At 39.9% G+C, this 220,520-nt stretch overlaps 2 protein-coding genes across 6 annotated transcripts; one reads left to right on the top strand and one right to left on the bottom strand.

The window, feature by feature from the left end:
• Positions 1–1,357: 1,357 nt before the first annotated feature.
• Positions 1,358–187,272, top strand: LOC118817762 (rho GTPase-activating protein 42). Of its 5 annotated transcripts, none has more exons than XM_036584669.1 (25): positions 1,358–1,717; positions 45,165–45,260; positions 55,259–55,320; positions 78,831–78,902; positions 129,968–130,069; positions 130,945–131,055; positions 137,218–137,322; positions 140,596–140,725; positions 145,115–145,215; positions 145,308–145,417; positions 149,089–149,145; positions 153,242–153,320; positions 155,477–155,516; positions 155,893–155,955; positions 156,172–156,246; positions 161,072–161,156; positions 161,361–161,419; positions 163,019–163,124; positions 164,943–165,102; positions 166,539–166,689; positions 167,985–168,383; positions 170,235–170,385; positions 176,843–176,908; positions 177,337–177,416; positions 185,697–187,272. In XM_036584669.1, exons 1-25 carry the CDS (start codon positions 1,564–1,566, stop codon positions 185,783–185,785), a joined length of 2,703 nt encoding a protein of 900 aa, XP_036440562.1. In that variant the 5' UTR covers positions 1,358–1,563; the 3' UTR covers positions 185,786–187,272. The 5 variants fall into 5 exon arrangements, with proteins under 5 accessions (XP_036440562.1, XP_036440561.1, XP_036440564.1 ...); XM_036584668.1 differs by having other exon boundaries at positions 167,982–168,383; XM_036584672.1 differs by lacking the exon at positions 1,358–1,717 and adding an exon at positions 14,081–14,499 and having other exon boundaries at positions 167,982–168,383.
• A 4,547-nt stretch (positions 187,273–191,819) lies between these two features.
• Positions 191,820–203,416, bottom strand: pgr (progesterone receptor). Its single transcript, XM_036585797.1, has 8 exons — positions 202,458–203,416; positions 200,980–201,089; positions 200,081–200,197; positions 198,204–198,509; positions 195,943–196,087; positions 195,188–195,318; positions 193,870–194,027; positions 191,820–191,975 (listed from the first exon to the last, which is right to left on the bottom strand). The coding sequence occupies exons 1-8, from the start codon at positions 203,414–203,416 to the stop codon at positions 191,820–191,822; spliced, it is 2,082 nt and encodes a 693-aa protein (XP_036441690.1).
• Between the last annotated feature and the right edge of the window lie 17,104 nt (positions 203,417–220,520).

Below are 220,520 nucleotides of genomic sequence, written 5' to 3'. Positions count from 1 at the left end.
TCACTTTTGAATTGAGTATGATTTTGACGAGGTACTTACACTTTCATTTATGAGATAATTCCACTAATTAATCTAAAAATTCTGCACAATTCGGTGGTTGAGATGTAAACAGAGTCATTCAGAGTGGTTTGATGTGAAATGGTTCACTGTAGAGCTCAGATTTCTCTACAGTGGTGGTGATAGGAACCAGGAGTCAAGTTGTGAATGAAGCAAATATAGCCATTTTATCCACAATCTAAACTCACTGGTGAACCTAAATGTGTCTTTTGGGTTTTATGTAGTGCTGTTAAAGGTAAAATCGTGATAAATCAGAAAAAATAAGTTTTCTTTGGGGACTATTTTGACTCATAACACTTCTCTGTCCTGAAAGTATTTAAATGTTTTATGCTACAATTATTGTAAAAAAAATCTTAGACATCAGGCTGCATATTGACTATTTTGTAAAGGACCTTTTAGAGGCATTAACCCTTAGAACCCTAGAATTTTATTTTGGGTCAAATACAATTACAATTCTAAAGTGTTTACATGAAACAGTCACATATGCCATATGTTGTTATTTTCAGACCCTGGGCTGCTCAGATATGCCATTATGTGACATGTAAATGCAAACAGAAATTAGATATCTTTAAGTATTTTTGATCAAAAAAATGTACCTAGCGACTAAAAAAATGTGTACGTTTTTGCTTTTAGAGACTTTGAAAACAAGCGGCACCTCAGAAACCTTTTCAGAAAGTGTTAGTCCGGAGTGTCTGTGAGCTGAAACCTCAATAATTTCGATGGTGATTCTTTTGAGTGGTCATTATTGAGTAAAAATAAACAGTTAGCATAAGGCAGACATGTTTTTTATTGATTGTCTGTCCTCTTGGATTCAGGCTGAGTGCTAAAACTCTGATACGCAGCCAGACAGGCTTTATTTTTTAATTACAAATTGAGTTGCATGTTTAATATCAGATATTTTTAATACTCAAAATCAATGTAAAGTGAATAACATAGCTAAATATTGTAAAACTCTTCAGATGTCTGGTTCCCACCACCACCACTGTGAACAATCCTGACTCAGCAAGCTTCTCTGGAAATGACTAATTCTATGAATGACTTTGTTTAGAAATTTTACATTTTAAAAATGTTATATTTTGGAAAATCTGTGGAAAATTAAACATACTTTGTCTGTATATTTTTCTATCTCTGGGTAAAACTCATATGAAAGGCATCACAATAAACTAAAACAACAAACTAGAGCCGGTGCTGCAGCTAAAGGCCTCCACGGCTCCCACACCGGCGCTTTGTAAAGCAGCCAGCAGGAGTCTCGCTCCCACACGGCGGAGGGGTTTGTGGAGAAAGTGAATTTGGACGAAACGAGAAGGGGAAAAAAACCCAAACCATCAGGACGGAAGTGGCATGGAAAAGGGGAAGGGAAACTTTCCCCAGCGCCGATGTGAGAGCGCTGGACAGTGAGCGAGCGTGATAGGGAGAGAAAAGAGCTCTGCAGCCTCCGATGATGTCGCTAACGCGGATTTAGCGCCGTGTAGCTGCTGGTTACAGAGTCTGAGAGCAAAGCGAAAAATGGGACTGCCGACTTTGGAGTTCAGCGACGCTTTCCTGGACAGCCCCGACTTCAGGGACCGGCTGAAATGCCATGAAATTGAATTGGAGCGGACCAACAAGTTCATCAAGGAGCTCATCAAAGACGGGAACTCTCTCATAGGAGCGCTGAAAAGTAAGTCGAGGTGATTCTCAGCTTCACACTGAAGCCTCAGCGCTGAAACACTGTCATTCAAAAGTTCCACGCTGTGGTTGGTGGAGCGTCGCGGCCACCGAGGCGCTGATGATTGGGTTCCTTCTGGAAAAACACAAAGCAGTTCCGTGTAGATTAATATCCCTGATCATCAGAGGTGGATCATAACTACTTTAACTACCTTCTCTGTGTTCAGGCAGTTCACGCTCCTTAAGTAGCCCACCACTTTTCTGAGTACCTTCAAACCACACTTTTCCTTACTCAAGTGTTTTTGTGAGGGGATTAATCTCCATTTCAGTTCCTGTCATTCAAGTGTAGTTCTCTTTTTGTTCTGTTGGTTCAGTACTTGGGCTTATTTGCTTCTCCTTCTTCCTCACATCTCTCACTTTCAAGATTTAGCATTTTATCGTTTTATTTTAGGCTGAAAAAAAAATACCAAAAGAGAAGAAGGGAGTATAACAAACTATATATACAACAACTATGTATAAACACACTGTATATCTATCATAGAAATGTATTATGTCTTATGCCAATTGATTCTGGATGCTGCTGTCGATGCAAAACCTCGTATCTCCGAAATGATAACTTTGCAGGAGAAGGAAAAAACTTGCTTTACTTTTAATGTAAGTCAATGGAACCAGACTTCTTCCCAAGTCATTTTGGGCCGTTCCTTTTGGTCAGTTCATCGTCAAATTGGCACCCAATATATGTGTGTGTATATGTATATATATATGATATATATATATATATATATATATATATATATATATATATATATATATATATGAATCAGAATTCAGTTTTACATAATCAGAGTCAGAATTCAGTTTTACATGAAAAAGAGACGTTGGGAAATGGTCCAGGATGTTTTGTTACAGTGCCTTTAATACTATGTAAATGAGCTCTGTTCTGATTAGCTGCCCTGTCTGGGCTGAAACACAACACTCCTTATAACTTAAGAGTGAATGGGCGGAGCTATACTGAATAGGTGGGTGATGTGTTGGTAAACGTAATTTGTGACATCACACAAACAGTGAACTCCAAACAGGCTGTTTCAGCAGCTTCAGATGTGAGTGTTGAGGTGGTCAGTATGACAATATTTTATCATCATCGTCCTGAATTTTGTTATTGTGACAAATGACATTACTTTTTTTTGGCATATCTTAAGTCAGTTCAGGCAGTTAATCCTGCGTAATTGGGTTGCAGCACAGTGTGTGAAATGTTAAATAATAAGCATGGTAAGTTTTTGATTGCAGTTTTGAAAAGGGGCTACTCTTAATTCTGCTGACCATTTCTAAGAGAAAGAGATTGACACAGGTTTCTGTAGCCTTATTATAAAGAACTAAATAGGCCACATGATACGCTTACTGACACTGCGTTGCTGTGTGGACCAGTTCCGTTTGTGGCCTCATAGGTGCTATAAAGGCTTCTTCCTTTTTTTTCTGGCTACATAAAGGCCCATCACCTCCATGGACATCATTAGTGTCCACCTAGAATATAGTATTCTGTCAAACATAAGCCTTTGGTGTTAACTCTAATGTTATAAGGTGTTTTCAGCAGAAGGGACTCACTAAGGCTTGATGAAATGTATATATCGTTCGAATATGTGTGAAAATTGTTCATGGCAGAGTCAGCAAAGCCAATTGCTAGTGAATGAATAAGTGACTGTGGGAGGAAAGTTTGGGTCTGGGTCTTAAATGAATGCACACTGATTATGTCTGGAAGGCTCTGACCCCACTTGCAGCTCCTGTATTATCAGCCTGTCATGCCAGGGCTGTAAAAATGGCAATATTGTCTCTTATTTTAACACCGAGGTACTTCTCTATAAGATAAAGACGTCTTCCTTCTTAAAGATAAAGCGGTTGGCCTCCAGACTGTTGCAGAGGAGAATAGGCAACATATTTAAGTCTGACAGCTCATTGGCTCACTGTACATAATGGCAAATTTTAATAGCACGCATTAAAACACTAGGAATACGAACTCATTGGCTAAAAATGATATTCTATGATGATCCTGCAGCTTTCAGGCGACACATTGTTGCTTGTAGAGAATGGTGAAATGAAAAGGGAGGCTTCCCTTTGTAAACCTAACCTTATTCTCAACTACAGCTGAAGTTCTGCAAAGCTGTGAGGATCTAGTTTCATATCAAGTGGCCTTGTATTTGAAATAAACAACTCCATATCAGAAGCTTGTTTCTGGTTGGTACATCCGGGTTTGGACTAGATAAGGCCTAACCTTACTTAAACATGACTTCAACACAACTGTTATACCCTGTGAACTATTATTTTCTAGTTTTTGGACAGTGTCAGAGACTAACTTTCTAATCTGAGGTCCTGTTAATGTCAACCTGAAATCAAAATGGACCTAATTTGCCTTGGTAGTTCATGTCACTGGTCATATTAAGCTGAATTCTTGTTTTTTCTTAAACTTGAAAATGTAATGACTTTTGACAGCATCTAAAATATCTTCTGAGTTTTGATGACATCACTGTGCACCAGTGGGCGGGGAGAAATAAAATTAACCAATAACGTCACGTTACATCTCCATCTTCCACCAACCCAACCCACACAATATGGCCAAAAGTATGTGGATACCTGACCGTCATAGCTATATGAGCTTGTCATCCTTTCTAAAACCCTGAGCATTAATATGGAATTTAACCCATTTGCAGCAATAACAGCCTTCACTCTTCGGTGAAGGCTTTCCACAAGATTTTGGGGTGTCTCTATGGGAATTTGTGCCCACTCAAAAGAGCATTTGTGAGGTCAGGCGCTGATGTTGGATGAGAAGGCCTGGCTTGCAAATGACATTCCAGAGATTATCCAAAAGGTGTTCAGTGGGGTTGAGGTCAGGGCTCTGTGCAGACCACTGGAGTTCCTCCACACCAAACTGGTCAAACCATGTCTTTATGAAGCTGCTTTGTGCACAGGGGCTCAGTCATGCTGAAACAGGAAAGGCTCTTCCCCAAACTGTTCCTGCAAAGTTGGAAGCATAAATATCTAAGATGTCAGGACCCAATCCCTGAGAAACAGCCCCAGCCCATTATCCCTTCTCCACCAAACTTTCCTGTTGGCAATGCATTCTGATAGTTAGCGTTCTCCTGGCATCCACCAAACCCAGATTCATCCATCAGACTGCCAGATAGAGAAGCGTGATTCATCACACCTGAGAACAAATTTCCACTGCTCCAGTGTCCAGTGGCGGCGTGCTTCTCTTCATTCTAGTTGATGCTTGACATAGTGACCTTAGGGCTTGTGTTGCAGCTGCTCGATCATGGAAACCCATTTCAGGAAACTTCTGACACACAGTTCTTATGCCGATGTTGCTTCCAGGGTCAGTTTGGAAGGCTGTAGTGAGTGGTGCAACAAAGGATAGGTGGCAGAATGCTTCAGCACTCAGTGGCCCCAATCTGTGAGTTTGCATGGTTGTTTCTAGATGCTTCAATTTCACAATAATAGCAGTTTCAGTTGACAGGGGCAGATCTAGCAGGGCAGAAATGTGACAGTGTCACGTTTAAAGTCACTGAGCTCTTCAATACGACTGATTTTACCTGCAGTTTGTCTGTTTAGATTGCATGGCTATGTGCTTGGATTTTATAAACCGGTCAGAAAGGATGTTGGCTGAAAAACCTGAACTCAGTAATTAAGAGGAGTGACCACATAGTGCACCACTCAGCTAACTCAGGAACCCCACTCATGTTTCAAGTCATGTTTCAGTTTTCTTTTCTTTTCTTTTCTTTTCTTTTCTTTTCTTTTCTTTTCCTCCTTATCTAGATAGAGGGAAACAAGTCGACATTATTGCCCATGCTAATCGACCTCATCCTACAAATGCGACAGAAAAAGTTTAGGTAGAAAAAACACTAAAGTATTCCTTTAATAAAGTCCCTTTACTCTTCCTTGGAACAAAGTAGTACAAATGCCACTGTGTCTAATGAGTTGTAACCCAGCTCAGGATCTCAGTGTGTTTTCGTTCTCTTCTCTCAGGGGAACAATGGGGTGCGTGTCATTTTGAAAGGTCAGATGCCCCTGTGGTTAATTTCTCCCATGACTCCTGTGTCTTGGGAAAGGGGATTACACTCATCCTCACTGTCACTGACGGTTAGGCATTTAAAAAGGACACCGTGTGTGTAAAGTGCCTTATTTCAGCCTTTTTACACTTATTGGCTCTGTTTAAAGTCATGCACACTGCTGGTCTGTACTGCTGACGTGTTTCTGGGCTTTTATGTCTTTGTCTATTTTAATAGGGATGGTTCCCCTGAGTCCTATTTTAAGGGAATGTTGTTTACAAGACACATTCATATAGACAGGACAGCCACATATGCGTTAAATAATGTAAACATGTAGAAGACTGTGAGAAATACATTCAAGTACAAAGTTAAAGTAAAGACACTGGTTCTATATAGAACCATGAACACTCAAAGAACAGTTTGCATGCTTAAATAATTCTTTGCATGATGAATTGGTTCTTCAGATTGATGGAGAATGTGTTGTAGATGTTTCTGTATAGAACCAGAAAGGGTTCTGCTATGTTTATGATGTCAACAAGACCCTTTTGGTGCTATATAGAACCATTTTCAAAAAGGGTCTAAATAAAATCATATACAACACATTCTCCATCACTCTGAAGAACTAAGAACCATTTATGCATGCAAATGGTTCTTTCAGTAGTTATGGTTCTATATAGAACCACTGTCTTTACTAAAGAACCCTTGAACCGTCTTTTTTAAAAGTGTACTGGTTCTCAAAATGGAGGCTGTGGTCCAGGGGCTGTACATTGTGAAATATAGAACCTTTTCGAAAAGGTTCTATATAGCACCTAAAAGGGTTCTTCTGTTGTAGCAAGCTTGTCAGTGCGTCTATAGAAGAACAGGCCGTGTCTCTTGTGTGTGTAGGTCAGCAGTAGGGATGTGCACAGGTACTCGAGCCCTTGGTGATCTGTTCAAGGTCCCGGTATTCAATTACTAAAATCACTGTCTGGATAAGACCTTTGTCATGGGACAAGGAAAAATATACAGACAAACGATTTAGGGAGCCAATTATTATGTTTTAACTGTAAAATGTGAAGGTTTTGCTCATATTTGAGAGAAAACTAATGATGATATGCTTTGCTACTCTGAAACACGAGTGCCTTAACATGGGAAATTTAGCCAAGAAGGATGCAACAGAGAAAGCTGAGATGCTAAATATTTTTTTTTGTTTTTTCCCTGCCACCCCTGTATAATTTTTATTATACAGTTAGATCCAACAAACAAACAAAAAAAAAACAAAAAGCAAGATATTCAACTTTTACAACTTTTAGCAATTTTAACAATTATAACCAAGATAATAATCAAAAATAATAAACGACTGAGGAGTGGGGTTAGGTGGCCGGTGCAAGTATGTGTAAGTGCATATGTGTGTGTGTGAGTGTTATGTGTCTGTGTGTGCTTGTGCATGTGTGTGTGTGTGTGTGTGTGATGAAGGAACTAAATCCAGTTAAATGCTGCCGTTTACTGTAATGAAACATTCAATTGGACAGCAGTACTGAAGATATTTAGAATATGCTGAGAAAATCATCTCACCACTGTTTGTGGATGGGGGGGGGTGGGAGGGGTGGGAGGTCAGGTAGCTTCAGAGGAGAAGAAGAAACCTTAAATTTGATGGAAATTATTGGATCCAGATTTTTTTTTCCGGGTTATTTTGGAGCATGGCGCCCCAGTTTTCATCACCTGTGTTGATTAACAGTAAGACAGTTGAATTTGTTGACAGATCATGAGTCATGCATTGAATCTGTTTTCCATTTTTTTTTCTATGATTGCTTGGTTGGAAACCTAAGTGTCTAGAAGAAGAATCATCTGTGGCTAAATAAATAATTGCCATTGTCCAAACTCCCTTAAATGACATTCATCTGTCGAGGTTGATACTGAGTTTTCCAGACCAACTTAACTAAGCTTCTTCCTTCTGGATGCAGATTAAGGCTCCTAATGGTAAAAAGCAACAGATGGAAGAACTCTTTCACTCCCAAGGCTATAGGGTTATTAAATAGGTGATATATGTATTTTTACATTACTGGTTTTAATATATGAGCTGTATTGTGTGGTTTTATGGATGTTGCTGATGTTGTGTTTTTATTCGTGTGTTATGTGTTTAGTAAACCTGGCTGGAAGACAGATTTCCCCTCTGGGGACAAGAAAAGGAGCTGAACTGAGCATTTCTATTGGTCCATTCATCATGAAAAGAGCAGCTGATATTTTTAAATTATGTCAAAAATGGACAGGATTTTGTCCTGACAGTGATGATATTGCGATGTCATGATGATAATGATAAATATCGTCTTATTGCCCAGCCCAAGTTGATTGACCTGGAATCCGTCCACCTTTTCGTCATCTGGAATACGATGATGTTTCAGAGTCTCCTCTAACGTGGTCCTTTATCTCATTTGCTCAACTGTCGCTCCAAATTTTAAAATGATCTCCCACGTTCCTGCAGTCATGATTAGTTCCGTTGAATTTCAAACCATTTCTGTCTGGTTAATCAAAGAGAGGTCCAGCTCCATTTACGGCTTCTCTCACATCTACTGGGTCAGAGGTCGCGCCTGATCAAAGAGCCTTACCCTTTATGAAAGCGATTAACACTGTTCAGATCTGCATTAGTGTCGATGTGTGCTAAACTGAGAGAGCAAGCTCTTCCATCGTCTGAAATCACTGCTCACGCTTTTGGGAGGGCACTGGAGGGCAATGCTGTAGAGATGTACAATGGTGTCGGATTCATATCAGTATCTGCAAATATTAAAAAAAATAATTATGGGCATTGGACAGATGCTTAGATTTGAGTGATATTTCAAACTGGTATTTGATAATGTGTTTATTGGACTCTGGAAGGGCAGAATGGTTATGTGACATTGGGTTACTGGGCTGAAATGTCTATGTTTTATTCACTTTACTGCATTCATGACATCCTAAAAATATATCACTGTTGTCGGAACAAAACCTTGTAGTCTCCAAAATGGTAACTTTACAGGAGAAGGAAAAAACTTCCTGTACTTATAATGTAAGTCAATGGAACCAGACTTTTTTTTTCCAAGTCATTCTGGGCCGTTTCCTTTGGTCCATTTATCATGTAATTTACACACAATGTAAAGGGCGACAGGCATTTTCACATCATGTCAAAAACTGAAAAATAACAAAAATGGAGATTTGAGGTTTTCTTCTGACAACAGCAATATGTTACCTTCCATTCTCATGACAAATTGTTCCCAATCCCCACTGCCACCCCATCTCCTCCCTGTTCCTCAGTCGTGCATCAGTCCTAGTAAAGCTTTGAGGGGGTCTGGCCTTCTAGCTACAGGCAGAAGCTGCCCAGAACTCCAGCCCAAGTTCTCCCCCCCTCCCTCAATCAGTCTTCCCTCATACTACCACTGCCATCTTAAAGGCAGGGTCTGAACTCACCAACTGTAGTATAACTATGACAGGTCAGCCTGCTAACTAGCCGGCCGAGTTAATCATGAACGTGCTGGAATGTGAGTCTCTGTGGTTTTACAACTTCTGTCAGTGAGTTTCCATCACAGATATTCCCTCCACTTAGAGAGTTTTCTGGAAACTTTTATGTTGTGTTGCGACTGGCTTTGAAGCGTTTCTGAAGTCCCATGCGTTTTCTGAGTAAAACGTAGTTCAGGTGTAGTCATGTTGATGAAAGTGCTTCTGAGTTTGCAACACTTTTATAAGTGTACTGTGCCCAGGGTCTAGGCGGCCACCGTAGATTTAATCCAGTTCATACATTTTACAAATCTTGTATGTATGTATGTATCAACATCACTGTCGTCATCATCATCATCAGATATGTACGTTCAAATATTGGATATCAGCATTGGCCTACAATTGCCATTTCAGTGGATCCCACTGTTAATCATTCAACCAATTAAAGGGGTTTGTTTAGAGGTGGGAATTAAGGAATATAACAATTATATTCCTTGAATATTCTCTACACTCTTAGAAAAAAGGTATGAAACTGTGACTAGGGTAGTATCCCTCTTCTCACTGGGGTGGTCCCCTCAAGGGCCAGGGCCCTCAGTACCTTTAGTCAGGGAACATAACTGTACCATAATCCACTGAAATGATATGTTCTAAGCTGTACTGACTCCACACACCCCGTCTCGTCTCCAGGCTTTTATTTTACTGTTCTATTTTAAAACATTCGGTTATGAAAAGGTACAAATATGAACTTTTCACCTGGCAAAAACTTATTTAAGATGCACAACTGGACCTTAAACCCACTGTTGTACCTTTGAGGAAACATTTACATTGTTTGTATCTTGATGAATGAAAATTGTGCCTGCAGAGAACCTTTATTTCTAACAGTGTAGGGCTGGACAATAATAGCTACATATGCACAGGTGACAAAGTTAAACCTTGAATCAGTGAGAGGAGTGCAGCTGCTTCCAGAAAGATGTACTGCATTTGACAATTCAGCAGTTAACACCCTACCATGCTCTGTAGCATGTAAAAAAATGCATTGATCTTAGATCTAAATGACTTTGAAAGAGGGTTTATTATTGGGGCATGGATGGCAGGAGCTTCAGTCACAAAGTCTGCTCAGCTGGCTAATGTTTCAATAGGAACTGTGAGTAAAGTGACATCTGCATTTAGATCTATGGGAAAGACGTCAGTAAACAGCGCTGGATGTGGTCGAAAGCATGCTCATGTAATGGTGCAATATGTGAGGGGAAAAACAGAAGAGCAACTGTTCCTCAGGTGACTGAGAATGTCAGTTCAGGACGTGATCAGACTGTGTCGGCAAGGACAGTCCTTCCACAACTACATAGATATTATAGTAGGATTGCACTGTATAAACCCCTCATTACAAAGACGAATGCACATTTGAGGGTTCAGCGGTGGCCCTGTGCTACAAAGATGTGGAAAAAAGGGATGAAGTTAGGTTAGTCATCCTTCACCATGTTCTCCACAAGTGGGAGAGTGCATGTGCGGCGCACACCAAGAGAACAGTATGGGCTTGAATGCTTCACCTCTACAATGAGGAGGTCTGCTGGCTCTGTTGTGCATAGGGGGGCATTTTGCTGGCATGGCTTACATCCACATGTCCCCTTACGGGGAGGTTCACTGCATATCTTCTGCTTCTCTTAGATTTAACCGCTGCGTTTGACACTGTTATTCATGACTTACTCATCTCCCGTCTGTCAGCTATTGGCATTACTGACACTGCCCTCGCCTGGTTCAGATCCTGTCTCGCTAATAGACTCCACTTTGTTGCCCTTGGTAAGCATAACTATGCTATCGGTGCCTTTACACAAGGTGTCCCCCAGGGTTCAGTCCTTGGCCTCCTACTCTTCATCATCTATATTTTACCCCACGGTCAGATCGTCCGCTATCATGGTCTTAATTTTTATTGTTAAGCTGATGATATACAGATCTACGTCCACACCAACACCATCACTAACCTGCCCTAATATCTTGTATTCAAGACCTCAAACAACGGAAGCAGAATAACTTTCTTAAATCAAACACGGACAAAACTGAAATTCTACTCACTGGACTGAAGTCTGTTACTGCAAATTGTACTAATTTCACACTTAATTTGGATGGGGTGACCGTTAGACCTGCAGCTGTTGTCCGTAACCTAGGTGTACTTTTTGACCCTGTCCTTCCTTTCGAACTTTATATCAACACTTTGGTCAAAACAACTTTTTTCCATCTCTGCAATATTGCTTGCCTTCATCTCTGCTCTCCGTGAAAGACACTGAATCTCTGGTCCATGCTTTCATATCATCCCACCTAGACTACTGCAACTCCCTTTTTATTGGTGTTCCTTACAAAACTATCCGCCCTCTTCAGTATTTATAAAACTCAGCAGCTAGAATCCTCTCTCACTCTAAAAATCAGCTCACATCACCCCAATTCTGTATCAGTTACACTGGTTACCCGTCCCGCTTCGTATCCAGTTTAAAGTCGTCCTGCTAAGTAAGCTGGTGCTGGACCAAATCTCTACATGGTCCAGCACCAGCTTACTTAGCCGAGCTCCTGCACCTCACTGCCCTGCCTGAACACTTAGGTCCTCTGACTCAGGTCGTCTAGTTGTCCCAAAATTTAGACTGGCCATGGTCAGAGGCAGATCTTTCAGCATCATGGCCCCTAAACTATGGAACTCATTACCTCATTACATGACTGTCCCTCAGAAAGTTATTCTGATTGATCAATGTCCTATAATGAGGCATTTCTTTCCTACCCCATCCAGAGGGTATGGGTGTCGTTAAATACACGCTTAGTAAATCATATGCTGTGGCTTTCACGGTCACCGGATCTCCGATCTCCTGTGGGTGATTTTGGACAGCACTCTCCATCATCAAAACACTAATTGAGGGAATATCTTTTGGAGGAATGGTGTTCCATCTGTCCAGTACAGTTGCAGAGACTTAGAAAGTGTATGCCAAGGTGCACTGAAGCTGTTTTGGAAGCCCAGGGCTCCAGACAAGAAATTAGCGTAAGGAGCCACTGGGTCCTAAAAGAAAAAAATCAGGCGCCAACAGCTTTTTTTAAGTGCCAAATAATAATATGCAGTAAATAAAGCTTTAACACACCTCAGGTCAGTTGATTCTTGACATACATATTATCATACATCTTCGACACATCCAGTCCGTTTTTCCATTCACAAGATTTGGGAGGTGAATTTGGTGAAAGGTCGTTCTTCATATGTTATCATGTAGGCTGTGAATTTAATTTTATTTTAATTCTTTCTCAACTATTTTTCTGCATGCACGAGACACTGTGTGGGCAGACGCCTGATTCAGACATACTGCTTCTGGACGCGGAAAGTCCTACTTTTCATTTGGGTGCCAATGTTAAGTGGTCAGAGCGTCCCAGATGCCAAACTGAAGCGCAGCAGTGAGTGTGTTTACATGCATTTAATTATGTGATAACTACAGAAAATCTGGTTTTGTCAGTAATCTGATCAACACGTTTACACACACTTGAGTAATCAGATAATGGGAAACTCTGGGTCTACATGAGTCAGACAGTAATCATATCTCTACTTTGCAACCAGCCAATAAACTCACAGAAGAAGACGAGACGTAACCATAATGTAAAACTTAAACTTCATGGCACTGTTTTTTTTTTAAACATCGCGCTGTTTTACCTGAAAATATGAACAAACATCATCCAGAAGATGAGAAATATTTAATTCCTTTATTTCAAATTTGGTTTTAGCACCTCTCAAAGTGTTTTGCTGCGTCTCGCGGCATTCACTGTCCGATCTCGCTCATGTGCAGACTGAGAAATCTGATAGAAATCAGAGTGAGAGTTCACGTGCACTGAGAAATCTGATTACTGAGCTAAAATCCAGCCTCTTTATCAGATTTCTTAATCGGCTTTCTAGATCAGAATATGATGTTTACATGACCATTTGAATAATCAGATAACTGCAGAAATCTGATTATGATCGGAAAGTACACTAATAAGCCATGAAAATCAATGGAAATTAAACAGGAGACCATATCATTTATTTCTTTAAATGATTTGTTTCTGTTATAAAATATGTTTTCTAGCTACATCTTGGCTTGTTTTCGAACAGGATTCGCAAAATAGTCCGCTTTATGTTACCATATCTGAGTCACGCAAATTCCTGAAGCCAGGAAGTTCCGAAACGCCTTTCTGTGGTTGTACTTCTGCATGAAGTGCTTGAGGTGGACGGCTGTTCAGGTACATCTTCGTGTGAGTCTTTCACTGGTTCACTGGTCCTGAGACAGACTAGGGTGGAGCAGATGACTCTTAAGGTCTGACAGAGATGTAGATTGTGTGAAAAAATCTGATATTTTTTGCTTCGCCGTTTTCTGCACGCCTACGTTAATGGCAAAAAGCTCAGCTCGGCTCAGCTCATACACTTTGTTTGTCACGTTTCGCGAGCACAGAGGTGTTTTTTTGATAGGCGGACGCGTCCATGTGATGCTATTGCCTATCAGTTATGTTTTAAAATGCAAAATGATTGAAGAAAATACATAAAAACAAAAAAGTAGCAAACACAGAAAAATAGTAATAAATAGTTACGCATGAAAAATAATAATAATCTAAATTTGCTACCTGTTGCCACTAGCAAGTTCATTAATTTTATTACTCGCAAATTAATTACGCTCACCATTTTAGTCGCAGGCTGAAGCCCTGCAGCTCGTGGTGGCCCAACATCTAGTCCTGTCAAAATCATGAAATTTTAGCTGATGATGAATTGCCATATTTCACCCATTTAATTGTCTGTTTTTGTATTTCTTTCATCTGCACAGTATTGCATTTGTCATTACATTATAAGATATTTAACCAAAGCTCAGATGAACCTCCAGATGATATGATTAAGGCTTGTTTAATCATTATTTCGACCAAATTTAAATATGTTTGTTGGCCCACGTGCATGCTTTGATTTTTCACATCTCAGATGACTCGTTTGCATGTTGCTGCATTCTACGATCGTGAATACTGCAAAGGCCTGTACCGTGACAATGATTAACAAACAATATACTGTGCAGCCCTCCTGAAGAGATTTACACATGTCGATGGGACGCAATGTAGCTCTCAGACTGTTAATCATTCCCACTGAGTCATCCTCCATTCCATCCACCTGGTCTTACACAACAGTGAGAATCAACATCGTGGAGCTAGGCAGTGACATTTCGGAGATGTTTTCGTCTTTCTTCTCCTCCTTTTTTGTTTTTTCTTGACTGCTCCGGCCCGTCGGTGTGTTGTCTGTTTGGATCTCTCGGCCCTTCTGGGATCTTGATGTGTTTATGTGAGTAAGAGCAATGCTCTTGAGGCTTGGCCACAGGAAATGCACAGTAAACAAGGTTGTGTAACTGTGTCCTTTCCTTCTCTCTGATAATGTTTGTCAGTGTGCCTGTGTGTGTGTGTGTGTGTGTGTGTGTGTGTGTGTGTGTCTCTCTGTGTAAACATCGTGCCAATGCTCCAGAATATACCCCTCATATTAATAGATTCGACATGATTCAAATGCCTACTTATACTAGAAAGAAATACTTCAGTGAAACCAGCCATTCTTCTGTATGTGCTGTGTCTGTGAGTGCTGTCCCCACTTCATCTGTTAAGGATGAGAGGAAGTGATTGCTCAGTGTGTCAGTGGCCTCTGTAGAAACACTCCCACGAGCCAGATCCAGGCCCATATCCTCATTTAGGAACGTGTTTTTTTTGGCAGTAGTTCGTCTGCTTCCTTAGTGGCTAAACAAAAGAGATAACAGCCATGTTCAGCACCTCGACAGCAAATGTTCCTACTTTTTATGTCTTTTGATTTACCTTGTATGTGAGAATGAATGATGTAGGTAGGGGTAAGATGACTGCCAGACTGGGAACATATAAAAAAAAATCTGAGATCATCTTCCTCCTTTGCAAAAGTTTCATTTTGCACAAGGAGGAAATGCTTCAGTCTGGCTGGTTTGACGGCATTGATCATAGCTGTTTTGATGTTTTGTGCATGTTTGTCTTGTAATCTTGCTGTTGATTTCCCTCATGCTTTGCCGAATCATCTTACTGCAGCGGTCCTGCATTGAGGAACCTGCAGTGTTTATCTTCCACAGGTGATGTGAGTGAAAATAGGCCTGTATGAAATGATATATGTGAAGAGCAAAGCTATATCTGAAACTATGCCTTATATACTGTAGAGCAGAGATGGGGAGTTGAGGAAGCCACTCATACTGGAGTCATATGTTGACTGACTCGCAACCCGACTTATCCTTTTTTAGGGCCCATATCCTTTTATCTGTTCCCTCGAGGTCCATTTATAATATTTGTATGGTGTTTATGTACCAAAAACAGTCGTAACAGTCATTTTCCAACCACTCTCTTTCCCCATAATTAAGCTGTTTTTTGTAACTGTGCTTTTAAGACTGATGATATGTGTACATGAGCTCTGTTTTGATTGGTTGCTTTGTATTGTGCCTCATTCAGAGTGCTGAACGCTACTCAGGACTCAGATTATGAAGGGTGGACGTAAACTTCTGTAGGCTGACTAGGCGGATATATGCAAATAGAGATCAAAGGATTGTGAACACAGTTCAATATTTTTTCGACAGTTTTCACTTTGGGACAGCTGATGGTATTTTCCAGGATAGTTCTGGGACGGTTCTGAAAAAGTGTAGTCTGGAGCCCTGCTAATGTCCATATATGTATAATACACACACATTTTCTAAGCCGCTTATCCTTCTGGGTCGCGGGGGGAGCTGGAACCTATCCCAGCGGTCATTGGGCGGAAGGCAGGATACACCCTGAACAGGTTATAGGTATAATATGAACTGGAAAATGAATGAAATGGTTTGAATGGCTTACATAATGTGGGCCTCGGGTAGGGCTGCCCACCGCTCCGAGCAAGTGTGCTCACTGCCCCCCAAGTGTGTATGTTCACTAGTGTGTATGTGATGTTTCACTGCATGGATGGGTCAAAATGCGGAGGTGAAATTTCCCCGTTGTGGGCCTAAAAAGGGTTAAGACTTAAGCCAGTCATTTACGACTTAAGATTCAAGGAATTTCAGCCTTAAAAAAAAACAAACACAAACGAAATATATTAAATTAGGAAGGCCAGCATTAACATGGTTACAGTGTAGGAAGTCGTAATAAGGTGACCAAGTCTGTTCCCTACAATAGTGTTCTATATAGTGCTCCTGATTTTCCAGTATAGGGAATAGTGATGACAGGACCATTTCTGTTGCCCACAATAATGTTCCATATAGAGTTCCAGTTAGAGAACATTAATTAGGGCCTATTTCTGTTCCCCATAATAGTGTTGTGTACGTAGTGCTCCAAAATAGAGAATTTGTGATTAGGCGACCATTTTGTTCCCTATAATAATGTTCATTAGGTGCCGTTTTTTTTTTTTACTTGTAATTGTGTTCTAAATAGTGTTCCTGGTTTTCCAGTTTAGGGAATAGTCATTAAGGGACCATTACATACACAGTGGGCACTTTGCATTGCCTCATTCCAATTATGTGAAAGGTTTCGGTAGCAAGAACGTCACTGTTTTTCCATCTTATCTTTCTACTCATCTTTAACAGGTCTGAGCTTTAATGCTAATGGAAAGGAACACTGCTGGACAGGGCTGACCGTGTGTTCTTCGTTGGTCTGAACAGGCAGCGGCTGGGTGTTTGCCTGCATGATCCTTCCCAGGCATGGCTGTCTTGCAAAGTCTGTATCTGGCAAGTGTGCTTCAGCAGCATCCTCGAAATGGGGACAGGGAGAAAACGCGCTTTGTCATTCCGTCCTTCCCTGCATGCACACGCGGAGTGATTACTGCCGGAGACGCTGTTTGTCATGTCTCGCCTGCCGCCGCGGCCTCGTTTGCACGATTCAGTTTGTCACTGTTTAGACTGAATGTGTTTCCCAGGCTGTAGAGACTTGCCGAACAAACCCCTGTGTGTCATATAGGGCTTTTTTTTTTTACCGTGGGAGTATTTCCATGTGAATGAAGCCAATAATGAAGGTCTTACGGGGCTGCTGTGGGCAGTGTGATTGGCCTGGATGCTCCATTTGGCTTGCTGACTGATTGTGCCCTTTCGCTCTTTCTGGATGACTTTGAGTTATCAGATTGTGTGGAGGAGGTAGTGGAACCAAAAACATTTTCTTCTAAGCGTTATGTCTTATTTAGATGGAGTTGCCCTGGAAATATTAAAAGATCTGTAATCTACATTTTTCTCTCTCTTTATTTCTTCTCCCTGACATCTACTCATTTTATATACTTATAAAATGGGTAGTAAAAATACACAATATACACATGACCGACTCAAAACATCTGCATTCTGTATCACTGCGACCATGAAAAGTCCTTGTGCTGTTAATGGAGTAATCTTTGACTCTAATGCTGCTTTAATAAGCCACTCAGAAGAGGTTTTAGCCACTACGCTTCGCTCATGAGCACCCTTCCTCATGATAAAATAACACACAGTCTTGACTGGCTTACTGCTTTAATAATTCATTTTTGCATGATCATTGTCCATATGTAAATTAGCTCTGTTCTCATTGGCGTGCCTTGTTCTGGAAGCAGTCTGGGCTGAAACACTCTTTATAACTTCAGTGTGAATGGGCGAGGCTAAACTGTGCCTTTGAATGCAAACATTTCACAACAGTGGTGATGGGAACCAGACGTCCAACATGATCCGTATAATGCCTTTAAAGCTCGCTCACGAGAAGCTGTTGTTAGAAATGGTTGCTATTATTCAAATTTTTATTATTATTATTATTATTATTATATATTATAAGGGTATTATGCTGCCTGATGCCTGAGACATAGTTTTTTGAAAGTTGTGGGATGTGAGATATTATAAAGCTGCTTGAGAGGCTGATATAGCCTTTACCTTTCATCCTTTATATTTGGTACAACTTAACAAATACGAATTGACGTCTGAAGAGTTTAGTGCCTATAAAAGCTCCGTGAGGCCTAAGGCACTGTTTTATGATAGTTTTGTGATTAAATTTTGGCCCAAAATGTATTATATTAATACATTCATGGCAGAGAGGTAAATGCAGGGTGTCCTAAGGCAAAACAGTCCTTAAAAACTGTTGTGTGTAGGCTCACTGGTTGTTTTGGATAGATAATAAAATATGTTATATATTTGTGCTGTAGACGTCATGACCTCTGGTTCCTGTTACCATCATGTAAATAAATCTGAGCTGCTTAGTTTCTCTACGGTGAATCATTTCACATCAGACCACTTTAAATGACTTCTTGCTTCTTTAAGTAAGTCTACTAACCTCAGCAGTATAATAGCTGCTTTAATAACAAATTCCAGTAATAGGCAGCTTCCCTGAGTTTAGGCAGACCTCGAAACTGGTTTTCCCAAGCTTGCCCAAGCGGAGCCGTTTAGTCCTAAAGAAAACCTTTTGACATCACCAGTCTTTCATCACGCGTGCATTACCCTTCGTTAAGTCGTCTCTGAGTCAGAGGTGGAGGTTTTATGACTGGAGAGGGGGCCGTCTGCTCAGAAAGTTGTCTCCGCTAAGCCAGCGGGGGTGGGGGGAGGCCCTGCCCTGATCTTCTCAGGCAGCCGCTTTCTCCCTCTCCTGCTGGGAGGCTGACGGGCGAGCGTCTTCATTACCGTGGCGGCGGCGGTGGAGGCACCTGGAGGAAGCCTGCGCCTCTCCCATCCCCTCTGAGTGGAATCAAAGAACGAGAGGAACTCCTGTGGTTCGATCGGAGCAGGTTTTCTCTTTGATGCCGCTCTCCCATGGCAAATGGTCTCACTCTCAGTGCTTCTGACTGGATATCTGGCTCTCAGAGACTTTCGGTAATGCACTGCCTGTCATGCTGTCTGTCTAGAGCTGAACGTTACAATAGGATGTTTCACACATCATCGCTAATATAAATGTGAAGGAAAACAAATGGATATATCATGAACTTCTTTTTAGGGCCCAGTTAAAGATTTGTGTATAAGTACCATTCCAAAGTTTAGACACATCTGATTGATGTATGTTTTTGTAATTCTGAGGGAATAGTTCAGTAAAACAGCACGACTGATCAGTGTGGTTGTTCAGCCAAGACATTGTTTGTTTTGCATCAAAGCTGTGAGGCTAATGTAGCTAACAAGTAACAGACAAAATTTCCTATAGATACCAGTGTCAGAATCTACATGAACAAGTCTATTTGAGATTACTTAACAACTCAGTACAATTTAGGGCAAGTCTGTGACGATTTGCTGCCACTGAACTCTGGAGCAGTGGAAACATATTCTGTGGATGAATCAGCTTCTCTATCTGTCAGTCTGATGGACAAGTCTGGGTTTGGTGAATGCCAGGAGAACGTTACCTGCCTGACTGCAGTGTGCCAGCTGTAGAGTTTGGTGGAGGAGGGATGATGATATGGGGCTGTTTTTCAGGGGTTGGTCTAGAACCCTTAGTTCCAGTGAAGGGAATCTTAATGCTTCAGCAGAACAAGACATTTTGAATAGGTGTACACTTCCAGCTTTGTGTGAACAGTTTGGGGAAGAACCTTTTCTGTTCCAGCATGACTGAGCCCCAGAGCACAAAGCAGCTCCATAAAGTCATGGCTGGGTGGGTTTGGTGTGGAGGAGCTTGACCAGCCCTCACAGAGTCCTGACCTCAACCCTATCACACACCTTTGGGGTGGACTAGATCGAAGATTGTGAGCCAGACTCTCTTGTCTGACCTCACAAATGGATGAATGGGCAAAAATTCCCACAGACACTGTCCAACATCTTGTAGAAAGCTTCCCAGAAGAGTGGAAGCTGTTGGAGCTGCAAAGGGGGACCAACTCCATATTAATGCCTATGGATTTAGAATGGGATTCATAAAAGCTCCTGTAGGAGTGATGTGGAGGTGTCCCAATACTTTTGTCCATATAGTGTGTGTGTGTCTGTATCTGTCTGTCTATCTATCTATGTATGTATGTATGTATGTGTACATGTCTGGTTACCCAAATGACATGTGTTTGTTGATTTTTGTTGAAAAAAGCAGAAAAAATATATTTAACAGAAAATTACTCATGTTCTTAAGTACCAAATATAATACAGACAGCTCGATTCTGATTCTGATTTATTGTATAATGTGGAAAAATAAGAAAACACTGTTGTGTGAGTAAATATGTCCAAACTTTTGATACTTCATGTGCCAGACTGAGCGAATGCATGAATGCAGTCGAAGGTAGAGCAGCATTTTTCAAGGCCCCTGAGTTCTGGTGAAAGAAAGGTCGAAACACTTAGAGGAAGTTAAATCACTTACTGGAAAAGTGCAAGGCAAAGCAAGTGCTTTGACGTACACAGTAATAGTTCACCTAAAACAAGGTTCCAGCAGTTTGGCATATGGTTTATTACAGCCTTTGATATTTAACTTTAATGCAGTGTCTGAGGAATTACAGTTTTATGAATTGAAATCAGTGTTGCAGGTGTCAGTGTCGGTGTTGATGAGGCCAAAGATGAGCACAGACAGGGTGTTAAGTACATTATCAGGAAAGAATCAAGGAGAGGCTCCCTGTCAGTGTTCTGTGTATTGGGGGCGCTGGAAAAGGTGTGATGCTTTGTGTTGTTGAGGGTAAAAGTCTGGCTGAGGGAATGCTTTAGAACGTGATCTCCCTGGAGATAACCCTCAAATCACCCCAGCTGTATGTGTTATACAAACTAAATCTCTCTCTCTCATTCTCTCTCTCTCTCTCTCTCCTCTAACCTGTCTCTAGATATCTGCATCCATTATTCTTATTCTTATTCTTTCTTTCTTTCTTTCTTTCTTTCTTTCTTTCTTTCTTTCTTTCTCCCTCCGCCTATCTTTTGCTCTCTCTATCTCTTTCTTTCTTTGTTTTGTCTGTCTGTCTCTTTCCTTTTATCTTTCAATATCTGTTTTTCTCAGTCACTCACACCTATATATTTATATATGCGCACAACCCCCATGCCCCCCCCCTCTCCCCTGGGCTCTTGTCTGTGAAGCTGTGCATGTAGGTTCAGGTAGACTCTGCAGTCGTGTGGCGTGAGGTGATTGCTGCAGGCCGTGTGGAGGCGTGACACCAGACCAAACTTGTGATTAGAGCGAACCTTCAGCAGTGACACACAATTACACATTTTACAGAGAATCCCCGCCGTGCAAATTACTCACCGCAGCCGAGCGAGCGCATAACCTGTGCCATAATAGCAGCATATGGGGTGAAAATGTTGTCTTGCGCTGCTGCTGTTCGTGTCTTGTGTACAAGCAAATCTGCACTTCGCAGGTGTTAAAGGACACACGGCACAGAAAAAAAGCAGTTCCTTGCCTTTTGACTAAATATATATATATATATATATATATATATATGTATGTATGTGTGTGTGTGTGTGTGTGTGTGTGTGTGTGTGTGTGTGTGTGTGTATTGCTGCTGTCGGGACAAAACCTCATATCGCCTATTGTTTTTCAGGTTTTGCATAATTTGAAAATACATGTTGCCCTTTACATTGTCTGTAATGAAGAATGGACCAAAAGAAACAGTTCAAAATGACTTGGAAAGAAGTCTGGTTTTTTCTTTCTCCTGTAAAGTTACAATTTTACAGATATGAGGTTTTCTTCCGACAACAGTGATATATATGTGCGTGTGTATGTATATATAGAGAGCGAGAGAGAGAGAGAGAGAGAATTTATCATGGTTGTGATTTGGGCTCAACTGATTTGAAAATTTTGTGACATATACTAATTGTAGGGGGCGAAACCATCCAATAACTGAGAATACTGGCCAATATGACTTTATATTTATATTTTACAATTTGATTTAATTTAACTTAATTTAATTAATTGTTAAATTATTACACTTCTTAAAGTCACAAAACAGAAATACACAGTCTTAAATAATATAATGTAGCCCTGGAGGCGGGGCTAACCTAGTGCTTTGGCTGATCATCTCTCATAGTTCTTATTTTTCATTGGTTAGCATATTAACATGTTGTTCTCATGCTAAAGGTTAGGTTTGGATGCATTTTTTATGTTTTTGTTATATTAACCGCGATGGTGTTTGGTGTTCAGACTTACTGGTTCGGCCTGTGTTGTTATCATATGTGTAAACAGGACTTTGCCGTATCATCGGGAAGTTGCAAGTTCAAATCCTGATGGTGCCATGACAAGAAGAATGGAGATAATCGTTGACACATTAATGGTGATACTATTGGTCAGTATTATCAGCCAAACGATACCTGGTTGTGATGTCACGATCCATCTGACCTGGCTGCATAATTAGCCACAGTTTGGTGCGGCAGTTCACGTTAAAGTGACGAGGCGTAACATTATTGCAGGCAGTCGTTATTCGCCAGAGAATTATTGGAGTGGAAGATGAGAGGGAAAACGTTCTGGCTGAAGCAAATGCATCAACGTCGCCTTCCAGCGGATCCAGACATTCGAAATGAGTGACTGAGCTTTTAATTTATTTTTAATTTTTTTATTACTTCCCTGTGGCTTTCAGTCTGTACTTAACAGATTGTTCCGTACGTTTTGGCCTGGATTGCTTTTTGAATGACGCACAATGCAGGGCAGCCAATCAGAGCAGAGGTCATTTACATGTATCAGTCTTAAAGGTGTGCTAACAAAAACAGCCTGTTTAATTTTTAGGGATGAGGAGCGACTTGGAAAATGGTTATATAAAAATTAATTACAACTTCAGGGGAAAAAAGTGAAATGAAATTCAAGAAAAATGAGACTGTTCTCTTTAATATAGAGGAGAGGGGAGAGCAGAGAGGAACAGAAATAGAGAAATGACGATAAGTATGGCGGTGACCTTTCAAAACATGTCCTCGGTACATGTCGACACAGTCGTTCTCAAATGCGCAGAGCTCCAGCCGCACTCTCAGAGTGGCCATTTTCTTGTAAGGTGGTATGTTTTTATGTTGCGCTTTCCAAGGCCGAGGAAGTCGGAAGGCAAATGACAGGCTTTGCATGTGTATGTGTTTGTGTTGGAACAATGTCTGAAGAATAAGAAGAGTGTCCCACGCTGCCGTTCTCTGAGTGAGTCAGGGCGATCACCGCGTGACTCGTGGAAGTGTGTGATGTCCAGCTGTGTGAGGGCCTTCGCTGATACGCTGGCAGATAATTACTCTCAGGCTGCGTCTTGCATTCCTTTAAAGGCAGAAAGTGAAGTCTAGGCCTTGGCTTTGCTCTCAGTGCTGGGCTTCTGCTTTTGAAAGGCAGCACCTATTGAAGGCTGCACAGTTATTCTTATTCTACCTGCAGTCTTGATTCATTTCTCAGTGTGGTTTGTCAACTCGTTAAAACCCTTTAAACACCCAGAACCCACCGGTGGGCCCAAATTGTTATCAGCCAGTTTGCATTGAAGTCCCTGTAGTTACTGAATAATAAGCCTTAGTGTGTAATGAGCTTAAGATTTTAAGGGGTTTAAATTAGACAGACAGACAGACAGACAGACAGATAGATAGATAGACAGACAGACAGGCAGACAGACACTTTATTGATCCTGAAGGAAAGTTAGCAGCCAGTAGCACATAACACAGGACAGTTATAATAATAAGGGTGATACAGTATAAAAAGAAGAATATATACAAAAAAAACATCTACAGGCATTTATACAAATAGAAATATACAAAAATATGCAAAAATATGCAATTTCACCATAATATTGTTTATATTACACATTTTGTACGTAACATATTGTGCAGGTACATTTTTGTTCAACAAGGTGCAAACTAGGCCTGGGCCTTAAAGTTAATTAGTACAATATTTTGTAGTTAAAAGTCACAATTAGTAATTATATCACCCCCCCCAACCTCCCCACACCCAGTACACTGCAGCTTTGAACTACTTTCCATTCTCATTTTTAGTATATATGCTTTTTTTAACGTTAACTGTTGTTATGCAAATCTTAATAAAAATTACATATAATAATATAAGACTGAGTAACCCTACATATTTTACAAACTACTTTACCTGTTGTTTTCATAGATGGTACTGCAAACGTGCCTTCATGAGCTCCTTCTGGTGTAGCTTCGCACAACTTGTGTGCTGCAAGAGAAAGTTCTGACTGCAAGTGATTTTCGTATTACATGGTTTATATATATAAAAAATGAGACTTCACTTTGGAGTACAGCTATAAAGGCCTTGGGGAAATCAGGCAGTGTAATTTCACCTTTCAACCACCAGGACACTTAAGCTGTGTAGACAATACATAGACAGTAAATTGCACTCTAGGAAACATCTTTTAAAGATCCCATAATAACCCAATGTTTTAAGAGTGAAAGTGAATAAAACATTGTGATTCTATTTCCTGGCTGTAGACGGGGATCAGTGGAACTCTCTCTGCTTCTGAAAGTTCCAGTGCTAGAGCTAGCTGCTCTATGGTAATACCCAGTCACTTTAGCTTGGTTGTTTTACTGCAGTGAATCACACTGAAGCAAGTTGAATTTCCAAAGCATATTATTTTTGGATCCAGGCACTCAAGCTGAACTTCACATCAAATAAATTAAGTAGAAAGAGAGGAGCCATGGGGTAGGTAAAGTTAGCATTCTCTCTCTCTCATAGACAGAAAAAAAAAAACTTTACTATTAGTGAAAACACCTGCACACTTCTTAAAGGAATGCAAACCCCAATTTCCCAACATATTTAGTGAGCTGTTTAACAGTAAGTTGGTCCTCTCTCGTTCTCCGTTTTCCACCAATGATCAACACATCTCACCTTTTTCTCCTTCATCTCGCTCTAATAATGAAGCTGAGAGCTGATCAGAGTTAATTATCGTCACAGTGAAGCTCGTTCTGCTCGTTAGTTTGTGCTGATGATGATAGTGATTCATTCACGTGACATTACTGAGTAGGATGAGCTCATGCGGGTCATTTCAGGACGCCGGTTCGTCACATTAATGACAGATTTGAATCACTGAACACAGCAATAATGCAGCATTATGCAAAGTATTTTGTGTTCAGCTCAAAAAAATGCGATTAGGTGTTTATGTAACAATCATGACAGGCTCAGCTTTAGTATTGTGCGAGTCAATAGAAATATCCCACATAGATAGTTTTACAAGACTGCGCATGCATGCGGATGAGTTAACAATGTGAGAAACAGAAGAAGATCTCGAGCTCCGAGTGAGTCAGTGTGATCAGTATGTGATGTGTTCTGACAGTTTGCTGGGAAACGTCACTGGATCTCCTGTAGCTCCATGTTCTGAACAGTGTAAATGTGAGGCTCAAAGTGACACACGCTCGCTTCTTACCTCACAGTAGGGGGCTTTACCTGTAGCTTATGTGTGTCTGCTTTCATTGATGGCAGTAGAAGCAGCAGCGTTGAGCTGCTGGAGTCTGTAGAAGCTCCTGAAGGCAGAAAGATGTGGAGCTGGATCCACCACTGTCAGCCTGCATAGAGGGAGTCTGAGACATGCAGAGTAATGTCTGCTGGGTGGGGGATGCAGGAGTGGAAGTAAGTGGCAGGTATGGCCTGTGGGGACAGATTCTTGTGGAGCTCTGCCATTTGGGGGGGAGCAGGGAAAGAGTGGAAAGCAGAATGAAAGAGAGAGCGAGAGATAAGCGATGTCTCCTCACCAAGGGGAGGAAAGAAGAAGAGAGAGAGGTGGAGAACAGATAAAGAAGGAAAGGGTGAGAAGGAAGAGCAAAGGAGAGCAAAGGAAAAGTAAAAGTTGGGGAGATGCAGAGAAAGGGAGCGAGACAAACTTGGCTTGTCAAGAAGGAGAGGGAGAGGTTGAGGTGAGAGAGAGTTGAAGTGAGAATGTGAGGAGCTTTTTGGCTTGTCAAGGTGAAGAACGAAAGGGGGAGAGAAAAATGAAGGGCAAGTGGGACAAAGATGGGTGAGGAGGGGGGGAAAGCATGGAAAGTACAAGAGAGGGAGAGAGAGAAGCATGGTGACTCCATCAAGGGAAGGAAAGAAGAGGGAGATGTTGAGGTGAGAAGGAGGGAAGAAGAAGAAGATGAGGTGAGAAAGAGTGGACGTGAGCTTGATAACTTGTCAAGGAAAGGAAAGAAGGAGGGAGAGAAAGATGAAGGAAGAGTGGGACAGAGATAGGGTGAGGGGGGAGAAGAGCAAGGAAAGTGGAGAGGAGGAGAGAGAGAAGCACAGTGACTCCCTCAAGGGAAGAAAAGAAGGATAAGATGTGGAGATAGGGGAAAGGGGGAAAGAGTGAGGGGAGAAGGGCAAAGGAGAAGTGATAGAGAGAGAGATGCAGAGAAAGAGAGTTAGACAAACTTGACTCGTCAAGGAAAGAAAGAAGAAGGGAGAGAAAGGTGGAGGAAGAGTGGGGCAGAGATGGGGTGAAGAGAAGGAGAGCAAGGAAAGAGAGGAGGAGGAGGAGGAGGAGAGAGAAGTATGGTGACTCCCTCAAGGGAGGGAAAGAAGAACAAAGAGAAGGGGATGTGCAGAAGGGTAAAGGAAAAGTGAAAGTTAGATAAACTTGACTCATCAAGAAAAGGAAAGAAGGATGGAGAGAAAGATAAAGGGACAGAGATGGGGTGAATGGGAGGAGAGCAAGGAAATAATGGGAAGTAGAGAGTGGGAGAGACATAAGAATGATGACTTCATCAATGGGAGAAAAGAAGAAAGAGAAGGAGATGTGGAAATGAAAAATGGGGGGTGAACGATATGAAGGATGAGGGGAGAAGAGCAAAAGATGCCATAAAGAGAAAGAGAGTGGTTCAAATGACTTGTCAAGAGGAGCAGAAGAGGAAGATAGTGGAATTGAGAAGAGGTGCAGGGAGAAAAGCAAAGGAAAGTGGATTGTAGAGGGGGAGAGAGAGAAGCTTGATGTATTCTCATCATGGGAAGGAAAGAGGAAGAAGGAGATGTGGAGAAGTGAATAAGAAGGAAAGAGTGAGGGGAGAAGAGCAAACGATTCCTTTGTAATCAGCGTTTCAGTCCACTAGACTTTCCATTTGTGTGTGAGCGAAGCGTAGATACTCCAAAGAGGTCCAGATCAACACTTCACTAAAATGTGATCTTGGTCTGGTATTTCCTGAGCAGCTCCTGCGCTGTACTAACAGTGTGTGGAGGCTGCTGTTGATGATGAGGCTTTCGTTTGACACAAACTGCGGTAAAAACTTGTGATTTCATTGCAAATCGCTTCCTTCAGCTGATTCTGTTAACATTCGGCACACCCTGAAGTGTGAGAAGAGAATAATTACAGATTCCTCTCATCCATCATTTCCAACCACTTTCTTCTAGGAGGCGCTACAGATCCATAATAACTAAGTTAGGAGTTGCAACCCAAATGTTAAGAAGAGCCATTTTGTCCTTTTAACAAAAATCAAACCACCTTGTGAGCCACAACATTTCATGTCCATTTTACCATCTTAGCTGTAAATATGTCTCTGTATGTGTTAATGTCCTAGTATAGGACAAAAAACATAAACGAAAACACAGACTTACATTGCTCCGCTTTAAGCTTTAGCTCAGCTGCAGTTGCTTTTCTCACATCTCCATTAGGAAACTTTTCCTTAATAGTGAAATAATTTCTTGTAAAATGTCTGAAGTCGCTTCTCATTCACCAGCTTCTTGCTCGAATTTTCCCGTTCCACCTTAAAATTCAAACAAGAAGCTGGTGAATGAGGAACTGACTTCAGCTTCATAACTTTTTATTGTTTGACAGTTTGTCGTTGCAGATTAAACGTATCAGGAAACCAGCTGGAGTGACTATAAACACAAATAAGTCCATTCGTCTCTAAATTATCGATGTTCGTCTTGAATCTCTCTCTTTGTCGTTTCGTTAGCTACTAGCTAAGTGACACGGTCTGTGTTGCTGTGACCAGCAGTCTGCGCTGATCTTCAGGGTTAAAGGGTGAATCAGCAGTTCTACATTAACTCCAGCGTTTAAGACCATTTACTGTTAAACTGTGTTGAACGATCAGCAGAGCTTTATTTTACTGTAAAGGAGGATTATTTTATTTTTACCTACAAATCTAATTCAGCTGTGGAGCCGCAACAGGACAGTAAAAGAGCCACGTGTTGCTGACCCCTGAACTAAGACAACATGATTTTCAGCCTTTGCACAGATGAAATTGCAATGTTTCATGATTCTCTTATATCAAATGTTGTATACTGTTTACTGTATGTGTTATATTGTATTTTTATGTGTATTTGTGCTACGACAGAGTTGAATTACATCTTGTTGCACTGCATACAGTTACCACCAACATGGCGTTGGGCAATAAAAGAATCAATCAAGAAAACAAGTGGAGAACAAGGAGCTGAAATTCCCGTCTGAAGTGTTTATGTGACAGAGCTGAGTGGGAGGCAGTGTAAATTGGAGGCACAGTCACGATGCTTACATGATGCTGACGTGACGTGTCTGGTGTGAATTTCGGTGAAAGCCTCTCAGAGTCAGATGGGTAGAGGATGAACAACTGTGCTGAAGAGGCGGAAGGGCCTCTTAGCAGCTGCACTACAACCAACCACAGATGAGTCTGTGCTGAGAATTTCATTCTCTTATTTGAAGTGATGGTTCAGTGAAAAAATCCATTTGACACAATTTTGCCCTCTAACTTCAAATGTAGTCAGTCACCCAAGACATGTTTGGTGCTTTAAGTTTGCTTCTTTAGTTTTGCGCTGGAGCTGTGAGGTTATGGGATTTTTCCCCAATGTAGTCCTTTCCAGTTCCTCCCACTGCTTAGAACTTCCTCAATCCCACGATACCACCAGCGCTAGGAGGGCAAAGGCTGGCACAGGCTTCCTCCGAGACCTTTACGAACTGCTGCTCACGCAAGTCATTGAACAGCCGAATGCACTTGGAGGAGAGCGGCAACTGCCAAACCTGACATCTGCACTGACTGGCATTACACTAAGTGGGGGGATGTGATGGGAGGTAGGGGTAGGAAGGCCCCCCTCTCCCTCAGAGAGCGAGGCCAATTGTGGACTTCTTGGACTCCGGGCTATGAATGGCTGTAGCATCACCAGGGATCAAGCTTGCGATCTCCTGTTGATAGGGCCAACACGTAGACTGTTGCGCCTCTCAGGAACCCCACAAATTATGTTCCTAAATCCAAATCATTACGCACACCTTAAAGTGTGTGGAGTAAATAATGTCTAATACACTTGCTTAGGTTGTTTCAGAGTCTGTGATATTCTGACACTCCGAGTCTGTGTCATATATAAAATGAACAAAACCACATTGTACTGCTAAAAACAGAAAACTGAAAACTGAAGCCTGAACACTGCTGTCCATTTTTGATGCAGTTTGAGGCATGAGCGATGATTTAGACAGTTTGCACAGTGCTACTTGGTGGGATTTCCGTTGCTTTTTAGCTTTGTGGCTCCATTACAAAACTAAAGAAGCAGGTTTCAGACACCAAACACATCCAGGCTGTAGGGCTTTAATCGGGTTAAACCCAAATATGACCTGAACCACATCATTAAGTTTCTGAAGGAAATTCTGCCCAATCCTCAGACTGGATCATCATCACCCAATGTGCCGAATAGAAGCTAATATTTAGAATGATGGTGCCATGTAGTGACTATAATAGAAATCATTAAATCAAGCATAAGAAAAATGAAGAATTGTGTTTAAACGAATTTGTTCATAAAGCAGTGCTTTCAAACATCATCCCAATGTGTTTAATCTGGATAAACTTCCCATAATGTGTTGTTCTCATACAGTGCGTTGCTGATAGCCACCTGTTAGTTTTACTGTTGTTCAAGTTCTTCACATTGAACAAGATACTTGTAATCTATTTTTTTGCAGGAGTAAATATAAATGTCCTTTTGGCTGCATTGATCCGTGCTTGAATCCTGAAATAATTTGCTGGTAGTGTCGGGACTCGGACGTCAGAGGAGTTTAATGGCTCTCAAAGCTACTTAGAGAAATGTATTACATTAAATCATATATGCTGCCTGACTCTGATTTTGAGATTTGGAAGTCGTTGTAAAGCAGGGGTGTCAAACTCAACCACTAAAAAGGCCATATTAAAAAACTCTCAACAAATCAGTGGGCCAGAGAACAGCTATGTTTTTATTTCATTTTTAATTAATGTTGTGCTACAGCCCAAACTGGCAGTTTATTTATGGTTTGTTTATTCAAAATACATAAAAACTTCAACAGTAAAATACAGGCATTTGTAGTAAACCTTGAAAAATTACATGAATACTTGAAATATTCAAAATTTAAATGCCCACAGGAGTCTTTTAAACTGACCTATTTACTTGAACTAGACACCTGGCATCCTTTCTTTGCTGCAAGTTCATTAAGACTTGGGCTCAATTTCTGAGGAGCTAAGCTGAGGTTAAGTGGTCAAATTGCAGCTGAAATCCAGCTGGTGTGTTTGGTGATATGATTAGTGTGGAATTCTGTAGAATTGTGTAGAACTGACACGTAACCACTGTCCCATAGATTGCTTTTGGGGTAGGAGAGTTGGAGCACGTTACATTTCAGTGCATGCTGGGGACTGTAGTGCAGTGCATTGTGAAACAGGCAAATATTAATAGAAAATTAAAATACCTTTGTGGACCAGATAGGATTGTGTTTGACACATGAGTTTTAAAGCAAAATAGTCCTCAGGGAAAAAAAAAATCCACTTTGGATAAGAAATAAAGGGCCAATATTTGCATTGGAGACATTGTGAGCACTGGTTCCTATCACTACTACGGAGTCGGTACCTTTTTCCTCCAATAGCAGTACCACAGTTTTCAAGCAGAAACAATCAGGGGATATGCATGTAAAACCCGTTAAATGTGATGTGGGCTGCGAGAACTCGAACGTGAAATCTGAACCCAAGCCGAGTCGGATATTCACACTTTTAAGTGTAGAAAAAAATAAAAATAAAAAGGTGCCATATTGTGTGATGCCTTTGAAGAACCACTTTATTTTTGTAAATGAGATGTGAGTGTGAAGAACCTTTTTACAGTTTAAAGAACCTCCACAAAATGTAAAGGTTCTAGAAAATCCCCTTAAAATTGGTATAGAACCTTTATATTATGTAAAGATTCAAGCTGTGTAAGCATGGTTCTTTAGCCAAAAGTGGTTCTTTTGAGGCATCTCTCGAATAACCCTGTGTGGCACCTCGTAGTATTTGACGATGACATCCGAACCCAATGTGAGCAATTAAATCAGATTTAGAAAAATGTTTCAAGCTCATCAAGTTGCAGGGAAGACACACATTTGATTATTTGCCAAACTATCACTTTGAGTGCTTGTCTGCGGAAACTCCTGATCTTGGGTCAGCTACATTCAGCAGCTGCTGATTTGGTCACAGAAGGTCTTGGGGAAGTGGAGAGTAGTCCTGGATAAGCGCTCTCTGACCACGTTCTCCCTGTAGCTGCTGTGAAGAGCGATGCATTATTGATAGAGCCTTCACACTCACCTTGACTGAGCAAACCAGCAGCCCAAGTGGATTATTGACCAGTAGCCAATAGAGCTCGGGCGAAGTTTCAGGGCCTGCGAGCATCATCATAGACTCTCAGAATGTCCGACTCGCAGTGAGAGGAACGGTGGATATTGATCGGGATTTGCTTTTTGATACGTGCCTTTATGCACAGGAAAGATTTTTCTCCTCCTGACTGCATTTGAGGGATTAGCCATGCTTGGGATGCAAGTAAATGAACCATAGAAAGGGAGATGTACACACTACCGGAGGTTTGGTACCACTGTTCAAAAGATTGTAATCACTTTATAATGTAAAACCAATTTTGTTGCAGATCCATTTCTAAAATGAATGTAACACATGCATGTGAACTTAGTGACATTTGCCAAAGTTCGCTGTTTTGAATATCAATAGCATATTTGGATTTTTTCAAACTGTGTGCAAACAACTGCTGACATGTTGTAAGTATTCCGTTTTCCGTTCCACCTTAAACGCTGCAGCAGTTACATTCTGGTGCTTTTTTTTTTTCATTTTCGTCTGAAATTGATGTAGAACGTTGATTTCTCTGGACTCTGCGCCTAATGGAGCCAGCAGAACAAATGATAAGCAACATTTTTCGAACGGCCTTGATTTATGACAGATTTGGGGTCTCGAAGGACTAAATTTTTGTACACGCTGACCTGGTATTAAAAGCAGCAGATTTATCACAAAGAAATGAAAACACCTTGAAAGCCGGAAAATATGTGGATGTGACTTGTTGTTGAACTCAACGAATGAAAGAACTCCACAGCAGTTACTTCTGTGTTTCAGTCTCAGAACGCAACAGAATTTCATGATAAATCAGTCAGTTTTTCTCCTAGGAATGATGCTGCCGGACCACTACTGGGGCTTTAGTTTCTGAACCTTTCACCTTGTTCACTGCTCAGGAGTTTTCATGTCTGAATATAGTGATGGTGATCTACAACTTCACAGGTTTCAAAAGTAGGGCACTGGGAAAACTTTTAGGTAAACAGAACTGTAGAAGCCTTCAGCTCCGAACCTTGAATCCAGTTTTCAATCTTGAATTTTATTAGCTGTACAATTGTGATAAGATATTTGGCTTCCAAGCAGTAAATATTAGCTCTGCATTAGACCAATGGTATTAGCCATTTAGTGAGAAAAACATCAAACAGTCCACCCTAGAGATGCCAATGTGGTCAGACAACTGGAGGAACCAACTTTGTGAGGTTATAGCTTACAAACAGCAATGTAAACAAAAAAACTAGATAAACAAAGTACACCTACAGTTAGAGTTACTATATTAACATTATATTCCGTTATGTAACACTTTTATCTCCCTCATTCTCACTTCTCCTTCTCTGTCTTCTGTTTTCCTTCCCTTGATGATGTCACCATCTTCTTCCCAGGTTCCTCCTAGCACACATTTACAATATGATTATTTGTTGATTTCAGTCACAACATTTATTGTTGTTTTTTTGCTCAGTTATCATCACATTTATAATTTAAGTATTTTGCTAAAACATTTATAGCAGCTTGCAGATCAGACAAATTATTATTGGTATACAATAAGAAAAACAGCATTGTAACATTATCAGTGATATAAGCTATGTACTTTTTTTGATAACCATCCCACAAGCTCAAAAGTTTATCTCACATGATTTCAAAATTTTGCACCAGTTTTTCACCCCCAAATATCTACTCCAGAGAGATTGACATAAAAAGCTCCTTCCACCTTCAGGATACATCATCAGAAGGAGGTTGTCGTAGTCTTTAACCTGGCAAATCTCACTGTGGTGCTACTTTAGGAGGCCAGTAGGCAAGTTTACAATAGAGATTCTGTTTTCATTTTGGCTGCAGTGCCTTCTTTAGGACCTTCTTGTTGCCAAAAACCTTGAACCTTTGAGTGAAATGTCTAAACGTACCTTCTGCTGTCTTGTTTATTATATGTTAATCTGCACTGTATGATGTAGTATTGAATAAAATGGCAAAGGATACACAGTAATATCAGAATCACCGGTATTGGCAGATACTTGCTTAAAAACATATAAATAAAATTATTGACATTGCACTGATGTTTGCATTAGACTGTTATTTCAAACTGATATTTGATTATGTGTTTATTCTATATTACTCCAGAAGAGCAGACTGTTTTCTCATCACTGGTTTTACTGCATTGGCTTATTTATTTAATTTACTGTGCTTGTAACCCTTATAGAAATAAATCGTTCTCTGTGATGCCGATTTAGGTAGATGTAGTCCCAATTTATTTCCCAAAGTCCCAGTGTCATTGTGGAGCTAGCATCGCCAAGACTCTTTTACTTTAAATAGATTTTTTTTTCTTTTTCTTAATAAATTGCCTGGCCGTACTCACTGGGGTAATGCAAAGTGTCACCGTATGGCCCGAAAGCAGAATGTCTTGACCAGAATAAAACGCTTACTCTCTTATTTCATAAAATATTCATAGCACAATTTCTTGGTTAGAAATAGGGACATTAGCTCTGAGCGCTCCTGTAAGGTCACGAAGCCTATGAAGACTCCCTTTGTCTTGCTGTCAGAAGGCCTTTTCTGATATGAGCGAGACACCGAGGTGGATAAATCACTCTCAGGCCACCTCTGGCGTGTCTTCAAAGGCTGGAAGCAGAGTTTAGGCCTTTGCATAACTCTCAGTGCTTCGCTTTTGCTTTTGAAAGACAGTAGCTCTCCGCAGTGTATCCTCAATAGGAATGTGGTACGGCTCCAGAAGAACTGTAAGATGGATGGTCTGGAACAGTGGAATCTTTCTGTGTTGTCTTTCTGGTATGGAGGATTTATTTCCATCCCGCCCTTTCCCTCCGTCTCTCTGTTATACAGTTAGAGACACCAAAGACAATACCGTAACAGAAATATGATCTAATATTTTATCATATGTTCGTTTGATCGTTTGAGTGTCATCAGCTTGCACTATATGGACAAAAGTTTTGGGACACACCTCTTAATCATTAAATTCAGGTGTTTCATTCAGTCTCATTGCCACAGGTGTATAGAATCAAGCAGCTAGCCAAGCAGCCTGACTTTACACACATTAGTGAAAGAATGGCTCGTTCTAAAGAGCTCACTGAATTCGAGCGTGGTGCTGTAATAGGATGCCACTGTTGCAACAAGTCAGATTGTGAAATTTCTTCCCTCCTAGATGTTCCACAATCAACTGTGAGTGTATTACTGAAAAGTAAAAGCGTTTAGGAGCCACAACTACTCAGCCATGAAGTGTCAGACCACGTAAAGTTACAGAGCAGGTTGCCGAGTTCTGAGGAGCATAGAGCATAGTAGTCACCAATGCTCTGCTCAGAGTTCTAAACCTTTTCCTGCATTAACATCAGCACAAAAACTGTGCTGGGAGCTTAATGGCAGGGTTTTCATAGCCGAACAGCTACATGCAAGCCTTATATCACCAAGCTCAATGCCAAACATCAGATGGAGTGGAGTAAAGCGCCGCCACTGGACCCTGGAGCAGTGGAAACATTTTCTTTGGAGTGATGAATCAGCTTCTCTATCTGTCAGTCTGATGGACGAGTCTGGGTTTGGTGAATGCCAGGAGAACGTTACCTGCCTGACTGCACTGTGCCAGCTGTAGAGTTTGGTGGAGGAGGGATGATGATATGGGGCTGTTTTTCAGGGGTTGATCTAGAACCCTCAGTTCCAGTGAAGGGAAATCTTAATGCTTCAGCACCAAGACATTTTGGACAATTGTACACTTCCAGCTTTGTGGGAACAGTTTGGGGAGGAACCTCTTCTGTTCCAGCATGACTGAGCCCCAGTGCACAAAGCAGCTCCATAAAGTCCTGACTGGGTGAGTTTGGTGTGTAAGAACTTGACTGGCCCTCACAGAGACCTGACCTCAACCCCATCAAACACCTTTGGTATGAACTAGAATCTCGTCCAACATCAGTGTCTGACCTCACAAATGCTCCTCTGGATGAATGTACACACATTCCCACAGACACTCCAAAATCTTGTAGAAAGCTTCCCAGAAGAGTGGAAGCTGTTAGAGCTGCAAACGGGGACCAACTCCATATTAACGCCTAAGGATTTAGAATGGGATTCATAAAACTCCTGTAGGTTTAATGTGTAGGTGTCCCAATACTTTTCCCATATAGTGTATATCCCAAAACTGTTTTGGGTAGTGCTTTAAATAACATGCTGCAAGGTTAGTATGCACTAGGGTTATGCTTGCTAATTCACAAATGCTGGTTAGGTGATTCTTGTCTAAAGTTAGCCAGCTAGCTGTCATGTCAACTTGGTTCACATAAGTGCAAGCATAGCTAATGCTACATGTCTCAGACAGTGCCTTTCACTGATTGACTTACCCATAATTTTGTTGTGAACAGTTGCTGTTAACCTGGAGGAATCTTATGTTCCACATGGGATTCTTAAGGCCACAGGCTATCACACACCAGACAAGCCGCACCACAGATGGTACAAAGCACAGCTGTAGCTCATAGGAAGCACTGATATGCATCAAGCTCATTTTACACTTAATAGAATAAAAACTTTCAAAACCATTTATTGTATTTATCATGTTTGATTTTAGCTAACTTACAGTGAAATATGACTAGGCTAGTAAAGTTAGCTGAGGTAACAGAAGATTAGCATTAGTTTATGTATCATAAAGACTTTAGATTGATTGTCTTTCTTGGTGTAAGTTCCAAGCCACATCACCTACCATGGACTTGCAGTTCAGAGTTTATTATAGTATAGTAACAGTAAGACGCTGAGTGGAACTTCTTTGGGATGCTGCATGCCATCCGTCTGTTGTGTCCGTTGTGCACTAGCCTGTAGCCTGTGGCTTCAGATGACTGCAGTAGTCTTTGCTTCGCTTGCTTCTTTGGACTAAACAGATAAGAAACTCTGACCAAAATGTAAGATACTGGCTCTTTGCTGTGTATGGAGTTCAGACCTCTTATTAGATTACCCAGTGGGGTCTGAAAGTCTGAAACTACAGTGAAAAGCTGTGATTTTTTAGCTTAAATCTGGAAATAAACAGAGGATTTTGGAACTTTTAATAAAGTTTTGTCAAGTAACGTGACAAATTCGAGATTATATTTCTATGCTATATTTCTACGTCACTTTTCAAATAATCAAATTTGTGACATTAACCAGGTTAACTGCTTTGTACAAAAAGTCTTATCCTTTCCACTAAAGCATGTATTCAAATGACTTTCAAGTGGATTTGATCTAAATCAAAAAGGGAGAAGTGCTAGTAATAGTAAGTACTAAGAAATTCGGAATCTTTCAAATATACTACTTTTCGCTCAAATTGTTTGCTTATAATGTAATTTGCAATGAAAAACATTGTAATAAATTACAAAAGAATGCAAAACAGAAGCATTTTAATTAGTGGGCTCAGACTTTTGGAAATTGATATAGTATTTTACAATGGAGCTAATTTGCTTATCAAAAATTTAAAGTTTACTTTTTAAAAAAAGAAAATCACAACTATTCCACTGTTCAAAAATTTCAGTAATAGATTCTGGTAGTGAAATCCTTAAAATGTCACCAGTGTTACTGGTGTGTTGTCAAATGCTTTGCATTTGGCCCATTTTTTGTACCTCTTATTTCCCATTTTTTGTCAATTTATGCTTAGAAAAATTTCAGCAAAAACAAAAAAAATTGCCAAAGATAAAGTTTTTTTCATTGCACTGACACAATGATGGACTCTGGTGCTTATTTTATCTGTTATGCAACAGCCCAAAACTAGAGAGAGATGCATTAGTCTTTCATCTGTTGCCTTGTGTTGCTATTACTGTATACAGAATTGAAAAGAACTACAATACAACGCACAACAAGTGCTTTGGAGATGGAATGTTAAGCTCAGGTTGTCTCTTCTGTCGTCTGCCTTTGTGCTGAAGTATGTTAGTGTTACTAAGTGCAGCTTCACATAGATGCAGCCTAAAAAGAGTTTGTTTTTCCTTTCTTTCACTGTCTTTTATACTCTTGCCTCTTTAAGGAGCTGCAGTAGACCCCAAACTGTGCCGTCATCGAGCTGAATGGGAAAGCACTCAAGCGGCTTTGAGTTTTTATGTTAGAGATCGTTGCGGTGGATCTGGAATTACAGCTCTATTCTGAAGTAGCTTGTTCTGGCTGTAGCCTGTCTGGAGCTGCAGACCTGGTGGTTTGACTGATGGCTTTTTCAGTGCTCTGTCATGACCTCTCTCTGCTCACGACACTGAAGAGCTTAGCCTACAGTCAGAGACAGGTGGGAAACCGCTGTTTATTTTTCTCAATCTGATTAAGCTCATGTTCATAAAGCCGTGTCTGTGATAACAGATTATTAGATAATGAAGAAAACCAGGTGCCATTCTGTCAAGTGTCATGAGTCTACATTAATTATTCTAAACAATAGTCAAATGTACATGATTTTCCCCCTTTACTCCAAGGCCCAGTCCCATTTCACCCCTCGCCCCTACTACTCAGCCCTTAGCCCTCTGTTTTGCACATTCACGTCTAGGGGTAGGGTGTCCTGATTCTTGTTGAGATAGAGGGGTAGGGTGAAGTGTTGGGGCTACATGAGCCTCCAAACAGGTTTTTCAGAGACTCCAAACAGAGTGATATGAGAAAAAAGAAAAACCGGCAAGATGGAGAACAAGAGACCAAAGAAACCCACAAATGTGAGAATTTCTCTGTTAAAAAATAACAATAATCACTGTTTAATCTTAGCTTAACGTTGTTTCAGTGTATTATGGTCGTTTTCTTCATAATAAGAATAAAAAATCGCTAACAGCATGCTAATGTCTCGGTAGCTAGCAAGCTAATTTTCCCATTCCACCTTAAATAGTCCAACGGTTCTGACGCCTGAAACACCAGAATGTAACTGCTGCACCATTTAAGGTGGAACGAGAAAATTCAAACAAGAATCTGGAGAATATCTCCATATGAGCATATGATGCCCTAAATGTAACTAAAGCCCAGCAGTGAGGAACTGAACTTTACCCTCCTTTGCTGTCACTGCAGACTGGCAGGGTCGCCTACAGAGCAGCGCTAGTAGCTGTTAATGAAGTGATGTTTTTTCTTTTTTTTTATTTGAGGGTCCCATTTCGTAGGGGAAGATTTCAACCACTACCCCTTGGGTGACACTCAAAAAAAAAGTGGTAGGGGTAAAAAGAAGAAATGGGACTGGGCCCAAATGTAGTTGATTAGTCAAAACATGTTTGGTGGAGTTGTGTAGCCATGACTAGGCCTAGAATAATCACCGACCCACCCGATCAAATGGGGAAAGAATAATAAGCCGCATATTTTTAGGTAATGAAACTTGATGTTTTATTAATCCTCAGCTCCATCTTATTTTCTCAGTCCTCCAATCACTACTGAGCAACCAATGCTATAAAGTCTTTAGTTCTTTGGAAGTTGGTGTTTTTTGTATTTGAAATCTAAGTTTCCAGCTATGGTCAAAAGAAGGGAACATCTAAAAATGAGAGCTCTACACAGTAGAGTATGTCATTTTCAACCCATTCACAAAGCCAAAATCAAATTTACAAATGTCAGCTAGTGTTAAAAATAGTTGTTATGTTGTTGTTGTCTTTGGTCTGCTGTGGCTGTGTCAAAGCATTAAAGCACAAATGGTTCATAAATATTTTTTCATGCCCGCTGTGGCAGTATGCTTTAGCCTAGGATGCTGGATGGTTTTGATTTTCTGTTTGTTGTGTTGTTTTTTCCCGACATTTCAGCCCTCCGTTTTGAACTTTATGTCATCCTCTCTGGGCAGACCCACCGCCTCGCCCCCTGCATAAAACACCCCTAAAACAAAAACAAAACAAACTTAAATTTAAAAATGGGTGAATTGAAACTCTCAACAGACTCTCAGTAATGTGTCAAAAACATATGAGGGTTAGGATTAGGATTAGGGCCAGGGTGAGGGTGAGGCTTAGGTTTTGGGTTGAGGTTAAGGTTAAGGTTAGGATTAGGGCCAGGGTGAGGATTAGGTTTTGGGTTGAGGTTAAGGTTAGGATTAGGATTGGGGCCAGGGTGAGGGTGAGGATTAGGTTTTGGGTTGAGGTTAAGGTTAGGATTAGGATTAGGGCCAGGGTGAGGGTTAGGATTAGGTTTTGGGTTGAGGTTAAGGTTAGGATTAGGGCCAGGGTGAGGGTTAGGATTAGGTTTTGGGTTGAGGTTAAGGTTAGGATCAGGGCCAGGGTGAGGGTTAGATTTTGGTTAAGGTTGGTAAGGTTAGGTTTTGTGTAATCAGTTGCTTCACTGCTGCTACTGCACTGATATGTTGTTGATGTGTTACTAATACTGTGTTAAGAGTGTATTAATCATCTACAAAGGACCACTCCAAATAAAGTGTTACCAAGAAACATTCTAGATGGCCCACTCACTTTTTTAAAGGCCTACACAAAAAGTTATTTCTGCTGGCACCACTGGTTTATTGCCTGAAGTTTACTCCTTTAGCTTGGCACTGGTGCTACAAGGATAATAAAGCTAACAAATAATTAAAGTTTATATCTGGTGTGTTAAAAACTGTAATTCTGTAACTGGGGGGTTGCTGTACTCCAGTGTTGGCTGGCTGCCAACTGACTCGTTGTAGTGGTTGTGAGGCAGACCAGTGCCACAGTTATTTATTACTGAAAACAGAAACGTGCCATTTCATGGATAAAGCAGACTAATATAAAATGCCATAACAACAATCTTTTAAGGCTTGGGGTCCTAAGGGTTAATTAGGGGCTTTTGGAGGATCTGAAACCATATTTTGCACCTTGCTTATCGCACACATGCCTCAACCCGCATTGAGGGGTTAAGTAATCTCAAGCAGACTTGCCTATGTGGTTTCCGACAGTGCATGACAGACTCTTGGCTGGTGCTGGGCAGTATATCAATAAAACGTGATATTGAGGTACTGTAATATTGCTTTTTCATTTTAGCGATATTTTAGTGATATATGTGATGGATAATGAGCATTACATCCAAAATGGCCATGAAATAGCATTGGTCCTGGTAAAGTGGTTTGTTTTTAGTTTAATTTATTTAGTTTATTAATGTTATCCAGGATCTGAGAGTTAACTATAGTGTACACTCTCAGAGAAAAACTACCTTTCAGGGTACAGTTGTTGTAACTTTAGTTAGGGAACATAATTGTATGATATTTTATTAAGCTGCATTGATTGCAGGTACCCAGTCTTGACTTCAGACGTTTTTATTTTTCTACTTAAAAGGTTAAGCTATGGAAAGATACAAATATACCCCTTTGGAAAGTAAACAAAGTTTATCTTTAAAACTTTAAGCTACACACTCAAACCTTAAGGACCATATTGTACCTCTGAGGGCACATGTACGTTGTTTGTAACTTGGGGGAATAAAATTTACTGAGGCAGTGCCCTATTTGGACAGTCGCAGGCTAGAGTTTAGAGAACCAGCCTTGTGTCTGGTTCAATCCCTTGAGCTGACAGGACATGACTGAAGTGCCCTTGAACAAGGCACCTAACCCCCAACTGCTCCCAGGGTGCTGTGGATAGGGTTGCCCACCGCTCCGGGCAAGTGTGCTCACTGCCCCCTAGTGTGTGTGTTCACTAGTGTGTATGTGGTGTGTCACTGCACAGATGGGTTAAAATGAGGAGGTGAAATTTCCCTGTTGTGGGACTAATAAAGGATAACTTTATTAGAAACTTATTTTCCTAACATCATTTGCTGGGTAGTTCAGACTGATTTGAAGGAACAGTTTAAAAGCCATAAATGTTAAAAAATAGCAAGTGCAAAGTGTAATAACCCCTGTGTAATAACCCCTGTGGTTTTTGGATATAAATAGAAAACCGTCCAATTGAAACAAGCTATATCAGATTTGTAAGACATTTTGTAAGACTACTTTAGTGCTGGGGCTGAAAGATGAATCATTTTTTTTATTGAAATGGCAATTTAAGAGATGGCAATATTTTTAGGTATAGCCTACATTATAAAAAAATGTTGTTTTATGTTTTAAATGGGGGAAATTTTACTTATTAACACAGATCTTGTAAACTGCATGCAGATGATTAGGACCAATCAGAGGAAACCAAACTTCCATGTGTTGTGACATCATGACCACAACTAGTGGATGTCTGGCACACTACATTCAGGGGTCAGTCTTCAGGCTAGAAAAAAGTGAATATCATTCAGCCCTGTTTAGGGCAGTGTTTATAAGGCTATGTGACACCTACATAAACCTTTCATGACAACTGACAACCTACATAAACATTTATAAGAGTTTGTTATAATGGCTTCATCCATCATAAAGACTGCCTTTGGCAACATTGTTATGAAGTGGACATAATCACAGGAGACTGATTTTTTGGGTTGTTATCACACTGTTGAAATCACATTGCAACCTAACAGCCACAGAAAATACTTACTTTTGCTCAGCCAGTCTGACTTGGTTGTCTAATTATCAGCATTATGTCACTGTGACATATACTGAGCTATATATATATATATATATATATATATATATATATATATATATATATATATATATATATATATATATAGTCTATGTAATAACAAGTTTACATAACTTAAAATTTGAGGTAAGCTGCAGCCCTAAAAACATTAAGTTAAACATTGGTGAACAAACCAGCAATTTTAGGCTAAATATACTGAAGATACTACACACTGCATGTTAGAATGACTTAATTTTTTGTGCTAGATAAACTTAAACACATTTCTGCACCTCAAAAATTCAGATTATTTTAACTTTTTGAGTTACACTTAAAATCTCTTGTTTATAAGTTTTCATAGCTAGTTACACTACTATTTCTGATCATTTAATACTGACCATGTTCTTAAATGCTGATGGGTAGGCTGTGTGGAGTGAAAACGTTGATGGTGAATAAAACAAAGAGTTAAGAAACACCAAATATGCAAATAGATGGAGCCAGGAGCCAATGGGAAAGAAGATTGTGTTAAACAATCAAACGTGTCACTGTATTTAAACAAACAGCTCACTTGGTTTCATTCAGTTATACACATTTATTGATTAACATTAATGAGAGAAAAACGATTAAAACCAACAGCAGTTTCATTTTTTGAACATGGTGGTTTCAAAGCTGCCATGGCAACAGACTAAACAGACTAAAGTTGATTCAACTCAAAATGCTGTTTGAATGTACGAAATAAATGTACCCTTAACTTAAAGTAGTTAAGTGATATATGAGGTCTTCAGTTTATGTACAACAGACTTAATTAGGGTTAAAACAGAATTAGGGATTGCAGTGCATCAGTCCAAGTGTTTATAAATGTCTATGTCTGTAAATGTACATCTATGTCAGTTGTCATAATAAGCTTATGTTATTGTCACATAGCCTTATGAATACCATCCTACCAAGCGTTCTGTTAGTATACCAGCACTCAGGAAGCGTGAGTGTATTAACTATCTTAATATCTTAGTCAGATACCATGATACTGTGACATATTTGGAAAATATTTTGATATTAAATTTCACCGTGTAGCACTACTGTTATGATTATGTACAAAAAGGGTCAAAAGTACACTGCATAGCTGAAAACAGTAGCAGTCATCTTGAAAACTGATTTTCTTTGTACTTCAGATTTATGATGTTTTGTGATCTGTACTACTCACTGGAATTGGTGAGCAATCTTAGCACCAGGCTCTGTCAGGGGCTCGATGGCCTTGCTTTAGTTTTCCATGGCAACCCCAGGCCTGCTCGAGCGCTCTTGACCTGCCCTCATTTGATCAAAGATGGGACGTACGTGCAGCCGCCTAATAAGGCTTAGTCACGAGGGAGGAGTAACCACTCGCCCACAGCCATTCGCAGCTGACAGGAAAAAATGATGTGTACATCTTATCATGTACCAAAGCAGTTTATCACAGCTTGTAGATTAGCTGGTTCACTCTGAACTTTCAGCTTTTGGTTTCTGTGAGTGGTCATCTGATGTGTGTTTGACAGCATGCATTAAAAATGACAATGAATGTTAGAAGGAAAAGCTGTGTGATCACTGTGATGATTATGATGGATCCCCAGTAATGATGCCTGTCCTCTAGCAAAGATAGTATGACAGTCATGAAGAAACTTCAAAATGTGCTTTGTTTCGTTTCAGAGTAGAGCCTGTATACAGTGCTGTGAAAAAAAAGTATTTGCCCCCTTCTCAATCTCTTCTATTTTTGCATATTTGTCACACTTGAATGTTTCAGATCATCCAACTACTTTTAATATTAGATAAAAAATAACCAAAGTAAACACAAAATGCTGTTTTAAATGATGATTTAATTTATTGAAGGAAAAAATACTGTTCAGCCCTACCATGTCAAAAACATAACTGCCCCCCCTTAGCCACTAAATCAACCAGTTACCAAAGTCAATTGACTATTGGGTTCAGTTTCACCAGCCACACCCAGGCATGATCACTGCCAGACCTGCTGAATCTAAACATCACTTAAATAGAACCTGTCTGGCAATGGGAAGCAGGATAGAAGGTCTCAGAATGCAGCACATGGTGCCACGTTCTAAAGAGATTCAAATACAGATGCGAAACAAAGTCATTGAAATATGCCAGTAAAGAGTTACAAAGCCATTGCTGAGGCTCTGGGACTCCAGTGAACCACAGTGAGAGTCATTATTCATGGATAAGAAAGCTTGGAACAGTGGTGAACCTTCCTAGGAGTTGCCAGCCTACCATAATTTCACCAAGAGCGCATTGACGACTCATCCATGAGGTCACAAAAGAACCCAGAAGAACATCTAAAGAACTGAAGGCCTCACTTGCTTCACATACATGATTCCACAATGAGAAAGACACTGGGCAAAAATGGCCCTGTTACATCTGGCATAAAGCTAACACCACATTCCACCATAAGAACATTATACCAACAGTGTTGGTGGTGGTAGTGTGACGCTATGGGGCTGCTTTGCTTCTGCAGGACCTGGATGACTTGTCATAACTGTTGAAACCATGAATTCTGCTCTCTATCAGAAAATCCTGAAGGAGAATGTCCGCTCTTCGGTTCATGACCTAAAGCTCAAGTGCAGTTGGGTTATGCAGCAGGAAAATGATCCAAAGCACACAAGCAAGTCACCTTTGAATGGTTCAAAAGAAACAAAATTAGGGTTTGGGGTGGCTGAGTCAAAGTTCTGACTTGAATCCCTTTGAGATGCAGTGGCAGGACCCTAAACGGGCAGATCATGCTGGAAACCCTCCAATGCAGCCGAATTAAAACAATTCTGCAAAGAAGAGTGGATCAGAATTCCTCCGCAGCGATGTAAAGGGCTTATCGCAAGTAATCGCAAACATACAAACTGCCAAAGGTGGCATAACCAGTCATAAGATTTTGGGGGGGGCAGTTACTTTTTCACATGGGTGATATAGGTTTTGAATAAATCTTTATCTTCAATAAATGGAATGAACATATAAAAGCTGCATTTGTTTGTGTTCGATCTGAAACATTTAAACATGACAAATTAGCAAAAATAGAAGCGAAATACTTTTTCACAGCACTGTAGATGGGTTTTCAGACTGGTAATGGGGAGGTACTCTCAGAGCCGCTGCTCCTCAGGCCAGCAGGAGGCCTCTGATTAGCTGGCCAGATTTGGCCTGACTCTGTATTTCAAACTGCTGGGACATCTTACTCCAGCACTTGCAATTGAGCCATTACGGACTGGTCGTCTTAAGTGTTTCCATTCATGTCTCTGAAGAGAAATAATATCGCTTTCACTCTCTCTCTCTCTCTCCTCCTCCAGACCTCTCTGTGGCCGTTCAGAAGTTTTCTCAGTCTCTGCAGGAGTTCCAGTTTGAGTGTATTGGCGATGCAGAGACAGATGATGAGGTGAACATCGGTAAGTCCAGCCACTGAATGACACTGTAAGGCCGACAGATGTTTTCAGCAGCCTTTTTTACTGCCCATGTCCTAAACATATAATAAAAACAACCATCAAAACTACTCAGATCAGCATGAATCACTGCGAAGACAACTTAACCTTTTAAACCCTAGGCAACAGTTCAGTTTTGTTGTAGATCTTGTAGCTTATTTTATTGCACATCTTGCACATCTGGACACTCCACACCTAGTCACTTTATTTCAGTACCAATATATGCACATATTTTTATTGTCATTATATTGTGTTACCTGAGCCTCCTTATACATTCATTATTGCACTGCCTTTTTTTTAATCTCAGGATAGATCTTAAATAATAAATGCATATTTTTGTATATTTCTAGTTGTATATGTGCCTGTATATCGTCGCTGTCCAAGAAAAAACAAGTATCTCCAAAAGAGTAGCTTTACTTTCGATGTAAGTTAATGGAAAAAGTTTTTATTCTAAGCAATTTTGGAGCATTTCTATTGGTCCAATTATCATGAAATTTTCACACAATGTAAAGGAGAGCTTTTGAGCTCAAATGATGCAGAAACGTAAAAATCACAGAAAATGGAGATACATGTTTTTCATTGGACAGCGATGATATATATATATATATATATATATATATATATATATATATATATATATCATCATAATATATATATATATATATACCCTTATTATTCTAATTGTCCTGTGTTGTGTGACTGCTACTGGCTGCTAAATTTCTTTCAGGATCAGTAAAATGTCTGTCTGTCTGTCTGTCTGTCTATCTATCTATTGTACAGTGAATTATTCAGTAACTACTATACTACTAAATGTCAGTTAAGTTATAAGAATGAGGCATGGATGTCTGGATCAATCCATGCTGCCACTGCTGTTTTCTATTTCTGACAACTGTCTGAAACCTGGTTAGACTACAGCTCATTTGCACAGTCAGGGATGTATCTAGGACTTCCAGAAGGACTTTTTATGTTTTTTTTTATTCTTTGGCACAAAATTGGTCCCACCCATTGTGAATCAGAACCTGATTGGTTGGTTCCTCTGTCACTTATGAATTATGTTGGTGGTTAATGTAAAGCATAAGGCCTTCTGTTCAGCTCCTGAAGGCCTAACCCAGTGGTCACCCAGTGGTTACCAGGCCTAACCCAGTGGTCCACCACTTCTAGAGGCAGTAATTAGATGGGTGAAGTGGAGTTGATCAGGGTTATAGCTAAAGTCTACAGGAAGGTATATCTCAAGGAACAGGGTTGGTGACCACTGGCCTAACCAATTGGAGAGTTATTTTGCCTGGATACCTGCCTGGATACCATGGGGAAATAAATTCTTACTGGAAAGTTTTCTGTTTTCAAAAAAGTTAAGTCCTTTTGTTTTCAACCAAAACTTAGACGTAAGAGTATAAGTGCAATACTTGCATCATTTAAATACAATAAACATAATAACTGTATAAAATAAAAATGAACTAAAACTCTCTGAAAGCCTAGAAGATCCTGAGGGTTCCACACTGGTATCCAGTATTGCTGAGGTTGGAATCCAAAGCGAAACTAAACTACATACAGTGTGAAGGCAAAATGCACACAAGGAAGTGGAGCATTTTGAGGACCAATTAGCCAAGGAAGCATTTATATCAAAAAATGAGGTGATTTTACTGTGTCATTTTAAGGTAACTGGTAGCCAAATCAAATTGGACCAAAATCAAGCCCTTATCTCACCACTTTATGAAAGATTATTAAAAAAACAGCAACGTTTCTTATTCATACATTCTGGTTTGGTAAATGCAATACTGCCCCCTGGTGTGCACATTAATGTTATCTTGTGTTGGCGGACACTTATGTGAACGTCTTTGCCCACACATGTTCGCGGATTCATAGATGCAGAGGTATAATTCACTCTTCTCCCCCAAACCCAAGCCCCCTACTCACCCACACCCTTGTGTAAAGTCTGTGCCGGATGGACGGGATTGTCATCCTAATTATGACCTTTTTCTGGCATTTCCGTAAAAGCTCCCCTGGGACACTGATCCCCTCTGAGCCCTGCTATGCTTCCTTATTCCAAAGGCAGGGTCAGGACGGACCTCTCGTGACCCCCTCTCTCTCACAGTCATACACACTCTCACTGTGTCACTCTCTCAGTCCTCCTCTCTGTGATAACTGCTTTCCTCGGCGTGGGCTCAAAGGCCTAGGTTTGGTCAGGTTGACCAGTAAATGTGGTCCAGTATGTGAAGCTACATTACGCATACTGATCTCCCACTCAACGGCGGTGTCTTTGTGATTATCTGCCCCGCATGCATAATGGATCGTATCGATTTGCTTACATTACGGGCATCCGCATCTCTTCATCCTTTTAAGAGATCAGAGCGACTAATTGTGATCTGTGTCGGAGATTAATGGAAGCACAGCCTCGCTCGCCCTCGAAAGGGACGGCAGAACAGATGCGCTGAGAGTTTGAACGCCCTGATGGGCTGATCACTAATTCAGTCCAACTTCCTTCCCTCTTTCGCTCACTCATTCCCTCTCTCTCTCTCCCTCTAGCTTGCTCTCATTCTTTCCGTATGTCTTGTTCTCTGTCTCCAACCTACTGTCTCTTTTTCTGTCTCTTTTCTATCTAACTATCCTACTTCTCTCTCTCTCTCTCTCTCTCTCTCTCTGATTTTTGGAGAGCTGATTGGTTTTAATGAGGAAAAATAATAGATTAATATTAGTGCTCAGTGTAAAAATACACAATTTACAATACACAGTACATAATTTATAATGTTGATTATAATGAAGCGTCTCGGTAAAAAGTACCGTGCAACACAATAAAGATTAAATCTCAAATTCCTCTCTTCGCATCCATCTATCTCTGCCTCCTCTTCCTTAGCTCATTATCCCGTACTCCTCTCTTCCCCTGTGCTTTGTGTATGTGGGACCGGCTCTCTCAGTCCATCTGTACATGGAACACCACTTTAGATCTCTCCGCCCTGGCTAGCCCCACAAAGCAGCTTGCAGTGTCCCCCAAACACAAAGGCGTGAGCTTTTTTTAATGGTTGTTTTAGGAAGTGGCTAATTATGGGTGTTGACTAAGAGCGAGCTTCTGCACAGTTAGCCAGGGTCCAATCTGGCAAACTCCTGTCCCCCATCTGATTCAGGCAAAGTGCAATTTTGGCAAGGAGACTGAATACAAGTGTGTAGTTTATTACCACTGTTTGTTACCAGAATGCCAGAAATCCTAATGTCTGAGGCAGGGGTCAAGACACAGGCAGACTGGTATGGTGTAGCCATCCTCATGCTGGAAATTACCGAGACTAAAGTAAAAACCAGAACAGGCAAATGAAGACTAGGGAACAAGGAAACATTAACTAACTAGGAAACAAGAATTAGGAATACAGGAATGGAGAAATAACAAGCAACAGGTGTAGTCAGTAACAAAGGGGTAGAGCCAGAATATTTCAAGATGTGATCATAAGGATCCATGCACAAAAAAACACTGAGTCAGTAACTGGTCTTGGAGCCAAGCTAGTGTGGGGTCCAGAAGCTGAGTCAGCGCTGAAATAGGGCAGGATCATATAAGGATTCTAGATCAAGGTTGGGTACAGAGCCTGTTACAGGATCAACAATACAACCAAGTTGTACAACAACTAGGGCCAGATTGCATTCAAGATTAGGAACAGTACCTGGTTCAGAGTCAAGTACTGGAGGAAGAATATGAGAGAGACTTGTGAACCACATAGTTCTGTAGTAGTGACAGGGACAGACCGTGATAAGGACAATAACAAGGACTGGAACATGGAAAGGAACATGAGCAGGAACAAGATGGAAATGGCCTGGAAATGGTGCTGCTTGGGGAATGGGCACCAGGGGTGCCTGAGAGATGGGTACCGTAGCCATCCAAAGGAAGCCTTGGGAACTGGACAGGCTCAAGGATGACAACAGAAGAGCATTCTGGGTCAGTGGAAAAATCAGAGGAAGCCACTGGGGTTGCAGCTGTGCCTGTGACTAGTATTGGGCCTGGACCAAGGATTGAGACAGAAGCTGGGACAGGAAGAGTGACTAAAAGAAGCTGGGACAGACCCTAGAGCAGTTTCTGGAGTAAACCTCAAATGTAGTCACAAGCTGATGTCTGATTTGTACCAGAGTCAGCAATTGGAACAGGATAGAGTCTGAATTAAAGAGTCAGGGCAGGATTAAAAATCAAGATTTGGACCAAAACTTTATCAGTTATCTTCCCAGTGTTCCACATAGTTCCTTCAGAATTGTGTTCTGAAGTGCAGGAGCAGGCCTTGGGCTGTTGTGGAGTCTGTGGACAGGATTATTGCTAGTACAACGTTGCAGGCTTGACTCCAAGGATTCACAAGGTCACCTAGAAGCAAGGCTTTGGTCGGTAGGCCAAGGTGTGTTGGAAGATCTCGTTTCTTGGAGTAGATGGTCAGAAGTCAGGAGGAGCAGAGGACTGGAGAGCAGGGGATCAGAAGTGTCTGGTTTGGGGAGCTCGGCAAAAGCTTCAGGCCAGAATGTTCCAAGATATGATTTTCATATCATATTGATTTTTTTCATATGCTTGTGTTTGGTACAGTATTAATGTGATACTAGTGTAGAATATTAATGTTCTCCAAAGCACCTATAAAGAAGTCCCACCTGCAGTCTTCGTACACTTTGTGCCAGGTGACCAGTTCTCAGTCGAAACTCAGAAATTCTCATCTATCATCCTTCACTACAAAGTTTTGAAAGTGCGTGATATTGCTGATCCCATCCCGTCCCCTCTCTAAAAGGGTAAGATTGCTTTCGCTGAAGAAAAATGTAATTGTCTGCTGGAATCCATCTGGTCATCAATGAAACGGGGGCTTTCTGAGTGACTTGACCGGACCCCTGTGTGCCATCCTGATGCATCTGCGCTTCAATCCACTTTGAAGCTCCCGTCCAGCCCTGGGAAGCGTCAGCAGCCTGTCGGCCAGCAAAGACAGGGGCAGCTGACCTCCTATCGATTTCATTCCATGGCTTCCTGCCGTGACATTCACAATCCACCACAGTTATCCTGAAATCAATCCCACAGCCAGGCTCAAGTGGCAGTAGAAATATTAATTGTTCTGAAAGTTGGACTCAGAGGTCCACCCTTTTATTTCTTTTTGTCTTCCACTCTTTTGTCTTTTTTTTCTCCAAAAAAAAAAGGTCACGCTTTATTAGAGCTCAGGGCTTTAAGTGGATCGGAAGCCAGTTTAACAACACAGAAGAAGAGGCTTAAATTACAGAAGACGTTGAGCATTATTAACACTGTCACATAATTGCACCCTTTAAGATAATCTTTAGTTGTGTCGTTGCCTTGGACGGTCCAGGACTGGTCTAGATTTATGGAGAATGCATTAAGAAATTGCAAAGTGAGATTCGATGTCTGCCTCTCTCATCAGACCCTTGCAGACTGGTTTTTGCATTCTCAGCCATTTTCCTGGCTATGACAAAAGCCCATTTCTGAGGATGACTCACCAGGCCTATTGCTTTTTTCCCATTAACCTGTGAATGATACGCAAGCTATAACCCATCCCTCCCCTTTAGCTCTCACTTACTGTCCTAAGCAGCTAACCTTCATCCCGGCCTCATTGTATAGCTTTCACCTCTCTTTCACACTCTGTCATTTCTCCTCCCCTCTCTCTATCTGTCTCGCTCTTCCCATCTCTCTATTTCACTCTGTCTGTATTTTTTGCTTTGTGCTTTTTCTCATTCTACTTTACCATTGCTTGTCTGTTTTTTCTCCTATGTTATCTTGGCTAAATGCTTTTCAGGACAGGTGGACGTACATAAAGGACCAGACAGACGGATGCATGTACAGACACGCATGAAGAGCTTCATGTTATGGAATAATAGTAAAGATAGTCGAAAGATTACACATATGGTATTATATTGTGACCATAAAATATTAAACCAAATCCATGTTATACGTTACATTCCTCAACATTCCCTCCTTTTGCTCTCATTCAGCTTTGCATGCTCTTTGCATTCTCTGAGACATCTGCGTAAGGAGTGACCTTCATGAGAGACATTTTTTTTGTTTTGAAATAAATGTATATTTATACACCACTGTTTATATTTGTATTTAAGCTTAGGAAAAGCATTCTCCCCCAGCCCCTCTGAAAACACACACTGTTGGCTGCACTTTGTATGTGCTTTCTGTGCTACCTTTAGCCTATATGCTTTAGGCTTTGAATGATTTAATGAAATTCTGTAATAGAAATGGAATATTGACCAGGGTATATTTTGTTTTTTCAATCTGAATTTACGTGACCAAATCGTAAGGCAAATTATTCAGTAACTGCATGAAATAAATATACATTTTTATTTTATTTATTTATTTATTGTAAAAGTTCCCCTCAGATTAACAGAATATGTGTTTTATGATACACATATCGCTAAATGCTTACAATTTACTGCTGAAAGCCAAAAGTCTTAGACGCTCTTTGTATTTTTTTATAAAAATAGTTTTTACAGAGCAGATCACTGAAGAGACGCCATCTGTTTATAGTTTATAGCCCAGATTTGTGAAAAATGGGTCGACTTTCAGTAGAAAAAAAAAGAGTTCAGCTTCTTTTTTTATAAGGGTTTAAAATTACCTGTCTATTTGAGTGTAAAGAAGACAGTTACAGCTCTCATACGACCCCAACCTTTACAATGTAGCTTATGAAATATGAAAGTTATAAAGAATATGACAAAGTGCGTTTTGGAACCACCGGTGGTCTCAAGGGGTTGAAGAGGTTAAATAATATAACTAATATGGTAAAATAATATAATATGGTAAATAATATAAATAATATGGTAAAATTGCTAACTATTACACATCTCATTTTAAAAATTGTGACTGCAACCACTTGCATTCGTGAGCTTCTGCTGGTGTGGGTTCATGTCTGTTTCCTCTCTTTAAAGGACACAAACAAAACCTCCTTTTATGCTACTAGCTCCCCCTGTGGAGAACCTTCAGACTGTTAAACATGTGCGAGTGAGTGAGTTTCAAAGCTGTGTCCAGGTGCTCTACACCTAAAAGGTATCTTCCATTGTTATAGCCCTGGAATTGTATTAAGGCCTGTGAGAAAACATTTTATTTTCTAAATTTTTGAGCCATCGAGACACTTAAGTTGTACGGAAATGTTCAACATCAACAGAATTTTTCCAGGATATGTAACAGTCTGGGAAACAGACAGAACGCAGAGACAATGGGGATTGTGCTCTACTGTAGTGTAGTGGTGGCTTATTAATGCCTTAATAATTCATCTTTTTTACAGAAAAAAGGGAATAAACCATTATATCTACATATTATTTAATGTTATTTAAAGCTGTTTAAAATTAAGTTAGTCCCCACAGATTCTCTTTCATTTCTCTCTCCCAACACTGCAGCTGTCACATTTGAAGCTTTGTCATCTGGTTACATGTCAGTCATCACTGATACCTGATCGCATTGCCCTATCAAACAGGCCTAATTTACACAGAAACACACAAATGGAGAGCTGTGTTATTCATGCCTGGCCTTAACAAGAGGGTCTGCAGTGCAGCTCATCAGTGAGGGCCTGCTAAAAGCAAGGCACATAAATGGACAGAGAGAGAGAGTGTGGGAGATGATGCATGGCCTGCCTGCCCGCTCAGACGGCCTGATAATGACGTTGGCTGGCTTGGCAAGCACCACCGTGCTAAGTGGCCAAACACAGGCTGAAAAAAGGAGAGAGAAAGGGGCTCTCTCCCTCCTTCTTCCCCTTACCTAATGAAGCGATAAAGGCATCATGGCCTGTCGCCTTGGCATGTGGGCACTGCGCTGGGAATGCATCAGCTGCCCCTGTATTACAGGGCAGAGAAAAGTAGGTTAGCACCAGCTCTAATGAGAGGCCACTGATAGTGGGCTGTTCCTAATTTCCTCTGGTTTAGTGTGGGGAGGTATACAGTGGGGTCCAAAAGCCTGAGACCACATGAGAAAAGGCATCTACTTTGCTTTCTTTTATAATTTAATGCAAAGTTTTGTTTTACTATAAATTAGATTTTTTGAAATTTTAACGTGAATTTGAGAATTTCCCTATTGCTTCAATAACGGCGTGCTCTCAGGCTGCACACGTTTGTGCAGAAGCCTCTAATGAGTAGATTAAATCCACCTGAGAGTCATCTAAACTCTACTTCAATGCAAGAGGATCTGATATTGAAGATTTTGTCCACATATTACTGATCAGAAACTTTCTTTGTCTTAAAATTTATAAAAATTCTAAAATTCTAAACAAAAAATCTAAAATCTGGGTCATTTTCAGGTTTAAATAAAACAAATATGTATTGTGTACTAATATACTGCTATTTGTGCAACACTGTGTTGATTTTAGCAGTATTGTTAGTTAAAAAAATATGGTTAACTGCAATGCATGTCCTTTTCCTGGTTGCGATTTTTTCTTTTGATATTTCTTCTTTGCCAATAGCGATGTTGAAACCTTGAGTATTGGCCGATACTGAGACTGGACTAATATTCTAGTCAAAACCAGTAAAGGTACGTCAAGCCTGAGTCCTGGACACATCAAGTCCAAGTCAAGCCCAAGACTGTAGTAGATCAGTTTGATTCAAGACCGAGAACGGATTAAAAATTCTTCAGAATATAAAAATAAAACAAAGAATGGGGGAGATTATTTGTTTGCAGTTTGTTGCACATTCATTATCATCCATTATATATGATACATAATAATAAATAAATAGTATTATGTTTTATAATATAGTTTGTAAAATATAATGTTAAATAACACATAGGTTTGGTATATTGTTTCATTATTATTATAATAAAGTCTTAGTGGAAAATTTGTGTTGTAACTTTTGTGAGCAAATGATGGGGACGTTCTTCTTTGTTCTTTCTTCTCTAAAACTTATAGAGAATCACTACCTAAAGCCGACTGAATGTAAAACAAACAACATGCACCCATTTTATTACTAAATGAAAACACAGTAATAATAAAATTTCGATCTGCTCTCAGGAGATGTTTGAAGTTTGAAATGAGTGAACATTCGATCCTCATGGATTACTACGAAAAAGATGCTCAACCGGTAGTGAACAGATTTGATTTAAACATGTAGCCTGTAAACTGGCCTCATATTTTTTTTCTTTAAAAAAGTACTAAGATATAAAATAAGCTATTTTTAATTGAAGCACTTCACTAAAGATAAATATCTAAAAGTGGGCTATTATGCTCAAACTAGTTAAACTCCATACTGGCCAACAGGAAGAAATACACAGCCAACAGCATCAAATGACACAGTCTGAATGTGCGCTGTTGCTATAGGATTGGATGAGTTTAGTCTGATTCAGCCTTTTTTGCTGATATTGCCCCAAAACTGTTACCCATTGATACTGATATCCCATCTCTACTCAGTTTTCCTTCTGTTCATATGGTTTCTGGTTCCTTAGGGCACCATGTAAAAGTGGGCTTACACTACATGATTCTTTAGCCTGATTTTAACCCTGATTTGCCCTTTCTGACAGATTTTCAAGATTGGGTGTGTGATCAGAAGCAATTGCTAGTGCAGATGATCTGTTTTTTTGAGAAGTGAAACTCGTTAATCTTTGCACACATTCATCTTTGGCCTTATTTTGGATCTTTAGCTATTTAAAAAGGTACTCAAAGCTGAGAAGCAATCGAGCACAGAATACAGCACTTAAAGCCCCTCAAGAATTCTATTAGCTCCCAATGAAATACCATGCACTTACTCGGCGTGAGGTGATTATTTATATGAAGTGTACCATAAGTCTAGACAGATTGGAATTGCAGTAGCGTCTTCAAGCTGTGTGGTATTGATTATATTCTTCGATTCCATTGTTTGCCATGCCTGGATCTTAAATGGCGTATCATTAGCATAAATAGTGCGAGTGGTAAATCAGTGCAAACTGTGTTTGCTTAATGCTGTGTGTATTGATTTGTGTGGATCATGTTATTATGGATTTGATCTTTGCCCAGGTGATGCAGATAGATTAATAACTGCGTATTCTCCCATTCCAGCTCAGTCCTTTAAGGAGTTATCGCAGCTGCTGAACTCAGTAGAGGAGGAGAGAAGACGCCTGGTAAGCATTTTTTCTCTTTCCCTCTTTGCATTGTTCCTGTAGTACATCTACACTTCTATTCGTAAATGCACTAAGAATAATGAATTTGTTCCTTAAACCATTGTTCATTCAGGGGGGTGGATGGGTAATTTAAATGACTCGTAAAGAGGACTTAAAAAGCTTCTGTTATAGTGATTCTGTAAAATGTCTGCTGCAGTCTCAGCTTTTGGCTGAAGTCAGGTTAAAGACACCCTTGATTGGTTCTCTCACTGATGCGAAGGAAGCTAATAAAGCTGATTGAAAGCACTAAAATGTATCGAACACACTGGATCTTAAAAGGATAATTCATGGCCCTGTTATCAAGAGAATTTGATTGATTCCACAGCCATCCATGTCTAGGAGAGCAGTGTTGGCCTCATCCTGTGGCTGGGTAGAATGGCCCTCCCTGTCTCCCCACCACTTACACTATATGCCCAGAAGTATCCAGACACCTCTTCTAATTAGTAAATTCACTTATTTTAAGGTGCATCTATTGCTGACAAACGAGTTCAACTGTGCACACACAGCTTGTATAATCTCCATAGAAAAGCACTGCCAATAGAATCGGACAGTCTGGAGTAGCCACATGTAAGCCTAATGTCACCACGCCCAATGCTTAGCATTGTCTAGAGAGGTAGAAAGCACCCCAGCACTGGGATGTGGAGCAGTGGATCTGTGTTCTCTGGAGTGATAGAGCTCCAACCAATACCTTTGCAGTGAGTTGGTGCAGCATTTGTGATCCAGGATCAATCATCCAATATCAGTACCTGACCTCACTTATGCTCTTGTCGCCGAGAATTCGCACAGCAATGTTCCAACATCTAGTGTAAATCCTTCTCAGAAGAGTAGATGTTGTTACTGTAGCAAAAGGGGAACAAACTCCATAATAATACCCTGATTTCAGAAGAAATGCTGCATAAGCAGGTGTCTGCAAACTTTTGGACATACAGTGTAGCGCAATGCTTGCCACTAGGGGCGTCTGTTAGCTGACATAATAGAATTGCTAGTCAGCGTAATGCATTGAGCTTTGTAGTGCACTAGGCATTTAAAACCATGTCGTGGCTGGCTTCATGTGACTCAGAGGAAGCGTGTGATCAGGCTCAGTTTTACAGGGCTGCAAAAGCATGCGTTGCTCTCAATTTTAATTTTTGCACTCGCAGTACAGCTTTGGGGAAAATGCATTCAGACGGCCTGCCTAACCCCTGCGTGAGACCTGGTGCTGTAGCATGCAGATACTAGGGATGTGCCCAGATGCTTGAGTACTCAGTTAACCATTCAAGGTGCCAGCATACAAATACTGAATCCATTAAACTATGTTTCAGAATAAAAAAACATGCAGATAATTCAGTCAAACGCTAATTCTATGTCTGTGGTGAGGTCACTGATATTTGTGAGTGAACATTGTTATTACAGTTTGCTACTATGAAACATGGATGCCTTAACATGACTGATTTGCCAAGGACGCATGTTTAAGGACGTGACTGAGGAGGCAAAGAGAGGATGCTAACTACTCTAGCTGATGTTAGCTTGATCCAAAAACAGTGGAAGTATATTTCTCTGACAAACTAACATGTTGGCACATCGTCTGCCTGGTGAAGAGGACAACGAGTCCTTCTCAGCATCCAGTGATTCACCGGTCAGCTATGTTGGCTCATTGGCTCATCTGAAGAGGCAGCTTCTGTTACTCACCCAAAACAAAAACCTACCGATATCCCTCGGTGTTCTTCCTTGCGCGGCTAAATGTTTGTGCAACACCAGTGCTATAACCTCAACAGGGTTGTAGGTAAGCCTTGAAGGTAGAACAACTTAGTGTGAAGACTAATTCATCTACTTAGAGCATCTGCATCTGATAAAGCGTGAAACGTTCATATGATCACTGGTGGTTGGTGTGTTGTGCATCTTCTGTTGTTAGCAAACTGGATATTCACTAATGTTGTGGAAATGAATTAAACATAGCTCGCAAGTGGCTGTCGTGGCTAATGTAGCTATCATGGACATGCGCCAGTGTTTTTGGGGAATAGTATTTGAATGCACCAAAGAGAAACTATTATGTTGTGTTATTTATGCAGACGGTGGCGCAGTGGGTAGCGCTGTTGCCTCACAGCGAAAATGGCCTGGGTTCAATTCCTGGCCGGGCAACCAGAGTTGTTTCTGTGTGGAGTTTGCATGTTCTCCCCGTGTCTGCGTGCGTTTCCTCCCACAGTCCAAAAACATGCAGATGAGCTAATGTGTATGTCTGTCTGTCTGCCCTGCGATGGACTGGTGACCTGTCCAGGGTGTATCCTGCCTTCCGCCCAATGACAGCTGGGATAGGCTCCAGCAACCCACCGCGACCCAGAAGGATAAGCGGTTTAGATGATGTATGTATATTTATGCAGAGGATCATTCTTCATAAATTAGCAACTAAAGGATGCACTTTCCCAGCATGAACTTACAGTATTTTTGTTCTGGAAATGGACCTGCATGTGCTGGTCTTCACCCTCCCAGCTTTATAGCACTATTTGAGGTTGGAGAGATTAGACATGACTAGACTAGAGAGAAAGTTGGGTAGTTTGACAAAAACACTCCGATTTACATATTTTTTACTAGTGGATCAGTTAATTTTATTCTTCTTTAGTTTTGAGCTATGAGGCTAATGTAATAGCTTATAGCCACCAGTTAATGTTTTGCAAACTGCTTGCAAAAATCGAACCACATTGATCTGAGTGCAAACTAAAGAAGGAAACTTGGTGAAAATTTGATTTTATTTTGCTAAACTACTGAAAAATACAGCTTGCCCGTATCCTGCTGTCTCTGTCTGCAGATGAAAAACATAAAGGCTGATAGGTGGGATCGGAAGCTCTGCCAGTGGAGCTGCGCCATGAAAACAAGCCGCCAGCATCAGTCGCTGGCATGCTGCACCCTGCAGCTCAGTGTCGGGCACAGTCTGTGTATGTCTGTGAGGGTGGTCTGCCCTCCAGGCTAGAGCAGTGCTGGCAAGGTGTGGCACAGGGAAGTGCAGCCTAATGAAAACACATATACGTAATGTGCTGGTGAATTGAAACCACTGGCATTGGGACACTTTCATGTACAAGTAATTTGTCTTGGCTGAAGTGGTTCATGCATAAATATACAATACTAAACGCACAGTAAATAAATACTAACGGGTGTAACACTGACAATTATTTAGGATTCAAAGCATCACGAAAATTCCAGTTTCACAATCTGATGGGATTGTTTGGTAATATTCAGAATTTCTCTATATGCAGTACTGTGCAGAATTCAGAGACCACCCTTCATATATTAATAAGCACCAGACATTAAGTGCAAGTTAAGGAAGGGGAGAGTGAAAAGAAAATAAGTGGAAAAAGTTTCCAAAACTGGACTTTATTATTACTGTTCAGAGTTTCTGTTCATCCTTCCGCTGTGAGAAGTGAAATGAACTCTACAAGTCTGAAAGGACGTGAAGCTGTCAAGAAGCCGTTACCGAGAAAAGGAAACAGACAAAAGAAGTATTTTGGTGCTCTCAGAACAATGGACTGGCCACTCCAGTGTCCAGACCTCAACATCACTGAATGTGTTTGGGATTGTTTGGATTGTAAGAAGCAGAAAATGCAACCAACTTCTTTAACTGAACATTGGAAGGCTTTAAAAAACTGAGAGCAAGTCTCCCAAAAAGAATGGAAACTGTAATAAAGGCGAGGGGTGGACACACTAAATACTGAAATATTTAGTTGAGTTGTGTAGTTTTGAATATTTTTCTCCTGCTTCTAAAAAATGATCAACTTGTACACTGAATACAAAATATAACTGGTGGCCTCTGAGATTTTTAGATTTGATGTTTTAATATTATGCTATAGTATAATCTGTTCTAACATTACAATCAATTCAGTTCTGCCGTCTTCAGAATGGATCATGATGTTTCTATGCATCAAAGATAAAGCCGCAAAGAATCACAGAATATAAAACATCCACTTCCACAGTTGATGCAACAGAATCCATGAAGTGGAATAGCAAGAAACAGGCCCAATGAAGGGGGTGGTGGCCCAAGGAGATAAAAAGGAGTTGAAGATGGAGTCCTGTGCTCCTTAGGACTTACTAAATTAAATAGCAAGAAGGGGACCCAAAGAAGGGATTGGTGTCCCAAGGAGGTACAGAATAAGATAGAGGAATAAGTTCAATGCCTCATAAAACACACCGAGAAGAGTAGCAAGAAACGATATCGCTGCTGTCGGAACGAAACCTCGTATCTCCAAAATGGTAACATTACAGGAGAAGAAAAAACCTACTTTACTTTTAATGTAAGTCAGTGGAACCAGACTTTTTTCCAAGTAAATTTGGGCCGTTTCTTTCAGTCCATTCATCAAGTTCCACACTATGTAAAGGACGACAGGCATTTTGCAAATTATGTCAAAAACTGAAAGACGACAAAAATGGAGATGAGAGGTTTTCTTCTGACAGCGGCGATATGAAGAACCTCAGCAATATATAATCGCTCTTGGTTCCTTCATACCCAATACAAGTTCATGCCTTAAGATTCAAAGTTTTTTCCAAAAAATACTGAAATTCCATTGCGCCACTGCACTGTAATTTTGATCAGATGGGTTATGACTGCGGGAACCGAACACATGCTCATGCCATCATGGTGTCAGTAAATTTCTTGAGCTAGCGAGATCCAAAAGGCCTCGATCACAATCTCCGCATTTTCCAAGCCCCTATTTCCTCACTGTTATTGCCTTGGTTGTCATCTGTTCGTCTGAAACAGCACAGGATTTCATCAAGTAGCAGCAGCAATGTTCCCATAACTCGTAGAGATGCTCGCGAAATGGGTCCATGGAGATGGGAGAATATTCACAAATGCTCATTTGAAATCACAAACTGCCCCTTTCTGAAAGACGAGGCCTTTCAGCACACTCACCTACCCCACTCTTAACGGCCCACGTGATTGGGGCCGGAATGTCTTTTATGGACTGTTACCAGTCAGCCATAGTAATTCTCAGAATAGCTGGACTAAATCTTGTTTATGGCCAGGACAACGACACATCAGGGGCTGACACACTCCGTAATCACTACAATCAGCCAGCAAAATAAATAAATACAGCACAAACAGTTCGTCCTTTATTCTCCTTACCCAAATCGTCCGCCTGGAAAGCGCAGCGGTGCTCTCTCTTCCAAGTGTGGGTTTCGTTATTTGAGCCTAAGGGGCTTATTTAGTCTAAGTTAAATAAATAAATAAATAAATAAATAAATAAATAAATAAATGAAATCAATAAAACAGAAAGAGTCGAAGCAGCCGCAGGAAGTTCCATAAAAGGCACAAACAATTTGTCTTGTGGCTTCTTCTGTTTTGTCTCTCTAGCAACATGCTTTCATGTCTCTGACCCCAGCGCTGTTCAGAGGCAGCAGGTTAGAACCACACTCTGGCTTTTGTATCTGCAAGATGTGTGAGATTAAACCAAGCCTGGTCCGTTCTAACCGCTTTAGTGGGAATAATGGCTTGTTTAATTCTGTCACCTAAAGGAAAAACTTCATTTAAGCAGCTGTTGGTGTAAACTAAAGGGCGCGACCACCATCCACTGAACTCTGTCTTGTCACAGTGAAGCAGATTGTTTTACCGCTTTGAGGAAACAACAGTTTAGACTCTTTTCCTCGCAGGTCTAAAGCACTTAACTCTTTATCTCTTTGTTGTGTAGATTAGATTGCTTTCTAACCGCAAACAACACCCATATTACACTGTGTCCATCTGTAATTGGACAGTGACACAGTTTTATTTACTTTGTACAAACCTCAGTTCCAAAAAACTTGGGACAGTATTTGAGCAAATAAAAACAGAAAGCAGTGATGGGTGAATCCACCTTGGCTTGTCTTGTATTTAAACAACAATACTACAACATATTTTATTACATCATTAGTTTTACTTTACCAACTTTTGCTTTTTGTAAATATGCACTCGTTTGAAATTTAAAAAATTTAACACTTTCCAAAAATTTAAGACTTTGATCCCTTAGACACATTTCTGCACTACTATAATGGATCTGTGAATGTCACATTTGTAAGCATCTATAAACACATTTATAACATGTTATGTGTTCATAAGGCATTATAAACATGGTTATAAATATTTTTTTTAAAGAATTACACTGAATTACACTTTATAGCCATGTTTATTATACATTATGAATTGTTAATATAATGCATTATAAATAGTGTTAATAACATGTTATAATGTCAGTGCCAAAGAAGTCAGTCCCAGCTTGGAGAGCGTAAAGTAAAGACAAATACCAAGCTAACTGTGGTGTACATTGACTTCCCCACATTGGGTAAAACACTGATGGCAGCTCTAGTTTAAACTCTGACATTTGAAGCCTGTAATGTGCTTTACTGTGAATGTTTTAGTGTTTCAGTAAATCCTTCAGTAAATACTTCAACTTGAAGCCTCAACACTGAAGGAGGCTTTAGTACAGTATGCTTCACTTTACTTAGAGCGGACAAATACGACTTATGAGCTCTTATAATTTGTTATGGTCAGTACTTATAATGCATTATGTTAACAATGCATAATGCATAATAAGCATGGCTATAAAGTGTAATGCATTATGATAAATATTTATAGCCATGTTTATAATGCGTTATGAATGCGTTATAACATGAATGTGTTTATAGATGCTTACAAATGTGACATTCATAGAAAGTGTTACCAAAATATCAAAGCATTCGATGTGTATATGTACAGTACTGTGCAAAAGTCTTAAGTAAGCAAATGTTTAAAGCATTAATCTGGATCATTTTACATTTACAGCATTTGGCAGACACTCTTATTCAGAGCGACTTACAATTTGATCATTTTACACAGGGAGGTGAAGGCAGTGTTAGGAGTCTTGTCCAAGGACTCTTATTGGTATAGTGTAGGGTGTTTACCCAGGTGGGGCATTGAACCCCAGTCTACAGCATAGAAGGCAGAGGGGTTACCCATTACACTACACCATACCAGGAGTATTTTGCCTGTAAAAATATATTATATCATTAGAATTAATATTCATAAACATAAATACAGTGTACACACAAACCCTTTCACACACTTCATTTATTTAATTGCAAGTCAACACTGCCATTAAGTACAGGTTATTCGTTTTTCAGGAGATCTTTCTGAGGATGATAGATATAAGATAATCTACTTGCATAAATAATGGGACAGACTTGGGAAAGACAAATGAAAGTCAGTGAAAAAACAGAAGTTTCCAAAACTGGAGTTCCAAAATGATTGGAACATACAGAGAAGATTGGACTCCTACTATCAACCTGCCTCATCAGATAAACAGCACTTAAAGCTTTCATCTCTGAGAGAGAGGAGAAAATCAAGCTGCTTCAGATCTGAAAACATCCACAGGTGTTTCTGTCCATCCTTCCACTGTGAGAAGACGACTCAGCGCTGAAAGGATGTGTAGCTGTCAAGAAGAACATCACTGAGAAAAGGAGACGGACATACCAAACAGAGAAGCTGAACAATGGAGTGACCACCCCAGAGTCCAGACCTCAACATCACTGATGTTTAGGATTACTTAGATTGTGAAAAGCAGAAAACTACTAACTACCCCTGTAGATTTCCTCAAAAAACTGAAAGCAAGTCCCCTAAAAATAATGGAAGCTGTAATAAAGGTGAAGGGTGGACACACTAAATGCTGAAAAATATGTTATTATATTTAGCTGTTGAGGCTTCTATGTAATTTTCTGGTAAATATACACTGACCAGCCACTTCGTTAAGTACAACTTCTCGTTGTCAATTTTATCAGGTCTGTTTACCATAAAGGTGCATTATGTAGTTCTACAATTACAGACTGTAGTCCATCTGTTTCTCTGCATACACTGTTGGCCCCCTTTCACCCTGTTCTTCAGTGGTCAGGACCCCACAGAGCAGGTATTATTGGGGTGGTGGATCATTCTCAGCAGTGACACTGATGCGATGGTGGTGTGTTGGTGTGTGTTGCGCAGGAAGCAGTGCTGGTCTGTTCATTGTGCGCTTCAGGCACAACTTTGTGTTTGTTTAATCAGAATGTCCTAATCCAGAGCCAGGCTGAGTTAATGTGAAACCAGGTGGAATGCAGGACGACCAGAATCCAGCAAAACCTGTGAGGGGAGGCTTTTTCTCTTCCAGTCTGTCTCGTTGACTTTGGCTTGCGTTCAGCGCGTCGTCACCCAACCTCGCCTTGGCCACGCTCTTCTTAATAGAATAGAATAACTGGTAGGCAGGAGTTATTTTTCTAGGGACTGGGGCTCACCAACAAACCACAACCTGAACAGAAACAGGAGTGTTTGAAGTTTCAAAGTGCTCTCCGACGCCAGATCTAACAGCTCTCCACGTTGTAAATTTTGGAAGAGGGGAATTTGAGAAGGGTTTAAAGGCAGAGGGGAGAGGATGGAGTCTCCAAATACTTTCCATACTCTTTTGAGCTCCATCAGTTCTGGAGTCAGGTGTAGAAGGTCATGGAGCAGATCTTCATGGCTGTGTTCAAAGCACTTTAGCGTATTTACATGCACTTAATTATCTGATAACGGCAGAAAATCAGATTTTCTCAGTAATTCGTTCAAAGCATTTACATGTACTTTGGTAATCAGATAATGGGGAAACTCCGGGTCTACATGAGTCAGACAGTAATCAGATTTCTGCTTTGCAACCGACCAGTGAACTTAGAGAATAAGACGTAATGTAAATGTAAAAGTCATGCTGCAGCTTGTTTTTTACGTCATTTAAAGGAAAATATTAATCATCTAGAAAAAGAATATTTAAATTCTTCATTTCGGCAAGCATGTATTTGGTTTTGGCTTTGCTACAAACCTGTTTTGCTGTCATCTCGCGGGTACTGTGTTAAATGCTGTTTCCAGGACAGCACTCTGTTTTTGCACATGTGCAGAAAAATGAAAGAAATCAGAGTATGGGTACACATACACTGAAAAAGTGATTACTGAGCTAAAATCCAGCTCTTTTAATGGGATTCCGGAATCCCCTCTAAAAAATTGGAGTGTGCTGTTTACGTGACCACGTGAATAATAATAAAATAACTGCCGAAATCAATTATCATATTGTTGTGCATGTTAAAAGACTCCTTAACATTCTGAGTCCTTCTATTCGTACTACAACTGAAGTTCAGCTAATGAGATACTGTTTCAGCTGTTAAATTTAAACAAGAAGTAATGAACAGATGTGAAAGTACATCATTATTTATCAGCTCAACCCTGCCATGTGGAGGCTGCACTAGGCCTGGCGAGATGATGATGATGAAAGTTTTGAAAATATCTTGAAAAATATTTCGTTGATTTCTGGAAGATTTTGTGGGAATATGAGAAGATGACCAGAAGCACATTACACTTGAACTTACCTCTATAAAAAATCTATATGAATCTATACGAATCTTTTGTCAGTCAAGTGTTCCAGTAAAGTGGGAAGAGGCTTCGCTCACATTCCTTTCTTAGCTGTGAGACTATGCTTGTAGAGAGACTGAAATGAACCCCCCCCTCCACACAGCCACCCACCCCGTTCCCCTCCCTCCACTCACATCTGGACTCAATCTCCAGCCCAGAATAGACTAGAAAAGACACTGAGTGATAAGAAGTCTTTTAAGAGCTGCTCCAGCTCATGAATCCCTCCCTGAACCTCCAAAATGCATGTGTCTCAAATTAGCTGCAGCTCCTTCCTGTTGTGGTACTTTTATTAACTAACATATATTTAAGGTGCCACTGCCGATTAAGGAGAAGGTTAGCTGGTGTTAGGGCCAGCGGGGGGGCTGCTAGGCAGACATAAAGAGCTTTATTGTCGGTTGAGTTGGCTTTGAGCCACGTCTGGACTCGGTGTCCGTGTGTTCGCAAGCCACCCAAGTGTGTTATTGTGGGGCACAGGCTTATCAAATTGCACCATTTCTTTAAACGATCGGCCTGGTTAAAGTCGACGATTGCTTGCCAGCGAGCTGCCTCAGCAGAGGAGAGAAAGAAAGAATGAAAGGAAGAAGGAAAGGGCGAGGAGAAAGAGGTAGGAGTCTGCCCTGTATGTGTCTCGGTCTTTGCTTTTTGTGCGTGTGAAGGAGAGGAGAAAGTAGCTGTCTGGGGTTCTGCATGGTTAAAGATTGTTCAGGGCTGCTGAGCTCTGATGGCATTCCAGCCTGCAAGGCCAGTGGCCTGATGTTGTGCTAATCATACCCTTTAGGGAAAAGCTTTTTCAAGCCGCCGCACAAAAGATCCCCCCCCCGTTTAGCTGTTGATAATGTTCTGAACTCTGTTACATTTTGTTTCTTCTTTTTTTGGATCCAACCAGGTGTTATCTTCCTCCAGCACCTTGCCTAAGCAACGCTCCCGCCTTCTCTTTATTGCCTCTCGTTCCTCATGCTCAGCCTCCATTTTAGGCAGACAGCGGCCTCGACGGGATGAATAGCAGCGCCTTAATCGCGAGTTACGGCATCCGCACGTTTCCACACTCCCTTAGTTTCATGCCCCTTCAACCTGGCACGACTTAATTACCCACTCAAAGTCGTATTAAGTCTCAATTTGGCCGGCTTTGCATTTGAAGCGGTGCTTTGCCACCTCGGCGCAGCTTAGGCCTGTCACGCGGCTTTACTCCGGGCTAACTAAGCCCTATAGAGGTCGCTGAACTCATAAGCCTGATTCAGGTATTCCAATCTCCTGCTGCTCTGTTTGTGTTCTGATGCTGTTCTGGAGTGAACCAGTCGTGCATTACAGAACGGGAATAATACGCGGCTGCTGGTGCCTTTTCTTTCAATTTTAACTTTAGCTAGCGGTAGCATAAGCTAACGGTAATTTAACGTTAATTGACTAGCTATTGTTTAGTTATTTGGGGGATTTATTAAGATGAGGCCTAATTAATAACTAATAGCATGATCACAGTTACTTGAGCTGCGGTATTTAAGGTAACCACAATTATTTTCATCACTTGCTAGTTTTCACAGAAATGTGTACACTTTGCTACGAGCAGATGTGCATTTTGGGTTGAGGCAAATAAATTAAGTTAGCTGACGATTAAACTCACAAAAAACATTAATAGCTACTGTAGCTGGCTACGTATATGAAATCTATGAATACATTAACATTTGCCGGGTAGGTAGCTAATAATCAAGGTTAAAAAACAGTAGCTATCTAAGTATCAAAGCCATAAAAAACATTAACATTTGTTAACTGTAGCTAGCTATTATCACAAAAACATTATCAGCTAACAATACCTAGCTATTTATCACAAAAACATCCATATTAGCTAACAGTAGATATTATCACAAAAATATTAATATTAGCTAACAGTAGATACTATCACAAAAATATTAATATTAGCTAACAGTAGATACTATCACAAAAATATTAATGTTAGCTAACAGTAGCTGGCTAATGGTAAAAGTCAAAAAACAACAGTAGCAGTAACAAAGCTATAAAAATTACTATTTGCTAACAGCAGCTATCAAAGTCAAAAGAATGTTAAAATTAGCTAACTATAGCTAGTTACCTCAAAAACATTAATATCAGCTAAGAGTAGCAACTATTTATCATAAAAACATTAATATCAGCAAACATGAGGGCCTATAACAACTATTAAAAACATTAATATTAGCCATCTTGGTAACACTTCACTGTGATAGGCTACTGTAGATGCTTTGTAGATGCTCAGTCTGTCTGTAAATAAAGTGCTAAATATCTGTTAAATGCTAGACTTGAAGTTGAGAAAGGTAGAATCTATTAAATCTAACCCTAACCCTGAACCTAGCCCTAACCTTAACTTCAACACAAAGCCTACAGCTAAAACTAACCCTAACCATAATGATGGTGATAATCAACTAAGCGTCACCAGAAGGTTTATTATTCATTGAAGTATCTGTAGTTCATCTATAGGGGACCATCAGAATAAAGTGTAACTGCAGTTTATCACAAAAACATCAATGTAGATAATTATCAAAGTCACAAAAACCAATTCATATTCAAATTAAGGTAGGTAATTGCGGAAAGATCCGCTCTTAGATTTAAAGCTTACTAAACCTCATTTATGCTGTTAATCATTGGCATCTTCTGTTTGATTAAAAGAAGTAGCCAATTCATCTCGAGGTCTGCACAAAACTGTACCTGACTACAGACTTTAATTTGGCAGCTTAAGAGAATTATTACCCTCACATGTTAATTGATTACCTTTTTGGCCTTTATCAGCTGGAACAGATAGACTGATGGATTGATCGATTGATTGATCGATTGAATGATAGATAGATAGATAGATAGATAGATAGATACAAAGAGGCAGGAATATATGCAAAATACCTATATACAACTGGAAATAGAATATTCCTATAATAGAATAGGTAACAGAATATAATGACAATACTGAATAAATATGTGTATATCACTGCTGTCGGAAGAAAACCTCGTATCTCCATTTTAGATGTTTTTCAGTTTTTGACATAGTTTGAAAATGCCTGTTGTCCTTTACATTGTTTGTAAATTTCCTGATGAATGGACCAAAACAAACGGCCCAAAATGACTTGGAAAAAATTCTGGTTCCATTGACTCACATTAAAAATAAAGTGTTTTTTCCTTCTCCTGTAAAGTTACCATTCTGGAGATACGAGGTTTTCTTCCGACAGCAGCGAAATGTTAGTAATGAGATAAAGTGTCTAGGAGGGAAGTAGTGTCCAGATGTTCAAGATGTGCAATAAAAGACCACAAGGCTGCTAACATTATGTGTTAGCCTAGTTTGCAGGCTTATTTATATGTCTGTGAAAATGCGCATTAACATATTTGCATGGAGAGAAGGGCTTTGTGGGTGATTCTAGCTTGCAGAGACTGGCAAAAGGCCCGACATGCACACCTCTAAAAAATTTCATCTCCTGTCGTGTGGATCTGAGCTGTTGTGAGTCAAGTAATCCAGTAAAGGCTCTATAAGCAAAGGTGGACATTACGCGTTATAGGTTGCTGTGCAAATATCTACACGTTTTCATCTTTGCAGGCACAGAGGGCCTTCCTAGTGAGACCGACTTGCCACACCAAGCTACTTCCTTACCGCAGCTCCATCAGTCCAGTACACGATGTTGCTCGCTTCTGAAGAACTCGCTGCGAGGAAGACGAATGGCTCCATTAAGCAGAGGACACTGCATGCCTTTGCTGGCGGATAAATAAAACGAACGAGGGCGCTCGCGCAGGGCTAGGCGTTAGAAGGTACTGAGCGGTAGCAGTCAGCCCACCCTCCGGGTGAATTCACACCCGTGAGTTTTATGCCTCTCTGAGGGACAGGAGGAGATTAAACCACTCTTCAAACAGAGCGCTAGCAGCAGCATTTCTCAGTTTTAACACCCTGTGTATCAAAAAACGGCTTCTGTTCAGGCCTTTTCCCACCTCACACCCTTACTGGATATCTCCAAGAGGCAGAACAGGGCAAGTCTGTGTGTGCATGCATGTGTGTGTGTCACTTGTGCCGAGTCGGCCGGGCATCAGTGAGGTTCAGATATGCAAGGTTTTCTCTTATGACGTGTTGAAAGTAGTCTAAGTGAAAGTTGTTGTCATTGCAGAAACAGTCTGTACAACAACCTATGAGAAATTCATGTAAGGGACATTTTTGACCCAACTGATGACCCAGGATTCTTTTTCTTAGTTATATAAACTCACATACGTATATATTTATACTCCAATCATATCGCTGCTGTCGGAAGAAAACCTTGTATCTCCATTTTTGACGGTTTTCAGGTTTTGATATAACTTGAAGGTAACTGTTAACCTTTACATTGTGTGAAAATTTCATGACGAATGGACCAAAATAAATGGCCCAAAATGACTTCTTTCCAAGTCTGGTTCCATTGACTTACATTAAAAGTAAAGTAGATTTTTCCCTTTTCCTGTAAAGTTAGCATTCTGGAGATACAAAGTTTTCTCCCGACAGCAGCGATATACTCATATACATTTATATACTTATATAAATGTAACTCAAGGTTATGTTTTACCTTCAGTTTTCTTCTGTAAGTGAAATGCACGCTCAACTGATTTGAGATGAGGTGATTTAACTTAGCCATTGCAGAACATTCCACTTCTTTGCATTAAGAAAGTTTTGGGTTGCTTTCACAGCATGCATCAAGTTATTTAAGCAATAGAACACAAGAGGGAGTGTGTTATTGGCGATAACACACTCCTCGAGTGTTCTATTGCTTTTATACAAGTTAAATAAATAAAGTAATAAATTAATAAACTGGGCCGTGAACGCGGCGTTTAATATGTTTTAATGTTCGCAGTTCCTTCACCAAATTATAGTTCCTTAACAAGCAGCTTGTTGCTGCATCAGAGTAACGAGCTCCGCCCACTCGCTGCACAGCCGGCAGTTCGTTCTCCAGCTCCACACAGACCAACTGACAGTGTCCATTTTCTGTTTGTGGCAAAGTAAGAAGTAAAAACGTTCAAACGGCTTGAGCGTCTCCTACAGCTGTCAAAGTCGTTGCTTAGCAACGGCGTCTCAGCGGAGTGATACAGCGTTTGTGAATAACCTGTGATGTTATGGCGAAATAACAGCACGGTTAGAACGCTTCTCAACCAATCAGCTTGCGTGGCCGGAACTAACTGTTGTGTAATGTCCATCAACTCTGGGAAGCAATGTCCAATGAGTTTTGAAGCATTTGAGCAGATAATATAGCCTTATTTGTCCTGCTGCTCATGCCTACACTAACACTACCTCCACCATGCTTCACAGATGAAAAGATGTGCTTTGGATCATTAGCAGCTCCTGACTTTAGTGTCATTAATGATATGCAGGGCAAGGTAGCCTGTATGGCTGTCATCTTAGGTGATGTGTTACATTAAAAATACCTCATCTTAAAGTTGTCTTTTTTAAGGAAAAAAGTATAGGATTAGTGTCGGCTTGTGTTCAAGTTTTCAGTATTTATCCTTTGCATTGTTTATTATTGTTAAGGCATATTTATCGCTTGGCCAAGAACTGTTTACTAGATTAATTGATCGAAAGGCTTTGCTGTGAACTGTTCTCTCTTGCCTTCAGAAGTAGAAGAACTTTCCTTGCTAAAGCGTGTCTGGCTGACCTGGAAGGGCACAGTACCGTCTATATCCATCTTTCTGTGATTTGTTTTTCAGCCCCAGCTATTTCTAACTGACGGCAATTAGAGCTGTAAGTGTTGCATTTGATATTTATCATCAGGGAGCTCAGGTTTTTAAAAAATGGCCTCTCTGTCAAGGTCACCGTTGTGCTTTTCTGCTTTTCTCCAGTGATCCATTAATCATCCACTCCACCACTAAAGCCAACTCAAGATCATGTAGAGTTTCTCATCAGTATTGGTTGCAGTTAAAAAGTAACAGAATGCTGCTGTACTAGCCTATAGAGTCAAACGAATAGAATGCTGGGGAAAATGGTGGTATTGTCTGCAGTGAAGCGTGTTTGTACAAGTTCTCCATTCAATACATGTCTAACAATAGAAGCATTGAATGCAATATTACAGTATTCTCAGTAGTATCGTGTTCACCCTTTGTAATGGCATCTGACCACAGATGCCTACCCTTGCATTTTCTCCTATAGCTGCACATAGTTTTTGGTCTCCACAGATTTATTTACATTTTCAACATATGTTTGAAATTACTCTATGTTCTTTCACTGCGATGGAGCCCGCTGTAATTGGTCAAAGGAAAAGCCTACTTTGTAGGGAAAAGGCCATTTCTTTTTTGGCACAAGCTTAGTCCCCTGACTGGAACTGCATCCTTCAGTGGACATCACGATTTGAATGTGCCCTCAAACCACGATCAAAATCTCATTTATGGCCAATGCTTGGAATTGCAGTAATAGCTGTAGATCACTCTGAATGTAGCAGTGATAGAAAAAAGGGCTGATTTTTAGCCCACGCTCCCATGGAAGGAAAGGGCATTGCGAAACCTCCACACTTGATAAAGTACAGAATACCCATTGGGACTTCTATTTGTGGCAGGGTTTAAAGCAGTGTATGGTGAATTTTTAATAGAGTCTTTTACGGTAAGCATGATGAATGGGGAAGTAATTGGAACGTGCAGTGCTGACTTTGTCCTATTCCTTGTGCTCAGCTTGCTGGATGATCCTGTCTTCTTACAGGAAATGCCTGCTGTGACACTCCTGTCCAAACAGGGAACACCACAACACAGAGATCTTTGTAAGATGGTGGAATTGGTATCATTTTAGCACACTGTGTAATATTTAAGGGTCATTCAGAGTGGTTTACTGAGAAAGAGTCTCAGTGGTAATGAGAACCAGACATCCGAAGCGTTTAATACCTCTTATTTTGCTGCATCACAGAATGTATATGTGTATATATATATATAATATATATATACTTTTTTTTTGGCATTCATCTGTACATTCAGAGCATTATAGGCCTAAATAGTACCCAAAGAAAACTTATTTTTTCAAATTTTACCATTTTTAATAATGCATTTAGTGCTGTAAAAATACTGATAAGGTATTGCTATCAATGCTGACACTGGCACTTAAATACAGTATTGACAAAAGGTAACATGGATACCATGAAGTCATTTCTGAGGTATACTTGTGCTACTGAGTGACAGATGTGTGTGCGACAGCAGATCAACTTTAATTGAAGCAAGCAAGTTGGTGGCATGGAATTATTTCGCGTTTCAGACGAGCAGTATTAAAAAATGTTCATTGCAAAATCTGTAACCCCAATATTTCAAATGGAGGCACTAGTACTGGGTGATAGATAGATTTCACCACTTTGCCACAGACAAGCCAGATAACACAGTGTACAAACAGTGCTAAACATGCCAAAGGTATCTCTTTTAGCTGAATGGCTGAGTCAGGGATCTTTCAGTAATCACTCTTGTTCCACTGTGTAGTCAGTATTGATGGCCTTTAGCTTCAGGTTAGCCTTTAGCATGGCAGTCACTAGTCACACTAGGTTTTTCTCTAACACCACCTGTGGTACACCTTTATCAGCCAGTTGCATCAGCCTAGAATTCGCAGTTAAACAGCCGCTACTGATACTAAATAACTAAACTCCAGCAGAGTCAGACATCGTGATACTAATATCGATCATTTTTTGGAAGAGATCTGACTCAGTAAGTTTGTCTTTTACATTGATTTAATTTTGAAACATTGGTGGAATTTCCCCCTTAAAGCGATCTTGAGGCTCCAGTCCATTTGGTAAAGATGTACCCCCACTGAGCAGGTTTTATTTGAGTGGTGGATTGATCTCAGCACTGCAGTGACACTAACGTCGTGATGGCGTGTTAATGTGTGTTGCACCGGTACGAGCGGATCAGACACAGCAGAGCTGCGTGAGTTTTTATATGCCTCAGTGTACTACAGCTGGACTGAGAACAGTCCACTAAAGAAAAATATCCAGCCAACAGCATCCTGCGGGCAGCGTCCTGTGACCACTGATGAAGGACTAGAGGATGACCAACACAAACTGTACAGCTATATGAGCTATTGTCTCTGACTTTACATCTACAGTAGAGGGTCATTAGAGTCTAATAGAGTGGACAGTGAGTGGACACAGTGTTTAAAAACTGCAGCAGCACTGCTGTGTCTGATCCACTCATACCAGCACAACACACACTGCCACCACCACGTCAGTGTCACTGCACTGCTGAGAATAATACCTGCTCTGTGGTGGTCCTGTGGGGGTCCTGACTATTAAAGAACAGGTTGAAAGAGGGCTAACAAATTATGCAGAGATACAGACGGTCTGTAATTGTAGACTGCAAAGTGCACCTAAATGGTAAGTGGAGCTGATAAATAGACGAGTGTAGAAACCATGAGGTGTATCTAATGAAGTGGCTCGTTGTGAAGGGGGTGTATTCCTCCTTTAGTTATGCTTCCCCAAAGCTATGCCCCTCTTTCCTCTTCTACCAGTCTGAATATTTAGGGTCAGCTGTCCTGAAAACGAGTGTCACTTCTGGAAGTTAGAAGGAGAAATGTAGCGTAAATCTTTCAGGCAGATCTCGAGCGACTGTGATTTAAATCCGTCGCAGTGAGTAAGAGCTGCGAGGCTGACGTTTGGAGTCTCAGCAAAGAGAAGTTGCAGCATGTGTAATCAGCCCGTCCTGACATTCCTGCCTAGACTGGTAATGAAATACCTCCACGCTGCTGCTTCTCATCATTTATACAGCACTTTTTCATACCTGGCCCAGTCCTGCGGAAAGTCTGGAGAGAGATGCGCAACACTCTGTTCTAGATAATCCTCAGCACTTTCAAGCACTTCTATCAGAAATTGAGTATTGTTGAATGAGCTGTCGTGGGGACTTTCGTTTACAGACACAGCAGCTTTGCAAACAATGAAATTTACACAAATTTCATGTTACACAAATTAAAGTGGATCAGTCAAGACATGTTTCGTGTCTGAAGTTGGCTTCCTAGAGTAGTAGAGACTTGCTTATGTGGTTAACCACAAAGTCCCACTTATATGGTTTCTGACACTATATGACTCATTATTATCTATAAAGTTAGCAGAAGTACACTGCATAGCTAAAAACAGAATTGGGAACCACCTCGAAGCCTGAATTTTGTCTGTACTTTCGCCCATTTTTATGTTGTACTACGTTACACACCACATAAATCAATTTGAGTTCATTTAACAACTTGATATGGTTTAAGGCAAGTGTTCTTATGATGTAGACATGCAGTTAGCACTATGCTAATTGGTGAGCAGAAGCTTCCACTACTTCTTACCTATTAGGGCTACAAAAACAAATATTTTGATATTTACCAAGCGCTATTTTACCACCACATAGGAAATATGTGCTTTTTTTTAAACCTGCCCATAATTTCGAGCTACAGTAACTAATAAGCAATAGCTACAAATAAGTGATATAAAAATATATACACTGATAAGCTGTAACATTAAAACCACCTCCTTGTTTCTACACTCATTGTCCATTTTATCAGCTCCACTTACTATATAGTTTCACTCTGTAGTTCTACAGTTATAGACTGTAGTTCATCTGTTTCTCTGCGTACTTGCTACCCTGTTCTTCAATGGTCAGGACCCCCACAGGACCACCAGAGACCAGCCATTATTTGGGTGGTGGACCTTAAAAGACATTATTCCACCCAGTAATACTTCAGAATGAGTTGATGTAGCTTCTTCATGGCTCAAGATGGTGACTTTGATCACAAATGAAGAACGAATTCCCCAGGAATAGATAGAGATGTTGATTAGTTTGGTTTAAACATGGCTGAGGAGAGCACTTGAAGGTAGATAGGCTTTTTGTGTGCTAACCCTTTGCACCAGATTTACTTATGCAACCAGGACCCAGTCGTTCCCCCCAAAAAAAACATACGAGACTGGCTGTGAGCCTAGATGCACAGTTTATGCAGCATGTACATGAAAAAAATGCAAAGTCTGTTTCTCTCACTCATACAGGGAGGATTGTGTGAAAAAATGGGTGATGATATTGGATGCACCACTGTTGACAGATTCTCTTCCATTTACTAGTTTCAACAGGCATTTTTGCATGGAATCGTCTGCCTCTTACAACCAGGTGTAAAAAGAGGTAGCGTCTTAAAGGCGTGTTGCAGCAGATGCAGCAGCTAGATGGAGAAACAGGCCTTAAAGACATGCTGAAAGAATATTTAAAAGCAGAATAACAATATTTCATCTCTTAGGATTGCTCACTGGCTCCTTTGGCATTGACCTTGACTGTTTCTAATTTCCACCTTGCTGAATTCAACTGTAGAGCCAACATAGAAATTCACCCTAGTGAATTATTTTGGTGGGAAAATAAAGCACTGAGCCACAAGAGACTGTATGGCCTCAAGTGGCTTATTGCTTTATTTTGGCAACACTTTGCCCATAAGGCTACATGACCTACATAAGCCGTTCATGATAACTGATGTAAACCTACATGAACATTCATAAAGGTGAGTACCATAGGCTTCCTCTGTCATAAAGGCTGCTTTTATGGCAGGTTCATGTAACACTAAAGTCAGGTGACTTTTCTCTGAAATCTTGTGACACTTTTTGACTATTAATACATGAGATAAGTGGTGCATGAGAGCAGCATAACAGTCCATTCACTGCACAACAGTCCATTCACTGCACAGTAGTCCTTGTTGAGTTGGTGTCTTAACATAGAATTCAGTTGTTAGGAGGAGATCATAGGTGTGCATATACAACAGTTCTGATGGCACGATCTGATTGGTTGAGAAGCGATCACTGATAATGCCAAAAAGCAGTAACGTTTATCATTCCGCTGAGCACTGGTTGCTTTATGCTGCAGCTAACCGTTGTTAAGTTTCCACTTTGGCACATACAAAAAAGAAATTTATGCATAAGACGACTTTAATAAGATAACATTTGGCTTACAGGCAGTTTAGTCGGATTCTGAACAGCATCATCACAGTATCATCATCACAGTACGTCATTTTTTTTAGACTAGAATTAGCTAAAAGCCTTCCGAATACAATGTGGCAGACTAGAGGGGCTGTGAAAAGCTTTACAACTGACTGGAAGCAAACAGAATTCAGGCTAGTCTAGCAAATATTGGAAAAACTGAGCTGAATTCTTTGTTGTGACAGTTTTATGGCTTTAAAGAAATGATGCTATTTTGCTGGAAGGAATTGCCAATATTAAGTCACATTTGATATGCGGTGTTTGAGGTTTCTTTGCTTTGCCTTTTTCTTTGTTTTGCAGTCCTGTTGTATAAAAGCAATAGAGCACCCGGGGTGATATCATGAGTAACATCTCAACTGTGATGATCTACAGTTCTCCTTTGGCTCGTTCCTGCAACAGGATCGCAACCGTGATGTTATTTGCAATAACACACCCGTCGTGTTCTATTGCTTACTTTTACAACAGCTCCCGACGCAGCTCATCAAATCACATTTTAGGACCTGAGCTCTCCGTTTTATAAACATATATTAACACTGCTGTCTCTTCATCACCAAAATTGTGTTCCTCTTTTGTCCCAAGCTTGTTGACAGCTCCCAAGCTAAACTCTGCCCTCAAACATATGGTGCACTCAGTTGTGGTATGCAAAACTTGTAGAGCCTCTCTGATGGTTGAAGGGTCAGTGTACGTTTCACTGAAAGTTTTTGAGACAGTGATTTGTGGGTCAAGGAGAAAAGCTTTCTGTCACAGGAGGTGGGGGGGGGGATTGAGTGGTCGTCTCTAGCAAGCTTGTCTAAAACTTGAGCAGGTATTATGGATTATAGAGGCTGTATCTCTGCTTTATTGCACTCAGTCACTCTGCAAAATAACACTTTCAATCAAGCCAAGTGTCATGGTGGAGCTTCTTCACACACATAAACACAGCCTTCCTCTAACACAGCCCACCTGGTGTGTGTGTGTGTGTGTGTGTGTGTGTGTGTGTGTGTGTGTGTGTGTGTGTGTGTGTTTATCTGTGCCAAGGTGTGTATTTCTGCGACCCTCTTTATTATGAACTGCCAAGAGGCACAACATCCAAGACCACACTCATGCTCACACTAGATAGGGGACGATTACTGGTTTTAATGATATGCCACTGACTGAATATGTATGCTCATTCCAAATTTGATACCTTAACACATTCCAGCTAAGTTGACACAGGAGCCCTGCGTTACCTTTACCTCTTAACAAATAATAATAACACTTAATAATAATTTAGAGACTGGTATTCTGGTTTTCTTCTGTTCTACAAGTCTTCATTTACGCAAACAGACAGGGACTTCACTATCGTATTTTTGTGCTTCATAATGCGCCTCAGTGAGAGACAGATCTGTGCTAGCCAGTCTGGACGTTCAAGTACCCCCACTCTCAGATTACACAGCCATTCTGTTGTAACACATGCAGAATGTGGCTTGGCATTGTTATGCTAAAAGGAGAATGGACGTCCCTGAAAAAGACGGCATCTAAAAGGCAGCACATATTGCTCCAAAAAAGTGTAATTGTGCCATCACAGATGTGGAAGTTACTGATGCCATAGGCACTAATACACAACCCTGGCCTTTGAACTTCACGCTGGTAACAGTCTGGATGGTCTTCATGTTCTTTTGGCGACATCCATTTTTCCATAAACAGTCTAGGCTGGGTTTCCCTGAAAGCATCTTAGCATAGATCATCTCAACAAAGACCGACCTGGTGAGATGATCCTAACTCTAAGGTGTTTTTGGGAACCTGGCCCTGAAAGGTTGGACACAAGACACGTTTCTACTGTGTGTCAACCTATTTCAGATGAGCTTGAGCCCAGAGAAGACGGCAGTGTTTCTGGGACAAGGGCATCCAGTTGTGGTTTTTAGCTTTGCCCCTTTTTGCACAGAGATTTCTCTGGATTCCCTGAATCAACTCAACCTTCCTCATAAAGGACTAGGTCTTTCCTAGATGTTCCTTTTATACCCAAGCATATAACCAAGCATTTCACAGTGTTCCTAGTCTCAAAGACCAACAGTGGTCTCTATGAACACTCTTTCAGTGTGCTTACAATCGTCAGATTCCTCCGCTCGGGGAAGCGGTCCGAAGTGCAGTCAGCATTACAAAATGTTCTTCCACATTCCGTGCACTTTTCCACCAGAGGTCTCCAAATCCGCAAACGTTACATAGTGTAGCTTTAATTAGCTTTAAAAAGAGAAAACAAACCATTAGCAGCCATGTGCTTTGATATGAGAGATGATATTAATGTTCATATGTATGTTTTATCATTTTTTTTATTTATTTATGTATTTCTTTTTGGTCTAGAAGCTATCCTAGATGGACTAAATATATCTATAATATATCAATGATTTTTTATGAAAATATCTATATTTATTAATAATTTTTCATGGTTAATTGATTTTTCAAAATAGCTTACTATCCTAACAGTAAAAGAATACCTTGATAATATTCTAAACTGACCATTTTGGTCACTGATCTCGGGGAAATTTTTGGTTCTTCCCATTGCTAGCACACACACTGTAAATGGAGTGCTATTTGGTTGGAATGAGCATGCTAATGTATCACGGGGGCATTCAACACCGCATGCATGATGATATAGAGCATCACTGATTTCCCCCACCAGTCACAGATACAAACACATATTTCAAATTTAAACCGTACAGCAATCTAAAGCTCCGTCTCTGCTTTCTCAGTGCCGTATTTCTGGCCACCCTGACAACACCAGGGCCTTTTAGAGCCCGTATAAAACAGGAGAGCATTTTCTCATTCCTCTTTATTGTCCAATTTCATGACTTCTGTATTACTCCTCATTTTCTTTTTTCCTTTAATAGTCGGTGGACCAGACTGCTGCAGTGCTCTGCCCCAGAGTTCTCATTGAGAGAATATTGATGAAGCAGACTCAGCCATTACTGTACTTCAGTGGCGTTAAAGGAGGCTCACCCATGATGAAATATTAACTCAGGCTACAAATTTGCCCATTACAACCGTGCTTGTTAAAATACTCAGCCCCGCTTCAACGTTAACGCCTCATCTTCCCAGCCCTCGCCCATGTAAATTTGATTTGGGGTCACAGTCTGACAGCGGCAAAGTCCGCTTGGTGTAATTAAGCGCATTTTTTTTCTTTCGATGTCTCAAACTTTTATGCTCCGTTGCAGATCCAGAATGCTGATGATGTGCTCATAACTCCCTTGGAGAAGTTTCGCAAGGAGCAGATCGGAGCAGCTAAAGTAAGTGTTAATTCTCTCTTTATAAAACTTGCATTTCTCTTACGGCTGAACAGCGCACACCCACAAGTGGAAGGGATACTGAAAATGTTCAAGACGTGCTTTTACTTCAGGGGAAATCTAAATGAGAAAAACTAAGTAAGAAAAACTACCTAACTTTCATTCAACAGCTTGGATGAAAGTGCTAAAAGTGCTTGGTATTTCATTTTGGCTGGCAGAATGAATAGGTTAATTTTATTAAATGTGTATTTAAGCATAGATCTGTAGGTCACTAATCTGTGGGTAGCTAAAGAAATGCAGATCTGAATGGAAAATTAGCACATAAAGCCCCCAATACATTCAATGTTCTAATTTGTGAACTTAGCTACTTTAAGGTGCGCCCATTGCTGACACCGGCGTTTAATCGCACTAACACAGCTTCTGTAACAAGCCAAACGACAAGTTTCACCTAGAGGGGTATAAAGCCCCCCAGCTTTGGACTCTGGAGTAGTGGGGGTTCTCTGGAGTGATGGAGCTCCACCCAGTAACTTTGGGATGAGTTGGAGTGGTGTTACCGCAGCAAATGGGGGCAACCTCCCTATTAATACCCCTGATTTCAGTATAGCATTGACCAATAGAATGGGACACTTTGCCAAGGCAAATGAGCCCAAGGTCACCAGGCCAAACAACAAGCTTCAACTAGGGAAAGTATAAAGCCCCCCAGCTTCAGAATGTGGAGTAGTGGGGGTTCTCTGGAGTGATGGAGCTCAACCCAATACCTTTGGGATGAGTTGGAGTGGTGTTACTGTAGCAAAGGGGAACAACCTCCCTATTAATAGCCATCAGTAGGTTCATTAAAAGCGCGCCACACAGCTTCTGTAATCTCCATAGAATTGCATTGACCGTTAGAATGGGACACTTTGCCATGGGAAATGAGCCTAAGCTCACCACACCAAATGGCAAGCTTAAGCTAGAGGGGTATAAAGCCCCCCCAGCTTTGGGCTGTGGAGTAGTTGGGGTTCTCTGGATTGATAGCGCTCAACCCAATAACTTTGGGATGACTTGGAGTGGCATTTGTGCAGCAAATGCGGGGCAACCTCCCTATTAATACCCTTGATTTCAGTGGAAACAGCAAAAAACTGTAAGTAAGACTGTGTTAACATTACAGGCCTCTTGCATGCAGCCTCAGTCTTAGACGCCCCAGGGCACATGTAAGTGTGTGATAACTATAGTAAGTAAAGTAGCCACAGCTGTCTGGTTTGTGTCAGTTTCATTCTGTTTGGCTATCCAAATGCAGTGGATTTGTCTGTCTGATAGAAAAAAAAGTACTTTTGCAAGTAGATGCATGTTCTGCACACCGTGACTGAGCCTTTCGGAGCAAAACACTAGCAGGATTGAAAAGATTGCCTGCCCCTACAAATCACACAGAAATGATGGTTTGTAATTATTATTAATGATCATTATTTTTTTCATGTCAGTCAAACCATCTTTTCCTGTGAAAGTAGGCTGTTCTTGGCCTTGTGTGAACACAAAAACCTGATGAGATTTGACACACTCAGAAGTCCTAGACTGGATACCCATCTTATACTAGGCATCTATACTGGGCAGGCATATGTCACTGTGTTCATCATCCAGTGGACAGTGCGTCGACTGTTGGGCAAAATACTCTGTAATGGGAAAAATGGCTGAATACTGAAGATACTTTTTGAAATGTATTCAGTAATGCATTCCATTACCATACATGAAAAGTGCATTTCGATACATTTACAACACATCTTGGGAAGGCACATGGGGAAAACCTTCGTTTTTGAGATTGTGTTTCTCACTTTACTGATTGGCAATTTTCTTCATGTAATTATTCTCTCAATATGTTTCACTTCAGTACACTGCTGCTCCCACAATCCCCTGGGCAGGAGTCCAATATAACACTCATGTTAACCTTTTCACTCCAGACATGTCCACTGCTGAGGATTGTTAGATTGATAAGAGCTCAGTAACACTGAGATTGATAACAGATCATAGCATTGATTTATCAGTCTACTCAGGCTTTAGCAGAGCTCAGTAACACTGAGATTAATAACTGACCACATTGATTTATCAGTCTACTCAGGCTTTAGCAGAGCTTAGTAACACTGGGATTAATAACTGATCATCACATTGATTTATCAGTCTACTCAGGCTTTAGCAGAGCTCAGTAACACTGAGATTAATAACTGATCATCACATTGATTTATCAGTCTACTCAGGCTTTAGCAGAGCTCAGTAACACTGAGATTAATAACTGATCACATTGATTTATCAGTCTACTCAGGCTTTAGCAGAGCTCAGTAACACTGAGATTAATAACTGATCACATTGATTTATCAGTCTACTCAGGCTTTAGCAGAGCTCAGTAACACTGAGATTAATAACTGATCACATTGATTCATCAGTCTACTCAGGCTTTAGCAGAGCTCAGTAACACTGAGATTAATAACTGATCACATTGATTCATCAGTCTACTCAGGCTTTAGCAGAGCTCAGTAACACTGAGATTAATAACTGATCATCATATTGATTTATCAGTCTACTCAGGCTTTAGCAGAGCTCAGTAACACTGAGATTAATAACTGATCACATTGATTTATCAGTCTGCTCAGGCTTTAGCAGAGCTCAGTAACACTGAGATTAATAACTGATCATCATATTGATTTATCAGTCTTCTCAGGCTTTAGCAGAGCTCAGTAACACTGAGATTAATAACTGCACTAATTTGTCTGCGTTAAATTAATTTTACCGTATGTTTCACCCTAAATAAAAGTGTTTTTTCTCTGTAAATGTAGTCCAGGTAGATTTAGTCCTAATTTACACATTATATAAATGTCTGTATTGCATTAGTGTATATGTACATAAAAAATTGGACATCAGCATTGGCCTACAATTCGCAATTGGTGCACCCGTACTTACTTTCAGAGCAGTTCAAAACCCTTAAAAAACAAGAATATCAAGCATCCAGGTAGAGCAATCAGATTTGAATGAAAATGCTGAAGTGCTAAGTGAGTTGAGTGATAAGGCTTGTAATGTGAATGTAGCCTGTAAGTGTAAGTCATCCATTCCTTCTCACCATTGTGCTCATCTCAGCCCAGCTCACAGTAGGAGTAGACAGCGAAGAGGCTCATATTCAGGCTTGTTCACCGCTGAAGCAATACAGCTACTTAATATCACAGAAAAGCCCAGAAGGATGTTGAAAATTGAGTTGAAATGGCAAGAAGTCAACAGCGTAATTGTTTTTCAAGTGATTTTGAGAGGCTAATTGTTCAATAGCTGTCTGAAAAAGAGGTTTTCAGTGTGGTGAGTGAAGATGGAACAGTTATTAGTATTGAAATATGGATTGCCTAGTAGGAGAGTTTTTTTTTTTGTATGATCCCAGCAATAACACTGAAAAGGGAATTCCACCAATTTCTTCAGAATTTCTGCACATTTAAATCTTTAAGAGGTAAACAGTCATTAGAGTGGTTTGATGAGCCATTCTAGAGAAACCTAATGCATCATATTTGTTCACAGTTGTGGTGATAGGAACCAGACGTCTGAAGCGTTTAATGCTCCTAAAAGCTACATAAAAAGTTATTACATTAGATATTACCCCAATACAACCCCAACCATTATGTTTTGTTTTTTGCACAGGGTAAGAAATTTTGCCCCTTCTTACATGCTCTGTCCAAGCCCACCAGCTGTTCCCACCCAGTTTGTGTACTGTAGTGTGAGAGACGCACAGACACATTGTTGTTTGGTTGAGCCGACTGCTGTGGCTCTACAGTGCTTTCAGTATCTGCCCCGGTCACCTGCTCATATTAGGTGTCATTTTCTCACTGTGCCTTATTACACAGCTGTCCACCTGACAGCCGTCCAGCCTGTCTTTAGTCTGGCTGTAATGTTACAGGTCAGTGCTGATGGCTGAGACACACAGACCATGTATTCCTTCCCAGACTTGCTGTGCTAAATGGGCTCGCCATGTCTGTTTCCTTCATAACGTGACAAATCCAGACCACAACAGGCTGCAGCTGCTAAAGAGCCGATAAGGGCCTGAGCAAAAGTTTTTATACCATGCAAAAATGTTTGCCTGGTTGCATCATTATTGCATGTGTACTCTCAGCATGGAAATCGAACTCATTAAGCAAAGTTGAGGTTCTAAGTCTGTTTTTTTTCCCCCATCTCTTCACTGCATGCATATAAATGAGGTAAGATGAGTGCCCTTATGTAAAGGGTAAGCTATTGTTTTAGCAGGAGTTTGCTGACCTGTATTGTTATTGTTGTTATTAAGTATTTGTGTATTTAAAGATAATGAGCCCTCAGCCCCCTAAGTGCTGGTTTTAGATGAGCAAACACACACACACACACACAAACTAGAACATACCTTCCTAATTTGTCAGGAAAAGTAGTACAATTGATAGAAAATGTCATAGGAATAAAGTACCATAAAAAGTATCCCAATGACAACCAGAGTAAACACAAAACATACAGTTTTCAAATGATCACTTCGTTTTTTGAAGGGGAAAAAAGTTATCCAACAACCTGTATCGGAACATAATTGCTCCTTCACCTAAAAAACTCCTCACGGGGGTTCAGCGAAGCAGCGTCACACACATCATTTGTCATTAATTGTCGACTGTTGGGGTTGCTGCTTCATTTGAACTCGTGATGACAGGGCAAAGAATTATGCTTATGAAAATCACCTCATTGATGATGCCCAGCGGGTGCGACGGCGGCTGCAGGGTCAGACTCCCACTTCGGTTGCAGCATCTCGCTCTCATTTAGCTACGTTTCTGTTACCGTAACTGTAACTTTAACCTTTATTATTGCTTTTGTTAGTCTGCTGCTTATTGACTTATCCATAGTTCTCCAGCGAACACTGTCGAGCAAAGTCTGCCAAAGGTGTTGTCCAGTGCTAATTCTACTGATATTGCCTGCATTAGAGGTGAATTTTGCTTGTAAGTGGTATTCCAGACTCGACGTACTGAGGTGATAAAATCACTGTGGCAGTGGCTGGAAATAAGTTCATTTCCTGTTGTTATTTGTGTTTATTTTTGCTGTCATTATTGTTTTTCTTCCTCTTCTTTCTGCTGTGGTGCTTAGTAACATTGCTTTGTATGAATGGGTCATGTCATAAGTGCAGTGCTGACTCAGCTGAGGTGGAATGGGTTAGGGTTAAGGGGTAGTTGTCAACATTAGTGCAAATGTTGTTGTTTAAATCTATGAATATAAAAATCAATAAAAATCAATGATCACAAAAAATGTTAGTTTCCTATTGGCCAGCTTCGTATTGAAATTTTCAGGTTCACTGTAAATGCTGCAGCACTTTGTGGCACCTATACAGCATGGTTTGATGGGTGAAGATGTCAAAATGCATTAATGGCATTAATCATTTTCACATTAACATTTTGACAACCTGTTCATTTCGATACCACTAATTGTTTTCTATTTCTTTTTCATTTATGAGATATAAACTCTATATATAAAATATAATTTACTGTTGTTCACATTTCTCACTGTGGGGCTTTGGCCTTTTATTTGAGACCAAAATAATCCAAAAAGAGAAGAATAGAGCTGCTTCAGTTCCTCCTGGTATTCTATGTTCCACTCCAATTCTATGACTTACTCAGGAATTAAAATACTTGTAAATTGAAGAAAAGTATGTCTTACCAATAAATGAATGCAATTGTTTTTTTGTTTACTTAATTTTAGCTAACGATTGTTAACATAGTTGTCTTGTTTTTAGTATTAAATTAGTCAACACAGTCAAAACTACATTAACTGATGTAGTTGTTACTTGTTTACTTAATAATAGCTAATCATGATTGATTATTAATGTACTTCATGTGATGTTAATGTTAAAAAATGCATTAATCTATATTAGTAATTTTTAATGAAAAATGGATTTTACAAAATAACTGCTACAGAGCATCAAACCACATGTTATGAATCATGGAATATCCACTAAAATATGTAATTTAATCCACTTGTGTTCTGTTTTTCACAGTTACCTCAGAATAAAGTGGGTCACACCAGTGACTTCAGCTAAAAGCTTCATATGAAATCATGAGCTAAATGAGAAAATCTCTGATAATTGAAAGAGTCAGTGGACTCACCATGTGCTTTTCTTCATAGATCCTCAGAAAACAGGTAAAAGGAAGTCAAGTGATGTCATCAGTGTGATTTTTATTTCAAAATAAGAGATTTTTTGTTTACACAGTAACACCAGTGACACGACTGAGGACAACAACTTTCATTATATATTTTATAATATTTATTTGGCTGATTCCATAGTCATGTATAGATTATTGCAGTTAAAATTGCAGAAAAACATGTTTTTTACCTCTAAATATAGCCTCACCCTTTACACATGACTGTGGGGACGAGCTCTTCTGTGGTGCTTGGAGTTCTAGATAATTGATTTAAAAAACAATATTGCTAAATTGAGGCTCAAGAAGGTGTAACTGTTACAATAACTTAGTGTTTTATATTAAAATATAAATAAATTGTAACCCTAACATGTTTTTCAAGTGTAATATATCTGTAAATGCTAGGGACACAAAAATGGACGTTTCTGTAGAATGACCCAGCAACAAAGCATTAAGAAAAAACAAACAAAATGTGATGAAATATTTACCAACATGTCAGTTCACACGAGGTTGATGTAACATGTTTGCAGTTCGTTTCATAGTAGGCAGGTTTACAGACAAGGGAAAAAAACCTGGATGGGATTAAAATCAGAGATGCTCTGGAAATAATTACATAACCTCGCCTCCCCATGTTAAACTAACCCCATTTAAATAGTACTAATGCTAAAGTAGCTTCGCACCCCCTCATGCCACACACACAGCAGTCTCACCAGCAGCAACCATGTGCTCCACTGTGGTCCTGTAGCTGTGAGGCACAGTCTCATTATACATTAAATCCAACAGCTTGAAAAGCCAGAGACTGTGTTTGTGGTCAACCATTCGGTTAGATCATCACAGGGGCACACACACACACACACACACACACACACACTGGTGGTGGTGTTGTCTGTACGTCCCACCAGGCCACCGTATCTGAGGCCTTGTTTCCCTGCTGAAGCCAGCATGTGGCTTTCTCCCATCTGGCCACAACCCAAAGTCTGTGATTTGCAGGGTGTTCCTACCACAAAGCCGCTTCTGATTCATATTGCATGAAAAGAGGCCGTGATCATGGCTTCTGCTCTGGGAGTTTGAACTGTAGGACCCAAGAAAAGACAGTTCTCTATAGCAAAGGTGATGAGAGTCCATATAATCAAAGACAGATGAGCCCTCACATCAATAGCTAAACGCTCAAATAAAGCTCCTTCACAAATTTTCCAAGACTAGTTCATGCATAGACTAATCAGCTTGTGTCTTTTGTTAAGGCTAGCAAAGCTAACAGGTATTGGAAGCTTATCATGCTGTTTGTAGGCCTAATGAGTCACACATGTACACTGCACTGGGTTGTTATAAGTATAGACTCATTTATGGAGCATTCTTTCCAACAAACTGCAATCCCACAGTTACAAAAATTATAATGATAATAAATATTCAGGGGATTATTTTTTTAGAATTATGTGGATTATATAATAATCTATTTAAACCCAATGCATAGAGATAGTAATAAGCTAAAATATGCCATATCTTTATTTTTAGAGTACTTCTGATTGGGAGGTGGCTGCCCCAAACCCTACCCCCAACTTACATACTTTAATTTTTTTGAGATTTTTGTTGTTTTTTAAAAAGATCTTTTTGATTCATTTTAAAGTGAATATGAAATATCTATGTTTATCTTGAGTTAAATAAAACCACAAAGAGCTTTAGTTTATAGACGGAGGCTTATTTTAGCCACACCCCTGCATTTTAGAGCAGCAAATGAAGCTGCATCCCTGTCCCTCTTGGCCACATGGTGAGCAGTTAGATCCCATTGTATTAAGTAAAAGTATCCCAAAGTCTGAGAATTAGTGTGTAACATTAAGAATTGTCGATTAAGCCATTTTTTTGGGCTTTAATGAAAAATATGATTCAATGTGTATGTCTGTTCAAAGCTCTGTTTGCTAGTCGTGTACTGGCTAGCGTTTTTGAGTTATAATCAAAATTAACTAAAATTGTCATTGCTTAGCTAGTGATGAAATAGAACTGTCAGTCATTTATTTTAATAAAATAAACATAATGAAAGTATAGGGTCACTCAAAGCAAAAGAAATTTAGTCTAAAGTCCAAATCAGCCTCAAATGTGTTTTTGACTTTGAACCAAGTTGGTAGAATGGTCTTTATGAGGTTTCAGGCTGGGGCTATTACTCTTCTTTTAAGGAGGAATTCCAGTTTCTATATTATTCAGTAGTTGAGATGTAAACAAAGTTATTGAGAGCGGTTTGATGTGAAATGCTCCACTCTAGAGAAACTCTGTGGTTTCTTTACAGTGGTGGTGATAGGAACCAGGGGTCCGGATGTCTACAATACAAATATAGCTTTCAGAAATGACCAGTGAACCTACACATGACTTCTGAGTTTTATATGTAATGTTGACAGTGGTAAAGTAGCATAAAATTTAAATCAGAAACCGACCACGACACTGACTGTAACAGATTAATCACGAAGTGCTAACATTAATAAAATGCACACAGAATATAATTTAGGCAGCGTTTACATTACAAGCCTCAGTTCAGATTTTTTGTACTGAGATCCAATTTTTCTAACTTGATGGTTTTCATCTGTGTGGGTAATTGACTCGTATCTGTTATCAGCATTAACACTCCTGCATCCTGAAGCGACCTGCATATGCACAAAACAAAAATTAGTTGTTGACAAGATAATTTGCCCTGGACAATTCTTAGGTATTCATTATTACAGAGAAGATGAAAAAGATCAGATGCATTTTTTTTTGCAGCACTAACTTCTTAGGAGCTGCTCTCATGTTAAAGCTGAATGGGAACAAAAACACACATTAATTCTGAGCTGGCCATTCTTGTTATGGTTGTATGGCCACAAATAGACCATGTATGAATGTAGGTCAGATCTGGTATGACAAGATCAGTGTAACAATAAAGCAGAAAATCAGCACTCTAGATTTTGGAACAAGTCTGCTTATTGATCCACATATGCTGATAAAACTGACTGCTTAGATATTGAAATGAAATGACATGGAATTTTTTTATACTTTATAGCATTTAAACAATTCAGCCGGTACAATGAAAGTATGGTAGCAGTTTACTGAAGGGCAGCGTTCATAAAGCTACATGATGCCTACAGCAAAAAATGTAACACTCTCGGTCAAATGACATGAAAATTAGAACATCCTCTGCAGAGAACACACTTAAAACCTGGCATTTTTCTGCAAATTTTAGTGCATAATTTCTTTTTATTTTCTGAGTTTAACAAGAAAAAAAACATAAATATGTAAAATAGGTTATTAAATTCAGCAAATAAACAGTAACAGTGGATGAAAATGTGCAGAAGTGTGTTCTCTGTAGCGGATGTGTACTTTTTTAAGTTAAAAAAAATAACAAAACATGCAATTTAGGGTACCCAAACTTTTGGATGTGGCTGTAATAAATGTTTCTGAGGTGAAATGATATCAAGACTGAGAAAAGTAGGCTATATATAACTAGCACTAGTTGGAATAAACCTTTTCAAATGATTATGTATTTTTATGTCAAGTGTCATTAGAAGCTTGCGTAGGTGTCATGTAGCTTTACGAATGCTGCTTGTCAGTTAGGCGTTATGACACATATTGATTTCTGACCCTGTATGACATGCAGTTTGCTACAAAAATGGACAACAGTGCTTAACAAACTGACGTGGTTTAAAACGATTGTTAATTGCCAGGTTAGAAGCTTCCATTACTTGTTAGCTACATTAACCCCGGTGCCCCCCGAAGAAGCAAAGTCAGACCCAAGCATGTCTTGGCTGGTCGACTACATTTAGAGTAAGGGAAACAACAATTTCTATTGGTTCCTCTTGAAAAGGAAGGTGCTTAGGGTAGTACTGGTTACCTTCATCGTTTTTATGCATGTTGGGACAGCTGTATTGCGGGCAGCCATCTCTGTAATGTTCATCCGAGCTGTTACATCTCTGTGCACCATTGCGACAGGCCAATAAAGACACCCCCTCTCCATTATCGCCCCTACCTCTCTATTTGTAAAACGGCCACTTGTAAAAGCTATTGCCCCTGTCACTCGCTCTCCTCTTTATTTCCTCTTTAACCACATTCTTCCTAATGGTGCAGTTACAAACACCTTTTCCATAAATGCACACTGGAAACTGAGAGAGAGGTAAAAACCTGGCCGTTAGCAGAGGTGGGAGGGTAGCCTTAACCCACATACAAGTAAAAATGTTGTTTCTTCAAGAATATAATGATAGTAGGAGTAGAAACTATCAGGTCAAAAACAATCCCTATGGAACGACAATGAAACTTTTTAGTGCATCTGTCAGCCTCGGAACTAAAGTCCTCTATTCTCCTTTTTTTGGAATCCTTTCAATCTAAATTAAAATGCAGAAGCTCTAAAAAAGGAATGACCGGGACCTTCTGGGACGTTCAGGTAGGGCCTAAGATTTGATATCATATTTACCTAATTTTTACTTCATAGAATCATCAGGCTCAAAGACAGTGCAGGAGGGTGTGGTAACCTGGTAGCTAATATTAACGTATTCTCACCAACCAATCTGGAGTCTTCAGATTTTCCATGTCACCTTTTAGTATCAACTCAGCTTGTATAGAGGTGATACCAAAAATAGTACCAGGTACCAGTTTGCGTAATGGAAACCAAAAAAGGCAATTCAGAGTTCAATAGGCCTGCCTCTATTTAGTTGTAGAGTCTGCCTCTATTTTGTTGTAGAGTTCATCTCTATATGGTTGTAGAGTTTACCTCTATTCGGTTTTAGAGTTCGTCTCTATATGGTTGTAGAGTTGACCTCTATTTGGTTGTAGAGTCCACCTCTATTCGGTTGTAGGGTTCGCCTCTATTCGATTGTAGAGTCCACCTCTATTCGGTTGGAGAGTTCGCCTCTATTCGGTTGTAGAGTTGACCTCTATTTGGTTGTAGAGTTCATCTCTATTCAGTTGTAGAGTTCACCTCTATTCGGTTGTAGAGTTGACTTCTGTTCAATTGGAGAGTCCACCTCTGTTTGGTTGTAGGGTTCGCCTCTATTCGATTGTAGAGTCCACCTCTATTCGGTTGTAGGGTTCGCCTCTATTCGATTGTAGAGTCCACCTCTATTCGGTTGGAGAGTTCGCCTCTATTCGGTTGGAGAGTTGACCTCTATTCGGTCGTAGAGTTGACCTCTATTCGGTTGTAAAGTTGACGTCTATTCGGTTGTAGAGTTCATCTCTGTTCAGTTGTAGAGTTCACCTCTATTCACTTATAGAGTTCACCTTAATTCAGTTGAAGAGTTGACCTTTATTCGTTTGTAGAGTCCACATCTACTCAGTTGTGGTGGAGGTTTTGCTAATGCTCTGTTCATTTAAAATAAAGATGTAGCCTTATAGTTAAGATTTTGTTTATAGGTATTGCATTTTTGTTTGTATTATATTTGTTTATTTTATATCTTCTAACAAAATGACTTGTGTCAGTTATCCCTTCAACAAGCAATGTTGTCTTTTTGAGACAGCAGTCGAAATGGAAATGTTTTGGGAATTACCAAAAAGTAAACAAATGCAACAATTATGTGAGCATCTCTTCTCCAATTCTGTCGCATTATGATGGAAAAACACCACAGTGTATTGCAAATTTACATCATGAAGTTATCATTGCACCCCTAGCTATTACCCACCTCTGGCTAACAGGAGTCTCTTAACTGGCCAGTGAGAATTGAACTGGATGCTCTGGCTCAGTGTACTGGAGCGAACAGATGGATTGGGCTGGACTGCACTAGCTGCTGTGAGATACAGCCATATTAGGAAATTGTGGCCACCCTGCAACTCAAGCTGCTTAGCCCACTGAGCTCACGGGACGATGGAGCGGCCCAACCGGCCGCCCACGCCTCACTGCTGACCCTGAGCCTCTACAAACAGAGATCTTGCAAGCTACAAGTTTGAATCAGCTGAACACTGCAGCATGTGGGATTAAAATGAGGAGTTTATCAGGGCATCAGTGAATCAGGAGTCATATAATTGATTAATCATTGACAGCTATTCGATTAACCAGCTAATCTTACTATACCTTAATCTTACCTTAGTCGTACTTATGCTAGCCGGGCTGGACTGCCCTGACGTCATCCAGTCTCATTTTTATTTATGATCTATTTTCACTGACTGATAATAGCAAACCAGCTAGCTGTTTAGCTTTTTGTGTTTAGCTAACATACTCCCATAAGAGCCTTTCAATTTTATACTGGAGTTTTTATTTAATGGCTGCAGTTAGAAGTGTATATCACTCAAATGACAGTGGCTGCAGTTAGAAGTGTATATCACTCCATAAGTGTATATCACTCCAATGAATAATGATGTTAGCTAGCAAGCTAACTGGTACTATCTGAACTGTGCCAAATTGTACAGTTAGGAGACCATTACAGTAATCAGTCCTGCTAGAAACGCAGTCCTGCTAGAGGTTGCGGGGGACAGGGTCATCTGGGATTCTCTGCTCTCCCAACTGCTACTGCGACCCTAAGTGGTTAGTGATGATGATGATGATGATGATGTTGAAATAAAGGCATGATTGAGTTTCTCCAGGTCTGGGTCTGTCAGAAAATCTCTAATCTTGTTGATGTCCTTAAGGAGATAAAATGCTGATTTAGCTAAAACTGACAATCCAGATAGGCAGCTGGTCTGTGTCTTTCAACACTATTCTCAAATAAAATTACACAGTTTTGTCCCATCCAGTTAGTGATGTGCTCAAAGCATTTACAAACAACAATGGTCTCCTTTGTAAAAGGAGAGGGCCAAGTAGATCTGAGTATCATCTGTACAGCTGTGGTAAGATAGTCTTGTAGGATTTGGCCAAGAAGAAGCATGTATAAATTAAACAAGAGCTGCCCAAGAACCGAGCCTTGGGGCACACCACAGCTCACTCACATGCGCTCGGAAACATCAAAGTCAGCACTGAGATCCAGCAGTAGTAGAACAGATATTCTTTCAGAGTCTGAATTTAAACGAATGTCCTTACTCACCTTAATTAGTGCAGTTTCAGTGCTGTGATTAAGCCAGAATCCTGACCGAAATTAGTGTAGTATCTTTTGTATCTTTTTAAAGATGTAAAACCAGAAACTAGATTTTTCAGATGAAAGCTAGATTTGAAAAAGATCTGTAAGTATTTGAAAGAGTTCCTTCTAGATTTTTCTCTTTTAAGAGAGGCTTCTCAACTGCATTTTTCAAAATCACACCCAACAACAAATGGATAATTTGAAATAACTCACTGTATCAATTGAAATGTCATCAATAATGGCACTAAACGGGGACATTTTGACCATGATATCTTTATGTGGTGATGAAGAGGAGAAGGGCTCATTGAGTACTAAAGGCTTGTGTGATGTTAAGGTTTTTAAAATGGGTGTTAAAAACTATACAAACTCATTACATCTCTGTTGACACTAATTCGGAAGCCATATGTGTAGGTGACCTGTTAGTTTGTCAACCGTGTGAAGAGTATATTGCTGTTGTTAGTGTTATTGTATTGATAATGCTGGAGAAGAAGGATTGTCTAGCTTTGCACATTATTGTATTGTGATTATGCAGGCCAGCTTAGAGAAGTGTGTAACAGTACGCTTCTCTCCAATGCTGAACCACTTAGAAAATCTTTGGTAGGTGTGCTTACTCACAAGATATTAACAGCTGAGATTGGTGACGAAAAAACACTTTATTTATATTGACTTTAAAAATATTTTCAATCCCTTTCATCTGGAACATTTGTGTAATAACCACATGGATCATCCCAACCAATGGAACAGCATCTATGATGGCAAGTGGACCCGTAAGAGGACCACCACAAGCTCCTCACCTCCTCTGCGACAGTGATTTCTTCCTTTATGGGGCAACAAAATAACAGAAACTGTATCGCCCCCCCTACACTTCCTGTAGTGCGTTGCAGTCTGTCAGAGTGACCTAGCATATAATATGAACATATCTAGAACATTTATGGAGCATTTTTGTTTTAAAGTAAACAGCATATAGATACGTTGACTGTTTTCCATTATCGTTATCAGTGACTAATCAACCCTGTTGACTAATTCCTGCAGCCCTTTTCAGTATAAGTGCTTTCCATTAAGGGCTAACTAGATGTTTATGTCTGGGTAGAGCAGCTGTCAGTGCATCTGAAATGGTTGCTCCTGGTATTTATCATACTTGAACTGACTGCCTGCTGTGTTTGAAGTTGGCTGTGTTCTGGCTCCTTTCTTCTTTTTTAGCTAGGAATGTGAGTAATTTGCAGGTAAAGCGTTGCTTTGGTTCCTGGAGATTTCAGTGTGATTCAGTCCTACAAGTGCCCCTCACGTTAGAGAGTCTTGGATGTCTATGGGTTTTTATTAGACATTGTCTTTCCTTTTCATTTTATTTCATATTTTTCTTTCAGAGCATTTGCTGTTAATTTGATTTTATTGACAGTGTTTTACTGAAAATCAGAAGTCTTTCTGAAATCTTGTGTATGCAGAAGTTAAAAACATTCACTGGCCACTTTATTAGAAAACCACAAAAAGCACACTACCATGTCAGTGTCGCTGTTGTGCTGAGAACAGTTTGCTACCCAAATAATATCTGGTCAACCATGGTTCTGTGGCTAGAACCACCAGAAGACCAATGAATGGGATAGAGGGTGGCTAACACAAAATGTACATGATAACAGGCTTTATTAGGAACACCTGTACACATCATGCAGTTATCTAATCAGCCATTCTTGTGGAACGAAATGCAGATATGATCCAGCAGCCTCAGGTAATGTTCACATCATGTAAGGAGTGTCTAACAGAGTCGACAGTAAGAGACAAACTTCAAAAAAAAAACTCCAGCAGCACTGCTGTGTCTGATTCACTCATACCAGCACAACACACACTGCCACCACCATGTCAGTGTCACTGCAGTGCTGAGAATGACCCACCACCCAAATGATACCTGCTCTGTGAGGGTCCTGTGGGGGTCCTGACCACTGAGGAACAGGGTAACAAAGTCTGTAACTGTAGAACTACAAAGTGCACTGCTATGGTAAGTACAGCTGTTAAAGTGGACAGAGAGTGTAGATACAAGGAGGTGGTTTTCATAAAGTGGCCGGTCAGTAAAAATAATGTTTGGTGGTGCTGATGTGAAGAAGTCATGCATCATAAATTTGTCCTAAAGTAGCAGCAGTATATCAACAAAATAGCTCATAAAATACCCTGCCCTGCAGCTCAAAACCAAGTTTCTTTTAGTGTGTTGATCCGTTTTTTATCGAAAGTGTTCTTTTGCTATAAAAGAGCACTGCAGAAAACCGCTCAGCCACACAGCCGGAGGGCGGGGGGTTGGGGGGGAGGCGCTTTTTGTAAAGTTTATCGACTTTTTCTAGCCAGTCCCGCCTGCAGCCCACCTCAGGCGCATGCTCGATCCATTCTGGCCAGCTGGAAAGAGAGGAAGGGACAGAAAATGTGTGTGTGTGTGTGCGTATTGTAAGAATCATTTGCATTCATTCATACACTGCTCATCAAAAGTTTGGGAACACCAAGCCTTTTGAAATGTTTTGAACACAACTTACCAAACTGTTTAGACTTTGTCTGTTTCTTTGCAAGAATGGAAAAAAGTGAAGGAACAACTTTATTTGTTGAGTTGAACATGTTGGGAAAAAAAATATAACATATAAAATGTGCCATAATTTTTGCACATTTTATGTTCTATTTATTCAACAAATAAACAGAAATAATAATGTGCAATAAAGTTGACAGAAAAATGACATGTTTACGTACATTTTAGAGGATGTGCCAACTTCACTTTTTGTAAATAACTTACTGTGGTAAAAAGAACAGAGCTGATGTCGTAAAACTGAGCGCTTTGTTCTTAGGAAGTGTCGTAAAAGTCAGTTGGAAACCATGAGAACAGAACGTAGTCAGCTTCTCAACAGAACTCTTTAGCTTTAACATGCTGAACGAATAATCAATTAAAACAAGGAAAAAGAACAGAAAACTAGAAAATAAAACAATTCCCAATGTCGTGAAGCTGAGTGTTAAAATATAAATATACCCAAAATATTAGCAAACAATTTAACAAAACCTTTAGATTTACATTTACAGCATTTAGCAGACGCTCTTATCCAGAGTGCTTTGTCTGTCTAGAGAAAGTATGTTTGCTAGTTACAAATAGATTAGAGAGAGCAAGACAGTCCTGAGCTCAGATACTGCTAGAAACAGAAGCTCATGTTGACACCCAGAGAAAAAGGAACAGAGTTAAACAGTGCAGTGTAATACATTTCAATAAGTACTTAACTCAGTGGTCACTTAAGTGCTGTATAAAGAGACGGTCTTCAGTCTGCGTTTGAAGACCGCGAGAGACTCGGACAGCCAGTGGGAGTTCCTTCTACCACCTGGACTCCAATACGGAGAAAAGTCTTGATGCTTGTCTTCCGTGCGTCTTGAAGGACGGCGGGTCGAGCTGAGCTGTACTTAAAGCTCAAACGGCTCAAGGTACAGTTAGAGTTTTGACCATTGCCATTATGTAGGGAGGGGCTGGTCCATTTTTGGCTTTGTAGGCATCAGGGTTTTAAATCTGGTGCAGCTGCAGGAAGCCAGTGAAGGGAGCGCAGCAGTGGAGTGACATGACTGACGAGCTGTGCTGCTGCATTCTGGATGAGTTGCAGGGGCTTGATGGCTGCATAGGAAGACCAGCCAAGAGCGAGTTGCCTTGAGATGACAAAACCTATTCTCCTTGTTTAATTGAAAAGAAAGAACAGAATGTCCTTAATCAGTTTAAGTGCATTCGGAGGCTGTAGCTTTATTCCAACAATCAGATCTAGAACATAATCACTTTTGCAGAGCTCTGATTACTCCGAAATTCTTAAAAGGCGGCAAGATGTCTCCACACTTTTGACGGGCAGTGTTCCAGACCAACAGCAGGCAGCGGAGCGTAATGTGTGAAAGCTGCTCTGGGCTGCCCGCAGCTCTGGCAGGTGGCAGAAGGCAGAGGGCAGGACGCAGGTGAGCAGCCACTGCACTGACCCGCCCTCCGCTGAGAAATCACGCCATGATGAGCTTCAATAAGTCATTAGACGTGATTAGTCATTAGATGGACGGTATGTGGGCCAGACCCCCCGAGGTCAGTCCAGTTGCTGGAGATCTGCTTTATTAAGATGAGTTATGATTGTGTATTTACTTGAAAAATAATGTGCCGCCCAAGATCAGTTCATTTCTGCGGTTAAGTTCAAGCTTCAGATTGGATTTTTTTTTAAAAGTTCCACATTGGACCCAAGGCTACTATGCACACCGGATACCTCGGGTGGACGACACTCGGCATATTACTGGAAATATTTTGACCACTGAACGTTTTCAGCCAGAAAAAAAAATGTTAAAAAAAAATGGCGGTTTCGGTTTTTGGTCAAAAGAGAAAAAACAGGCCAACAGCAAAGTGTCAGAATCTTCAGCTTTATGTTCACTGCAAGCCAGGCCTTCTCCAACATCAGCACCTGACCTCACAAATTCCCACAGACACATTCCAAACTCTTGTGGAAAGCCTTCCCATAAGAGTGGAGGCAGTTATAGCCATAAAGCTCCAATGCTCATAGTTTTAGAATGGGATGTCCAACAGGCTCATATAGGTGTAAGAGTCAGGTGTCCACATCCTTTTGGCCCTTTTATGTTTCAGGCAACTACATTTTTTAAAGTTTTACCAGTTAAAGTCAGTGTGCCAGTTACCCGACCTACGGACACCGACGATGGCCACGAGAGAGGGCAGGAAGGTGGTGCCTGAACCTCGCAACCTTTATTACTTTCATTACTCTCCCTCTCTCGTGGCCGTTGCCCGGTGCCAATGGATCTGGCGCTTACTTATCAGCCTTACTGCCACTTCAACTCTGGCTTATGTTAATATTTGACCCCTTTCTGTTTAATTACTGTTACACTCCCACATAAAAGTAAATTGTGTGGAATTAACTCTTGGAACTGACCCCAACGATTCCCATCACTTGGAATCAGAGCAGGAGTCAGAATATCTGTAACCAAACAGCCCTATCTGTTAGACACATTAGCCTCATAGCTCCAAACTTCAGGCACAAGACTTGTCAAACATTTGGAATATGAGGAAAATTGTGTAAATTTAGCTTTTTCTTTGAAGGTAAGGAACAAAGTAAGTTATTAAACAACACAGGAAAAATGTGTTGCTCAGTTGTAGTAGTGCTGTGAGTTTGTGTGCGCACGTATGCTTGTGGTTTTGCCTTCAGCAAGTGTGGGAGGGCGAAGCTCCTCATGTGAGGTGGCATTCTCGCATACCTTTCCTCAGGGCCTCAGCACTGTAGCACTGTTCCACGGCGGGTGTGCGTTTACGGCTGTTTATGTGTCTGGGGGACCTTGGAATTTCAGCGGGCCCGGAGCACAGTTTTCAAATAAACACCGGAGGGACTGATCCAAGCTGAAGGCAGGGCTCAATCTCTCCTCACCTTTCCTTTCACGCCCTGCCAGGTGTCGGCAGTTCCGTTCACTTCTCCTCACAGTCAAACTCATGCTAATGAGATGCGAGTAAATACAAAACTTAGAGAAAGTTTTCAGCTGTTAAAGTGATATTTTGGAAAAAAATTGCAGGTTTCCTCATTAGGAAATTGCTGTAATCAGGCTTGTTTTTTGTCTGATGTTTGTTTGCTTATTTAATTACAGGATTAACGATGCAAATAAGTAATGGACGCTTGAAGTCTCCCCAGTAGACTTGCTCATGTGGTTTCTGAACTGGATGACGTACTGTTACAAATCTAACAGTGGACCAGGGGTCAGCAGCATGTGGCTCCGGAGCCACGTGCGGTTCTTTTAAATCTTTAGGTAAACATAAAATAATCCTTTTGCGGTAAAATAAAGTTTTGCTGATCATTTTAACTCAGTGTTAACAATAAGCAGTCTTAAACACTGGAGTTAATGTAGAACTGCTAATTCACCCTTTACCCCTGAAGATTGGTGCATAGACTGCTGGTGTATAGACAACAGTCTCGCCTAGCGAATGAAACAAAACGGCAAGGAGTAAGATTCACGACGAACATCGATAATTTGGAGACGAATGGACTTGTTAGCATTCATAATCATGCCAGCTGGTTTCCTGATACGTTTAATCTGTAAATAGAAACTGACAAACACTAAAAGTTTACCAGCTTCTTGTTTGAATTGTCCCGTTCCACCTTAAATGGTGCAGTAGTTACATTCTGGCACCTCAGGCACCATTTAAGGTGGAACGGGAAAATTTGAACAAGAAGCCAGCGAATGAGAAGCTTAACAGTCAGCCTCGTAAAAATGTTAAGCGACATTTTACAAAAAGGTTGTTCTACTTTTGCAGAAAAATTCCTGCTAGAGATGTGAGAAAAGCAGCTATAGCTGAGCTAAAGCTTAAAACAAAAAGTAAGTCTGTGTTTTCGTTTATTTTACATCAGCACATACTGAGACATATTTACAGCCAAGATGGCAAAATGGACATAATGTTGTGGCTCCCAAGGTGCTTTGATTTTTGTTGAAAAGACAAAATGTCACTTCTTAACATTTTGGGTCGTGACTCTTACAATAGACAGTAGAGTACTGAGTGCAGAGATCAAAGACCACCCTTTTGTGTATTCATTTATCTGCTCAGTATAAGTATTTATTTGCTCAGAAAACACATAATACAGAAAATACATATTTCATTATCATTTGTATTAAACCTCTTCTTGTGGCAACCTGTTATTATTTGAAGTTATCAACCAACACTTGTTTTGGTAGCTCAAGTATGCTGATGAGTGAATTTAACAAATCCATGAAATGGCTGGAGACTTCAAGGAAAACCTGGAAACACACTTTATTCTTCAGACTTGCTTAAAAGGTATCGGCTTCTTTTTTGAAAGCAAGAACACACGCTTATTGACAAGGTAAATGGTTTTAAACAGTGTCCTTAAGAAAATTACACAAAAGCCTCCAACAATGATTATATCAAACCTCTCATTAGCTGCGTTTACATGCAAAGATTTTTGCCAATCCGATTGAATACATTCCAATTATAGATGAAGACTGAGGTGTTTATATCTCACAAAAATCAGATGAAAATCTCACTACAAGAAATCAGATCCAAAATTACTCGCATACATAGAGAACCGCTTAGTGTAGACATTACCATGACAACAAGCATTACGTCCAGTCAGAGTGAGACGAGTCCAGTCAGAGTGAGACGAGCAGCAGTGAGCAGTGCTTGTGTTTTTAATCGCTTTAAAATGATGTCAGACTCAGGAAAACGTCCTTCATGTCCTTATTAAAGAAGGCCGAGAGGAAGACGTCGTGTTCTGAGACACATAAGCTGGACGTCCGTCCCACCGCCATCTTTTAAAGATCAGAGCATAAACTTCGTCTCCTCTGCAGACCAGTTTCTGCTCCGCCATGTTGAACGGTATAAACTTTCACTATGACGTGACGAACATGATCAGAACGGACTTAAACTTTCCGATAGGGAATGTAATCAGATACAGGCGATTACACGGATATTATTCTTCTATTTAACGGATTATTTACAGGATTACCCACCTCGTTTAGTCGGATAGAGACTGTATTCTGAATGGTCTTAATCAGACTAGTCTATTGAGTTGTTTACATGAACACATTCTATTCTGATTGAGCGATTTGTCGGATTATTAAAACATTATCACGCTGCATGTAAATGTGGCTAGTCTTTCTTTTGTCTGCTTTACCTTTGTGCACCCTGCAATAGCTGTGTACTGCTTTTACTCTTCTACTCTTTCAACCTTAAAACCAGCCAGTTACAGCTGTTAAAAAAATGATCAAAAGATATAGAGAAAAATGGAGTCCTGCTGTTTTAACAGGCAGCATTAAAGCCTTCTTCTTTGAGAGATAGCAGAAAATCAAGCTTCACTCTTGCTTCAGTTCTGCAAACAATCAAAAGAATCTGTTCCTTCTTCCACTCTGAGAACACAGCCCAACCCTATGAGTCTGAAAGTATCTGTAGCAGTAAAAAAAAAACCCTACTGAGAAAAAGAAATACACAAGAAGAAGAAATCTTCCACTAAGTAAGGTTGGAATAATGTAAAGTTTTATTCACTGATGAGACATAAAAACTGAGATCCTTGGAAGTAACAGAAGGCAGCGTGTCTGCTGCCGAAGGAATGAAAGACTCTGAACTGTGTCTGCATTCATCAGTCAAGCATGCTGGAGGACCAATGCAAGTGCAAGGGGATGTATAACAACATCTGGAGTTGGTGATTTGCTTTTGATTGAACGCATCATGAATGCTGTTCAGTACAAACAAATTGTAATGCATCATGCAGTACCCTCTGGAGAATGGTTAAGACTGGGAAAACAAATCTGCAGCAAAATAACAACCAAGCGCAAGGCTAAGATCCAGACATGTTCATCAAGCCAAGAAGCTGCTGGTGTTCTAAGAATTGGTGGACTGAACACAGGAATTACCTGGATCATGAAAAGCAGAAAATGCAAACAACTTCTGCGACTGAACTTTGGAGGTGTGGAAAAAAAATATCCCTACAGATTTCTTTGAAAACTGAAAGCAGGTCAACTAAAAATGGGAGCAGGAAACAAGGCAAAATGTGGACATACTAAGCACTGAAAATGTAAAAAAGTGACTGCAAATGAAATAAATTAAGGGTGGTATCTGACTGTTGCTCAGTACTGTACATTGTGTAATTACATACAGTAGAGAAACAGCCTTTACACACTGCAATGCAAAGGGAAAAAATAACATGAAAAAGCGAAACATTCGGGTGCAAATTTTTTTGTGTCAAAACCATACACACCAGACACGACTCAATTATTATTTTTTTGGCGGGCAGGATTTCTCCAAGTTATTTGTGCCACAAAAAAGGCAGGCAAATAATCTATGAGAAGATCTCTGGCTTCTCATAAAACAGGCAACCTGTGACATTGTGCAGGATGCTTTTCACTTTGGAAAAGCCAAAGGAGAACCAAGAATTTCTCATCCTCAGGAGTTTTATGAACTCACAGCTTGTTTCACCGTAACTCACTTTAAGCTGATTGTGGAGATGCAGCTCCACGTAAGTCAAAGCTCAAACATGACGAGTGCAAATAAGATCTTTACTCCTGAGCAAATGGTAACCTGGGGCTACTGTCCATATTGGGAAAGTGAAAGTAGTGTGAACATGTTGGTTGTTTGTAGCCCAGTTTGAGCTCCTTCTGAGTTACTTTTGGGGATTCTCATCCTTTTAGCGTTTGGGAAAATGTACCAGTTCCAGCCAGTTTGTCTTCTTGGTTACCGTTATGCCAAGGCCAGAGATGACTGTGATTCGTCAGTGAGTTTTTGTCGCCAGCAAAAATTTGCAAAAATTTAACAGGGAGTGAATAAGATAATGTTACATTTTCACTGTCCAGAAAATCACATTTGCTGTGCAAGACAGCATCAGTCGCGCAAGTGTTCAAATTAATTTACTGTTGTCTGATAAATTGCATTAAATAAAAAAATCGCATGAATAAATTGCGTTCAGTGTGTAGAGGCCTTTCAGGTCGCTGGTGAAGGTTTACAAAAGTCTAACAGGGGCAAATAAAATAATTTCTGGTGGAAAGACTCAGGAGGCAAGAGTGAAGGAGGACAATTTTTTATGTCCTCAATGGAACTTTACAAGTTGAAAGATAATAATTCAATAAAAATTAAGAACGCTTGGCGCAGGCCCCGTCCTTGGTCCAGGTTTTGGAGCGTTGAGACCTTCGCTGATCCCCCCATCTCCCCCTCCACCGGACAACCATACAGGGACCCAACTGGTGGTCGTGGGGAGGAAGGGAACATCAAAGTGTAGGCACCTGAAAGCAGCAGAATAGGTATGTAAGTTGAGTCATTTTAAAGAGTAGGCCTGTGATTGGTCAGAAGTATTTAATGAATGAATGACGTAGTATTAGAGTCTTCCTGACAGAACTTTCGCTAAAGCTTCCGTTTCAGATTTTTGCCATCCGAAAAATCATGTTTGGTGCCCAAAAGGTTGATAAAATAAGGGACTTTGAAACAGATTTTTCTTTTCTGCTCATGACTAATTCACGTAATTTGCTTATGTTATAGTTTTCTGGGTTTGATAAAGTGAGTGATTGTTGTCTGCCCTGTTACACGCCGGTCTAACTCTTTATTGATTCAGGACTCAGTTAGAAAAAAGAAAGAAAAAGAGTTAAAAGAGAGAGCTGTAGGCTACATACCTGTGTTCAGATGATATAGGAACCAATATGAAAGAACTCTTTCATCTCCTTGAATTTCTTTGACTCACTCCCACCAACTCTACCCACACATCGAAATATTACAACACAGTTCAAATCAATAGTTCATATGAGTCTCATATCAGTGTTTCCCAGTCTTGGTCCTAGAGGCTCATTGTTTTACACATTTTAATGTTTTCTCTGCTCCCAACATACTTGACCCATTAATCAGCTCATTAACGACCCTTTACTGAGGTGAAGTGGGTGTGTTAAAGTAGAGAAAGCCCAGAAATGTCCAAGCAGGTTTGGGATTGGCACTGTTTTATATTATGATCTTTGCCGAATCAGTGCTGTCTGTAAAAATGTTTAAGTAATGCTTCACTCAAATCCTGCTTCATAACACTGGGTGTGTTTACATGCATTTAATAATCCGATAACTGCAGGAAATCAGATTTTATCAGATAAACATGTTTACATCCCCTTGAGTTATCAGTAACTCCAGGTCTACGTGAATCAGACAGTAATTGGATTTGTGCTTTGCAACCAGCCAATAAACTCACAGAAGGCGTGACATAAACATAATGTAAAACTCAAACTTCATGCTGGGGCTTCTTTAAGAAAAACATTGTGCCACTTTACCTGAAAATATGAATATACATCATCTAGAACATGAATAATATTTAAGTCTTTCATTTCGTCAAGCACGTAGTCGGCTTTAGTGTCGCTCAAAAAGTGTTTTGCTGTGTTTCACAGCAACGCTCCTCGCTTATTTCCGGTACCGCAGTCTGTTTTCGCACATGCACAGACTAAGAAATCCGAAAAAAAATCAGAGTAAGAGTTCACATGCGCTGAAAAACCTGATTACTGAGCTAAAATCCAGCCTCTTTATCAGATTTCTTAATCAGATTTCTAGACCTTACTCCAATCTAAGAAATTAGTGTGTGCTGTTTACATGACCATCTAAATAATCAGATAACTACAGAAATCTGATTATGATCAGACTGTTGAGTGCATGTAAACGCAGTCACTGACATAACTATGCTGTAATCATATCATGGCAAATATATGGTGTCATGATTGTCTTGAAATGGTTGGACTGTGCCAGAACTCCATTCTGGCAGTTGGGACGGGTGACGTTCCAGCTAATACTTCTAAAATCTAGGGAAACAATGTTTTTGGACGCACTTCCACCTAAAGCCCATTCAGCCAGTGGAAAGTGTTGCAACAGGTGTTGCTGACACATCAGTAGTCTGGATTCCTGTTTATTATGTCACTAGTTAATGGTTAATGGCAGTTTCGATGAAAAAGCCATTAACTTCTGTGCTGTTCATTTTTAGAAAGTGTCTCTTACTTTATAAACCACTTCATTCATGTTTTTAAACAAAGAGTCAGACCTTGTTTCTTTTTTCCTGACTTCTTTTTTGCTTCATGGTAATTTTCTTGGTAATTATGGAAATGGTGTCCTTTAAGAAATGAATAAAAGTCAAGTCAAATTTATTTATATAGCGCCTTTTACAACAGATGTCACAAAGTTGTCACAAAGCAGCTTTACAGAGAATCCGGGTCCACGCCCCCAGTGAGCAAGCCTTGGCAACAGTGGCAAGGAAAAACTCCCTCAACAGGAGGAAGAAACCTTGAGAGGAACCAGACTCAAAAGGGGAACCCATCCTCCTCTGGTCGACACCGGATAAGAGGACAGACACAGAACAGTATAAGTGGATACAGTTTAACACCACTGTGCAGTGCACCGGCCGCCTCTCCGGTCAGACCCTCTTAGGACAGGCAGCCGCTCAGCTCAGGGAAAGAGAGGGGGAGGGGGAAGGGGGGGTGTAGGGGGGAGGGGGGATGAGAGGGACATAGTTAGAAAAACAAATTAACCAAAGGCTCGACTAAACAGGTAAGTTTTTAGCCTAGACTTAAAGATGGAAGCTGTGTCTGAGTCCCGAACACAGACTGGTAGGTTATTCCAAAGCTGGGGGGCTTTGTATGAAAAGGCTCCTCCCCCTGACTTAACTTTATTTATTCTGGGTACTAATAATGAGCAGCACCTTGTGATCTAAGTGGGCGTGTCGGTTGATAATAGGAAATAAGGTCACTGAGGTACTGAGGAGCAAGGCCATTCAGAGCTTTATATGTCAGTAGAAGAATTTTGTACTCAAAAAAGTGTGATTAAAGTAGGTTTAAGGACTGAGGTTTAAGTTGCGATTAGACTTTTTTGAGTGGGTAAATTACTTGTATGCAGTCAAAGCGTTCAACATTAGGTATGTAATGAAAATGTCTAGGTTAGAAAGAGACCTTCATTGATATGCTACAATAATTGGGAAGTACTGTTGTTGGAAACGTGCAGAATTTGATTGTGTTTTTTTTGGTTTGTTTTGTTTTTTTAAACAAAAAAATATCAGTGACAGTGATGTTGAAATCAGTGCTGAGCTGATGATGAAAACAGTTACGCATTCAGTTTGTGAAATATCGTACTATTTAAAACAACAAAAAAATAGAGCCCCCCAACAACAACTTGCCATTTCCACCCCTGGAAACTTGTTAGAGTGTTAGAGAAACTTCCAATTTTTTGTCCTACGTCAAGATCTGATGGGTCAATATCTGATGGGTCAAGATCTGATGGGTCAAGATAAGTTATTTCTCAAAAAAAAGAAACAAATGATTTCTTAATTCAGGAATTACATCTCATTTTATAGCATCTTGTCTTAAGTTAGGAAATCCTAAATTACTTGATTGAGGTCAATAATCACTTGTTCTCTTACCAAGAAACCGACTAATCACACACAGCCAAAACGTAGACACAGAATCAAAATAACGGAAAAAATGTTACTTAGCAAGACGGCTGCCGTAAAATTGAGAAAGCTTTAATGAACATTAACACACACAGGTAATGGTGGAGAATGTGTCTTCGGTGTCTGGTTGAACAGGTTAAACAGTGTCCACTGTTTTGCAATATGAACAAATGTAACACTATTATGTCAGTTATAGTGAACTTGTTGTGCTGCCTGTCACATCTGCCTAAAAACAATGTTGTATTATCAGTAGAATGACAGATAATAGATGGTGAAGGTTAAAACAGAGCTTGGAGTTGTCCTGAAGTTAAGATCGTATTTGGACATTTTGTTGGGATGTTTGTATGACACTGTTTTCTTATCTGGAGTGAGGATAAGATTATGAACTGTTATTCTGTAATATATCCTCAATTCAGTCCTAAATTAAGTTGTCATGGTTACGATTTCAGAGACAGGATGTTTCTGTATTATGGCCCCTGGTCTGACAGATTTTGTACACAATAAGTATTGCTAATCATATTGCTATTGTTGTAATATTACAGCATCATGTTACCATTACCGGTTATTGTCATGACCATCTGCAGTGGTCAAAGGGAGGACAGTATCAACCGTTAACCATTGAACCCACAAATCACACTGACACCTTAGATTTACGACACTTAACAGAGAGGTAGGTAGTGTTAGGAGTCTTGCCCAAGGACCCTTGTTAGAATAATGTAGGGTGTTTACCCAGGTGGGGGATTGAACCCCTGTCTACAGTGTAGAAGGCAGAGGTGTTACCCACTACACTACACACCAACCGCTGTTATAGAATATCTGAATGTTTATAGAATGAGGGAATGTTTTATTCCCTCTAACAAACTCTCCGAGGCAGTTACCAACAATGTTAAGAACATCAGGCATGACGTTACCGCACATCATCAAAGAGTTAGCCACTCTTCTGGCACTAATGTTTCACTAACTTAGCTTTGCAGTTCTTATCCTGGAAGATGCAGTTGGCAGTGCCGCCCTTTTTATGTAATATTTATCTTTTATTTTAGGTAAATATTAAGATAATTCCCAAAGATTATAACAGCCAGTTTTCTGTTTAGTTACCTTAAAACATCTCTCACTGGTTGACATACCTGTTTTTCTTTTTCCAAGATAGTCTACAGATCCTGCTGTGTTTTAGGGTTCCCTAAGGCAGTTAGGGTTGCCAGGTCAAGCAAAAAACTCCAGCCCAAAGTTTGTTTAAAAGCCGCCCACATGAAGCTGAAACTTTATCTTTGTCTCCTGAGAGAGCATCTTCAAACTAACCCACATTGGTAGGAAAACTGTGAACCTGGCAACCCACATGCTATGCCAATCACTCCACAGCAAAACCAGTGGAAAAAAAGCATGCAGTTCTACATAACCACCTCTTCTGTATGTGTACGTGGCCCTGATCATAACTTGTTTGTTGGACTTAAACTCCCACAGTATGTAAATCTTCCGTATGGATGGAACGGAAATGTTGATAAATCTTATATGTTATCACATAAATCCAAAAGAGATGCAAAGGGGGGGATGATCGTTTAACAGTGGGACCTGGGACATCAGGGACAAGTCCTGTGCAATGACAAGTTTATGGCATGGTAATGTCAGTCTTATACCAATCAGGCATAACATTATGACCAGCTCCTTGTTTCTGTGCTCATTGTCCATTTTATCAGCTCCACTTACTATATAGGTGCACTTTGTAGTTCTACAGTTACAGACTGTAGTCCATCTGTTTCTCTGTATACTTTGTTAGCCCCCTTTTACCCTGTTATTCAGTGGTCAGGACCCCCATGGACCCTTATAGACCAGGTACTATTTGAGTGGTGGATCATTTTCAGCACTGCAGTAACACTGACGTGGTGGTGGTGTGTTAGTGTGTGTCGTGCTGGTCTGAGTGGATCAGACACAGCAGTGCTGCTGGAGTTTTTAAACACCTCAGTGTCACTGCTGGACTGAGAATAGTCCACCAACCTAAAATATCCAGTCAACAGCGTCCTGTGGGCAGCGTCCTGTGACCACTGATGAAGGACTAGAGGATGACCAACACAAACTGTGCAGCAGCAGATGAGCTATCGTCTCTGAGTTTACATCCACAAGGTGGACTGACAAGGTAGGAGTGTCTAATAGAGTGGACAGTGAGTGGACACAGTGTTTAAAAACTCCAGCAGCACTGCTGTATCTGATCCACTCAGACCAGCGCAACACACACTAACACACCACCATCATGTCAGTGTTACTGCAGTACTGAGAATGATCCACCACCCAAATAGTGTGGTGTGAGGGTCCATGGGGGTCCTGACCACTGAAGAACAGGGTAAAAGGGGGCTAACAAAGTATGCAGAGAAACAGATGGACTACAGTCTGTAACTGTAGAACTACAAAGTGCACCTATATAGTAAGTGGAGCTGATAAAATGGACAATGAGCGTAGAAACAAGGAGCTGGTCATAATGTTATGCCTGATCGATGTATGTAGCAGAGTTCAAGTCACTTTTTACCAATGTTTCTACAATCTCTGTATATGATGGTTGTAAAGCACATTTGGGAATTTAGAATTTAATGTCACATGAATCGGCCCTCCTGCTGCCACGCAGTGTGCTTTCCAGGGCAGGCCCTGCTGTAGCATGGAGCTACGCAGCCTGCGGTGTGTTTGTGAGTTGTTGGGCTCAGTAGGAGGCACTCAGGATCAAGGCTTCGCGAAGGCCTTGATCATAACGAGCCCTGTCAGAAGAGCAGCACACCTTCACGAACAAAGACTTCAAGAGGAATGCTGCAAAGGCTCTGTTTTCTCAGGCTGCTCCGAAATGGGAATGAGATCACAGATCATGGGGAACAGCGCTGATCTTGTCATCCTTGGTCTTCCAGAAAGTGAAAGTGAAAAAACTGAACCTTGTTGGTCTTGTCAGCAGGCCTTTTATGGCGAGTGGTTATATGAAGGGGAGCATTTTAGATCAAGGTTGTCCATTTCTGGTCCTGGTCCTGTCTGGTCCGGCACACCTACTGAACCTGCTCGGCAATAGGAATGTGCATTCCATCTAATTTCAATATTTGAGTATCTGTAATATACACTGCAGAAAGTGATCTCTTAGCGAGTGTACACATCTTAAATGTAGTCAACATATCTAATATTTCTCATTATGAGATTGTTGTAAGAATATTGTGAGAGTATTCAACGTATTTCTACACATTTTGTTTGTTCCATTGGCAGATAGTTTTACTTGTTTTAAGCATTATTTCTTGGAATAAGCATAATTATCTTTATTCTCTCTCAAAACAAGTAAAACAATCTGCCACTTTCACTAGATAAAATCACTTAAAACAAGTAAAAAATGTATAGAAACAGATGGAATAATCTTAATCTTAATCCTAATCTTAATACACTCAGTAATGAGAACTATTAGATTAATTGACTACATTTAAGATGTTTACACTTGCTAAGATAATTTTTTTTTGCAACGTAATATCTAATAAACCACAGGAAAGAAAAAAGAACAACAAAATGAAGAAAACAGACTTTGGCGAAAATTAGCATAGAACTGTAGGCTTACTTGTAGATGGGGGTTAAAATTATTCCAAACTAGCCATAGGTTTTTACGTTGGATGGGAAAAGAAGCTGCCCCTTCAGGTGAACTAATGAGCTGACAGGAACTAGTACAATATTAGAAGCTGATGGAGGCTTGCTGTCTTCTATGCAAGATCTTTTCTCCTTGGTGGACGATGTGCCAATATGATATTTTTAAAGAAATACATTTGAATTGTTCCTGGACCTAGCTAACATCAACTATAGTACATAACAAAAAAAAGACAAAAATTTAGAGCACCAGCCATGCTGTATCTGCCTTCTCAGCCATGTCCTTCACAACGCATCCTCGGCATCGTCCTCATGTTCAGGCATTTGGGGTTTCGTAGCAGCAAAGTATAATGTAATAATACTCGCAAAACATTTTTCAGTCCTGTAAAAACATAAAATCGGCAATTCCTTGATTGAATAGGTCTGTACATTTTCTGTACATCGTCTTCCCATGATGAAATGGAACAGCTCCACAAATAGTGATGTCGTCATCATCATCATCATCATCATCATCATCATCTTTAACCACTTAATCCAGATAGCGTTGTGGTAGCAGTTGGGAGAGCAGAGAATTCCAGACGACTCCGTCCCCCAAAACTTCCTCCAGCTCTTTCTGGGGGACCTCAAGCTGCTCCCAGGCTGACTTGGAGATACAATAGTGCTTTCAGTGTTTGAATATTGTCCCCTCAAACTCTTATATGATGACTCAAGTGCTTGTGCACAGCTCTACTCTGCATTCTGACTCCAGAAAAAAGGCACCATGCGAGAGAAATGCTAGCTAACATGTAACATTTTACACTAACATTTAAGGAGGTCCATGAAACAAATTAAAGCACAAACTTGTTGGCTAGACAGATGTTCTTTTTTCAGCACTGAGGGAAAACTGATGACATTCTGAATGAGTCGTATGACTTCCCAGATGGTGAAACATTGAATCAGTGAGTTTTTCTGGGAGTTCTTCATGGCAGAAAGTGGAGGAGCAGGTGCCGACCTCCAGGAGGGCTAGGATGATTACAAAACTGCTCATGTTTGCAGAGAATTTTAAACTGTCTTGTACTGAAAGAACCCAAATCGAAAGAAATGATGAGAAAAATTCTCAAGTGTCTTAAATGAACAGAATGTTTTGGTGCGGCAGTATCAGCCTGTATTTATGATCTTAAATAGAATCATTCAGTCCTTTAACGTTGGGCACTGTGTGTTCCAACCATCAAATAAGAAAACCTGGCACTGAAGGTTTTCAGATATCAGATACCAAAATGCTTCCAAACAAAAACAAACCTGATTCCCCATTCAGGCAGTCATCTGTGTACTTCAGAAACTCAAGGTTGGTTTATTAAAGCGGATGTTTGTAATTATTTCAGATTAATTAATGTGTCTGTACTGTATCAAAGCCTCATAAAGAGGCAGTTTTGTGTGTGTGTATGTGTTTGCGGCGGGGAGGTGTTCCAGAAGTCTTTCAAGCTTTCTCTTTGGTGAAAGACTTGAGCGTCTAAAAGCTCTCTCTCTACCTCGCTCCATCACTTTCTCTTAGTCGTCGTCTTCTTCACCCAGAAAAATGTGGTAGTAGTTGAAGAGGTCAGATCAGAATAAGCTGATGACGTTGAGGTGTGATTGTGTGATTATCGGCTGTGCTTGAACTTTGGTACAGACTAGCTGTGATACTTGAAAGGTACACAGTGTGTCTGCAGAGAAAACACTCTCTCACATCAGATGTGACTCAGAAAGCATTCTCGCTGTGTCTGACTGGGAGTCATGGCCAATCAGAAGGTCCAGAATGGCTTTCCTCACTCCACAATCACTGAACACTTTCCATGGCCAGCTGGTAGAGTCAGAAAGCCTCGCCTGCATGCCCCTCTCACTCTTCTGATGGTATTCATGCCTGCACAGACTCTGCCTTAATCACACTTAGACATTGTTTACCTGTATCATACCATAGTGGGTTCTGATGTGTCTTCATGATAGGCTTTTAACACAAGTTACCACTGGTCAATTTAAATACTTTTGTCACCGGTTATAGTTGATTAATCTAAATACCTCTGCTCACTGACGCGCTCATTACTTTGCTTTATTCCATATTCACTACCTATTCATTGTCAAATCTTTATTCTGTATTCATATTGCTATTGTGTTATTGTTTTGCTGTCCCGTGTCAACCAGAGGAGGATGGGTTGCCTTTCGAGTTTTGGCTCCTCTCTCCGGGTGTCTTTCTTTTGCTTTTAGGGAGTTTTTCTTGCCATGGTCAGCCTTGGCTTGCGCATTTGGGGTGTTGATCAGGATTTTCTGTGAAGCTGCTTTGTGACAAACTAAATTTTGAATTGAAGTCTTAAATCGAATTGTGTTGTTAACGGAAGTGTTAGAAATATACATTTTGTTACTTAAGGGTTGTTAGCTTGGTTGGTATAGTGTAGTGTAGTGGGTAACATCTCTGCCTTCTACGCTGTAGACTGGGGTTCAATGCCCCACCTGGGTAAACACCCTACCTTATACCAATAAGAGTCCTTGGGCAAGACTCCTAACACTGCCTTCACCTACCTGTGTAAAATGATCAATGTCGCTCTGGATAAGAGTGTCTGCCAAATGCCATAACTGTAAACTAGTTATTAGACAATAAACAGAGTTAAGAAAAAGGGGCAATGTGATGACTACAGTGATGTTTTAATTGCACTTAAATAGGGGCATTGTGAATATGGACTATGATTTTATCTAGGTGGACTTGACGTTTGTCATTTATGTAACATAAATAACGTGCGTGTGCACATGTTCGTTACGTTGTAAGTATGCTGCTGCAATATGGCTGCCGCTGCTTCACATCGGTTTTTCGTTTGTTTTGTTTTGTATTATTTGTGTGTTTTATGCTTTGATGTTTCCCTGCTGGCTGAGGAGTTTGACATCATTCCACCAAGACAGCGGCCGAGAGCGATTTTGCACCTGCGGCTCGGAGGCTTCTTGGGCTGGCCATTTGGGTAATGTTACATCACAGCTATGATGCGGCATTGACCAGCCGCTGAGTGACGCTGTATTGAGGCTACGAGGCTGCCTGGACTGGTGACCTGATCAACGCTACATCACAGATAAGCAGCCTACTGGATTGGCTGGTTGGATGACGCTGCACTGCAGCTGTGGGGCTGCCTGGACTAGTAGTGTTGGGCTACACGGCTAGGAGGACTCTTTGGCCAGCTGTCTAAGCAATACTACATCGCAGCTACGTAGCTGCCTGGGCCGGCCACTCAGGTGACACTGCACTGCAGCTTTGGGGCTGCCTGGACTGGTAGTGTTCAGCTGCAGGAAAATGCTCCCCCTTCGTGGGACATTTTTGGCCTTCAAGGCTTCCTAGGCTGCCTGTGTGATGCACCACAGTTGTGGAGTGAGACTTTCCCCTGGGGCTAAGTTCTCTTTTCAGGCTAGTTAAGTGACTCTATACTGTAGTCATTGTAATCCCCCTTTGCTAGCTGTTGGAAAGGTAGAGTTGTAGAGTACCATTATCTGAAAAGTAAGCTTACAGCACTACTCTGATTTTGACTGAAGTCCATTTTTTTCCTGTCTGGTGGTGCTATATCCTGCCCCCTAGTTACCCAGATACCCACATATAAACTATTACGCATGAAAAGAACCAAAGTAATGCAAAATGTTCTCCAGTTTTGCCGCTGTCCTTTCCTGTCGCTGTCTGCAGTGAGTGTCGCGATGTTATTTGAAATATATATTAGTTGGAGCAATCATATAGTGTTGTGATGAAGCAGATATCCTTTTAGATATTTAGCATTTGGTTAGGTATCCACACAGGTATGAATCTGTAGTGCTGCAACATCTTGAATATTAATTATATGGGAGTTATGAAATAACGAGTTTGGGAGAAGGACAACACCTGAAGCTCCTACATTTCCATCTCTACATTCATTTTCCTTTGGCAAAGTTTTGCACCTCATTATCACCCCATCTCCTCTGTCATCCTCAGTCAGTTCTTCCTCTGCTTCTTTTCGCATCCTATAGCCATATTTATGTTGAAGGCATGGTCAGAAGTCGTGAACTCTATTTTAATTAGTCCTTTCCACAAGTAAGTAAGTTTCCCAAATCTTGGAGGACCATCAAGTCTCCTGTGAATGCAGTGTACCCAACCAAAAAGCCTCGCATAAGGATATCAGGTACTAACCAATGTTAATGTATGCGAGGTTAGTATTCTCACTAGATGCTGAGTTTGTCACTCCTTGTCTCTCCTCTCGGCATCTCTTTGACAGCGAGAGCACCTCAGTAGCAAAGGAAGATGTGAGCGTGTCACTTCTTTCACTCCTTTCCTCTCCTCTTCTGCTACTCTCCTCCTCTCTGCGGCAGTAATTAGCGAGTTCATCCAGCCGCCAAGAGACATCAGAGCGCGGTTATGGGAGCCATGAGGGAGGCCACAGAAGAAGTTCCATCGCAGCCGTTCATCGGCGGCGCTCTGGGCACTGAGCAGTCAGTATTTGTCTCTGTCTCATTAAAGCCAAAGAGCAGCCAAAAACCAACAGATAAGCCAGGGGAGGAGCCACAGCTGACAGGAGGAAGTGGGCCTGTCCCTGCAGATCCCAGAACATGAGGCCTCCACAGGGTTGGGTGTGTGTGTGTATGTACAGTTGTGGAATAGGTTTGTGAGTTATCTGCAGTTCTGCATGGTTAGCTCCTCAAATGTGTATTGATCTTCATCTACAGTCTTACCAAAGCCACTATAATTTCCTTTGGAAATTACTCAGTGGTAGTAATCCTGTTTAAACTGACCTCATGACAGTGTAATAACAGAACCTGCTAATAGACACCATGATTATTCAGGATATGACCTTTCAATCCTGGATAATTTGGGGGAATTACATAGATATTCCAAAAAGTGTGTGGAAACCCAAACAGTGTACCCACATGTGCTTCTAGAACATCTCATTCCAAAATGATATACATTCGTATGCGCTTGGTCCCCTCTTAGCTGCGATAACAGCATCCATTCTTCTGGAAATTCTTTCTACTAGACTTCAGAACACGTCTGTAGGGATTCGCTGCCATTCAGCAAGAGTATTAGCGAGGTCGGGCATTAATGTTGGGCGATAAGGCCTGGCTCACAGTCAGCGTTCCAGTCCATCCCAAAGGTGTTGGACACGGGTAAGGTGAGGGCTCTGTGAAGGCCAGTCACCCACCAAATTCAGCAAACCATTTCTTTATTAACTTCACGAGGCATTGTCATTCTGAAGCAGGAAGTGGTGTTCTCCAAGGCTCCACAAAGATGGAACCCCACACACTCTAGAATGTCATTGTATGTTGTAGGATTTAGCTTTTCCTTCACTGGAACTAAAGGCCCAAACCATGAAAAATCAGACCCTGGTCCATTATTTCTCCTCCTCCAAAGTTTACAGTTGTCACCATGCATTTGGGCAGGTCAGGGGTTGCAACCCAAATGTTAAGAAGAGGCGTTTTGTCCTTTTAATAAAAAAATTCAAACCACCTTAAGCACCACAACATCTGATGTCTGTTTTACCATCTTGGCTGTAAATATGTCTCAGTCTGTGCTGATGTACTAGTATGTAGTCCGCTTGGTATAAGCTATAGCCACTTTTCTCGCATTTCCAGCAGGAAAGTTTTCCTCAAAAGTAGAATTCTTAATGTTTCTTAATGTCTCTCAACGTTTGATTTTTTCCAAGGCTGAAGTCGCTTCTCGTTCAAATTTTCCCAATCTACCTTAAATGGTGCCTGAGGCGCCAGAATTGAACTGCTGCACCATTTAACGTTGGACAGGACATTTCGAACAAGAAGCTGGCGAACAAGATCCTGACATTAAACATATCAGGAAATCAGCTGGAGTGCTCATAGAAGTCCATTCGTCACATCGGTGACGATTCGGTGTAGTCTTAAATCTTTCTCTTTGCCTTTTCGTTAGCTACTAGCTTGGCGAGATTGTTGTCTGTGTTGCTATAGTGACCAGCAGTCTGCGCGCCAGACTTCAGGGTCAAAATTTGAATTAGCAGATATAGGCTACATTAACTCCAGCGTTTAAGACCATTTATTGTTAAACTGTGTTGAATGATCAGCAGAGCTTAATTTTACTGCAAAGGAGGATTATTTTATTATTACCTACAAATCTAATCCTGCTATGGAGCCACAACAGAGCAGTAAAACAGTGCTGACCCCTGGGGCAGGTGGTGTTTTCCTGGCATCTGACAAATCCAAATTACTTTACACCTCTCCAAACAATGACTGACATTTTGTGATCTTGGGTAATTTGGGGAAATTACACAGATCCTTTATCCCATAAGAATCAATCAAATCACACACAAATTACATTACTGGTAAAACTAATCCAGCTCAAATAGGGCTTAAAACTGTACATTTAAAGTATCATACTGGCTTCAACACAGTACATTACTGTAGAAATGACATCCATTCCTTACAGTGTTCTGTAACAGGTTTGCTATTTGGTTTTAATGAAGGTGGGATTGAATTTGAGAGCCATTAGCAGAGAAATCTAGGTCATTTTAAAGATCTCACAAACTTTTTCCACTCTGTGTTTTTAAGTTGCTCGAAGTTGAAACAGTATCACGTTGCAGTTATATTGCTGCATATTGCGAGATGGCAATGGGATTAAAAAAAAGAAAAAAGAACTGGACATTTGTCAGATCGTGCGAATGCCTCTGGTGGGCAGAGCGAAGCACCTGAGATGTTACTGATATTTCAGAGATTTGCTGGAGCACATATTTTCTCTGTAGTGCTGATGCAATAGACTTGCTTCTAAATGGACCACGGTACGTTACTGCCGTTTGCAGTGTAATGACGAAAAGAAGGAAAAAAAGAAGAAAGGAGAAAAAGAGTGGAGAGAGCGGAGAGATGGCGTGTGAAAGATAAGGACAAAGGGCTGGAGATGGAGGTCTCGATGGGACGAGATTAGGAGCTCCAAACAGGAAATGGAGCTAAGAGGGGTTACAGCTTGCATATCATTTACACATCCATGTGTCCTCTGGCTGTTTATTCTTGTGCTTGGACTGTATATATGTGTGTGTGTGTGAGAGAGAGAGAACGAGAGGGCTTTGTAGACACTGTGTTGTGGTATATACTGTAATTGTGTGCGTAAGAGAGAGCGATAGAGAGTGAGAGAGTGAGAGAGAGAGGGAGAGAGGGAGAGGACTGTATAGCTGGTGCTGGGCAATAAACACTTGTATCCACAAGTCTGAACACCCCTTGTGAAATTATGCGTTTTGTTGATTTGTGAAAATAAGTGTTCACATCCTCTACAGGGAACAAACTTAAACAGGGCGTTTTTTCTGCAAATTTCAGTGCACAATTTCCGTTTATTTGCTGAGTCTTATTGCAAAAAAAAACACAGCATGAAAAATAAAATGTGCCAAAACTTTTACACAGGCCCATTTTATATTAATTTTTTTTCCAATATGTAAAATTCAGCAAATAAACAGTAATTGTGCCTCAAAATGTGCAGCGTCTTCTCTGTAGAGGACTTAGTAAGGCATGGGAACCAGATAATTAAGTCATGGCCACAGCTTAGTAAGGCATGGGAACGAGATCCTAATGCATGGCCAAGACTTAGTAAGGCATGATCTCATTCCTAGGCCTTACTACATCGTGGCCACGCATTAGGATCTCGTTCCCACTCATGTGTGGCCACGCAGTATTTTTACCTGTATGGCATGTTATGTAGGATGTGAGGTTTAGCTGACTCAGTTTTGGATGTTATATAGAATGTGAGGTTTAGCTGACTCATTTTTGGAAGTTATGTAGGATGTGAGGTTTAGCTGACTCAGTTTTGGATGTTATATAGAATGTGAGGTTTAGCTGACTCAGTTTTGGATGTTATATAGAATGTGAGGTTTAGCTGACTCAGTTTTGGATGTTATATAGAATGTGAGGTTTAGCTGACTCAGTTTTGGATGTTATATAGAATGTGAGGTTTAGCTGACTCAGTTTTGAAAGTTATATAGAATGTGAGGTTTCGCTGACTCATTTTTGGAAGTTATATAGACTGTGAGGTTTAGCTGACTCATTTTTGGAGGTTATATAGACTGTGAGGTTTCGCTGACTCAGTTTTGAACTTTATGTAGGATGTGAGGTTCTGCTATGAAATGTGAGATGTAGCTGACTCAGTTTAGAATTTTTTATCTTTCCAGTTACAGAAACTAACCAGCTTTAAATGAAATATACGCTGATTTACTTCATTTGTTGCTCTGAGCTTTTATTCCTGCTGCTGTCCAGCAACTTAAAGGGGTCCTTTTATGCTTTCAAAGTTTAAAATTTTCATTTTGGGCTCTACTAGAATAGATTTACATGCTTCAAAGCATGTTCCAAAAACACATTCTTTTTCTCGTACTGTACATCTCTATTCACTCTGTCTGAGATGCTCTGTTAGAGCTCCTATGACTTTAAGCTCCACCTCCCGATGAACCCAGCATGCCCTGATTGCTCAGCCGCCGGAGCAGTTCCACCCCTACGCATTTCACCCTGAACAAACTCTTCCCAGCCTCCAGTATTTGCTGTGCGATGTGTGAGGGAGTGCGAAGCTTGCAGGTAGGCGGGCACTAAGGATTGTGTTGTGAGATGATGTCACCTTGTAACAAACGAAAAGGGCTGGAGTTCCAAATGAGGCCTTTCAGGCTGCTGAGAAAAGTAGTTTCTGTGAGGGAGAGTTACTCCTTCTGGTGTACTTTGGGCTTTGTAACTTTGCAGACGGTTTCCATGCACAAAAAGCTGCGTAGCACACTAGAAAAGCATAGCAGATCCTCTTTAATGTTGGGTTTTTAGGGTTGCTGTAGCTGAAGATGCCCTCTTTCCTTTCCAGTACCAGTTCCTGATCCCCAAGTATCTGAAAAAGTTGTGCTGTTTGAGAGGAAAAGACAAAGCGAGAAAGACAAAGAGAGAGCTATGCTATAGTACTATGCTGTTATACACCGTGTCACAGTGTGTATGTGCTCCACAGTGCTCTTTAAAGGGGTCATAGCACCGAGTGACCCTGTGAGAGGTCAGTTCAGTAAATAGAAGGCAGAGTGAAAGGAGCCGCTGACGGTAAACCAGCCATCGCCAGCCCTGCTGAAATAATTGAAAAGCACAGGCATTTCAAATGCTCAGGCTTACTGGATAACCGGCTTAATGCCATGTGAGTCATTCAGCAGCGACCGCTGCATGTGTGCCTGCTTTGCTGTAACTCATCAGTACCTTTTGGGTTTTTTTTTCCTTTTTCAGAATCAGAATGAAGCTTTATTGGCCAGGTTTGCTTACACATACAAGGAATTTGGTTTTGGTTACAGGAGCTCACAGTGTCAGACAGACATGTACATGTAGTGAATAAAATAAAATAAAATAAAATAAAACATGCATTACTACCATCACTTACTCACACACACACACACACAGTCATACCTGTAAACCTTACATTGTGCAAAGTATGTGTCTTAAGTTAACGCCTTAACAAGCTGTGGGCCCAAAGTTTTATTACCCACTTCTTTAGCCTAAGAATAGCTCCATTAGTTTGCACCGAAGTCCCTGTATGCACTTGAAAAAGATGGTTCCTCAGGGATTCTTTAGTAAAGAAAATGGTTCTGTATAGAACCATGAACACTCAAAGACCACTTTGCATGACTAAAGGGTTCTTTGCATTGTGAAAGTGTTCTTCAGATTGATGGAGAATGTGCGGCAGATTTTTAAATGGTCCTAAAATACACCAAAAAAGGCTTCTATTGTTACGACGCCAAGCTTGTTACAATAGAACACTTTTTCAAAAAGGTTCTATTCTCCATTTGTCTGAAGAACACTCTTTTTTTTTACTATGCAAAGAACCCTTTAATCATGCAAAGGATTCTTTAAGTGTTCATGGTACTATATAGAACCATTTTCTTTACTAAAGAACCCTTGAAGAACCATTTTTTAAGTGAGTAGTTACTGAATAAAAAGCCTTTATATGAAATAAACCTGGATTGTTAAGGGGTTAAATAACATTATGACCACCTCCTTGTTTCTACACTCATTGTCCATTTTATCAGCTCCACTTACTATATAGGTGCACTTTGTAGTTCTACAGTTACAGACTGTAGTCCATCTGTTTCTCTGCATACTTTGTTAGCCCCCTTTTACCCTGTTCTTCAGTGGTCAGGACCCCCATGGACCCTCACAGATCAGGTACTATTTGGGTGGTGGATCATTCTCAGCACTGCAGTAACACTGACGTGGTGGTGGTGTGTTAGTGTGTGTTGTGCTGGTATGAGTGGATCAGACACAGCAGTGCTGCTGGAGTTTTTAAACACTGTGTCCACTCACCGTCCACTCTATTAGACACTCCTACCTTGTCAGTCCACCTTGTAGATGTAAAGTCAGAGACAATAGCTCATCTGCTGCTGCACAGTTTGTGTTGGTCATCCTCTAGTCCTTCATCATTGGTCAGTTTAGAAGCTGGAATATTGTTTATGTGTAATATTTTAACTGTTCAAGAGAGAGATGGCTTGTGGGAAGAAGCTTGGATGTCTTGATCCTCATCTGGCTGAAGCGCCAGCCTAAGGGAAGGAGCTGGAGCAGGTGGTGTCCCGGGTGTGACAGGTTTTTTAATTAATCAATTTACTTTGACTTTTAATTCGGCTCTGCTGTGTTTGTATCTTTCCCATTCTCCTTGTTGTTGTTTGGTTCTCTGTCTCTGAGTGTTTCTGTGTTGGTGTGCTTAAAGGGGCACTCCAGCCAAAACAAAAAGTTCCATCACTCCATCTGTCATAAATGTACCTACTTACCCCCTACAGTGGCGCCAAAATAGGCCCAAAGGTGAGAATTTGCTTGAAAAAAAGTAGGAAAAGCACCTTCTGATGATGTGTCTTGAAGGTGGGAGGTACAGTCCCTCTGGGGCCTTTCCGTGAGGGCAGCCTATTTGAAATGTGTTGTTGTTGTTTTCCCTCTAGCTGGTAAATGAAGAAGGAAGCCGGATAGCTAACGCAACAGCTAGGAAGCTGAACATCACGTCTGTATTTATCAGCCTCTACATCACTGCATTTCTTTATCACAATGGGGAATTCTCAGTGATTGTTTGACATCTTTGCGCAACACATGCTGAGTATTGTAATGAGAGAACATTAATGGATGAAAAAGCAAAAAGCATACACAGTTGTAAATTCTGTCTGACCGCTAAGGTTGAGGGATGCAATGCTGCACTACAGAACACAGCAAAATATATATAAACGATAAATTAAATTCTAGTTTTGTGTTGCATTCTACGTTAACTTAACTGTGTCTTTTATTTATATACTATGCAACAGGACCACCATGCATTTATTTAATTTCCTGTCAAAATGGCCATTAAGTACAAGTTGCAGATTTTTCTGAGGAGATTAAATATAATATGATCCACTTGCATGAGGAAGTCAAAGTGACCAAAAGTTTCCAAAACAGGAGTTCCAAAATCGATTAAATGGTCTAAAGGAAATGGGACTCCTAACAACCATGCGAGACCTGGCAGACCACTATCTTTCATCTTTGAGAGAGAGGAGAAAATCAAGCTCCACTCATCCTTCAGATCTGAAAACATCCACAGGTGTTTCTACTGTGAGAAGACGACTCTCACAGCTATGGGTCTGAAAGGATGTGTAGCTGTCAAGAAGAACCTCACAGAGAAAAGGAAACAGACAAAACAGAAGGGAATTTGCAAATCGGACAAGGAAGCTGCTGATGTGGTCTCACTTTATTTGGATAGTCCACTATCTCTTATCTACAGATGTTCGAATTGTTAACAAACTATCAGTTGATTCTAAACAGTGGTGGGGTTAGTGTTGGGGTTTGGACCAGGGTTAGGGCTAGGAGCAGGCTGAGGGTTGGGTTTAGGTTTTGGGTTGAGATTAAGGTTAGGGTTAGGATTAAAGCGGTTTTAGAGTTAAAGACAATTATAGCCAATTTAGTAGATATTTAGTTGAATGTAACTTAAAGGTGCATTAAGTATCTACAAAGCAACTAAAGTGGACCGTCCAAATAAAGTGTTACTACAGATATGTTCAGAACAGGACCTGAGTCCAGGTCTTAACATCATTGAATGCATTTGGGATTACTTGGTTTGTGAGAAAATGCGACCAACTTCTAAGACCGAACTTTAGAGGGGTGGAAAAATATTTCTGTGAAAAATTCGAAGCAAGTCTCCTGAAAAAGAATGGAAGCTGTAATGAAGGTAAAGATAAGATAAGATAATCTTTTATTAGTCCCACAACGGGGAGATTCTCAGTGTTACAGCAGCAAAGGGAGAGCAAGTCACTCAAGAAAAGAAAAGAAATGAAAAGAAGTAAAAAAAAAAGAGAATTAACAAGCAAGTAATTAACTTTAAGTACTTAACATAGTTTTTACTGTTTGTTACTTGTTACTATATAGACAATATACATAATACTAAAAGTAAAAAAAAAAATAAAAATATAAACTCTATCCTTCACAAAAAATTAACAATATAAAGAATTATAAATAAATAAAAGATATTTACACTGTAAGGATATTTTGCCCGAAATTCACATGGAGCTTTGCACATGAGGTACTGGTTTATGTTACACATGGGATGGTGAGGAGTTAACATTATGAATATTATAAATAGAAAGCAAAAAATCTTTACACTATAGAGATATTTTTAAAAAAATATTAGAAGAGTGGGCACACTAAATACTGACATTATTGCTATTATAGCGAGTGTTACTGCAATATTTGCCGGGTTTTAATACAACAAGCAAGATTATATTGAATCAAAGTGAGCTAAAAGTAGTTGATGAATTCTAAAAATGCTATTTTATTTAGTTGTTGAGACAAACGTTCCTTATATTTCCTGCTTTTTTCCCCCAAAGCAGAAAAATGAAGTCACTGGCAGTTGTTTTTACTAGAAATGAAATAAATGAAGGGTGGTCCCTGACTTTTGCACAGTACTCTGTACGTACATTCTGTTTATTGTGTGGATTATTGTGTGGTGCTGTCTGAAATCCATGTTTGTGTATTTGCACTCGTATGCTTTAAGCGTCCGTGCGATGAAGTTATCAGAGGGGTTCTGGTGAGACATCAGTGACGGCCTCAAGCTTTTAATTTCATTCTGTCTGTCTGCGTACGTGTGCAGGAGCGCATGGGTTCATGTGTGTGTTTGTTTTCTCACGAGCTTAAGCGGCGTTCACTTCTTGCGAAAGATGTCATCAAGCAGCACAGCACGCTGTCATGTTCCTTTACACTCTAATAAAAAGTAGACGAACCTGCGGGGAAAACGGATTGTCTATCAAAGCACCATCTAATATATTTATTCATTCATTTGGTTGGTTTATTTATTTATTTATTTATTTACTTTTCACCTGTCGTCCCACAGAAGCCCTTGAAATATAGACACCAAATATATATATATTTTTTCTTCTTCTCTGAAAAGATCATTTCCCTGGGTGCGGTGGAGGAGAAGAGATACAGAAACCTGGCGGTGAAATTATTTATTGATTTTGCGGCGTAGCTGTGGAGCTTTTCGCCCGTGTCCTCGCTGAGTCTTTTGTCAGCGTGGTTGAACTGGGATGAGATTGCTGGAGCATAATGTTTAGCCAAGCTATATCAGTAGCCATTTAGATTAAGCTGGAGGTTAATGCAAGGGCCATGGGAAGCAAAATAAACAGCGACTCTCTGGTTTCACCAGCAACTTCCTCTCTGCGAAGCTTTGACTGATTCTTCCGGCTCTGGCACCTCCTTGCTTTTCTTAGTTGGAGCTTTTTTTGCTTGATTCTTTCTCCTTCTGATGGTCCTTCATTAGCACTGATCCTCTTACAGTTTGGCAGGTGTTAGGAGTACCGATCGAACCGTCTGTCTGGCCCATGCGGTTCATACTGAGCCCACAAGTCCAATAATCGAAGGGGAAACTCATGTAGGTGCCACTGTAAGGGTTTTTAAATGGCACACCGAGGACTGCTGAGTAGCAGAAGGCAGGATCAGCTTTATTTGGACCGTTCTGTAGTTTGAACCCAGTTGGTTCAAACTACAGCCCCATAAAAATATATATATTAAAAGAACTATTAGGTTTTCAGACCTTCAACATTTACTATGAGTATGTAATAATATATTTACACCCAATGTGTTAATTGAGACAGTAATAAGTTAAATATTTACAAAATCATAATTTATAGGGCACTTTCTATTGGTAGGTGGCTGTCCCAAACCCTAAACCCAAAATTTCAAAATTGTTAAAATAAAATCTCAATTTTTTTCTTCATTTTTAAAAATATTTTTAAAGATCTTTTTTAAAATTTAGTTTAAAGTGAAGTTGAGCGATTCAACAATGCTGTTCTACATTTTCACCTCTGAAAGACAGAGTCTTAGTTCATAGGTGGAGCCTTATTTTAGCCACACTCCTGTATTTTAGAGCAGGAAGTGAGACTGTTTCCCTGTTCCTGATGGCAGTTAGACGCCACTGTTTTGAAGAAAATGTGTCCCAAACTCTGAAAATCAGTGTAGAACTTTTGTCACAGTCAGCGTGGAAGAACTGTCACTACCGTAACACATATTTTCTGCAGTTAAGCAAACTTTGAATTTTAATGAAAACATTATGATTTTATGTGTGTACGGCTGTTCAAAGCTGCGTTTGCTAGTCATGTACTGGCCAGCGTTTTTGAGTTTCGGTCAAAAGTAGCTAAAACTGTCACCAAAACTGTCACTTCTGAAACATTTGGTAAAGGTACAAACACAAACAAGTTATGCACAGAACGTTGACAGAATTTCTGTACTTGTATCAGTGAGCTGCGCAGTGTAGCCAAAAGTATGTGGACACACCTCACAATGAGAGAATTTCTGCCACACTCATTGCTAACAGATGTACAAAATCAAACACATAACAATGTAGACAGACATTGGCAGTAGAGGGTCGTACTGAAGAGCTCAGTGACTTTAAACATGGCTCTGTCATAAGATGCCACCTTTGCCACAAGTCAGTTCTGCCCTGCTAGATCTGTTCCGGTCACCTGTAAGTGTTATTATTGTGAAATAGAAGCATCTGGGTGCAGCAACAACTCAGCCACGAAGTGTCATGCAAACTCACGGAGTGCTGAAATGCGGAATGTAAAAATCGCCTGTCCTTTGTTGCATCACAAACTACAGAGTTTCAAATGGGCTCTGGAACTAACATCAGCACAAGTACTGTACATCAGGAGCTTCATGAATGTTTGTATGGCCAAGCAACTGCCCACAAGCCTAAGATCACTATGTGCAATGCCAGGAGAGCACTACCTACTGGTATACCTAGTGCCAAACAGTAAAGTTGGGTGGAGGAGGGACATGGGCTGGGTCTGTTTTTCATGGTTTGGCCCCCTCAAAGTGAATTGTAATGTTAATGCTACAGCACACAAAGACATTTAAGACAATTATATGGTTGCAACTTTGTGGCAACAGGTTGGGGAAGACCCTTTCCTGTTCCAGCATGACTGAGCCCCTGTTCACAAAGCAAGGCCCATAAAAACATGTTTTGATGAGTTTGAACTCCAGTGGCCTCCACAGAGCCCTGACCTCAACCCCACTGAACATCTTTGAAATGAATTAGAGCATTGATTGTGAGCCAGGTCGTCTCGTCCAACATCAGCCTCTTGAGTGGATGCTGTTACACCCACTAGGTGGGGTAGGGGGATGGGATGTATAACAAGCTCAACTGTGGGTGTGATGGTCAGGAGTCCACATACTTTTGGCCATATAGTGTATATTTGAGAAATAATTGTCACATTACAACATGCATTTGTTACTGCTGGAGATAAGTATGACTTCTTGGGCAAAAAGGAGTTGCTAATGACTTCCAAATGTGACCCAGGCCTCCATGCATTAGATAGCAAAATAATTCCATTAAAAAGTCCACAGGCAAGACATGGCCCAGATGTGGCCCAGACGTAGACGTGGTTAGAATTATTTTGCTTCCTGGCCTAGTTTGGAATAGCTGTTTTGCAGAGTTTCTGCTGTGGAAGTGCTATCTGTTCTATCTCAAGCCAGGTCTTGCTTGTAGTCCTCTTCAGTAATGGCCAAGTCAAGAGGCCGTTGTAGAAGCGGACTGCGGCGAGACTCGGCTGGAGATCGAACCGATAGCGCTACAGGAAACATACTAATGCAATAATAACTAATAGAGTGAGCCATGTTTTTGCCTCCAGGCAAAAGTGCTCTGAAAGGGCCTTGAACCTGTTTGGCTGTGAGTGGTCAGAGAATTACTTGAGTTGTATGGCTCTGAGAGCGCTGCTTTTCGCTGCCCCACAGCTTTGGCTCCAAAAAGCGCTCAGACACATCAACTGTGGGAGAACAATGGCAGAAATAAAGATAGCACGACAGGTGGGCTCACTGACAGGCCTCTCCTGAGCCGTTCACAAGCATCAGTATTTAAAAACGCTACCTGCATGTCAAGCAGTGAAAGTCCAGAGACTGTTTGAGCTGGAAATTAGGATTAGCTCTGATTAGCAGTGCATCGGCGCCCTCTCTCTTAGCTATGGGAAAACAGGCACTCGGTCTTGAAAATAAAGGTGAACAGCATGGCAAACATCATGAAACCTGTCATATTTTTATGATATATGATGTGCATCATAACTTTTTGAAATTTGTGAGTTGGAATGGGCAGAAAGCACCAGTTTAACAGCAGGACCACTTTTTAAAAATGCTATGGAAAAACTCAGTCAAGGTTAAACTATTTAAGAAGAGACAGGAGCAAAAAGTCAAGCAGTTGGTCAAAATAAATGAATTACATGATGTCATAATGAGCTGACATCCAATCAGCAACTTTCCATGCAGTTTGAAGTTGTTATTTACAGGCTCTCTATAACTGATCTAAACCTGCCTTTATGATGCAGTTGTTCACTGTTCTAGAAGTACTGACTTTACGCATGTCGTATACAGAAAAGTGTATATTTAAGAAATAGAACACAGAGGTGAATTGGTCACCGTAGATCATCACAGCCATGATGTTATTGGCGATAACACACTCCTCGAGTGTTCTATTGCTTTTATACAACAGTTGAATAAATAATGAATAATAATAATGATAATAATAATAAATTGGGCTGTGAACGTGGCATTTAAGGTTGTTGTTTAATTGTTCGCAGTTCCTTTGCCAAATTATAGTTCCTTAACGAGCAGCTTGTTGCTACGTCAGAGTAACGAACTCCGCCCACTTACTGCACAGCCGGCAGTTCGTTCTCCAGCTCCTCACACTAAATTCCCAAACTGTCATCACCAGTTTGGGAATTTAGTGTATTCATCCAATCAGCCAGTTCATTTCTGGCTGATTCCAGGTTGTTTAGCTGTCACAGCTGCCGACTGAAAAGCTGCTCAGTGGTGATGACAGTTTGGGATTTTAGTGTCGTCTCATCTTCAGAGTCTGACCAAATCGGCTGTCGGTCAAATGTGATCTTAAAAGTGTCCATTTTCTGTTTGTGGCAAAGTAAGAAGTAAAAACATTCAAATAGCTTGAGCGTCTCCTACAGCTGTCAAAGTTGTTGCTTAGCAACGGCGTCTCAGCGGAGTGATACAATGTTTGTGAAAAAAATATGATGTTATGAAATAACAGCACAGTTAGAACGCCTCTCAACCAATCAGCTTGTGTGGCCGGAACTACAGTGGTGTGAAAAAATGTTTGCCTCCTTCCTGATTTCTTATTCTTTTGCATGTTTGTCACACTTAAATGTTTCAGATCACCAAACAAATTTAAATATTAGACAAAGATAACACAAGTAAACACAAAACGCAGTTTATAAATAAAGATCTTTTTTATTAAGGGAAAAAGAAATCCAAACCTACAGGGCCCTGTGTGAAAAAGTGATTGCCCCCCTGTGGTTTATCACATCTTTGGAAAGCTGAGTTCAATTTCCCTAGCCACACCCAGGCCTGATTACTGCCACACCTGTTCTCAATCAAGCAATCACTTAAATAGGACCTGCCTGACAAAGTGAAGTAGACCAAAAGATCCTCAAAAGCTAGACATCATGCTGCGATTCAAAGAAATTCAGGAACAAATGAGAAACAAAGTAATTGAGATCTGTCAGTCTGGAAAAGATTATAAAGCCTTTTCTAAAGCTTTGGGACTCCACAGTGAGAGCCATTATCCACAAATGGCGAAAACATTGAACAGTGCTGAACCTTCCCAGGAGTGGCCGACCGACCAAAATTACCCCACGAGCGCAACAATGACTCATCCAAGAAGTCACAAAAGACCCACAAGAACTTCCAAAGAACTACAGGCCTCACTTGCCTCGGTTAAGGTCAGGGTTCACGACTCCACCATAAGAAAGAGACTGGGCAAAAATGGCCTGCATGGCAGAGTTCCAAGATGAAAACCACTGCTGAGCAAAAAGAACATGAAGGCTCGTCTCAGTTTTGTCAGAAAACATCTTGATGATCCCCGAGACTTTTGGGAGAATACTCTGTGGACTGACGAGACAAAAGTTGAACTTTTTGGAAGGTGTATTTCCCATTACATCTGGCGTAGAAGTAACACAGCATTTCAGAAAAGGAACATCATACCAACAGTAAAACATGGTGGTGGTAGTGTGATGGTCTGGGGCTGTTTTGCTGTTTCAGGACCTGGAAGACTTGCTGTGGTAAATGGAACCATGAATTCTGCTCTCTACCAAAAAATCCTAAAGGAGAATGTCCGGCCATCTGTTAGTGACCTCAAGCTGAAGCGCACTTGCATTCTGCAGCAGGACCATGATCCAAAACACACCAGCAAGTCCACCTCTGAATGGCTTAAGAAAAACAAAATGAAGACTTTGGAGTGGCCTAGTCAAAGTCCTGACCTGAATCTGATTGAGATGCTGTGGCATGACCTTAAAAAGGCAGTTCATGCTCGGAAACCCTCCAATGTGGCTGAATTACAACAATTCTGCAAAGATGAGTGGCCAAAATTCCTCCACAGCGCTGTAAAAGACTCACTGCCAGTTATCACAAACGCTTGATTGCAGTTGTTGCTGCTAAGGGTGGCTCAACCAGTTATCAGGTTTAGGGGGCAATCACTTTTTCACACAGGGCCCTGTAGGTTTGGATTTCTTTTTCCCTTAATAATAAAGATCTTCATTTATAAACTGCGTTTTGTGTTTACTTGTGTTATCTTTGTCTAATATTTAAATTTGTTTGGTGATCTGAAACATTTAAGTGTGACAAATATGCAAAAGAATAAGAAATCAGGAAGGGGCAAACACTTTTTCACACCACTGTAACTGTTGTATAATATAATATATTGCAATGTTATTGACTACTTTAAAACTATAAATCAATTTGCATATTCAGTTGTTATTTTTGTTGCTTTTTACTTTTCACATGTACTTTCTGTGCACTATTTCAGTGTGCACTGAAAAAAGGAGCTTTGCCCAGCATGGCAAAAACAGTACTGTGCAAAAGTCAGATTGAGCCTTATTTTCCAAGAGACTTGCTTTTAGGTTTTGAAAGAAATCAGCAGGGATGTTTTTCCAAAGTTCAGTCCTAGACGTTGGTTGCCGTTTCGGCTTCTCGTGATACAGTGGTTATTAGGAGTCCCTTTTTTTTAAACTCGAGTTGGAAACCGGAAAAATGAATAACTTGTACTTAATTGCTGTTGACTGGAAAATGAATAAACAAAAAGTTGGTCTCTGATTTTACACAGAACAGTTTAAACTGAAGAAAATAAACACGCTTGCATTCTCGCTCAAAACTTTGCTGACTGTTCTTTGTATGGTTTGGTAGTTCTTAATGTAGGTTTAATAAATCATGCTTTTACAGATTGTAAATTGCTTCTTGTTAAAATAATAATATGACTTAAGCAGTGTGGAATTAGCCTGCAGGCCACTGATATTATGGCCTGTTATTTTCAGTAGGCATTACTGCATTGTCTTTTTTGTATTTAACAACTTTGAAGCAACATCGAAATCATTCAAGCCCCTGTTCATGCATGAATAGTTTTTGTATGTTTTATAGCCTTTTGTTGGCTAAATAAATCAGTGCATCAATAATATAATCTAGAAATCAATTAATTACTGAAGAATTATTAGCAACAGCTGTAAAAATAACAGCATATCATCATATTGCCCACTTCTGTGTGAGCATTGCTGCAGTGCTTGGTCATGCCTTTGGAGAAAACAAGGTGAAGTTCTCAAGGCCAAAACAGCTGTTTTAGGCGTATCATTCTGTGAGCCTTAAACTCGGTTCGAGAAACTGTTCCCGCTTGTGTAGTGTGGCGTTCTTCCACTCACCAGATAATCTTGCTCTGAAATAGCCTTGCTGTAAATCACTGGTTGAAAAAGTACAGGAGATATCACAAAGTAATCTCTCTGTGATCTGAGCAATGGTCCTTGAATACAGATGCAGAATTAGAGCTCCACCTAGTGGCTCAGCAGGTACATCACAGCTTACAGATGGATGTGAAAATGTATGCACTGCTGGTGAAATTACACATTTTGTGAAAAAAAGTTTATACCACCTCTGCATGGAACAAACTTAAATTACAGCTGAATTTAACATATTGGAAAAGCCTTCAAACATTCCTTGTAGCCAGTTAATAATGTTTCTATGCTTGAGTTAGATTTGATTTTTTCCACTTTTCCTTGCAGAAAACTTCTAGTTCAGAAATATTCAGAGGTTGTCTTGCAAGCATGTTTGAAATCTAGCTACAAATGTTCAGTGCTAATATTAATATAATATAATAAAAGTCTAAGGATGGTGAGGACCTTTCCCAAAATTTCTTCTTGTCTTTCTTGGGGTAGTTAATGGTGGACTTAGTGTAGATTTTGGAAGATTGCCTTGTCGTAATATCCAGCCTCTTTTCTTCTTCAGTTTCTTCAGCATAATAGATCCACCCCTTAGCTTAACAGCTGGCAAGGTGTTCTTTTCATCAAATGCTGCTCCTTTTTTCTCTGAATATATTCAGATATCGCAGCCAGAGAGTTCGATTTTTACTTCTTCATTCCACAGCACTTAATTCCGAAAAGAAACTAGTGTATCTAGATGTTTTGCATACTTCAGACTTTTGTGATGAGGTCACATGCATGATTTCTCTCTGATGACCCTTCTATGCAGATCATGTTTGTGCAACAACACTGGACAGTGCACTGGTTCCTCTTATTCCTGCACTAGACATGCACCGATCCTTGTTTCTATGCTCATTGTCCATTGTATCAGCTCCACTTACTATATAGGCGCACTTTGTAGTTCTACAGTTACAGACTGTAGTCCATCTGTTTCTCTGCATACTTTGTTAGCCCCCTTTTACCCTGTTCTTCAGTGGTCAGGACCCCCATGGACCCCCACAGAGCAGGTACTATTTGGGTGGTGGATCATTCTCAGCACTGCAGTAACACTGACGTGGTGGTGGTGTGTTAGTGTATGTTGTGCTGGTCTGAGTGGATCAGACACAGCAGTGCTGTGTCTGATCTAGAATTACACAAGTCTTTCCCTTATTTCCTCATTCATGTGCCCAGTTCCACAGTCCACTTACATGTAATTCATTTTTTCTCCGCCTGTGATAGGAAGGAAAAAAGAAGTTCGACAAAGAGACAGAGAAGTACTACTCAACCCTGGAGAAGCATTTAAACCTGTCCTCCAAGAAAAAGGAATCATTACTGCAAGAGGTGAGTCAGACACACAAGGGGAAACCACCTCCTGTTTGTCATAGTTGTTCAAATCCCAAACCTAGACGATCATGATTAAAGGCTCTGTGGTGAGATCACATCTGTGTCTCCTGTGCGAGACGGTACATCCAGTGCTTTTATGAATATGAATCAGAAATACCAGACGCACAGTACTGTGCACAAGTAAGCGACCAGCCCATCGTTTAAATAATTTCCAGTCAGAACTCGGAAATTATTCATTTTTCAGCATCAGCAAAAAAGCAGAAAACGTTTAACTCATTTAAATGACAAATTCACCTCAACAGCTTAATATAGTTGAGTTTTGATTCAGTATTTAGGTGTGTCCAATCGCCGCCTTTATTACAGGTTGCATTCTTTTCTCAAAAAAATCTGCATGCATAATTTTCCACACCTCCAAAGTTCAGTCCTAGAAGTTGGTCGCATTTTCTGCTTCGCACGTTCCCAAATACAAATGAAGGGTTCGGCCCAAAATGCATTATAGAGCACTTTCAAAGGTTTTTTTTTTTTTTATATAATATACATTGTTTGCAATGGGCTTTACATATACAAGATATTATTAATGCCACCTATGTTAGAGAAATGACAATTTTCCATTACACGTCAGCTGTTTTTCTTTTTCTAAAACTGTTACACATATTTACATGATTTCAAAATTAAACGCTTCAAATTTAGACTCATCAGTCAGCGCTTTACTTCTTATCTCCACATCAAAGCTTGTTCACAGATGATACTCTGTTTACATAGTGGCCAAATTTGACCAAAAGCTACTGATGTAGCCATTAAATTCAGCACAAACAAGCCCAGATGACTTCCTCTCCATCTCCAAGGTAATGTCCTTCTTTGTCACTCCGCAGGCTGACACTCAGATTGATAAGGAGAGGCAGCTTTTCTACGATGCCTCACTGGAGTACGTCTTTAAAATCCAGGAGGTCCAGGAGAAGAAGAAGTTTGAGTTTGTCGAGCCGGTAAGATCTCGTCTTGTGAGCTTTTTGGCTGCCACATGTTTTGTGTTATGTAGTGTGCATATGTAAGTAACAGTGGTGACCCTTGACTATTAGAGCCAGGCTTTTAGTTTGGGCCATAAAATTCAAAACTCAAGAAAATAAGAAAAAAATCCTGCTCTCAGATTATGTTCATTTTTACACCCTATATGAGGATCTAATAGTGTCTTAGCTCTGAAGTGATACTGGTGCACATGAACATTTTCCATTCTAGGTTGAACATGGATATGTGAAGCCATTGGTTAGATTATTGTTCATATTTGCAATCAGTGACTTACACTATGTGGCCAAAAGTGTGTGGACATCCCTCCCAATTATTGAGTTTAGGTGTTTTACCCACGCCTATTGCTAACGTGTATAAAATCATAGCCATGCAATCTCCATAGACAAACATCAGCAGTAGAGTGGGTCATACAGAAGAACTTGTGGCTTCAAATATGGCACTCTATATAGTCATTCTATATAGAACTTGAACACTTAGACCCATTTGCTGCATAAAAAGTTCTTTGCCTGGTGAAATGGTTCTTCAGATTGGAGAATGTGCTGTATGTGGTTCTGTATATCATCAAAAAGGGTTGGTACTGTTACTTTGTTGCTTGTTGATGTCAAGCTTATAACAACAGAACATCATTTTGGTCCTACAGAGAACTCTTTTCAAAAAGGTTCTGTATAGAAACATATACATCACATTCTCTATCAATCTGAAGAACCATTTCACCACAGAGAGAACTTTTTATGCATGCAAATGGGTTGCTGAGTCCTTATGGTTCTACATAGAACCATTGTCTTTACTAAAGAACCCTTGAAGAACCGTCTTTATTATGTGGGTACATTAGCAAAAACATTGTTTTAAGTTATAAGGGAAGTGGAACCTAGTAAGAGTTTGTGAAATGCCTGTAGGTGAGTTAGACCAATCAGAGGCAACAAAACCTTCGTGTGTTGTGACATCACAGCCACAACTTACTGGCAGTTTGATACACTAAACGCAAATCGCAGTCGCAATATTTGTCAGAAAAATTGCGATTAGATATTTTCCACAGATTGTTCAGCCGTACTACAGCATACAAAGACATTTTAGACAATTATATGCCACCAACTTTGGGGCAGCAGTTTGGGGAGGGTCTTTGGCTGTTCTAGCTTGACTGTGCCCTTGTATACAAAGCAAGGTCCATAAAGACATGATTTAATGCGAGTTAGGAACTCCAATGGCCTGCACAGAGCCCTGACCTCAACCTTATTGGACACCTTTGAGATATATTGAAACGTCGATTGCATGCCAGGCCTTCTCGTCCAGTATCAGTACCTCATCTCACAAATGCTTTGACTGAATGAGCACAAATTCCCACAGACTCTCTCCAAAATCTTGTGGAAACCCTTCACAGAAGAGTGGAGGCTGTTATAGCTGCAAAGGGGGGCCAACTCCATATTAATGGCCATGGTTTTGGAATGGGATATCCAACAAGCTCATAGGTGTGATGGTCAGATGACCACATACTTTTGGCCATATAGTATTTCTAGGACTTCCAGAAGTGCTAGAGAAATGTTTTTTCTCGCAAAATTGATATTTGTAAATCAAAACCTGATCGGTTGAGACCCCTGTCACTTCCTAATTATGGTGGTGGATCAAACGTGTAAGGCCTTCTGTCCAGCTCCTTAAGATCTAACCCACAAGAGAGCGAGCTACAGATATTTATTAGCTTCCAGGAATCATTAGGCCATTTTATGCCATATTTTGCTGCTCTCTATTAGGAAGGTTAGCCATGTTTTTTTCATTTCTATCTGAGCTCTTACACATTCAAATGCACACATACTGTCCCTGTAGAAATATGCCCTGAAAAGGCCAAATGTTGGACATGTTATGCATCATTATGGTAACTGGGCCATCTGGACACTAATGGCTTTCAAACCAACAGCGAGTATATCATCTAGTTTATGAGCGGCGGAGTCATCATCTGTGAAAATCTCAAACTGTTTAAAATCACACCACGTTATCCATTCTGCACCCGCTCTCCAGCCCCCCCCCAAACCTGCACATGTGTAGTCACTGATGTACTGTTTATACATTCTGTTTGTGTTTGACTCCTGTGTGTTTGTAATATGTGCAGAGTTGCCAGTATAAACCATACTGTGAGCATCAAACAAATAATTTGGCAAAAAATCAAATGTACACAGTTTCTGTGGTGAATAGTGAGAGATTTGTGACTTGGTGACTATTAGATCCAGGCCTTCAGTTCAAAGCATAAAGGTCAAAACTTTGTGAAAAACCACCTCTACAAGAATTTCTGCTAGCACCCCATACGATTCTAGTAGTAGATTGGCGTTAATGGAGAGTCACAGAAACACTTTTTTTAGCTGTTCTAGATTGAGCACAGGCATTTGAGGCATGTAAATCGGTCGTTCTACAGAAACGTCCACTTTTCTATCTCTCCATAGGAGTCACTGGTGTTACTGATCCTCACTGGTGTTACACATAATAAAGGGAACACCAAAGACATTTTTAATGAAAAATGCATTTTACAAAATGGCTGCTACAGAGCATCAAACCACATGATGTCAATCATGGAATATCCACTAAAATATGGAATTTAATCCATTTGTGTTCTATTTTTCACAATTACCTCAGAATAAAGTCGGTCACACCAGCGACTTCAGCTAAAAGCTTCATATGAAATCATGAGCTAAATGAGAAAATCTCTGATAACTGAAAGACTCAGTGGACTCACCATGTGCTTTTCTTCATAGATCCTCAGAAAACAGGTAAAAGGAAGTCAAGTGATGTCATTAGTGTGACTTTTATTTCAAAATAAGAGTACGTAGTAACACCAGTGACACAACTCCTGGGGACAACAACTTTCATTATATATTTTATAATATTTATTTTGCATTTGTTTTCTTTATGTCATTTAATTTATATATTCCATAGTCGTGTATAGATTATTGTATTGTGTTTTTTTCTAAAATATGGCCTCAGCCTTTACACATGACTGTGAGGACGAGCTCTTCTGTGGTGCTTGGAATTCTAGATAATTGACTTAAAAAACAATATTGCTAAATTGAGGCTCAAGAAGGTGTAACTGTTAAAATAACTTACTTTTTATTTTAAAATATAAATAAATTGTAACCCTAACATGTTTTTCAAGTGTAGTATATCTGTAAATGCTAGGGACACAAAAATGGACGTTTCTGTAGAATGACCCAAATACACGACATTTCTTGTTTTATTTGACGGTTGTAACATATTAAATCTATTTTACCTTGCGGCAGTTTTACGATGACTTATTCAGGAAAGATCACTGGGACAGAACTGTTTTTCATTTCAAACATCTGACTGAAATGCACTGGTCAGGCGATCACTTGTAATCACAGTCAGTGACGTATCTAGAACATCTAGAAGGCCGAATCAAACCATGATTGGTTGATTCCACTGTTAGTTTCTAGTTATGCTGTTTGTTAATCTGATATGTTAGGCCTTCTGTTCAGCTCCTGAAGTCCTAACCAATGAGAGAGCTTGCATGGCTGTCTCTACCTGGATAAAACAGAGAAAATAAAAGTGCTTGTGTGTTTTCTCTTGGGTGTCCCTTTGTTTCCAACCAAAGCTGAAGTGAAATAAGAGTATCACTACAATGCTTGAAGATTTTAAATACAACAAGCGTGATTATTCTAGTAACTAATAGTGTAAACCAAAAATTAAAAATTACAGATATGTATTTTTTTTTATTCCACAGAAATCATGAGACCTTTTATGAAGGCCTTGAATGTTCTCGATGAGCCAAAACATGTTTGTTGACTGAAGTTTGCTTCTTTCGTTTGCACTGGAGCTATAAGGCTAATGTAGCTAACGTAAAGAAGCAAACTTCAGACACCAGACATCCTGGCTGATTAACAAATTTTGGGGTAAAGGAAAAATAGGGTACAAAATTAATACTAAATTATCGCTTTAAAGAAAAGTCAAAAGCCGTATCCAAGAGGAGGTCCGGTAATGTAATTTGCAAGGGATTTGTCTGATTTATATGGAATAAAGTATCTGTGGAATTTCCCCAGATTAGCTCAGGTAGCCTGAGCCTATAATTAAATGGGTCAAAACAAACAAAAAAACTTTGATATAAAGGGCCCAAATCATGGAAAAGTGAATTTTTCTTTTAAATAAGAGTTTGATGTAGTATGTAAACATTGTCACTGTTTCAAAACATACCATTCACTCCGCTGTCCAAACCTTCAAAAACAGCCAGTTTTCGATTTCACTGTTTTTATGAGATCACAAAAAATAATGGATTTCTACACCGATCAGGCATAACATTATGACCACCTCCTTGTTTCTACACTCATTGTCCATTTTATCAGCTCCACTTACTGTATAGGTGCACTTTGTAGTTCTACAGTTACAGACTGTAGTCCATCTGTTTCTCTGATACTTTGTTAGCCCCCTTTTACCCTGGTCATAATGTTATGCCTGATTGGTGTACACATCTGCCTATTAAGCCTACAGCAGTTTAGCTCCGCCCATCCACCCTGAAGTTATAAGGAGTCTTTTAGTCTGGACTGACAGAGGTCATTTTACACAGTTGTATGCAAAATGTTTAGCACTCCTGGTCAGATAGGAATGAAATTAAGTTAACACATCCTCTACAGAGAGCAGACCTTTTATTTGCTGAATTTTGCATATTGGGAAAAAAAAAAAAAGATAATGTGGCCTATGCAAAAGTTATGGCACCTCCCCAGGTAAAACCAATCTACTTTGAATAAGACTATAGAAGGTAATTAATACCAGAATTATTACTTAGCAGACTACCAACAATACATATTCATACTGGATTAAAATCACAAATCTCATTGGTAATCATTCAAATTACACCACCTCCCCAGATAAAACTAATCCAGCTCAAATATGGCTTAATTTGTTCTGATGTGCTTTCACATCTCAGCGCTAAAATGCAGGTCCTGTAAATCTGAAAGGGCTTTTGTCTGTGTGTTTGTGTGTGTGTGTGTGTCTGTGTGTCTGTGTGTGTGTGTGTGTGTTGGAGAGAGTTTGTCAGCGCTAACATCTTAAGTGCAAGACTTTAACAGGAAGCATTACGTTCCCAAGTATTAAGAGGCTAAGAGCGTCAGATGGAAACTAAGTGGCTCTTGAGCCCTCTCGTTTGTTTACATCCTCTGACAGGGACCCCGGCAAACACACAGTGAAGGCGTAAATCTCCTGGCCACGCGAGCCGAGCCTGCTATATGACGGCGCTCGACCTTGCTTACGGTAAAAATGGCCGTGAATTAGATGACTCATCCATAGTCATTAAGCGTATTTATGCGAGCACTTTCCAAACTGTGAGTAAGGGTTCGATACGAGAATGTTCTAGGCTGAGTGTGACAGGAGCAGTGTTTATCGCCTCGTGCTGGTGAAGCCTCTCCAACCATCCCTCAGAGGAGGCCACACGAGCCAGCCTAATCTGCAGAGTCATGGTGCTGCAGCAGCAGCTTTAAAGCTTTACGTAAAAGCCTCTGTCTGATCCCTCAGAGCTATTGTGTCTTACCACAGCAGTTACTGATGAAGTCCTGACCAATAGTTAACCCTCATATGCTTTGTGCACACCTGCTTATCCAGCGTTTCTTCTGAAATCAAAGGCCTTAATGAGGAGTTCGTCGGCCTTTGCTGCAGTGACAGCCTCTACTCTGCTGGGAAGGTTTTACACTAGATGTTTATTTATTTATTTATTTAGGCAAATAATTCCTTATTTAAACGACATTAATTAAATAAAGTGCTGGATTGTAAGGAAGTGGCATCTGGCTGTTTAGCACAATGAGTCACGTATAGTTATGCTAAAATATTTTGCTATTAGATGTAGCAGCATTCAAACATAGTTATTTACATCATAAAAGTGCAACACAAATCGGTTCAAAAAAACAAAGAGTAATAAGTTGGCCGACTGCTGTTCACATGTTCAGAGCAAGAAGCTGCTCTAAGCGTGTGATCTTAACTGATTCCTATCGTGTATCCCTATCTGATGTCAAAAATATTTTCAGGCTAAAATTGAACTGTATTTTCTTCTCAGTGTGTGTATTATTGCAACCCCCTTAATAAACAAAAGAATATTAATGTTATACTGTCTGAAATGGATCCATTGTTGTTTGTTTCAGCTCCTGGCCTTCTTGCAGGGCCTGTTCAATTTCTACCATGAGGGATATGAACTGGCCCATGAGTTTGAGCCCTACAAGCAGCAGCTCCAGTTCAACTTGCAGAATGTAAGAACATGTCTCAGTGCAACTACTTCAGCTTTTTCTGCTACATTCTGACTACATTCTACATATATATATATATATATATATATATATATATATATATATATATATATATATATATATATATATACCACTTACCCCCATATAGGTTTTGTTAAACTCGCTGTCCACTCTGTCAGACACACCTACTGTGTTGGCCCGCCTTGTGTTTGTGACTTCAGAGACATTAGCTCATCTCTTGCTGTATACTTTGTGTTGGCCATTTAGTCCAACTTGCCCAGGGTGGCCCAGTCCAGGTCCTGGAGACCTAACACCCTTCAGAGTTTAACTCCAACCTGAATCTAACACACCTGATCCAGGTAATGAAGGCCTTCAGGGTCATCTGAACATTAGAGCCAGGTGTGTTGGTTCTGAACCCTCCAGGGTGGTGGATCTCCATGACCAGGACTGGGCACTGCTTTAGTTCTTAGACAGTAGCGACAAACGCTGCCCACAGGACACTGTTGGCTGGATGATTCTGGTTGGTGGACTATTCGTCAGTGTTACTGCAGTGTTGAAAATGATACACAAACCAAATAATACCTGCCCTGTGGAGGTCCTGACCACTGAAGAACAGGGTAAAAGGGGGTTAATAAAGTATGCAGAGAAACAGATGGACTACAGTCTGTAACTGTAGAACTACAAAGTGCACCTATATAGTAAGTGGAGCTGATAAAATGGACAATGAGCGTAGAAACAAGGAATTGTACTTAATGAAGTGGCTGGTTGGTGTGTGTGTGTGTGTGTGTGTGTGTGTGTGTGGTCTTCACTACATTCCCTCCCTACTGCCTTGGGAAGCAGACAGGTAAAGAGATTAGCTTTGGAGAACAAAGTCTTGCCTCTACTTTCTTTGGATTGTTTTTTTTTCTCATTTGAAAGGCCATTCAAAGTATAAATCATCCAAAGCTGCTGGTCAGCGTTTTCATGGCCAGCACACTCTCTATGCACTATGACCTCTTCGCCAAGCTGAAATTCCGTGTCTTGCAGTATCAGTTAAACTGGCAGGGGCTGACATTTGTGCAACCCCCCCATAAGAGAGAACATCCCTGAGACCGGAGCCAGACGGAAGAACACTAACAGAGCACTGGCAGTGGAGTAACAGTGGAACACTAGACTAGCAGACTGGCACTGCAGCCTAGGCGCTGATACAGAAATCAATTAGTACATTCGTTATGCCCCCAGAATCTGATCACATTAATTTTTTTAATTAAAAAAAAGAAAATCAGGAATTCTGCAGATGTTTTTTAAAAAAAAAATCCATAATTCTATACTTAGGCATTCAGTGGTTTGATGTTTAATAGTACATTATAGAGAATTTTATTTATTTATTTATTTATTTATTTATTTATTATTAAGGCAGTTATAGGAATCAAGATTCACAATATCTTTGTACTGCAAATATAGCCATTTTATTTACTATTCAAAACGACCAGTGAGCCTACACATGTCTTCTGAGTTTTTATATGCAATATTAATCATAATGCAGTAGTAATTTTCTTTGGGTACTTTACACACTGCATGTACCTCCACGGCATGACTGTCATTTAAAAAGCACGTTTTAGGCCAAAACATCAAAACATTATCTTAAAACAACGTCTCTGTCGGCCTATTCATAAACGTGTTATGCAGTAGCTTCCAGTGAGGTAGTCTTTAGAAGCTTTAAACATCTCGTTCCTATCACCACCAAGTTTCTCTAGAATATTGTATTTTACACCAAACCACTCTGAGTGACCTCATTTTACATCTTAACAGTTTAATTATGCAGAAATTGAACCAAGTTATGGAATCTAAACCCAACTAGATTTGCCATAACAACATACAATGCCCCGTCCTTGAGGCTAAAGCTTTAGCATAGCTAGAAAACTGCCGCTAAGTTAGCCTAATTAGTTAACTGTTAACTATACATAACATAAACATGCTACATTGAGTAATTGTATCTGAAACAAACATCTGGCAAATGCTATTAGCAGACTGCTACACACATTCAAAATTCAGTGTAAGATAAAACAGATTACATATTAAAGATCACATCAATTTGATGGCCGAATCAGCTTTAAGATTATAGAGGAGGAGAAAGACTCTTAACCTAGTCACAAAATGTGATCAGTTTCATTAGCTGGCCTCAGGCTAACCAGTATATCTGGCAGCTCCACTCATATGGCTCAGCTGCCTTACAGCTTCAGTGCAAAACTAAGGAAACAAACTTTAAGACGTCAAACATGTCATGGACGATCGACTTTTTTTGTTTTGATATTACTCTGTATTGTTTAAATGCAGGATTGTATATGATTTATAAAGGGTAGTCAAAACGAGCTATAGCTTCAGACTACGCCTTTTCGCTCAGCACCTCTTTTATTTTTATGGGTGTAAACATCTTGATAAACTGAAATAAACATATTAATTACAAATTACAAAATTACTGTACAGGGTGATTCAAAAAGATTCATCTGATTTCAAAGCTCCATATATTTGCAACCGTGAGGTGCCGAGGAACCAATCACAATCCAATTGAAAGAGGGGCTCGTAGAGTTTCTGATCGTGAACGTCCAACAGCTCAGAGCGTTCATCGTTGGTACCAACAGTTCCAGGAAAAAGGTCACCAGCATCACCAGATCTCACGCCGTGTGACTGTTTTTGTGGGGAGACGTTTAGGATTCTGTTTATGTGCCACTCCCAATAACACTGGATGATCTCCGAAATCGCACTGAAAGAGTCGCGAGTGTAGCGACACCCGACATGCTCAATCCAGTATGGGATGAGTTTGACTATGGCGTTGATGTTGTCTGTACAGCTGGAGGAGGTTCATACTGAGACCTTGTACAACTACATAATAAACTTTATGCTCCTTAAACCATTTGCAGTTTACTGCTTTGATCTGTAATGATTTACAAATGAAATCAATCATTTTGAAATCAGATGAATCTTTTTGAATCCTGTATTTCCTGTATTTTGAAGTGTCTAAATGAGATTTTGTGTAAACTGTTTCTTTAACAAATCTATGTATGTGCGATGCAGAATGTCCTCTTCTTTCCTTCCCTGTAGAGCTGTAGATTTGTGCCTGCCTGCTTGGTATTCTTCTGCTTGTCAGCTTAAAAGCATCATATGCTGTCAGAGAAAAGATGAGAAGACTGCTGACATGACAGCTTTCTGTCACTTTTCTAAAACGCAGCTGTCTGTGTGTGTGTGTGTGTGTGTGTGTGTGTGTGTGTGTGTGTGTGTGTGTGTGTGTGTTTGAAGGCAAGGAACAACTTTTTGAGCACCAAGCAGGAGGTGGAGAAGTTGATGAAGAGAGTAAGATCAGCAGATCAGGACCAGAAACCCCCTGGCCAGTGGACTATGGAGGGGTACCTCTATGTCCAGGAGAAAAGTGAGTCTCTCTCTCTCTCTCTCTCTCTCTCTCTCTCTCTCTCTCTCTCTCTCTCTCTCTCTCTTTCTTTATCTCCTTGAATTCCCAAAGCCTGCATTCTGAAAACAAGTTCTGCGAACTGTTGAAGTAACAGTGGAACTCTTACTGCAGTCAGCAAAGGGATGTTTGGAGGAAAAAAGGAGCAGCATTTGATGAAAGGAACACCATGCCTACTGTTAAGAATGGAGGTCTATAATGACTCTAGTATGCTTTGTGGCTTTGGGACAGCCAGTGGCACAGGAAACATCACATAGGTAGATGGAAGAATGGATTCCACTAAATATCATCTCTGGAAACAAATGTAAAACGATCAGTTAAGAAACTGAAGCTGAATGTAATAATAATATAATAATAATTTTTATTTATGTAGCACTTTTCATGCCGGTGGCAGCTCAAGGTGCTTTACAGACACATAGTTATGCATAAAATATAGTTATGCAAGAAATCATTAGTATTTATTTAGTATCAGAAGAAAATGAAACAGATCAAATTAGCAGATAAAAATCACAAGACATAGTTTTAATTAAACGCTGAGTTAAAGAGACACGTTTTTAGATGCTTCTTAAAAGTGAGCTCTGAGCTCGACTGTCTAATAAAAGGTGGAACTGAGCTCCACAGTTTAGAAGCAGAATAACTGAACGAGTCTCTCCATGTTTCTGTATTTTACAGAGAGTTTTTGTAGAAGGCCACTATCTGCAGATCTTAGATTGCGTGCCGGAACATAACAGACAGACACTCTGTGATGTAAGCGGAGCTTTATGGTCATTTTGAGCTTTAAAAACTAGTAGCAGAGCTTTAAAGTCTATCCTGAATGATCCAGGCAGTCAGTGCAGCTCTTTTAAAGCGGGACCGATCTGATCTCTCTGTGTTGTTTTTGTTAGGATGCTGCTGCATTTTGTATGAGTTATAAAGGATGTATAGTTTTCTTAGGAAGTCCAGTAAGAAGATCATTACAGTGATCAACTCTGCATGTAACAAATGCATGAACAAGATTCTCTGCGTCGCTCTGAGAAAGAAAAGGCCGAACTTTAGTGATTTTCTCACATGATAAAAAGCTGTTTTAGTGACTGTGTTTACATGCAGATAAACCACAGCTCAGAGTCTAAGATCACACCCAGGTTTCCTCTTAAAAAGAGGCTGGCTTCTACAGCAGGATAATGATCCAAAACATACTTCAAAATCTAACATGAATTACTTTAAGAAACACAGTCTGAAGCTTTTGGAATGGCTTTCATAGTCCCCTGACATAAACCTCATTTTTAGAATATGCTGTGCATGCAGGACGGCCCGAGAATACCACAGAACTAGAGAAGCGTTCTGCAAAGAAGGGATGGTGAAAGTTCCTAAAACAAGAATAAAGAGACTCCTAGCTGGCTACAAAGAGAGTTAGTAAGAACTCACTTAGTATGGTGCACAAACTTTTGCCCATGCCACAATCACCAATTATAATTTTGTAAGTTAATCAAATATAAAGTAACTGCATTAGCATGTGCAGAAATTGTGTATTTCTTACATGCATGAATTGACTAATAGATATAGCCCAAAATAAATAGAATTCATTCCTTACAGGTAATGTACATGAAAGTTAAGAACCTTTTTTTTTATTATTCTAAGCTAAATCATCAGAGTTTGGTGTGTGACATGATCAATCATTGTCCTCTTCTACAGTGTCAGGCAGAGAAATATTCTCTGTCTCCTTCTCTTCTCCCTCCCTCTCTCCCTCCCTCCCTCCCTCCCTCCCGTCTCAGTGCCAGAGGACAGGAAAACCATAATTTTTCCAAGCACTAATGTTTGGTCACAGTTATAGTCAACAAGCAACGAGCCGCCGTTTCTCAGGCTTCTGCAAATGCCGCATGGCAGAAGTGCGTTTCAATCGGCTTTGATGTGTCTGTCCTTTCATCTGTTTTAATTCTCCTCACTGTGGCCCTTTTAAGGCCGCATCTCCGCTTTCATGTACCCTCAAACAGCAAAGGAAATGCCAAAATAAGAGCTTTATCTGAAGGGCTAAACATTGATTTATCTGGTTTGATTATGAGTGTACTTTTAGATGCGTCTCCTGTGACCTGGACACTGGCAAAGAGGAACAGTGCCCCCTGCTGGAGTGCTGGTTACTGTGCAGAAATGTCTATGGAGGATATTTTGTCTGTGCTGTAATATTTGTTTACTGTTTTTGTTTTATTTACTGTTTTCTCACTTTACAATGACATCACAGCTATGAAATTATGCAGTGACCACAAAAGCTGGGCAAATCTAACTCTATTTTAAAGGGCCCATATCATGGAACACCAAATTGAGTTCATAACATCCATATATGAAAACCAGGCTCATCATTAGTGGTGTCCAACAGCTGTGATGACAGACAGTTCTGGGTTTGGATTAGTAAACATGCCATATTGCAGTACCCAGTGGAAAAAAACAACATTAAAATAGCATTAGATAAGTAAGTAACCCCACCTTTGCCTGGATGCAGCTGTACACATTTTGCATGAGGAGCTATCTGGGATATGTCACCAACAGGCTTAAAGAAGTTAGAAACAAATTTCAAGCATGTAAGTGCAATTCTATGCAAAAGTTTGAACACCTCCTCCACTCAAATTACATATTTTGTTGATTTTCTATGTGTCCCACATCCTCTACAGGGACCATATTTAATTTTTCAGCAAATTGAAGTGGACAGTTCACCTTTACTGCTGCCTTTACTGCAGCTGTCTTCAGTTCCTGCTTGATCTTGGGGATTTTTACATTCAGTTTTGCCTTCAGTAAGTGAAACACATGCTCGATTGGATTGAGGTCAGGTGATTGACTGGACCATTGCCGAAAAATCCACTTCTTTGCCCTAAAAAAGGAAGACACTGTGAAGCGCCGTCCAAAGAGTTTTGAAATATTTGGCTGAATCTGACCTGATAATACAGCGAATACAGAATTCATCCTGGTGCTTTTGTCAGCAGTCACATCAAGAGAACCTGATACTAGGGAACCAGTTCCACTGGCAGTCATACATGCCCATGCCATGCTTGGCACATGAGGTAGTTTGCTTTGGGCCAAGATCATTTCCCTCATCTTTACTCGTCTCCTCCCACCAATCTGGTACAGGTCAATGTTTTATAAGATTTCCCAGAACTGTACACAGAAACTCTGGCAAACGCTAAGCTGGTGTTCCTGCTAATCAGTTGTTTACATCTTGTCGTAAACCATTAGTAAGCCACTTTTCTTCACCAGAGAGAGAATTCTTCTGTCCTCCACCACAGTAGTTTTGTGTGGTCTTCTTGGCCTTTTTGGTGTTTCTGAGCTCACCAGTGCGTTCTTTCTTCTTAAGAATCTACCAAATAGTTGGTTTGGCCACCCAGTGTTTTTGCTCTCTCTCTAATGGGTTTGTTTTGATTTTTTCAGCTTAGTGGCTTGCTTCACTGGCAGTCTCCGTTCTTTGGACTTCATAGTGAGAATTAAAGCAGCAGATTCCAAATGCAAATGTACCACACTTGAAATCAGCTCTAGACCTTTATCTATAATGATGGAGTAACACAGCTGAGCAGCCATTGTCTGATTTCTTTTGAGCCCGTATAAGTGGCGGGCTATGTATGCAAATGGCTGTATTTCCGAAACTTTTTTGGAAGTTTTGATTTGATTTGGAAAGAAATAGCCTAAAATAAAAGATCTGAACTTTGAGCTCATTTTCATTGTTTACTTTCAGCCCCTCTATGATTTGGTAGACAGTTAAAATGAGAATATCTTTGCTGATATCCAAATATTTACAAATCCTCTGACTGTACGACATGTTGTGGTTGTGCCGAGTGTGGGTGGAACTAAGCTTTCTTAAAGTTAATTAATATTAGATTAATATTAGATTACAAAAACATTGAAATAGTCCTTTTTTGAGATAATTTGAAAAAAGCAGTTGCCTTTTATGTTGTCTCAAAATGTCAAGATGAACGGATCAACAGAATTGGTCCAAAATTACTTGGGGGGAAAAAAAAACATTTCTCCATTAACTTCCATTAAAAGTTAAGATTACCTTTACATTTCCGTTTACATTGTGTGTTAATATCATGATGAATGGACCGAAAGAAATGACCTAAAATGACTTGGAAAAAAGTCTGGTTCCACTGACTTACATTAAAAGTAAAGTAGGTATTTTCCTTCTCCGGTAAAGTTAGAATTTTGGCGATGTTTTATTGTGTTTTAACATCTTTCATATGATTGCTGTTAGGAGAATGTGTTGCTATAAATGCAGCTGACAGGACCTAAGACTTCATTTCAGCTTGTCGTGTCTTGCTTTAAGTTGAATGTGACATTGAAGTTCAGTAAAATGACAATGTTATGGACTGAAGCTTTATTCACATTTTATTGCAGGACCTCTGGGTTGCACTTGGACACGACATTACTGCACCTATGAGAAAGGGAGCAAGACTTTCGTCATGACCAACACCGAGGCCAAGGCTACAGCTAAACAGGTGCAGTATGATATCAGATTAACTGGGTATGGCATTAAACCCAGTGACTCTGTCTCTTTGTCTCTCACTGTTCCTTCATGTCTCATTTACAGAACGGTGTGGTGCTGAACCCTACGGAGATGTTCAAGCTAAAGTCCTGTATCCGAAGGAAAACGGACTCCATTGACAAACGTTTCTGTTTTGACATCGAGGTGGTGGAGAGGTGACTAATCGTTTCTGCTTCCGTATGCCGCCATATACGCTGAGCAGGTTCAGCTGTAGAAAGATCAGTTCAGATATGTAGCGTAGCTTCTACCTCTCACTTTCCTCAAAGCTAAGTCCCTCTTACTGGCTCTAAAGCCGCAGTCACACTAGACATTAGCGTTTCGCTTCTTGCGGAGCCCAGGCAGAACCGCAAGATGCAAAAATCTTAGCGCAGTTTGCAATTTAGCAATGACTAGCTAACTCAGCAACTAACTAGCAAGCCAGAAACAATAAAGCACAGAAGCAAAGATACACTATTTGGCCAAAAATATGTGGACACCCCTCCTAATTATTGAGTTCAGGTGCTTCAGCCACACTCATTGCTAACAGGTGTATAAAATCAAGCACATAGCCTTGCAATCTTCATAGACAAACATTGGCAGTAGAATGAGTCGTACTGAAAAGCTCAGTGGCGTTAAATGTGGCTCTGTCATAAGATTCTTATGACGTCATTCTGCCCTGCTAGATCAACTAGAAGTGCTGTTATTGTGAAATGGAAGCGTCTAGGAACAACAACAGCTCAGCCACAAAGCAGTAGACCATACAAACACAGAGCAGGGTAGCCAGGTGCTGAAGAGAGTAGTGCATTGAAAAAATTGCCTGTCAATCATTACAGAGTTCCAAACTGCCTTTGGAAGCAACTTAATGAAACGGGTTTCCATGGCCGAGTAGCAAATGACAGGCTGTTTTAACTCTAAGCGATAAAGAAAGGGATGAAGGTCATATAATAATGAGCTACGACTGTTTGTATTATTGTTCAGTAATTGGTATTGAAATCAAAGATATCAAAATTGGTATTTTGAACCATACTCAGCCCTATAATCCAGCACCTGACTGTATACTATACTTCCTCTCTTTTATGTATTACTTTTTAGGCAGTCCTGAAGAAACACCTGAAGTATCATGTTTAGACATTGTAAAAATTAGCGCTTACTTTATTTTCGATCTTCAGTACTGCTGTGTGAAGAACAGCCCCCTCAGAGCTCAGCACAACCAATAAAGCTGTTGGTCGATGATACAAAACACCAGAAGTTGAAGTCGAACTGAAGTTTCACTCAAACTTTTGCTTGCGAGTTGTGTGACATGAAAACCGTGATTGCAGCAATATATTTCGAAAAGAGTATAATTTCACTTACAAAACCAAAAAGCTAGTGTGACTGGACCTTAGGAGTGGCAGAGATATTTCTAGTGTGCTGCATGGTCTTTGTGTAAGCTTTCCTGACCCTGTACTATGTACTGGCCTTGTTTGTGTACTTTACTCGTGTCTGACCTTGAAGTTGTTTTCCGTCTGACTATATCGGGTCAAACATGTATAATACCTGCATAAAAAACAACCAGTGAACACAGTACAAGTCAAAAGTTACACCTTCTCATGAGATGTTTTGCTTTCGTTGGAATAGTGTAACATCAAATCTATGAAATAATGTGGACTCATGGTGACCAAAAAGTCTTCTTCTACTTTAGATGGTTTAAAGTGGCAGCTTTACACTCTGTTGGCGTTCTGTCAAGCAGCTTCATGAGGAGCCTTAGATGGTTTTCCAGCAAGCTTGAAGGAGCCACATATGTTGAGCACTAGTAAAGGGGCATTCCAGCCTAAAACTAGAATTAAATGTTATTTGATGTGTAATGCAGTATTTGGAGGCGCAGCATTGCATCCCACAACCTCATCAATGTTCTTTTACTACAATACTCAGCATGCATTACTCAAATACAACATACAACCATTGGGAGTTCCTGTTGTGTCGACCAATCCTGCCCGCTAGCCTAGCCCCTGATCTCTAAGAAGGCTAAGACATACAACCAAGCTAGCATTGTGGTTGTCAAGATTCTTTAAACCAGAAAAAAAGAAGCCACACTGAGTTATCTAGATTTCCAGGTAGCTGACCTCATAAACCGTTGAATCATTTCTGTCAGCTGAGTAATCCATTCTCTATTCCGTTTTAATGACGACTGCAAAAAAGCTGCAAAAAAGATATTCAGCCCAGCCCAAAGCAGTCTTTTTCAAAGGTTCCTTCCACCTTCTAGATACATCATCAGATAGGGAAATTTTCTAGTCTTTAAACCAGAAAATCCTAATCTAGAGACTGCCGTGACAGCACTGTCGGACGTGAGTAAAGATGTGTAAAAACATACATTCAGCAAGGTGCGTCCAAACTTTTGACTGGTGCTGTAGTTGGTACTGTAATTTGGCTCAGCACATACATTGCCATAGCAAAGTATTTGCCCCCTCCTGATTTCTTACATTTTTGCGTATCTGTCCACTCTCAATTGTTTTCAAACCATTTCATTTATTGAAGGAAAAAAGTTCTCCAACACCAAATGGTCCTGTGTGAAAAAGTAAAGGAAATTTAGTTGATAATTGGGGTCAGTTATGCTGAACAAACCCAGGCTTGATTACTGCCAGACCTAAACATCACTTAAACAGAACCTTTCCAGAAAAGTAGACTAGAAGGTCTCAAAAAGCAGCACGCTATGCTGCAAGCAGAAAAAAATGCCTAAAGAGAGTCTGGAAAGGGTTACAAAGCCATTTCTAAGGCTCTGGGACTCCAGTGAACTACAGCGAGAGCCATTATCTGAAACAGTAGTGAAGCGTTCTAAGGCCTGATTCACACATACTGCTTCTGTTTGGCGCGAGCGATGCGGAAAGTCTGGCATTTTTAATTCAGCACCGATGTTAACTGGTCAGTGCTTTTACACAGGCTGTGCGTGCAAAGCGTCAGAGCGTCCCAGACGCCGCACTGGAGTGGCACGGTATTTAAAGAATAGACCCAGCGCCAGTTTTTTCCGTGCGCCGTATGCATCACGCAGCAAAAAACACTGAAATAAGCCATGAAAATCAATGAAAATTAAACAGAAAACTGTAAACAAACTTAATTTTTTTTATTTAATTCAACTTATGACGAAATAGCTTTCTTGTTGCTCCACTCCGCAGCATAAACAGTGTATGTTTGAAAGGCCAGCGCGTGCAAGCTGCAGTATGTGTTAATCAGGCCTAAGAAGTAGCCAGCCTACCAAAATTCCTCCAAGAGCTCAGTGATGACCCATCCAGGAAGTCACAAAAGAAGACAGATGAACATCTAAGCAACTGCAGGCCTCGCTCACCTCAGATACGGTCAGCATTCCTGATTCCACCATTAGAAAGAGACATGGCAAAAGATATGACTGAATTAAAGCAACTCTGCAAAGAATGTCTTTCCACAGTGATGTGAAAGACTGACCTCCAGTCTTTTTGAAGCATTTGATCATAGCTTTTGGCATGACCAGTTATTAAAATACTTTTTCAGATGGGTTATATAGGTGTTGCAAAAAAAATTGCCTTCAGTAAATGACATGATCATTTTAAAGCTGTGTTTTGTGCTTCATCAAGTTCTCCTTGTCTTAAATTACATTTTCCATGAGGATTTGAAAACATTTAGTGTGGTAAATATGCAATAAATTGAGGAAATCGGGAGGGGGCAGGTAGTCTTTCATGGTACTGTATACGTTAGTACCTCTGCAGTGTACCGTGTAAGACAAGGAGTTATGTGGGTGTATATATGTTTGCCCGCCTAGTGTAAGATTTCACCTGTTTCTCTGATGAACTATGTACTGTGTGCATTCTTCCCTGTCTTTGTGTTTATGTTGACATAGAAATGCCGTCTGTCGTGGAACTCTTTTCCGACCACTGCATTATTTCTGTAAAGTCCGGTATGTGACCCGCTGTGTGCTGTTTCAGCGCGGCTGCATGGCACAATGCATGTGCACTGCTTTTTCATTTCATTCACTTACTCCCATTCTGAACAAACACCTGTTTTTGTTTTGCTTTGTTTTGTTTGTTTGTTTCTTTGTTTGCCATTTTAATTCTACTGACTCCACAAAATCATAATCATCCACTACCTGATGATTTTGGAGGGGCAGAATGGCACAGTTCAGAAAGAAACGCACTGAAATGATCCTCTTTCACCAGCAAATGATGTGGTGATGTGGCTTGATTTACACTAAAGAGCCTCGGCTGAGTCTCTTTTACGATCTCACAGCTTTTTTAAAGGACCGCAAAACCCTCACTTGACATCAAGGCACAAAACATTACAGCTTGGTAGGATCCTTTATTTTCAGCACCAGTTTGCAGCACTAATATGCCAAGACAAATATTCAGCAAAGAACACACATTCAGTTCCAAAAAAAGGTGGGACAGTATATGAAATGCCAATAAAAAAACAGAAAGCAGTGATTAGTAAATGCTGTTTGACCTGTAATACATTGAAAACAGTACAAAAACCAAAAACAAATTATTTGATGTTTTACATTATGAATTTCTATAAAGTTCCAAATATGATGCCTGCAGTTCCAGAAAAGTTGAGACAGGAGTGTGTTTACAGCTGTGTTACATCATCTTTCCTTTTTACAATACTTAATAATCATTTTAGGCCTGAAGACATCAGTTGATCCAGTTTTGAAAGCAGAATTTTTTTGCCATCCTTCAGTTGGACAAGTCTTCTGCTGTGCCGCTGTACAGGACAGTTTAGCACTTGCACTGTCTGATTACGCAGCCATGCTGTTGTAGCACATGTAAGATGTTTGCTGCCATTGTCATGTTGAACTAGCATGGACATCCCTGAAAAATGTAGTGGCTAAAAGGCAGCATTTGTTCCTCCAAAATGTGTCTATCTTTCAGTGTCAGTGTGCTTTCACAGATATGCAAGTTAATTCAGTCCCCATTCCAAGACGTAGCATTTCATTTACTCAGTCTACATTGTTGTTTGTTACGCTTCATGATGTATAGTATGTTTTCAATGGAAGGTAGGTCTGGACTGCAGGCAGGCCAATTTAGCACCCTGTTGTAACACGTACAGATTTGTCTTGCTAAAAGAAGCGTGGAGGTCCCTGAAAAAGACATCATCTAGATGACAGCATGTATTGCTCCAAAGCACGTATGTACCCTTCAGCATTAATGATGCTTTCACATACATGCAAGTTACCCATGCCAATGGCACTAACACCCCCCATAGCATGACAGACACTGGCTTTTGAACTTCACACAGGTAACAGTCAGGATGCTCCTTTCATTCTTTGGCCTGGAGAACACAACGTCCTGGCTTCACAGGACTCGGAGGAAGCTGGTGATAGCCTTTCGCCCTCCTAGCGTTGGAAACATCGTGTGATTGAGGGAGTCCTAGCTAGTGGAATTGGACACAACTAAATTGAGAAAAAGAAATTTTTAAAAAAGTGCACTCATCAGAGCACTCCTTTCCACTTTGCCTCAGTCCATCTCAGCTTCAGCCCAGAAACATCAGCTTGATATATGGATGTCTATGTTAATATGGCTTCTGTTTTGCATTGCACTGAATCTTAACTTGCATTTGTTACATGCAGTGATGAACTGTGTTTTCTTGACAATGATTTTTAAAGGTATTTCTGAGCCCATGTGGTTATATTCGTTACAGAAGCATGTCTGTAGACTGTAGATGGTGAAACCCCTAAATTCCTTGCAATTGTGCTTAAAGAAATGTTCTTAAACTGTTGGACTGTTAACTCCAAAAAAATGCAGTTTTTCAGAAAAAGCGGTGACTGGGGCTTTTGTGAACCCTCCTTTTATCCCCAGTGATGGCATCACTTGTTATCTGTTCACCTGTTTACATGTGGAAGGTTTCAAAACAAGAGCTTTTTGATAATTCCACAAACTTCCCACTCTTACATTGCTCCTGTCCCAACTATTTTTGGAATGTGTTGCCAACATCAAATTTGGAATTTACAAACATCAATAAATATAAATTAAGGTGCTGTTTTCAATTAAATGTCTGTAAAAGACAGTTTACAAATCAGTGCTTTCTGTTTTTATTTGCATTTTACCTTCTGTTACAACCCTTCAATTTTAGGATTTGAGTTTGTATTAATTGGGTGATGGATCAATCTGTAGTGGCATGGTAGAGTGTGTGTGGTACTTGTATGAGTGTATCAGGCACAATAGTGTTGCTAGAGTGACACTAGGTAGGCTGAGAGTGGTCCACCCCCTGAAAATATCTCTGGCCAGAAACTAGTGGATGGCTTAGATGTGCATGGCAGTTTCTTACTGTACTCCAGCAAGGTAGGTGGTTCTAATGATAATAAGTGGTAGATGAATGTGTATCACCACATGGCCTCCATAGAAAAGCGCTTTGTTCTAACAAAGAGGGCAGATTGACCCTCAGCCTCAGCTTTGACCAGCTTCTGGCTTCATCATTCACCTTCACCATGTAGCGCGCTACTAGCTCATACAGCCTGGATTTAGCTTCAAGGCTAAGCTTCAGTGACATTGTAGTGGCTGGTTCAGTGCTATGAGGTTGATTTTGGATGAGAGACATGTGCAGTTCATTTGCATGAATCTGCTCCACAAATGTATGCATTTCTATATAAAGCAAATCTATGCTGTACTTTTAATATTTTTTCCTATCTGCTAAAGTAGCTGTATGGATTTGTAGTATTTACATGTAACTACAATAATATCAATGCTATGACATTACAAATGAAATATGATTAGTAAGTTGAGTTTTACAGTAGCAACTGAATCTAAGCCCCCCATGTAGACCACCAGCCAAGTCATGTTTGCTGTTTGACATTTGCTTCTATAAAAAGAGGTGCATAACTGGTGCACTATCCACTTTCAGTTATGTTCCAGTTAGGCCTCTATGACGCAGTGATCAGTAATGATTGATAAGTAACCCAGTGATCGCTGTGTTTGGAATGAGAATTGGTGGAAAAGTAAAGATGAATAATTTTGAACAGCTTGCTAAATAGTATTAAATAGCATGTACATGTAATGTCTTAATGTCTTTTACTGTTAAAACTGTGGAATATTACAGTGTTAATACACCGTTATGCTAGACAACATTTGCCACTGTCTCAGCTGTATATCATACCATCTGAGGAATATTCTCAGCATTGGCATCCATTTTTAACTGGGGAGAGAGCTGCAGTGAAATTACTGAAAATAATCACTACAATCACAAATAACAGTTGTTTTCAAAATGTACGCATATTATGCAGTAGGTTATTTAACATCAGCATGTACCGTATTTGTAATTTGTGTTTTCATGGGGCCCTTGGCTCATGGGGGTCCTAGTGCCTAGTGCCACCCCTGTCTGTAGCAGCACCTCCTCTATAATGACGTAAACATTTATTTATTTACTGATTCATTTTATTTTGTAATTAAATATGTAAAGCACACAGACTTGGCCTTGAAAGTCACTCCCTCACGCATGTCTGAAATTTCTCCACAAGGGGGAACATGCAGGTCACTTTTGTGTGCATCATTTAAAGGGAAGAAACAGACTTGAACTCACACCAGCAGGAGCTCATGAATCATCATGGATAAAAAAAGCCTGTAAGCTAAAAGAATAGTGTAGAAAGTATTCGGCTAATTATTGTTAGATATCACCCAAACGCTTTTCAGTTAGCAACATTTGTCTTAGAGCCCCTGTTGTTAGCTACATTAGCCTTGTAGCTCAAGTGCAAAACTACAGAAGCAAACTTTGGACACCAAAAATGTCTTGGTTGGTTGACTGCATTTGGGGTAAAGGCAACATTTTTAACAAACTATCACTTTACCTTTTTTTTATTTATTTTTTATTAATTAAAACACAGTATCTCAGCTGGTCAGTGAGTTGTCTAGTGATGTGGAAAGGGCCAAAAAATAACCATTTAAAAGGTGAAGAGAGTAGAAACGTGAGGTGGCAGTACCGTCTAGAGGCTGCGCTTTCGTAGGATAACTAATCTAAGGGAGTGATCTGTCCCTAAAGCATGCTAATGTTTGCTGCACTGTGTGCAGGCATGGTATCGTAACCCTGCAGGCACTGTCCGAGTCCAACAGGAGGCTGTGGCTAGAGGCTATGGATGGTAAAGAGCCGGTAAGTGAGCCCTTGGCTCTTTTCTTAAGGGAATTCAACAGACTTTATTTACAGTGGTGATGATAGGAACCAGGAGTCACAGTGTCTACAATGCAAATATAGCCACTTTTGTTTATTATTTAAAACTTGTGAACCCACACATTTCTTCAGAATTTTTATGTAAATGTTGAAATGTTGAGTGTTGGGTAGTATTTTGCCTTATACCACCCTGCATGTACTGCTTAGAGTGGCTATTAAATCATATGTTTTAGGCCCAAAATCTTTGCATCAACCATGTCCTGTATTAACTTTCTGTAAGGGAGCTTTTATAGACACTGTGAACACTTCAGATGTTTGGTTCCTATCACCACCACTGAGAACAATTCTGACTCATTACATTTCTCTGGAATGGAAATTTTTTAGAGATTAAACCTCTATTAACCACTTATTTATGCAGAAATAAAAAAAAAAACAGCAAAATATCCATTCAGTGTCACTGTAGAGCAGCTATGTCAGTGTCCAACAACCAGCACAAACATATTTACTGACATCTAGTTTACACAAAGGTGTTTTTCTTAAAATATTCCATTGGCTTGCAGTGATACTCTATCTTCACTGTTGATAGCAGCCCATTCCATTGACCAGTTTAATAAGAATTTAACACACCTTAATCAGTGAGACAAGTCTTTAGGAGCATCTGAGTGGGAGAATCAGCATGAATGTCATTAGAACCACATTAAAACTATGTAAGACAGTCACTAGGGAGCCAAACAAATGAAAGCAACATTTTACAATTTTTCAAATATCTGCATAATTCAAACTTCAGGTCATATACTGAGAGAGAAACTTACTGGCTTGGATTTCTTTACAATGATAGTGATAGGAACCAGAGGTTGCCAGAAATTGATGTCTATTATGTAATGTTGATAATGGTAAAATAGTGGTAAATTTTTCTTTAGGGGGGATTTTGCCATACCACACCTTGAATGTACCTCTCCACCAAGAAAGCATTCAAAAATAATAAATTTTAGGCCAAAATGTTTACATGCAGCCTAATAATCCTTTCATAATCCGACAAATAGCTCAATGGGAATAGTCTAGTCTGATTTAGGCCATTCGGAATACAGTTTCTATCTGACTGATCGAGGTGGGTAATCCTGTAAATAATCCATTAAATAGAAGAATAATATCTATGTAAACACCTGTATCTGATTACATTCCCAGTTGGAAAGTTTAAGCCTGTTCTGATCATGTTCGTCACGTCATAGTGAAAGTTTATACCGTTCAACATGGCGGAGCAGAAACTGGTCTGCAGAGGAGACGAAGTTTATGCTCTGATCTTTAAAAGACGGCGGTGGGACGGACGTCCAGCTTATGTGTCTCAGAACACGACGTCTTCCTCTCGGCCTTCTTTAATAAGGACATGTGAAGGACATTTTCCTGAGTCTGACATCATTTTAAAGTGATTAAAAACACAAGAGCTGCTCACTGCTGCCCGTCTCACTCTGACTGGACTGACTCACTCTGCGCGTCATTTTGGATCAGATTACTTGTAGTGAGCATGTAAACGGAGATTTTCCATCAGAGTGTTGAGTAGAGTGAGAATATAAACACCTCGGTCTTCATCTGTAATCAGAATGTATTCAGTCGGATTGGAGAAAATCTTTGCAGGTAAACACAGACACTGTCTGAGGCATTAAGCTGCACTTTTGTAACCATTTAGCATTTAGAGACATGAAACTCTTTAGACGTCTGGTTCCCATCACCACCACTGTGAACAATTCTGTTTCTGTTTCTCTAAAACAGAGCATTTCACATCAAACCACTCTGAATGACTTGATTCGATCCGAACCATTCAATAGTTGGAAATCCCCTTTAAGAATCATCTGCACACTAATACTGATGATGTTTAATCAAACTCTTAAGATGCAGACCCTGTTCTGCATTAGTGACCACAGCACTGTTATTCTGTCATTCCTTAATCATGTTTTATTTTTATTCAGACTTGTGGCTTGTAGTGCATTACATCCTGTTGTTGACCTACCTGCATATTTAAAGATTAGTAAACATTATTTTAGACTCAAACTGTGAAACATTCTCAATCAGCTGCAGAAATGTAAAATGTAAATGTCATGTCTGCAGTTAATCAGCTGTGCTGTCATTTTTTACCCCTCTAGATCTACAACCTCCCAGCCATCCTGAGCAAGAAAGAAGAGAGTGAGTACATTTGTGTTTTGCTTTTTTAATCGCATGTTTAATTTATCGCAGTGGAAGGTTTAATATTTCATTTGTTTCACATCTTTTGAAAGCTTTTCTGTCTGGATTAGACTTCGCACCCACACTCGTCAGTCAGCTAAAGCGAGTCCAGTAGGCAGCTGTGATCTGACACGCACTCCGCAGGCCTTCTGGATTCATCATAGTTATTCATTCAGACAATGCTTCATGGCAACTCTTATCTGTCTCACTGCACTGTTCTCTGGGCAAGGTCGAGAGCGTTACGCTCAGAAAGCTCTGTTCCCCCCGAGTGCTTCAGATGTTCAATCCGCCAAACTCGCACTTTCATCAGTTTGTTTTTTTGTTTTTTTTTGAACAGCGCATCTGAACGAGGCTGGCTTTAACTTTGTGAAGAAGTGCATACGCATGGTTGAGATAAGGGGTGAGTGGAGTTGTGATCTTTGGCTTGAGTGCTTTTTGTTGCCATTTGCATCAGAAAAGTCTCGACGTTAATTCATTTGTGAAAGCACTCATTTAAGGGTTTAGACGTTTAGCCTAAAATGTGAATGTGCATCTATTATGATGATTATTTGTGATTTGTCTTGTGCCCTTCTTTCTGTTTCTCGCTCTCTTTCTCGCTCTGTCTCTTCTCTATTAGGGATCAACACTATGGGCCTGTATCGTATAGGGGGAGTCAACTCCAAAGTCCAGAAGCTAATGACCACAGTCTTTTGTAAGCCATTTCAAACTGCAACTTATTTCCTTTTAGGGGTGCAAATTTTGGCGGTTTCTTTTGACCAATAACTGGCCACCATTAGTCCGTGATTAATCATTAACCAGCAAGCCTAAAAAGGACAGAATCCATCAAAATATCCCTTGTAAAATGAATTGTTCCAGTTGAAATCTCGATACACTTGCTATGCAGAGGCCTACACAAAGACATGGCTGCCTGCCTCACAATGTTCTACCAGAAGAACCATGGTTGACATCTAGACAACAACAAAGCGCCCCCCCAACACACACCACAAAGTTACAGACTGTAGTCCATCTGTTTCTCTGATACTTTGTTAGCCCCCTTTTACCTTGTTCTTCAGTGGTCAGGACCCCCATGGACCCTCACAGAGCAGGTACTATTTGGGTGGTGGATCATTCTCAGCACTGCAGTAACACTGACGTGGTGGTGGTGTGTTAGTGTGTGTTGCGCTGGTCTGAGTGGATCCTTGATGTTGGGGGAGGTTGCTAACATAACTCTAAGTTGCTATATCATTTTATTCATCATTAACAAGTCTAGAAAAGCTGAAATCATTTACTTGCTGGGAGCTTTGGCTCAAAGCAGAGGGAGAGCAGTCACTTTAGGAGGGAGAGGAACTCGGTACTCAGTACTTTGGCAGATCTGACATCACCTACGCCAAATTTAGTCCCACTCAACTCAAATCAATCAGAAGAAAAATGTCTCAACAGAAAAGACCAGCAGCATCCTTTCACTGCCAGTTCATAGTGAAAACATCATAAAAGCCATAGATAATAGTAAAAGACTTATGAGTGAGTGAACAGGGGCTTTAAAGGTTAATCCTTGTTTCTAATGCAGTACTGTCAGAGTGCTCACATGCAGATAAAGCTCCAAACACCTGATTAGCAAGAACCCACTCGCCGTGAGCGTGTTTGAGTGCAGGTTGGTGTTGTTTCTCTTCTCTGGGTGGCGCTGCTCCGTCTGACTCAGAAACAGAAATTACACCCCAACAAAATGTCCACTGAGCCACTTGCCGGCCAAGCAGTTACCCCCTTACATAGGAAGGGAGACTAAATGACTTCTGAAAGCAGTAGTTTGATAAAATAAATCGAACTTGTACCATTTTCAGACATTTGATATCCAAAGTGTACATTCTTAATTTTGCAGTGGAGCTATGAGGCTAATGTAGCTAACAGGTAATAGTGCAGTAATAGAATGACATTTAGCCCAATTAGCATTGTGCAAACTGCATGCTCAAATCATTTGCCAACAAGGTAGGTCATCTTAAATAGACTTACTTATGTGTACCACTCTACAGTAAGACTACCTTTATAAAGGGTTTATAAATGGCTTAAAATTAGTTTAGTAATGGTTGTAGGTCATAAACAGCTTAAAATCAGTAATCATTACACATGAAAGTGTATCAGTGACCTGATGCTTCCCAAATACTGAGTCAACATTCATCTATACTGTTAAACCCCAGATCAGGGGGTCATGCAGCCCCTTCTTATAGTCCTTGAACCTTTACTCAGTGGTCCTTAGTGGGCCGCTGAAGGTACTTTACCTCATAAAAATCAGTGAAAATAAATTGACTTAATAAAAAAGAAATATAGATTAATTTAAAAAACATGACAACTGCAAAGCAGCTTTGTGTGTTTATTGCCACCTCTGAAGTTCCACTCGTCCACTCTCAAGTGACTGATATAACAACGAGTTGCAGAAACCACTGATTTCTGGTGTGAAACAAGCTGACTTTAGCCTGATCTGCTCATATTGTATGTTCACAGTTACGTGCTGCGTATAACTGTGCTGAAAATGTCCGACGGCGACGGCCCTGATATCAACAATGAATTTAAACAGGAAAAACGCCTTGAAATAAGATTAGATAATGAGAGAAAACAGGTCACTGCCGTGCTCTCCTCACTCAGGATTCAGTTAGTTAACACGTATTTTATACAGCCTAACATTAAGATGAAGAGGAGACAGAGAAATAACCTTATCTTACTTTCATTTGCTTCAAAAACTCAGAATGAAGCGCTGAATTAAGACAGATTGCGCTAGATCAATATTGTTTTTGATCAATAATATATATTTTTAATTATAAAGTATTGTTGTTGTTGTTGTTATTATTATTATTATTATTATTATTAGTAGTAGTAGTAGTAGTAGTAGTAGTAGTAGTAGTAGTATTTCCAGTGGGCCCAATGTGTTCTAGTGATAAATAGGCGAGCCTTGAGGTGGAAAACATTGAGAACACCTGCCTTAGATTTTGCTGGTTGCATATCATTCTTTGTGTTCTCCAAACTGACTGTTGCCCTTTCATTTGTGTGCCGTACCTGCTAATTAATAACCACTAATAAGCTAATGTTAAATCATTCATAGACCCTTTATAAGAGTAGCCGTATTGTAAAGTGGTGCCGAATAATATTTAAAATGCATTTTTTGCAGTTTAAGCTGTTAAAATCCCAGGCTTATTAAATTTACATGGGGTCCTGGGTTAATTTCCTACTTCCTACTGGGTTAATTTTGCTGCTTTGGGAAATTACTTCCGTTTGGATTGGCCATGTCGGTGATTTTCTGCCTTTTCGCCTAAGAAAATTTCAGTCTCAATTACCAACTTTTCACTGAACTCTGATCGTTTTAGTCCCGACCACATGCACATCTGCATGATTTTCCCAGCAGATGTTATCTTGTGTAGAAAAAAGAGATTCTGACTGCTGCTACTGTATTTAGTCTTATAGTGTGCATAGTCCTATTAAACTCTCGCCAGATCATGGAATCGTGGATGCTTCGAAAGAGTCTCCCAACCTTTTACTGGGACTAGGTGGTACAACTTCATGTCCATCCTCTTTACACAGGACATTAGCTGGAGGAGAAAGAAAATGAAGCAGGTCAGACAGAATGAAGGGTGATCATAATAGAAGCTACAGGGAGATTACTTTATATTCATATTATGCAGAATATTATTGACTTTTAGTTTTCTAGAAATAATAATGCAGCCATCTGAGTTTATAGAAAATACAACTGGAAACACACTCATTCTGCATTATTTTTATTGCCATCCCGATACAAGAGGTTTATCACTGAGGAGACGTGTCCCCTGATCAACTAATCCAACCTAAATAGGGTTTAAAACTCATTATTTAGTAGCAACATCAACTACAATGCAAACTGACTGAGTCGTTCTTCAGATATAGATTTGTGTATCAAAAGTTCAGACCTGCTGGAAGGACCTGGCCATTTAGAGAGGATTGCCACATATTTTTTAAATATTCTGTGTAATTCAGTCATTGAGATGTAAACAAAATCATTCAGGGTGTTTTAATGTGAAATGGTTAAAAGGTAGATGTGTTGGAAAAAAATGTCGATTTTAACTTAAAACGATTCAAAAAGTTGGGCTGTGTTAAAATTTTGAGTTATTTGAACTGTAAATAATAAGTTGACAGGACATAAACACAGACTCTTGTTCTGTTTCCTTACTATTTAAAGAGCAATTAACTCAGGGGTGTCAAACTCAAGCACTAAAAGGGCCATATTTAAAATCTCAACAAATCGGAGGGCCAGAGAACATCTGTGTCTTTATTTCAGTTTTAAATAACATTTTGTTATAACCTGAACTGGTCATTGTTTGTTTAAAATAGGCCAAAACATCAACAGCAAAATATAGGTACTTGTAGTACACATTGACCCTAACCTAACCCTTGAAATATTACATGAAAGCTTGAAATATTGAAAAAAATGTCCTCAGGATGTAAGTCTTTTAAACCTATATAGGTACCTGAATTAGCGCACGTTATGTTGCAGTGCATACTGTGGATTGTAGTGCAAAGCATTATGAAAGAGAAGAAATGGGCTAATATTAATAGAAAATTAAAATTCTGTGGGCTGGATAATGGACCTGATCAGGCCCATGGGCCTTGTGTTTGATGTATGGGAATTAACTCTAATTATCATATGGGAAATGAAGGTAGCCCAAACACTTACTTTAAGTTAAGTTCATTTTTTATTTTATTTTTTTTTACGAATATGTCCGTTTTATTTACTATCCAAAACAATTAGTGAACCTACATGCAAACTTTTTTATATGTAATGTTGATAATGGGAAAAATAGTCATAAATCTGAATAATTCTTCGGGGACTTTTTTTATCCTACAATGCCTCACATGTCTCTCTCCACCCTGAAAAGATTTAAAAAATACATTAGGCGAAAGCTTTCTCAAAACTATCATAAAAGAGAGTATCAGGCATCAGGAAATTCATAACCATTTCATGTGAAAAAGAAACGAACTGATTCAGAATTGTTCACAGTAGCAGTGATGGGAACCAGACATCTCAAGTGTTTTATGCCTCTAAAAGCTCCATCACAGGAAGTTTGTATATGCAATGGTTAAAAATGCTCTGCCTGATCCCTGAGACACTGTTTTAATATCGCTCTGAGATGAAGTTTTGAAATAAGGTTAAGGAGGTACATGCAGGGTGTTGTGAGGCAAAACAGTTCCCAAAGAAAACCTATTTTTTCAGATGTACCACAATTATTCCATTATCAGCATTACATATAAACACTTAAACCATGTAGCTTCACTGGTTGTTTTGAATAGTAAATGAAATGACTGTGTTGTAGACATTGCGACCCCTGGTTCCTGTCACCACCACTGTAGATAAAACTGTGCTCCACATCAAAGCATTCTGATTGATATTATTTACATTATAATGATTAAATTATGCTAATTTTTTTAAATCCCTGGTAATTCCCTCTAAATGGCCAGGTCCACTTTGTCAGATATTGGTAGTGTGAATGCTTCTCTCATATAAACCGTCCATCTTGCAGCACCCAAAGCCCCAGCAGACATGGACCTTGACCCTGATACATGGGACAATAAGACCATCACCAGTGGACTGAAGAATTATCTCAGGTGAGCTTGCCTGTCCTGTCCTCTTTAAAATGGGCTGCAAGCTGCCATTATGGTCTAAACCAGCACTGGGCATAGCAGCAGCTTTGCTTTCTGTAAAATAACTCATAATGAATAATGCCTGGTCTACACAGCTGAACAGAAGTAGTGAGGAGATGAGAAGTTTGTGGGAATTCATGGCTTGCAATTCCTTTTCTCCTCCACTAGGTGTCTCTCCGAGCCTCTCATGACATACAGGCTTCATGAAGACTTTATCCAGGCTGTCAGTAAGTCAGAAAACGTTTGTTTGTTTGTTTTTGTTTACATATCTCAGAAAATGTCTGAAACACGTTTAGTCCACGCTGTAAGTTTATGCTAGTCATAAGTGCTAAACAGTGAAAAATGTTGAAAAACATCATTTGACCTGCTGGAACTGATTGGATGACTACTTTTCTCACACTTCAATTAAATGTAAATGCAAAAAATGCTAATTTTAGTCCAGTTTTATTTGTGGATACCATATCAAAAAAAAAAACAAAAACACACTATATGGCCACCTAGGTGGACACTTCACCATCACACTTATATAAGCTTGTTTGACATCCCATTCCAAGCCATAGGCCTTCATATGGAGTCCTCAACCCTTTGTAGGAAAAACAGCCTCCACTTTTCTAGGAAAGCTTTCCGCAACTTTTGGAGAGTGTCTGTGGGAATCTTTGCCCATTCAGTCAAAAGAGCATTTGTGAGATCAGGCTTTGATGTTGGACAAGATAGCCTAGCTCGCGGTCTCCGTTCTAGTTCATCCCAAAGGTGTTCAGTGGGGTTGAGGTCAGGGCACTCAAGATCCTCCACACCAGGCTCACCCAGCCATGTCTTTATGGAGCTCGCTTTGTGCACAGGGGCTCAGTCATGCTGGAACAGCAAAGGCTCTTCCCCAAACTGTAACCACAAAGCTGGAAGCATATATTTGTCTAAAATGTATTTGTGTGCTGTTGCATTAACATCACCCTTCACTGGAACTAAGGGGCCCAAACCCTGAAAAACAGCCCCAGCTCATTATCCCTCCTCCACCATACTTCACTCTTGGCACTGTGTGTTCTGTTATGTAGCGTTCTACTCACATCCACCCAGATTTGTCCATCAGACTGCCAAACGGTGAAGCTTAGTTCCTCATTCCAGAGAATATGTTTTTACTGCTCTGGAGTCCAGTGGCGGCGCTTTACGCCACTCCAGCCAACACTTGGCATTGCACATAGTGATCTCAGGCTTGTGGGCAGCTGCTCAGTGGGCAGTGCCATCCTATGACAGTGACATGTGTAAAGTCACTGCACTCTTCATTACGACCCATTCTACTACCAGTGTGTGTCTGTGGAGATTGCAAGGCTATGTGCTTGATTTTATTCCACTGTTAGCAATGAGTGTGACTCAAATGCCTCAGTAATTAGGATGTGTCCACATACTTTTGGTCATATAGTGTATTCAAAGTGCCATAACATTTGCACAAGCTATATTTTATACTTTTTCCCAAATATGTTGATTTTAGCACATTAACAGTAACTGTGTATTAAAATGTACAGAAGTGTGTTCTCTACATAGGATGTATTCATTTATCTTATGACGTAAAACGTTTGTTTCATTTCCGGCATTTGGCAGACGCTCTTATCCAGAGCGACTTAAAATTTGATCATTTTACACAGGTAGGTGAAGGCAGTGTTAGGAGTCTTGCCCAAGGACTCTTATTGGTATAGTGTAGGGTGTTTATCCCAGGTGGGGGATTGAACCCCAATATACAGTGTAGAAGACAGAGGTTTTACCCACTACACTATACCAACATACATTTGTATATGACTGTAGACTCATATTCATATGTTTGTGTTGTGTTACAGAATCAGATGACCAGAACTACAGAGTGTGTGCTGTGCATGCTCTGGTGCACAAACTGCCTGACAGAAATAAGGAGATGCTGGAGATTCTAATAAAGCACCTGCTGACGTACGCCACCCCCCTACCCCCCACTGCCTTAGATACTCCGTCTTATACTGTCTCAGCTACTCAGATAAGCTTGTTCTTTTCTGGACAGAATGCTCTCTGGTTCATTCCTTCATTTCTTTCCTAACATTTATTATACAGATTAATGCACATTATTATGATTACATAATTGAGCACTTTGTTTGGATGGTTGCCCATAGACTATACAGTCAGGTCCATGAATATTTCAGTGTCTACAAAGTTGTCTACCACAACAAATTGGATCGGAATATTAAATGAGTATAAGCACGAAATGTATTCAGCTTTAATTCGAGGGTATTTACTTCCAAATTGGGTGAACGACAGTGGAATTACAATCATCTTCAAACACGGCCCCCTATTTTAATGGGCTCAAAAGTAATTGGCTTAGCTGTTTTGTGGCCAGTTGGTGTTATTCCCTCATTATTTCACTTAATTATGCAAATAAACACACAAATCAAATATCTGGTGTTAATTTCAAATGTTGGATTTGGAATCTGTTGCTGTTGATTATCAATAAGATCTCCAAAGAGCTGTCACAGAGAGATAGCAGAAACATTGTGTCTGGCCAAATTAAAGATTTGGTGCATTATTAGTAGAAGAGAACATACTGGTGAGCTCAGAAACACCAAAAAGAAGATTTCACCAGAGTAAATACACAAGATATAAGCCTCAAAAACAGAAAGACTAGAGTTTGCCAAAAATATAAGTAAATAAATAGAAAAGCCTGTACAGTTCATAAACAAAGCGTACCACCTCATTTGTAAAGCATGGTGGAGGTAGTGTTATGGCGTAGGTATGTGGGGCTCCCAGAGAAACTGGTTCCCTTGGATTTATTAATAATGTAACTGCTGTCAAAAGCAACGGGATGAATTATGAAGTCTGTAGTCTGTACTGTCTGCTGTCTAAGGACTACTGTTTGTTTCACTTGCTGCTGAAGCTAACGACAGTTTAGCAAATACCTTACTCTTCCAGATGAAGTCACTAATCACTATTGTGTGACCAATATATGCACCAGAATGTGAACTAGAAGATAGATAGATAGATAGATAGATAGATAGATAGATAGATAGATAGATAGATAGACAGACAGACAGACAGATAGATAGATAGATTGATTGATATGTAGGTAGATATGTAGATAGATAGATAGATAGATAGATAGATATGTAGATAGATAGATAGATAGATAGATAGATAGATAGATAGATATGTAGATAGATAGATAGATAGACAGATAGATAGATATGTAGATAGATAGATAGATAGATAGATAGATAGATATGTAGATAGATAGATAGATAGATAGACAGATAGATAGATAGATTGATTGATATGTAGATAGATATGTAGATAGATAGATAGATAGATAGATAGTTAGATAGATAGATAGATAGATAGGTAGATAGGTAGATGTGACTGTATGTGAACTATTATTTCAGCACAACTCATGTTAAGCTGTAATAAGCAAATCAGATCATGCCTCCATCAGTTCACTCCTTCAGGAAAAAAGGAAGCTTTGCTAGGCTTTGTTTGCTTAGACATTGTTATGAGCACACAGAACAGTTTAGTGCATTATTTAATGTTATCCATTAAGTTAACTGGCAAGTATGTATCCAAATTGGATGCTTTTGAGTGTTTTTTTTCACAGCAGTTCCAGTTTTATCTTGAGCAGGTGGAAAATAAACCAGAACTAGAATCGTAAATTCTGTTGGTTCCCATTTGGGTCTGTTCTTGTTTTTGATTGTGCAGTGGAAAAACGTGTTCTTGTTTCAGTGGAATTTTTGTGTCTGGTTCCTGTAGCGTGTCCACCCACAGTAAGAGCAACATGATGACCGTGTCCAACCTGGGGGTGATCTTCGGCCCCACGCTCATGCGCTCTCAAGAGGAGACTGTGGCTGCCATGATGAACATCAAGTTCCAGAACGTGGTGGTGGAGATTTTGATTGAGAACTTTGAAAAGGCAAGTTAAGAGTCAGCACTCGTTTTATTTCATTCCTGTAAGAGAGAGTCAAGAAACAGGCCCACTTTTCAAAAGAGCTGTGTAAATAAAATTTGAATCTTTGTGAAATTCAGTGAAAAAGTGCACATTTGAATGCAGAAAGTATTTAGGTTATTTGAATCTACTTCTGCTGCAGCTGAGTCGTCCTCTCACAGTGGAAGGATGGACAATCACCTGTTAATGTTTTCTGATCTGATACATGGAGCTTGATTTTGTCCTCTCTCTTAAAGATGAAAGCTATAAATGCTGTCTAGGTGATGGGGGCAGTTTTGGTGTCCACCAGGTCTGTTGTTAGGTTGTTAGGAGTCTCATTTTCTACATATCTTTTAATCATCTTTGAACTCGTTTTGGGAACATTGAATTCCCCCTTATGCAAATCGATTATCTTACGTCTAAATTAAAGTATGTTTGGTTAGTAGCTTGTATGAAAATTAGGCCCAGTCCCATTTCTTCTTTTTATCCCTACCCCCTTGTTTTCGAGTGTCTCCCTAACCCCTTGGAACTGAGTTACAAGGGGTAGTAGTTGAAATCTTGCCCTATGAAATTGGTCAACCCTCAAAGTAAAAAGAAAAACATTACTTCATTAACAGCTACTAGTGCTGCTCTGTAGGCGACCCTGCCAGTCTGCAGTGACAGCAGAGGAGGGTAAAGTTCAGCTCCTCACTGCTGGGCTTTAGTTACATTTAGGGAATCATATGGCTTCAAAGAGGGGGCAATTATTTATTATCACCCCCCCTAATTCTGATGATATGAAGCTGAAGTCAGATATTCACCAGATTCTTGTTCAGATTTTCCCCATTTCACCTTAAATGGTGCAGCAGTTGCATTCTGGCACTTCAGGCGTCAGAACTGCTGGACTATTTAAGGTGGAACGGGAAAGTTAGTTAGCTAGCTACCAAAACATTAGCATCTTATTAGCGATTTGTTTATGCTTGTTATTAAGAAAATGAACATAATACAAGAATCAACAAGAATCAGGACACCCTAAACCTAGACGTGAATGCGCAAAACAGAGGGCTAAGGGCTGAGTGGTAGGGGCGAGGGGTGAAATGGGATTGGGCCTTAGTGTCTTCTTGAAAGGAAACCTGAATTCAGTGACAGCTTCTGTTGGGAGAACAGTGTTGTAGCTGATCTCTTTTAAGATCGGAAGGATGGGGGAGTTGGAAAAAGGTTGCATACAGTTAGTGTTGGAGGCTTTTTTGTAGTTTTCTGATATGTTTCTTGTTTTTATATTGTAAATAAAAAAAAATGACTTGTGCTTAATGGCCATTTTGACTGGATTGAGGTCAACTAAACTAAATGCCGCCCTCTGAACTTTGCACTAGTTTTTAGTGAAATGCCATCATGCTGCACAGCAACCACAGTTTTGCCTGACTGTTGTGCATGGACACCTGCAGATTTTCCACCAGGCGCCGGACCCTAACGTGGCCCTGCCACAGGCCCAGTCCCGGCCAGAGTCACGCAGGAGCAGAGCCATCTGCCTCTCCACAGGACCCCGCAAACCCAAGAGCCCATACACTCCCACACTGTGTCTGGCTGATGCAGACAGTGAGTTTAACGTTACCATTATTAATCCCTATTTAAACTTTCCTGTACACTTTTTATTTGTAAAAAAGGCACAGATCAGGTTTATTCATTAACCCTTAGAATTTCATTTTGCATTACTATTTAAATGTGGTTACATACAAACTCAATTCCATTGCAATTAAAAATGAGACAGCAATGATTTGAAAGTCCTTTTTGATCTGCATTCAATTGAAAACAGTCGAATTTCAATATATTAAACATTTCGACTAATTACCTTTATGTTTTGTAGATAAATGCTTGTTCTAAATTTGATGCCTGGAACATATTCCAAAAAGTTGGGACAGGGGCATGTTTGCCGCTGTGTTACATCACCTTTTCTTTTTACCTGTGTTCAGTAATGGTTTGGAAACTGGGGATAGTTGTGAAAGTGAGATTTTTTTCCCTTTCTTGCTTGATGTAACACTAACTGCTCAACAGTCTGAGGACATTGCAGTTGTGTAATGCGTTTTGTGTTGATAACAATCAGGATAGTCCTTTTCCTCTTTGATCTGGAAAACACAATGTCCATTATTTCCAAAAACAATTTGAAAGATGGACTCATCAGACCACAGCACGTTTCCACTCAGTCAATCTTGGATGAGCTTTAGCCCAGAGAAGTCGGCGGTGTTTCTGTATGTTGTTGATATATGGCTTCTGCTTTGCATAGTAGAGTCCTAACTTGCATTTGTAGATGCAGCAATGAACTGTGCTTGCAGACAAGGGCTTTCCAGAGCATTTCCAAGCCCATGTGGTTCTATTCATTACAGAAGCATGTCTATTTTTTTAATGCAGTGCTTTCTGAAGGATTGAAGTTCATGGGCATTCAGTATTGGTTTTCCGCCTTGCCCTTTATTTCTCAGGATTTGCTGAATCGTGAACTTTGTTATTGATAGAAATTCCGAATTGCTTGTAGTCGTACATTTAGAAACATACATAAACCGCTGGACTTTTTTTTCCATTTTATGCAAAGTGGGAACTGAGCCTTTCATCAATGCTCCACAAACTTTCCTCTGTTGCCCTTCTCCCAACTTTTTTTGGAATGTGGTGCAGGCATCATATTTGGAATTAGTGTACAAAAATCAATCAATTTGTTAAGGTAAAATAATAAATGTCTCTTCTTTGCACTGGTTTTGATTAAATAAAAGAAGCGTATCAGCATATTGTTCAGTTTTGACAGTGTAATGAACTTTTAAGTCAAACATTATTTCATCCCAAATATTTAATGTCTCTGCTTGGATTCTACAGTATTTTTTCTCACTTTGAAACTGTCCAAGTAGGTGACACGTTCAGCAGCAGTTCGGGCAGCACCCCTATGGGCAGCATGGAGTCCCTCTCCTCCCACTCCTCTGAGCAGAACAGCTCCTCAAAGACAGGCTCCTCCTCTCAGCCCAAAGAGAAGGCCTCTCTGACAGTCTTGCGCCGGAGCCCCTCTTCCCTGTCCTCCAACGGGCCCCAGGGCCCGGCCTGCACCAGCCTCAGCAGCCGTGAGTCCAGCTCCAGAGAAGACACGGCACGAACGGACTCGGAGGACTCTCGCAGCCTCGGCTCTGTGCCTACAGCTTCCAGGTCCTCCCCGGCCCCTAAAAAAGCCCCCCACTCCTCAACAATCGCACAGAGATCAGCTCAGTTCACTTGTTCACCTGCTCCATCTGTCAGATCGCTGCACAACCTGGAAGGTAAACAGCGCATACTTTCAGTGAAAGTCTGTTCATTTCCAGGCAAAGCAGCCTCTAAAAATACACACTTAAAAAAGATGAGTTTTTAGGAAAAGCATTCATTCTACTTAGAAACATGAGTTCTGTATAGAACTATTTCTTGTTTAAATGGTTCTTTGCTTGGTGAAATGGTTCTACAGGTTCTTGGACAGTGTGTTGTACATGGTTCTATATGGAACCTTTTTGAAAATGGTTTTATATAGCACCAGAAAGGGTCCTGATATTATTATGATATCAAGCTTGTAACAGTAGAACTACCCTTTTTGGTGGAGGGCGGTACTGTATGTCAATTAAAATCCCTCAATTTTTAGTAAGTTCATAGAGTGTCATGATACATTTTGCTTACTAGTTTAAAAGTGACTTTACTTTTATTGTGTGTTTACTATTTCTTGATTTAGTTTGGTTAATTATTCTAATGGCTTGACATTTCAATGCTGCAGCAAAATCACATACACGCTTACAGACTCCTACAGATGTCCTTTGATTTCTGTGTGGTTTATTTATATCAACTAACCACTTTAATATGTGATACAGTGTCATATTGCTCTGAGTGCAGTAGCCTGCAACTTCCTCTTGGTTTTACATTGGCACAGTGGCACGAAGCTTGCAGTAAGTGAAAGGATAAAAACTCAGAGCGTAGTAACTACACGCTCTTATTTTAAGTGCCCAAGTTTTGAAGAAAGATAAAAGGTCTGAAAGCACTGCTGTAGGTTGTGGGTTGTGTCTGTTTATGCCACCTGTACAAATAACATGAATATCAAGGGATCATCACTGAAATTGCTTAATATAGTTGATCCATTCAAACTTGGCTGGATCAGCTCCAATCCCTCATAATCAGCCAAGTCCCTAATTATTTCTTATTATTTATCACATGCAGCCCCTTGAAACAGATGAAGCCATTCCTTTGAAAGTGCAACTCTTACATGGAGGGATGCGCAATGATTTTTGAATCTTATTGGCATCAGCAGATAATTTCTTTAAAAATATTGGTATCAGACAGATGTTTAGATTTGACTGATATTTCAAACTGATATTAGATGACATGTTAATTATATATTAGTATTATAGAAGAGCAGAATGTTTAGGTGATGCTGGGTTACTGGGTTAAAATATCTGCATTTTATTCATTTTACTGCGTTTGTAAACCTACAGAAATAAATGTTATTTTTCTCTGTAATGCTAATCTGTCCTGCATCCCTCTTGCTCTGAAACCTACTTGGACTCCATCTCCCAGAACCCTTTGGGGGATCACATGATTCCTGACCCCACCACACACTCCAATCATCGCTCACAGTCTCCTGAGTACTGATGTGTTTCACCTGTCACTCGTAGTTAGTGTTAGTATAAAGCCCAGGCTTTTAGAGTTGGACTTTGCGAGGTGTTGCTTCTTCTTACAGAGCTACTGACCGGTTCTTTTCATTGTTGTGTTTTGCTGTTTCTGACCATTTACCTGTTTTTTTGCCTTTATTCAGTGGTCAGTTTCTGACTGCAAGACCTCAGTTGGCTGAATATTTTTGGTTAGTGGACTGTTGTCAACCCTGGAGTGACAACAAGTTACTGTTGTATAGCTACAAAGTACCACTGTGCCTTTGTCCTCCCCAGTGATGGTGCTATTATTGATGATCTAGAACACTGGAAATTAATGTTGACTTATTTGGAAGACAAATTGCCAATAAGGAAAAATGTTATTGGTCATATTCTCAAAATATTAAACAAGTATCTTTATTGCAGTTATGTAATATGATGTATGAAGTGAGCAGTGTTTAGTTGCAGGCTCTGTGAGTTACTGGTGTTGTGCCTGTTTAATTTCAGCTCGACGCAGCTGTGCTGGCTCAGTGCAGAGTCTGCTGGCCGTGGAGCACAGAGACGGATCTAGAACCGCCCCACACCCTGACCTGCCACCCAAACGGCTCCTCCGCCACCGGCCAGATTCAAGCAACGGCTACCAGAGACCTGGCTCAGTGTGAGTGCGCCGGCACAGATCCTTCCAAAACGTCTCTTTCAAAAAATTTAAAATGAATCTCTTGTCGTATTAATAATTTTTGTTACTTTATTCTATTTTAATGTCTGCAATGCAGATTTAAATATAATGGACACTGGACACCAACTAGACACTGAGCTGTGTTTTTAGATGTTTAATTCCATATTTTAAGTTTGTCATATTAAGCTTAACAGTTAACATTGACAACTTCAAACATCAATTCCGCACTGCCATAACTTCATAATAAATCATTTTTGCGTTATTTTCCATGATTTGTTGAACATTAAGCCCGATAGTCTGTATCCACGTAGGCCTGTGCTGGTAATAAAATCCTCTTTTTGTAAATATATGCTAATTCCAAGTTTGATGCCTGTAATACATTCCAAAAAAGCAGGGACAGGGGCGGTGAAAGACTGAGAAGTTTGTGGAATGATCAAAAACACCTTTTTTGGAAACTTTTCACATGTAAACAGGTGAATAGGCAACAGGTGATGCTATCATGATATATCCTTTATATATATATATATAAAGGAGCATTCACGATAGGCCCTGTTGCCATGTTGTTAAGAACTGCATGAGTGAGTAGTCCAATAGGTTAAGAACTATGTTCCTCAATGCACGATTGCAAGGAATTTAGGGACCATCTACAGTCCATAACATTATTAACTGTGTGGAGCTCAAGTGCTCTGTTTGTGGAGGGCCAAGGTCCAATAAGACAAAACAATATACAAATAGATAGATAGAATACACAAAACACACAAAAAATTGTATATATGATATAAAAATATGCCTGTTTTCTTATGGGATGAAGAGCTGGATTAGAGTATTTTGTTGACAGAACAGGCCACAATTTGGGCGTCACTGCTCCAAGGCATTATTCACTTTTTGTCACCTTTAGTTTTAAGAGTGTTGGAATCATTATGTGTATCATTCTAACTGGTAACTTCAAAATCAAAATTCAAAACACATTTCGGACTTTTAACTGATTTGGACTTGGGGGTAAAATCCGTTTGCTTTGAGTGACCCTTAATCATGTTTATTTCATTAAAATAAATGATTAAACATTTCATTTTGTACGGAAGTCCAGAGAGGCCATGAGCTGTTAGATAACAAGACAAGTAACCCATTATTTCACGATAACAATTTTGTTATCTTGAGATCACAAGTTAATTAACTCTTTATCTCAAAATAACAATCCAGAAAATTATAACTACCTCATGGCCTCTCTGGACTTCTGTGATTTTATCAAAACAAACGTTTACTAAATGTTTCGGTAGTGACAGTGATTAGCAAACACAGCTTTGAACACTTGTACACACATAAAGTCATATATTTCATTAAAACACAAAAAAGTTTATTAAATTGTTGAAAATATGGGTTTCGGTAGTGACACTTCTTATTTTTACACACTGATTTTCAGACTTTAGGGCACATTTACTTCAAAACAATGGCATCTAATTGCTCACCATGTGGCAATGAGGGATAGGGATGCAGCCTCACTTTCTGCTCTAAAATGAAGGGGTGTGTCTAAAATAAGGCTCCGCCTATGGACTAAAGCTCTTTGTGTTTTAATAGCGATGTGAAAATGGGGGTTGCAATCAAACATTTGCGATTACTTGCGAGAAGTCTTTTACGTCACTGTGGAGGAATTTCAGCTCTTCTTTGCAGAATTGTTTTAATTTGGATACATTGAATTTTTTTTTATCAAAAATGCCCTTTTAAGGTCTTGCCACAGCATCTCAATGGCATTCAAGTCAGGACTTTGACTCGGCCACTCTGAAACCTTCATTTTGTTTCTTTTGAGCCATTCAGAGGTGGACTTGCTTGTGTTGCTTCAGATTATTGTCCTGCTGTCCTGCCCAACTGCACTTGAGTTTTAGGTCACAAACTGATGGGCAGATATTCTCCTTCAGGATTTTCTGATAGAGCAGATTTCATGGTTCCATCATGACAAGTCATCCAGGTCCTGCAGAAGCAAAGCAGCCCCTGACCATCACACTACCACCACCACGTTTCACTGTTGGCATAATGTTCTTATGGTGGAATGTGACGTTAGCTTTACGCCTGATGTAACGGGACCCATGTCTTCCAGAAAGTTCCACTCATTAGTCCTCAGAATATTATCGGAAAAGTCTTGGGGGTCATCTAGATGTCTTTTGGCAAATGCAAAACGAGCCTGTGTGTTCAGTTTGGTCAGCAGTGGTTTGCCCGTTGTAACTCTCCTATGGATGCCATTTTGCCCAGTGTCTGTTAGATTGTAGAATTGTGCACATTGACCTTAACTGAGGCAAGTGAGGCCTGCGGTTCTTTAGATGTTTGTGTTGGTTCTTTTGTGACATCCTGAATGAGTCGTTGTTGAAATTTTGGTAAGCTGGTCACTCCTGGGAAGGTTCACCACTGTTCTCAGTTTTCTCCATTTGTTGATAACGGCTCTCACTGTCATTCACTGGAGTCCCAGAGCCTCAGCAATGGCTTTGTAACTTTGTACCTTTCCAGATGGTAGATTTCAAAGACTTTGTTTCGCATCTGTATTTGAATCTCTTTAGAATGTGGCATCATGTGCTGTTTCTTGAGACCTTCTAGCTGCTTCACATTGCCAGACAGGTTCTGTTTAAGTGATGCTTGCATTCAGCAGGTCTAGCAGTGATCATGCCTGGGTGCGGCTAATGAAATTGAACCCAACAGCATTTTTCCTTCAGTAAATTAAATCATTATTTCAGAACAGCATTTTGTGTTCCGGTAGGTTATCTTTGTCTAATGTTAAAAATAATTTAATGATCTGAAACATTAAAATGTGACAAATATGCAAAAATAGAATAAATTTTTCACAGCACTGTAAATCTTTCAACTTCATTTTAAAAGAAATCAAAAAGATGTTTAAAAAGAAGAAAAAACAATTTAAGAAGTACAAAAGATATTGGTAACACTTTATTTGGAGTGGTCCTTTGTAGATGATTAATAAACTCTTAACACAGTATTAGTAACACATCAACAACATATCAGTGCAGTAGCAGCAGTGAAGCATCTGAATACACTGAAGTAAATATCTTGTAGATGTTCTGTTGACACATTACTTAGATTAAGTAGATGTGTTATTGATATTTTATATGAAGTAGACTTAATATGTTACTTCCATTAATCAAAACCTAACCTTACCCAACCTAATCCAAAACCTAATCCTAACACTCACCCTGGCCCTAATCTTAGCCCTAACTTTAACCTCAACCCAAAACCTAATCCTAACACTCACCCTGGCCCTAATCTTAACCCTAACTTTAACCTCAACCCAAAACCTAATCCTAACACTCACCCTGGCCCTAATCTTAACCCTAACTTTAACCTCAACCCAAAACCTAATCCTAACACTCACCCTGGCCCTAATCTTAACCCTAACTTTAACCTCAACCCAAAACCTAATCCTAACACTCACCCTGGTCCTAATCGTAACCCTGACCTTAACCTCAACCCAAAACCTAATCCTAACACTCACCCTGGCCCTAACCCTAACCTAAACCTCAACCCAAAACCTAATCCTAACACTCACCCTGGCCCTAACCCTAACCTTAACCTCAACCCAAAACCTAATCCTAACACTCACCCTGGCCCTAACCCTAACCTTAACCTCAACCCAAAACCTAATCCTAACACTCACCCTGGCCCTAACCCTAACCTTAACCTCAACCCAAAACCTAATCCTAACACTCACCCTGGCCCTAATCTTAACCCTAACTTTAACCTCAACCCAACACCTAATCCTAACCCTCACTCTGGTCCTAACCCTAATCCCAACCTTAACCAAGCCCTAATCCAGTGTATCTCCAGGTGCAGGATGGTGTCAGTGTGTCTGTGTTGATGGTCTGTATTAAACCTGTTAATGTTCAGTTCCTCTGAGGTTTAACATCTGCAGTTCTGAACTTGGACTCCAAATAAAGTGATAAACAACTGAATTCAGCAGATTATAAACAGATTTGATTCATGTAATTAATTAAAAGTCTGTTGATAATCTACTGAACGTATTCACTGTTGCTTCTTCATTGATATGTTGTTGATTTGTTACTGAGAGTCTGTTGAGTGTTTATTTCGTCTAAAATCCACTCAGAATAAAGTTATGGGTTATGGTTTGGAACAGAAATAACCCTGTAAATAATGGTTTTGTGTATAATCCTTGTAAATATCTAAACCCTGAACACACAATCATTTTTATTTTATTTGTATTTATTTAATTATTTGTTTGCTTGTTTGTTTTGATAGAAAGGTCCACGTTCACATTCATCTGGAACAGAGTTGTTTTTATGTTATTGAAAACATTGATTTCAGACTTTTGGTGTTCCAACATAAATCACTCTGCTTTTAAACCTGACCGAACACGGCAGGCCTGAGTAACAGAAAACAGATGTCTGAGGCAGAGGAGGAGGAAACTGATGCCTGAGGCAGAGAGGAGGATACTGAGTTAAATAAAGAGGTGTTTATAGTTATTTATAAGCCTTTATTGCAGTAAAACAGCTCAAAACAAGCTATGTAATAATGTAAACTGATCGATTTTAAATGACTATTTTACATAGCTTGTCTTCTCCAGTGTGCAGTGACACATCAGCAGCGTATGGGGCTGTGTGGGGGTGAGTCAGACGCAGAGTGCAGAGAGAGATGTTCTCCTTTGTGGGAATGAGCAGTAATTGTGTTCAGCCTGCTGACGGGGTTGATGTGACCCAGCAGCTCGGCTTTGGTTGACACTCACTCCAGGGACAGATATATATTGTTCTGCTTGTCATGCAGAGGGAAAAAGCAACTTCTTAAGCCACAGATTTTCTTTTCTCATCATTTCTTCTCTCGCCCTTTTAAAAGTGATGCTTATTAATAGGAACACTTTCCATTCAGGTCGTGACCAAACCATTTCTACCTTGACCGCTGTGCTTCCGTATCCACAAAGGAAACAATAGAGCCGACCAAAAGATCTAAGTGAAAACCTCTTTGACTTTCAGCTCGAGTCACCTTTACAAAGAGCATTTACGGCTCATAAACATAGAAGGAATCACTGGAATGCCAAATAAAAGCAGTCACTGATGGTGAGCAACGATTAGCAAATCCAGGAGTACGGCGCAAAAGTTAGAGACCACCCCTCATTTATTTAACTTCCAGTCAAAACTGCCATTAAGTTATCTATTTTTGGGAAATGTTTTCGAGGAAATTAAATATATAAGCTTGCATAAGGCAGAATTAAGTGGAAGGAAAATAACTGAAACAGCAGGAATTTTTTTTCCAAATAAAGCTGTATAGAAAATGGGAATCCTAACAACCATGCAAGACCTGATAGACCACCAAAACTGTCCCAATCAGAGAAACAGCAGAGCCCAGATCTCAACATCACTAAATGTGTTGTGTATTACTTGGATGATGAGAAAATGTAACCAGCTTTGAAGACTGAACTTTGGAGGTGTGTAAAAATAAATTCTTTGAAAAACTCAAAGCAGGTCTCCTGGAAAAACAAAATGGAAAACGTAGTAAAGGCAAAGGGTGGACATGGTAACTACCCAAAAATCTGACATTATACAGTTGTATGCAGTTTTGGGCACTCCTGGTCAAGTTGCATGTTCATGTTGATTTCCTAAGTGAAAATAAGGGCATGTTTTCTATAGAGAACAGACTTCATTTTAAAGCACAATTATTTGTTGAATTTGCTGTTTTTAAGCAAATACAGAAAATGTGGCCCTGCGCAAAAGGAATGTCACATTTTGTATTTTGTGTTTTTATTCCAAAATGTTAGCAGTTATACTGAAATTGTGCACAAAAAAATAAAAATTGTCATATTTAAGTTCTCTGTAGAGGATGCAGTAAAAAATATTCACCTAGAAAATCAAAATGTCACTTGACTAGGTTGTTCAAGCTTTTGCACACAATTATTATTGTATTTCACTGTTGAGGCTTCTTTGTGATTTTCTGTGTGTGTAAAATATTAATTCAGTTTTTGAAAACTGTAAAAGTTGTAAATTGTTGCTCTCCAATGAAAAACATGTATGTCCTTTTTTGCGATTTTTACTTCTGCATCATTTGAGCTCAGCAGCTGTCCTTTATATTGTGTGAAGATTTCATGATGATTGGACCAATAGAAACACTGCTTGGAATAAAATCTCTTTCCATTAACTTACATTGAAAGTAAAGAATGTTTTGCCGTCTCCTGTAAAGTTACTATTTTGGAGATACTTGTTTTTCTTTGGACAGCGACGAAATGTTGGTGCGCTAGGTAATTTTACCGCTGCTGGTTGTAGCTCTTATGTCATCACACAGTTTATCAGCCCTGCTTCCACTCTCTCCATCACCCCCATGAGGTGCTGTCCATTGTGCAGCCTCAGCTTTAGGTCGTTTGAAGGGGCACCATAAGATCATAAGACATAGATGCATTCTTAATGTTACTGACAGATCATGTATTCATTGTGTTTTGCAGGGTGGCAGCCAGAGCACTGCTGTTTGAAAACCCCTCACCTGCAGCACCGGCCAGTCCAGTGGGAAGGTAGGATGTTTTATTGAGGGAAAAAGTATGCTTTAGCATAGGATGATTAGATTTAGGTTTTTAGGTTTGCTGTCTTGCTTTTTTCTCACCTTTGCACTTTGCTTCTGTCTAATTTTGACTCTGTTATTGTGTCTTCATTGGGCAAAAATGCCTGTGCCAGTGCAAAACTACTGAAACATGTCTTGGCTGATTGACTACACTTGAGGAAAACTGTATATTAGATTTTTCACCAACGACTGTTCATGGCCAAGATTGTGTGTTGATATTTTGTATAAAGCAGATCATTTTTAGGCATATAAAAACATTCCAAATTGACCCATTCTACAGATACAAGCACTAGAAATTTGTCTCAACATTTCAAGGCACTTTCTCTTTTTGTGTTGGTTTTTTTTTATTTATTTATTTATTATTTTTTTTAATTTCCACAGAGACGCAAAGGCAATGTACTCCTGTGAGGCTGAGCACAGCAATGAGCTGAGCTTCCCCCAGGGGGCGCACTTTTCAAATGGTAAGCTAGCAGCCACAACACACAAAAGGCCCAAAGCCACTTAATCAAAACCCAACAGGCATCAGATCTTCTTCCACTGACGTCAAAGGCTGACGTGCGTTCCATTAAAACTGAGACTACAGCAGTCGCAGTGTGTGTGTGTGTGTGTGTGTGTGTGTGTGTGTGTGTATGTGTTTGTATATATGTGTGTGTGTGTGTGAGGGTGGACAACATGGACAGGCTGCTGACTGGCTACAGCTGCTAAAGGAGAACCCTACGCTGGACATGTGATACTTTAAACATCTAGTACTTTTACCTAAATTGTTATGGCTGTATTGATTTAAAAATAATCAATATTGCGGTGGGTCCACCAGACCACTGAGTAACAAACACATCAACACCACACAGGGGTTAAGTTTGTTCCTTGAGTGTTAACATATTTTCCCCTAGAAAATCAATAAAACGTGGTTGTACTGGGGATATTTTTGTATATGACTGTAACAAACAAGTAATGAAAGCTTTGCTCCACATAGCAAACCCAAAAACAGGAGTAGTTGCATCTTGACGCCTGAATTTTATTCCTAACTGCTGCTTCAGATGTAGCTATAATGTCACACATATTGTGCCTCCTCGACATGGGAAAAAGATCATGTCAGTGCACACAAAATTAGAAGTGAACGAATGTCCCGAGCGTCACCTCCTGCAATGTTCAGCAAATGTCAGACAATCCACTGAAGCACTCCCACTCAGACAGCAGTCAGCAATGTGCACATGAGATCTCGACGGCGTCCGCTGTTATTCCGTCCTCCTCCTCGGCCCTGGGATTTATTTATTTAATTATTTTTACTGCCGCTTGTGTTTTCCACTCCAAAATAATTTGGCGGGGCACCAAGGCATTCACCCAGGTCACCATAACCTAGTGGTGGAAAGCTCCATCACTTCTCCCCTTCTCCTCAGGCAGCACAGCAAAACACATGCTTCTTTGACTCAGACCCAGGGCTGAGCTTTACTCAACTGTCAAATGATCTCGGAGATTTACGTACAGGACTGTGCAAAGGTCTTGGGCCACCAGAGAACGTTGTTGAAAACTTGGTCTGGGCTGTATGTGTTTCTGCTGGTAGTGATGCTCTTTAACAGAACAGTGGCCCCCATGATGTTTTTATCAGGGGTACAACCTCAACCTCATCCTTGTCTGGCAGGAAGACTTTTTATCATCAACTGATATTTTCTTTAATAGCCTACAATCTATTAGTTTGTATGCAACATCACAGTTTTAATGTTTGTAGTGGTCTGTTTTGAGCACTTGCCAGACATTCTCAGAAACAGTTATTGAACACAGCATTTTAATAATTCTTTAGTAAAGCCAAAGTCTTTATAGATAGTATTTGCAAAACCTGGAGCTTTCAGTGCCAACTTTGGCTTCCAAATCAAGATGTCAAGAAAAAGTCAAAATCAATAATCAAATCAATAATCATTCAGTCTCAATTATATGTTATTGCCCATGATAGCAAATATATAATTACCTTAAATACTGCATCAGCACACACTTCACAGCAGCTAAAGGCTACAAATCACTAGATCAAATATGATAAAAGAAAAAAATATAACTAATCAAAATGATCAAACATTAATAATCAAGTATAGTTATTTGGTCTGTGGAAGAGTCAGCGACTGTCTGTTCCGTCAGCTATACCATCAAACGTCATTGTGATCGAAAGAGTAAGTAATAGCTGAATATCTATGTCTGATGGGGTTAATCAGTGAGTGCACTTACATACACATAATAATCTGATAACTGAAGAAAATCAGTTATGTCAGTAATCCGATCAACACGTTTACATGCACGTGAGTATTCAGATAATGGGGAAACTCCGGGTCTACATGAGTCAGACAGTAATCAGATTTCCACTTTGCAACCAGCCAATAAACTCACAGAAGAAGACGTGACATGAAAGTAACGGAAACTTTTTTAAACATCGCGCGGCTTTACCTGAAAATATGAACATACATCATTTAGATGATGAAGAATATTCAAATCCTTTATTTCGTGTTTGGTTTCAGCGTCTTGGTTTTGCTGTGTCTCGCGACATCCACCGTCTGATCTCGCGCATGCGCAGACTGAGAAATCCGAAAGAAATCAGAGTAAGAGTTTACATGCACTGAGAAATCTGATTACTGAGCTAAAATCCAGCCTCTTTATCAGATTTCTTAATCGGATTTTAGATCAGAGTATGGTGTTTACATGACCATTTGAATAATCAGATAACTGCAGAAATCTGGTTATGACCGGATTGTTGAGTGCATGTATACACACTGTGTTATCAGTCAGTGTCAGTTTTTAATTGTGAATAATTCTCTGCTCTCAAAAATGATCAGAACCACATAATTCACTCTTCACCTGTGAAGAATGATGGTTTGTCCAGTTTATTCTCGCTATCCAAAGATTTCTCCCTTGGTGGCTCAGCTCGGACAGCCTGGCTGCTTTAAAAGCTTACACTATTTTATTTTTTTTCCGCTGTAACAAGAATCCATGAGCTATATGACCAAGAGTGAGAGCTTCACTCACAGAGGAGCTGTAATTGTGTGTATGGACCCTTCTTCAGAACTGGTTTAAAGTCAGAGTTTAAAGCTGACTTTGGACTTTTAACTGTTGATTTGACTTTAGATGAAAAACCTCTTGCTTTTTTACAGACCTCATGCCTTATGCATGTTTATTTTATTAAAATAATTGATTGAACATTCCGTTTTGTCACTATTAGACCAACAATTACACTCACAGAACTTTTCGGAAATTCCTGTTCCGGTGGTGACAATTTTAGTTTGAAAAGAACTAAAAAACACTAGCCAGCACGCAACACAGCTTGGAACAGTTGTGCACACATAAAATCATAATATTTTTCATAACACAAAAAGCTTACTTAATAGCGGAAAATATCTTTCAGTAGTGTCATTTCTTAATGTTCCACACTGATTTTCAGACTTTGGGACACATTTACTTCAAAACAAAGGGATCTAACTACTCACCATGTGGCCATGAGGGACAGGGATGCAGCCTCACTACCTGCTCTAATATGCAGGGGTGTGGCTAAAATAAATAATTTAATTCTAGGCTTGCAACTGAAATGTGATTTACTTTATTGAACATGCACGCTTATTGCTTTGAAAGCACTAAGTTACTTAACAGGTTCAAGCTTCAATAACTTCATGTTTGAGTTATATTTGAGCTATAGGTACTTAATTTTCATTTACTTTCTATCCTCACTTCTTTGATAGCTAAGATGAACTCAGACAACCCAATACTTCTAAATAGTTTCAGTTGAGCTGGCAGTATCCTGATTTTTTCAGGTTCTGTTTAATCTCAATTTAGTTAACATCTCATTTAATTGCACGTGCTCCATGTCATCTTCCTTTGCCCAAGTTGTGTTCCTTTATTCAAGAACACCAAGTACCAAGAACAGTTAAAGTGCACAGATGTGTTCTTGATCCGCTCCGATTACCGAGAACACATCACTTTATGACTTGCCAACAACAGTGGCCTGAAAGTCCCATCATTAACCGCAGCATCATCATGCCTGGAAGAGGATACTGACCCACAGCTGTGTGTTTATAAGTAAACAGTTCACTTAAATGTACTTTGTAAAAACTGAGGCTAGAAATAGACACTAAATTTGTCAAATCTTTGCTTATTTGGTACAGATAATGCCTAATATGAAAGTTTGTTCTGACGTTTCATCAGGACGAGGCTCCTTTCAGATTACTAGTGCGCAACGTCTCTCTTTCATCTTTCATCCCAGCTTGGCTCTCATCTAGATCAACACTCTATTTTAAAGAAAAAAAAACACAGTGATTGTCCCAGCTTCTATTTTGGGACTCCATGTTTAATATTCTAGATTTACCAGCTACTAAATGGTATCTTAATGCTGGTGAACTCAGTTCAGGTCTTAGTTGTGCCATAGCAAGTACACAGCACATCTCAAGTCGTGTATGAACGTTCTCCATCCTTCTTCTTGTTCTTGTGAGTCTATTCTTCATGATCTTGATACTGAGAAACAGCCGTTGTTTTATAGTCATACGCTGAAGACAAGGATAAGACAAGTTATTCATTTCTGCAGCCTGAAATGGTTTCAGGCGTCTTTGCCGTTCTGTTCAGAAAGTGCTGGAGGCTGATATTTAGCATCTGCTAAACCAGAACACAAAACGCCATCATGGTGAGAATAATAAAAATATGGAAAATGCATCCAAACTTAACAGGTTAGCATGAGAAAATGCTGTGACACAAAAGTGACACTGTGCAAAGAGAAATAAAAACAGGAAAAATTTAGTTATTTAACAGAAACCAACAAATCTGATAAGAATGCTGGAAAGTTTTTTTTAGGAAAAAAAGGAGGAATAATATATTAAAAACTGTAGGAATTATCAAATGAACTGATCTGAACTTGATTTGCCTCAATAACTTAGGCATTATACATAGAAATAGGATGCATTAACAGATTTGCATTAGTAAGTTTAGCAGATGAGTAAAGTAAATAAAACAATTAATTGCAGTTGTTTTACAGTGTCATTATGAATGTAAATGCACTGCACTGCGCAACTGTATTGTTATCTGATTTATATCATTCTTCTCTTTTATTATTCTTCTTGTGTAGATTATTATTCTTTTTTTTTCTGCCAGATTTTGCTGCGTAAATCATACTGCAGTTTTTCAAAATATCAACACCGCTCCAACTCCAGATTGTGGCTAATCCACAGCCACACTGACCTCCTCTCCTCTATGTGTCATTTTTTCATTCCTCTTTTCTCTGATTCCTCTTTACTCCCATTCATTTTCAGCAACATGTAGCTACCACTTAGGAACTCCCTGTGAACGACTTAAGAAACACCTCATATACCATGGCAACTAGCTAGCAACTGTCTAGCAACATCTTAGCAACCACCTGGGATACCGTAGCAGCCGCCTAGCAACACCTTAGCAACCGCCTGGGATACTATAACAACCACCTAGCACTCCCCTAGCAACAACCTTGAATACCATAGTAACTGCCTAGCAACACCATAGCAACCGCCTAGCAACCACCTGGAATACAATACCAAACCCCTAGCAACACCAAAGCAACCACCTGTGCTACCTTAGCAACCATCTAGCAACATCTTAGCAACCACCTGGGATACTAAAGCAACCGCCTAGCACTCCCCTAGCAACCCCCTGGAATACCATAGTAACGACCTGTGATACCATAGCAGCCACCTAGCAACCACCTGGAATACAATACCAAACCCCCAGCAACACCATGGCAACCACCTGTGCTACCTTAGCAACCACCTAGCGACACTTTAGCAACCACCTCGGATACCATGGCAACCACCTAGCAACACCTTAGCAACCACCTGGAATACCATAGCAACCACCTAGCAACACCTTAGCAACCACCTGGGATACCATAGCAACCGCCTAGCAACCATCTGGAATACAATACCAAACCCCTAGCAATACCATAGCAACCACCTAGCAACACTTTAGCAACCACCTTGGATACCATGGCAACCAGGTAGCAACACCTTAGCAAGCACCTGTGATACCATAGCAACCACCTAGCAACACCTTAGCAACCACCTGGGATACCATAGCAACCGCCTAGCAACCATCTGGAATGCAATACCAAACCCCTAGCAACACCATAGTAACCACCTGTGCTACCTTAGCAACCACCTAGCAACACTTTAGCAACCACCTTGGATACCATAGCAACCACCTAGCAACCTAGTGGGAAATGGGAACCATTTAAGCTGAGCAACCATTCTGCGTTTCCTTCAGGAAATCCATGTTTCTAGTTATTACCTGTTCACACCCCTTAATGGAGAAGTTAATATCATTTTCAGGTGTTTTTTGCTCAGTACTGTAGCTCCATGTCCGTTGCTGTCGCAGCTGCATATCAGTCGATGTATTAGCTGGAACTGAACTGAGTCATTGCTGTTGGAAGGGGGGGGGTCTGTTGTGAGGTCTGTTTTGAAAGCTTTATTGTGATCATTTAAAAGAACACAGCGCCCTGACTGTCTCTCATCTAATATTACGGCTTACTGTGCCTGTGCCTCTCTCTCCTCTCTTCAGGCCCTCTTTAGTGCTCTTTGGAATGATAATGTCTCACCGCATCAGCTCTCTCACAATTCAGGATTAGTGTCAAAACACTTGTTGTAAAAAGGAAAAACAAATGACAAACGACATGAAAAGATATAACTTAAACCCTTAAATGTGCATGAGAGCTCAGTCTGACCCTCCTTCTCGGCCCCTTTGTTCACTTGGTAGTGTTGTCGCCTCACAGCAATGAAGGGCCTGGGTTCGATTCCCTGGCCGGTGACCAGGGTCCTCCCACAGTCCAAAGACATGCAGTGAGGCCAATTGGACACGCTAAATTGCCCCTAGCTGTGAGTGTGTGTGTGTGAATGTACGTCTGTGCGTCTGCTCTGTGATACACTGGCGACATGTCCAGGGACCGCTGGGATAGGCTCCAGCTTCCCGTGCGACCCAGAAGGATAAGTGGCTTAGAAAATGTGTGTGTGTGTGTGTGTGTGTGTGTGTGTGTGTGTGTGTGTGTGTGTGTGTGTGTGTGTGTGTTACTGTCAGTAAAACAATTTGACTGCTTTACACCATGATGGCAGTTTGTAGATCAACTGGTGTTAGATAAAGGTGCTAACAGTCTAAGGGACCAATCAAAAGTTTGCAGTCACTTGACATATTAATTTTGATGGTTTTATTCAAAAATAACTTGCAGGTAGAATGTAGATTAAACTGTTTGCAAACCAGACACCAGAATGTTTATGAACTATAAACTTATCATCCTTGACTTCCTTTCATCATCAGATGACACAAGTGTGTTGAAGTTCATAAATCAGGCAATGGCTGTAAAAATTAATAATAAAAAGCTGCATGTCCACTTTTGAGGCAATACTTAAGAAGATTAAAACAACCAGAGCTGTAGCGAACCTGCCTGGATGAGGACGAGTTTATTTTACCTCCACACAGTGAGGGAGTTAGAGTTAAAAAAATTCCTCTGAGGACCACAGTTGAGGTCACCAAGCCTCCAAAACTACAGTTTGATGGTGCTGACAAACTGCTTGGAAGGCATGGCATGCTGGAATCAGTCCTTCATCGTACCACAAACACAGGCACCTGGAGTTTGCTGGATGCTACTGGAGTTCTATGGTCAGATGGGACAAAAATGAAGCTTTTGGCAACACTCAAGGTAGTTTTGGCATAAGTAACCTCAACCCTGCTGTAAAGTATCATCTGTGATGTTTTGGGGCCGTTTTTTCTGCAAAAGCCATGGGAACTTTGTCAGGATGCACAATGGAATCGGGGGATTCGAATAAAAAAGCAGCCAAAAAAGCTGAAATTGCGTCGTGGTTGGATCTTTCAGCTGGACAGTGTTTCAAAACGTACATCCAAAAAAATGATTAAAGTGACCAGAGAATCAAACGTTTGACATGGTCATCCCAGTCTCATGACCTAAACCCCACTGAAAACCTGTAGGGTGAGCTAAAGAGGAGAATCCAGATGAGAGGACCTGGAGGATCTGGGGAGATTCTGTATTGACGAGTGGTCTCAGATTGCTTTCCCTGTATCCTCTCGTCAAGCATGATAGGAGGCATTATAGGACTTGTTGCTGTTGTGTTGGCAAAGGGAGGCTGCACTAAGGACTAAATGTAGGAGGTCCCAATAATTGTGATGTGATTTTGTTTTAAAAAATGGGTTTTTGTTTTATTGGACTAGTTTTACTTTGATTTAAGGTTAGATGTTTCTCATGCGTATGATAGTGAGCTAATTATCCATAAAGACATGGCCTTCCCACCCCAGCTGGTTCAGCTAGTTTCGGGAAGCAGATTTCCCAGCTGATAATAATCTTTTTTTTTTTTTTAGTTTAATTTAATTCATCAAACTAAGATGACAAATTTAATAAAGTGTGTTCCCTATATGTGCTGGTGACATCATCCTCTTTTTTTCCTCCACTAAACTTCTCCGAACTCTGAACATCCTCTGAGCTGACGTCTCAGGGCTGAATTGTTTTTGGAAGCTGCTCTCTTTTGATTGGCTTTCAGAACTGAATCTTTTCATTTCTGGAAATTGTGCGCTTAAAAAAATCAACAAAGCTATTGCACATGACTGTATCAGCAGCAAAACCAATCATATGACTTAAAACAGTGACTCCAGTCTTCAGTATACACCTGCACCCGTGCATTCAAGGCTTTATGAGTTTCCTCCTCCATCCCCTGTTGTTGTGGTTGACTCTGGAACTGTTTGTTCTGCAGTGTATCCTTCGGTGGAGCCCGGCTGGCTTCAGGCTACGTATGAGGGCAGGACGGGACTGGTGCCCGAAAACTACGTCGTCTTCGTCTGACTCCGCCCCTGAAGACGTCATCAAACATTTCATGGTATCCATGGTAACGTAGACATAGCAGTGACATTTTAATAGTAGAAAAGCACATCCGGCATGTGGCTCGTGTGCATAATTATTATGCAGTTTGGAAAAAAAAATGAAAAAAGTGGTCATGAATATAAAGAGAGCATCAATAAATGATACATAATATATGTACATAACCTAATCATGTACGTATGCAGTCTTAAGCAGCCCTGTTTCTGCAGTCCAAACTGTTATCTGTAGGAATACAGATATATAGTACTGTATAAAACCACTGAACTGCTGTGCATTAGGCTGATGATTCTGAGATAGAAGCTTCAGCTCAAAGGTCTTATGTAGCGTAGCAGAGATTTAGGTAGCACTTTAGTATAGGAGGATATAACAACGCCCTTAAAATGTCTTTGTTGAGTCTAATCAAGCCAGTAGCTGGTAAGTAACTGCCTCCACTTCACTGTTTTATTAAGCAGTGACCAAGCTTGTGTATCATACACTGTAATCTTTGTAGTATCCATTATTATGGCCTTGTTAAGCTTCGTCAGGCCAACAGCTGGTAGGGCTGCACAATGTGGACATATATGTGATGTTAGGATAAATAAAATGGATAAAACAGTATGCGAAGCAATTATTATTGGCATTATCAGCATATTAGCATTATTATTAAAATAGCATGGTTCTGATTGGGTATGCAATTAGTAAACAAGATAATAGCTTCTTACATCAGCACTGCAAGGTTTGTGAACAGCATTTTCTATACAGGCTACAAAACCAAATATTTTTATTTTCTATATAGGTCTGCAAAAACAAGTCAATTTATTGTCGCTGCATTAACTTCCACTGAAACTTAATGTTTTTCCTTCTCCTTTGAAGTTACCATATTGGAGATATGAGGTTTTGTTGCAAGAGTGACTATATATTTAATTCCTTAAATCCCCTATAGTGATGCAGGTTTGTTGTGACAATAGCCATTATTACACAACCCAGAGAAAATATTAATCACGTTTTGAAGCTGTGCACGCATGTTTTTGGCCTTTTAGCCAAACACTTAAGTAACTCAATGCTACATATCCCCATGAATAATTTGATCCATTCTGTCATCATAACTATGTGTTTTGGAAACTCATATCACAATAATGATAAAATATCTGCAGTCTGAATAGCTGCTAACATACCAAGACAAAAACTGCTAATTAACTAGCTGCTCATTTCTACTTTATTAAGCAGCAGCTAGGCTGGATTTACCAGTTTACATTTGTATATTATATGTCATTAACTTGCATAACATTAATATGAAATAACTGATATGCAGACATACAACTTGTGCTGATTGACTAGAAGCTAAGCACACTTCACGTAGACCCCATACACCAGAAGTTAAAGGGGAACTCCATCAATTTTTCAAAAAAATCTACATAATTAAATAGTTAAGATGTAAACAAAGTCATTCAGAGTGGTTTGGTGTGAAATGTTCTGTTTTAGAAAACTTGTCGAGTCAGATTTGTTCACAGTGGTGGTGATAGGAACCAGACGTCTGAAAAGTTTAATGCCTGAAAGCTCCCTCACAGAAAGAAAACTACATGAAATGATTAGATATGTGCTGCCTGATGTCTGACACACTGTTTTATGATAGCTGTGTGATAGGGTTTTGGCTTAAAATGTATTTCAATCCATTTACTTCAGACCATTCAGAGCAGATGGATACATACAAGGCGTTGTGAGGTTGTGAGGTTTTGGATAGTAATTGTATTCATTGTGACCCCTGGTTCCTATCACCACCACTGTGGTGACATCTGAGTCTGTAAGTTTCTTTATAGTGAAACATTTCTCATCAAACCTCTCTGAATGATTTTGTTTAGATCTCAAGGACTGAAATATTCAGAATTTTTAAAAAATTGGTTGAATTCCTCTTTAACATCATCTTAGTGCATTTGAGCAAGAAAGGTTCACTTTAGAATAAAGAGTCAGGTTGTCAGTATTTGGAGGTATTGAGAGGAATCAAATGAAAATAAGCACATTATGGACCCAATACATAAAAGTACGTTTAATTAGCTAGTTAGTTATTATACAAGCAGTTATTTATCAGCTGTTGGCTCAGTAAGGCTAGTAAGAACATTACTGGGACATTATAATATCCTCATATATTGAAGTCAACATTTTAATTTTCTTTTTTTTTCTTTTTATTAATACTATTATGCTTCTGCTAATCAGTATATCACAAGTCTTACTCAGAGGCAACAGACTTAAATAAATTATCCATATTATCTCTAATTATCTCAGTACAGTCTACTTTAACGAAGGGCCAATAGAATAAAAGTCCTATGTGATTGTAAATCAAACCAGTATGATAGCCTACGCACTCTGTAATTTGTAGAATTAGTCTTATTGCACCTTGAAAGCAGTTTTGGTACGGTCACAGTCGTTTTACCAAAGTATTTCTGTCTATCCTGTCATATTTTTACTGTCAGCATTTTATTAAGTATTGTTTTATTTGGTCATATAACCTTTTTGTAACTGTAAATGTTGCACTTGTTCATACAATCAGAGATAAAGTTGATTCATTGTTACCATACTTAGGTCACACAATGTGTAGAGATTAGATTCAAAAGCATTCTATGCCACTGATTGGCTCATACTGTATTACATGTTTTCATTCTGTCAATAAATGTCTATACATGTCTACTAAAACTAAAGCTCCCACAATCTGTATCAGCAGAAATGACTTCTGAAAAGTCTCAATCATAAGACGATACAATTAAAACCTTCTGTGCTGAATGTTCCAGGGGGGAAACAGGGTGGAGGCAGGTGCCAAGATCTCTGTGTTCTTTTCCATTTAAATGCATAAGAATGTGCCACGGCCTTGAGGGCTGATGCCGGAACGATACTCCCCTTAACTGAGTCTGGCGAGGTCAAATCCTCCATCATAAATGTCTTAAAATACAGCACTGGTCAGAGTCATTGTACACTGACATTAACTCCTTAATGAACTTTTGGGCAGCTCTAATGTATTAATCAAGTTTTATTAATGTCTAAATGTATAACTTAATTAGTTTCTCTTTTAACGTACTTATTACACAATACACACTATTACTTACTATACACAACACAGCCATCTCCATCACTTTTCACTGTACAGTCATTGCATTTTATTACTGTAGAATTTGACAGGAAATTGAAGTACATATGAAAGCACTGACCACTGATTACAGTACTACGCAAAAGTCAGAGACTTCACGTTCCAGTCAAAACAGCCACTGTAGACGTCATTCCTTTTTCAGGAGATTAGATATGAGATACTTGCAACAGGAGGAGAAAGTTAAAGAAAAATAAGTGAGTTTCCAAAACTGGACTTGAAAAAATGATCAAAAAAAAATGCAGAGAAATTGAGAATCCTAACAACCATGCAAGATGCAGGAGAACTCCAAAACCATCCCCATCAGATAAACAGCGCTTAAAGCTTTCATCTTGGAGAGAAAGGAGAAAATCAAGCTCCACTCTTGCTTCTGTCCATCCTGTGAGACAACTCAACGCTTTGATTCTGTCAGGATGTGTAGCTGTTAGAAAGGCATTACTGAGAAAAGGAAACAGACAAAACAAAAAAGAAAAAAGTGCTAATCAAACAAAGAATCTGCTCAGAAAAACAGGCTGTCCAGACCTCAACATCACTTAATGAGTTGAATCATGAGAAGCAGAAAGTGCAACCAACTTCTAAGACTGAGCTCTGGAGGTGTGGAAAAAACGTCCCTGCAGATTTATTTGAAAAACTGAAATCAAAGCTGCTGAAAAGAACGGAAGCTGTAATAAAGGCAAAAGTGGACACATTAAATACTGAAAAACTGGACATTATATTTCACTGCTGTCGGAACAAAACCTCAAACCCCTTCATTTTTGTAGTTTTTCAGTTTTTTAAGTAATATAAAAATGCCTGTTGGCCTTAACATTTTGTGTAAATTTCATGATGAATGGACCAAAATAAAACGGCCCAAAATGATTTGGGTAAAAAGTCTGGTTCCATTGACTTACATTAAAAGTACAGTAGGTTTTTTCCTTCTCCTGTAAAGTTACCATTTTGGAGATACAAGGTTTTGTTCTGACAGCAGTGATATAGTTGTTGAATCTTCTCCTTCATTTTCTTAATTATATGAAGCTTCTAATGAATACCTTTTACTTAGTGGCCATTTGGAATGGTCTCTGACTTCTGCACAGTTCTGTAATTTAAGTCCAGCCATGGTTGAACTTTTATGTCTTTGTACACTCTTGATAGAGATGCACTGCAAGGTTACAGAGTGACATAAAACCACAGTATCTCCCTTAGTGTGAATTATTGTCTACATCAGGGATGAAGTCCAGGCTATATTTCTTTGTGGCCCCAACTGGGAACATATCCTTGAGACCAGAACAGGGATGAGGATCATCTACAGTGAGTTCCTCAAGGAATACCACACAGTATGTTGAACTGAAATGAATAACGGTGTACTACTGAACTGGCTCATTAACCAAATGACAACCAAACTGAACAAGAAAAATCATCTCCCACAATTTGTCTTATGCTTACTACACTACGTTTACTAGATTAGTTTCTAGATAAAAGCAAAGCAAGAGCCAAGATGTAACAGGAATGCATCGTTCACCACAGTAAAAAAATCACTGGAGCTTGAAACTAAATTCAAACATAGCCAAAAAAAAAGGAGCTCATTAAACTGTACTTTTATCGAGGACTTCCATATTGGAACCTTCTAAAAGGCTTAACGTGCTACACTATGACCTAGAAACACCAAACCTCTCTCCCGTCTTACTGGTTATATACTCTGTTTCATGTCAAAAGCACAAACACAGTCCAAAGACAAATCAATCAGTTTCACTTTATGCCTTTTCTCCTCATAGAACTGTACAGAAAACAGCTTAACATGGATTTATGTACTAAAACAATACCCTGGCTCGCATACTGGTCATAAACACAGAGGACAAACCTAAACCTAATCTAAAAATAAAGTATGAAGTTCTGACGTTTCTGAGAAACCAGCTTAACGACACATCATATACTAAACGAATGACCTAGGACCACCTAATTTCTCCATATATTATTGGTCATAAACGTGTTTAAAACTAAAAGATAAACACATAATCTGAAAATAATGTGAAAAGATTGTTATGCTTCTATTGATCCATTATAAACAAACAGTTTATAGTTTATAGCTATGGCTTAAGGTAATAAGACACTGACCTCCTCTAATAGCATGCTAATGTCTCGGTAACTAGCTAGCTAACTTTCCCGTTCCACCTTAAATAGTCCAGCAGTTCTGACGCCTAAAGCACCAGAATGGAACTGCTGCACCATTTAAGGTGGAACAGGAAAATTCAAACAAGAAGCTGGTGAATATCTGCCTTCAGCTTAATATCACTGAAGAATTTGGGGGGTGATAATAAATGATTGCCCCCCTCTTTGAAGGCATATGATGCCCTAAATGTAACTAAAGCCCAGCAGTGAGGAGCTGAACTTTACCCTCCTCTGCTGTCACTGCAGACTGGCAGGGTCGCCTACAGAGCAGCGCTGGTAGCTGATAATGAAGTAATGTTTTTTTTGAGGGTCCCATTTCGTAGGGCAAGATTTCAACCACTACCCCTTGTAACTCAGTTACAAAAGGGTTAGGGTGACACTCGAAACAAGGGGTAGGGGTAAAAAGAAGAAATGGGACAGGGCCTTGGTCTCGACAAAATATTTAAATGAAAATGATCTTTTTTGTATTTGCACAGGATCCATTTCCGCCAGCACGTGCAACAATATCGCCGCATTAATTAGCATCAGGCTGTTTTCTGAAAAGGGAGAATTCTTGCTTTGTCTTTGGATTACAGTTCTGCTTTTTTGGCACAAGACAGTGTTTATGACCAGTAAGATGGACATTTAGTGCTGCTAGGTCATTGTTTTGAATCATTAAGCCACCTTAAGCTTTTTAGGCATTTTTTAAACATTTTAAAATGTCCCTCCATGTTCCATGATCTTCTCTGGACTGTCATGACATCACTTGCCATGAAAGAGGAGGGGCCTAACCATGCCGGCCAGCACCTTCGGGAGCTGTGATGAGATGACTTCGGTCATCATCTCGGGAAACTCCACCTTCATGGCGTCAGCTTGGATGAACGTGCTCAGGCAGTAGAGGTTGACCTTCTTCACTATCTGCACAGACAGGGAGTGACGCACACTCAGCTTTAATCACATTATCACATGTTATCGCTGATTTAGGAGCAAAAGTGCACGTGTTTGTATTTTGGAAATGGGACAAGGCCCACGTCATACGTTTCATTTCAGGGCTTGCTAAGTGTCGGTACGTTGCATGTGGCTTATCATGCAAAACCTCAGCAGACATTAAGTCATGTTTCTGCGATAGCTGGTTCAGTCCAATTTGAAGCAGCATCTTATCTCACAAAGCAAAGTGATGCTCTATTTATATAAAGTAATATGTAGAAATGTGGCAGTTATAAGCAATAGCTTTAAATGTAGTTGAGAGGGCACTAGAAGGCTAATGTAGCTAACAAGTAATAGAGGTTTATCCAAACCAATAAGCATCATGCTCACTACATTCCTAAATCACCAGACACTTACCTAAAACCATGTATTGTTCTTAAAGAAGAATTCCACCAATCATTCAGTAGTTTAATGTGAAATGGTTCATCGTTGAGAAACGTAGCGACTCTCTTTACAGCGGTGGTGAAAAGAGTCAGTGGTTGCAATACCTACAACTCAGACTTAGCCATTTTATTTACTTTTCAAACCCACCAATGAACCTGCCCATCTGAGTTTTTATATGTAACGGTGATAATGGTAAAACAGAAATAAATCTGGAACAATAAGTTTTCTTCAGTGTCCTCTTTTGCCTTAGACTGCCCTGCATGCTCTTCGCTGGCTTAACTAGTTTAGTTAAAAAAATATGTTTTAGGCCAAAACTATCATAAAACAACGTCTCCGGCACCAGGCAGCATATTCACAGCTGTTCAATGTAATAACTTTCCTGTCCGTTACTTGTACAGGCCTTGAACACTTCAGGCGTCTAGTTCTTATTACTCATTATTTTCATTCTTGTATTATTTATTTGTTTGTTTATTTATTTATTATTCATATTTTTATTCTTATTTTAATTATGATTATTTTAGTCATTTAAATTAATTTTTAGTTTACTTTTGATCTTATTCTCCTTTTATTTTATTTTGATTTGATTTTATTGACTTTTACATTTTATCTATGTTTTAATTATTGTTTTATATTTTCTACTGTATTTTTATGTATTTTAATTATTAATCTTTCAATTTTTAAACTTACCTGATTTTAGTCTTTTTTTTTTATTAAATTTACATTTATTATTTAATATATTCTTACACATTATCAATCCCTTGTTCTGTATTAACTCGGCAGCATTGTAAATGAGGGTCACCCTCAATGTTCTCCGGGGTTAAATAAAGGTTGATTGATTGATTGATTGATTGATTGAATTACCACCACTGTAAAAAGATCTGACTCATGCCGCATTGTATATCAAAATCACTCTGAAATGACTTTGTTTACCTCTTAACAATTATTAATTAAGCAAATATGTTGGTGGAATCCCCCTATAAACAATATCAATCACACTTGCTTATGTTGTTTTTGATTATCTATTTTACAAGACAGCAAACGCGTCTTCCTGATTGACTACAGTTTCGATTTAGGTAGAATTTGATTACATTTTTTTTAAACCACTTTTCAATCCCTTCATTAAATAAGTGGCTTTCCAAGTTTTCCAAGTCCAACTCAAGTGTAGACTCAGACCTGTGATTCTGTTGTCACTGAGTGCTGTAATTGCTTAAAATCCCAGGCGTATTACATTCTAAGGCTTTTATACAGTAAATATAGGGACTTTAGTGCAAACTCGTTGGGCTATTCTTAGGTTATAGAAGTGTGTAATAAAACCTTGGGCCCACTGGCAGGCAGTGGTCATGTAAGGGGTTAAAGCATATGATGTTCCTGAATAAACTATAAACAATACTTTCCCAAAAAATGTACAGGTAGCTGCTGAAGATTGAGTGGTGCTGCATACCTCATGCATGGAATCCATGAGCTTAGTGAGGTGGTAGAAACGTTGGGAGCTCCCCACCACTCCTTTCTCTTTCATCTGGATAGCCTTTGTGAGTTCCCGGATGTAGCTCTGTCTCATCTCGTCAAACTGGCTCTGACTCTTCAAGCCCTCCAGAGGCACTGAAAGAAGAAAAACAAGAAAATATATAACTTGAACTTCTTAGTTTCCTAATAAACAAGAAATCTGACCACTCAGCCCTACCCCTCCGTTTTGCGTATCTAGGGGTAGGGTGTCCTGATTCTTGTTGAGATAGAGGGGTAGGCCAAAGTGTTGGGGCTACATGACCCTCCAAACTGAGGTTTTTCAGAGACTCCAAACAGAGTGATATGAGAAAAAAAGAAAAACCAGCAAGATGGAGAACAAAAGATCAAAGAAACCCACAAATGTGAGAATTTTCTCAGTTAAAAAATTACGATAATCATTGCTACTATTATTCTCATGTCTCGGTAGCTAGCTGGCTAGCTTTCCCGTTCCACCTTAAATGGTGCAGCAGTTCCATTCTGGCACCTCAGGTGTCAGAACTGCTGCACCATTTAAGGTGGAACAAGAAAATTCAAACAAGAATCTGGTGAATATCTGCCTTCAGCTTCATATCACTGAAGAATTAGTGGTGGGTGATAATAAATAATTGCCCCCCTCTTTGAAGGCATATGATGCCCTAAATGTAACTAAAGCCCAGCAGTGAGGAGCTGAACTTTACCCTCCTCTGCTGTCACTGCAGACTGGCAGGGTCTCCTACAGAGCAGCGCTAGTAGCTGTTAATGAAGTAATGCTCTTTTTATTTGAGGGTTGTTCCATTTCATAGGGTAAAATTTCAAACACTCCACCTTGTAACTGAAAATAAGATAAATAAGGGTTAAAAATAGAAAATGGGATTCAGCCTTTGCCTTATTATGGTCAGTACACCAATAACTACAATATGCAAAACATGGCTGGACTACTGCGTATTGTGTATACTACTCGACCTTGTCTTTGCACATTTTATAGTACAAACCAACCCTCCACAATTAAAGTGTCTGTTTTATTTTCTTCTCTTTGAAGTAAAGTAAGTTTGATACTTAATGACAGCTGCTAAAGACATTCTGTTCATCAAGTTCTTGTCAGACTATAGAGAACCAGTCTCATCTCTGCAACCCTCAGTGCCTGGAAATTCTGCAGAATGCTATGAGCTGACAGAGAGGATGTTCGTCCCTGAGGTGAGTACAAGGTCGTTTGTTTTTTTTTATGGGTCAGGGGCATAAAAATGGGAACAAAGACAGAAAAATGTCTATTACTTTACCAGTGTTGAGCAGCATTAGGGCCTTCATGCACAGAAACTCCTCTCGGGTCACCTGCAGATTTGCAAACTCCTGAGGAATGTACTGCATGGCCAAGCACAGGTCAAAGATAGGAGACCTCCGCATTCTGTCCCTAACGCATCAGAAAAGAGAAGATTAGTGTTAATCAGGGCTCTGATGTTTTAACAGGACATGCTAACAGTTAAGGATGGTGACCATGATGAGTCAGTGTCAAATAAGTGAGGGTTTTATCATTAAGTAGCAGTATTCGGGCTATATTAGCTTTAGGAGAGGTTCTGTAATGACATTTTTAAAGGATCTGACTGTAATTTAGCTGATTTACTACAGATAACTCTGACTGAAAGGTCATTGGGTGGATTTTCATGTCAGATACTGCCCTCAATATTAATAACAATCAATTCAAACAAGATTATTGCTGATGCAGCTCCGGGTTCAGAGAATCACAGAGGTTGATTCAATCAGGAATTAAGTCAGACACTACAGACAGACAATGTAGATTCATACTGGATTAAAGTCTTGGATCATGTTGGTAATCACTTATATTACAACACCACCCCAAGTGAAAGCTGACCCAGCTAAAGTAGTACTAATATCATAAACCAAGAAAGTGCTTGATGCGGATGCAAATAAGAAATTATATGACAAAATATTACAAAACTAGTTAATATTTTATGGAGGGCTACTTTCTATCGTTTAATTTCTTCTGTTTTTAATAGATTGAATTAAAATGACTTACTGACTAAGGACAAGGTCAGGGGCGAAGTACAGGTAATCAGTTGTGACGTTCTGGAAGCTTCTCCACCCCAAAGCAAAGACCATCAGGTTCATCCAAGAATATTGGATTAGGGTCATCTGGTCATTGATGTGCAAATTGCGAAAACCTTGCAAAGAAATGTTTAATAAACACCTCCAGTTCTGAACTGTGCAGTTACACTAGTCTCCAATGTACGCTGTGCAAAATAACACTGGTGATTCAGCTGTGCAGATATGTGGAAACAGATGCAACAAGGGACGTTATAATTAACTGATTAACAGACAAATAAACAAGTGATTGAAAAATGCCTTCAGTTAAAAAAGGTTCATTTCTTTTCCGATGAACAACAGTTTCTATTTGAATGCTTGTGTGTGTCGCTGAAGTTAAGGGATGTTTTTAAACTGTACACATGAAGCTGCAATTGGGAATTTGTTCTACTAGATAAGCCTACAAAAAATTAAACACGCAGCCAAAATTTAAATACAAAAAAACAGTAGTGTTTTTGAGTAGATTGTGGTGGCTGGCAGTGGTTTTCAAGAGCTACTGAGCCAAAGCTAGCCCCGGACATGGTATTTATGTTTAACTTCAGTTAGTTAAAAGTGGTAAATGTAACGTTAGAACTTCACAATATAGAACTCTTAGTAGCCTATCATTATATATTACTGTATTATACATCAGTTAGTTCCGGCCACGCAAGCTGATTGGTTGAGAAGCGTTCTAACTGTGCTGATATTTCATAACATCATACTTTTTTTTACAAACACTGTCTCACTCCGCTGAGACGCCGTTGCTAAGCAACGACTTTGACAGCTGTAGGAGACGCTCAAGCTATTTGAACGTTTTTACTTCTTACTTTGCCACAAACAGAAAATGGACACTTTTAAGATCACATTTGACCAACAGCCGATTTGGTCAGACTCTGAAGATGAGACGACACTAAATTCCCAAACTGTCATCACCACTGAGCAGCTTTTCAGTCGGCAGCTGTGACAGAAGAACAGCTAAACAACCTGGAATCAGCCAGAAATGAACCCAACACCATTCGCCAAACTAAATGGGCTGTAAGATGCTTTACAGACTGGCTGGAACAAAACAAGGTGCTGGAGAACGAACTGCCGGCTGAGCAGCGAGTGGGCGGAGCTCGTTACTCTGATGCAGCAACAAGCTGCTTGTTAAGGAACTATAATTTGGTGAAGGAACTGCGAACATTAAAACATATTAAACGCCGCGTTCACGGCCCAGTTTATTAATGTATTACTTTATTTATTTAACTGTTGTATAAAAGCAATAGAGCACTCGAGGAGTGTGTTATCGCCAATAACATCACAGCTATGATGATCTACGGCGACCAAATCACAGCCGTGATGTTATTTCGTGATAACACACTCCCTCTCAGGTTCTATTGCTTAAATATTCCAATTATTTGCCAGCCCCTTGGTTTAAACAAAACTGGGTTCTATCAGGTACATTTAATTCAGTTTAAGGCCATAAAACCAGTTCATATACACACTTATGCCTTATGCCTGGCCCCACCTGTCAGTACTGTGCTCCAAAAAGGAACACTGTTTTAATATCTTGGTGCATTAATACAGAATTCAGTTAATTTGTGTGCTCATACGTATTTTACAGTGGCTGTATTGTGGCTCAGCGAATCAGATTTTAGAACTGGAGTTTTATTATTGATATTTTGACAAGTCACATCCTTGAATTTGGGCTTGTCTGATAACAAATACTTACTGACTAATGACGGTTTGTTATGGTACAAAAGAATTTGCTAAAATGTGAATCCCTAGATGCAACCATATCAGCCACTGAGTTGCAGTGATGGTTAAGAAATCAATGATTATCAGTGAAGCATTAATAATGCAAGGATTTAAACACTGGTTCATGCCTATGAATGTCTTTGTGTCTTGGCTACCTTACTGTTAGCATCACGAGTCTCCAAATGTTCAAATGTCCATGTACTTTGTCACGTTAGCTCTAAAGTGGACATGGTTGGACACAGGTACACAAAGTTTCAGTGAATCCTGGGTGATTTTTACATTGTTTTGCATGTTGGTTTCACCTTGTACTTTCATCTGGGTACATAATGTTCCATGGCAAATTTCACATGATTAACTACACCAGTGTTTTCCTATCACTGCTACCAGTCACACTAAGGAAAAACCATGACACCCATCCAAGAATCATAATTAGACACCACAGTCAACCAGCTGTGTGAATGCATACAAAGGTCTCTTCACCTGGCAAAGACTTGGACCACCTGACGATCCAGAGGAGCTGTCTCTCACACAGTCTATTGAGGCTGTTGAGAAGCAAATGGGGCAGCTCCGGCTGAGAGTTGTCGTAGCCTGAGTAGACTATCTCTGGCTCGATGCTTTCCAGAATGCTGATAATTTGAGGAGAGAGCTGCAGGTCACGGATCCCAGGAAAACACGGCATGGAGGCCAAAGCGTGGCCCTCAGCGGTCAGGGCCAGAGGGCTTGGGAACATCAGTGATGGGCTCAGACCCATGGCCTTCAAAACCCCAAACCGCTTCAGCTTACGACCTGTGAAAAAACATTAAGGAGAGTTCATGTTGATGCAGGATATTGTTCATCTTCTGTTAAATGAAGTAAATTACCTCTGAAATGTGGGTCAAAAGTAAAAAGCAAACAATGCAAGAATGTTAATAAAAAAACACATCATCCATTGAAACTGGTTTACTTAATAGCCATGAAAAATACAACCCCATTTCCAAAAAAGTTGGGACACTGTGTAAAATGTAAATAAAACAAAATGCAATGATGAAATGAAAATAGTTCAAATCAAACGTTGAAACTGAGAAATTTTATTGTTGTTTGAAAAATATTTGCCCATTTTGAATTTGATGCCAACAACACATTCCAAAAAAATGGGACAGGGCAACAAAAAGTTGTGTGAAGTTGTGTAATGCTAAAAAACACCTGGTGGTTGATTGACAACAGATCAGTAACATGATTGGGTATAAAAGGGCATCTCAGAGAGGCGGAGTCTTTCAGAAGTAAAGATGAGGAGACGTTCACTACTCAGTGAAAGAAAAATTCAATAACGTTTCTCAACATAAAACAGCAAAGAACTTTTGCTTTTCATCATCTACAGTACATAATATCATTAAAGATTCAGAGAATCTGGAGAAATCTCTGTATGCAAGGTATAAGGCCAAAAAACAGTGTTTGCTGGCCGTGATCTGTGGGCCCTCAGACGGCACTGCATTAAAAACAGACATGATTCTGTAGTGGAAATCACTGCAGGGTCTCAGAAACACTTCTGAAAACCACTGTCTGTGAACACAGTTCATCACTGCATCCACAAATGCAAATTAAATCTCTAAAATGCAAAGAAGAAATCATATATAAATAATATAAACACTGCTACCTTCTCTGGGCCTGAGCTCATTTAAAATGAGGGGAAGTGGAAAAGTTTCCTGTGGTCTGAAAAACATTTGAAATTCTTTTTGGAAATCATGGACACTGTGTCCTCTGGGCTAAAGACCACCCAGCTTGTTATCAGTGCACAGATTAAAAGCCAGTATTCATGATGGTGTAGGGGGGCATTAGTGAACATGGTATGGTTGACGTGCACATCTGTGAAGGCACCATTAATGCTGAACAATATATACATCTTTTTCAGGGAAGGCCTTGATTGCTTCAGCAAAACGATGTCAAACTACATTCTGCATGTATTACAGCAGCATTGCTCTGTATTAAAAGAGTCTGGGTGCTAAACTGACCTGCCTGCAGTCCAGACCTGTCACCACTGAATTCATTTGGCACTTTATTCAATGAAAAATATGACAAAGGAGACTGAACTAATGAGCAGCTGAAATCTTCTATCAAACAAGAACGGGAAAACATTTCACTTTCTAAACTACAGCAGTGTCTCCTCAGTTCCGAAACGCTTACAGAGTGTTGTTTAAAGAAGAGGTGATGAAACACAGTGGTGGACATGCCCTTGCATTGCAATATAACTACTGGCCAATGGTCTGATGATCAAAGATAATGGGTTTTACTTCCTCTTAATAGCCTCCTTTTATGTGATCCTACTTTTTTAAGATGTTTGATCTGGTAGAAGGTTAGAGGTTCATGCATATATAAAGTACCTCCAAGCATCATCCCGGCCTGGTAGCATTTTCTGAGTCGACAAGCAGGACAGTTTTTTCTCCTGATCTTATCCACGATGCAGTCATTTCGCCCAGCACAAAGATAGTTGTGATGTCCTACACAATAGCAAAAGCACTGTTAACGCACAAATAAAGGAAACTCCCTTTAGTCTAAATGGGATAAAACATGCGAGGCTGTTCCTTTGAAATCATCATTATGGACACTGTATTCTTTAATCCACACAGAATTTAAAGACAAGAAGAGAAGAGAGAGAGAGGGAGAGAGAGAGCACTGAAAGAAAGAAAAAGGAAGAATAGTAGAACATGGAGAGCAGAGTAGTTGGGGCAAGGCTGGGAGGACAGGGTGACATGGCCATGGTAAGACATTGTGGCTCTTACATATCTGCCTTGGAAGATAAGGAGAATAACAAGTGTGAAAATGAGAACACTATGAACACTATTTACGGTCCACATGATAGCCTAGTTACTGACCACTGCAAAATGTGTACAGATGATTCACAGACTTGAAACATGTTCGTTGCACATCTCCTGTTTATATACACACCTTATACTTCCTAAGAAGTCATTTTTAAAAAATCATTAGGACCTATTTCCTTCAAGCAGTGCTTTGTTATCTATGACAAATGCCTTTTTATTGGATATCTGGATTGTATGATTCCACAGAATTTCACAGATATGCTATAGTTTAAGAAATACTGTAAAAACTACAATATAATCACTTGCATACTAACTGTATGAGATATCAGTCCTGTTCATATTGTATCTGTTGTACATTCTCTGGGAGATGTTGTTGTTGTTGTTTGGCATGATGATGCACTGTTTAGCTGTTTAGTCTTTTGCAGATGCAAAAATGAATCTGTAGGTATTCATTTCCTCACCTTCCACAGCTCTCTTGAAGAACACCTTGCAGCTTCCACATGTAAGGACTCCATAGTGACATCCTGAGGCTTCATCTCCACATATCACACACATTCTCTGAGGTGGGACACTAAACACAGTGTAGATAAAGTATCAGTGGTGATGTAATGGCCAAAAACAAGTATATCGCTACTGTCAGAAGAAAACCTCATATCTCCATCGTTTTTCAGTTCTTGACAGCATTTTAAAAATTGCCTGTTGCCCTTTACATTGTGTGTAAATTTAATGAAGAATGGGCCAAAAGAAACGACCCAAAATGACTTGGAAAAAAGTCTGGTTCCATTGACTTACATTACAAGTAAAGTATGTTTCTTCCTTCTCCCGTACAGTTACCATTTTGGAGATACAAGGTTTTCTTCTGACAAATGTGATATTTTACCTGATATTTGGTAGTTTGGACAAATTAACATAGCCTGTCCTTTAGCAGCTTAGGCTAATTCTCCTCTATATTACAGCCAAACTCCAGTTCTAGAGGCCCAGCTTTATAATTTCATTTACATTTTATTTACAGCTGAAAGCAAAAGTTTGAAAACCCCCAGTCAGATCACTTATTTTGTTGTTTTCTGAAGTGAAAAAGAAATAACACATGCTTTACAATTAACAAACTTCAATATGGCAGATATAGCAACTATTTTTGTATTGGAAAAAAAAAAACCCTAAAATGTGGCATACCTTTTGCATCTTATTCCAATATGTTAAATTTAGCAAATAATCAGTAATTGAGCATTACAGTGTGCAGAAGAGGACTGTTCACTTATTTTCTCTTTAAAAAAAATCAACAAAACGTCATTTGACCAAGGGTGCCCAAATTTTTGCATCAGCTAATGATCGAGGCCTTCTTGCGCTGAATCTGGGGCATTAGATCAGGGAGAGTATAAAACTTTGCTGTGACGGTCAACTACAGAATGGCTACATCCTATGGCCGTGGTCACCAACCAGTGGTCAGTTTAAAAGAGACTTCGGTTGGAATGTAACTCTGCACATGGGTCGACCTCCTGGAGGAGGGTTGAAGCTCAGAGAGAAATAAATAACAGAAAAGTAGGACAGATCGTAATACGTACATAGTAGACAGAAATACTGAGAATCCTGAGGAATCTGATAGTGAATTCCGAAAGTTAGTATATTATACTACCAGACAAGTATTACTCAGTACAGTACTATAAGACAGTACACTACAGCAATACTACACCATGCAAAAATAGGTTTTGGAAGTTATATATGGCACTAAAGCTTTTAAATTATTATTATAAATCTTTTTTTGTGAAGCAAAAAGAAGAATGAGGGACCCACAATAATATAGGAATCATATACTAGTAGATAATTGCTTTAGAAAAGAAACGAAATGAAATCCAGAGACAGGTAAAGAGGGCGAGAATGAAAGAAGCCAGCGAGCATAATGAGCGCAATAAGGCTCATGCGCATGCGTAATAACACTCACCGCGGGAACGCGCAGTAGGTGGCTGCCCGCTGACCGAACCCTGAGCCGTTGAGCGCGTCCGGCCCTGAGTAGCCACTTTGCCCGTGCTGCTCCTCGCTCAGCACGGCCGACTGGCTCCAGAAATCGGCAGGTGAGTTCTGCCACCGCCCCCCCTCGTTCTTACACATGAGCAGGTGCTGCGGTGAGGGCGCGTTCACGACGTCCAAGTTCAGCATGGCTTTGGCCGCGGGCACGAGCCGCGAGTCTCCCCTCAGCTGAGGAAACGAGGCTGGATCAGCCGAGTTAGGCAGGTTCAGGTCCACCAAAAAGTTGGTCGAGCTGTCCACCCCTAGCTGCTGGCCGGCGGCGGCGGCGAGCAGAGCCGCGGAGTCCTCCGGAACGGCCAACGGCTCAACGGCCGACGCTAGCTCGAAATCACCCGCGCGGTGAGGGGGCTGAGGGGGCTCCATAATCAGCGAGGGCTCGCTCTCGTCTTTGATGAACTTACACATGGCCGTCCCTGAGGGAACAGACCCCTCCAGACTGTCCGGAGTGTCCTTAAGGTGGAGTATTTTGTCAGTTATATCGCGCCACTCTGCCGGCTCGAGTTTCAGAAGTTCGCTCGCGCCGAACGACTTCTCCGCAGGAGGAGCGAACTCGGCCAGGACGTCATTGTTCGAGCCGGAGAGCGCGCACGGAGACCCGGCGTTTCCGAAATTACGCACGGCTATGGGGAGGCAGGCCGCGGCTCTGTCCTCGCCTGAGCTCTTTCCATGAGCAAAGTTCACCTCCGCGTACTTCTCCATTAACTCACTGAAATCTATCGCTCTGCTACCTGACGGATCCGCCGCTGCGTTCACCGCGCAGCCGTCGCTGGCTTTAGCTTCCATTCCCTGGTGTAGGCTGAAACGAGCTCGGAGCGCAGGACGGAACCGACCCTCACCGTTCGCTTCTTGGTTGTAGTCTAAGCTGCCCCGCATCGGAGGAAAAAAGGGACCTTCCCAAAATATCCCTCCTTGTGGTGAAAGGCTGTGCAGCTACAAGAGATGCGCCTCGTGTGGCTCAGTCTCCAAAATAATAATATAACACGAGTCCAAAATAGTCTCAGGAACAGTCCGTTGATTTTGATTTAGCCTGTTTTTGTTCACTTTAAAATGAGATTCTTACAAATCGACACTATGATCCTTCTTTCCTCTTGAACTTGCTCACTGTTAGTCCCTTATACCCCAAGGATGAACACTTATTAATAAGCACTCTTCACTATTTTGCATCATAGGTCTCACACACAGGCACTCATATCTCACCTTCTGTGGAACCCAAAACTACTACCAGCTGTAGATCAGGTAAGTGTGAATCTGGAGTCCAGCAGCTGCACAGAGAAACCATCCTGGAGAATTCTGACCTAATAGTGTTCCTTAAATTTACATCCACAGTGCGACGGCAGGCCCCTCAGAAAACAGCTGTGGCCAGTGCTGAGTTTTTGGAGGGACTGAAAGTCGGGACGGCCCATCATCTGTCTTTGCACCAGCAGTGTGTGGAGGAGGCTCGACCTTTTCTCCAGATAAGATATTCACATTCCTGCCAAGGTGCTGAGTGTTACTTGATTCGATGGTTTGAAAAGACCCATTTTCAAAAGATGTGCGCATGATCCAGTCTTATGTGGTGAATTTCGATCATTCTGAGAACACTGTGAACTCACAAATATTAAAAGAATCTGAAGATCTATTCATTTATTTATGAATGAATGAACACAGCGTTCATATTGGGTATTAAATGTAGCCTATATATCAGAAGCTATTTTTTTCCATCATATGCCGTTTTATTAAGAACATGTTTAGAAACCTCTCGTGCAGAAAAAGTCTACAGCACTGTAAGACTTAGACAGGTGCTTTGTTTGAGCTGAGTCAGTCAAGAGAGGGTCTGGTGCTTATGTGTGCCACGTAACCAGGAGACTGGCACAGAGCTCAAGGACAAAACCACTTTACCCTTTGAAGTTGATTTTCCGCTCCAGATCATCATTTAATGCATGTTTAATATCGTGACAAGGGTCACATCGGAGAGGTGCTCTTTCTTTTTCATGGACATCTCCAATTTGGGCAGCTGGTCATTTGCTGCCACTCAAATGATCTAACATTCAGTTTTGAGATGCTTAAGTAAAGCAAAGCTGCACCATGTGAGGGTCATTCAAAGTAGGACTGGGCGATTAATCGAAAAGTAATCGAAACCGACATTCAGAACGTCTAACCGACGTAATCTTGCCCATGTCGGTCATTTAGATTTTTTTTTATTCTGCTAATCCTTCATGTACCGTCCCCTTAAAACATACTATGGCGTGTGGTCACGTGACTCCGCCACATCCAGTCTGCGACATGGAAGCTAAGGTTACGTTCACACAGCAGGTAAAAGTGGCCCAAATCTGATTTTCTCACCAAATCTGATTTTTTTTTGTTTGTCTGTTCAGATTATCTTTTAAATGTGATCTGTATGTGACATCAGTCTGAACAGATCAGCTCCTAAACTGACCCGCATGTGCAAAAGTACAGAGCATCACGCTGCTTCACGGCTCATCCAGAGGTAAACAATCACGACTGCCAACGAATGCCAGTCGCTCCCGAAGGATCAGTTTCATCCTCACCAGCATCACATGAGCCATCATGAAGCTTCACTGACTGACAGATGAGCTCATCACCCAGAATGTGTTCGAGCCGTAAAAGGGCGCGGTCACTTCTTTGGTTTGCGTCCTCGGATTCTTTAAACTTTGCTTTCAGACTTTTAACTGTTCTTTGACGCTGCAGCCTCATTCTCCTGCGGCCACCTCTGGCCATTTCTTTCAAAATCTCTTCAAACATGGAAGGTTTTGGATGAGTCTCTTCTAATTTTTGTACAGAAATATCAGCCCAAATGTTTATGAGGTCTAAGCAGCACGAAATCATGACGAATGTCGAGTTGGATTGACGTAAAAGCCGCGTGTAAATTTCGATCTGGCTGTTGAGATGATTTACATTAATATATGCAGAACATATTTACAGTACAAACCTTGTCAGTGAACTATGAGGGCAAAAAAAACAAACAAACAACAAAATAATCGTTCATTAATCGTTATCGAGGTAAACATATTCAGTTAATCGTGATATTGATTTTAGGCCATACTGCCCAGCACTAATTCAAAGCATCACTAATTGTCACACACTACTGATATAATGGCTTGAATGGCTTTAGTCACTATTACACACTTAGCCTTGACCATTTCTTGCATATCCTGCACTGTCTCTCATGGTTAGACCTGGCATTCATGTCTTCTCATATCTCAGTAGCCACTTGGAGGTGCAACCCAGAGGGCCTATACCTTATATTTCTCTTCAGTTTTGGGATCCACTTACTGACATTTGTATAGTTTTGTGTACCAGAAACAGTCATTCAGTTTTGCATGACCATCTCCCAACCTCTTATTATCACCTTAGAATTAAACTAGCAGCTTTTCTTACAGTGCCTTTAAGAGTAATATATGTAAATGATCTCTGTTTTGATTGGTTGTCTTGTATTGTGCCTTATTCAGAAAGACATTCAGGCTAAAACACTTTACATTTTGTGTAAATTTCGTGATGACTGGATCAAAAGAAATGACCCAAAATTACTTTGGAAAAAAATCTGGTTCCATTGACTTACATTACAAGTAAAGTAGGTTTTTTCCTTCTCCTGTAAAGTTACCATTTTGGGGATACAAGGTTTTGTTCCAACAGCAGCGATATGTATGTTTTACATGACCCTACAAAAAATAGTGAATTCAAAAACAGGCTGTTTTGCAGCCTAGTTTCCATATATGGACTGTAAAGGCTGGGGCATGAACAATGTTTACACACACTGTAAAACCTGATGAGTGAAGTCAACTCAAATGATTTGAGGAAACTGATCACCTCAAATGTTTTAAGTTCAAAAACTCATTTGCACTTCAGTAAATTGAGTAAATTGTTCTAACTCAGTTTGTTTTGTTGATTTTAAAATGATTGAATATTGGAGTCTTGTGTTTAAGCTGTTCTAACTCAAAATAATTAACTAATTATAAACTGAATTCACCAATAGGCTATCATTTTGACTAATTCATATTGTATTGCATTGCAGAGATATGATCAAAGACATTTGTAACAAGGTCTTGTCCACCTTAATGTCACTACAGACCACCTCTCCAAACACTGACAGTACAGTCCAGAGTACAGATGTAGTCCAAATCATTCAAATGAAAACATTTATGTCATCTGTCACATTAAGCCACACTAAATTTTCAACAGTCTTTATAAACAATCCATTATTGGCCTGTTTGTATTTGCATGTGAAGTCAAGTTAAATAAAAATAGTGAATATAATACATTTAAATAAAGTTACCTCAACTCAAAATAATCTTACTCAAAATGACTGAGTTACTGTCTGTTCATTTTTGATTTAATTCGATTTTTTCAGATTAAGTTACTCCAAATTTCTGTAGTATTTAAGTTATATTAACTTAATTCTTTCATTAAGACGTGCAGTGAGTTTTACAGTGTAGGAAATTGACCTCTTGGTTTTACACCTAATGGGGTGAAAACACTTGGTTTTACACTTAATGGGGTCTTTAATTAAAATGTAAAAAAAAAATTCTTCCTATTACTTTTTAAACTCCCTCAAATCTGCTTCGAAGCCTCTTCCCTTCTCGTATCTAGAGCCTCACTTCAGTGGGTCGAGGTGACCAGGTCTTTTTTTGTCCCCTCCTTTTTTCAGTATCTTCAGGGCACTGTTGCTCATCACCTTGACAACCAGGCTTCAGTCAGTGATTTGTAACAGGAAGTGTTGAATGACGCTGAAGGAGATTTAAATCTCTGGCTCAAAGGATGCGGCACATATAATGTGGTGAAATGAATGAATGATTAAGGTTTACTTGAATCAAGCCTGGCAGTCCAGAGTGAGCAGCTGATAACTCATGAATGTTGCACACGATCGTGTTCTGTTATGACTCGTGAGGTCTTTAATTGTTTTGAGGTCAGATACTGGCAGTAAGCCAGCCAGTCCTGGTGATTCTTCCCTCACTCCATATTCATGCTTCCCTGTAAAACAAAAGCTGCACCCTGCCAGCTGAGCCTGAAAGGCGGGGTGGGAGCAGCCGTGAGGCTAAACTCATAGGTCACAATGAACTGTGGCACAAACACCTCTTATGCCTGTTGCTGTGGAATCAGGAGCAGAGACTGAGCTGAGACTATTCACAGCTAGAAACTCAGGGTGTGTGTGTTGGGGTGGTTCTTTCTTTGCACTTAATCATTCTTATGATCATATATTAAAGTATGGAGGGCTCATAAATCACTGTTTGGAAGTCATTCTTTTAAATGGTATATGGCCAGTTGTGTTGAAGATATTTCATAAAATGATTATAATATGATGCTGGTTTCAGATAATTTGTGAGAAACAAAAAAAAAAATTAAGCAAAATTTAGATGTGTCTAGAGTGATGAACAGAGCTGTTGATATTCCATAACAACCATGAAAACTGTAGAGCATCAATAGTGATGTTAAAATAAAATAAATATCTTAAATGCTTCTTATTAAAAGCGATCAAATCTTACCCGTAACAAGATGTAACAAGTATATCTTTTACTGTGTGACTAATCTCAGATAATTAAAAAATGCAGCAAAAGTGTGGGCACCACTGGCCAAATGACATGTTTTGTTCATTTTTGAAGTGAGAAGAAGCAAACATAATAGTAAATGTGGCATGGGCAAACGTTTGCGTACCTTTCTAGTTGCAGAGTCTCAGAACTGACTGGTAAGGCTGGTCAAGAATTGTCATTAGGAGTTAATAAATTCTCTCACTCGGACCCTAAGACCGCAGTTTGTGGGCAAAATGGTAGGTCACTTCTAGCCTTCATAACTTCAGAATGTTTTAAGATACAAACATGATCTACATATCAAGATATTCTGCAAACCCCCCCGTAACTAGCACACATGACGTCATGACGAGCTCTGATGTCAGCATCAGTGAGTAATTCGGCTCGGAAAATCACCTAAAATCCTGATATTATTGCTCTGCTATTTGGCCTTCATATTCCAACAAAGGGTTAAAACAGCGACATGATTCACACGTCAGACTCTGCTTCACCATCCAGAGTGATTTCATCCACCTGTGACCGTCCATCAGCCAGAGATCCAGCTCCAAAATCACCCACAACCCACTCACTACTGTTATACTACATCTCTGCTTTTAGCCTTCGTATTATAAACAAAGGGCTTTCAGTTTACATTGATTTTGAGTTTTGATATTAAATATGTAACTAAATATGTAATTACTAATTTGTAATTTGTAGCCTGTCTGGCTGTGTGAGTTTTAGCACTCAGCATGAATCCAACAGGACAGAAAATCAATAAAAAACATGTCCGCCTTATGCTAACTGTTTATTTTTACTCATAATAACCAAAAGAATGAATCACCATCAAAAGTATTGCACTTTCAGCTCACAGACACTCCAGACTAACAATTTCTGTAAAGATAACTACAATTTCACTTGTTTTCAAGATCTCTTTAAATAAAAAAAATACAAAATTTAGCAGGCGCTAGGGAAATTTTTGATCAGAAATGACCCAAATTCATATAGATATCAAATGTCTGTTAGCATTTACATGGCAAACAATGGCATATCTGAGTAGCGCAGGGTCTCCTGAAAATAACAACATATGGCCTGTGTTACTGTCTCATGTAAATACTTTATAATTGCAATTGTAATTGTAATTGTAATTGACCCACAAATACCAAAAATTCCCCAAAATTTTCGGTTTCTAAGGGTTAAATCTTGTGCCAACACTCAGCAACCAAGCACTTATTTCAGACAGTAAAAGGCTGCAATCTGACAGTGCTTTGGCTTAGCATTTCTCTGCTTTGTAGGCATCACTGTTCACTTAATTTCAGATCCTCAGCCAGCCGCTTAGAGGAGCCTATGGTTGTTGAGTGTTAGCACAAGGTTTGAAGAGTCACAGAGTTTATTACACTCTGGAATTGTCATCAGCTGAGAGTTGCTACTGAAATTTTTTGACCAGTCCATTGAGGCCTAAATAGTTAATCAGGTTCTGAGACTTTACAACTGGAAGGGTGTCCAAAGTTTTCCATGTACTACAGTTGCTATTTGCTCTATTTTCAATTCGTGGTGCTTTTTTTTCTACTTATTATATAAATATAGTGTATTAATATCTGCAGTTCTTTGAGTTCACTGGAGAGGATGTTTCCTTCCTTTCAATTCAAAGGCGACAAAATGCATAATTAGGCCTGAACGTTTACACAACTGTATATGCAATGCATCATCTTCTGTAGTTGCCATATTAATGTACTGATTATACCATTAAATAAATAGGCAGATATTAATCCAGTACATGGCCATGGCTTTAAGAAGCATATCAGGCATAAATAGTCTTTTATTACCCTGATTTAGGACCCAATGAAACAAATGATTCACTATGCAGTTCTTTTTTTAGAAATGCAACCAGCTGTGCCATTTCTCTCTGAAGTATGAACTATGAATTAGCAATATATGGAAAGGCATGTTGCCTTTATTTATTCTTTTGAGTGTCCCTTACTCTAAAGGGCATGGAGGGTCAGATCTACTCCTCATCCAGCTGTGATGCTCCTGATTTAATACAACAAATAATGGCCAGTTTACTTGGGCCCTAATAACTCTAATCACATTAATAATAACTCTAACAAAATTTTACTTTATGCTTATACCCTGATCCACCATTCCACTAACGATTCTGTTTATTTCAGGTTTATTTACTGGTTCCATTCCTTTATGTAGTAGAGGATAAATTTGTCAGAAAGTGAGCCACTGGATTCCTAAATCTTTGTGAATTTCCATTTAAAAAGGCACTAGAACCATTTACTTACTTACTTAATAATGAAAATTTTCATTATTATTTAAAGCTAATTTCCTCCTCCCAACTAAAATCAAATGAATTTTGTCAATCGTTATCAGATGGCGGGCAGTTACCTGTTGGAGTGGTTGTGTAAACAGCACGGTCGGATTAAGGCCTGGAAATCCAGTTAAGAAGTCTGATACTGAGACCTGGGTTTTAGTTCAGTAATCGTGTTTTTCAGCACACATTTATTCTGCTTTCTTTCATTTTTTCCTGTGCAAAAAACAAAGCGCTGTCCTTGAAATAGTAAGCAGCATTTAATGCAGCACTCACAAGATGGCAGCAAAACACTTTTGGAGGGATGCTGAATCCGACTACATGCTTGACAAAATGAAGAATTTAAATATTCTTCATCTTCTAGATGACGCATATTTATATTTTTTGCTAAAGTGACTCAATGTTTATTTTTAAGAAAAAGCCACGGCATGATGTTTGAGTTTCACATTACGTATATAACATTTTTAGGTGTGTACAAATCAGTATGTAAGGAAATTCATACTCAGTTTTGAAAAATACCAGAACTCGTAATCTTGACATCTTAAACTGAACATTAAAGAAGGGCATAAGATATATTATTATATATCATATTATTTTTATAACTTACTCCTAACCTTTTACCTCTCCATTATGTAGGCTTTAAAAACAGTGGGAGGAAAATTTGTGGGCAGAGATTCCAAAGCGGGATGCCTGTGTGGAAAGTATTAATATTGTTGTTCAATCTACTCTATCAAATTTTGAGATACTACATAGGATACACTTCACAAAGGTTAGACTTCAGATTTGTATTATGTTTCAGTCATTTGTTTCAAGTTCATAGTCTTGTTCTCTGTCTGAAGGCTTCTGGATTTATATTTTTTTGTCTTTATTTTAATGTTAAGTGGATGTTTAGGTCTTGATGTCATCCTAATTATCCTAGGTGTGCCAGAGGACCTGTAAAAGTTAAGAACTACCCAGCAGCAACTGCTTGCGTATGCCCTGATCACAGTGAAAAGCTACTCAAGGTTTACAGAATATCAGATGTACGTTAAAAAAATAGGGCTACCCAATTTTTAAAAACGTTTTTTTTCCAGTTTTCTCCCCAATTTAGTCATATCTAGTTCCACCAACTAGGACAACAGTTAGGACTCCGCCAATCACATGACACCACCGGCACTAGGTGGGCGAAAGCAAACACCAAGTTAGGTGAAGCCAGCCACCGCACCTTTTCAGCACATCATCATTGGACAGCTGAGTGCACTAAGTGCCAGTTCTGTTAGGTCAGCTAACAGATGGGTGGGTGGTTGGTTGTGATGGGGAGGGCTTTGTACTTTGTACTGGTCTGAGTCAGTAATCATAAGTAGTAGTATGTGGATGTTCAGGGCATCATGAGGTAAACAAAGAACGTTCCACTGAATAATCATTCATTGTCCCAAAGGAAACTCATCATGACAGCTTATGCTGGTGGCAGACAAATTGTATTTGTTAGACGAAACAGTCAGAAACAGAGAAAGACTGTGGCATCAAGAATTACCACAGATTACTGGTCGACGTTCATGTAAAACACCAAATATGTGATGTTGCCGTACATAAAAAGTGCACCCTGCAGTGTAATACCTCTCCCTTGTGATATCCCTGTGTAAAGATGACAGCCCAGTGATATACCTTCATTAATAAATTCAAGAGTGGTTTCAAGAATATGGTTTAAAGTCAAACACTTTCCACTGAACATTTTTGGAACGTTTTGGAATTTTGTGTGAAATAAATTTTCACTTTCATCATCCCACCAAATACTGGACACTACTCTGCTTGAGTAATGGTGCAATATCCCACTAAACACAGTTCAGGATGTGAGGATTGAAATTAATTTATTCTGAAGTAAAATGGTGATCATACTCCTTATTTGGCCTTTGGTATTATGTTTATCTGGTATTATGTTTACCCTTGTATCATAAGGGTTAGTTGTGTCCTTTTATACAACAGTTAGTTCCGGCCACGCCAGCTGATTGGTTGAGAAGCGCTCTAACTGTGCTGTTATTTCACCATAACATCACGGTTTTTTCACAAACACTGTATCGCTCCGCTGAGACGCCGTTGCTAAGCAACGACTTTGACAGCTGTAGGAGACGCTCAAGCCATTTGAACGTTTTTACTTCTTACTTTGCCACAAACAGAAAATGGACACTTTTAAGATCACATTTGACCGACAGCCGATTTGGTCAGACTCTGAACATGAGACTACACTAAATTCCCAAACTGTCATCACCACTGAGCAGCTTTTCAGTCGGCAGCTGAGACAGAAGAACAGCTGAACAACCTGGAATCAGCCAGAAATGAACCCAACACCATTCGCCAAACTAAATGGGCTGTAAGATGCTTTACAGACTGGCTGGAACAAAACAACATTAATATTGATCCAGCAAAAACTGACAAAACTGAGCTAAACTTGATATTGCGGCTGTTTTAAGGCTTAGTCCGTACTTTAAAAAGGCGAGGCTTACAGTAGACTGAGCAGCGAGTGGGCGGAGCTCATTACTCTGACGTAACAACAAGCTGCTTGCTAAGGAACTATAATTTGGTGAAGGAACTGCGAACATTAAAACATATTAAACGCCGCGTTCACGGCCCAGTTTATTAATTTATTACTTTATTTATTTAACTGTTATATTAAAGCAATAGAGCACTCGAGGAGTGTGTTATCGCCAATAACATCACGGCTGTGATGATCTATGGTGACCAAACCACAGCTGTGATGTTATTTCGTGATAACACACTCCCTCTCAGGTCCTATTGCTTAAATATTCCATTTAGTTGCCAGCCCCTTGGTTTAAACAAAACTGGGTTCTATCAGGTACATTTAATTCAGTTTAAGACCATAAAACCAGTTCATATACACACTTATGCCTTATGCCTGGCCCCACCTGTCAGTACTGTGTTCCAAAAAGGAACACTGTTTTAATATCTTGGTGCATTAATACAGAATTCAGTTGATTTGTGTGCTCATATGTATTTTACAGTGGCTGTATTGTGGCTCAGCCAATTAGATTTTAGAACTGGAGTTTTATTATTGATATTTTGACAGGTCACATCCTTGAATTTGGGGTTGTCTGATAGTCTGAAGTACTTACTGACTAATGTCAGTTGGTTATGGTACAAAAGAATTTGCCAAAATGTGAATGCCTAGATGCAACCGTATGAGCCACAGAGTTGCAGTGATGGTTAATAAATCAACGATATGTAAAAGTATTAATAATGCAAGGATTTGATGATCTATTATCTGCTACCAAATCACAGCCATGATGTTATTCCGTGATAACACACTCCCTCTTGTGTTCTGTTGCTTAAATAACACCCCCATACAGAAAGCACACGTCTTTGCTTTTTTTTAATTATTTTTCCATGTATTGTTTTTAGCAGCTGTGGTTAAATAATCATTAAATCACCTCTACTTCCCATGTCCCTGTGTCAGTTAATTTTTAATATATGGCAATATCAGTAAATGGTAATACCAGGCAAATACTAAAAGCCTGATTTGCATTTGCTGTTCAGAGAATCAGATCGATTAAGTTCCACCTCTCTTCTCGAAATGAGACAGAACCTCTCAAAAACTCTGAATACTGCCTTGCTTTCATTTTTGAATATCCACTGCTGTAGGAGTTAAGCTCTCAGGCAAAACACTTAAATCCAAGTTGCTCTAGGAGTGTTACTAAAGCATATCATCGTTGTCAGAAAACTTGTATCTCTAAAATGGTAACTTTACAGGAGAAGGAAAAAACCTACTTTACTTTTAATGTAAGTCAATGGAACCAGACTTTTTTCCCAGTCATTTTGGGTCGTTTCTTTTAGTCCATTCATCATGAAATTCACACACAGTGTAAAGAGCAACAGGCATTTTCAGATTATGTTAAAAACTGAAAAACAACAAAAATGGAGATAAGGTTTTCTTCCAACAGCAGCGAAGTGCAGTTAAAACACAGTGTTTTTTCAATTCTTTATTACAGTCTGCTGTATGAAGCTCGTCACTCACCTGGAAATTTGATCCAGAGAGCAAAGCTGCTTTCTTAGGTTGCTACACTATAACCACTCCACAAGACTCCGCAGCACAGAGAGCAACATCCATGAGCAACAGATGCTTTATGAGCACATTGAGGCTGCAGTGATCCGGTATGGCACAGATCCTGACATTTTCCTTAGGGACTAAAAAATAGACTAGAACTCTTCAAACTGAGCAGCAAGGTCCTCTTCTTAAATGGAACTTTGATGAGAAAGAAACAAATCTTGTTCGAGAGGCTCTGGGCTCGACCGTGTAATAAAACAGCTGTAACAGGCTTATGCATTGGAGAATTGCAGTCTGTCCTCTCAAGATACTGAACCACGGTTGACAACTGAAAATGCATAGGATTAGTATTTTTAAGTGATTAAAGATTTAAAGCTGATCTGTTTTCTGCTTCCTGTAGGAAATCCCCTGAATAGAGAATGGCAGGTTTTCAGCTCGCTACCTGCTGTTTGTGTTCAAGACAAAGGTTAGCAATGAATTAGAGACTGCATTTTACACAATGGGGTGGGCGATATAAACTCAGATTTACACCAACCAGGCATAACATTATGACCACCTCCTTGTTTCTACGCTCATTGTCCATTTTATCAGCTCCACTTACTATATAGGTGCACTTTGTAGTTCTACAGTTACAGACTGTAGTCCATCTGTTTCTCTGCATACTTTGTTAGCCCCCTTTTACCCTGTTCTTCAGTGGTCAGGACCCCCATGAACCCTCACAGAGCAGGTACTATTTGAGTGGTGGATCATTCTCAGCACTGCAGTAACACTGACGTGGTGGTGGTGTGTTAGTGTGTGTTGTGCTGGTCTGAGTGGATCAGACACAGAAGTGCTGCTGGAGTTTTTAAATGGTAAAAAGGTAAACCTCCTATCCCATTATGTGATGTAAAGGATAACATGCAATTTTTGCACAAATGTTGTTGCATGGATGATGTGACCGCATCACACAAATGTGCTCACTTCCCAACCTAGTGATATCAAACTAACTTGATCAAACATTCTTCACTGTCATTTTTGTCAAAGGTGTGGTGGCACATCCAGTCAGCACTACACTGCATTTTGCTTTAGGCAGTGACACAGTTGTAGTTGCAGAGTTGCAGTTTAATTAAATTTCAGTTTTCTTGCTTATACTGTGTTCGCCTGGCCATATAAGGATGGTTTCACCAAAGTCCCAGCTTTAAATAATTTTCAATCTGTTACCTGAAAACACCCTTTGTCAAAATGAACTGGATTCAGTGTTTTCAATGCAACCAGCACATGGCATAAGTCGGCAATTTCTTGGACATGTACCCACATAGATTTCACATAGGGTTCTGAGACATTTTGCAGCACTTCTTACAGTAACACTTGTGTGATGACAGATTAATGACACCAAACATGAATAATAAAGGAAAAAAGGGTCTGCATTTTGGGGGTTATGAGGACGCTTTCCTTATGTGCATCATTCTATCAGAAACCAACATAATACAATTTTTTAGATGGAAGAAATCTACAATTACAGATTATAGTCCACCTCTTTTCTTGCCTCCGTTTGAGCCCATTCGTCAATGGTCAGGACCAACACAGATCAAGTGTTATTTTACTGATTGGTGTAGTGGGTAGCACCTCTGCCTTCTATGCTGTAGACTGGGGTTCAAAGCCCTGCCTGGGTAAACACCCTACACTATACCAATAAGAGTCCTTGGGCAAGACTCCTAAAACTGCCTTCACCTACCTGTGTAAAATGATCAAACTGTAAGTGGCTCTGGAGTGTCTGCCAAATGCTATGACCATAAGTGGTGGTGGATCATTCTCAGCACTGCAGTGACGGTCATAAGATGTTAGTGAGTGTTGTGTTAGTACAAGTGGATAAGACACAGCAATGCTACTGAAGTTTCTATCCACTTACTGTGCACCCTGTTAGACACTCCTACATAGCACAGTGTGTGTTAGTCATCCTATGGTCCTTCATCAGTGGTTAGTTTCTGACCACAGGTCACTGGATATCTCTCTTTGGTGGACTGTTCTATGTCCAGCAGTGACAGAGTTGTTTTAAAAACTCTAGTAACTCTGCTGTTTGTTTCACTCTGTGCAGCACACTCACGCTTGTGAAATATGCTACAGAGAGAACCAGTTAGCTTGAAAATCAGTTGAGACATAACAGTTATGACAAATAGGCGAATCAAAATCCAAAAAAATCAGTAAAAAGTCATTAAATAAATAAACAGCATCAAAATTTACGACTCCTACAAGCACAGATGACTTCATTCAAAATGTTTACTGGAACAGATTTACATACCTCGACATGCTTTCTCAGAACAGACAGCAAATTTTTGAAGGAATTAATGAAGTTTGTGCACAGTAAACAGAGCAAACATTCAAAACGATACAGATCTTTCTTAATTTCATAAATCTCAAACAAGGATTTCGGATATGGCCGTGGGCGCTCTGGTGAGGAAACCTTGATCATCTTTATCTGCGGTATTAATTTCGACAGGGTGGTCCTATTTCAGTGGTGGACATTAACTAAGTAAATGTAATTTGTTACTGTACTTAAGTAGTTTTGACCTGTTGGACATACCGACCCACTGCAAGCACACGGTTCAACATCAGTGCAGCACTGTAAAATTTAGGGAGTGTCTATTCAACATAAATGATGAACTAACCTAACTTTGTGTAAATAGACCACAATATAGAAATATGTACATATGCAGTTGTGACTGACGTGTCTTTTTTTCTGAATTCATACAAACACTATTTTCTAGTTTTTTTCAGAGACCTACAGATGCAGTTTAGTAAAGGAAACTCATTTGTGAACCTGAGTTTAAAACAGGTTTTTATTAAACAAACTTGTAACTAAGTTAAATAAATCTTAAACTGAAACTTTGCTTGTTTGTAAAAAGGTTATTTCAGAGCCACTCAGTTCTACCTGATGGAAACTGTTTGCCTTCAGTGTTTTGTGCTTATGATAATTTTAATAGACATCAGCATCACTAATTAATGACATTCTATTAAAAGACTGGTTTACCAAGAGAGACACTGGAGTATTTTCACCTAAAATGAGTTAATGAAGCGAGTCTTGTTACAAAAATGATGACGATGAGCACCGAGACTCGAGTGAGTGACACACACATGGGAAGGACGAGGTGAGACACAGCAGTCGAAGTAGAAAATGAATCAGATTATTTCACATATCGTGCTCTAAAAAGAGAAAACTGACCATAAATATTGTTGAAATATGACTGAATTGTACTTAATTTGATTTGACATTCAGTTGTTGACTGCATAAGATGTTGATATACCTACTAGGCTACTTCAGTAAACAGTATATGGCACTGAATCATGATGTAAGTTAGACATTATGATGTTCCAAACCTTTGCTTGAGGATATTTTCTCTGGACCTTATTGAATTTTGATTAAAGAGCCCTGGTATAGCCCATCACATTTGTAGAAAATCTTTGATCTTGCCATGGAAGAGTTTCAGGAGACCGGGGTTTGCAGAAATAATGATGGTTTTATTAAAAAGAGAGAGCTCCAGTATACCTGCCTTAGTCTCACCCCAGTCTAATCAGCAGCTCAGACGCACAGCTTTTATGCTACGCCACTGACCCCCCACCCTCAATCATACAGAACAGAGTGGGACATTTGAACCCTGTCGTAAAAACCTAACTGTGTTCTGCTCCAGCACATCCTCCTTAGGGGGTGTTGTAAGTCCTAAACCCTTCAGCATTAATACTGTTTAACAATGAATAACAATTAAATCAAAAGAAAATAAACAGAAAACTCAAAAATAAATAAAAATAAAACAATTCCCAACACATTTTAGAAAAAAAAAAAATTCATTTGCTGACTTTAACGCTGCTTCAAAGTAATCAAGAACCTTCATAGAAATGTGTCACCTTTTATCTCTCTGCGTTTTAGTAGCAGATAGATAAATACAGTAAATTCACAGTAAACATTAAATATTTGGTGGTCATTTTACAGAAAACGAAACATAAACAAAACTAAAATCAGATTAACCTCTGTAATTACTTACTGTTACTTACCGCTTAAGCTGATGAAAGATCAAAGGCTAAAAGCTTAACCATGGAGAGACGTCTTGGGGAGAATTTAAAAGTAACTTAAGACAGGACAGGACCGTATCCGTTTTCGTGTAACTGCTGATATCTTACACACCATATGCCATTTTAGAACGAAAGCAACATTATTTTATTCGCTCTTTGTTTGACTTTTGTGGACTTTCATCAGCAACATGAAGGCTGTGTTTGAAATGTAATTAATGCTGCCTGCTTATACAGTAATCTGAGGCAGGAAGGCACCCAGTAACATCTGAATCAAATGTCTGTGTAAAACACTGTCTGCTGAGGTTTCATTGTAGATGTATCTTTCACTGCATTGCATATCCCATAATCCTTGGTGTCCGCGCCCCTGCGGTTACACCATGCTAAGGCACTGACTTATGAGGCAGCTGAACTCTGACTAATTACACTCATTCTGAGAATTTTAATCTCAGAAATCAGATCAAACGGGACTCAAACTGGACAACAAACATCGGTTATAGCCCATGTAGAAGCTCTCCAAAATCAGTTAACCCTCTATTGCACGGTGTTGCCATAAGTCATATAGTCATATAGAGCTCCTCTACAAACAGGCCTGCTATCATTGGCAGAGATGGGTAGTACGTAATTATACAGGGTGATTCAAAAAGATTCATCTGATTTCAAAATGATGGATTTCACTTGTAAATTATTACAGATCAATGCAGTAAACTCTAAATGGTTTAAATGAGCATAAAGTTTATTATGTAATTGTACAAGTGCTCAGTATGAACCTCCTCCAGCTGTACAGACAACATCAACTGGTACCATTGTACTTCTACTGAAGTAGTTTTTTCGAAATGGTACATTTAGTTTAATCTCAGAAATCAGATCAAACGGGACTCAAACTGGACAGCAAACATCGGTTATAGCCCACGTAGAAGCTCTCCAAAATCAGTTAACCCTCTATTGCACGGTGTTGCCATAAGGCAACAATTACTTTATCTCAATGTTACTATAAAAGCAGTAATATAAAATCTGTTTTCCTATTTAATTTGGAAAAAAAGGGTCTTTTACTTTGAAAGGACAATTACTTCATGACATCACATGACCAGGAATTTTTGTTATTATGTTGTTAATGCCATACATTCCAAATGACAATTAAAAGGATGTTTTTTTTTAGAGAAAAATTTGATTTTATTGTGCTTTTTCTTTTAGATTTTATGGTATGATGGTACGATTGCGCATTGTTGCCATATGGTAACAGTTTACAAAATACCCCACTTTTTTTTAATAGTTCTATTCTTCAAGCATTTTAAATAACAAAAACACATTAAAACACATTAAAACATTTTCATCATGTTTATGTAATAGTCATGCACTAGAGGGTTAAAACTGAGTTACGGAGAGCCGGGCTGTGAGTGAAAGAGTTCATAAAAGTCATCTGAAATGAGGTGGAGAAACGTTCCGTTCTCCTTTTGCTTTTCCAAAGTGAAAAGCATCCTGCTGATTCCACAGGTTTCCAGAATCAAAGAACCTTTGGACAGAAATTCGACCGTTTTTGTTTGTTTGTTTGTTCCCCATGTTGCGGGATTCCAAAAAAATAGCATCTCATCTGACGTGTATAGTTTTGATGCGGAAAAACACAGTCCAAATATTTTGCATTGGAGTTCATTCGAATCACATTCGGAGTGTAACAGCTTTGACTTCTTCCTCCATAAGAGAGAAAGAACTCCCAGAGCTTCAGCTGTAAGACTGCTTATCGCATAAATCATGATTGCTACTCGTGTCTACAGTGGAACTTATGATTTTACCCAGTTACATGTCCAAAATGAAAAACCTGGTTTTTACTCTTTACATTTTCATTTAGACCATCAGTCTAGTATCTCTGCACATTTTCCATCTTGCCCTATAGCATCAATCCCTCACGGGCTCCATGTATATGTAAAAAAACCAACAACTGGATAAAATTCACAGCTAAGCAAGTCAAAGAGAGTGGAATGCAAACTCTGCAGAAAGCTTTTTTATTTGAGTACAGCTTAGAATATAATATACTGTACCACATTAAAAAATAATAATTGTAATACATTTTATCTGTCACAAAAGAAAAAA

Source organism: Colossoma macropomum, unplaced genomic scaffold, assembly GCF_904425465.1.
Source record: "Colossoma macropomum unplaced genomic scaffold, Colossoma_macropomum, whole genome shotgun sequence".
In the NCBI taxonomy this organism is placed as follows: domain Eukaryota; kingdom Metazoa; phylum Chordata; class Actinopteri; order Characiformes; family Serrasalmidae; genus Colossoma; species Colossoma macropomum.
Note: the sequence above shows the minus strand (reverse complement) of the source record. Positions and strands in the feature narration are given on the sequence as shown.

Coding starts and splice junctions, on each gene's coding strand:
- LOC118817762 (XM_036584668.1), top strand. CDS start 1,564: ATGGGACTGCCGACTTTGGAGTTCAGCGACGCTTTCCTGGACAGCCCC. Junction 130,070..130,944: donor AGGAATCATTACTGCAAGAG/GTGAGTCAGACA, acceptor GTCACTCCGCAG/GCTGACACTCAGATTGATAA. Junction 161,157..161,360: donor GGACTGAAGAATTATCTCAG/GTGAGCTTGCCT, acceptor CTCCTCCACTAG/GTGTCTCTCCGAGCCTCTCA.
- pgr (XM_036585797.1), bottom strand. CDS start 203,416: ATGCGGGGCAGCTTAGACTACAACCAAGAAGCGAACGGTGAGGGTCGG. Junction 200,198..200,979: donor CTTCAAGAGAGCTGTGGAAG/GTGAGGAAATGA, acceptor GCTATTGTGTAG/GACATCACAACTATCTTTGT. Junction 195,319..195,942: donor CCTGACCTTGTCCTTAGTCA/GTAAGTCATTTT, acceptor CTGATGCGTTAG/GGACAGAATGCGGAGGTCTC.